Below are 288358 nucleotides of genomic sequence, written 5' to 3'. Positions count from 1 at the left end.
ATAAGGGGGTGAAATTTTTTTTAAAGCGGGTGATATTTTAGAATGAGTATCTTCTTCTCTTTTACCAGTTTTCCCACACCTGTGCGGTCGCGGGTGCGAACTATGTCGCACATGTGGATTTGATGCTGTTTTACGACTGGATGCTCTTCCTGACGCTAACCGTATGTGTAGGGATATAATTACTATTGCGTACTTCTGTTGTGGTTGGTAATGTGGTGTGTTGAGTGAATATGTATTGGGACAAATACAAACAACCTGTCCTTGAGCCAGAAGAATTAATCACACGCGATTAAAATATCCGACCCAGCCCGGAATCGAAACCGGAACTCTGATAACCGAAAGCCTCAACGATGAACTCTCAGCCAAGGTTGGGGCAGTTTTTAAAGTTATTATATCTACAGTGTATCTTATAAACTTAACATGTTACAGGCGTGACAATTGGTATCTGTAATCTCCTTTAGAAATAAAGAAACCCCTTTCTTTGACTGCTTGTCACACGTAGAGTTCCTTGTCGCATGTTCCAGATTTAGCTTGGTCATCTTAGCCCCAAAAGGCAATGCCACAAACGTGGTTTACAAAGAGGTTCTGACGTAAATGAAATGCAATTTTTCGGCGATTTGTTATACTTTAGGGATTTTAAGATAATGTCTTAGTGCAGTACCGAGGAACAATTAATTTTTATCAACTTACGGAGTCCTCGCGAGCGAAGCCGTGGGTAACAGCTAGTCACAGGATAAAATGAGCTTACATGTTTTTTAATTTTTGAAATTCCCCTGTTGTGCAGCTATCCGCGATCATCAGGAAAACTATATTTATATATTTCTTTACATGTACCGAACATATGGTTATTTGCCGTCGACAATGAATTACGTAAAACATCTAAACAAACATATTTTAAAAACGAAACAGGAATACCAAAACGAAGGAAGAGATTTACCGAAAGTTTTGTGATAGGTCCTCGTGTACAGAAGAGCAACACAATCACCTCCCAGCAACTGGCGTGTATGTGATACTTTTCTTCAAAGGTGGTACTTAAAACAGGGTTCGTACTATCTCTTCTTTTCAGAATGAACTTCTTTGGCCTATGAACTGTTAGTCTTAAACCTTATTGTTGGATCGATGTTTCTCTTCCTGACAGTCATGACATGTCTGCACGTTTACTGGATCAATCGCTAGAGATACAGTGCACTTCTTCAAAAACTTTAAATCTGCCAGATTTTGTATTCATTTACGTATATAAATTATTCTTGTGAGTGATAATCGTGAAGACCAGGCATATCGTACACATGAAGCACAACATTCCATTTACAGTACTAGTGTAAGAGGTGCCGGCGGCTAGGTCTGCCAGAGGATCCGCAGCACGAAAATACCGCATGGAATGGGAGTCATGTAACAAAAATGACACAAACCGCGGAGAAGGCGTGTCTTGAATTGTTGAATAGGAGCTCCTTAGAGAAAAGAGGTGTGGTTCATGCGGCCAGGTGACGTGAGGCGTCTGGCGGCTGACGTGGGAGTCAACCAGACTATACGACTACATCTGTAATGAGTCACTTCTCTGATTACGATCACACAAACAACAAGGTCAATAGTCAAGACCAAGTGACAAGTTAGTTCAATTGTATGCAAAAAGCATGTGAGGACACTGCCCAGGAGGTGGGAGGAACACGCGCCAAGCCTGCTCAAGTGCCTCTGGATGTCATCGAGAATACTAAGTAGGGCTGTAGGATAATAATAATAATAATAATAATAATAATAATAATAATAATAATAATAATAATAATAATAATAATATGATTCATTATTAGGTTGAAGACCTTTGAATTGATGCTATTTAGGTGGCCTGTGTAGCATTTCGACGACCTTCCCCAGTTCACGTATCAAGTAATACAAGTGAGGGTCGCACATAGTGAAACAATACTCTAAGTGGTGTCTTACCGGAGACGCATCCTTACTACAACCCTCACAACCGTATGAAGAGATCTATAACCTTTATTTACAACCACCGATTAAATGGCTGCGCGGTTTTGTTCACATAGCTGTCAACTTGCATTCGGGAGGTAGTGGGCTCGAACCCCTCTGAAGATGGTTTTCCGCGGTTTCCCACTTTCACACTAGACAAATACTGGGGCTGTACCTTAACTAAGGCCTCGGTAACTTCCTTCCTACTCCTGACCATTTCCTATTCCATCGTCACCATAAGACTTATCTATGTCGGTGCGACGTAAAGCAAATTGAAAAAAAAAAAAAAAAACTAACATTTGTATGTAAGGGATACATCCAAACGAATAGAAAGTGGCGTGAAATTCGTATGCATAGAAGGTACTTCGGCCGGGAAAATGAGCTGCGATTATGATCAGGGTAACGCACTCCCATACGCTGCCTACGCGGCACTCTCCGCCCTCTTGGCTACGATTTTATGGATCACCTGCCTTATAGTCAAGGTCTGTTCTCTTTCGATCGTTACGTCTTTGATCCGTTGATGAAGGTGCTGAAGAGAAGGCGTTTAACCACCGGTCAAGCGGCTCGTAATGCCATTGAAGATTGTTTTAACCTTTAACCAGCGTCCTCCTTTGTAGAGGATATACTGTAGACGAACTTTTTCCGCGTTGGGAGAGATGCCTGAATCGCGGGGGTGATTATTTGTAGACTTTCTTGAACTCTCATCCGTATACTGTCATTATGGTACAGTTTATGCTGACGAATACATACTGTGTAAATTTCTATTTATTTATTTTTTTAGGATCGTTTCAACCTCCTATGGGTTACGATAACACAATTTCCTTGACTCCTGATGTTTTTTCTTTTTACGCCAATACTCCATTCTCTGGCTCGCTTTCGCTCGTTCTTCATCTGAGAACACCCTTCTTGTTCTCTTGGGTTTCCCCACGAACAGATCCGTCACCTAAGCAATTTTTCCTTCTGAACACTGTTCTGTTTGTAATATCTCCCTCCTCAATGCCACATTTTTAAAGATTCTGATGAACTTCTTTCAGCCATAGTTCGAGTACATGGGTCTTTCTTCTTTTCTGGAAGATGGGGATCTTATTTGCTAGGCGTTCCGGTCCCAATTCTTCTCAGGTGTCCGTAGAAAGTCAGTCGCCTTTTTCTTATCGAGGTTGAAATGTTTTCGTATTTTTCATACAGCTCTTGAATTGATCTCAAACGGAAGATAAACTCATTTCCTGTTGTTTCCTTGGGTTCCAGAATTATTATTTATTTATTTATTTATTTATTTATTTATTTATTTATTTATTTATTTATTTATTTATTTATTTATTTATTTATTTATTTATTTATTTATTTATTGATATCGATACAGTCAACTGTGGACTACGGTTACACAAATACCTGACTCTGTTTCTTAGGCTTACACTTTTTGTTTACATTGTAACCAAAAGTTTTTCAACCTCACGGCTCCTTTTCAGCCGTTCTTCCGCCGAGATGTTCCGCGGTTTAGCAGGTTCTTTCTCTGGATCATCCCTCAACCACAACGTTTTTCCTAAAGATTGTCCTCTCCATTATGTCCTCTGGTCTTACATCATTTACCCGCACGTCTCTGTGCATCTCCTTCAGCCAGCGGGGATGAGATTTCCATTTTTCCTGGGAAGTGAGCAATTTGTGCGCCAATCTCTCCGGGTTCATTCTCTTCAGGTGGTAATCTTTTCGACTCTCGCAAACAATGCTTTATTTGATCTCAAGTGGAAGAAAAAACCCTGCCCCACACTTTTTTAGACCGAAAATCAGGCCGATGACCTAGATATTAGGCCCTTTTAAACAACAAGCATCATGATCATCATTATCATCATCATCATCATCATCATTATCATAACCATCATCATCATCATGACCCAACTTTTACTGAGGAACTTCCTTTCCTTTTCGTCAATAGACATATCATCCATTTTTACTAGTGTATCTGCAACGTAAATGCATGCCTGTCTGATTATTACGCAGTAATGTCTCAGTTTACCTTGGTAGGAAATTGACTTGGATGTCTCAGTATCACGGATAATATTTTAAATGCCAATTCCATCTTCCTTGCTCTCTCTCCCTCAGTGCTTCCTTTTCATTGTTATTCGGGGTAATGATCTCACCAAGGTATTTAAATGACATGGTCCTCCGTACAATCCCATAGGTCGTCTCAGTGCTGTGAGTGGAGTCCGTCTTTTCCGAATCCATATACTCGGTCTTCTCAAAGGAGATCCCTGTTTTAGCAGCAATTTCTTGAAGAATTTACTGCTGTCTGAAGACTGGTAGGAACAGAAAATCATCAGCGAAAGCCAAACAGTCAAAGGTGATGCCTGTGTATTATTATTATTATTATTATTATTATTATTATTATTATTATTATTATTATTATTATTATTATTATTATGATATCCTATCGTTGTAACATCCCCGTGCTATCTCAGAAGTGACCCAGTCACTCTAAGATGAGCAGACAATGCCACATTTATGACCCTATTCTAACTTATTCTATACAGAATGGAGATATATTTTAATCTACACCCAGTGGATATTATAACCCATCAATAATTAATTATAACAGTTCATATTTTAATCCATGCGGTAATTACCAAACAGGAACGAATATTCATTAAAAACGCGTTAATGGTGTAGGCCTACTTTTCATCTTTGTGACACACGTGTATTTGACAGTATTTTAATATATTTTTTAAGCTCAAAGACAAAAATCAAACAAAATAAATGCAATTAATCCCCACACAGAGAGTACGCTTCAGAGGATTTAATAATTTAGAACTTGTGATAAATTCTGATAAGAGACTTTTCAACAGCCCAACAAGCATGAAAATAATTATGATTTCAAACGTAAATACTGGCTGCAGATACCTCTGTCACACGGAGAAATTTCCCATGCCGCTGGCCTGTAACTTGTTTATGCATGGAAATGTATACTGTTTATGTTTACTAGCCCAGAAAACTGAAATGATACGTCATTCCAGTCGGTAAATATAGCTGTATGACGATGAGGGAGCCGAAATTGTCAGTTATGGAGACAGTCGGTGGGTAGTCGTCCTAACTTTAGCACACTTGTCATAAGTGAGATTATAATGCATACAAGTAGCCTACAGTTTGTGAATAATTGACTGTGAACTTAGAAAATTTGAAGCATTGATATTAGTAAGTACCCTACTATCTGAAATTCTGGAGTGGTTGCTGTGACGATAACATTAGCCAGTCCGTTGCATTTATGATGTACCGAACGAGTTGGTCGTGCGGTTAGGGTCACGCAGCTATGAGCTTGCAATCGGGAGATAGTGAGTTCGAACCCCACTGTCGGCATCCCTGAAGGTGGATTTCCGTGCTTTCCCCATTTTCACAACAGGCAAATGCTGGGACTGTACCTTAATTGAGGTCATGGTCACTTCCTTCACACTTCTACTCCATCGTCGCCATAAGATCTATCTGTGTCGGTGCGACGCAAATAAAAAATGTAAATAAAAACAATGACTTACTTTGGTAGTTAATACACAGTAGATAATTGTCACGTCCACCTCTGTGGTGTAGCCTTTAGTGTGATTAGCTGCCACTCCCAAAGGCCCGGGTTCGATTCCCGCCTCAGCCATCTTCGAAGTTGTTTTCCGTGGTCTCCCGTGGTTTTCCCTGGTTGGTAACAAATTTACGGCTACAGTCGCTTCCTTCCCACTTCCTTGTCTATCCCTTCCAATTTTCACATTCCCCACAAGGCCCCTATACCGAGCAGGCGAGGCCACCTGGGCGAGGCACTGATCGTCCTTCCTAGTTGTATCCCCCGACTCAAAGTCTCACAACCCAGGACAGTGTCCTAGAGGCGGTAGAGGTGGGATATCTCGCTGATTCCGAGGGAAAAGACAGCCCTGGAGGGTAAAGGGATTAAGAAAGAAAGAAGTAAATTTAATTTTCACATGCCCATATAAACTGAGTAGAAAAATTTTGAATCTCATTTTTACAACAATAATGATGTTAATAATAATAATAATAATAATAATAATAATAATAATAATAATAATAATAATAACTGATGTTACGTCCCACTAGCTACTTTTACGGTTTCCGTTAACGCCAAGGTGCCGGAAATTTGTCCCGGAGGAGTTCATTAACCTGACGGTAAAGCGACCGACACGAGTTGACCGTAATATACCACCGGACTGAGGAAGGATCGAACCTGCCAAGTTGAGCTCAGGTGGCCAACGCTCTACCGCCCGAACTAATCACTCCGGGTGTGTCATTTTTACATTTTATGCTTTTGCACATCTTTTTGCCTTTGATCTTATTGCAGTGTTTTTGTGTCAAGAAGGTACTTCAATTGGCAGTTATGCCTGTGTAATTTCATATTACGGAGGAAGGCAGGAAAAAGAAAGAAAGAAAGAAAGAAAGAAAGAGAGAAAGAAAGAAAGAAAAAAGACAAAAAGAAAAGCTATTTCTATACGTACCATGAAAGGCCCTTAGAGGAATGGAGGTAAAGGCTTCCACTACCCGCAACCTCATTACTATGAAGGAGAGAGTGATTAGCTATTAGTCCGGCCGACTTAGCCTGTAGGTATTAATCTGGTACTCATACTTTGTGCAGACTGAATAATCCTCAGGGCTATGCACCTCATTAGAAGTCGAAATCTCATTTCTATTTTTGGGGTGACTTCCTGACGAAGAACGGAACCTACGTCCTCCTAGGTGAACCGAGCACATCTTTACCGTAGCGGCTAGAGAAACCATAATAAATAAATAAATAAATAAATAAATAAATAAATAAATAAAATAAATAAATAAATAAATAAATAAATAAATAAATAAATAAATAAATAAATAAATAAATAAATGAATAAATAAATAAATAAATAAATAAATAAATAAATAAATAAATAAATAAATAAATAAATAAATTAGCGTAATTACCTGCTACTCCCGGAGGCCCGGGTTCGATTCCTGGCTCTGCCACGAAATTTGAAAAGTGGTGCGAAGGCTGGAACGGGGCCCACTCGGCCTCGGGAGGTCAACTGAGTAGAGGAGGGTTCGAATCCCACCTCAGCCATCCTCGAAGTGGTTTTCCGTGGTTTCCCAATTCTCCAGGCAAATGCCGGGATGATACCTAACTTAAGGCCACAGCCCCTTCCTTCGCTCTTCCTTGTCTAGCCCTTCCAATCTTCCCATACTCCCACAAGGCCCCTGTTCAGCATAGCAGGTGTGGCAGCCTGGGCAAGGTACTGGTCCTCATCCCCAGTTGTATTCCTCGACCTAAAGTCTCACACTGCAGAACACTGCCCTTAGTGTGGTAGAGGTGGGATCCCTCGCTGAGTCCGAGAGAAAAACCAACCCTGGAGGGTAAACCGATTAAGAAAAAAGGAAAAAAAGAAGAATTTCCTAATTTTTGGGGTCACTTACTGTAGTGTGGATTTGGCGAATTTCACGGCCGGTGGGATTATATGGTGGTTGGGGTGTGGTGTGTTGCATGTAGGTGAAGAAATACTGTATGTATTGAGACAAGCGCAAGCACCCGATCCCCGAATTAGAGGAATCAAACATAAGCACTTAAAATTTCTGACGTGTTCGGAAATAGACCCCGGGGTCCTCTGAACCGAAGACCTCTACACCGACCACTTAGCCAAGAAGTCAGACTATTTTCTTTCTTCTTCTTCTTAATCTGTTTACCCCCCAGGGTCGGTTTTTTCCAAGGACTCAGCGAGGGATCCCACCTCTACCGCCTCAAGGGCAGTGTCCTGGAGCGCCTAACTTTGGGTCGGGGGATACAACTGGCGAGGATGACCAGTACCTCGCCCAGGCGGCCTCATCTGCTACGCTGAACAGGGGCCTTGTGGAGGGATGGGAAATTTGAAAAGGACAGGCAAGGAGGAGGGAAGGAAGCGGCCGTGGCCTTAAGTTAGGTACCATCCCGGCATTTGCCTGGAGGAGAAGAGCGAAACCACGGAAAACCACTTCCAGGATGGCTGAGGTGGGAATCGAACCCTCCTCTACTCAGTTGACCTCCCGAGGCTGAGTGGACTCCGTTCCAGCCCTCGTGCCACTTTTCAAATTTCGTGGCAGAGCCGGGAATCGAACCCTGGCCTCCGGTGGTGGCAGCTAATCACACTAACCACTACACCACAGAGGCGAACGTTAGACTATTTACTTCTTCTTCTTCTTTTCCTACCGCTTTTCCCACACCTGTGGGGTCGCGGGTGCGATCTGTGTCGCACATGTGGATTTGGCCTGTTTTACGGCCGGATACCCTTCCTGACGCCAACCCTATATGGAGGGATGTAATCACTATTGCGTGTTTCTGTGCTGGTTGGTAGTGTAGTGTGTTGTGTGAATATGAAGAGGAGAGTGTTGGGACGGACACAAACACCCAGTCCCCGAGCCAGGAGAATTAATCAGAAGCGATTAAAATCCCCGACCCGGCCGGGAATCGAACCCGGGACCCTCTGAACCGAAGGTCAGTACGCTGACCATTCAGCCAACGAGTCGGACGTTAGACTAATTAATGAGTTTATTTAATTACATAAATCTTCTTCTTCTTAATCTGATTTCCCTCCAGGGTCGGTTTTTCCCTCGGACTCAGCGAGGGCCTCTACCGCCTCAAGGGCAGTGTCCTGGAGCTTCAGACTCTGGGTCAGGGGATACAACTGGGGAGGATGACCAGTACCTCGCCCAGGCGGCCTCACCTGCTATGCTGAACAGGGGCCTTGTGGAGGGATGGGTATATTGGATGGGGCAGGCATGGAAGAGGGAAGGAAGCGGCCGTGGCATTAAGTTAGGTACCATCCCGGCATTTGCCTGGAGGAGAAGTGGGCAACCACGGAAAACCACTTCGAGGATGGCTGAGGTAGGAATCGAACCCACCTGTACTCAGTTGACATCGCGAGGCTGAGTGGACCCCTTTCCAGCCCTCGTACCACTTTTCAAATTTCGTGGCAGAGCCGGGAATCGAACCCGGACCTCCGGGGGTGGCAGCTAATCACACTAACCACTACACCACAGGGGCGAACGTTAGACTAATTAATTAGTTTATTTAATTACATAAATAATAATTGAAAAAAAAAAACCGAATGTCTTATGACTTGCGTGCGTTTGCTGGAGGAATGCAGTATGTACAGTGAACGTCCAGCCCCGCGGTGTAGGGGGCAACGCGTTCGTCTGTCCCCCCGCGGCCCCAGGTTCGATTCCCGGCCGCTCAAGGTATTTTAATTGTGATGATTAATATCCCTGGCCTGGGGACTGGGTGTTTGTGACGTCCTTAATCTTCCTTTCCTCACACAAAGCATTCCACACCACCGCCATTCCAATTACACGCAGGTTCATAAAATATGGTGCCAGTAGGGGCAAAAGATACACATGGGTCGACGCCCCGAGCAAATAGCATTTAAAAAATGTATAGTGCACTACTGGTATGGGCTAGAACAAATTTGTTACTTCCATCAACTTGTCTCAGTCATCCTTGGCTTTGATTTTATGAAAACGTCCGAGGTATGAGCGGTATTACGCAGCCAGACCCTCTTATGAATGGTGTGAATATGTTGCTCGTAGGGTCCGTTGATATGTACATTTCAGTTGTAATAGCAACTTCTAATTCGGTGAGGAAGGCAACGGGAAACCACATCAGTCCTCATTTCCCCTCGGTGATGCCTACACCATTTATGACAGCTGATGACGGAGCTGTTTTGGATCGAACCAGCCTTCGGGCTGACTACTCAACATACAAATGAATTCCAATATTATTCTCTATACTCTCTTCGAGTAAATCCAAGAATGACCTCAATCAGGTGCCACACCTAGAAAGCAGGTCTTGTATGAAAGTGGAAATACTGTGTGTAGCTATTGGTGCTGTCTTGCTGTTAGGATGATGTCTGCTCCACTGTCACCTGCTCCCCGGACTGCCTTGGTCCCTTATCGCTGTACCAGCATTGCATGGCAGACGTAACGCATCTTGCACATATGGGCACCCTGATGCTAGATCCCTGTCGACCTTGCACTAGTACGTGCCCATGCGGGAGGGATAACCTTCAGCTTTCAGGGCCAAGGCTCAAGAAGCAGTGATCTTAAAAATAATACAACTTCCGCGAAATGCAACTGCTGTTATTTCGAGCATACTTATTTTAAATAATAATAATAATAATGCTATTTGCTTCATGTCCCACCAACTACTTTTACGGTTTTAGGAGGCGCCGAGGTGCCAAAATTTAGTCCCGCAGGAGTTCTTTTACGTGCTAGTAAATCTACCGACACGAGGCTGACGTATTTGAGCACCTTCAAATACCACCGGACTGAGCCGGGATCGAAACTGCCAAGTTGGGTCAGAAGGCCAACGCCTCGACCGTCCGAGCCACTCAACCTGGCATAATTATTTTAGGTCCGCCTCTGTGGTGGAGTGGTTAGCGTGATTAGCTGTCACCCCCGGAGACTCGGGTTCGATTCGCGGCTCAGCCATGAAATTTGAAAAATGGTACGATGGTTGGAACGGGGTTAACTCAGCCTTGGAAAATCAACTGAGTAGAGGAGGGTTCGATTCCCACCTCAGCCATCCTCGAAGTGGTTTTCTGTGCTTTTCAACTTCTCCTCCAGTAATAATAATAATAATAATTTTGTGTGGCTATTTCTAGCCGGGTGCAGCCCTTGTAAGGCAGACCCTCCGATGAGGGTGGGCGGCATCTGCCATTTGTAGGTAACTGCGTGTTATTGTGGTGGAGGATAGCGTTATGTGTGGTGTGTGAGTTGCAGGGATGTTGGGGACAGCACAAACACCCAGCCCCCGGGCCACTGGAATTAACCAATGAAGGTTAAAATCCCCGACCCGGCCGGGAATCGAACCCGGAACCCTCTGAACCGAACGCCAGTACGCTGACCATTCAGCCAACGAGTCGGACCTCCTCCAGTCAAATACCGGAATGGCACCTAACTTAAGACCTCGGTTCAGCATAGCAGGTGTGGCAGCCTGGGCAAGGTACTGGTCCTCCTCCCTGTTTGTATTCCCCCGACCCAGAATTACCCTGACCCAAAGTCTCACGTTCCAGGACACTGCCCTTGAGGAGGTAGAGGTTGGTTTCCTCGCTGAGTCCGAGGTAAAAACCAACCCTGGAAGTTAAACAGATTCAGAAAGAAAGAACACTTATTTTAGGGGCTAAAAACAGTGTGGTTATAAGACCTCAGCACTCAACGTGTCAAACTTATCTGTTTGTACGTGTAATTCATTTAGAATTTCGAGAGTAGACCAGGAAATAGAAGAAGGGGCAAATGTCAAAGGGAGAAATAGCTCATAAGACGGCTACAATCGATATTTAAATTTGAACTATGCACCTTCATATGATGAATTCCCCATTCCTAACACATGAATGAAAATATATATATTCTGCGAAGTTACTTGCCACTTGCAAACACACCTGTAAAAATCGAGGACGAAGCATTTCACGATGAATGACGTTTCTAAGGATGGTATTGAAATTACAAACAGTCAAATGCAGAACTACACATCCAGCCGCGCGGTCTAAGGGTAGCATGCCCTGGGTTCGATTCCCGGCTAGGTCAGAGATTTTTACCTGGATCTGGGGACTGGTTCGAGGTTTGCTCAACCTACGTGATTAGAAGTGAGGAGCTATCTTACAGTGAGATGGCCGTCCCGATTTAGAAAACCAATAATAACGGACGGGAGGATTGGTCATGCCGACCACAAGACACCTCTTAATCTGTAGGCCTTCGGGCTGAGCAGCGGTCACTTGGTAGGCCAAGGCCCTTCGGGTCTGTTGTGACAAGGGGTTTGGTTTGGAATTACTATACAGAATTCAGATTAATAAAAATTAAAACTGTTTAATGACTTGCGTTAATGTTCTCTAACAACGTATCTTGGAGTAAATCCAAGAATGACCTCACTTAGGTGTCAGGCTTCCACTATTCGTAACCTCATTACTATTATGGTTAACCGTATGCCCGGCCGCCATTTCCTTTGTATTAGTGTAGATAAAGGATTCCACTAACCTTAACCTTTATAAGATCGTTCGCATAATGAGAGAGGTAAAATATGCAATTGGTAAAAGTTCAGAAATACAAGATTTTCGAGTTCTGATAAAGCCATAGGAATATATTACTTTTCGAACATTGTGAAATTGTTGACAATCAATTTAATTATTTATTTCGGTTCTATCTTCCTTTCAGGTCTCAGTTTTGGGATCTGTGAGTTAAAACACTTGTAATCTCTCTAACAAACCCGTATACAAACAAATCCAAAGTAGTGCAGCTTTATGAACCCTAACATATAAATGCAGTGCCTACATTAAATTTTACCAAAATGTATTAAAATATATTTGCTCATTCTATGCTGTTAATTTTTCTAGCACTCTTATAATAATTTTCCGCTTGTGCTCTATATATCTGATATATTAGAGTGTGCTCAATTGTCGATTGTTGGAAGCGCACGATTATCCGGTATTCAACGTAATTGGATACAAAAAGTTAGTGATCAAATTTTTTAAACAACTCTTGTGTTGTGCAGCATGTTATTACCGATAACAACATGATATTTTAAACTGCTTTGAGATTATGAGTGATTTATATAAACAAACTCATCCCTCTATACGGATTTTAATAGAAGTGTAATCGCTAGTTGCATGCGTGTTTGGCTTAACATATTTTCCAATAAATGTTCAATGTATGTGTCTTTGAATTGTCAAGCAACGAAATATTTTAAATATCTATCTATCTATCTATCTATCTATCTATCTATCTATCTATCTATCTATCTACACTACCGGTCAAAAGTTTTCGATCACCTATCACATCTATGGATTTGTGGTTAAAACAGAGATGTAGTTTGAAATAATCTATCATAGCCCTGTTCTGATAATAAAACAAGCATGAACATGTAAAGACGGAACGACTCTGTTGTGTATTTGACCGATTCTCCGCATGGAGGGTCGCTGATGAGTAACCACAGCAACACTGACGTGTCTTTACCCAAGACGTGTCCACTCGAATAGGCCTCATTCCTTCAGCGGTCTGTGTAGCAAGCAGTTCACATTAGTTTTCAGTACACTGTGTGCAGCTAGCAGTGTTTTTGTGTATCTGATCAGGTGCCTACCATATTATCTCCAAATGGGACGGAAGCAGGAGATTGGAACTGAAAAACGTGCTGTAATTGTAGCTCTGCATCATGAAGGGTATTCTAGTAGGACAATAGCAACAAAAGTTGGCGTAGCCCAATCTACAGTGGTGTATACATTGCAGCGGTTCAAACAAACCGACGCCAATGCAAGTGTTTCGCGATCTGGAAGACCCCGTGTAACATCATACAGGGAAGATCAGTTCATATGTGTACAGGGTAAACGCCAGAGGACTCGTATGGCACCTGAAATTCGCGAGGAAGTCAATAATATGCGAGCTGCTCCAATCTCTGTCTCAACACTGCAACGCCGTCTTCGTGAACGAGGTTTAAAGGTGTGCATAGCGACCAAAAATCCTTTATTACGGACACAAAATAAGGTTAAAAGAATGCAATGGGCACAGCAACCTACAGAAAAAACTGGAGCGTGCAGCAATGGTCCAAGGTGTTATTCACGGACGAATCGAAGTTTGAAGTATTTGGGAGCCATAGTCGAATGTTTGTTCGTCGACTTCGTGGAGAACTTATGAAGAGTCAATGTGTGACACCTACCGTGAAGCATGGTGGAGGGTCGGTTATGGTGTGGGGGTGTTTTGCGGGTGATAAAGTTGGTGATCTAGTGCGAATTAGTGGAACATTAAAGAAGGAAGAATATCACAGGATACTGATCAACAATACAGTTCCATCTGGCAAGAGGCTTATTAGTCGTGGGTTTGTTCTGCAGCAGGACAATGACCCCAAACATTCTTCTAAATTGTGTAGACGGTATGTCAATAGAAAAGAAAAATGTGGGGAACTGAAAAAAAAAAAAAGATTCGGCCAAGTCAGTCACCAGACTTAAATCCCATTGAACTGTTATGGGATGAACTTGACAGGGAGATCCGAAAACTGAGGTCAACTAATGTTGAAAAGCTATGGAATAATTTACAGAGCTATTGGACTGCAATATCTACACAAATACTACAAAATCTTATTGCCAGAATGCCAAGAGTTTGTGCAGCTGTTCGGAGGGCAAAGGGTGGATACTTTGAAGAGGCTAAAATATAAACCATATTGTATTCTACTTAATAATAGAGAGAGAGAAAATATATATTTTTTTAGGTTTATTTAGTTTTTACGATTACACTGAACTAAAGTATCTAGTTTTGTGCATAGGTGATCAAAAACTTTTGAGCGGTAGTGTATCTATAGATATATAGTGTTTTAGTTGTGCCGGAGTTCACCGGCGCTGCTTTCCGGAAATTATTGCTACGCGAAAGTTTTATTTAAAACTATATTTTATAATTTTTTTAAAGGAATTCAACCCAATTCCTTATTAAATTCATGATTGAGGGCAGAAAGGCCAACATCAAATGAGACAGCGTGCCGCAAGCCGGAATCAAGTTAAAGGAACCTGCAGTATCAGCGATATAACAATCAATCAATCAATCAATCAATCAATCAATCAATCAATCAATCAATCAATCAATCAATCAATCAATCCTGATCTGCATTTAGGGCAGTCGCCCAGGTGGCAGATTCCCTATCTGTTGTTTTCCTAGCATTTTCTTAAATGATTGCAAAGAAATTGGAAAGTTATTGAACATCTCCCTTGGTAAGTTATTCCGATCCTTAACTCCCCTTCCTATAAACGAATATTTGCCCCAATTTGTCTTCTTGAATTCCTACTTTATCTTCATATTGTGATCTTTCCTACTTTTAAAGACACCACTCAAACTTATTCAATTTACTGATGTCCTCCCACGCCATCTCTCCACTGACAGCTCGGAACATACCACTTAATCGAGCAGCTCGTCTCCTTTCTCCCGAGTCTTACCAGCCCAAACTTTGCAATATGTTTGTAACGCAACTCTTGAAATGAACGTGAGCTCCCGCAAGTATTTCTTTTAAACTAGAGCATTCTATATATGTATATACATATATAGAGGTTGTACCAACAGTCTCCACGCATGGGGAAAATGTTTTTCTTTTCAATAATCGCGAATATCTCCGTTATTATTTGAAGTCCGTTATCTACCAGGCGAAAGCCAATAATATACGTCACTTGAAAGTTCGCATCATTGAAGCCTGCGCCACGTGACGCCAAACATTTTGCAACATGTTCGGCAAAACTGATGCAAACATGTTTGTCTTTATCTGCAATCTTATGCGCAACATATTGAGAACGTTCTGTACAGATGTATTATATTTTATTACAACTTAATATGAAAAATGAAATATTTTGAAATTGAATAACAGACTCATGTATATATAGCCTACTATCGTAATTACTTAGTTCCCTCTGAGGATCAGTAATAGATGTCGTCCTCTGGATCCGAAGATCTTGGAGGTTCAAACCTGGCAGAGGTATCCGGATTTTTGAAGGGTGGAAAACAATCCATTCGACACTCCATTTCGAATGATGTCTGCATGTAAAAGATGTATGGTAAGATATTTTGTGTTCATCCGATAAAATTCATTGAAAATCAGCCATAGATCTTCTAGCAGAGTCGTGGTCACTCTGCCATCTGGTAAAGTAAAATGAAACTTCAAAACTGGCTCGTGGGCAGCCTAAATGTTGTCAATTAAAATTCCCTGCGCGCGGTAGTTTTGGTTATATTATTATTATTATTGTTATTATTATTATTATTATTATTATTATTATTATTATTATTATTATTATTTGATTCGTTATGCCCAACCAAGGAACGCGTTTGAATTTATTGGCACTTTTTGTTTTTCCTTCTTCTCTTCCCCGTTTCTCTTCTTCCTCTCGCTGCATTCCCTTTTACGTTGTTCAGTTCATCCTGTATTTAGTCGGGTTGACTTTACAGAAAATTTGTGTTTGTGAATTACGGTTATTAATTTTATTCTATTTTTTATGATTTCTTCATTAATGCCAATTTCATTGAGGTCTTCACTGATTTCTTTTATCCAATTACTGTCATTTTTCATTGATAAGGCTGAGTTTAACATTTTCTTTGTCAGTTTGTTATTATCCAGTCTATGCAATTGAACATAAAATTGCAGTCGCTGTGTCCTGATGGTATCTGTGATTTTTTGTGTAACTTGATGGATTTCATGTGATTTCCTTTTCATCCAAATTCCATTTTCGCATTTTGGTCCTAAGATTTTCCCGACAATTTTCTTGTCTTGTTTGTCGATGATCTTTATTCGAGATTTTTCACCAATTATAATAGTTTCAAATGCATAAAGTGCTTCTGTTTTAACTACTGGCTTATAATGTCTTAATTTTTCCTTTTTTGATATAGTTCTTTTATTGTATCTGTTCCAAGTCATTTTGAATTTTCTTTGTAGTTTTGCAGTTCTTTCTTTGTTAGCTTGCTGATTTAACCCTGCTGGTTCAAAACTTTCACCTAGATACGTAAATTTATCTACTTGAACGATATTTCCATATTTGGTGATTAACGGTTGACTGCTGAAATCTGATATAGTCCCTTCCACATACTTTGTCTTTTCATAAGAAATTTGGAGTCGTGTTTTGGCTGCTATTTCATGGAGATTTTCTACAGGCCGGATTGCTTTCTATCTGTTGTTGGATTATTTATTTATTTAGTGTCCATTCATTCCTGATTATCATAAGAATAAATAACAGGCTTCTGAAGGAAAATATACTTTTTAATCAAACTCAGCGTGTCCCCATTGATTTGGTGTGAAATTGTGAGTTTGAAGATCGTCTTCTAAATCAATCAATCAATCAATCAATCAATCAATCAATCAATCAATCAATCAATCAATCAATCAATCAATCAATCAATCAATCAATCAATCAATCAATCAATCAATCAATCAATCAATCAATCAATCAATCAATCAATCAATCAATCAATCAATCAATCAATCAATCAATCAATCAATCAATCAATCAATTAATTAATGAATCAATCAATCAATCACGTTTGGGGCTGTTGCCTAGTAGTGATTGATTCTATCACGAACTGTGGTTTCTGGACACTACTTTCAGGACACATTGTGTAGTCGTTGAGATTTAAAGCTCTCTTAATTCCCTGACAGGTCGCTAAACTGTCCCTTATTAACAACTAACTGTATTTGTAAATTAATTCCCCCATTGAATGTTCACACCGGCTCCTATTAAGTTAGCCGAAGTTATCGTTGTATCTTAACTTACTACATCATTTCCGTTCCACATTACCATAGTACGTGGCAGGTGGGAAGCGCTACCCTGAAATGACTCTGGGGCTTTCCGCTCCTATCGCCGGCCTACTTCCATCACGTGCCACTGCTACAGAACGTCTATTACGAACGTTTGACAAGCAACAGCTGGCCAGTATTCGATCCTAAAACACTTGGCTATGGAGCCGCCCCTATGAAGAAGTAAAGCTGTCTAACTCCATTCAGTGTTGGAGATATCGGATGAACAGACTTTTAATGTGGTGCCCCACACCCTCCATCACTTTTACCGCCCAACCTTTACTTCCTACTTTCTTGTATTATTATTATTATTATTATTATTATTATTATTATTATTATTATTATTATTATTATTATTATTATTATTATTATTATTATTATTATTATTATTATTATTGTTGTTGTTGTTGAAAATTAAAATCCACAGCCTGTTTGCAGTCATTCGACCGGGTCAGGAATGGAATGAATAAAGCCCACACCTAGCGGCGAAGGCAGGAATCATGCCGGCTGCCGAAGCCTGTCGCACTCCTCTGGGGCGATGATTAATGAATGACAGATGAAATTAAGTGATATTGGAGAGTGTTGCTGGGATAAAAGATGACAGGGGAAATCGGAGTACCCGGAGATAAACCTGTCCCGCCTCTGCTTTGTCCAGCATAAATCTCACATGGAGTGACCGGGATTTGAACCACGAAACCCAGCGGTGAGAGTCCGGTGCGCTGCTACCTGAGGCACGGAAGCCCATTATTATTATTATTATTATTATTATTATTATTATTATTATTATTATTATTATTATTATTATTATTATTATTATTATTATTATTATTATTATTAACAAATACATCGCAATTGGGAAAATATCCCGGTAACAATGATTACTTACAGTACAGTAGTGTGATAATAAAGTAAAGTTAAAAGATAATTACCCAACAACAACAACAACAACAACAACAACAACAACGACGACGGCGACTACAACTACACCAGCAAGAATACAACAAGCAATTCCATGGAATACTAGTAGTTTAATTTTCTAAATCTGGCATCATCATATACAAATTCGCACACAACTTAAGTATTTCCAGTGCTTAACACTACGGCTTACAATACTATAGGTTGAGCTTTCTTATAAGCTGGGAGGGAACGCTGGGTGGACTCAGGATATCTTATACATAAGCTGGAAATAATATTGATAAAAGTACGGTTCAAACTTTTTTTTTTAGCCTGTGGCCTCTGAAGAGTGCTGATGCAGGTCTTTCGAGTTGATGCCGTATAGGTGACCTGCGTGTCAGTGAGAATGGAGCCCTGCCTGTGATGAATTCTAATGATGAAGACGGCACACACACACCCCCAGAGGCATCGGAATTAACCATGAAAGTTAAAATCCCCGACCCGGCTGGGAATCGAACTCCGGAACCCCTGGACCAAAGGCCAGCACGCTAACCATATAGCCATGGAGCCGGACGGTACAAACAAGTGAAAACAATGACAGGAGGGTATTCGTAATAAGCAGATGAAGGCTAAGTTAGACATGAACGGGATAAATGAAGCTTTTATCATAAATCGACTTCGGTGGTGAAGCGAATAGAAGGATAGGTAATCTAGGCAAATAATGAACTCGTTCATGGAGGGTGACAGAGACCAAGGTAACTATATTAGGCTCTGTCTCTAGTTAATGAATAAGAAGTGTGGAAATGAACGAGATCACAGAGCTAGTTACAAATAGAGGATTGAGGAGGCACTTAGTTAATTCACAGAGGCTTCCAGACTGAACGCTGCTCTAACAAAAATATATGTACAAATGTCATCCCATAAGACTTTCCGCATGACCTACCTTATCATATTATTTGTTCTCTGCCTTCCCCTTTTGGCCTCCTATGGACCACGTGCCAAATTAAATTCCTCAGCCTTTGATGTTTCTTCTTCATTTCTTTACAATACTCCTTCATCCTTTTTCTGTTTGACTTCTTTCTCTTCCCAGCCACTTTGTACCAGTTTTCGTTTTTGCCTTGAAATGCCTCCCAATTTAACACTTTATTGTATATCTACGCCTTAGTCCCATTTCTCGATACGAGGTCGGGGATGAGATGAGATGCAATTATATGCTATGCTTTTACGGCCTGCTGCCCTTCCTGACGCAGCCGGAGTTGAGGAGCTAATCAAGATGAAATGAATGATGGTTACATAAATTTGGTAAGGAGGTGGAATGAATTGGCTGCGAGCTGTGAATTTATTTATTTATTTATTTATTTATTTATTTATTTATTTATTTATTTATTTATTTATTTATTTATTTATTTATTTATTTATTTATTGGTAAATGTACCCGTGCTTCGCTATGGTATTCTACATTATATACTGATTTCTCCGTAAATTACTGTAAAGGCAGTGAGTAAGATTATATTAAATTGCATGTCTCTTAGCGCTATTCTAGAAACAAAACGGGGAGGACGGAATATGTTGTTTCCGATGTAAAGTAGGCTTTGGGGAAGATTTGATAATAATGGCAGGCCACCTTTCCTACTGCCAATCACAATCGGGTTCGGCAGTTTCTGCTATAGAAACGACAGGCTCACTTGGCAACGGTCTTTCACAACATATATGATTTCTGTTTTGTGATACGACTTACTGTTTAGCTACCAATTATCCCAAAACGAAGGTCTGCAGCGTCATTAAAATTGCATCCATATTTTGATATTTTCCGGGGCCAAAAGTTATACAAGAAAGAGTGCCCAGGTTTCGGGATTAGCTCTCGCATCCGTACGGAGTAATACTGAAGAAAGTAATACAGTTAAGAAAGTTGAAATTAATAGAAAATAGGATTATAACTGAAGACAACCGGATAGGAGAAATATGTCAATCAAATGTCCCTCAATAAATTATGATGGTATGAGTTATGGATATAAGAAAGCGGTAACAGAGGAGAAATATAGACGCAGGGATTCTTAGATAAACAGATAAGAAGATGAATAATGGTGTTATTACTTTAGCTATTCGAGGACGGTTATAACCTCCAACGATATTCCGCCAATATCCCGCAGAATGGCCGATTGACGTCTCTCTTGCTTTCTACCCAAGGAACAACCACGAGTTTACAGGAATGATGACTAAAATGGCAATACGTCGATTCCCTGCTGGCAAGCAGTTCGAGACGTTGGCATGGTAACCTGTGGGTTCATTGCCGGTCTGCCGGTCACTCAATGCAGAGCATGAGACCCGCATAAAATAGTAATTTTCTCCGTCATTTGAAGAGTAAGCTAAATTATGAACATAAAAAAGTTGTTTATAATGAAGAGACGTTTCACATAAAGTTCACAGATTTGACAGAAACAATAATATAAGAGAAAATAGAGGAAAACTGTTCAGGTTTTCCTACAAACTCCCCGTCTGTTCAATGATTTTTAAATCATATGCATATTAAAACCTTTTGCGGGATGAGTATACTCTAAATATGATGTTTGGTCGAAATCTTTCCAGCCGTTTCGCTGTGATGATGGAACAAACAGACAAACAGACACGAAAAATAAAAACCATCGATTCGGTCATGAGTTGACCTAAAACGGATAACAATCTGAAAAATTGGCAAAACAAACGAAATTACAGTCAGCCGTCCCCCTACAACTTTATTTATATTTATTTATTTGTTTAATTATTTATTTTCTCTCTGGTTTACAACAGGGTGAAATCACCCCAATTATAGTAAACCTACACTAATTACTTCTAACAACATATTAATTTAATTATACGCTAACATAAAACTATTTCAAATAGACATATATTGCAAGAGTTCTCATTCCAGTAAAATCTTTACGAATGAAACTAAACTAAGCCCGCCTCTCTGGTGTTGTGATTAGTGTCATTAGCTGCCATCCCCGGAAGTTGGGGTTCGTTTCCCTGCGTAGCCACCAAATTTTGGAAAGTGGTACGAGAGCTGGAACGGGATCAACTCAGCCTTTGGAGGTCAACTGAGTAGAGGGGGTTCGATTCCCTCATCAGTCATCCTAGAAGTGGTTTTCCGTAGTTTCCCACTTCTCCTCTATCCCTTCCAATCTTGACATCCCCAAACAAGGCCCCTGTTCAGCATAGCAGGTAAGGCCGCCAGTTGTATCCTCCGACCCAATGTCTCACGCTCCAGGACATTGACTTTGAGGCAGGAGAGATGGGAGTCCGAGGAAAAAACCAACCCTGGAGGATAAACAGATTAAGAAAGAAAGAAAGAAAGAAAGAAAGAAAGAAAGAAAGAAAGAAAGAAAGAAACTGAACTAAATTAAATTAAATCAGTCATGATGAGTGTCTTCTGTCAGGCATGTCAGTCTTGTGCCAGTGTTGTGAAAATATTTATGAACTGTTTGATAGACAAAGTGAGGTCTAGTGTTTTCTCCTTCAGGACAGGTTTGTTGTAGTTATTACACAATCTGGAAAGTACTGAATTGTTGTGTGATGTAGTGAGTGCTTTCTCATACTTGAATGTAGTATTTAGCCTTGAATTTATACGAGGTACGCGAAAATGTATCCTGGATAAAAAGTCGGGGTTGTCTACGGCACTGTTAAGAATTTTGTGGAGGAATTTAGCATCAATAATTTTCCTACGGTCTTCCAGGTTAATTTCAGCTGATTGTATGACACCATAAAAAGGAATTAGAACTTTCCCGGCATTTGCTTGGAAGTGAAAATGGAAAATCAGAGAACAATTCTCCGGACAGCCGACGGTACGATTCGGACCCACGCGTCTCCCGAATGCAGAGATTAGGTCCACAGCCGTAGCGCATTAGCATGCGCCACCAATCCATTCGGTTTCATATTTAACAATTTATTTCTGAAAGTACCTTGTTCTTTGATTTTTTCTTCTCTTACATTATTTCGTTCCGAAACTTTCTTGACCTCTTGAATCCAGGTGGTGGTTGCTCTTTTCTCCCATATTATTATTATTATTATTATTATTATTATTATTATTAAGAGGATCATATAAAGAAAGAAAGGGGCGTTGAATTCCTGTAATTCCTGTGGGGAAAGTTTTGAAGGAGGTTTGGACAGGAAAGTTGAAAGTAAGCTAGAAAGGTGGTGCACGTAAATGAAAGCAATGCTAGATACTTCTAAGACCTTCATTGTTGCTACTTGTTGCCTACAAAGTATGAGTCCCTGGGGGTATTATTGTACTTCAGTGCTTAAAATGAAAAATACTGTACGAATATTACGCATTCCTTCGGTAAGTTGTAGGAGATTAAGGCAACAGCTTCAGTGAATTTCTGAAGAGTTAAAGAATATGTATTACAATGTGCCTTTCATTGCACCCACGCAGATAGTTATTATGACGACGATGGGATAGGAAATGGCTAGGGGTGGGAAGAAAGCAACCGTGGCCTTGATTAAGGTACAGCCCTAGCATTTGCCTGGTGCGTAAATTGGAAACCACGGAAAACCACTTCAGGGCTGCCGACAGTGGGGTTGGAACCCGCGATCTCTTGAATGCAAGCTGACAGCTACATGACCAAAACCGCGCAGACATTCGCTCGGTAGAAAAGGACTAATCCTTGAGTTTAGGAAGAAGGAGAGTTCACTTTGCTATAGAGATAATTTACCATACTTTTATGAAAGTAGCAATGTTTATGGTCAATCAGGAAATCAACATATTATCTCTGACTTTGTTGACGAAGAGTATTTATTTAACTCATTAACACTCCCCAGCAGGGAGGAGAATCTAAATCCGTCAAAAGTGTGCGTGCGCCTTCTTCTAATTGCTTGTCCTTTCTTGCATTAATTAGCTGTTTTGTTTAATTTAAATTCCGTTTTCAGACAATGGGATATAAACGCCAAGCACCGTCATTTGTATCATCAGAGATACGGTGCGGAAACAATTACCACTTTGCGCTACCTGTTGACACCGTGAGGACAGCTGCTTAGTCGACTCATGCCCTGCTGTGTCACTAGCAGTTCTTTGACCTGCCACACAACCTTACCGTGGGTCAGGAGTTAAACAGGACATGCCAAGTCACGAAAAAGGGATTTATTCACTAATTTACTCATTCGGTTGTTGATATTATACTATTTCAGAAGAAAGTTTGTGTGCGAATTAACACTGTGGTGTAGATTTCAGCTGTTGTCCTCAGTTTCCTTTATGGCTAATCGCTGAGATGCCTAGTACGTGGTCGTGGGAGTTAGGATACCAACTTCTTCTCTTCTTCTTCTTCTTCTTCTTTTTCTACCGCTTTTTCCCACACCTGTGGGGTCGTGGGTGCGAACTGTGTCGCACATGTGGATTTGGCCCTGTTTTATAGCCAGCCCTATATGGAGGGATGTACTAAGTATTGCGTGTTTCTGTGGTGGTTGGTAGTGCAGGATGTTGTCTGAATATGAAGAGGAACGTGTTGGGACAAACACAATCACCCAGTTCACAGGCCAGAAGAATTAATCAGAGGCGATTAAAATCCCCGACCCGGCCGGAAATCGAACCCGAGACCCTCTGAACCGAAGGCCTCAACGCTGACCATTCAGCCAATGAGTCGGACGGGAGTTAGGATACCAGATAATAAGGAAAATAGTAGTAGATATCAGAGACATAATGCATTCTGAGTCGTAGGCATATGGCTAGGGATAGGGTTACTCAGTCCAGTAGTTCTTTTGACATTCGCAGATACTTATTCTTATTTTACTCACTAAAAGAGCAAGTTGCGACCACAATATACGATGCAGCGTTGCAAATTTCCAAAAGCTTCACGTTAGGTAAGCCCTGAATGGTCGACCGTACATGGTAAGCCACATCGTATCCGTAAAATGCTGTGCTAGTCATATCACTGAATGACGCAAATTTCCCTGGACACACACAATTAACATAAAAAATACAGTATAATTAACTCGCACACTCGAAACATAAATATACATAACAGTACCACAGTTAAGCAACATTTGGCATGGTCATCCACTGGATGGGTGACCGGCACTCATACTCTTACAAATCACTAATACTGCACACAAATGACCTATATTGGATAATAAATTAAACGATCAAACACACAATTGACAACCCGCATTACAGACCGACAGAGGAGCTCCGATGGGAGCACCGGTATTGGTACGTCACATACCACATATCTCTATGAGACAGGTGGACCATACAGAACCTAGGGCCGGAGAGGACACTTCTATTTTCTTCTTACAGACCAAGAAAATAGGCTGGCTTTTTGAAGGAAGGACATCGATACAATCTTATGAAAGGAAGAAAGTACAATAGGGATTATACTTCCATTTTCTTTCTATAGACCAAGAAAATAGACTGGGTTTTTGAAGGAACGACATCGATACACTCTAATGAAAAGGAAGAGAGTACAGTGAGAATAGTATTTGAACTAAGAACCATCCGCGTAATGTTTTTCCTATTGGCGAGGGCAACCGTCGTTGTCGTGTGTCGTCAGAGTTCAGTGTGGGCGATTTTTATTTAACGTATGGCTATTAGTGCCCTGAGTATCCGAGAATGTTCGGCTTGCCTGTTCTGCACTGCTTTTCTCGGTGAACCAGTTGAGCTACTTGTAATGCTTTGTGAGGGTGTTATCTGTGGGTGTGGGTGTAATTGTACGGGCTAGGAGTGGGAAGAAAGTTGCTGCGGACTTAATAGAGGTACTATGTCGGCATTTGGCAGGAGTTGAAATAGGAAACCACGGAAAACTATTTCGAGGTTGCCGACACGGGTTTCGAACCCACGTGTCTCCCAAGTACATGGCCATGTCGCAACGCAGTGAGCGGTAGTGTAGGTAATTCAACCATATGATAGTATCATGAACTATTTAAAGAAATTTGCTACTTGCCATTGTAACTAAAGGAGATGCTGAAACTGTCAGCCTTCATTGTACACGTATTATTCGCTCCTCATTAAGAAACTATACGTCACTCACTGTGGTTCACGTTGCGTAATGTGCCAGCTTCCTCGTATATATTTTGTTCAGCAGACATTAGTATTGTTAAACTATTGCGGCCCTAATTAACTATATTTGATCAAGACTTCTGGTGTTTGGAAAATGCTGCAATGTCATCTAATCTCTCTTCGGTGAGAACTCTACACTATTTGGTTTCTTAGACTGAACACTGTCCGCCTCTGTGGTGTAGTGATTAGTGTGATTAGCTGCCGCTCCCTGAGGCCCGGGTTCGATTCCCGGCTCTGCCACGAAATTTGAAAATTGGTACTATTTATTTATTTATCGTGTCAGAATTACAAAGTAAGAGAGACAAAATTGGTACTGTACCGTACCCAGGGGTAGTAACCCACTAGTGCGATGCCTCCATTCCTGTATAAACATCCGAATAACTCAGGGCTGGGCAGAGAAGTGGGTTGGTTGTCGATGGGCCAGGCTAGAAGTCGAAGTTTCTCACTTAATCATAAGTAAATGACAGGAAAATCGAGGTATAACTCGAATAAGAAACAATAATATGGGGGTAGGATGAGTTTATTCACAAAATAACCCCGAATCATACTAACAGAAAACCAAGTAAATCAAATAATAAAGACGATAAGGACATAATCTCAAAAATGGAAGAAAGAACTGGACAATAAAAACGTTAATTAATCAAAGAATTAAATGTGAAATGAAATTTCAAGCACAACATTGAATACTTATGAACTTTTCAAAAATATACTTCATCTGACTGTCCAGTGTTCATTTTATATAACAGTATACGTACGCATATACTAATACGTATTCGATTCGCATGGAGTAACACGACTTAAAGTATCACATTGATACGGGTTTTAATTTTATCGAGTCGTCGCAAGATTAAACATTAAGGGAAAATTAAGATAAAAGAACATTACGATAAAAGGAAAATTACGACGCAATGGAACACGATATGAATTATGAAAAATACTAGTGGCATTTCCCTACGCTATATTTATAATGAACACAAATAAGCAAAGTATCTCACATATCTACATCGGATAAAGAAATGAAAGACTTACATACTACACTGACTCGACGTGAAACGCGGTTCACCAAAAGATCTAGTGAGAACTAGATTGACCATCAATATTACTCAGCACTCGGGCTGCTCCCCATTAAACAACAAGACAACGTATCCAAACAACGTGAAATATCACAAAAACATCCTGTAAGAGAAAACATATTATTATCCTATATTAAACATGTTGAAAGCAATGGGCAACATTGCCTTCTTCTGCTGCATTTGCGCACCCAATAGCGCGTTCATCCGTCACATATTTCCTGCTGTGCTGTGGGCTGAAAGGAAATGTCAAAACTCAATACTGTACTGAGGCTTGGTTTCTGTACGCCAAGATTGTATCACGGAAATACCATCTTTCACGCTGTCTATGTAAACACGGCTAATAAGTAAGCCTGTGAGACGAGATCATCTTTCCTCGACTGCACGGAAACTCACATACAATCGTGCTTCTTCCTAACATGCTTCAATAATTTATTACACACATCAGACTCATTGGTCTGGCATCAATTTCCGTCAATTCTGATAATTAATATTCTCTCAGAAGACAACAGCAGGGACATATTCACTGCACATCATTCACTTCATCTGGCATGCAATCGGCCTGCAAAATCAACTTAAAAAATTATCATGCATTAAAACCTCTTATATTTCTTACAATTCTCATCAGCCTTTTCCATTATGAATCCAGGTTCGATTCCCGTACAAATCATTGTGCTCAACAGTTTCCAACCTACATTGGAAGATCCTATTCATTCCACGTTGCTATACAGCTCCACACGTGTCAGCTTCTGAAATACCATGCGTCATGCAATCTAACTGTTCCTAACTTTCTAAATGACCAAAATTAAATTGAATTTACTCTCAACGTAGCAAGTGTTTGACTCGGAAATTGGACGATCTTGTCAATCTATTCCTTCTATCACTAATATACAAGAAAAAATCGGAATAATACTAAGCTAATTAGCATGCACAATATAACAACAAAATAATCCTAACAACTCCCTCATTATCCCATCTAACTAATCGTAAATAAAAATACAAATATAGAGATCATGCATTCCTCTCTTATCCGTATTTACAACATTACAAATGTGAAATAAACACATGCCGTCAGGCTTAATTTACTTTAAAGAAAAATCTGTACACTAAACTGCACTAGTATTTTATCATAACCCATATAACATACCATAATTAAAAACCTGCGTCTTATCTTGGACGACTCTCCAGAGCTTGAGACGCTAAGGAAACGTGGCTAACGCCGTTGCAGCTATGGGATCCCCGCATGTTTACATAAACCTCCAATCAGCGTGCTTGCCATTCATAATGACTTAATATTAATTATGACATGCAATAAAACCCACTCCAAATAACGTCAAATTTCTTCAGATTATTTCTATAGCGTACTCCTAATTATATTTCACTTGTCGACTTGTGGAAATCCGTCGACTGACAGAACTGATATCAAACAATTGTCCATGTTGGTTAACCTGGGATTATGACTTCGCGCGATCCAGACTCCATACTTGCCACACCCACGCGTTCTCATTGGCTGAATATCTCTCTTGGCCAACATCTTCCACACGTGACGCTAAGCCTTTCTCACGGTCCCGAGTAAGTATCGCGCAATATCCAGCGACTTGATGTCTCCATGGACTTCCGGTCTCAGCTATCCTGCGATTCCCTACTTTTACCATATATGACTGAAATTTATTTCAATAAAATTATATATTATGTCAAATAATAATCTGAGTATCTCTTATGGGCCATCAGGATACGGCTCCGTACAAAGACTGTAACATGTCCATTTAGCCTCGGGAGGTCAACAGAGCAGAGTGGGTTCGAATCCCACCTCAGCAATACTCAAAGGGGTTTTCCGTATTTTCCCACTTCTCCAGGCAAATGCCGGGATGGTACCTACATTCAGGCCACGACGCATATCCCTTCCTATCTTCCCATCCTCCACAAGGCCCCTGTTCAGCATAACAGATGAGGCAGCCCTGGCGAGGTACTGGTCCTCCACCCCATTTTACGCTCCAGGACATTGCCCTTGAGGCGGTAGAGGTGGGATTTCTCGCCGAGTTCGAGGGGAAACCACCCCTTGATGGTAAACTGATTGAATAATTATAATAATAGACTGAACACTTGTAGCCTAAATTCTTTTACAAACAATCAGTTTAGGGGGGGGGGAAGAACATCTGTATCTCCGACAAAATGTCTCACGCTCCAGGACACTGCGGCAAAGGTGGGATCCCTGGCTGAGCCTGAGGGACAAGCCAAGCCTGGAAGTTAAACAGTTGATGAGATAAACCTCCAATCCCGCAAACATGAAATTTTATCCTCACACTAACTTTTGCCTCCTATCGTTCATTTTTTTATGGTTGCAGTCTCCCTTTTTGCATCTCTCTCTTGGAACAGGTTAGGATAAAATGTAGTTTTCTACTGAAAACCCGTCCGGGTTCCTGGCTAATTGGTTAGCGTGCTGGCCTTCGGTTCAATGGGTTACGGGTTGGATTTCTGGCCAGGTCGGTATTTTAACTTTCGTCAGCTAATTCCTCCGGATGGGGTACTGGGTGTTTGTAAGCGGTACTCTTCATTATATTTTCTAAATAGGGCCCCATCCATAGAGAAGCGATTGTTAACTAGAAGGACTTAAACCAAGCCTTTTTTTAGGTCGAGTACCTGAGAGTCCGATGGTTAAAACTGTGCCCCTTTACTCATCTGTTTCCCAGAAATGCCGATCGGTTGGAAAAGCCTCTGGTTCTACACTGGCGGGGGAGAAACGATCTGGCTGAGAAGTGGTATTTACCTCCCGCCAGAGAAGAAACCCCCTCTTCGCTGAAGAATGAATTCTAATTTGGTGTCGCAGAGCTATTTCCAAGGTGGGGGATGAACTTCCCTTCTTAACAAACGGCCCCTTTCAGGAGATTAATTTTGAAGTTATTTATTCATCATTCTGAGTGTCTTATTTTGAAAAACTTGTAATTTGTAAAGCGGAGTTTTAGCAGTATAGTCCCAGGCCTACAGCCATACAGCAGGATTGGCCTGATACATGCCAGGCAAATATTTCTCTTAGTACTAGTAGAGATGTATTTATTTCTCAGATCTTTCATCCGTGCCATGGTACGCTCTAAGGCTTGTCCTATATTGTATCTCAAGGACATACTTCTATCCATTTTGTTTGTGTGGGCCATTTTTTATAGGAAGTTGACCAAACCTAGGCCGACGCTTGGTGAAAATAATTGCTTGAGTTTTGGTGGAATTTATTTTCACCTTGTTTCGGACACGCCACTCCCAGGACAAGATCCATTGCTGCAGTGCGCGGACAGCATATTCATCTCTCCTCATACTAGTGTAAATGGCTATGTCGTCCACCTATTGCTGGACCTCCACTTCCTGACGGGTTGGAAGATCGTTAACATATAGGTCGTATACGGTGGGGGATATCACTCCTTCCTGTGTAACTCCAGCCCTGAGTACCTTTGGGGTGGATTCCCCCCTCCCCTCACAGGAAACATAAAATTTCCTGTTCATCAAATATGACTAAAACTTTGACAAGGTATTTGAAATTTTATTTTTTGGAATTTAAGTCTCCTCCAATGATAGAACAAATGTGCTTTAAAATATATATTTCCGCAATATTTAGCGAGGCCTTGGAGGGATAAATAGGCCACGAAAATTCGATAATGATAATTTCCATGTCTAATCTCGATACCGTGAGACTCAATAACGCCGAGCCGGGCTGAGTGGCTCAGGCGGTTAAGGCGCTGGCCTTCTAACCCCAACTTGGCAGGTTCGATCCTGGCTCAGTCCGGTGGTATTTGAAGGTGCTCAAATACGACAGTGTCGGTGCGACGTAAAGCCCCTAGCAAAAAAAGCAAATACGACAGCCTCGTGTCGATAGATTTACTGGCACGTAAAAGAACTCCTGCGGGACTAAATTCCGGCACCTAGACGTCTCCGAAGACCGTAAAAGTAGTTAGTGGGACGTAAAGCAAATAACATTAATTATTAATAACCCCGAGAGGGAGAGGGTCTATGACATGATGAGTAAGTTTTTACTTAATCAGCACAGCCACTCCCCCGCGATCTCTGTTGGCTCTATCTTTGTGGTAGACCACAAAGTTCTTAATTTCGAAGGACATATGGGGTTTGAGCCACGTTTCTCCTAGCAGGAGGATGTCAATATTATGATCAGAAATAAAGGACTCAAGTTCGTATTTCTGACTATTAACACCCTTACAGTTCCAGGCACAAACCGTAAGATCCATAGTCAGAGAACAACTTCTCTTTATGGTTCTGAGAATTACTGCATCCCAGCACTTATCAGTACTCCAGTTTTATCTATTGCTGTCTAACATGTTCTTAGGTTGGTAGCGGTGTCTTTTAGAATAAGCAGGAGCCTAGAGAAATTAATTTGTCTGACGAGTTACAAAATGTCGCTCATGCCCGACAAATCGGATATGGGCGACGCTTCCTTTGCTGCAGGGTTCGGTGCGGTGTTGGAGGCCTGGGAGCTTCCGACTGCAGCGGCAAAAGAGAAGTTAGGGTCGACTTCTCTTGAGGGAGGGAGAGTCCTAGTTTTCTGACCTTTCAAGTATTCTAGTACCATCTTCTGATCCTTGATGGTGCGGAAGAGGGAGCAGCCACTCCAGGAGGCGGGGTGCTCGCCTAGACAGTTAACACACTTAGCTAGTGCCTTAGCTAGGGCGGGGGGTAGGCAGCAGCTGAGTGGTTTCACCACATTTAACACAGCGTAAGGGCATCTTGCAGTAGTTAGCAGTATGCTCCCATCTCTGACATCTAAAGCATTGAGTAGGACCCTCACGACCCTTAAAAACTTCAATTTCTGCCTCTGACCCGCATGGGTTTTCTACTGAGAAAATAGTCTCAGAGAATTTGTCCTTTGGGAGGGTGATGATCATGATGCTAAGGGGTATCAGCTTTTGGTTGTGACATCTCTTCTAGAGAACTGGTACACATCCTGCGACTGGTACCCAAGTGCCAAGAGTTCCTCTCTAACTCATTCCACGTCGACAGTGGAGATGATAATCAGGAGCCTCTGACTCGCGAGCTGGTGCGTGTAGAAGCCCTCATTGGTGTACTCAAAATACTGTTTAATGAGCTGGTAGTCCTGCTTATTAGCGGCATGAAATGTCAACGCTTCCCTGGTGTTGATAACTCTAATATCGCCAGTGCAGCGTAACTGTAACTGTAGTGGCGCTGATACTCCGACTTGTCAGCAAGCACCATAGGGGGCACAGAGACTTTCCTCCATGGCCTCGCCCTGCTCTCCTGGGGAAGGGGGTTCTGTCCTGTATCCGTTTGAGAGGTTGTCTCAGTACCAGTCAGCCAAGGAGGCTGAGAGGGGCAGAATTCGTGGACGGTTGTGGCTATCTCTTTCCGGGGTTGTTGTGACTGAGGCACAAGTCTTCCTTAGTTAGTAGGCAGGGAAACCAGCACACTATATGTGTTTTTCATAGTGACAGGCTTTACTTGGATTTTCGCATTTTTCCTACCAAGAATATTTTTTCCTACCGCCCTCCGCTTTCCTTTCACCGCAGGATGCCACGGTGGAAAATGAGCAGCGACGCTGGCTGGTATCTTTCCTATCTTAGTATACTCATCAATCATCTCAGATGTGGTTTTTGGCATGATCGTTATGGAAGAGGCCGCTTTGGAAGCCGGTTGCCGAGAGTACGGGGTTCCACTCATTTCTGAGCTACTCGTAGAACCACATGACGAATAATTATCTCCCCCACCTTCCAGCGGGGTGTTGCCTGCCATCTTAAATCTATAATGCACTCAAACAATAGTACACCTATAACAAATAGAAAAACCAACAAAACAATAGCACTCACACTTTTAGACTTAGAAGGCACTTAAAGGATATAGATCTTCTTCAGCACGTCTCAAGAAATAAAACCACAACCACAGACGAGCAGAATCTAACCCAGTCACCAGAGCACAGGAAAATCGCTAGTGTGGGCCAGCACAGGCATCAGTTTAGTGGATGATGGAGGCCACACGCAATCTATGGCTATGGCGGTACGAGAGCAGCTGAGATAAGGATGGTGCTGGCTAATGAGATTCGGAGTAAGATTAGTGCGCCTGGTTATGAAAAGTGTTACTCATAGGGCCTGCCGTGCTGTAATAGTACTTTCGAACACATTGAGGAAATCAATAGCAACAGAGAGGCTAATATGTAATAATCTCCAAGTACAGTCTCCCAGCAAATTGGCTCTGCTGTGCCGAAACCGCGAATATGACAACGCTATTTCTATTCATTATTTCCCTTAGGACCGGCCACGTCTCCCAACCATATATTAATATGCAGCCCATCAGAAAAAAATCATTGAGTTCATTTCCCTTTGCTGATTTGTAAAGGAAAATGAACCTTACTGTAGCGTACAGTAGGAATGTATGTTTGCATGACATATTTACCTACTCCTAGAGTGTTCATTTTCCTTTACACATCAACATAGGAAAATTAACTTAACGAAACTTGTTCTGAAGGAATGCATATCAATATGTGGCTGGGAGACGTCACCAGTCCTAAAGGAAATAATGAATAGGAGGAGCATTGTCACGTTCGCGGTTTTGACACAGCAGAGATGAAATGTCAATGTAGCGACACAGCATCACCTCAGCATGTCCTGTGGTAACAGCTGCTTCTGACCATTTCAAGAGACTATGACTTTTATTTCAACATAAATGAATTAGGTTACAAAGTTTAACTCTCCCTGCCACTAGTTATAATTTTAGGTTTATCGTGTACCTCGCAAAAAAAAATGTATATGCTTGTAAAATTTATCTTTTGTTCCGAAGCATCTAATATTTCATTGTATAAGGTACCCATTGCTGTCCAGCTATTTGACGTTTAGGTAAACTGTTCTGAACTTGGGAAAATCTACATTACAATAAATGAACCTTCGGGTTGTTTGATTTGAGAACGTGACTTTGAGGGATTGGATTCGGTAAAGTATCCATTCCGGAGCAATCTCATTCGGGGTTTCTTATTTGGTTAAGTAGATCCGAAAAAATAATGGGGAAGATTGAAAATACTCTATCCTTATTCGTGCTTACGCACTTAAGATTTTTTCTCCGTATTTCACATATGTTTTGGAAAAGAATAGGATGGAATCGTTCTTCTTTACCTCTGTCTTATACTACCTCGACTCAACAATCTCCACACGAGATGCGTATCGTGTGATATATTATAAACAAACGACGTATTCGATCATTGCTAATGTAATTCTTAGATGATAGCTTCTCTTCTACCACCTGCTCGTTGTCATTTCCTCTGCCTCTCCTTTACGTATCTTGTTCTTATTCTATTGTAGTACGAGAGCCACCTGCTTTAAGTACAGACACATTCAAAGTACAAGCAACTACTTCTAGAGCTATTTCTCATCAGTTGTTTTCGACTTCCAGGTAATCCATCTGTAAAGGGAGCGCGCATGAAGTGCATTTCACTGAAAATAAAAGGCTATACGTTTCTTGAGATGGCAACCTACAAATCGAATTACATTCCTACAGTTTGCAGTTTAACGTGGCAGGTGGTGATACTGGTGATGATTATTGTTTAAGAGAAAGTACAATTGGTCAACCAAATTCTCTTAACACAAATCAGAGGAATTTGGAAGAGAACCGACACTTACTGTAGAAGACTGAGAGTGGTGACAAAAGAAATGAAAGAGTCGCAAAGGGTGTGCAATTTAAAGACTCCCCAAGCATCGCAAACCTATAACATTTTTCTTCATTTTAATTTGCTTTACGTCGGACCGACGGAATAGGATAGGGCTACGTTCGGGAAAGAAGTGACCGTCGCCTTAATTAGGGCACATCTCCAGCATTTGTCTGTTGTGAAAGTGGGGAAACTGCAGAAAACTATCGTCAGGGCTGTCGGAGATGAACAGTTGTGGGATATGAAAAATGGAAGTGAGGAGCTTGAACAATCAAGTCAGACTCAGCTGGGGGATACCTGGTTGCCAACGCACGCTCTAAAATTCTAATCCCCTGGATGTCACCACTTTTATTCGTCCCCTACGATAGACAGAGGATGCCGACAGGGGAAGTTAACGTGGCATAACATTAGCGTAAGAACAGTATGGTTTTCTACAAGTTGTTTTACGTCGCAGCGATGCAGATAGGTCTTACGGTGACGATGGGACAGGAAAGGGCTAGGAGTGTGAAGAAAGTGGCCGTGGCCTTAATTAAGGTACAGCCCCAGCATTTGTCTGGTGTGAAAATGGTAAACCACGGAAAACCACCTGGGGTTCGAACCCACTATCTCCCGAATACTGGATACTGTCCGCACATAAGGGACTGCAGCTATGAACGAAATTATCTCGACGAAGAGAGTAAAGGCATTAATGAGAGAAGTAAGCTACATAGAGGCAATCAAAACTGAAAGCCCTTCAGCTGGTCAACATGTAATAAAATTAAAAATGAATTTATCTGGGTGATTATATAACGCAAGAGAAAAACATTCATTACGTAGAAATATAATAAAAAATAAAAATGTAATGGTTGTGGCAGATATATTGTGTTATTTAATTATTACTGATACGTTTTAGATGTAAATTTTAGCACAAATTACTCCAATTCAGGAAGTCAAGTTTCGACTTTATTCTAAATCATCCTGACGTCTATCCTTTACACTGTAGAAGGATGAGTATAACTCTGAATAAAGTAGAAAATTTTCATAAATCGGAGTACTTTATGGTAAAATAAGATATATACAGCTTATCATAAAAGTAAAGGTAACTTATTCTTCTCTTTATTGTATGGCCCTTGTATGTTTACATAGGTTACAAAATAAATATTTGAAGACACCGCTATTTCAATAAATGTAAACCTTTTTCTATATTTTCTACTGCATATGCCAACTAACTTCCCCTATCTAGAGGCTGCTTATTATTGATATTGTAAGGTAAAAATTTATTTTATAGAATAAAAAGGTCAACTGGTCAGCATATCACTCATAACTGCTATACAGATGACTAATTAGAATAACAATTGAACCTTTCACAAACCCCAACACCACATTCCTAAATTTCTTGCCCAATCTGAGCAGCTTGTAGAAGTGTGTGAATCTGGCTGTGCCTCTAACTCCAAACAGATGTCTCGTTGCTTTTATAGATGTTCACTTGCATTTTCCTTTATACGAGGGCTGCAAATAAAGTTGTACAACGTAGTCCAGACACTCGCAGGAGATTGGGCATGCGCAAATAGGATATGGGAGCAGTCAGGCGGCGCTGTTGTCGACGTGTGGTGTGCATTTGACGGACATCCATTTAGGAGTCTTGTTGTAGTGTGGCGTTGAAGTGAAGAGTAACGATTTCACCGCTCTAAAACAAGTTTTCAAAAGGTGTACAGCTTTCGTGGATTAAAATCGAAATTGCCCATGGCAAAAAATGCGTTAGAACGTTATCGAGGATTACGTGAAGCCTGTGGCGAGAATGTATTACCGTATAAGACGGTTCACGATGGGTCAAGGCTCTTCGTGCGGGTTGGAATGAGGTCTTGGAACTCCTTTGTACTCACCTGACCTGAGACTAGTGTCCGAGGTTGAAGGAACCCGTCCGAGACCACCGATTTTCTGACGTGGCATCTGTACTCCGCGCAGTAGGGCGCTCCGTCGGTGTCATCAACAGAAAACGCCTTGCCAATGGTCTCCAACGCTTTCCCGCATTTGGAAAAAGGAATGTAATGCAATTGTAATTGTTAGTTCATTAAATTACCATTACTTTATATACAGTCGTCTTTGTATAGAATTACGGGCTCCTGTGAGGTCCGGTCCATTTGGAGAGTTTATTGATAGAAATGAGGTAACTCGCTGATACTCCTAGAAATTTAGTGGATATGCTGCTCAACGGTAAATAACTATCACATCAAACACCGTCGTTAGTTGAATGGGTGACAAGACTGAGATTTTAATTATTTCAATATAATAAATAATGAACTAAACGAGGCCAGAGCGCTAATAACAAACAGGAGATTGTAGACCCGTATAGTTAATTCACAGAGGCTTGAAAACAGAACGCTGAAAGTTCGATAATGAAGATATATGAACAGTATGCATGTACAGATTGCGTAAGGTATTTGAGGACATATTTGACGCAGTACGGAAAGCAACCATGTCTCATGAATAATGGAATATATTTATGCGTACATGGTACACAGGTACAATAATTGTTTGAGTACAACTTTATTTAATACTAGCTGTAGTACCCGGCGTTGCCCGGATAGTTTCTGAATATTTACCTTTAAGATTTGCATTACCAGTTAGTTATGTGTGATGTGAATTTTTATAGAATTTCTTTTTGACTTGCAGATTAATATGTTATGATCTATTATGTAGTTTTAAAATTATTTAGATGTGTTTGATTTCAAGTTTTAGATTACTTAATTTTCGAGTAAAACTTCGTCCGTATGGAAGCTCGAATCTACTGGGAAGTATTTGATCCTGTCAAAAATTAATAACTGATAACTATATGTATTTAGCCGTCGCACTATAGATACGATGTACAGGATTTCAACTGTCAATGAGACTGTCCCCCTTCCGCCCTCCACCTCTAAGAGGTATAAAATCTGGATTGTCACCATTCATCTCAGTGACCCAGAAAACTGTAGATTCGACACTGTTTTCGATTATTTTTATGTCTCACTCCCCCTCACCCACACCCCAAAGGGGGCTGAACATGAATTTTAAAAAAATCGGAGTGTCACTAATTATTTCAGCTACCACGAAAACTATGGATTCGATAATATTCTAGATTATTCTTATACCACCCCCTCGCCCCCCGCCCATAAGGGTACTAGGGGTGTCTTACCCTCACGCGGTTTGTCTCCTGATACTAATTGATAAGTGTACCAAGTTTGGTGAAATTGCTCCAGTGGTTTAGGAGAAGATGTGTCATTTACACACCCACACCCACACACCCACGCACACACATACATCAATTTTTATATACAGTAAGAAGAAGAAAATATTTTTATATGTTTTTTTCGATTAATTTTATATCTCACCCCCTCCGCTCCCCACTTGGACTTGCAAAAAATCCGGAGTAATACTATTCATCTCAGAGATCCTGAAATCTATGGATTCGAAACTGTTTTTAATTATTTCTATATCTCACCCCCCCCTTTGCTCCCCACATAAAAGGGGGCTGGACTTTAAAAAATTCTAGAGTATTACTTTTCAACTCAGCGACCCCGAAAACTATGAATTCGACACTATTCTCGATTATTATTGTAACTACCCCCCCCCTTGACCCACTCCCTTAAGGGCCCTAGGGATGGCTTACCCCCCACAGTGATCGTCTCCCGATAGTAAGTAATACGTGTACCAAGTTTGGTTGAAATTGCTCCAGTGGTTTAGGAGGCGATGTGTCATTTACACACACACTTCCATTTCTATATATAGTAAGATTTTTATACTCGTACTTCACCCCCTTTCCATCCCCGCCCAAAGGAGTCCTATGAGTGCCTTACACACCCGTATATTTTTTTCCAGATATTAAGTCTTATTTGTACCAATTTTGGTTGGCAGCTATGCCCAAACGTACATACATAATCTCACTGCTGTAGAATCCTGGAGCTGACGTTGCCATGGTTACGGCAGTTCATTTCTTTATCCGATTCCTAGAGCAGGGGTAGTGTGGTGCCAATATCTCCGTAACGGTTGGTTTTAGGGCCTTAAAAATGGTTTTCGGGCCCGTAGGGCTTACCGAGTTTTGTTCTTTGCGTCAAGGGTATTAAATTGAGCTTTGTCTCGTCCTTATGCGACAAATTCGATATTTTGCCTATAATAGTATAAAACCGTTGTGGTTTTCCTAGAAAACCTCCGTCTTTTCAAAGATTTTAAAATGATATGCTTATCGAAACCTTCCCCGGGGTGAGTATACTCTAAATATGAAGTGTGCCGTACCCCCGGCAGGATGACCCAAAGGAGAGCGGGCCAGGGATCTGGATATAAAAGTAAGGTCCAACCCAGAGGATAATGTCAAGTCCCAATTCAAACAGCTTGACAACAACATTATTCATAGACAATGTAAAACAAACCAATTCGGAAGCGCACGAAAATCAACATAACATAACTAAAGAAGGGTTTTAACCCGTTTCCATTTCTCATCCTTGTAAAATATAAGAGGAAATCCACTCTTCTAATAAAAGGTTTAACATAACGTAAGCTGCGCACCTTGGTACCAAATAAATGTCTTACTAATCACTACAGCGCTACAACGTATATACAGCTCGCCAGTTACAAGGTAAGGAAAACTCTTCTATCAGTGAACTCACAATGACACGCATACTCCCTAAACTACACGTCCAGAACATTCTGGAACCTTTCTTTCATGTTACAAGAAACGTACAACACTTTAAGTTACTTTACGTTACTTTCACAAAATATCTCGGCACCAAGCCGTTCCTTATCAATTACCACCAGATACATGGCGTTACATATCTGTACAAGTTCCTAGTTCCTCCCATCATCCTACCAACACATAGCAAGCCAGTAGATCTTACCTCCCATGCCCCTCTCACGGTCCTCGGTTCGACCCAAGAGTAGTGCTCTCCACCAAGAGCAGCAGGTAAGTGAGACGGACCACCGCCCGGCGAGGCACACTGGCTCGCCGGGAGGGGTAGGTCCCGATACCAACGTCATCACGCCCCTCTCTCGGAGAAGCCGGGAGGGGGTAAGTACACGCGAGGGAGCATGGCAGACGATCGACATACGAAAGAAATGCAAATACGGAGGGACGCCCCAGGACGGAAAGAATTCCTTGTCCATGGAGCCATAAGTGAGGAACAGGGAGAGACACATTTATTACACAATCAATGCCTAGGACATTCAGAAATACGCACAATGATGGTAGTAAATTTTCAATGAGCTCGCTAGGAGCACAGCACAGGAACCAAGTCCTTTAAGGCGGGAGGAGACCAAACACACGGTTCAGACCTCCCCCCCAAAACACCAACCCAGGGTTGACCAAAGTGTTTTCCTTCCATAAAGATCAGCCGCATAAGGTTCATTATCTTGAATACTTGCTGGATATACAATAGTGTTCTTGCTTTACAATAAATAACTATATACAAAAGTAACATCTTGCTGCACATAAAAATGAAGAAACAAGTCTTTGCCCAGATAATATATAAAATTAATACTCTTGCTGTTCACCAAAATGACGTAGTGAGTCCAAGATTATCTCTGAATTTACATTCTTGCTGTACATTAAATGAAATAGCGAGTTCTTGCCAAGATTAGCACTGAAATTACTTTCTTACTATACACCATAATGAAGTAGCGAGTCTTTGCCAAGCCTATCTCTGACTTTACATTCTTGCTGTATTAAAAAATTAGTTTCTTACTGTACACCACAATGAAGTAGCGAGTCTTTGACAAGTATATCCCGGGATATGGCAACATTCAGTTCAATGAAGATGTCCCCAGCAATCGCCAGGGGAAAGGTGGGCCATCAGGGCCGGCAACCATCATAGCTGGGATACAACCCAACCAAACATTGAGCGGCATGCATGCAGGACAACGGCCACAGTAGCGGACCGTCTCGGAGCCTCCTTAGGCAACTCAGACGCTGGAAATCCCAATCCTTCTGAACTCGGTAGCCGTAAGACACGGCGGCTGGAGTCAATGATCGCCAGGAATCGCAGCCACGAGGGGCCCTTCTCATGGAGCAGTGGGCGTAGGTGGATACTCCAGTCCACTGTAAAATAAAGCAGAAGGCCAGCAAAGATGTCGAAAGATATCCATCCACCGGTACAGGGTACAGGGGGCCAATGCAGTGTAGGGGACCGGACCGGGGGCATGGGAGCAGTACGGGTGCGATAGGACTCCGGGAGGACTCACATTAAATCATTCATAATAAATAAATAATACATCCAGATTTGTTTTTCTTAAAAAGGGAAGAACAAACTTAAACTAACTAATGGAAGAGCATATTTCCGACAAGAATGGAAATGAGTCAAAACTCTCCGGATAACCAAGTTAAAGCTTCATACCACATGAAACCAAGGTACCCGTAGCTGAAACGCTAAGCAGGCTTTACTTGCGAAAGATGAACTCGGAAGACTCTCTCCGTCTCCGGATCCTTTACCAACAAGGTGACCGGTGTTAAGAAATCAATAATTTCATACGGTCCTCGGAATCTAGGAGCGAGCTTCCCGGAAGGCACGAAATTCTTAACAAAAACATTATCTCCTACAGCGAGATCGGTCGGTCGGCGCCCCTCATTGTAACGTTCTCTCTTCTTCTCATAGGACACCTTGAGGTTTTCCTTAGCCTTTTTCCAAATTGCCCTGATGTTAAGGGGGTCAATCCTCTCTGGTAACAGTTCATCAATGTTCCAGAGATTACTGAGTGGAGAGTTGGGAACGAAGGAGAACATAAGAGACACAGGAGAAAACTGATGCGCTTCATGTACAGCAGAATTAAATGCGAAAGCCAGCCATGGCAACGAAGTGTCCCATCTCAAAACATCGTCATGATGGAAGGCGATGAGAGCGGCCCGCAAATTGCGGTTGACTCTCTCTGCATAAGAGGGTTGGGGGTGGTACGGGGACGTTGTCACATGCGTAATGGACAGGCTAAAGCAAAACTTTCTGAACAAATTCGACGTGAACGCCCTCGCATTATCGGACACCAAGTACTGGCTCGGACCAAAAGAAGAAAATATGGTTTTTAAACACCTTATGGTGGACTCTGCCGTGGCTAACCTCGTCGGAAAAAACCAAGAAAAACGAGTGAAGCCGTCGACACAAACAAATATAAATCTATTGCCATCCGTCCTTGACTTGGGGAGGGGTCCCACATAATCTATAAATAGACGTTGCATGGGTCGCGTAGCCTGGGTAGAAGACAACAGGCCGACCCGAGTATTAAGGGCAGGCTTGCTCATCCTACAAATCTTACACGCTTTGACCATCTCACGGACTTCAGCATCCAGCCCCTTCCAAATAAAGGTTTCGCGAATTTTCTCCCTGGTCTTAAACACTCCCAGATGACCAGCCAAAGGAGTTTCATGGAAATATTTAAATATCATAGGTACTAATACCGATGGAACAACAACTTTCATCTTGTGATCAGAGCGGGAGGGACAGCAAAGAACACCCTTTCTTAACACATATGGGTTAACAATCTTGCCTTCTTTCAACTGCTGGACAATAGGCCCTAAGATAGGATCTTCCACTTGGAATTTTGCAAGATCATGGTATAACAACGGGGCATCAGTCAAGATCGCTCCAGCCAGGGGTAAAGAAGTTAGGACCTCAGGGTCAGAAGAGTCATCATCCTGAATAGGCTGACCAGTGAACATGCGGCTAAGCGAATCGGCCACAACATTGTCCGAGCCTCGAATGTGCCGTACATCGAACTGAAACGCCGATATTCTTATGGCCCACCGAGCTAGACGGCCCGTTTTCCTAGGTTTACCCAGGACCCAGCTCAACGCTTGGTTATCGGTTTCAAGCTCGAATTTTACATGTTCTAAATACATTCGAAACCTCTCTAGGGCAAACAACACAGCCAAACCCTCTAACTCATAGACTGAATATTTACTTTCAAGAGGAGTCAAGGTCCTGGAAGCGTAAGCAACAGGTCGCCGGCCCAGGTCGGATTCCTGCATTAAGACAGCTGCAACCGCCGAGGCTGAAGCATCGGTCTGAACAATGAAGGTTTTGGAAAAATCGGGCATCGCAAGTATGGGAGCATTAGTTATAGCCAACTTCAGATCCTCGAAGGCTGCTTGTTGTGAAGTACCCCATTCAAACTTCACCCCTTTACGCCGGAGGGCGTTAAGAGGCCCAGCACGCTTAGCAAGGTTAGGGATAAACTTACGGAAGAAGTTTACCATCCCGATGAAGCGGGCGACGCCTTTAACGTCCTGTGGGGGTCTGAACTCATCAATGGCCCGGGTGCGAGACTGGTCGACTGAAACTCCATTAGATGACACTATATGGCCTAAAAAGGACATCTGCGGCTTTGCAAAGGAAACCTTCGACAATTTAACCGTCAGGCCAGCGTTACGCAGTCTAGACAACACTTCGCGCAGGTGGTCAAGGTGCTCCTCAAAGGTTTCCGAATAGATGACGACATCGTCGAGGTAATGATAAAGATAACTGAATTTAATATCCGAAAACAACTGATCTAGAAGCCTACTAAGCACCGCAGCGCCAGTGGAAATGCCAAAGGGCAATCGACAAAATTCGTAGAGGTTCCAGTCGGTTGCGAAGGCTGTCAAATGACGGGACTCCTCTGCCAAAGGGATTTGATAATATGCCTGGTTTAAATCCAGGACGGTAAAATACCTAGCCTTTCTGAACCACGAAAAACAGGAATGCAAGTCTGGGAGCGGAACAGATTGCAATATCACCTTCTTATTCAATGACCTATAATCCAAAACTGGACGGTAACCTCCCTGAGGCTTAGGCACGAGAAATATGGGTGAGGAGTAAGCTGACGTGGAAGGCCGAATTATTCCCTCCTGCAACATGTTATCGATGATCTCCTTCAATGCTCGCATTTTTGGGGGAGAAAGACGATAGGGCGGACTCCTAACAGGAATAGAATCTGAGACCTCTATCTTGTACTCCAACAAGTTAGTCATCCCCAATTTTTCCGTCAGAACCTCGGGAAAGGCATCACACAACTCCCTAATGCTCTTGGCCTGATCCTCGGGCAAATGGCTAAGATCGGAGCCCTTTTGGTCCTCAGAGGGCACCACGGCAAAAGAAGAACTCGAGTTAGACCGCAATACAGGAATCCGAACATCACGACAAAATTTGAACCAGCAGGACCCTTCCTGTATATCCAAAACCAAGCCTGAGTAAGCGAAAAAATCAGATCCAAAGACTACAGGACACGGTAAATCTTTGGCCACATACAACGGAAATTTCCACGAAAAATTAGCAACACGAATCTTACACTTCACAACTCCCAAGACTTCAACTCTAGAAGAATTAGCAGCCACACAGGAAAAGGAAACCGGGTGGACGACGGGAAATTTACACACAGATTTATGCAGACCAAACCACTTCTCGCTTACAAAGGAAACAACACTTCCAGTATCTAAGAGTGCCGTCACTGGCTCATTATTAATCTCGGCCTTGACAAATGGAGCTACCCCCTTATTCTCGGTCGTTATCCGCAAACATTCGGCAGGACAGGATGACAAACGTTCACCTGGAGTCGTACGATGATTTTGACTAGGCGACGGCGAATTAATGAGCCTGTCCCTGGCCTTTTGCCGGTCTAGTCAGATACCTTTCGGCCCTTTCGTGCAATCCCTCGCTACATGACCCGGGGTCCCACAGCGAAAACATACAACCTTCGAAACCCTAGGCGGCCCCTCGGTACTCGAACCACGGCTAGGCCCTTGTGCCTGAAGAGATCGAGAAGGGCACTTATTACGGAGATGATCAGACGCGCCGCAGCCAAAACATATTTTTAACGGGGCGGGTTTACGAGTAACAGCACGCTCAGATACACCCCGGCCAGAAGAAAGACCAGGATCGCGAAGCGAGTCGGCATGTCGAATGCCCTCCGCCGAGACGACCATAGCTTCCAACTCGGCAAAGTTACGAGGCTGAGACACAAAACACAAGCAAGAACGATACGACGGAGTAATTCCTTCCACGATAGTCGAAACCACCTGCTCCTCCGTATAATCAAGTGCGAATACCCTGGCATAAAATTTAATGTCAGAAATAAATTCTGATAAGGTCTCATTTAAACGTTGCACACGAAAGTAGAATTGTTGCACCAAAGAATTAAGAGCCCTAGCGGGGATAAAGTGAGTTAGTATATGGGCACGAAACTGATGCAACGATAATTGTTCCGATATAGCATTAACAATCTTATCAGAAAGAACTCCAACAGTATGCGGATAGATCACCTGTAAAATTTGTGCATGCGTCAACCCAAATACTTGAGCGTGATCCAAGAATTCGACAAGAAAACGAAGAAATGCAACCACATCACTCGCCGAATTCACTGAGTAGCGCGGGCTGTCCTTCAGCATGTTATTCAATGGGTGAGGAATACTCGAAAATGGTGAAACCTGCGGCGACAAAGGTGGCTGTTGCCTCGTAGTCTGTTTTGAAGAACGCTCTAAAGATGAGAAATGCGGCTCGAGGGAAGTTCGCTGCCCGTCAGGCCCAAGGTCAGGAGTGGGTTGGTTTAACTCGCCTACCACCGCCGCAGTGGAAGGTAACACTGGCTTAGTCTTGATGGACGGGTCAGCTAGCCAAGTCTCAACTTTCTCTAAAAGCGTAGAAGATTTGACCTGTAAATCCTGAACCTGATTTAACACCTCCTCCTTTAATTCTAATGACAGCAAATCACCTACACGATGAACATAATGCATCAAACGACCCTGTACTCTCTTAAGTTGATGGGGCGAAGCGACGTCGCTCTCCAGAAAATCCATCACTGAGGCGATATCAGAGAGGTTAGTCTCAATAAGGGATACCGAACTCGTGACCTCGCTTTCGGTATAACAGGGCGCTGAGACATTCCGATGTAAATTGTTCCTCAACAAGAGTTCATCGGCCTTAACTGTCCCTTTCGATTCCAAATTACGTATTGCTAACTCATACAGCAATTCCTCCTTCCGCAAAGCTCCCGGATAAATAATGTCGCGAGCAGACATCGTGTAAATGATACAACACACAAGGCAAAATTACAAGCACCGAGACGAGAGAGCTCTGGGAGCTCAAATTTCGCAAGTAAATAAAAAAAAAGGAAATCCAGATCGAACCACGCTCTGCTACCACCACTGTGCCGTACCCCCGGCAGGATGACCCAAAGGAGAGCGGGCCAGGGATCTGGATATAAAAGTAAGGTCCAACCCAGAGGATAATGTCAAGTCCCAATTCAAACAGCTTGACAACAACATTATTCATAGACAATGTAAAACAAACCAATTCGGAAGCGCACGAAAATCAACATAACATAACTAAAGAAGGGTTTTAACCCGTTTCCATTTCTCATCCTTGTAAAATATAAGAGGAAATCCACTCTTCTAATAAAAGGTTTAACATAACGTAAGCTGCGCACCTTGGTACCAAATAAATGTCTTACTAATCACTACAGCGCTACAACGTATATACAGCTCGCCAGTTACAAGGTAAGGAAAACTCTTCTATCAGTGAACTCACAATGACACGCATACTCCCTAAACTACACGTCCAGAACATTCTGGAACCTTTCTTTCATGTTACAAGAAACGTACAACACTTTAAGTTACTTTACGTTACTTTCACAAAATATCTCGGCACCAAGCCGTTCCTTATCAATTACCACCAGATACATGGCGTTACATATCTGTACAAGTTCCTAGTTCCTCCCATCATCCTACCAACACATAGCAAGCCAGTAGATCTTACCTCCCATGCCCCTCTCACGGTCCTCGGTTCGACCCAAGAGTAGTGCTCTCCACCAAGAGCAGCAGGTAAGTGAGACGGACCACCGCCCGGCGAGGCACACTGGCTCGCCGGGAGGGGTAGGTCCCGATACCAACGTCATCACGCCCCTCTCTCGGAGAAGCCGGGAGGGGGTAAGTACACGCGAGGGAGCATGGCAGACGATCGACATACGAAAGAAATGCAAATACGGAGGGACGCCCCAGGACGGAAAGAATTCCTTGTCCATGGAGCCATAAGTGAGGAACAGGGAGAGACACATTTATTACACAATCAATGCCTAGGACATTCAGAAATACGCACAATGATGGTAGTAAATTTTCAATGAGCTCGCTAGGAGCACAGCACAGGAACCAAGTCCTTTAAGGCGGGAGGAGACCAAACACACGGTTCATGAAGTTTGGTTGAGATCTATCCAGCCGTTTCGACGTGATGGTGGAACAAACAAACAAACAAACAAACAAACAAACAAACAAACAAACAAACAAACAAACAAACAAACAAACAAACAGACAGACAAACAGACACGAACAATTTTATTTATAAGAAGATAAGATAACCACCTTTAGCCACAATGACGTTTTCAAAGTGCGGCTGGAAGCGTTGACATGCACGAATCACATGGTTTTCATTGATGTTGGACACTACTCAGGTAATGGAGTCTTTTAGGGAATTACTCGTATTGTTAGAACGTTGATTAGTCTTGCATTCAACAGTGCTCCGCACGTAACAATTTGGGGGATTTATTAGATCTGGCGAGTTAAGCGTTCAAATGTTCAGTGCAATGTGATCGTTCAGAATGATCACCGACCAGTCGTATGCGGAGGTGTAGAATTCCACTGAAACATACAGTATGTGCCCTTCCATTTCGTAGGTTGTCTCCCTATGGCCTCAAAATGAAAATATATAGATCTCAGAGAAATTCCTACAACATTTGAAGTTAGAGTTTCAAAAGTAAAGATTATAGTATTTAAAGAATAATGATTCAATATTGAACATTTTCAGGAAGTCCAGATATTTGGCTGAATGGTCAGTAACATAGCTTTTGGTTCAGAGGATCTCCAGCATCTCTGCACAGCCAGAAGCAAAAGATCGAAGACTTCGATGAACGCGTACTTCGCTTCTTACTACCTTTAAAACCATCACCAGTGCGGGAAACGTGGCGTGCAGGACACGGGGGCATCAGAAGGATGCGCACGTAGCGACCTGTCGTTTCTGATGCCATCTTTTGATACTGATAACACACAAACTTTTCAAGGAAAGAGGAAGTGTCAACTTGTTCGGTAATTGCTTTGCTTGAAGCAACCACTGTTCTTGTATTTGCCCCAAAATGAACTTCTCTCTTGCCACAAAACTTACATAGAATTTTCTCATGCACGACGGTGTGGATTCTGCCCTCGGATAACTAGAGATCTCCGGCAATGGCACTCGTGAATATGCTGAGTTTCGTATCTCGTGCTTTCACACTAACATATCTCCAAACAGGAATTGTAATTCGGGTGAAATGAGGATGAGATCCATATCCGTATATACTGGGTGCTTCAGATACGTACTTCACAGCACAGTAGAGTGGGTGGTCTGCGTGGTCCACTGTAGGAGCTTTCATTGTAAAGTATGAAGTTGCTGAATGTGCGAGGAGCTGCAGACTAGCTGTGAACTCGATTTACGCTGTTCGTTGCTCAGGGTACAAGGAGTGCACATTGAGAAGATTAGTATTATGTGTATGTGGAACAGGAAGGGGGATATTTTAAATATTTGTTGTGATGAAACTTGCAAAACTCTATTAGCCTAATATTTTGATTTACCGTTCACTTTATTTTGAATACGACTGCTCCTACTGGTGCGGCAACCCAACATACCGCGGAATGTGTACCTGAAGCATGCGGTAGTATGCATCTTGATTATCTTCATGACTGTACTACGGTTCCTCAAATCAGCGGGTCACGTAATGTGTAAGGACAACAAAAGACAGACGAGTGAATAAGCACAAGTATGTACAGCTGTGTACACTGAGTGTATCTCAACTTTACCGACAAAATGTTCATGGATGCTCTACGTGTTATATAAAGAATGATGGTGCAGTCGGATTGGTGAAGAATGTTTTTCGTTTGGAGAAAATAAGGTTATTTCCGAGCGCATGATTCAAATGGACAAACTCGCCATACTTGCGATGCCGGTGTACAAGCCGTTGCCGTGCTCAGCGAAGAGAAGTGGGGTGTATGATGGACGCAGACAGACATAATGCTCAGCGGAAATGCGTAGATTTCCTCGTTTGTCTCGCACATTAAACAGCCGTCATTGCACATACACTACAAGAACACACAATAATTAAGGCTCACTTGTCAGTCAAAGAATGCACCTCATCGTTTATCCTCTCCTCTCGATATCCTTCATCTCGACAATGCTCGAAGGTGCAACGCTGCCGCCACACGATCGTATATTCCTTTGCACAGAAGATTGTAAATGGAATGAAATACTAAACGAAGGAAACAATAGGTGTAATAATTTGATTACGGTAGATGTTCAATATGCCCCCATCCCACTTCGAAGCATAGTTCACAACGGTGGACTCTGTTCATGATGTGTGGTGTGTCACGAGCGATCTGGAAAGCTACCTGCATTGTTGGTACAAGTTCATCTTCTCTTTCTATGGGGTTCGCATACACTAAAGTCTTGTTGTAACCCCACAAGATAAGTCCATGGGTGTTAAATCGCTCGAGCACGAAGGGCATTTAACTGGCCCACGCGGCTTACCCATCTTCCTGGATAATGATCTGACGCTGCGTCACATGATTAGTGAAATGCGGTCGAGCGCCATCATGACATAGCCACATTTTCTGCCGAATACCCAGAGGAACATCTTCCAGTAATCCAGGCAGTGTTTCTACTAAGAAACGGCAGTATTCCTCACCATTCAGGTGAGGGGGAAGGACGTAAGTCCCAAGTAAACAGTCGCCAAGAAGGCTGCCCCAAATATTGACACTAAATCGATGCTGAAATGTGCACAGTACTGTCCATGAGGGATTTTTCCCCACCAAAAATGTCGATTTCTGGAGTTCACCACGACTTCTGCCGTAAATGTAGTTTCATTTGTGTAAAGGAGTGATGACAAGAAGTGTGAAATATTACCATAGCTGGTTAAGACCCACTTTGAGAATGTAGGGCGTTATGGTTAATCCAGCGGTGTTAGTTCTTGCACCGATTGATATTGATACGGGTGCAATTGTTGGTCCTTCCATACCCTCCACACCGTCATACTCGTATGAGAAGCATCAATATTCCTCGCGACAGACTTCGTATTGGTTGACGTATTATCATTTAAATCTTCTAAAACAGCCTCTTCAAACCCCGGGATCCTAACCGACGGCGCTCTGCCAGCATCACGTATTTGAGGCACTCGCCTGTCAATGGACACGATGGTTGATTGATGAGGTTGGCGGTGATTATTGTGCCGGACGCCATAAATCCGTGCGGTTTCTCTCCCGTTTCCATTTGCTGTGCCATAGGCTAGGGACATATCAACCATTTCTTCGTTGGTGTACCGAAACGGAACCATACTCACCAATTTCTGACACAAACTTAGTAGTCAGTTTGTGCAAAACAAATTGTGCACTGGTTACCGGTGCTGGGAGACGACTATGCAAAACGAACGAGCAACTTGTGCATTCACACAGAGCATTATTTGTCTATAATGCATCGCACTTCCCCTTAATTCTTTTCCCTCATTTGACGCACACACACCAACAGGCAGTGGCTGGCTCTCTGGCATAGCAAATACAAACTGATTCAAACTGATTCTCCCGCCCGGAAGTAACGAAGTAATCTCATTTTCTCTAAAATACAAATTTTATTCGCCAATCGGATTGTACCATCGTTCTTTACATAGCAGGAAGATCATATCTGATTTATTTTTCGGTATAATTAAGATACACCCCGTAGAAGGTACTGACAGCTACGTGTCAGGAACGAGAAGAAAAGAGAAACAAGATTTTCACTCTGGAGAGGCAGATGGCCCTGAGGTTCACTCAGCTTGCATCAAAAGTGAGAAGTGAGTACCAGATTAATTCCAGGAGGCAAAGGTAGCCAGGCATGTTCTACTTGTTAGCGCCGACGGCACGTTGGGAGTCCTTACCTTTCATTCCTCCAACATGTTTAATGGTCTGTGGTTTGTACGAACACCGTGAGAGATTTTCTTCCCCGCACTCGGATGAAATTTTGGAATCGTAATTTGCTCAAAGCTCTAGGGTATTTTAATCATCCTGGCACAATAATTTTGACGTAGAGGACTTAGTTGGTCAAAGGCGACTCAGTGAGGGATCCTATCTCTACTGCTCATAAGTGAGGCTGCCCTGGAGCGTGAGACATTGGGTAGGGGGATACAACTGGGGAGGATGATTAGTGCCTCGCCCAGGCGGCCTCACCTGCTATGCTTAACAGGGACCTCGTGTGGGGATGTCAAGTTTGGAAGGGATAGAGGATAAATGGGAAACTACGGAAAACCACTTCGAGGATGGCTGTGGTGGGAATCGAACCCTCTTCTACTCAGTTGACCTCCCGAGGCTGAGTGGACCCCGTTACAACCCTCTTACCACTTTTAAAATTTCATGGCAATACCGGGAATCGAACCCGGGCCTCCGGGGGTGACAGCTAATCACACTTCCACACCACAGAGGCGGACTTGTAAAGATATACCGGAATATTAATTATAGCTTAATAATCACTTGGCAGTTAATCTTGGGATAAGCGAAAGTTCTTCTAAGAGTAATGAGTAGGGCCCGGATTCATATGCACTAAAAACTCCAAAAAATATGCATGCACATATGCACTAAAATGTTGAAAATATGCACGAAAATATGCACTGAAAATAAAACTAAATACACAAACCAAATGTGTTATTTAATTTTAACTCAGTGTTAAATTGGTAAACATGTTTCATTCGTTGCTAAATGATGCATGGATGTAGGTTATCAACAGTTTTTCAATATTTTCAGGAGGCAATGACTTTCTGTTGTCGGACAGAATTAATTTATACGCTGAAAATAATCGTTCTACGTCGACGGACGTAACTGGGCAATACTTGTACACTGGAACTGATTGCTCGGAACATGCTCCTGGCAAAGACTGTCATATTCCACTTATGTCGTTCCTTATGGATTGAATCTTCTTCAGTCCTGGGTTTGAGTCCAACACCGCACTAAGTTTCTTTTTAACTTTTTCTCCAGTTTCACCAAGGACAACCTTTAAAGAACTAATGGTGTTTTGAATTAACTGAAGGGATTCGTGAAGGGATGCACGGCGAGATTCTAGGCCCTTAATCGCCTTCGAAAGTGACGAATGATGCACATGGACGAAACTGGTATCCTTATATATATAGTTTCTGATTCAAATGGGCACTTTGCTTCACGAACACACGTAGTATGACTATCGCAAATACTTTGAACTATATCTTTCACTTGATTAAAGTTCATAGATTTTGCATTTCGTCCAGAAATCTTAGATACTCGATCGCATATAACAGAAAAATATTGTATATGCACTAACGTTCAAAATATGCATTTGCATATGCCCGTATGCATTTTTTAAATCCGGGCCCTAGTAATGAGTAAAGTCAGATAATACTGCAAAATATTATAAATGTAATATTTCATTTGCACATGTGTGTCCTTCCATTGTTATTGAAGAACGTTTTATAACCATGATGTTACTATAATCTATCAGCTTCATTGTCCGTATTGATAATTTAAGCACACAAGTATGAAGGGTCAGTTTTCCACCTAATCAATACTTTAATTTACAAAATTATCAATACGGACAATGAAGCTGATAGATTATAGTAACTCAACCAACCAGGCAAAGAATATTGCTTTCCGATATGATGACCTATTTACAGGTCAAAACCGGTACTGTTTTAATGTAAATAATATTAAACATTTTGTAAATTAAAGTATTGATTAGGCGGAAAACTCACCCTTCATACTTGTGAGCCATGAAGTTTTCATTAAAACTGTTTAAATTCTCTTTCTCAAGATTTTAGTTCATATTTCTAAACTATTTTAGGCCTGTATGATAAATTCACAATTTGAGTATTATAATCTCTGTAAAGCAAGCTCAGACTTGAAATGTTGAAAGTTCTAAAAATCTACATCTTTTTCTTATCTTATTGTATGCTTTCACACTGGCGTATCTCTAACCAGAGGTTGGTGTTTGGGTGTGATGTGTACTATAGATCCCTATCTATATGTACACGGGTGCTTTCAGTGCGATTCTAGATTGTATTCGTTACTGCACCTCAGTTCTTCAAGTCAACGGTCGCGTAATGTGTAAGTAAAACAAAAGACAGGCAAGTGAGTAAGCATGATTATTTAGATCTGTGTATAGAAGGCACTGAAAGCTGCGTGTAATTACATAGATCTGGGGCCCAGATCTCGTTCCTGGTGTCCCGTGGCCCGCTGCGCTCTTGTTCACACCAGAGCCTCTCTATGCCATGTATGCAAAACGTGCTTACGAACCGTGGCCTGTCAGCCGGCCATGCTCCACGGAGCGCTCGACCCGCGGTCATAGTTCACAGGGTTTATGTTCCAACGATCGCAATCGCACTTAAGGTACTTCATGACTACATTTTTCTCTCACTCACTACGCGAGAAGACAATACAAATGAGATGTATATTCATTTCACTATGCTAATGTAAGAAGAGATTTACCGATGGAGCTAACAATTTAAAGGGAATCATACCGGCTATTATACTATGTGTACATAGAAGTCTGAAGTGGCTAATTCTTTCCATCCTGCAGTTAATGACCTTATGTTTCAAACGAGGCTACGGTTGTGATCCTCTAATTCATGAACTCGATGACCCAAGCTTATAAAGAGAAATGTACTGCAGTGTTCATATATGAAATTGAAGAGTTTCAGCGAAACGATGATTAGGAAGTGCAATCGAGATGCATGGGACTGTTTGAGAACCTGTGTAATAATTTATATATTAACATGATATGTTTTTGGGCTAAGGGTCAATCTGGAAATAGTTTAATAAGCAATGTAGCGCGAGCAGTTTTGCGCGGACAAAAACCCGACACTGTTGCAACCAGGCAACAAGTATATGTCATATGGATGGAAGAAGAACGCCATTTTGGTGGACGGAAATACATGTTTTCGGAAGATGTTAATGTTGGACGTATTAGACCTATAAAGAGAGGGTATAAACAATGTCGAATAATTTTAAGGGAGAAACATTATTTTAAATTCTGCGGAAGGAAGAGGAAACTATTTATTGGAAGGGACCTGTATTTTTCGTTTCATTTTTGGTGGAAATCGCGGTTATTTTTTAAGAATTTCGCGTTATTTTTGAATAATATTATTATCATATTTTGGAATTTTAAAGGCATTTTTTCCTGTAAACAAATTATTGAAAAACAATATGTAGTTTTATTTAAATACACACACTCACATTTTTTTCATTCAGTTATCACTGAAGAAGACATAATATAAACGAAAAATATTTTTTTCCTAACCGTCAAAAGAGAACACTGTCACTTTCCTGTTGCAACACAAGTCGCTCAAAACTCCTGAGTAGCAAGAAAAGAAACGTTCACAGTCAACATTAGCACATGGTTACCACACTGATTAGAGAGTTCTGCCACTAAACTCAGGATGACTCTAAAGCAAACTAATCAGAATGTTCACAATATTTCGTCGCTGCCGGGACAAAACCTTCTATGTGAAATATTTTAGTTTAGAACTTTGGCCGGTAAGGTTCTGTCATCTAAGGTGCAATATTGTGTGAATATTGTCAAGGCATTCTCGCTCTTCATAATGTATGTGCTGCGGGTCAGTATATCTCCAAAAATATTATCACTGTTACGGAGTTATCCGTGGTAGTTAGAGGTGAAAGAAGGTGCGGGCGGGAATAGGTCTCAACTACAAAATTAAAGTTAATTTAAAACTTTAACAAAGGTTATATTTTCAAAACTGAACAATGATGACATAGAATTTGTAAACTTAACAAGTCAACAACAAGCCAAAATTAGATACAGAGAAATCACAAGATTTAGGGGGTTATTACAATATCCGGGCTTCGAGCCCCAAAAATAATTTCTGAGCTCTCAGCTCACAATAACAAGATACCAAAGGGCAGAACACCCTTAATTACATGGAGCATTAGCTCCCAATTTTACATCTCAAGCCTCTCTAAGGCACTTTTACCACAACACTATAAAGAGCTGTCCCGCTCTCGATTTTACAAGCCTATCAAAGGCTACAACAAACTTCATTTCTATCTGCCCTTAAGGCACACAAGGAAACAGGGGTAATTAATACCCACCCAACGGGGCCTTCGCATGAAGAAAACAAACAGGTTAAGAAAAATGGCCCAAAATATACAAAATGAATGGAGGCGATAACTTGCACTCCTACACCAGGTTTTTGTCTAAAACCTATGTGGCGCTAGGCCGATGATACAGGGGCTAATCCCAATCTATGGAGGTGACTAGTCGGCAAATAAGTTTAAGACTTTAAGAAGGAAGAGAAAAACGGTTACGAAAACATAGTCACCTCAAATTCAAAATGAAGGGGAGTTCGAGAGGGAGAAGCACTCTCTATCCCCGCTTTACAGATTTGTAATTTGTAGATAGACAGAAAAGAATTTACATTTTAAAAGGGTAGGTTACATATTAAAGGTTTCGAACCCTCCCCGAGAGTTAAACTGCTGAGCTAGCAAGAAATGAAGATGTTAACAGGCCATTACCTTGTAGATGAACTGCTGCTTGGAGAAAGAGGCGCTTCCCGCCCCCTGCTACAAATCCACACACTAAGAAAGTTGTTACAGAAGTGGCGCCGAGACAAGAAAATCAGCAGTTTTTATATCCTCGTGCAGAATTCGAGACCTTTCAAGAATGAGTAGACACCCCCCCTCAATTTTATTGGGTCGCTAAAAGTTACACATCAACATCGAGAAGGAAAGACACTATTGGTCAGAAATTAATTACAAAAATTAGTTATTGGTTAAATTCAAAACAGGTGGAAAGAAGGATAACTGTTGACAACCCCCAAACCACAGAACAAAATTTAGTAAAAACAAAACTTATGAATGCTAAATTTCTTCAAGAAAGTTCATTCCTTTACACCAGAGTGCGTTATCAAAGTTTTGGTAGAGACATCTGTTAGAGATTGTCCAAACTTCTTGATATGGAGCAAACAAACACAAATCAAAATAGACACAGTTCAGAACACTTCAAAATTACCAAATTTACAGTAGTGACATCTTCCGAAAAACCGTTGAGTTAATTCAGTTTGTTAAAGTTCAGGCTTTCTCCTGTAGAGGAGTTTCCACTGGCGCAATATTTGAATTAGCGGCGTGGAGGTGTACCACCCGGTACAATCACATAGGAGGTTTTGTCCCGGCAACGACGATTTATTTTTCCATCTCGCAATTTATTGGTTTGTTCTTGAAGTTCACCGTACCCTTTTGTGATTACTGAATCATTCCCATTTTCAAAAAAAAATGGAATAGACTTCACTTTTTCCACTAGTGCTGAATCGACATTTCTGTTAATGATGAATACAAGACTAAATACTTACGCATATAAAATGTATAAAGTTGACATATTCGCGTCATTGTCTCATTTCGTTTTATTTCGCGAAACAAATGCGTCCAATTTGCGAATTTTTAACAATATGTATAGGTGACTCTTTCCCAAGCATTTCAGGAAATATATTTTAAAAGTCGGTGTTATCGCAAAAGTGAGAAATGCAGGTCCCTATTTGTTGGACATAAAATGATGTGCCCTGGACCAATAGTAATTCCTATTTAATTTCACCGTAATGAATAGGGGGCGGACTTTGGCAGATTTGCATGTTTTATTTGTTTCAAGACATAGTATGCCCATAAGAAATAAAGGCGTGATTGATACTATGTGAAATCGATTGGGTAATTTTTATAGTGTATATATATGCATACATACGAAATACGCACATATTCTTGACATACGTGCACATACATGCATAATAGCATTTCTTATTATGTACCCTGATGAGATAGGCCCTAGTTTCATGATTTGGTTTTTTTGAAGATGAATACAGATATAAAGGAATATTAAATTGAATACAGTGTCAGTTTTGTGTGGACGGTAGGATTTCACATAAGCTAGACATATCGCGACTGTCCGTCGCCACAGTAAGCTTGTCATTAGGGGGAGAATGTTTCTTGGCCAGAAGATAAGAGGATTAAAGCTAGAGCTCACAACAACGAATTAATGACTTCGAGGAAGTGAAAGAGTATATATTTCGGACCAAGGGCGAGCAGATGTATCACCAATACCGGGAATATGACGTACCAGTTTTTCCACACCCGAGGCATTTGGTGTTGTCAACGTTACAAGGAAGAGATTTCAAACTAACCGAAGCGGTGTTGACCAATGAGAAAATTTATCATAGGCCCGCAGATAAACCAACATAAGAAAAACTCAGAGTGAACTCCAGTTAGCTTCTCCGATAACAATAATTAAATTATTCCAACCACATAATTGAATAGAGGGGATTTTTGTGATATCATTCCCATGTTGATTAAATGTAATCGTAATAAATTAAAGTAATGAATTCGTGGAAATGACCCACGCTATCTCGCCATTGGTCGAGATGAGCACGCCATCAGGGACGCCGAGTTAGCGCGCGAAAGGTGGAGGACAGAAATTAAGTGATATTTCCGTGATCACCGAACGATATGAGTTCAGGATACGACACATGAATGTGTATCGCCAGTGTATTAAGTGGGATAAAGCAAGAGATCCAAATCCACCTGCATATGCCGATTTAGGATAACCAACCCCCCTCCCCAGGAGGTGACCGCGGATGACCCCGGCGGGAAACCATATCGTCCATAAAAGTCGAGTAGTGGAACCTCACATCACCCAGTCGTTTGAAGTCACCAGTTGTGACCGGTCGGACCTCACTCACTCAGTTCTTACCAGTCACCAGTCGTTATCGGTCACCAGTTGTGTCAGTCGTATGAAGTAGTTGAGACTCTGACACGTTGACTCTGTAAGTCAGTACCTCGGGACGCATTCGAAGTCAGTTAGAGGAAAGTGCGAGTTATTAGGAGAATGAAGACGAACAGTGAAATTATCCATAGTACCGAGTGTAAATAATCAGTACAACTGTATGTTGAATTTAATAAATGCCATGTGATTGAATAATAAATAATTAACGGAACGCCGATAGTACCTTTGGAAGGCAGTGTGTGGAGCCTGAAGTAAACACCTCAAGATAGACGGTGAATAACTATCCGAGCAGGGAATTATAGGAGCTAGGCGATTATCAAGACGGCTTAGAAATAAACCAGGAAGTGCCGGTTGAAGACGCGATACGCGCCGGTTCATATGAACGACATTTCGTCGTAATGTGTCACGACGTGTGTTTCGGGCGTATATGAAGAGTATATTGTGCGAGTGTCAGGGGTCTAGGAGCACCTATAAGTGTTTTGTTTGTTATTAGTATTCTTGTGTAAAATAGTGTAATAAGGTATTAATCATGGGTAGTCACCCAGAAGTGTTTTATTGTGTTAAATTTGTATTGTGCGACATGATGGACGAGTAGATCACCATGGGGCCGTAAGGCCTATACCTCATCCGCTACGAGACAATGGAATTCTACATAGGAATGAGTACACAATTTTGATATTTGGGGGATGTTATCGCGACTAAACGGGGTTCAGTGTAAATTAATTATGGTTACTTGGTCCGCCTCCCGAGTCCATGATTTTTTTTGTTATACGGACGAACTAATTTATATTAACGTAATAATGGGTTAGATTAATTAATTTGAGTATTTGTTTGTTGTATATAATGTAAATATGGGATATATTTCTTTCAATTAATGCATGCTGTTTGTAATACTTTGACTTAAGTTCATTTCAAGTGTTAAATTTCTTTTTTTGTGCTAACCCATTTATTTGATTTTCATTCACTGCGGTGATCATTTGTATGTTAGTTAGGAATATTTTCTATTAGACAGCCAGATTATGAAAGAGCCAGAGTATGTAAAATTTGTGTTGCGTACGGAAGGTCATTAAAATATTATTAATAATAATAATGTTTGTGAGTTGACAAAGGAAAGTAAATTAATAATAATAATATTTGTGCGTATGCAAGTTAAAGTATAATAATGATGACAGTGCTTCGTAAGTTAGCCAGTGCAAATATAATAATCAATGTGGAGATGACATGTAGCGTTAAAGACTTTCATTCGCGTAATCAGTTTGATTTTACGTAAATTTTTGATTTTACGTTTTTGGACTTTATTTTAACCATTAAAATTTGTTTAAAAGCGATATAGGCACGTGAATTAGAATGGTCACGATATGTTAAAAGCCCAGAATGGTTTGAGCCCATATTTAGAGTTGGAAGTCATGAGGGACGAATATCCGGCGTGAAATAAATTGAGCCGTATTGTTTGTAATGATGAAATAGATGAATCTCAAGGCCTAAGATTATATAAATGCATATGCCGGTGTTATTAGTGGTAGAATCCACGCACCGAGGATTAATTTATGAATTAAATGTTTGAAGAGTTCCGATGAAAGGAAATGGACTTCAAATTGCAAGGAATAGTTTAGCAATCGCCGGCACTGGAGGTATTTGCCCAGCCGCGATGTGCCATAGGTTGTGAGATGTGTCTTGGGAGGACAGGTGTCCCCATATAAAATTAACGGCAGTACGAAATTGAAGGTACGGTCCCGAATACCGTGTTGTCCCGACCAATATAAAGCAGATCTTAGTGGTTCATAACGGGATTTAACATATGTGACTAAATTCTAAAGAGTGGAAATTAAAATATCATCTTTCCATTTTTAATAATAATAATAACAATAATCATACTCCAAGTGAATCTTGTCTTAAATCCAGTGCTTAGTGCCAAGATAAATCGGAATTGTAAAAGGGGTTATGCGTTAAACATATTAAGAGTGGACTACCGTGTAACAGGCGAAATTAATTTTTTTTAATTAATAATAATAATAAATATTTAAAAAAACTACTTTTTTTAGAAGAATTTACTTTTTTATATTTTGGACATTATAATGATGTTGGGAGTAGAAATGAAAGATTTGAGATTTTTAACTAATAATAATAATAATAATAAATAAAATATTTGAAGAAGAAGAAGAATTTATTTTTTTATATTTTGGATATAATAATAATGTTGGGAGTTGAAATGAAAGATTTGAGGTTTTTAACTAATAATAATAAATAAAATATTTGAAGAAGGAGAAGAAGAATAACCAATGAAGCTACTTTTTTGAATTTTATTTTTTTGATGAAAATAATAAGAGCGAGAAGTTGAAGTATTATAGCGAGGATGATTACGGGTTACGATAATCACGATTTCCACTATTAATAATAATGTTAATAATAATAATAATAATAATAATAAAATTTATGAGGAAGCTGATCATTAAATTGTGCGGATAAATTACGAGGAAGAAAGACCCTTCGTTTGAAACGTCGGCAAGGGTTGGCATATAATCATCCCGGATGACAAATGATAATAATCAAATACAGGATTATAATTGAAATTAATGATAATAATAAAATTAATTGATGGTAGTCAAAGAATATGATAATGATCAGATAAAGAATGGTAATGATATTATTCAATAATCATAGGAGGATATGATAGGGACAGTCGTCCTGTGTCGAACTGCTCAGAACCACATGTTGGGTTTTCACGGGGAGATTATTAGCGGTAGATACGTAAATAACCCACGGACGGCACATGTCTTCAGGGTCAGAGCATAGTAATGAACCTTTCCGTACGTCTTGTCGTATTGACAAGTGTAAATATTGAAATAGGCTTTGAGTTAATGAACTCTACCTGGCGTGTTTGTGAATCTGGAAGTAATAGGCTAGAGTTTGTCCGTATTATAAATTCCCGTTTTTTCGAGGCGATAACATTTTCCACGGTGGGTGTCCGGCTCACCAGAATGTACATACCGGAAGTGTCTCATGTCCAAACGGAACGAGGAGACGACAGTAAAAAGTTACTGTCGTGCCCTCGTCTCCGAAAGAAGATCTCCAGCGGTGAAACGTCCAATCATACGGATGTGAATTCGATCCCCAGTAACCATTTGGGGCGAATTCACCAGATGTTTTACACTACCAGAGTAGTGAGGTAAAATCCAAGTATTATGTCATTTATTTTTCAGGATGAAAGTGTCCCAATGTAAAATTGTCATCATGTGTAGTATGCAAAATAAGTGAATAAATTGCTCCTCATTGCAATTTCAATAGGAAACAGTTTCCATATCTTTTCATTGTAGTTAGTCCAGTATGCCCATGGAATTTAAGTTGTCACTTCCCAGTCCTATTGTGGAGTCAAAAATTTGTATCCATGAATGAGTCGTCCCCCGTAACCTTAATTTGCATGCCCCGTTCATCCCTGTGTTCATTTGATGCGCCGATATATATTTTTTGATTTTCTTTATATAATTTTTTTTATCGTTTTCGAACTGATCACCCCTGAGATAAATGCTAGTCTGGGACTCAGGAAGTGAGCGGGTGCAATTAATACTGTATTTTGGAAAGAAACAACGTATAATATGGATATTCAAATCGGTACAACAATGCAAAGACATCATTCCAGGAGATTTTGACTGAGCGTTTTTACGGCCGGCTTGTCAGATAGCCTGTCGCCAGCTACTTCCAGCATATTCCTAGGTGTTCAGGTTTGGAGGCAGGCATGTCCTCCTATCTCAAATCGGTATGATTTTCTCACCGAAGCTCGGGTGGCTGATTGCAATGGTTTCCCACTGGGTGATGTGCTCGCCACATTCCCACGCCCTCGTGTACATAAAAGTCTGAAGTGGCCATTAGGGAGAGATTTGATATTGCACCGATTCAAGAAAAAAATGCGCGAGAGTCGTCTACGATGGTTTGAACATGTACTAAGGACAGCGCCGCCGACACTATCGCGAGGACTGGTTGCATGTTAGAAGTCGCCAGTAGGAGACCAAAGGACGACCAAAACAACGATGGGCCGATTTTCTTCACAAAGACCTGAAGAGCATCAATCTCCACCCTGCCATGGCCCAGGACAGAAGTAAATGAAGACAGCGAATCCACGCAGCGGACCCCGCCAGTAAGAGGGACAAACGCTGAAGAATAAGACAACAATGCAAAGAAATGAATATGTAAAACTTCCGTTTGCCACGGGAAGCCTTTACAATGCATTGTTGTTGACAGTCGACAATATTAGCAAGAGCTTGACAATGTGTATTTTTTTTCCAATGGAGTTTTGGTATTCGGTTCGGATGTTGGAATCATAGAAAAATAATGTTTTACGAGACCTGAAGTAGCACAGAGGAGACATCCCTCCTCGATACTTGGCAGGGACCAACCTACCCGCCCCAGAACGTATTCTTACTTATATAGAAGAATTAAAACAAAACCAGTCTGAAACTAAATAATGACATAATTTTCTTTGTTTCTATGGTTTTGTCATCAGCAGGACGTAATCAGTCCAGACCAATTGTCTTGTCCAGAACAATTTTTTGTAGCTCTAATCTGTCCGTACCGTTCATCTTTCGTGTTATTCAGTATCTGTGGATAATGAGCCGACGTTGGCAAGCCTGTTTAGTGCATTGCGAGCTCGCCAGAGCATCCACTATCTTGGATCTATAATCTACACCTTCATTTTGTATGAAGAACAGTAACCACTATAAATCATGCAAAAGAAACAGCAGCTGAAAAGTATTCTGCTTCAGCAGTTGATATTTGGAGAACGAACCTTACACATAGAGGAAAACAAGTATTTTGCGGAGTATGCAATAGTGCATATATGAGTGCATATATCGCTGTTCTTTAGTGTGTAGATGCATGCATATTTTGCAGTTGTTAATGCATATGAACCTGCCCTCTAGTAATGTCATAGTTATCTTCTTTGCGGCGTTCCTGATTCCGTCCACCAAATTGGCGTCGTTCTATCATCCATTGCTTGTCATTGTTTATAATTACTTTTTGTGGCCTTGTTGGTCACGCCAAGAATTTCGAAGAAGATAATAAAGCGCACTGCTAGAGCTAGGTAATGGTCTCCATGCACTACACTAAATATTTGTCGAAGAACCGCACAAGAATTTAGAAGGAGATATTAAAGCATCGTGCTACAGCTAGTTAAGGGTCTCATACGAAACAATCTTTCATCATCCGTGTAGTCAGTACTCAGTAACATCATCTATATTTTCCTATAACAGAACGCAAACTGTTAGTAACGTGCTGTTTGTCACCTCATACCATACCTTAAAAATGAAACTAATTTTGGAATCTCCATCAATGAGAATCTGACCTGGAATGAACACACAACTAATGTATGTAGAAAGGTTCATGCAGCTTTATATCCCCTGAAACGTCACAAGACCGGGCGAGTTGGTCGTGCGGTTAGAGGCTTGCGGCTGTGAGCTTGCATCCGGGAGATAGTTGGTTCGAATCCCTCTGTCGGCAGCCCTGAAGATGGTTTTCCGTGGTTTTCCATTTTCACACCAGGCAAATGCTGGGGCTGTACCTTAATTAAGGCCACGGCCGCTTCCTTCCACTCCTAGTCCTTTCCTACCCCATCGTCACCATAAGACCATCTGTGTCGGTGCGACGTAAAGCCACTAGCAAAAAAAAAAACCGTCACAAGAATGATTTTCTTTAAAACCTTCAATTAAAATTAATCCAAGCACTACTATTCCCAATTTTAAACTACTGTGATACGGTACTAGTCAATCTAAATGCTGAACAAGCTTTGAGACTTCAACGAGCACAAAACTGGGGCATACGATATGCCTTCCAACTGCGACATGACGTTCATATTACGCCATATTTCAAAACATTGGAATGGCTAGGCAGTGAACGAAGGAATTTCCACCTAATGACACTTCTTTACCAAGTACTCTCGACGAACTCTCCTACTTACCTACCTTCTAATTTTCGTTTCCTTTCCTCATTCCATGAAATTAGTACCCGTTCTGTTTCCCTACTTGGATTTCCACTAAATCGAAAGTATTCGTACAATAATTACTTTCTAGTTTCTGCATCGAGACTCTGGAATACACTCCCAATGGACATTCGACACGTTACTTCCTCTCAAAAATTCAAATCTGCCTGCCGAAAGTTCTTCATGGGAACATATAACTGAGTTGTGTGAGTCATCGTGTGTATGTTGTGTGAATGAGTTTTCTTTTATCTATTACGAACGTTAATCATTCTTCTTCTTCTTTTTATTATTATTATTATAATTATTATTATTAGTATTACTATTATGTTTCCTCTTTATATTTCTATTGTCACACTAATTGCCGTACTGATTTGTAACTTAATCTTAGTTTATCTGTCCGTAGTATTATTTATATGTAGAATTACTGTATCTTACCTTTTTTTTTTTTACATTTGAAAATGTTATTGTTTCAAGTGGTCTAAGAGAGTCTAAGAGAACGCCGTGAGCCCTAACTTCGCAACAAATATAAGTCAGGAATAAATAAATAAATAAATAAATAAATAAATAAATAAATAAATAAATAAATAAATAAATAAATAAATAAATAAATAAATAAATAAATAAATAATATTTCTTTCGATTTATCGGAACTCTTTATCTCTCCTGTGGGTGGAGTGAAAAGATGCATTATCTGTAGCACCTATATGTCGTAAGAGGCTACTAAGAGGGAGACGTATACATACACTTTTGGATGCATGTATGATTTCTTCTTCTTCTTTTACCGATTTCCCCACACCTGTGAGATTGCGGGTGCGAACTCCAAAACATATGTGGATTTGGCCCTTCCTGACGCCAACCTTATATGGAGGGATGTAATCAGTATTGCGAGTTTCTGTGGAGGTTGGTAGTGTGACGTGTTGTCTGAATATGAAAAGGAGAGTGTTGGGAAAAACACAAACACCCAGTCTCCGAACCAGAAGAACTAATCGCACGCGATTAAAATCTCCTACTCGTCCGGGAATAGAGCCCGAGACCTTCAACGCTGACCATTCAGCCAAGGAGTCAGACATTTTTATTTATATTATATTATATTATATTATATTATATTATATTATATTATATTATATTATATTATATTATATTATGTCCGGCTCCATGGCTAAATGCTTAGCGTGCTGGCCTTTGGTCACAGGGGTCCCGGGTTCGATTCCTGGCAGGTGTGGGAATTTTAATCTTAATTGGTTAATTTCGCTGACACGGGGGCTGGGTGTATGTGTCGTCTTCATCATCATTTCATCCTCATCACGACGCGCAGGTCACCTACGGGTGTCAAATCAAAAGACCTGCATCTGGCGAGCCGAACTTGTCCTCGGACACTCCCGGCACTAAAAGCCATACGCCATTTCATTTTTTCATATTATATTATATTATATTATATTATATTATATTATATTATATTATATTATATTATATTATATTATATTATATTATATTATATTATATTATAGGGCTGGCCACAACGAGGCTCGCGAGCAGCATGCGGCTCTTGATTCAGTCTTGTGCGGCTCTTGACACCAACCTTAGAGTAAAATTAAATGATATATAGTAATTAATGGTATCTAACGACATCTCGCGGCTGGCGGCAGTCAGTAGCAGTGATGTGCGGCTTAACGTTATTAGCGCTGTAGGTCAGTGGTAAGACATGGGAGGTGAAGATAGTTCCGGCACCTTCTATTTGATAGTACCTTGATCGGGAGAGTGTATCGTGAGGTGAAGCCAGTCGAGTTCACGTACGGGCAGTAGCGAGTGTCGATACTTTTCTGTGTGCTGTTGTGTGCTGTTTCAGTACAGTATCGACACTCGATACTGCCCATATGTGAACGCGTCTGGCTTCACCTCACGACACTGGCTCACTGACACACACTCTCCCGCTCAAAGCAATATCTTCCTTGTAAAGGTATTTCTGAATTGGCCCAGACTGTATTTAGCTTTCATAGCAAGTTGAAGCTTTTTGGGAAAGACCTTCGGACTAAAACATTTTCTCACTTCAAATGTTTGAAGAAAATTACTGAAAGCCTTCCTGACGTTCAGGTGGAAACTGAAGATTACATGAGTAAAATGTCTGGCCTTGCTGAAGAAATCAATGGCAGATTTAATGATCTGAGATCACTTAAACCTTAATTTTCATTCCTGGAAAATCCTTTTCTGTTGATGTTGTAGGTGATGACAGTCCTGTTTCATCACCAATAACAAAGGATACAGCAGCTGTAGAGTTGGAGCTACAAGAACTGCAAGAGGACGAAATGACTAAAAGGACTCGAACGAACTGGCATTTCTACCATAGAATTTTGGAAGAATATTCCAGAAGAAAAATACACATTAACAAAACAGTGTGCCAAAAGACTAATGCCAATCTTTGGGACTACTTATGTGTGTGAATCACTGTACTCAACGATTAAATTCATTAAATCTACATATCGATCTGAACGAACTGATGAACATTTAAGTGAACATGTGCGAACTTCGCTTACCAATTATCAGCCAGATTTCAAAAAAACTAAGAGAAAAATGAACTCTCAAAATAAAAGCACTTCTCAAAAGTAAAGTGTCATTCCTTGATGTGTACCTGAAAAATAATGTTCTGTGTAGTGTAGAAATTAAATGTTCCTTCATTTGTTATAAAATGAAAAACGTGTCTTCATTTTATATACCATTTTCTAAACATGCTCCCAATTTTTCGTCTCCTAAATTTGCGGCTCCCAGAAGAAAGGTTAGTGGCCACCCCTGTTATATTATATATCGAATATTATATTTTTACGTCATACAAATAACAGTAATGTGGAAAACCGAGCGAGTTGGTTAGGGTCGCTTAGCTGTTAGCTTGCATTCGGGAGATGGTGGGTTGGAATTCCACCGTCGGCAGCCCTCAAAATGGTTTTCTGTGCTTTTCTATTTTCACACCAAGCAAATGCCGGGTCTATTCTTTAACTAAGGCCATGTCTGCTTCCTTCCCAATTTTAGCCCGTTCGTATCCTTGCGTCGCCGAAAACCTCCGATGTGTTAGTGCGACGTTAAACCAGTGGCAGAAATAAGTAATGTGTACAGTAGTACTTCACGCTACAGTAGTTACTTTCCGCACTCAGACTATACCAACATAAAAACATATCATTAGAAACCTTGTTCATTGCATGTTTACTTAGATACTGAGCAGATGGCCACACCGTGTCATGAGGGCGAGTCAATAAATTTATCGACTGATTCTTACCTGGAGAGTGTCGACTGTTAGAATTGTCATTTCTGAACTGAGCATAATGTGTTCATGTTAATATTCCTTAAATGGGAATAAATTCAACGCAGTGTGAAATAAAATTGTGTGTGTGATACGGGCGAAAGTGTTTCACGTATTTGTTCCGGAAATAACTTCTCAACTCATGTGCAAAACCTTTCTTTCGACCCTTGTAACGTAACTATGGTATTTTGATCACTGTATAAATACTGCAGCCACTATAGTTCACAGGAACGAATTCTGTGCGTGTTTACTCCATGAAAATGGGTGATCTGCACTTCTTCTTCTTCTTCTTATCCTTTTTGCCTGGATGAGTAGCTCAGGCGGTAGAAACACTGGATTTCTGAAGGCAACTTGGCAGGTTCAATCCTGGCTCAGTTCGGTGGTATATGAAAGTATTCAAACACGTCAGACTCGTGTCGATAGGTTTACTGCCACGTAATTGAATCCTTGCGGGACAAAATACCACCATCTCGGCGTCTCCTCGATTTCCTACAATATCTCCTCAGTGGCGTCTGTGACTACTGGTGATGGGATATTTTTGAATCGAACTAACTTTCAGGCAGATAACTCAACGTACAAGAGCAACTCAAAGTCAGGTTTACCAATTTTATTACTCAGGTACAATGGAGCGAGCTTGCTGCAATTCATGTATCCATTAGTTTGTACACTGACTGAGCAAATGTCATGGGATAGCAGAGCACTGATGCGCAGGTGTGTTGTCTGCGCACCACACGCCCCCTGTGCCAGCGGCAGTTGTATAGGAGACCTTGTGAGCAGTGGCTGTGCATGTGACAGGTGTAACATGGAACGTCGTCGTGAGGTGACACCGTTCGAACGGGGTATGGTGGTCGGTGCCCGACGGATGGGAAGTGCGATTTCGGAAGTGGTGCGGGAATTCGGCTTCACACGATCAACCGTGTCCAGGGTGTATCGTGAATGGTTGAATGCGGGTGTCACCGTCCACAGCAGACGAACGACCGGCCGTCCAGCCACCCTCGATGACCGTGACCGGCGACAATTGAGACGGATTATCAATGGTGACAGACGGGCAACCGGGCAACAAATCACGGCTCAATACAACACATGCCGTGCTAGACACGTCTCCCAGTAGACAATCCGTAGGAACATGGGTTCTATGGGAGATGGGAGCCGACGCCGCACACGGGTGTCACTGTTAACCCAACGTCATCGGGCGCAATGACGCACATTTGTCGCCAGTCACCAGGGATGGACACTAGAACAATAACGTAACGTGATATGGTCGGACGAATCACGATTTCAACTGCACCATGCCGATGGGAGGCACCGTGTATGGCGCAGACCACATGAAGCGATGGATCCCGCCTGCCTCGAAGGTGTGGTCCAGGACGCTGGTGTCTCTGTTATGGTCTGGGGTGCATTTTCCAGGTATGGAATGGGCCTCCTAGTTGTTCTGGAAGAGACTTTGAATGGTACGCAGTATGTTGAGCTGCTCGGAGACCATCTCCACCCATTTTTGGCCTTCCAGCGCCCAGACGGTTCTGCGGTGTTTCAAGATGATAACGTGCCGCCACATCGCTCCCACGTCATCCGGGAATGGTTCCAGGAACATACAGCGGAGGTCCAACGACTGCCATTGCCACCCAGGAGCCCCGATATGAACCCTATCGAGCATATCTGGGATGTCCTGGAACGCAGGCTCTGTGCCATGGATCCTGCATCCACGAACAGACCAGCATTGGCGGCCGCTCTGCAAAAGATGTGGTGTCAGCTGCGTCCAGAGGTCTACCAGGGACTTGTCGACTCACTTCCACGGCGTCTCGCTGCAGTTCGCAGGGCCAGAGGAGGCCCCACACGCAATTAGGCGACTATCCCATGACATTTGCTAAGTCAGTGTAGTTTCACCGATTGATGACACACAGGTACATACACTGACTGACAGAGCAAATGCAACACCAAGAAGGAGTGGTCAGAACTTTATGCCAATTGCAGGGTAGACTGACGTCACTGAGGTATGCTCATGATGTGAAATGCGCCGCTGTGCTGCGCACGTAGCGAACGATAAATGGGACACGGCGTTGGCGAATGGCCCACTTCGTACCGTGATTTCTCAGCCGACAGTCATTGTAGAACGTGTTGTCGTGTGCCACAGGACACGTGTATAGCTAAGAATGCCAGGCCGCCGTCAACGGAGGCATTTCCAGCAGACAGACGACTTTACGAGGGGTATGGTGATCGGGCTGAGAAGGGCAGGTTGGTCGCTTCGTCAAATCGCAGCCGATACCCATAGGGATGTGTCCACGGTGCAGCGCCTGTGGCGAAGATGGTTGGCGCATTGACATGTGGCACGTGCGAGGGGTCCAGGCGCAGCCCGAGTGACGTCAGCACGCGAGGATCGGCGCATCCGCCGCCAAGCGGTGGCAGCCCCGCACGCCACGTCAACCGCCATTCTTCAGCATGTGCAAGACACCCTGGCTGTTTCAATATCGACCAGAACAATTTCCCGTCGATTGGTTGAAGGAGGCTTGCACTCCCGGCGTCCGCTCAGAAGACTACCATTGACTCCACAGCATAGACGTGCACGCCTGGCATGGTGCCGGGCTAGAGCGACTTGGATGAGGAAATGGCGGAATGTCGTGTTCTCCGATGAGTCACGCTTCTGTTCTGTCAGTGATAGTCACCGCAGACGAGTGTGGCGTCGGCGTGGAGAAAGGTCAAATCCGGCAGTAACTGTGGAGCGCCCTACCGCTAGACAACGCGGCATCATGGTTTGGGGCGCTATTGCGTGTGATTCCACGTCACCTCTAGTGCGTATTCAAGGCACGTTAAATGCCCACCGCTACGTGCAGCATGTGCTGCGGCCGGTGGCACTCCCGTACCTTCAGGGGCTGCCCAATGCTCTGTTTCAGCAGGATAATGCCCGCCCACACACTGCTCGCATCTCCCAACAGGCTCTACGAGGTGTACAGATGCTTCCGTGGCCAGCGTACTCTCCGGATCTCTCACCAATCGAACACGTGTGGGATCTCATTGGACGCCGTTTGCAAACTCTGCCCCAGCCTCGTACGGACGACCAACTGTGGCAAATGGTTGACAGAGAATGGAGAACCATCCCTCAGGACACCATCCGCACTCTTATTGACTCTGTACCTCGACGTGTTTCTGCGTGCATCGCCGCTCGCGGTGGTCCTACATCCTACTGAGTCGATGCCGTGCGCATTGTGTAACCCGCATATCGGTTTGAAATAAACATCAATTATTCTTCCGTGCCGACTCTGTTTTTTCCCCAACTTTCATCCCTTTCGAACCACTCCTCGTTGGTGTTGCATTTGCTCTGTCAGTCAGTGTATGTCAGTGGAAAATAACTTTGGCACAACGACGGATGCGATATGGTGAAGATATTGAACGAATGGTCGCGGGCGGGAGAGCACGTAGAAATATATTTTCTGTGGTCGAAGGGCACAGAACCTGTCAACATTCTCGAGAGGTGAGTGGATTCGGAGAGAAAGGGATGTTTGCTTAACAAGTGAGGAAATGGTTGTTATTATTATTATTATTATTATTATTATTATTATTATTATTATTATTATTGAAGTTATCCGGAAGAGATAAAGAAGAAGATCGTAAGATAGAAGCTAATGAACCCCATGTAGCACCACGGAAATTTTGCAGAATTTATTCCTCGATTGCAGTTTTCCTGGGATTTTCTGAGAGTGTTTCTTAAAGGACAGCGTTCTTTGAAAAGTACTGTAGGAACATACAGCCAACGACAAACTGACTCCATTACTAAGGCCGTCATACACAAGAAGTGGCTTTTGATATATATATCCACTTCAACTCCAAACGAATGTCGAGATAGTACTTAATATATTGTCCATGAATTCTTCTTTGTCAAGTACATACGAAGAAGGTAAGCCAAAACATAATTTCCCAAATGATCTGTAGGTGAACAGGTAAAGACAGGTGGGGACAAAGAACACTATTTTATTTTAGCATAAGTTTGTTTATATTTTGACATAATCACCCAAGTTATTCAAGAATTTGTCAGAGCGTAAATTGAGCTTCTTCCTTCTGTAATGATGGATATTGAGATTCTGCTCGTTGATCCATGTCATCATCCCAGGGAAGTGCTCCACCCCATTAGCGTATACCTCTAATGGTGATGGAGTTACTCCTCTCCTCGTGTTTAAAGGCACTGTGGAGGAGAAAAGAGAGAAAGGAAGCACGATGTGTATCATGCAAAAAAAAAAAAAAAAAAACTATACGAACACTCGAACTTGGAGGGAATTGACTAGGAAAGTTCTGTTACATAAGAAGGGTTGATCACTCGCGCAAAGTCAAAGCAAGACCACAGAAAGCAATCCGTGGTAAATATTCGTTCGTTAGTCGGGAAACTGATAATTGGAATGTATTCTTAGAGCATTTTCCCCAAAACGTTAGATGCCTCAAGGAAAGATTTAAATTTCCCGATAAATTTCTATAAATGTCTATGTGATAATGCTGTCAGTACAATTTTAATAGTACGTTACTATACCAATCAATCTATTGTAAATTGTAATGTTGGATTTGGATATTGGAATTATTCAATTTGAAATTGAACTAATATGCGATTGCGTTTTAATTATTATTCTCCATTATTTGTAATGAAATATTTTAATTATACTCTGTAAATCTTATGTTTATTACTGTATGAGCACATTGCATTTGCCTGGTGTGAAAATGGGAAACCATGGAAAACCATCTTCAGGGCTGCCGACAGTGGGATTCGAACCCACTATCTCCCGGATGCAAGCTCAGAGCCGCGCACCCCTGACCGCACGACCAACTCACCCGATCATTGCAATTGTTATGTAACACTGCTTGTAGAGGGAAATTTTAAGTTCTCGAAACATTTCAGCTCTGCCTTCCACTTTCTGAAGAATTCAAAGATTCTCTTCATTAATCTGTTATTATCCATCCTCAACAAGTGTCCATAGAACTGTAACCTTCCCTTCCTCATCAGTTCAACCACTCCTTCTGTTCTTTGTTATAATTCTTTGTTATATTTGTGTCTCCTCTCCCCATCTTTTACATTTGGGCCCAGGCTACAATCCCGAAGTCACATCTCAGGACAGTTATGATCCTATCAAACAACAACTTCAGTCTGATTCAGGTCTGGGAGCACGTATGGGTCTCCAGCGTACCACCAGAATATCACAGCCTGCCGTGGCTCACGGATAAACCAGAGGGTTTTGATAAATCTCGAAAGACCTAGGCAACCATAAATATGATTCAAACTCGTTATGGCAGATGCATCGACCAGCTGCGTAAATGGGGAAAGCTTTCCCCAGCCGACTGTAGCTGTCGCGCTCCAAGGCACAATGTGGAACAGTGTCTTCCTACAACATATCAGAGAAATCCAAGAGATAATGATGATAAAGTTGTTGATGATTATGAAATGATGATGATGATTATTATTATTGTTGTTGTTTTCAGTGGCTAACATTTAGGTAATCGTCCCAAATCCCAAAAGCTTTTCGGAGCTACCTACTGTATGTCTTTTTATATTGTCCGGCTCCATGGCTAATTGGTTAGCGTGCCAGCCTTTGGTTCAAAGGGCCCCGGGTTCGATTCCCGGCTGGGTCGTGGATTTTAACCTTAATTGGTTATTTCCACTGGCGCGGGGACTGCGTGTTTGTGTCGTCCGTAGAAAATAAAAAGGAAAAACAAGTAAAGAAAATAACAAAACATAAAAAGGGTGGTAAAATTAAAAATATGTAAGAAAAAGACAAAAGTAAAAAATGTAGTCTATAAGTTCAGCTGGAAATGTTACTTTAAAAAATCATGCAAATAGTTCCTCTATGGCACAATTGTGATGTTTTCTATTTCTTTTGCCATGCGCTGGATACACAGATAAATATTCTGAAGTCGGTGGCAGTAACTCCGTATCGGTAACGTCTAGCACGTTAAAGAACTCCTGTGGAACAAAATTCCATCGCCCATCATAGAAGGAAAAACGTAATGAAACAAGTTACTAGTTTTCGGTGAATGTTGATATCGTGTTCATAGGCACAAGATCTATAGTGCAAACCACAGAGACGTGAATTTTCACATTAAAAAAAATCCTTTTTTCCTGGTCGAGATTAAAAAATTATAGCAATTAGAAAGGGCATTAAACAAGTAACATTACATTGTGTTACCTAGGTTTGAATGCTCCCTCGTTTAAGTCTCTCAGACTGGTCTAAATTTTCCGATACCACTTAGAAAAGTATCCACTCTCGAAGATTTATTTATTTATTTATTTTTTATTTTTTTGCCATTTGCTTTACGTCGCACGGATACAGATAGGTCTTATGGCGACGATGGGACAGGAGAGGCCTAGGAATGGGAAGAAGCGGCCGTGGCCTTAATTAAGGTACAGCCCCAGCATTTGCCTGGTGTAAAAATGAGAAACCATGGAAAACCATCTTCAGGGCTGCCGACAGTGGGTTCGAACGCACTATCTCCCGGATGCGATCTCACAGCTGCGCGCTTCTAACCTCACGGCCAACTCGCCCAGTAGTTATTACTCTAACCCCTAAACTAGAACGATGAGCTCTTTGAAGAGAGATGATAGTTGAGTGGCATTGTCACTGGCTTCTCACCAAGCCGACCACGTTTCGAATCCCGACCAATGCATGTGGGATTTTTGAAATGGGAAAAATATATCTCAGTGGTTTCTTTTCCACGTATAGGAGCATGGCCCGTGGCTATGGCCACGATATCAATAGCTACGTAATACTACAAGCTTGCTTTTGGGCTGTCTGAATTGTAAGCGTAATGAAGAAATGTGTATGCATTTTGGATACTACATTTTTGTGTGAGATTCAACTCTTACATCCCCATTGTGACTACCTCCATTATGTACAAGCTAATAGAGTTGTCTAGCGCATATAATAATTTTAGATCTTGCTGAGCTGCAGAAAGTTCGGAGGCACCTGCTGTCTACTAAGGAGAGTTCCGGATGGGCACGGCCACGTCTTTATATCATGACAAACAATGAATACAAATGAATCTGGCGTCATTCTACAACGGCTGGCATATGCTTCCGGCGCCTATCGAAAGACCTTACATACTTCAGTGCCCTCTTGTAGATCTTACATTTACGAACAATTGCATCTATGACCTTGATGATCAAGTGTTTTGTCACACGTGAATAAATAGGTTGACAGTCTATTTTCGCAGTACTCTGTATTACAATTAAGATGCTGAATTTGGTGGTGAGTAATAAATTGCTTAAGAGTGCTTAGGACTTCAGCAAATTTCCTCATGTCTGTTGAAACAGACTGTGCTTGGCTGGTGGCCATTACGAGGCCTTCAATAAGCGGAACTGAATGATACACAAGCTTCGCGAAAATACGCAACACTTAATGTACAAGGTGATACTTAAATTGAATGAAAAATTGCATAACACGTTTCAAAGCAAGGCTATTCCATGTTGATGCTTCCTAATTAGCAGTCGAATGTAAATTCGTGTCCTCACATTCTCCGTGGTGGAGCAGCTTTCTTGAGGCACATCCCCAATGAAGGTGAGCAACACAGGCCTTCCAAACCAGATACCAGTCCTCCAACGTACAACATGTAGCATAGTATGGTACAACGATTTAAAAAATATGAAGTATCCTAGTTGTTCAACTTCACACTAACATACACAGGACCGAGCGAGTTGGCCGTACGGTTAGGGGCGCGCAGCTGTGAACTTGCATTCGGGAGACATTGGGTTCGAACCCCACTGTCGGCAGCCCTGAAGATGATTTTCCATGGTTTACCATTTTCACACCTGGCAAATGCTGGGTCTGTATCTTAATTAAGGCCATGTCCGCTTCCTTCCTACTCATAGCTCTTTCCTATCCCATGGTTGCTGTAAGACCTATTTGTGTCGGTACGACGTAAAGCAACTTGCAATAAAAATAGAAAACATATACAGGTGTTCAGCGACGTTCGGATGGGAAAAGGCCAAGATTGGGAAGGTACTTGCCATATCCTTAATAAGGCTTTAACCGTATGCAATTAATTTCCATGGCTCAAGTAGTGGGTGCTTTTGCTGCCTCTAACATCCACAACACTACCCTTGTGGTATGAAGACTACAGGCATGTGTTGTCTGATCCGAAAACGAAAAGCCATCATCAGGGCTACCGTTGGTGGGGCTCAACTCCCGAATGCAAGCTCACATCTACAGAACCTCTACTGTGTACCAACTCTGGATGTGTAAAGTATCATAGACAAACCGTGCAAAGGATAAACGGAAAATAAGAAATGCTCTACTGAACATTTTGAGTTAGGATCTGAGAAATGGTGGTGGTGGTGATTATTGTTTTAAGGGGAAGTACAACTAGGCAACCATCCTCTATATAACACTAATCAGAGAGGAAGGGATCCGACACTTCGACAAATGAAGGTATCGGCCAAAGGAAGACAAGGGTCACGAAGGGCGTGAAAGTAAAAGACTCCCTAGGCCTCGAGTATTCTAATACCGTCGGGGTCGGAAAAGAACAAGAATTGACCAAGGTAGGTCAGACAGGATAGATGAAAGTGAGGAGCCTGGCACAAGAAAGTGGAAGCAATGGCAGGATTCAGCTCAAGTCCCCGTGATCGCCAACTCACGCTCCCAAGTTAAGAGCCCCTGAGGCCCCTCTTATTCGCCTCTTACGTAAACATGTGAAGAGGATTGAGGAGAAAAGAATACCAAAACACATGATGGAGATAAAGATCGAGGGAAAGAGAGCGAGATCTTTTTCTTTCCTTTTTTGCTATTTGCTTTACGTCGCACCGACACAGATAGGTCTTGTGGCGACGATGGGCCAGGAAAGGCCTAGGAATGGGAAGGATGCAGCCGTGGCCTTAATTAAGGTACAGCCCCAGCACATGCCTGGTGTGAAAATGGGAAACCACGAAAAACCATTTTCAGGGCTGCCAACAGTGGGATTCGAACCCACTATCTCCCGGATGCAAGCTCACAGCCGCGCGCCCCTAACCGCATGGCCAACTCACTCGGTAGAGGGAGATCTAGAACAAGGTGGATCGATTCAATACAGAGGAGCACAAGGAGAAAAAACAACCTGGTATGACGAAAGAACATTGGCGGAAGGAGCGAGGGAGGTGAAGAAGTGCAATAAATGCCCCGAACAGGCAGGGCAAAAAGCGGAGGGTCGGGTTATTCTAGGGATCTTCACCATTTGGTGGAGGAACGGGAGGAAGAATAGCTCACGTCTTAGCCAACCCTGGCGACATACATTTTGTAATGTGTATGCATTGAACTATTTGATATGTACCTCTCCTTGTAGATCCTTGGCTCTCTCTTCACCATTCGGCGGAGAAGGTGCAGGGAGAAATAGCAGTGTCTCTGAGCCAAACTTGGTGCTATTAGCTTAAGGGGATATGGTATTAAACATGTCTATAGCTATTACTGATTTTCGGGTTATTTTCGGAATACACCGGAGATATTTGAAAGTGTGTGAAAGAATGTCATACGTCGATGCCAATGGGTACTTGCTTTGAGGTTGGTGGCCGTCATTTTGAGCAATTGTGTTGAGGTAAACGAATAGTACTCTAACGTGCCAGCCCTGTCGTAGCCCCCTTTGGTGCTTCCTGGAAGGGACGACTAAGCCAGCTTCGAGACCTCCTAGCCGGCCCGAGGCCATGCCGCGGCCTCTCCTATATCTTTCCCGTCGTCTCTATGTCCGCTTACGCCTTTGGAAGGTGAACGAAAATCTTTCGTCTCTAGCCGAGCCCCGAAGTTTCTAGTATACAATAATGAGGATATAAAAAGGAGGCTAGCCGCGAACAGTCAGTCAGTCAGTGTTAGCTAGACTGAGGCTGCAGTGCTGGCTGCTGTCAGTGTCCCTTCGTTGTCATAGTATCGCCATGTTGGAGTACGAAGTACTGCGTGCATACTGGCTTGGAGTACTGTGTGTGTACTGCCTTGGAGTACTGTGTGTGTGTACTACCAAGGACTATAAAATGTCTTGGAGTCAGTGTGCGGAACTGCTGTCATGAGTAACATTCGAGAAGTGGTAACTGTCGTTGCTCTGTGGAGTGTTGTAGTGCTGGTTAGTACCGTTGAGTTGCTGCTGTTATGAGATCGCTGTTTAGTTGTCAATGTTAAGTAATTCCCTATGTGAAGCAATTACGGGAGCTACTGTGTTGACTGTGCGAATTACTGGACTTTCTCTGAAGTCGAGCCAAGGAACAGTCACCGTGTGTTGTGGGTGTCAGCAACCATGTGTTCAAACCTATCCTTCTGCACGCAGCTGCTGTATGGGGTGAATGGACTTGCTGTCAATCAGAATTACTGTCCAATGTGGTACCGGTGAGCAATTAAAGGAGTGTGGTCATTCTTGGTTGTATATAGATGTTTATGTACTTATAGGGTCATCCTAAAATTAAATTAGATTGGCAAAACAGACTGTGTTTTATTCGAAACAGTACCGGTACGTAATATTAAGTTTGTCAATGATATGGTACTGTACAGTAATAATTTTAATTGATGTAAATTCTAAATTAAAATAAATTCACGTCAAGTACTTACAAAATGATAAGTAGAGTATCCCATATTTCCTGTCTGATATTTGCACACTTTTAGTGGAACATCATGTATACTATTATTATTATTATTATTATTATTATTATTATTATTATTATTATTATTATTATTATTATTATTATTATTATTATTATTTGTATCAATTTAGGAAGGCTCGGCTTGTGCCGGTAACATAATGGGCTGACTCGGCCTAAGCAAGGAGTCACCCTCTTGATTATGAAACTACAGGTACATATATGTACAAATATTTACATACATACATACATACATACATACATACATTATCATTATAGACTGTTGTGCCTTTCAGCGTTCAGTCTGTAAGTCTCTGAGAATTTACTAAACGTCGCCACAATCCTCGATTTGCAACTAGTGTTGTGGCCTCATTTAGTACTATACCTCTTATCTTTAAATCGTTAGAAACCGAGTCTAACAATCGTCGTCTTGGTCTCCCTCTACTTCTCTTACCCTCTATAACAGAGTCCATTATTCTCTTAGGTAACCTATCCTACTCCATTCGCCTCACATGACCCCACCACCGAAGTCGGTTTATGCGTACAGCTTCATCCATCGAGTTCATTCCTAAATTAGCCTTTATCTCCTCATTCCGAGTACCCTCCTGCCATTGTTCCCACCTGTTTGTACCAGCAATCATTCTTGCTACTTTCATGTCTGTTACTTCTAACTTATGAATAAGATATCCTGAGTCCACCCAGCTTTCGCTCCCGTAAAGCAAAGTTGGTCTGAAAACAGACCGATGTAAAGATAGTTTCGTCTGGGAACTGACTTCCTTCTTACAGAATACTGCTGATCGCAACTGCGAGCTCACTGCATTAGCTTTACTACACCTTGATTCAATCTCACGTACTATATTACCATCCTGGGAGAACACACAACCTAAATACTTGAAATTATCGACCTGTTCTAGCTTTGGATCACCAATCTGACATTCAATTCTGTTGAATTTCTTACCTACTGACATCAATTTAGTCTTCGAGAGGCTAATTTTCATACCATACTCATTGCACCTATTTTCAAGTTCCAAGATATTAGACTGCAGGCTTTCGGCACAGTCTGCCATTAAGACCAAGTCGTCAGCATAGGCCAAACTGCTTACTACATTTCCACCTAACTGAATCCCTCCCTGCCATTTTATACCTTTCAGCAGATGATCCATGTAAACTATGAGCAGCAAAGGTGAAAGATTACAGCCTTGTCTAACTCCTGTAAGTACCCTGAACGAAGAACTCATTCTACCATCAATTCTCACTGAAGCCCAATTGTCAACATAAATGCCTTTGATTGATTTTAATAATCTACCTTTAATTCCATAGTCCCCCAGTATGGCGAACATCTTTTCCCTCGGTACCCTGTCATATGCTTTCTCTAGATCTATGAAACATAAACACAACTGCCTATTCCTCTCGTAGCATTTTTCAATTACCTGGCGCATACTGAAAATCTGATCCTGGCAGCCTCTCTGTGGTCTGAAACCATACTGGTTTTCATCCAACTTCCTCTCAACGACTGATCGCACCCTCCCTTCCAAGATGCCAGTGAATACTTTGCCTGGTATACTAATCAATAAGATACCTCGATAGTTGTTGCAATTCTTCCTGTTCCCTTGTTTATATATAGGTGCAATTACTGCTTTTGTCCAATCTGAAGGTACCTTACCAACACTCCACGCTAATTTTACTACTCTATGAGGCCATTTCATCCCTGCCTTCCCACTATACTTCACCATTTCAGGTCTAATTTCATCTATTCCTGCTGCCTTATGACAATGGAGTTTATTTACTATCCTTTCCACTTCCTCAAGCATAATTTCACCAACATCATTTTCCTCCTCCTCATGAGCTTGGCTGTTTGCAACACCACAAGGATGACTTCCTTTTACATTGAGAAGATGTTCAAAATATTCCCTCCACCTCTCCAGTGATTCCCTGGGATCTATTATGAGTTCACCTGAATTACTCAAAACACTGTTCATTTCCTTTTTCCCTCCCTTCCTAAGATTCCTTATTACTGCCCAGAAATGTTTCCCTGCTGCTTGACCTAGCCTTTCCAGGTTATTACCAAAATCTTCCCATGACTTCTTTTTGGATTCAACAACTATTTGTTTCGCTCTGTTTCTTTACAAATATTTACAACAGAAATAATTACAACATATACATTTATACAATAAATACAAACAACTTCAGACTTCTTATGTCCCCGTTTTGGGAATCTGTTCTTCAGTATTACTGGAACTGCGGCCTGGAATTTCATGCTGTTTGGCGTGAGTTAGAGGAAAATTCATTCCTAGGAACTTTCTCACAATGTGGCATGTGCTCAGGAGGGTGGCTTTCTGTAGTTGTACGTATGTGATGATGCAGGTTTAATGCGGCCAGAGAGCTGTGCAAGCATTTTGGAATAACACCGGTACATGATATTACTATTATTATCATTATTATTATTATTATTATTATTATTATTATTATTATTATTATTATTATTACGTAAATCTATTTTTGTGGTAGAAGAATAATTTGTTTTGGAAAGTAATGAACTGTTCTTTACTTTTCGACGTAGAACGAGTAATTAGATTCGTAGTTATTTTGAAATTCTAACACTTATGTTAAAAAGAAACGAAAACTGTGAAAAGAAACAAAATCCGTGTCTGATAAGAAATAGAAAGTTAAAAGAAGTTGTGTCAAGATTTGCCATTGTATGTCGAGTGTTTCAGAATGACTGTTAGGGACAATTTTTGCGTGTCCTTGGATCAAGACTGGGTAAAGTCTCATGTTACCGAATGTCATGCGTGCAGAATGATAGATGACGCTCTTGTGGTATCAGGACTGGGCACATGTTGGAACTATGACGCAATGGGAGCTTTTTGTTGGGTGCAACTCCATATTGAAAATAACTTTAACACAGTCCATTATTCAAATGAACGAGAGCACTCTCCGGTCACGACGGGATGAGAGGTCGAGCAAGTAGACTACGGGATCAGTTCCCAACAAGACCGATGGGTTTTATCAAGTAGAAACACATTTTTGATCTTTCAATCCCACAAGCTAGATAAAGTCATATCCATACCGGCCACGAAGGCCGTTAGAGAAGTGGAAGGTAAAGGCTTTTGGCATTTGGCGAGATTGGGTGGTGTGCTCTATGCCTGGCCGCCTTTTCCTTCGGGAATTAATTTGATGCTCATTTCTGACGTAGGCTAAATGAACCTCACGGCCACGAGCATCTCCAGAATTGGAAGTCTAGCAGAGAACAGAAACAATGTCCTTCGAATGGACCGCGCCCACCCCTGCCTCCTTGACAGCCTTATTTTAACCTTGAAACCGGAATTTAAAAGAGAAATTAAACTAATCTCACCGCAGTGTGGTGCTGGAGGTAATATTGTTGTTATCAACCCACTGTTCGGCAGTTCTACGGTAGGATATACTTGAAAACGAAAATCCTCAGCCTGTTTCCATTCATTCGACCGGATCAGGAATGAAATGAATGAAGCTCCCATCTAGCGGTGAGGATAGGAATTGTATCAGCTACCAAAGCCTGTCACACTCCTTGGAGCAATGATTAATGACTGACAGACAAAGTGACATGATATTGGAAAGTGTTGGTGGAATGAAAGATGACAGGGAAATCCGGACGACTCGGAGGAAAACCTGTCCCGACTCCGCTTTGTCCAGCACAAATCTCACATGGAGTGACCGGGTTTTGAATCACAGAACTTAGCGATGAGAGGCCGACGCGCTTCCGCCTGAACCGCGGAGGCTATGGTAGGATATTCTTATTATTATATTGTTGTCGTGTATAGAATTGGAACGTGAATGACAGCCTCGGTCTGCCTTCATAGTTGGCCTCAGGATTTCTACTGTTGGAAAACTGACGGAGTGTTGGCATGCTTTTCTTAACTCCAGTGGTGACGCTATGAAATATGTTCGGTGGGAAATTTATTTCATTTCTACAATGCTATCCTTCTATTCATCTCTTCCTCCCCACGCCCGAGTGAACTCAGAAGTATTATGTCTTCTGCTGTAGGTCCTACCAACTACGAATGAACTCGGATTTCAAATATCGTACTCTCTCCCAGTCCGAAGTTTAGTCCGACACTGCAGTTCTGTTGTTCAATACGAGGCGGTAATATTTGGTAGTGCCCTGTGAAAATGGCAGTCGATTCGATGTATCGCTCTACCGTATATTTACAATAATATTCTGTATGGTTATGTTTTGCTTTGCCAACTGTCCTTCATCACGGATTCGCCCCGGTTTAAACTGAGCATGGCGGAATATGATATTTTAGATCTATCGGGCAATAATAATGAGTCTGACTTTTATGAGGACAGTGAAAATGTGTTTTCAGTGAATCTGTGCAAATTTACGGCGTACTTGTTAAGTTCCGACAAAATATTCACAGCTTCTGCTAATGTTTTATTTCCAAGATCGTTCAGTAACTATTACATATTTATAAAATATGTAAACATTCTGTTGGCTTATTTTAGTCGTTGTAAACGCTACAGGAGCCTGGGTTGGAACACGCATAAAGGTAAAATGAACAAGGGGGTGAAATGGCTAATGTTTTCGCAATTATATTGCTTAAGTTAGGTGTTGTCTGCTTCTGTGGTGTAGTTGTTAGTGTGATTTGCTGCAACACCGAAGGCCCGGGTTCGATTCCCGTCTCTGCCACGAAATTTGAAATGTGGTATGAGGGCTGGAACTGGGTCCATTCAGATTCGGGAGGTCAAATGAGTAGAGGGGTGAGGGGTTCGATTACCACCTCAGCCATCCTCGAAGTGGTTATCCGTGGTTTCCCACTTCTCCTCCACCTCCAGGTAAATGCCGGGGTGGTACCTAATATAAGCCCACGGTCGCTCCCTTCCTTTATATCTATCCCTTCCGATCTTCACATCCCCCGCACAAGGCCTCTATTCAGCTAAGCAGGTGAGGCCACCTGGAAGAGGTACTGAGCCTCCTTCCCAGTTGTATCCCTGACCCAATGTCTCACGCTCCAGGACCCTGTTCTTGAGGCGGTGGAGGTGGGATCCCTCGCTAAGTCCGAGGGTAAAACCAACCCTGGAGGGTAAACGGATTAAGAAAGAAAGAAACTAAGGAAGGAAGGAAGGAAGGAAGGAAGGAAGGAAGTTGGGCGTTTAACATCCCATCGAGTGTGGTACTTAGGGGATTTCGCAGTGTTGAAATTTAGTGATATTTCGCATGTGTACATATGTGCTCCTCACTGACAGTAATAAATGATGGCCACTAGCACCGCCTGCTGTATTTGGTCTTATCTGTTAAGCATGTGCCATAGAGGGAGCTGAAGTCGAGTTATTTTTAACAAACTGCTTCTGGTAGAAGTGGTGGCGGTGGTTGTTTCTGTGTTATTACAATTTGCTTTACACAGATAGGTCTTATGGCGACGATAGGATAGGAAAGGCATAAGAGTGAGAAGGAATCGGCCGGGGCCTTAATTAAGGTACAGCCCCAACATTTGCTTTGTGTGAAAATAGGAAACGACGGAAAGCAGGGCTGATGGCAGTGGGGTTCGAACCCACTGTCTCCAGAACGCAATCTCACAGCTGCACGCCCCTAACCGCACGGCCAACTGGCCAACATCTCTTGAGGGATGTTGTATGCGATAATACAGTATCCTTTTGAGCCCCATGAAACCAGCATTTATTGGAATACTTTCTTTATTTACTAAATATAGTTGCAATAGGTGTATAAAATCGTAATAAGAACAAAGTTTTCTCTTCAGAGCTATAAGGTCCCTGTACTAAGCATGGTTACAATCTGAAACCACTAGGAACATGATGCAGTCAGTGTTACGTCTAGTAATATTCGCCAAAGCAGTTCCTTACTTTATTTACTCATTTGTAATCATCACACATTATAACACATGACCACTTGGTTCGGTGAGGTTCAGATGTTCTGCAATGGGCACAATTGCGTGATTTACCCTTCGTTGGCATGTATTCAGTTTTGTCAAAATGCATTGCCGTTGAGACAGATTTCTTGATCTTTTGTCCAACCTCTTCTGTAAAATATTTATAACTGCTGGCGTAAAATATGGGTTCCAAAATTATGTCTCTAATCCTTTTTGCAAGTGGTGAATCGTCTTCGCTATCTGAAGAATCGGTGTGAGCAGAGCTATTGGTAGGGGTGGTAGTGGAAAATTCCCTGACAATGCCGTAGCTGTAGTAGTGGGGTCTAAAATGTCTTCTTCAACTGATTCACTCTCATCCTCTATTACGACTGAATTATTATCACTTGGACTCTAGAACAATGAGGATATATTCAGTCATTACAAGCATACATGATCTGTAAACAAACAGGAAAGTATTTATAATTTCCCAAAACGTAAAGAAATGTACTTATTCAAATACAATAAAAGTAAGCAAATGTTGAGGTGCAGGTGCAGAAAAAGAAAGGTCTTCCACCTCTTGGATAATAAGACTATCGTATAAGTTAAGAGAAGAGAAGGCTCATGGAACAGGAGAAAATGAAGGCCTCCCCGAGCTTTGGAAACGAAGCATCGTCAGGGTTGGTAGAGAATAGGGGGATGTCTCGGAATAGAGTCTGGTACAAATTGACGGAAGCCATGCTAGACTTAGCTGGGACTTAGTGATGACCACACGAATGTTTCGCAAGTTAAGAGCCCCTGAACGGCTAAGTACTTTCCTATACTTCACTTTAGAATTAAAACTTCGACGGTCTGTTAAACCATCATTACATTTAGACATGATATGGGCTTTCGGACTTATGCCGTGTCAAGAAAACTAGGTGAAACAACGTTACGCAGATAACTTTGCTCGCCTGCTTCCGAATGAAATCTAGACTGTCCACGACTTCTCCAATAATGAAAGTTTGAATTTAGACGTTAGTAATAGAAATGTAAGGGGTACGTTCATTCGTCACCAGATGGTTCACCGTACGCGGTACAGCGCTAGCATTTGAAGCGGAAGCTTGCGACACCATCAGAATCGGTCTGGGAGAGGGGGGGGGGTTAACGTCAGCTTCTACTTCAAATGCTAGCGCTGTACCGCGTACGGTGAGCCATCTGGTGACGAATGAACGTACCACTTACAGTTCCATTATTAACGTCTGAATTCAAACTTTCATTATAGAAGTCTTCTTAGTGAACAGTCGAGATTTTCTTCTGAAGACGCAGAGAAAAGTAAAGAGTTTCACGTTGTTTTCTTGATACGGCATAAGCCCAAAAGCCCATATCATGTCTACAAGTACAAGCAGTGAAAGCATCAATGTAAACATCATTACATTCTTCGCTCAGGTTTAAACGTGTCGTTAACTTATGTATAGGATGGCAAGGTTTGGAATACATTTCAGTATTCTTTATCAAAGTGACTAACGTGCCCCTACTCAATTCAATATAATCAGCCCAGATGTCATCGTAGCTCGCTGAGCCTTGGGGGTGGAGATTATAAGATGAGGCATAGAGAGCAGCTTCGTAGTTGGTTTTAATTGCCTGGGGAAATTGATTACATACCTCGGATCGAGTAGGCCGTAGGGGTCTACAGGTTGTCCTGATAAAGGACACTGAAGTATACTGGAAACGTCGGCAAGCTGTACATCACCGGGCGAGTTGGCCGTGCGCGTAGAGGCGCGCGGCTGTGAGCTTGCATCCGGGAGATAGTAGGTTCGAATCCCACTATCGGCAGCCCTGAAGATGGTTTTCCGTGGTTTCCCATTTTCACACCAGGTAAATGCTGGGGCTGTACCTTAATTAAGGCCACGGCCGCTTCCTTCCAACTCCTAGGCCTTGCCTACTTGCCTATCCCATCGTCGCCATAAGACCTATCTGTGTCGGTGCGACGTAAAGCCCCTAGCAAAAAAAAAAAAACTGTACATCCACAGTATACATATCATAAAATAACATTTTGTCTACTAATCCCAAAAACCACCGAACAGATGCTGATGCGGATGTTACTATTGTTATAGAGTATTTGTAGAGGAAGATTTAACTGTACGAAATCTTATTGTATTACAAAAGAGAGCCGGGAAATGGCGATTTTAAGGACGACAGTGAAAGAAAAGGCCGGTCATTCGAGCGCTTCCTTGCTTTACACTGCCTAACCTGTCCGTGATAGGCCCCAGACATGTGTTTTTATGTTACAGTTTGCAGTAAAAATAATTAGTCCTTAAAATTAGAAACCATTTTTCTGGATTAATCCGTAATCCGTATCAAAATAAATGGTTTATTCACGTCAACGATCTTAATATGATAAAAAATACACTTGATAGTAAGTAATTTTCATGTATGCTGTAGAAGTTATCGTCATTTTGTGCAGGTATGGTTTTAGTGGGTGTGGTCAAATTGGTCCGATGGTTATAGGAATTTGGAGATCAACTAATTAGTGAGGTCGAACTGGTCCGACGTTAAAACAGCTGGTGGGGTCGAACTGGTCCAACGCTAAAATATGAAAACCAAGGATCGAAGAAGCCTTATCGTCCGCTCATATATTATACCAACTGTCCCAATAAAATTACACAGGAAAATATAGTAAATATATGTAGTGTCCTTTCGGTTAGATTAGAATCACCACTTTCGACCGGATTGTGTCTTGTAACTTTTTGAATATTGAAATCCCTCAAAAACGATTAACTTAAATCCCCTCTCACTCAACATGGAAAATATTGTACACTTCTACGAGTACTACATTGCACTGAGGCCGTCGGAGAACTTACAGTGAGTTTAAAGAAATGAGGCAGTCGTTGAAGGAGGCCGGTTAGGTTAGCAGCCTATTCGGAAATTCCTGCTTCTACCTACCAACTACCTGTCGGACCAATTCAACCGCGACATTTCGTTATGGAACAAAAATATCTTTGGAATGTTTTGACCGTCGGACCAGTTCGGCACGACCCGGTTTTAGCAAGCTAACAGGCAGTCGGTGGGAAGGGCCCTGGAAAATCGCTGTACTGAACTACGCGCAGCAACAGAAACGACTATTATATTGCCGAGTAGAAGTAAAATTTACAATTTACTGGGCGAGTTGGCCGTGCGGTTGGGAGCGTGCAGCTGTGAGCTTGCATCCGGGAGCAAGTGGGTTCGAACCACACTGTCGGCAGCCCTGAAGATGGTTTTCCGTGGTTTCCCATTTTCACACAAGGCTGTACCTTAATTAAGGTCACGGCCGCTTCCTTCCCATTCCTAGGCCTTTCCTCTCCCATCGTTGCCATAAGACCTATCTGTCTCGGTGCGACGTAAAGCCACTAGCAAAAAAAAATACAGTGTCTAACACCATAAATTAAAAAAAAAATCCCGTGCGAAGTCAGGATGAGTCGCTAGCAAGATACACAAAACAACGATACAGTCCACCTCGGATGAAGAAGGCCATTTGTATTTTTGTTTGTTATAACTTACCCAAAATTTTCCAGCAAAAATATATATGCAACTCCTTATGAGAGGAATAGAATGTGAGGGTATGAGTTATATCAGGATATTTTACTTTCCCTACACCACGTGAACTTGTAGGATAACACTTGAAACGCAACGGTAGGCAAGTTCCACATGAGCTGTCCCGTCAGCTGGGGACAGGTCAGGGTCGGAGGAAATGGGGGCAAACTGATGTGATCCATTTCCGTCAACCACCCTAAGCCGCCACTGACCCGTGAATAGGGTGTGCCGGATGTGCGTAGCCACACCCTGGTGCACACTACAGGAAACCATCTCCATTAATAGAGCAGGCAGCCTAATCAGTCCGTCAAGTACTGCTTAGTTGAGACAATTCAGAAATTCATTAGAAAACATTTCTAATTATTGAAATTGTAAAAATCTGGAACCAATGAGAATCCGTCCAAAATATATTTCTGCTCTTACTCGTTCATTCGTCGTTTTCCAATAAATGGTGTTGTGATATTGCAAAATGTAGGTTACGTGTTGAATGTAGTTTCATCTTTTGTCACTTGTTAACAAAACATTTCACTGCACATGGTCGTGTAGGCACTCCCGTATATCACCCAGGCTCACAGTGCATTCTCCCCGCTCCTGTATCTGGGCCACTGGGATGTCTTTCTTCCTCAAGGTGGTTTCATCTGTGCGCCACCACAATTGCTCTTCGGCGTCCTCGGCCTCTCCTAGGTTCTGTGATGGCAAGCGCTTCCTGTACAGGATGATCGTCACGTCGTTTGAGGTGCCGTACCAGCGGAGCTTCCCACTAACTGAGGTGCTACCGACAGTCTGGGCCAATGGCTGAATAGTCAGCGTACTGGTCTTCGTTTCAGAAGGCTCCGAGTTCGATTCCCGGCTGGGCCGAGGATTTGAACTGTGTTCGGAGACAACCTCAGCGAACCGAGATAAAAGGACTTATTGTCCATGCTGGATTTCTTGGATGAAAAATATCATGCGTTTCATCACCAAATTTGTGTTTGAAACGTAATTAACATAACTTTGTGGATTAAACTGATAAAATGGATTACTCCTTGATATACATTAGTTTTGTTCAATATCATCTCAGAATGTTGGCAAAACTATTTTGTTCTTCTCCTGCAAAATTCACTTTTTATGACTTACTACCTTTCCCGTGAAAATGCCTCGAACTTACACACTTATTGTCCATATTTCGCGACATTTTGCGAAGAAAGATTTTTTTTCGCACTTCATCGCAACACAATTTTCTCAAATGTTAAGCTTTTGATTTGTTTTAACTTATACTTTTAGAACTCACAGAGACTAGCACGCGACGTGCTGCCACGCTGTAGTCTAAAATGCAAAGTCACCTCCGTACAGGCCATGGAGGCCCTTGGAGGAGTGGGAGGTGAAGGCTTCCACCATTGTTAACCTCGGCACGTGATGGAGTAGAGTGGTTAGCTCTACGCCTGGCCGCATTTGCCCCCAGGAATTAACCTGGTACTCATTTTTGGTGTAGGCTGAGTGAACCTCAGGGCCATATGCACCTCCGGAAGTGGAAATCTCGTTTCTTAAATTTTACGACTTTCTGACGGGGATTCGAACCCACGTCCTTCTGGGCGAACCGAGCACGCCTTTACCGCCTCACGCCGTAGTCTAGAGGTACAATAATTGCTCGCTGCGCGGCACGGTGAATTTGCTACCTTAAGATGGCGGGGCAATTGTAACCCTTGCTGCCGTTATACAGAAGTCATATTCTTTTTGCTAGATATACCGGTATGTTACTCAAGTTCGCAGCCCACACTCCACTGTTACATGGTCACAACAAAGCTTTGTTCGTTCATTCGCTATGGTATTTCACGGACGACTACAGTACATTGATAGGCTCCTAATCCATGGGGAAGCGAGAGCGAACAACTTGCAGACGCAACGTCTGTACTACATTAGAAGAGATTTCCAGGTAGACGAAAGCAGACTGCAAATGTTATTCGGTGTTTTGAAAGGAGTTTGCGTGCAACAGCATCAATGCAGAGGATATCACCTGTTAGAGACTGGTCACTCCAGTATCATACCTGTTTCTTCCAAGTGAGCTACTCTAGCACGCAACTCGCTTGCTGTAGATTACTGTTAATTCCTTACTCTTAGAATGATCGAAAAATATACTTTCTGTTTGAGATGGATTTTCTTCATATTGTACCCTATTGAGTATGCACTTGCGTTTTCTGTTATCGAATAATAGGTGAGTGACTACTGGAGTGCAGGGTTGTAGTCGAGGGTACAGGCACAGGTCACATGACGTGCAGCCCCGCAAGTGAGCACTTCGGAGAGAGCTAACCCCGACGGCCGGAAGTGGAAATTCAGACTGCCAGCTCACCGACCCTCGAGAAGTTAGCACCGCCGCTGGCACCCGCTATCCCCGACCAGCCAAGAAGCCTGCGGCCAGTCAAGAAGTTTACAGCAGCTACCAACTACCCCGGTGGCCCCAGAGCAATTGTCAGGTCAGCTTGGTGTCCTGAGTTCGTGCCTTGCCCGTGGCGTAATCCACGCATAAAACTAGCCTGACACGACTACGGCAGCAAGTTGAAAAGTTATAGCCCGGTCCGCAAGTGCGTTTGACCTTCCAGTATTTCATTCGCACCTCTCCGAACCTGTACCTAACCAACCCGCCGCCAACAAAAATCCCACAATGCCCCAAAAGTCAAGATCTCGGAACAAGCCCGGTGGGTCGAGTAGCCGGGCCCCTGTTCAACACCCACCCAAAAATTACCAAACCAGAAGCCACACAGTCCTCAAAAAGACTCCAAGAAAGCAATCCAGATATCCCCTCCCATAAACCCTTCCTCCCAAAAACCCCAGCCGATCCCCATCGCCAGATTTCTCTCAAAAATCCGACACCACAACCAGCCACAACTCCAATATAGAGGGCCACAATTTCGAGTACCCATTCATATATAAAAGAAACAACTCAATGTTCCCAATATCACCAAATAGCACCGTAATTACCATTCGTCATGGCCCAGTAGGACCTGTGCCCCTGAATCGGTGCGCAATACTCGGCGTCATCAAGGACCTTATCCACACCCACGTAGCGTTAATAGAAGAAACGCACAATAATATTTTACTGATTACTCCTCTCCAAGACAATCATGCCTACGAACTCAATCAATCATTCACTACTGATCTGCATTTAGGGCAATCGCCCAGGTGGCAGATTCCCTATCTGTTGTATTCCTGGCCTTTTCTTAAATGATCGCAAAGAAATTGGAAAATTAATGAAATTTCCCTCGGTAATTTATTCCAATACCTAACTCCCCTTCCTACAAACGAATATTTACTCCAATTTGTCCTCTTGAATTCCAACTTTATCTTCATATTGTGATCTTTCCTACTTTTAAGAGACACCACTCAAACTTATTCGCCTACTGATGTACTCCCACGCCATCTCTACACTGATAGCTCGGAACATACCACTTAATCGAGCAGCTCGTCTCCTTTCTCCCAAGTCTTCCCAGCCCAAACTTTGCAACATTTTTGTAACGCTACTCTTTTGTCGGAAATCACCCAGACCAAATCGAGCTGCTTTTCTTTGGATTTTTCCAGTTCTTGAATTAAGTAATCTTGGTGAGGGTCCCATACACTGGAACCATACTCTAGTTGGGGTCTTACCAGAGACTTATATGCCCTCTCCTTTACATTCTTACTACAACCCCTAAATACCCTCATAACCATGTGCAGAGATCTGTACCCTTTATTAACAATCACATTTATGTGATTACCCAATGGAGTTTTCTTATATTAACACCTAGGTACAATGATCCCCAAAAGGAACTTTCACCCCATCACGAATCGAAACACTTAAGGATGTTCCAAGAGCCCTGTACTTCCGCCCCCCTACCTTGATATCCTAAAGCAGAATAAGAAGAACCTGAAGTAGAAGAGGAAAAAGAAGACCTGGAAGCTACAGAAGAAGAAGAAGAAGAAACAACGGATGATGGTCCTTCACCTTGTGTATGCGGCTCTCAAACCACCTCACTACCGTCCCTAACGGACACCAGTACCCAAACCACAGCCCTAACTATAGAAAAGGAAATCCAAACAGATCCAACATTCACACAACCTGCAGCCACAGAACCCACTCAAATTGAATCCTCACAGCTAAATAATTCTCAAACCTCTCAACAATCCCTACCCACGTCACAACCACAAACACCCCCTTCATCAGCCAGCCAAACTGCAACCGCCCAGAATCAAACCCATACTAACCGAAACAAACCTCGCCTACAAACATCCCTCATATTCATGTGCTATAACTGCCTTCAGTTAAATCATTCAACAGGCAAACTGTCCCAACCAAACCCACTGCAACAGATGCGGTGATCACCACCATCACACCGTCTGCCCAGTCTCCTGAGATCAGGCCAAATGCGCGAACTGCCAAGGCCAACATGCCGCATCATATCCAGGTTTGCCCATTCATCAAAAAGGCCATAAAAGCCCACTACATACCAAGCAAGCACCTCCGCCACCCACAACAGCCTTACCAACAAATTCCATCTCTACTAAACCTCAACCCCCCGCCCCCCACGCATGACTTAAACCGCACATCACAAACCTTCCCTCCCATAGAACTTCTTAAAAATTCCTCTCTCTACTAACCAGCACCACATAACCCAAGTATCCCAACCCGACCTTCCCACCCAGAAACACTGTATGCCCCAACAACCAGTAACGCACCCATTAAATAAGTCCCCTCGACATCTCTCAACGAGCACAACAGATAGCTAGCACTTTCCCAAGCACATTACGTCTCTTATTCCAAGTCGAAACCATCGGCAGATGTTGTCACCACCACATTTCAATCACTCCATGTTCGCCACTCTTCTTCCTTTCCTGAAATACTGGAGACTAAATACCAAAACCAAACCACAAGTCTGCGCTTTAAGGGCCATACGTCAAGTTGAGATTAAGGACCCAATGAGGTCGGGAAGCTCAATAAAATCCACAGCAGCAGTCGCTCTGTGAGTCTCAGGCTCAGTCGAGGATACACGCGGGTATACGCCGTATGCCTTCTGATTTCTTGATATACCTTCTGTTTTGGTTTCTTTTTAATTTCATCATTCTGTAAGTGAGTTTTAACTCTACAGCTAAGCTCGTAATCGTGAACATCGAAGGTTCAGCTTGATGAACATCATTACCTGCCATTACTTAATTAATGTCACCACAGTTCGTTGCTTACGTCTACATTCAAATGCCTCACCAGCTGACTGATTAAAGCCTGAGAAATATATGAAGACGTTGCTGCAAACCACCTTACTGCAACATACACCAATTCAAGAGTTTGTTCCGGTAAAAAGTGTGATCGCAAACCAAAAGATGCACCGTGGATTGTTTCTTACTAAATACCTGGAAGTAGGTCCAGTAGAAAACTACTATGTAAGCAAATTACGATTTTTAAGCTGGTGCATTCAAATACGGATTTCTTCGTTATCATCATAAAATGTCTTCTATGTCTGATTTATGCCAAACTGAGGGAAGTTTGTTGTAAAAAGCTGTAACCCACTAATTTTAAACGACAGGATGATCTGGCTTACGGGATTTGTCATGTCTTGTCTTACAGTATAACCTGTTGGGACTACAGCGCTGCTGGAGTGGATACACAAAGCCTTTTGCAAGTACGTAGTACAGTCATTAAGTTCTGAGACTGACCGCATGATGGCGCTGTGGTGCACTATAGCGCATAGATGGTGCCGTGGTATGGTACCATGTCAGTTAGTCCCTCGTCCCTGCAAGGGACAGTTGAGTGTATGCACTGGAAGCAGACGTACGGTCGTTGTTGTGGCGGTGTTTTGAATGCACCCGTCGGACCTTGACATGTCACAGTTTGAGCAACGGACAAACATCAAGTTCTTACAGAAATTAAAAAAAAACCGCTGCCGAAACGTTTGAAATGATGCAGCAGGTTTACGGCGAGGACGCATTGAGTCGCAGTGTTGTGTTTAGGTGGCACCGGCATTTTGTGCAAGTACGGGACAGTTTGGAAGATGATATGCGTATTGGTCGGCCACAAACAGTTCGAATGGAACGCAAGAACCAAGAAGTTGCAACGGTGGTGTGTGCTAACCGCTCCCTCGGTAGACGATCTCGCAGCAGCAATAGGGGTCAGCCACGGTAATTGCCACAACATTCTGACGGGTGACCTCAACGTGTCTCATATTACCCAGCACAGTGTGCCACGAATCCTGTCGCAAGACCAACGTGATGGTAGCATGACGATATGCGGTGACCTCATCAGTAGTGCTGACGATGATCTGACGTTTCTCAACTGGATAATGACTGGAGACGAGACATAGTGCTTCCTTTCAGCGGTGCCTCCAGCAGCTATACCAACGTTGGCAAACATGCATAACGGCCAATGACGACTATTTCGAGGGTGGATGTGGTTCTGTTTAAGTGGTTAACGTCCAGCGGCGACTACTTTGAGGGTGGATGTGGTTTTGTGTAGATGTACGCCGTGTAATGTGTCATCGTGTCCAACATACAGAGTCGTGTGGATGCCTATCCTCCAGGCGTCAAGACTCAGAACTGACTATATTACGTATTTCTCGGAGTAGTCTGTAAGTAGCGGGAGGCGTGTAACTACGTTATAAGGGGTAGTTGGTTTACCTATTATAGCCTATTATATAATTACATGTCCTCTCTACAGTACGTTCAAAGCAGAACAGTCGCCGCTCAATTCTCAGTTCTACGATAATTCAGCTGTTACTGTTTCGCAGTATTGACCATTATCTCCACTCTTTTCATTATTCGCTCTGTATTCTGACTGCAAAAGTCCCGTTCTCTGTGTCACGTCCGTAATGTGTTCCACTGTAAATCAATCCTTTTAATGAACAAACAGTTTTTTTTCCTGTTGTTCGTATTTATTTATAGGGGGGCGTAAACACTGCCTGTAATTATGTGAACAATTTGCACTGCGCAGTCATGCTAAATATATAAACAATTAATTCCAAGATTTACCAACAAACTGTTTATATAGTCCCTCATTGTCTGTCCGCTCTCCGCTATTAATGGACTGGTGTTCAACAGCCCAACAACGTATCACAAAGGGGAAAGGGTGGCTGCATACTACGGGCAGTGACGTGAAGCTGTGATTGGACAGGGGTTGAAACTGTAAGGGGGCGAAGGATGGAAGTAATTTTTGAGCCGGCCCCACTGGTTCAGGGGTAACTTGCCTGCCTCTTACCCGCAGCCCCAGATTTGATTCCCAGCCAGGTCGGGGAATTTTACCTCAATCTGAGGGCTGGTTCGAGGTCTACTCAGCCTACGTGATTAAAATTAAGGAGCTATTGATGGTGAGATAGCGGACCCGGTCTAGAAAGCCAACAATAACGGTCGAGAGGATTCGTTGTGTCGACCAAACGACACCTCGTAATCTGCAGGCCTTCGAGTTAAGCAACGGTCGCTTGGTAGGCCAATGTCCTTCGGAGCTGTTGTGCTATTGTGGGGAGTTTGAATAGCTGAGATGAGTGGCTCACCGACCTTTCGATCATTGGATGTGGGTTCGATCCCAGCTCGGTCCGAGAGTGTTCTTGAAGATGTACACATTTGCCACTCGGATGTTGCTACATTTACCGCAACATAAAATAACTTCTGAAGGGAAAAAACGCAGCTCCTTGGTGTCTCTGGGAGCCGTAAAAGTAGATAGTGGGAGGTACAACTATTATTATTATTAGTAGTAGTAATAATAATGTTACTTGTTTCACGTCTCACTAACTACTCTTTTACGGTTTTCGGAGACGCCGAGGTGCCGGAATTAAGTCCCACGGGAGTTCTTTTACGTGCCAGTAAATCTACTGACACGAGGCTGACGTATTTGAGCACTTCAAATATCACCGGACAGAGCCAGGATTGAACCTGCCAAGTTGGGGTCAGAAGGCCAGCGTCTCAACCGTCTGAGCCACTCAGCCCGACAGTAGTAGTAGCAACTTTCTTCGCATTTTGCCACCTACTTTTGAGGTCGCTGGAGGCACCCACGCTCATTTCGGTTTTGGCCTGGGGTTTAATTTGTTTGGTTTTCTTACTATTGGCTTTGCGTCGCACGGACAGATAGGTCCTATGGCAACCATGGAACAGGAAAGAGCTAGGAGTGGGAAGGAAGCGGCCGTGGCCGTAATTAAGGTACATTCCGCAGCATTTGCCGGGTGTGAAAATGTAGAAACCACGGAAAATCATTTTCAGGGCTGCCGACTGTGGGGTTCGAACCCACTATCTCCCGAATGCAAGCTCTCACCTGCGCGCCCATGACCTCAGGGCCAACTTGCGCGGTAGGGGTTTAAATGCAGCACTACCCTATAAGAGGTCTGATCCCAGTGGGAAAGATATTTACTTACTCGACATGTTTTCATTCCCCACTCTGACGTGGTGGAGCGAACTATTTGAAGGGGAATACCCTCTTTCATGTGGTATGGGTGATAGTATCTACAGCCTTTTCATTTTGAGTCTCTTAGCCCTTTCACTTAGTTTCCATTATAATATATGTATATCCTTTTTTTATACTTCATCAACATTTACAACTTTCAAAATTGTATGGACGCGTTCAGGAACATCTCTCTTTATGCTTACTGAAAAGAGAAAAAGAATAAAAAAACAGGAGTCCGAAAATGTGGCTGAATAGACATCAGTTAACACTATCCCTAGTTTTTATGTTTGAATAAAAAGAAAAGCAAATCATCTCCGTTCGGGCCATGTAGAGCCTTGGAGGGATGGAAGGCAATCCGTAACTTCGGCTCTTCATGCGGTAGAGAGGTTAGTTCCACGCCCGGCCGCCTTTGTCCCAGGAATTTACCTGGTACTTATTTTTAGTGCAGAGTGAGTGAACCTCAGGAACATATGCACGTCTGAAAGTGGAAATCTCGTTTCTTAAGTTTGCGGACTTTCTGACGGGGAATCGAACCCACGTTCTTCCTGGTCAACAGAGCATGCCTTTAGCCCCACGGCCACTTTTTATGAGTGAATACCTTTTATTAATTCCTACAGAAATATTTGCTGTCGTGATTGTTATATACCTTGTATGCAACATTCTGATCTCATTGTATTAAGGTCGCACTAGTACAGAGGTTTTCGGCGACGGTGCTGAGAGAAGATAGATGAGATTAGAACAAACCACTCTTTCTTACTTGCAAGGTACACCATTGGCCCCAAATGCTTTGAACAGTACGAAAAATATTATAGAATATAGCTAGTTCATCACAATAACAGTGCTTTGATACGTTCCCACGCAAAACGGTGCATTCCATCACAAGGTAAGTCTGAATAATCATCTATTCAATTCCTAAGAGAAGAACTTGAGTAACGCAAGGGGAAATAATATCAACAAAACATGAGGTGAAGCATAATTGAATGTCGTGAGTATATTGTTACATTTACCATCAACAGTGTCACAAACATGAAACACATTTGTTCTGCTGACCTGATAGTGCTTCTATTTGTCTTCAAAGTGCATATCTGGGATTTCAATAAAGCGGTTAAAGCAAAGTAGAAGAGAACAATATGTACATATCACCAAAGCCACATTTTACATTCAACATCACTTTCGCATTCAAGCAGTCCAGTGCCAAAAGCCATACTAATTTCATTTTCAAACCATGATATGGGTACCCAGTAAGTCATTATCATAACCTGCCTTTGCTAAGCATGTTGTAACATAGCTTGCAATTTAGTGAAGCAAGTTGATCGTTTATCACTGAGTATAATGATGGAATTCCCGTTATATAACGTTACTTGTCGTTTTCTACATTGCAATTGTGCAAAATCACACAAGAAACTTACATTGCAGAAAAATAAGTACGCATCAAAATTTTGGCAGTATTCTGTTATTTTAGGTTGTAAAATCTGAAGCATAACATTTGTTTGTTCAGAAACCTTGGATTTAAAAGGGTACGAATTATACGACCTGACTAGAAAATACCCAGCAATAGGTTCTTTTCATTTACATGTTCACCACGGACTGAAGTTGGAAAACATTGCATATGCTATTTTGTCATTTTTCCACTTTTGTTTGTCTCTACATGAATAGTTTCGTGGACATGTTGCATCAATTTATTTGAAATATTTATACCGAAAGCGCCTTGTGACTCTAGAAAACATATATACAGCCTGTTAGATAATATGCCACTAATTATTAAAGCCACATCTATTGTATAGGTGTGTACATGGCTATCTGTACACTGGAACACACGAGCTGTAATTTTCTATCCTCTATTCTCTCTGCTGTTAGTCTTCAAAGTGCAAATGTAGGATCAGTGAAGTGTTTAAATCGAAGTGCAAGATACCGTAACATTTAATAATGGAATTGTCTTTGTTCAATGTTCCAAACACGTCCTATGTCCACCGTCCCGTCTCTTTATAAATCTGTCCACATGCTCCACAAATTCTTTTGCCTTCTTCTATGTCCTTAAATGTGACGAATGTAGTAATATTCAGTCTTAAGATTGTCGATAAAAGTAACTGAACCTTTGAAATTGCCCAGGCCAACCATTTTAGTCACTTCTAGTGCCCACATTTGCAGATGCCAATAACAAACTATTGATCCATTCAACCTTGATCTATCAAATTGCTACATACATGTTCCTTTAATGTTAGTAATTGTGACAGTCCGTTTACTTTGAAGTGAGCTCCTTCTCGTCGTTTGCTAGTCACATGATTTAAAATTAACTTGCAATTTGATTTACTTTTAATGAACTTATAGTGCCTCATTAATTTGATACATAACGGGGGAGTTAGCCGTGCGGTTAGGGGTGCGTAGCTGTGAGCTTGATCCGGGATACAGTGGGTTCGAGCTCCACTGTCGGCAGCCCTGAAGATGGTTTTCCGTGGTTTCCCCTTTTCACTCCAGGCAAATGCTGGGGCTGTACCTTACTTAAGGCCACGGCCGCTTCCTTCCCATTCCTAGGCCTTACCTATCCCGCCGTCACCACAAGACCTATCTGCGTCGGTGCGACGTAAAACAAATAATAAAAGAAAAAATGCTATAGGAGTTGAAGTCACGATTTTAACAGTCTTCAAAAATATTTGTGAAGTGTCCTGTCATAAATATCTTCTGATGCGTTTGGCCTCGAAGTTTTGGATGGAGAGAGTTCGTACTCACTTCGACTTGACGGTTCCTTTTGCTCTGGAGATGAAATTATTGCATTGCTTGTATAACCATCTTCATGTGCAGGCTCTTTCTTTCTTCAAATTCAGTACATCTATCCTTCATGTATTGCTGTGTCTTCCCCATTATATTTCTGCATTATTATGCTATGTAACTTATTCGTGAATTTCACATCCTCGACTCCTATTGCGTTCCATATTCAACACGTTGCAATTTTGTCCCTAATAGTCTGACAACATTCACGTTAATAATTCTCCTCATGATGTGAATGTACACAGTTTACGCTGTAACACCCAATAGAACATTCCAGGAGACACACATATACCCCGGCTGTAGTTGCCAGTGCAGATACAATATACTGTACTGCCTTATGGCACTTAGAGGCAACAGCTGAGTTTTGTACGGAAATGTCCCAGTTCACTGATAGTTGCCAGTGCAGATACAATATATTACAGCCTTATGGCACTTAGAGGCAACAGCTGCGTTTTGTACGGAAATGTCCCAGTTCACTGATAGTTGCCAGTGCAGATACAATATATTACAGCCTTATAGCACTTAGAGGCAACAGATGAATTTTGTAAGGAAATGTCCCTGTTCACTGTTTTTGTTATGAACAATCTGTGTTCTAAGAATGTTTTCGTGCAGTTTAGAGAGTTCGAGGTCATGGTTCCCTCGTTATATCCGAGATTATGAATGATGCAAGCCTTTATCTTCCTATTCCTTCAAGGACTTTCGTGGCTTGCACGGTAATACATTGACTTTGCTTTGCTGGAAAGTGTACGCTTAGGACATAGAAAAATGAAGCCATTGCCTTACTTAATACACAACCCCGTCATTTGTTCGGTATGAAAATGAGAATCCAAGGACAACCATCTTCAGGGTTGCCGACAGTGGGGTTCGAACACTTCGTCTCGGGAAAGCAGTCATGGAGCTGCACGACCTGTTACTCTTAGTAGCCAGCTAACTTCGTCTTCTGAATAGCAGTCACAGTTAGATTAAACATCATCTGCCATTAAGTGCAGGGCAAGAAGATTCTGGCGGAAGCCAGCAGACGTTTTCTGTGAAATCAAATTCAACAAACTAGGAGGGATTTGGATAAGTACAATACAATTACACCCAGTCTTTTCATGGAGATTAGCATTAACTTGCATACCGAACATTGGGCCTTGATAGACAGGATAACATATTAGCAGGCCGAATGTGTAAAATAGTAAAGTGGAGCAAATCAAGAAAAAACATTTCAGAAAATGGTCCAACCAAAACCACTGGAATTAGATTATAACAAGGTCATAGTAAATATATATGATAAAGTACTAAACCAGAACTTAATATCAGTGCTAAAGAAAGGTTTTAACTTCGCTGTGGCGCCGAGATGAATCCCAGTAGAGAAGATTGTCCGTGGGGTAGAGTGTGCCATCAGAGATTTACCGGTAAACACGTCAAAACCTGACCAAAGTGAACTTAAAGAAGCTAATGTGTTTCGCAAAGACGATAGTATAATTGTAATTCCGGCTGACAATGGTAGACTAATGTTTCAGTCATCATGAATACAACTGATTATGAAACAAAAATAGACAACTTGGTAGAAGAAGAAACGTATAAGAAAGTAAGGAATCCCACTAAGAAAATCAATACACAAGTCACTCGACTAATGAAGAACTCAACACTACCAGAACACTTGCAGAAGACCTTACTAAATTCATATCCGGTACCTCCAGTCATTTATGGCCTCCCTGACCTGGCCGGGAATCGAACCAGGGGCCTCCGGGTAAGAGGCAGGCACGCTACCCCTACACCACGGGGCTGGCATAGCAGTTGGTTTGGCAAATGGATTATGATCGATTCATACGCAGTAGATTGCCTTAAATGCGAGAGATCTATGTTAGAAAGTATGCTGGCAACTCATGTTTTGGCGCTCCGTTCTGTTTTAACGCGTTGATTGTCGTGGCTATCAATTTGATACATGTCTAGTTTGTAATGTGAAATAAGTGTATGGTTTTCATTTACGTGCACTAATGTAAATCAAAAGATAATAAAGTACAATCAAAGTCATCTCAGTCCAGGTCATAAAGGCCCATGGAGGAGTGAAAGGTAAAGGCTTCCACCATCCGTAGCCTCGGCACTTGATGTGGTAGAGTAGTTACCTTTACGCTCGGCCGCCTTTGCCCCCAGGAATTAATCTAGTACTCATTTCGGTGTAGACTGAGTGAACCACAGGCCCATGTGTACCTCACGAAGTGGAAATACAGTTTCTTAAATTTTTCCGCTTTCTGATGGGGAATCTAACCAGCGTCATTCGGGCTGAATCGAGCCAACACCTTTTAACAGTAGTATTAGAAGGTGTTGGCCGAGCACGCTTTTACCACGTCAGCGATGCAGCCCCTAAATCAAAAGGTTATAGCAAACGCATATATTACATAGGCTTACACATGGCCTCTGGTATAAAGTTATATGAGGAATCACATTAATAGCCCATGTGTATCAATGTTAAACCCTCCATTTGGGTTGCCATCGGATAAAAATCTAACCATGGTAAAATCTCCATAAAAAATCAAAAGAGGTAAGGAGCAAGTGGCCCTGGGTGTGTGGTTTGTCATATTAGGCCTGACAGTCGATATGTTAAGACCGATAGTGATCGAAGAGAAGTTAAAATTGCTGCTCTTTTTTTTTACATGCATGGTTCACCGTATCTCATTTCAACAGCTCTAGAGTTGTATTTTCAAGGCTGAGTGAATTATGTTTCAACGCTCAGAACGAGATTTAAAATCTTAAATGAGCCTGGAATTTAATCAGGTATACAATGCCCTTTCACTAAAGGTCAGTCAAATGCTGTATATTGAGCATACTCGCACTGTAGCACGTTTAACATAATTATCAACGTCTTTTGGATACGATGATGAAGATGTTCGAAGTGTACGGGAAAAGGACAAAAGAACAAGAGAGGGGTTGGTATGGATGGGACAATGCAATGTTTTGTTTTGTTATGCGAATGCTCTGTTCCACGTATGAATGTGAAAGATTCATTTCAATAATGAAAATTAACAAATCACTGGAGAAAATAACTGATGTATAACTGCGCTCATTGAGAGACCCGATTCTTTACGCTTGACCTAAATAACATTTTTAATTTGGTAAAGGAAGTTGCAAAACCTTCTTGTATATTTGACTTAGACACTTTTAGTTTGTCTACTTTTTCTTTATCAAATTTACATACTGTTCTACATAGTTAAATAAAAGTCTTTCATTAATTCTTCTTTTTCTTCTTTATCTGTTTATCCTCCAGGGTCGGTTTTTCCCTCGGACTCAGCGAGGGATCCCACCTCAACCGCCTCAAGGGCGGTGTCCTGGGGCATCAGACTCTGGGTCGGGGATACAACTGGGAAGGATGACCAGTACCTCGCCCAGGCGGCCTCACCTGCTATGCTGAACAGGGGCCTTGCGGGGGAATGGGAAGATTGGAAGGGATAGACAAGGAAGAGGTAAGGAAGCGGCCGTGACCTTAAGTTAGGTACCATCCCGGCATTTGCCTGGAGGAGAAGTGGGATACCACGGAAAACCACTTCCAGGATGGCTGACCCATCTCCACTCAGCTGACCTCCCGAGGCTGAGTGATCCCCGTTCCAGTCCTCGTACCACTTTTCAAGTTTCGTGGCAGAGCCGGAAATCGAACCCGGGCCTCTGGGGGTGGCTGCTAATCACACTAAACACTACACCACAGAGGTGGACCTTTCATTAATTCAGTGCTTAGGAAGTTACGAGCTTTGTTGAACCAAGCGCCAGCTTTGGATCCTGTTTACTCCAGATGAAACAAATGTTGATTTTTCTGCGATTATTCTTCATGTTGAGCAAAATACGTCCAATCATTTATTCTAAATGAATAACAGCACTGAGCTTTCCTGAAGTTACATCATACAAAACCAAATGGTTTTACTTCTACCGAGTGAGTTGACTAATCGGTTCGGATCGAGTAACTGTGAGCTTGTATTCTGAAGAAAGTGGGTTCCAACCCCACTGTCGGCAGCCCTGAAGGTAGCTTTCCATTACCCCTCTTTTTAAAGCTATTTGTTTTTCGTCTCACCCACACAGATAGGTCTTATGGCGACGATGGGATAGGTCTTAATTAAAGTACAGCCCCAAAATTTTCCTGGTGTAAAAATGTGAAACCGCGAAAAACCATCTTCAGTGTTACCGATGAACCCAATATCTGCCGAGGGCAAGCTGATAGCTACGTGACCTAAGCTCACACTGCCATTGAGAGAAGTTAGGCGAGTATGGTGAAGGCCGTATAAGAGTTCGTTACGGATGACTGCACATTGTGCAGGATTCTCGGACGTTTCTGCCGGTTCTAGCACAGTTTTGGACTTCTGGTGTGCATAACTCTAGCATGTGCACAATACTTTATCCAAGCTATTTTGGAACTATGGGCAATTTGATTTCTATTCAACATCATCTTCTTCTTCTTTCCTGGCCTTATATGCACCCATAAAAGGGGTATTCCCGAGCTCACTGACTCAGAGAGAGAGAGTATGTCCGACGTTCTTGTGCCAGATCTAATGGCACTTCACTTTTCCTTAAAGCAGCCTCAGCAGTTTGTTTTCATGTTGCCTTTGAACGCTATTTTCCTCTCTTCAGCTCTTGGATGGCAAGAGTTTTCTGTACTAAATGGTGCTCATTTCTTCTTCTGACGTGACCATACCAGCGAGACTGCTTTTCCTCCATCTTGTCGCTGATGGGCACAACTTTAAAAGATCCTCGCACAGCGCACTTTGCCACCCAGAGTGACTCCCGGCAACCATCGCAACATCCGCATCTCTGTGACATGCTTTTTCTGCCTTGCCCAGCATTCAGAGCCGTACATGAGGGCAGGCAATATCATCTTCTGATCTTATTAAATGTAATCATATTATAGCAATCGGTTTAATACAGAATTTTGGTTTGTTTTCGAATGCTTTTTCCTTTCCTTTATCGAAATCAAAGTACAAAATATGATTTAACTCCGAAAAGAGGAAAAAAAAAATTACGATCACCTCTCTGAATTCGACGTGACAAGTAAACTATTCCAAAATATCACATAACGGAACTAACGGAGATGTCCAGATTCCACCCTGATCTTCGCCTCTAAAGCAATTCCATTTATGTTTATTTTTGGAGTTTAATTCACATAAACAATTAACCGTCTACCCTAACAGTCAACTCAATAACCACTGTTTTAAATATATAAATATATAGTAATTGTATCGATATATAGATGAACGAGCTGAATATCTTTGCCAAATTTCGTCAAATCGTTCTCTCGCCGAAGTGGTTCAAAATGTCATCATTATTCTGATCTGCCCGTCTCAATTTCAGCAGCACAATTCAAGGTCTACACTCATCAAAACAATTTATCATCCATTTCTCCCTTTCATATAATTCCATGTTTCACACAATCATCTCACGAAATTTCTAATAAATCTAGTTTCACGATGAACAAATTTCTCTTCATCACGAAATCTTTCTTTGTTTCGGCTTGTCTCGACATTAGGTCGTTCCTGCTTCTCCTACCATTGGTTAGTTTTCTATCTAAGTAGTAAAACATATCTTCTTCACGAGAGGTATTTATTTACTAGCAAGTGCAGCCAGTATCCAGTATTCGGGAGATAGTGGGTTCGAACTGCACTGTCGGCAGCCCTGAAGATGGTTTTCCATGGTTTCCCATCTTCACACCAGACAAATGCTGGGGATGTACCTTAATTAAGGCCACGGCCGCTTCCTTCCCACTTCTAGCCCTTTCCTATCACATCGTCGACATATGACCTATCTGTGGCGGTGTGACGTAAAGCAACTTGTAAAATAAAATTATTTACTAGCCTGGTATTTCCACCATTACTACTTCCGTCATCATATACTGCTGTATTTATTCTCAAGATTGTGTACAAATCATTCAGGAAACTATACAAGATTTTCTTCTTCTTCTTCTTCTTCTTCTTCTTCTTCTTCTTCTTCTTCTTCTTCTTCTTCTTCTTCCGAATTTGGCCAACTGTGGAGCGCATAGAACTTAAGGCTTGTTGGCCTTTCTTCTCTTCTCTTCCCAGAACCTTTTCATTCTCTCGCTTCGTATTTTTCTCTCCTCCTCAGAGATTATCCGGTTGGGCTTCTTCTTAGGTGGTTTGTCCTCAAAAAATTTGATTTTGTTGATTATGTTTCTAAACTCTTTCCTTTTATTGATCACCTCTAGTGTAATTCCTACTTCTTCTGCATCTCTTTTGACCTCTTCTACCCACTTAGTGGTGGCTTTCAATTCTACAATGTACTTAAAGATCTTTATGGTCAGTCTGCTTTCATCCATTCTTACTAGATGTCCGTAGAAGTTCAACCTTCGCTTCCTCATTGTGTCTGAGATCTTTTCCGTATGTTTATAAAGATCCTTGTTTTTCCTTTTTTTCCATGTTCCATCAGTAGTTTTCTGGGGTCCCAGAACATTCCTTAGGATCTTCCTTTCTTTCTTTTCCAGTTCTTGTAGCTCCCCTTTTTTATTCAAAATAAGACACTCTGAGGCATACAATCCTTCTGGTTTGATTACTGAATGATAGTGTCGGATTTTGGCCATGTAGGATATTGCCCGTTTGTTGTACATACTCTGGGTTAGTTTGTAGGCCAATTCTAATTTTCTGATTCTTCCTTTGATAGCCTCTTTGTCTAGCCCATTGGGTTGGATCAATTCTCCCAGGTATCTGAACTTCTCTGCCCTTTTAATCTTCCCATATTTTATCTCCATGTACTTCTCATTTCGGTGCCTATACTCCATATACTCCGTCTTTCCGTAAGAAACTTTAAGACCTGTTTTTCCGGCGATTTCGTGCAGTTTCTCTATCATCTTTATAGCGTCTTCTCGATTTTTAGCTAAGACGGCGAGGTCATCGGCAAAAGCTAGACAATTAATTTCCAAGTTCTGGCCTTCTCTTTCAAGGTGTATTCCTCTTATCCCTTCCGATTTCAGAGCTTCTTCCCAAGTTTTCATTATTTTCTCCAAAACTAGGTTGAAGAGGATCGGGGACAGTCCATCTCCTTGTCTGACCCCTGTCTTGATTTCGAACGGGTCAGATATATCTCCTAGGAACTTGACTTTCGAGATGGTATCCGTCAGGGTTTGTTTAATGAGTTCTCTAGTTTTCTTGTCAATCCCAAACTCCTCTAGGACTTTAAATAAGATTTGTCTGTCTATTGAGTTATATGCTTTTGTGAAATCGATAAAGATGACTACGGTGTTCTCACTCCTTATTGCTCTTGTTCGCAGTATACTTTTGAGGTTGAAAATTTGTTCTGCGCACGACCTTCCTTTTCGGAAACCAGCTTGGTATTCTCCAATGAGGTGGTCAGTCTGTTCCTGAACTCTGTTTAGTAGAACTTTAGAGAATATCTTATAAGCGATTGACAGTAAAGAGATCCCTCTGTAGTTGTTCGGGTCTGTTCGGTTACCTTTCTTGTGAAGCGGATGTATAAGTGCACATTTCCAGTCTGCAGGGATCTTCCCAGTTTTCCATATATCTTCTATACAGCGATGAATTTCTTCCGCTGTGATTTCTCCTCCAATCTTCCACATTTTTGCCACTACGCCATCTTCACCTGGCGCTTTGTTATCCTTAAGCTCTTTGATTACCTGTTTGATTTCGTCTAGATTTGGAGGTTTAGAATCTGGGTTCTCATGGATTGGTTGCTGGGTCTCTAGTCTGTCCAGAGGTTCTTCACAGTTTAGCAGCTCTTTGAAATAGTCTGCTAGGAGTTGGCCGTTTTCTTTGTTATTGGTAGCAATGCTGCCGTCTGTTCGCTGGAAGCAGAGACTTGGTGGTTGACAACCTTGTAGTTCCTCTTTGAATATTCTGTAAAAATTTCTGATGTTGTTCTTTCTAAATTCTTCTTCTGCCTTTTCCAACCTATCTCTGTCATATTTTCTCTTTTCACCTCGTATGATTTTGGCTGATTCCTTCCTTTGATTCCTGAACTCTTCCCACTTTTCCTCTGTCTTGTTAGAATTCCACCTCTTCCAGGATTTTAATCTTTTTTCAAGTGCTTCATCACATTTTTCAGTCCACCACTTGTGCTTACGTTTTCGTGGAGGGTTCTCCAAACCTTCAGATGCTTTGATCAAGGATACTTTCATTTCTTCCCAGTTATTCATGTCCAGGTTTGACAGATTCTTGATGTACTTTTCTTTGTTCTGCTTTAGTATTTCTGTATTGATTCTGGGTTTCTTGTTAGCTTTTGGCTTGATTCTGTTCGGTAGGAATCTTGTTTTGATTTCCGAGAGGTAATGGTCTGAATCAATGTTGGCACTTTTTCTTACTTTTACATTAAGAATTTCTTTTCGATTTCTGGCTGTTATTGCCACATGGTCTATCCGAAATTCCCCCAGCATTGCAGTGGGGGAAACCCATGTTTTCTTCTTCTTTGGGAGTGCTTTTTAGTATGTAGACATTAATTTGAGGCTGAATTGTCTACAGAAGGCAATGAGTCTTTCACCATTCCTATTTGTTCGTTTATGTGCCGGGTAGTCTCCTACAATTTTTCTGTACTTTTTTTCCCTGCCCACCTGAGCATTGAAGTCACCAAGCAAGATCTTGGTGTGATGTGGAGGGATTTTTGAAGTTGCATCTTCGAGCATTTCCGAGAAATCTTCCACCTTTTCTGGGTTTTTCTTATTATCTTCATTTATTGGTGCGTGCGCATTGATAATCGTATACACCTTATTTCCCGACTTGAAAGAGAGGAGCGAGATCCTCTCTGATAGTGAAGCGAAATCAATTACGGATTCAATTATGTTCTTTTTGACTACAAAGGCTGTTCCAAGAATCGTTACGTTGGAGTTGTTCTTTATAGCAGGTTTTCCTTTGTAGATTCTGTAACTTTTTGAATCCATTGGGTTTTCATCAAGGTATCTGGTTTCTTGTAATGCCATTATGCAAATGTTCCGTTCTTCCATAACTTTGATTAGCTGCTTCAGTTTTACCATTTTTAGGAGGGTATTGATATTCAACGTTTCAAGCAGGTGTTTTTGCTTGGGTCGTACCTTCTGTGATAAGGTTCTGGGAAGCTCCGACTCTTCCCCACATGATGTTTCAGGCTCTCCAGAATCCAACGGCCTGATTGCATCGCTCATGGCGATGGGGGATTTCCGTTTCCGGCTGCCCCCTGGAGTAATCTTTACCGAAAGTGTTTCCATCATGCCTTAAGTTGAAAATAATTGAGAGGATGGGTACAGCCCATACCTCAGTGTTAAAATTGAAGTTGTAAGCCCCAGAGTTTATTTTAGGCCACCCCTAACCTGGAGAACAGACGCCTTTTGCAGCCGCCCCTAACCTGGAGAACATACGCTGCGTGTGTTTCAAAGATAGTTCTTCCACCTTCTTCGCCGTTGGGAATTATATTCCTCATCTGCCGTTGAAGCTGTTGGCCTTCTTCTGGATTTATATTGTACTCGTTTTAATCCCCTGAGTACAGGGTTGCCCCTTCTGCCCTCTCCGCCATACCGAAGTCCACCTTCTCTGCCGCAGACTCCATTGAGGTCTTCACCCATAACCCTGGGTTGGGCCCTCCATATTTATGACCCCTGGAGAGAGGGTATCCCAGTATTATCAACCCCCAGGAATTGGGCTGCCTGTTGGTCCGCGGGTTCCTTTCCATGGTATTTGAACCAGCCCACATTTCTGTGAGCCCCCTATCCGCCACCTGGGGACGCGCCCTCTAGGGGTTTCTTTAGACTTAGGTAAAATAAAATTATAATTGGCTTTAATTTCCTCTCCGTAAATAGTGATTGCTTTTCTCAATTTCTGTTCAATTACTTTTACAGCATGTTCTGTATCCTGTTCTATATCCACGTGAAAAAGGACGAGATACAACTTGCATGGCCATTTCGATTACTTTTGAAAGATTCTACTCTTCATATTCCTCGATCCTCGATCCATACAATTGTTTTAATTCTTTTGAGAGCACTGTGTAATTCTCCTTTCGCTGTACTTGATTACAGCTACCTTCAGAAAATATGAAAGTGTTGGATCCAGTCAACGTTAACAAAAATAATGTATTTCTTGCTATGCCGAATTTTCTATATTTGCGTTCTTCAACATAATTGAACTGGTGATGATGATTGTTGTTTAAAGGGGCCCAACATTTAGGTCATCGGCCCTTGGAAAGTTGAACTTCACGATACTGGAGATACATACCACACTCAACTTCAATAAACATAAATCATACCAATCAGATATCGTTTTCTATGGGTATACGACAGATGCTGAAAAGTTCCACATGGCTACACTGCGCCATATGGGCCACCCAATACATCGATTGACTTATTCTTGAACAATACCGATTCGTTCATGGATGCTGTCGACTGTTTGAATGCTGGAGTCCGAACTGAGGACAGTGTGTTTATCTTAACGTTATTTAAATAAAAATACATTCAACATTCAGTACCACATATCCTGGTTTAGTGCTCGTTTTAGTTTGCTCTGTGTTTGGACGTACATTATGCATTACGAAATACAAAGAAAACAAATATGCAGTTAACTATGTGAAAGCAACAGAAACGCACCAATTTGGAATTGTGGGATTTTGTGCCAGATCGATACCTCTCGCCGTGAAGCATGCGTGGCACGACGAGGCATGCTCAGCGCCATAGAAAATACAACTTGTTTTGGCGCAGATTATCCCACTCTTGGATATCAGTTTCAGCCAGTTACTAAATGGTGTCAGGAGGATTAGGATGGTGGGCAATTGTCCTCTTCAGTTCACACCATGAATGTTCAACACAGTTCATGTACGCAGAGTATCGTAACCACACTATTAGCTGTATGCCATGCGTCTCATAGAACTGATTGACCACTCTGGCTCGATGAGCACCAGAATTATCATCTACTAGTGTAAAGCCCTTGGCTACAGTGGCAGCAAATCCTGTTAACTATAGGCTGGATGATGTCTCTGTATATCACACCAGTCATATTTTATGTTCCTGTGGATAGAAATTGGGGGCATACGTCGATCAAACTTAATCACACCCCAAAACATGACTGAACCGGAGACCCCTTGTTGCTGATGACGCTCCAGAATGAAGGGCTCGTTCCATCTCTCACCGGATCATCTCCAGACTCTAATGCTCATGTTGTATGGAAGCAAGCTTATGGTGACTTCTACTGCTCCTGATGCTGTGAGCTATGACTTGTTGCCCATCTCACACGAGCTACCTTATTTTGTGGTTTAAGACGAGCTTTCGACACAGGCATCCCTGATATCACTCCAACATCATGCAGTCAATTTCGCACTGTCTCATTTGACAAATTTACTCCGGTGGCGCTCCGACGATCCAGGCAGAATGAGATGGTAGTAGGAATTGGTCTACGGCGTGCTGAGAGCAACAAATATCGATCCTCGCTGCGAGTTGTATTGTGTGGCAATAGTCCGTTGTCGATCGTCAATCGTTTGTGTCACCATGAACTTTCACCAAACTCAGGAGACATCACCCTAGCTCATTCCAACGCGAGTGGTGATATCCACTTTTCACCACTCTTCTTGCAGCAATGTCACAATTTGAATGCGGTTATTAGCAGTGCTATATTTACCTCACTCCTTCACCTGCTGTCTATACTCCACTGACCTTACAACTATTGTTGTTGTTGTTGTTATAGTTGTTGTTGTTGTTGTTATCTGACGGACACTACAATGCCCCCCTATCGGACAAGTATCGAGCCTCATCTGGGTTTAACGTCACTATGTATGATGGACATTGGCTTACTGTGCAATGCATACTGTAAACATTTTTGAGATAACGTGAGAAATGGTAATGGGCCGATGACCTGGATGTGAGGCCCCTTTAAACAACAAGCATCAATAACAAGTAGCAAAAATCGTAATGGGCAGAATTTCTTCTGTGCACTGTAGCATGAAAAAATCTGCATATTACACAGGTGGAAGTGTTTCAAGCATTCGCTTCGAAATTACTTTGAAGGTATACTTTAATCACTAGTTTCTGGTTGACTGAGCTTCGCTCGGAATGGTCGCGAACTTTTATGAACAGAAAAGAGAGATCATGAAAATAAAATAGATTAATTCACATACATAACTTTCTATCTGTTTACATTAAAATAATCACAATTTGTTACAATGAAACGCTACTGTCTAGCTTTGACTTCCTAATAATACTGTACATTCGAAAACTGTTATCTTTTGTCCGGTACTTCTTGAAATCATCGACGTCGTTACAACCATTTTGAAGGATGCTATCACATAAATACAAGAATTGCTCGTTTAATAGCATACGGTATCGCTATCTGTTACTTGGTAGTTGAACTTCTTGAAACGCTCCTGTCTAGCTGACTGTAATAAAAGGATAGATGACGTTGTCACGCTCTGAAAAGAAATGTATGTAAAAGTCGGTAAAGGAATTTTCCCCAAAGTGAGACCCTGTCAGATCGGTTTACAGACCCAAAAAACCGCTACTCTGTGATTTTCATCGAAATTGTTACAGCTGTTTTCGGGAAACCTACTACATAGTAGCCCACGGGATTTCTGAACTACATTATCAGATACGTGGACATTCTTTTATTAAATCTTCTACTGTATGTTTAGGCATTGACTCATTCTTGATTAATGTGTTATACACGTTCTCATATCTACACATGTGTGATGAGCAGTGGCGTATGCTGGGATCAAGACGTGTGGGCTACCACTAGACTTAGATTACCCCTCATACTGTTAATTCCCCCGGCTTGGGGATTGGGTGTTTATGATGTCTTAGCCATTCATATTAACCTCATTAGGTCATCACCAAGCCAATACAGATACAATGCACTATTATTATTATTATTATTATTATTATTATTATTATTATTATTATTATTATTATTATTATTATTATTATTTTAAAAAATGTTGAATTTTACAGCGGTCGTACCCATCGTTCACTGGTTGATTAGCTTCCTCGGGAGATCAGTGGTGGTGTCGGACTCATGATCACGGGTTCGATTCCAACCAACCAACCAACCAACCAACCAACCAACCAACCAACCAACCAACCAACCAACCAACCAACCAACCAACCAACCAACCAACCAACCAACCAACCAACCAACCAACCAACCAACCAACCAACCAACCAACCAACCAACCAACCAACCAACCAACCAACCAACCAACCAACCAACCAACCAACCAACCAACCAACCAACCAGCCAACCAACCAACCAACCAACCAACCAACCAACCAACCAACCAACCAACCAACCAACCAACCAACCAACCAACCAACCAACCAACCAACCAACCAACCAACCAACCAACCAACCAACCAACCAACCAACCAACCAACCAACCAACCAACCAACCAACCAACCAACCAACCAACCAACCAACCAACCAACCAACCAACCAACCAACCAACCAACCAACCAACCAACCAACCAACCAACCAACCAACCAACCAACCAACCAACCAACCAACCAACCAACCAACCAACCAACCAACCAACCAACCAACCAACCAACCAACCAACCAACCAACCAACCAACCAACCAACCAACCAACCAACCAACCAACCAACCAACCAACCAACCAACCAACCAACCAACCAACCAACCAACCAACCAACCAACCAACCAACCAACCAACCAACCAACCAACCAACCAACCAACCAACCAACCAACCAACCAACCAACCAACCAACCAACCAACCAACCAACCAACCAACCAACCAACCAACCAACCAACCAACCAACCAACCAACCAACCAACCAACCAACCAACCAACCAACCAACCAACCAACCAACCAACCAACCAACCAACCAACCAACCAACCAACCAACCAACCAACCAACCAACCAACCAACCAACCAACCAACCAACCAACCAACCAACCAACCAACCAACCAACCAACCAACCAACCAACCAACCAACCAACCAACCAACCAACCAACCAACCAACCAACCAACCAACCAACCAACCAACCAACCAACCAACCAACCAACCAACCAACCAACCAACCAACCAACCAACCAACCAACCAACCAACCAACCAACCAACCAACCAACCAACCAACCAACCAACCAACCAACCAACCAACCAACCAACCAACCAACCAACCAACCAACCAACCAACCAACCAACCAACCAACCAACCAACCAACCAACCAACCAACCAACCAACCAACCAAAAGAGAACACTAAACCTGAAAGACTCTATTTCATTTTGCAGATCTGCCTATAAGAATAAAACTACATAATAATCCTATAGCAGCCCTGCAGCTTCTTCCTACAAGGATGTAGAAGTAAACGGGAATGAAAAAGCAGAGCTTTGTTATCTATATAAAGTCAGAAATCTAAGGTGAGGAAGTATACATGAAGAGCAACGCATGGTTGATAGCAGTGGCGATCTGACAGACCGAAGCCTAGCACACGTATCCCCCCGGTCCCCGTTCCTAACCGATATACTGTAAAACAGCAAGCCGCATGAGGTGAGTGGAGGGGAGAGGGACGAGAGTCTGGGCTGCAGTATCAGTCTCCGATGCCTTGCTCTCAGAAATATGTGCGACGGTTTTTTTCACTGCTTGCAAGTGATGTAAATGGATCAATGAGTCAGATGCTTACACTGTATGTATTTTGGGTACTCAGCCCGAAGGCTGGTTTGCTCCTCCACAGCTCCGCCGACAGCTGTCATAGAGAGCCTAGGCATCACTGAAGAGGCGTACTAGGGAAATGAGGAGTGAGGTAGTTCCCCGTTGCTTTCCTCAGCGGGCCAGGAGCTGCTATTACATAACAGTCCACCAAGCCCACTGAAATGCATGCACCAATCGACCCTATGAGTTATATTTTCACACCATTCATAACAGCGACTGGCTGCATAACGAATGATATTACTAGCATCGCTCGTACCTCAATCAATTTCTTATTGTCAAAGCAAAGGATGAGAGTTTGACAGTTCAATGAAAGTAACAAATTTATTCTAGCCCGTACCAGAGGACATAGTGCACTGTAAACACTACATCTCGCCAGCAAAGGCATATGATTACATTATAATGTGTTTTAGACTTCCATCATTCTCAACTGAGGTTTGGGCTTCTCTGATAGTCTAGGTAGCCCTCAGTATTCGCCACTGGTGATGAGTGATGACCAGATAGAATATATCCAGGGAGTTTGAAAGTTTGAGAGCATCAAAGTGAATCAACGACTCTGTACTATCCAGCCCGGTTGAAGAAATGACTTCAGGCGTTAACAGACGAGCAGTCTCTTAATATAAGGACAGGAATAGTCAGCATTCCTTCTCTTTCAGCCCGGAAAGATAGTCACGCTAAAGGTCACAAACGGCCATTGTCTGAACGGAAGCCTTTGCAGTTTTTTGACACTTTATTCGCATGTTCAGTAATTTGGTTGTTGTGCATTAATTCATGATTTTGTTCTTATTTACTAATTGTAGAAGCAGTAAAATTTCCCGATAAGAATAATGTACTCGAAGGTTTCTATTCAATGCAAATGTAGACGACGAAATTAAAGCAAGGAAGTCTGAGCACGAAACGCTCGTGTTGGACAGACCAAAGATGGGCAGTGGGTCATAAAAATGAACAACTCTCAAATAATTAAAAAAAACCTCATAAATATTATTTTCAAGCAGAAGTAATTACATGTGGCTGTCCTCAGGCCATTCAATTGCGGTTTTCGTGGTAGATATGAGAGAGTGATATTTAAATAATCGCGTGTGGCTCTCGACATCCTGGATGTTCTAAAATGACAGTGCGGCATTTTACATACTTAAACACGTTGAATTATAAAAGTTAGAATTTCATATAATTTGATACTGAAAGTTGCTATCATTAGGTCAACAGCCTGTAATAATCTTTCTGAAGCAGAACAGCCACTTGAAGTAATTTATGTTGAACATTTCACTTTTTGATCTACGTAGTGGTTTAAAGTATTAATAACAGTTTCTCTTCAGATTCAGGAAACGATTACCTCTATCAAATGCCTATTGGCAAGTGATTAAAAATTGGTTTTGTATGTATGTATGTATGTATGTATGTATGTATGTATGTATGTATGTATGTATGTATGTATGTATGTAAGTATGTATGTATGTATGTATGTATGTATGTATGTATGTATGTATGTATGTATGTATGTGGAATACGTATTCATGTGTGTACATAAGCAATGCATGGCGGTGTGAATAAAATTCAAGGTTTGTTGATGATTTTAGGCGTTTCAGATTATTCGATAATGAATGAATTCTCTATCCTTTTCTCCAAGAAATGAACGAAAATATTTGATATAATAATGGGTGGATTCTGAAGAAAACCCCATTGTACAGCTATTCCATTAAGGGCTTTGGTCTGCCGAGACACCTGCTGCCCGACCAGATGACCTGGAGATATTCGACCACCCCATGGTCATTGTGTAGATTTCCTCAGCCGTGTAACTTGGCTTTCATCACCTTGTCCGCTTCCCATGATATCAAGCATATCGTCAATATTGATCTCACGAGACCGAGTAAACCTCGCTCCAGTCATCAGTTCAGAACTGGTCGGGAATAGAACACGGGGCCTCATGGTAAGAGACAGGCATGCAACCCCAACACCATGGGGCTCACTAGATTCTGAAGAAACTGGAAAAATTACTTACATATGTGTCCAAAACTACTGTACATACCCCACTCAGTCATCATGTTTTAGAGAGATAATAATAATAATAATAATAATAATAATAATAATAATAATAATAATAATAATAATAATAATAATAATAATAACACATTTAGACACCAGAAGTGAATACCGGACGAACGGATCGTGTCAGACCCCCCACGCACGCAAGCGTAATTAATTGTCTGCTTCCTTAGAGCGTAATTACTACACATCCTGTTGCGTTCTGCTCCGTGCCATGAACGCATCTTATTTGCTCATTATCCAGTGGCACTTCCGAACTGATTGACTTTACGTCGCATACATCGCTGATAAAATTTGATATGGTGTGAAACTGGAGTGGGTTGGGACCTGTTGTAGTCGCTTGAATTAAGTTCTGTACCCATTTCAATGATGCATAACTGGTAAGAAGAGTAATATCACTGTATTATTACTATTATTATTATTATTATTATTATTATTATTATTATTATTATTATTATTATTATTATAAGCCCACGTGATGGCCATGATCGTTAAGCATCAAGTAGATACGGTCTGACACTGTGGTAAGCCGGTTCGAGCCCGGTTGGTGGAAAAAAGTATCATCATCAGAATGTTGGCCCGCGGGGTAAGAGAAATGGTGATATACTGCTTATAATCACTAGATTGCGTGCCAGAAACCTGGATTCAATTCCAGACATCTCCGCAGTCTTCGCATGGAGTGAAGGCATATGATGCTGATGATGGCGATTCTTCCGTCGGAAGGCGGCGTTAAGCCTTGAGCAGATCTCTTAGAGATATTCGACAGAAGTAGGGTATAAGCCGACACTGGGTTTTACCCTCGCCCTACCTCATTATCCTAATTAATGAGGTGGAGGATAGTGTTGTGTGTGATGTGAGATTACGGGATGTTGAAAACAGCACAAACAGTCCGTCCCCGAACCAACGAAATTAACCATTTCTAGTGGGGTCCTTAACCGCATCTATTTGATGGTTACGTTGAATACTGTGGACCGGGCGATTTGGCCGTTCCGTTAGGGACGTACAGCTGTGAGCTTGCACCCGGGAGATAGTGGGTTCGAACCCTACTATCGGCAGCCCTAAAGATGATTTTCCGTGGTTTCCCGTTTTCATACCAGGCAAATTCTTGGGCTCTACCTTAATTAAGGCCACAGCCTCTTCCATCCCACTCCTGGGCCTTTCCTAACCCGTCGTCGCCAAAAGACCTACCTGTGTCGGTGGGACGTAAAACAAATTGTAAAAAAAAAAGTGAACTTTGAAGGTTGAAGGTTTTAGATCAGCCCGCGGTGGTGCTCTTAGTTTTCCAACTGTTTCTTTTAAATCCTTGAGGTACTCCTCGAAAGTGCTTCCCTGAACGATGACGTAATCCAAAGAGATCAAACTCGTCTTCCAGTACAGTCCTTCTTCTTTACCAGCACTATCTGAAAGCTACTAGGGCTATCCAGGTGTTATATTTCTCGCTACACCTTCATTTCTACGAGCATCTGTTCCACTTTGTGTTGCTTGATGAATGGAACTCTTCAGAATGGAGCCTCACCCGGTGTGCTGTTATCCACACCAATGAGATGTTGTACGAGTTTCGGCCTGTCGAAGTCGTTGCTGTCCAGGTAAAAGACGTCCTGATACTCGAGTAATAGGTCTTCTCGCTTCTCCCGTTGCCAGCGTTCTAGGCTGTCGCTAGACCCTCACACACCTCCCACAGGGTCTCTGGCAAGTTCCGACCTGTAATTAAGCAGGCTGGAGGCTATCCTCTTCGACGTTCCGTCTTATGTGGCCCCAGTTACCACAATTCGATCAGACGGAAGATCCTCAGGGCATCCGCTTGCTCAGGCGTCGTTCCGTTGCCTCGTTCGCTGGACTCCCCTTGGCTTCGTAGAATCTTCCTAAGGATGCAAGGAAATCGGTCAATGGCTTATCTTCTTGTAGCCGCGGAGTTTCGTTCACTTCCAGGTGACACAGCCAAGTCTGTCCACCCGATGCCAGCTTCATGGGCACGAACACCAATGAGTGGCCGAGAGCGTCTCCGAGTGTCATGTGGTGACCAAGGCGAGGGTCTGTTGTGTCCCTGGGTCGCGTTAGCATGGTGTAGTTGCTCTGAGCACCTTCTGGTATCTCCTGTAGAAGATGAAGTGCGTTGCCTCTCAGAGCCACGACGAGGGCTGTAGCTTTGTTCCTGTCGCTTCAACGGTTAGCAGTTCAGGCTCTTCAAACATTCAACTACCTCTGCCTGGTTTAAACCCGTGGAATATGGAGCCGATACTCTACCACTGTTCCACAGAGGGAGAAAATGGAAATCATGAAAGCCCTCAAGTGCTTCGTTTCGCTTGATTTCTCCCTCTCTCTGTTTTTCCTTCTTACCCTTGATAGGGTGTGGTGACATGTCGAACGGTTGCCATGCTGATCGATCTTAGCTCGAAGCCTCGAATAAGGATTTTCTAGCAAGTGTCCTTGCAAGTGTCCTTATTCAGTCAATTCATCTCGTAAGTGCTCGCCATTGTCTCTCTCCTAGTAACATCCCTTCAACGTTCAACTTCTCTATGGCTTCTTTCCTTCCCTCTGTCTTGAAATATGGCCAAAATAGGCCTATATTACGCATTTTCGGTTGATATTATCCACGAGCCTGTCTTTGACTCTAATCACTTCAAGAACCGATGTGTTAGTCTGGTGTTCTATCCGATATACGTGTATGATTCGACAGTAGACCCACTTTTCAGCGTTTCTGTCTTATTCTTGTCGGGTGTTCTAACGGCCCAACGATCGGAAATATCAAAAAGTTTACCGGCATAATTTTTGGTGATGGTGCTTTCCTTCCATACCTAGCCGAGTTTGGCAGTCACCGCGCAGGTCAGAGCAAGGTACCTCCTTATCGCATCCGAATAGCCTCCGCTGTCAGAGATTAAAGTTCCCAGGTAATGCATCTTCCCACTATCTGAAACCCAGGTACTCTGCTCATTTATATGGCAGTTTGTTGTTCGGTCTATCTTGCTGTTCGCTCGTACAAGAAGTCTTGCGGGAGAAAATTTAGGCATCTCGGCGTCTCTGGAAACCATAACGGTAGTTGGTGGGACGCAATGTAAAGAATCGTTGAGAGATATTGGAAACTACGTTAAGTAATACAGTTTTGGATTTTCAAATTAATTCCTTTTGTAGTCCGGAATCGCTGCATGCTTTTTTCCGGCAGTCTGTCATCTTTATTGAACTTTAGATGTGAACCATATCGTTCATGATGAAAGAATATAATATCTAACGCATCAGGAACGCTGTGCCATGGAGTCGAAATTGGAATGGCGCGAAGAGTAGCTTGGAGCGCGAGGGGAGCAGAGCAAGCCAGCACGGGCGTGGCAAGATGTGTGAGAGAGCAAGAAAACCTAGAGTAAAGGATGGAGCGACTCGAATGTTGTTACGGGATTCACATGTGCCACCCTGATAAGAAGAAACGCGGCAGAAAGCAGGACTGGAAAGTTATGAAAGTAGGATGATGACTACTCCTATGAACGAAATTCGACGAGACCAAAATGATAGAAAATTTCATCATAATTTACTGAGTGCTCTGGACTGATCTCATGTGTTAATATTCACCGCCTTTCTTTATATGACTTGATCGGAAGGAGCGTGGGAACGAAGCTCTCGTCTGCACAAAGGAATAGCGTGTGTATCTCAGGGGTTACTCTTGTGAGGCGTCTCTGTCTGAAATGATATAAAGGGGAGCGCTAAGTGGAAAGGGGCTCTTTTATTCTTTCTTGCGGTAGAAGATGGACGTGAAGGAGGCTGCGTCGTGAACTCGCATAAAGCATACAAATAATCTGTTTCAGGATATATAGTATCGAACAATATTAATAATTGTAGCCTAGAGAAATAGCCAGTACCCGAAATAGGAAGTGTGTAATTAATAAGCTTCAATATAGAGTTCATGTGCGGTAGCGCGCTGTAAACTTGGTCAAGTAACTTTCTACCTGTTGGGCATTTTTTCATCCCTAACTCGTATCATGCAGAAATAGGAATGATCGGAGTGCGCAAACAGGCATCTTAACTGTGTGTATAAAATTGCAGTTATCGCGGCACGGGAATCTACGACAAGAGCTGTTATAGCACGAGACCTTCCAACACTCAGCACTCAAGCAGACGGCATCGCGATGGACCAACACCATGAACTGAGACGAGGACCAGCTACCCAGGACGACGATAGCAAGATGTTGGGCTAAACCCAATATACCAGGTTCCGGCGTGGAGGAGCCGCGAGGTCACCATGTTACAGATAAGTCTGAACAGATTTTTAAAGCATGAGATAGGGACAGTTGGCTTTGTAAATAATCATTCACTAAGCCCATATGGCAATCATATAATTATGCTCAGGACATATGCATGTGTAGTAAGTGTTTTAGATTTGTATCACCTGTTTATGGTAATGAGGGAGTTAGGTTTGTACTAGGTTGATTTATTGTCATGCAAAGTATTGCTATTCCTTTTGGGAATCGTTGTATAGTAGTTTTGTAGAGCTAGGGTCGTTAAAATCTAAAGGACTTAGATACCTTGTAAACATCGTGTGGGAGACCCTTACTGGAAGTGCCAGGCAACCTAAGAATATGGACTGCATGCTATATAAATGTGCATGAGTTTCACAGGCATGCAGAAGAAGTTGAATGCCATGTATTCTCAACGTTTTATTAGAGAGGGTTATCAAAATTATACCGGCGAGTTTTCACATGGCTTTGCACGTGGTATGAACTGGGATCCGATACACGAAGAAATTAAGTTTATGAACGGTATTCCGGATGATTTGAATGCCCGGAAGCAAGACCCGGTGTATAGGCATAATTGTGAGTCTGAGGAAAGTGGCTCCCGTTTAAGAGCAATGTTTTGTTATGTTATTGAGAGGCCGAAAGCGCCCGCAGTTTGCCCGGAATAGAAGGGATGAAGTCCGCTCAGCTGAGAGTCGTATTGGAATGCTAGTTAGAAGGGACCCGGTTTGCCACGTGACGAAACCCAGATGTGAGGGAGGCTCGGCCGTGTAGCTGTGTGTTTGCTGACGTAATGTTTTGTTTATATCAACGAGGGAGAGACGACCTTGCCAACCCCTTTTAACAAGGAAGGTCAGTGCCATCGCCCAGTAAAACGACTCGAGAGAGTAGCGACTACTTCACCCAGCCCGCAAGACCAGTGCATTTCCTTGCATGTGTTTATTTCAGATCAGGTGGTATTTCGTGATTTGCTCAGTGGTATTTATTGTATTTTTGTTGTTGTTATTGTTGTTTGTCATTTGATTGTACATTGTTAGAGGGGCTGCACGTATGCATTATACGGGTTGCGAATTGTACTCTCGTCCTTGACTATGAGCATGGTCTCATATTAAATTCAGTGCCTTTTGGGGGTATCAGAAAGTCCTATATAAGCATTTGTGTGATGTTGCATCCCAGGTTATGGGAATTATATAAATTTTAGTTTCTTTATGAGCGAAGTGTTCTGTTCCTTATCTCGTGAATCAGGACGTTTAAATACGACGATTATAGTGTAATCTGCTCGAAGTTATCAACATGTACAACGCAGTGTTTATGTAACGTCTCCACGGTCTCCGAAGCAATTAGTTTGTTTTGCTACCACTTCATGGACACTGATGATATACTTGTAATATATTTGTACCGAGTTATAGGATTATTAATTCTTATTCATCCCATGTTTTGTTTTGATCATTAAAGTTTGTGGTTTTATGTAAATTTGTATCCTCATTCGCTCACACAAACGCAACTCCTGTCCTAGTTACATCTTTAAGATTTTATTTAGTGTATTTTGAGATCGAGTCTACGATCGTTCTGCGGTATTTGTCGCTGGACTAGCCAGGTCAAAAGAGGACAGAAAATTTTAGTCATTTGTGCCTTCTCATTTATTGGCTCACCTTTTGTATTATTAATTTATTTTTTACCGACCCAGTAAGGTACATAATTTGTCGCCCTTACGTGGGACCATTTTGTTGTTCTGTGCGGAATTTTCGATATCATTTTCGTCATTTGCGGCATTTTCGTGGAGCATTTGCTTGAGGTCCCTTGGCACTACAATAATATGGTACAGATGACAGAACATTACCGGCCAAATTTCTAAGTTAAAATATTTCACATAGTAGTTTCTGGAGGCGCAACGACGTTATATTGTCCAGCACCGTCTTTGAAACCATTATCTTGCAAAAGATCTTTCTCTCAAATTATTATTATTTATATTATTATTATTATTATTATTATTATTATTATTATTATTATTATTACGCATATGGAATCAATATAATCGTATGTTTTCAACTTAATTTTGAGAGTCCTACTTTTTTCTTTATGTTGACTTGTCACCCTGAACATGTTACGATGATGAAGTTTCTCTGATCCATTGATCCTACAGCAGAAGGAAGGAGTGAGGCGATTTCTTTTTACTCCTTCAAGTAATAACAATTAATAACCCCTTCCTTGTACGAGATAGCAACTTCCCTCTGTCATCATCCACATTACTCAGCATATTTTAGAGTCTGGGCTCCAGGGAATACAGTGGGGAGTTGTTTAAAATTAGAAAAGTTACTCAATCTATTTGCAGTGGCGAAGGGGGAGCTTGGTAAGTGCAGAGTTTGGAAGGTGTAAGATAAATGGTTTTAAATTAGGAGCGATACGAGTGGTCGGAAAAACAAACACCAGGGGATCAGAGGTCGCGGCTTTGAATTCAGACTAGTCCAAAGCACAGCGTTGCCAAACCGTTCGAGCAAAAAATTGATGGATATCGATGAAGCCAACATATCGCAAGGAACATACGAGTAAAACATAGAGTAACGCAGGAAACGTCATTATTAACCGTAACAGAACAGAACAGAATAGAATCGCTGATTGAAGAAACAACACTAGTCCATTTTTTGGCCATATTGTGTTAAGAGCTGAATTTCAAACTTTTATGATTCTGGTATCGAATGAATGCAGAAATAACACCTGTCCTGTACTCTTAATAGAAGAAATAAGATGCCGAAGTTATGAGTGGGAGGAGAAACAACACCTGTCCTCGATTAGTGCTATTTCTGAATCAACGTTGGCAAGACTGTTCTCTGACATTATTTCAGTATTCCCGTGAATTCTTATTAATTTGTGTCCCTTTTCGAAGACCGTCATTGATCCTGTGGATGTCGATAGTGAGAGTTTAAAGAGAAAGGAAAAGCTGTAACGGATGTAGAGTATAAGTGTGGAATCATAAAGAGATCGCAAATGAAATGTTTAGAGTTCAAAAATTACAGCGGTAAGACAGTTTCAGAAAAAGAAACATGATTGAAAAGGAAAATTTAAGTAATGCTCTGATAATGAAGGTTATGCACTGTTAAAATTAGTAAAATAGTATTCTATGATGTAACTGAAATATCTACGGTGTAGATATCGTAAGAAATTCTTGAGAAGAATGGTTCAAGAGGAAAGAAATGAAATATAGTCCCGTTTCTAGTACATGACATCAAAAGATACACATAATTTTTATCTTCGAGGATTGATTTCTGTAGCTAGTATTACCAGAAGGCGAGAAAGAGTCCCAGAAGGAGGTAATTGAAAACCAAGATGCAAAAACTTTCATTATTTAGTTAATTCCAAGGTATGTATCCACGGCTTTACTTGCTTGAGGAAATATCTCTACTAAGCAAAGAGGTAAAAGTAAATCAGGAAACTGAATTAGTGGTGCAGAATTAAGCATGATTACTAATCACATAAATTCTTATCCCCCCTCCCAATCCAAAAAGAAAGTATTCGCTATGGCACAAGACAACATCATTATTTAAATGAGCAACTAAATGTCAAAACCATGCATGAGTAATTCAAAATAGGTACCACCTAACAAATATGAAGTATGAGGGTTATCCGGAAATATACAAGGAACGGTTTCAAAGAACGGTCCGCAAGTTGATACTTGTGGACCTTGCGAAGAGATTTTTAAAAAAATTAAAAAAAGACGCTAAATGAAAATTCCATGCTTGAATCCGCTGTCGAATTGATAGTTCATAAATGCCGGGCTTCAAAACGTTCGGGTCTTATTTATGAAATAAAAGAAAGATGTCTAAAATAGGAGAATGTTGCTGGTATTTTCAAACATTTTATGCAGAAAAACCCTTCTCTCCTTACCAGTTCTGGAAATGTTTTGCTTTCGGCAAATTATTGTTAGTGTATTCAACATCCATTACCTGAGGACAGGAGATTCAACATTTTATATTTATCACGGACGTATCTCAGAAAAGATCCCCGATGAAACCTGTAGTTTCCTGCTGGATTAGATAAGAAATGATATGCCACCAACATAAAACACTCGCATATTTTCAGACGATGCCCAGGCCAAAACAAGAATAATATTGTAGTATGGTTCCTCATGGCGGTCACAGCATCTGAGCATTTTGTCACAATTACGTATTTCCCTGTACGTAGCCACTCCCTCCTACCCTGGGACCTTGCGGTGGTTAAGAAGGAAATTAGAGGTGTTGGTAGAATGTATAGCATCATGGAGTTTGTAGAACTTATTGTAGCGTCAAATGCCCAATAGAAATGTCAAGTTAAAGTTGTTTCAACAGACCATCATCGCCTTCTAAGAATGGTGATCAAAATATTACAAACTCAGTGTCTTCTGTTTGGAACACCAAACGGCAAAGTGTCCACAAGTAATAAGAAACAGTCTTTCACCGTGTCAGAATTCATGGAATTTAAATATAGAACTGAGTTTAGCGGAAATGTGACAACTAAACGGTGGATTGGGAGATTAATGAAGCACAGCTTTCATTTACTTATTTAAACACGCCAGTAACTCTACCAAATGCTGCCGCATACCAAAAGCTGTGTTCCATTAATTGACAATGTACGACTCGTTGGCTGAATGGTCATCATACTGGCCTTCGGTTCAGAGGGTCCCGGATTCCATTCCAGGCCGGGTCGGGGATTTTAACCTTTATTGGTTAATTCCAATGGTTGGGGGGGCTGGGTATTTGTGCTGTCCCCAACATCCCTGCAACTCACACACCACACATAACATTATCCTCCACCACAAAAATACGCAGTTACCTACAAATCGCAGATGCCGCCCACCCTCATCGGAGGGTCTGCCTTACAAGCGCTACACCCGGCTAGAAATAGCCACAAGAAATTATTATTATTATAAAGTGACAATAAAATAAACGACCTCAAGAAATGGGAGTCCTATATCGCTGAAGGCAGATAGCCTTCTGCAGAGCATTTTACAACTGGCCTTCAGTGGACAATAAAGATCCTGACAGTAAATAAGAAATATGGTCATAAACATTAATTCACCAACCTTGCTTGTCAATTGACTGTCTCGATATTAGTACAAGCTAGTGTTGCGAAACTTCATACGAAACCTTAAAAGAACAGATTTGTGTTAGATATAGGGAGAAAAACTGATAACATAATTATTTTTATGAAGATTTTTATTGCAGAAACAACACATGTCCAATAATTATAAGTACTCAAATCATGATGTAACTAAACATAACAGCATTGAAAACTGCGTTGCACATGTGTATTGGCCCAGTTTTACGGCCGGATGCTCTTGCTAACGCCAACCCCATGTGGAGGGATGTGTTTACTATTGCGTGTTTCTGCGGTGATTCGTAGTGCAATGCGCCGAAAAAAGGAGCAATGGTACGAAAATGTTGCAAAATTTGGGCTGGGAAGACCTGGAAGTGAGGAAACGAGCTGTTCGGAGAAGCGGTATGTTCCGAGCTGTTAGTGAAAAGATGGCGTGGAATGACGTTTTTAAATTTGTTAAATACAAGCTGCTTTACGTCGCACCGACACACATAGGTCTCACGGCGGCGATGGGATAGGAAAGGGCTAGGAGTGGGTAGGGTGTGGCCGTGGCCTTAATTAAGGAGCATCCCCAGCTTTGTATGGTGTGAAAATGGACCACCACGGAAAACCATCTTCAGAGCTGCCGAAAGTTGGGTTCGAACCCACTATCTCCCGAATGCAGACTGATAGATACGTAATCCAAACTGCGCAGACACTTGCTCGGTAGAATGACATTAGTGGACGAATAAGTTGGAATGGAGTTTTAAAAAGTAGGAAACATCATAATATGAAGATGAAGTTGGAGTTCAAGAGGAAAAATATGGACAAATATTATTTTATAGGGAGAAGAATTAGGGGTAAAAATAATTCACCGTGGGGAATGTTCAATAAACGTCCAGTATTTTTGAAGTCATTTAAGAAAAGACTAGATTGGCTAAACATCTGATAGGGAATCTGCCATCTGCATGGTAGACCTAACTGCAGATCAGTTGTGATTGATTAATTGATTGCTTGATTGTGTTAAGCGGTAACACTCTCCGCTCATGTACGCCACTGCTATCCAGGAGGTCAAAAAACAGGTGTCAAATTTTCCTGTGGAAAAATCAAATTATCATAAATATGTCTTAAATGTTTCTCTGTCAGGGGCCGGTGATCTAGCTGTTAGGTCCCTTTAAACAACAAACATCATCATCATCATTATCTCTCTGTCATGGCCATCCAACAACGGTTGCTAATCCCAGAGGACCGTCAGCCATAAGATGTAGCCTACATGGTTGCTAGGTAGCATTGACTGCCCACGCATCCATACATCACAGCCTGCACGGTTGCTAGGTAGCATTGACTGCCCACGCATCCATACATCACAGCCTGCACGGTTGCTAGGTAGCATTGACTGGCCACGCATCCATACATCACAGCCTGCACGGTTGCTAGGTAGCATTGACTGGCCACGCATCCATACATCACAGCCTGCACGGTTGCTAGGTAACATTGACTGGCAACGCATCCATACATCACAGCCTGCACGGTTGCTAGGTAACATTGACTGGCCACGCATCCATACATCACAGCCTACACGGTTGGTAGGTAACATTGACTGGCCACGCATCCATACACATCACAGCCTGCACGGTTGCTAGGTAACATTGACTGGCCACGCATCCATACATCACAGCCTGCACGGTTGCTAGGTAGCATTGACTGGCCACGCATCCATACATCACAGCCTGCACGGTTGCTAGGTAACATTGACTGGCCACGCATCCATACATCACAGCCTACACGGTTGGTAGGTAACATTGACTGGCCACGCATCCATACACATCACAGCCCGCATGGTTGCTAGGTAACATTGACTGGCCACGCATTCATACATCACAGCCTGCACGGTTGCTAGGTTACACTTCCGTTACACATTTTGTTACATGACACTATTTCGTTATACAAATTCTCGGATGACCCTCAGCTCTAAGACATATTTACAGTATGTCAAATTCCGTACGATAAGCCCTGGTGGAACAGGACTACTCAACACAGAGGCATCCATTCAGCCAGCTATCCCACACAAACCATGATATCAAGACGTCAGATGGGCCAGCGGCCACGTACCCACCACCATCCAGATGAGATTCAACCATGCTTAATTCCCCGCTCAACTCAACAGAACTGGAGTCCTTCAATAAGCACAATGTTCGTGTAGTGCAAAAAACACAGGAGATGTGAACCACTTTATTTTGTAGCGCAGTAGAACTATATCCTATCGCACAGAATTGTTCGATACCCTTGAGCATCTTCGGGTATCCTTTCCAGCACATATCCAGCTGTTACTGGCAAACGTGTATACAGTACAACTGATAAATACTTCACGAAAATTGGTGTGAATATCTAAAGTGGGTGCTTTTTTAATGCTAAAAACATTTCTTACCAGACAACGTAGGGTCTTCATATAACGTAAAACATTAAGCAATTTCCTCAGTTGTACCGAAAGTTGAAAGGCTAAAGGACCCGGAAAGGTTTCAAATTGTGAGTCTTGAATAGCTCTACCAAAATAAAAAAACACATTTCGAAAACTCACTTCCGACCTAAATGTAGTTCCGGAAAAACAGCATAAAATCGCTTGTTTTTTAACTCTTTCTTTTTTTATTCAAATCCAAGTCAAATTAACTTATACACATAATTCTTTCTGTAATGTGTTCTTTGGTTCTATACCCTCAAGCGTTTTTGATTTTTTTAAATATCCACACCGAGCTTAAGTGAAACTCTGCATTGACTCACATTAGCGCTCGTAGTGGTAGAAAAAGGATAATCGACCGGTTGACGATCATTAAGAAAAGGATTGTAAATCTATATATATAAAATAAGAGTTTTGTCTGTACATTGCTCAGAATTTGAAAATAATGGTATTTCTGTATCGGTCATATCCTTAGTAACAAGAAAATGCACTTTTTACTTTTCCGTAATGTCTGTCTGTCTGTCTGTCTGTCTGTCTGTCTGTCTGTCTGTCTGTCTGTCTGTCTGTCTGTCTGTCTGTCTGTCTGTCTGTCTGTATGTATGTACACGCATCACGAGAAAACGGTTGAAGAGAATTTAATGAAAATCGGTATGTGAAGTCAGGGGATGAGCCTCTACAATCTAGGCTATAAATCATTTTACTCGCGCTGAGTGAAATGGTAGTTTAGGGGAAGTCCTAAAATTGAATTCTCAACTATTTATGTTATTAGTGATCTAATGAAAATCGGTATATGAAGTCGAGGGATGAGCCTCTACAATCTAGGCTATAAATCATTTTACTCACGCTGAGTGAAATGGTAGTTTACGGGAAGGCCTAAAATTGAATTCTCAACTATTTATGTTATTAGTGGTCGTATTTTAAAGAAAATGGGTATACAAAGTTGGGGAATAAGTTGCTACAATCTAGGCTGTCAATAACTGTATTCACGCTGAGAAAAATGGTAGTTTAGGGGAAGGCCTAAAATATAATTCTCAAATATTGTTGTTATTAGTAGTCCTATCTTGATGAAAATCAGTATGCAAAGTCAGGAAATAAGTCGCTATAGTCTAGGCTGTAAATTATTTTATTCACGCTGAGTGAAATGGTAGTTTAGGGGAAGGCCTAAAATGTAATTCTCAAATATTTCTTATTAGAGGTGTAATCGATGAATGCTACATAACTAGGGTTATATAGTATTAAATTTCCTATTATTCATGTCTTATACATTGTTACCGTACTGGCTATGATCACAAAGATATTAATGATTTTGGATTTTTGTTACTAAGTCCATATCAGCGCCGAGTAACCAGAAATGGGTAAACAGTATTTAATGAAAATCGGTATGTAAAGTCGGAGAATAAGAAACTACAGTTTATGGTATAAAATATTTTACAAATCAAGAGTCGAAAGAAAACTAAATGTGAAGGCCTACAATACAGAAAGCTCATAACATTGATCAACAATAACATTACATTGACCATTGTTTGTCGTGATGTGCTTTGTGTCATGTGTTGCCCTTCATCTCCGGTAGATAGGATTACTGCTGCGTGCAGAGTATTTTTTATTTGATTTACGTCGCACCGACATAGATAGGTTTTATGGCGACGATGGGATAGGAAAGGGCTAGGAGTGACTTAGGCCTTAATTAAGGTACAGGCCCAGCATTTGACTGGTGTGAAAGTGGGAAACCACGGAATACCATCATCAGCGCTGCCGACAATGGGGTTCGAATCCACTATCTCTCGGATGCAAGCTCACAGCTGCGCACCGCTAACCACACGGTCAACTCGCCCAGTCGTACAGAGTGTAACAGCCTGTCTGAATATTGATGGGAAGTAGCTGGGGAGTTAGATAACTTTCTTCTTTAGCATGACATTCCCCTGGTTTATAAATTTTCTGATACTACTGGTACGTAACACACTGGATCATCATAGCATTCGGGCTATTCAATCCCTACTCTGAGGCAATGATTGGAATGAACAGTGTGCATATTTAGCGGAATAATGGCAGATGAGTGTTCATGGCAATCTGCGGCCTGGTCATCCCAGCTCTGGAACTTTGGACTATTAGATTGGCACCGCAATCTAACCGCAGCACTGTTCGTTAAATGTGATAAAACGTGCGGCTTTCCATTTGATCGAGTATTTTATATGACAGCATTGCTTTTAATCGCTACATTCATACTTACGTTTTTGTAATTACCTATGTTGATTTCAGGTTAAGAAAACCACAAAGTCAGTCTTTCTGAGAATCCCGTAGCGAAGCACGGGTACATCAGCAGGTTTAAGAATAAATAAAGAATTTTTTCTCATACTTGATTATATTTTATTGTCCGGCTCCGAGGCTAAATGGTTAGCGTGTTGGCCTTTGGTCAAGTTGGTCCTCGGTTCGATTCCCGGCCGGGTCGGGGATTTTAATCTTAGTTGGTTAATTCCAATGGCTTGGGGGCTGGGTGTGTGTGGCGTATTCAGCGTTAGAAATCATCCTAGGTAGAGCAGGTCACCTAATAGGCCGTCCACGAGAAAAAGACCCGCACCAGGCCTCTCCGGAAGACATACGCCATTATTATTATCAATTTTGCTCTGTTGTTTTTCTCTTTCCTGTAACATTTTAATCATTGTACATTGTTGATGACCAAATGTCCTAAGGACGAAGGCCATAATTTAAAAAAAAGCACTCCTGACGATAGAAGGGATCTTTTTCTCCTCCTTCTTTCCCTTTTCTCTTTATGCCCTCGCAGGCGTCGCGTCCTTCAGCTACTTCCCATATGAAGTCCGGTCCAGTGTCAATCTTCTCAATTCTACTGGAGTCTTTCCCCTCTTTCGTGCCAGGTCAAAGACGTAAGTGTCCCACTCCAAGCTCGGTCGTCCCCTCCCTCTTTTTCCCTCTGGTCTTGCCTGGAATATTTTTTAGGCTTCCTTTTCTCTTCCATCCTCAGCAGGTGCCCCAACCATTCAAGTTCCTTCTTTTCAATTAAACTAAGCAGTTGTTCTTCGTTAAGACACTCTTCCCTTATCCTAGTAATTCTAACCACATCCCTCCTTAACCTTCCAATTCTATTGTTTTACGCAAATACTTCATTTCTGTGGCAGTGAGTCTGCTGTCTAAATTACTCTGCAGTGTCCAGCTTTCACATCCGTACGTCAGAACTGGAAGATATACTGATTTGTATATTCTCATTTTTGTTTTCCTGGTAACTTCTCTCTTTCCTATGATGGTATTATTAATATTATGGTATGGATTGTTAGCTTTTTAGATTCTGTGATTTATTTCAGAATCCATTTTCCCATCTGTTGTTATGATGCTGCCTAAATATTCAAACTGCTGAACCTGTTCTAAAATCTAATTTTGCCACTCGATGTTAAGATCTTTTTGTTCTTTCCAAGTACTTTTACTAACATTAACTTCCATCCCCCTGTCTTGGAGTGCGCACCCCCATTCCATCACCGCCCTCTGTAATTTATCTCTATCTGTTGCCAAAAGTGCGATATCATCGGCGTATACTAGTGCCTGTATCCACACTGGTCTCATCTTGAAATTTCCGACTTTGCATTTACTTGTTCGCCTCTTACATTGTTTAATAACTTGATCCATGAATATTACAAAGAGTAGAAGATTAAGCCCGTCACATTGTTTGACACCTCTTTCCATTGTAAATTCCTTTGAAGTTTAACCATTTATCCTCACTATACCTATAACCCTCCTGTATACACTTTTAATCACCCTAGTCAGTTTGGGGGTAATATGTGCCTTCTGTAAAGCCAACCATTGCTCTTCTCTCGGTGAAATGCCGACTTCAAGTCGATAAATGCTGCAAATAGTTCTCCTTCCCAATTTAAGATCTTTTCTGCTGCATTTCTCAAACAGAAGTTCCAATCTTGTATTTGCCGATGGGGTCTAAATCCAGCCTGTTCTTCTTCCAGTTCTTCCTCCACTTGCTCTCTAAGTCTCTTCTCTATTATAGTTGAATATAACTTCTGGAGAACTGACGCTAAGCATATGCTCTGTAGTTATGACAGTCGGTTGAGCTTCCCTTCTTGTTAATGGGAACTGTGATGGTATTTTCTCAGAGTCCCAAACTAACTTGAAGAGATCCCAGATCCATTTCTCTAGTTCTGTTCCTCCGAATTTTACAAACTTCGGGTGAGTATTATCCCAGCCTGCTGCTTTACCAGTCTTGATTTCCTTAATTGCCTCATGTACTTCCTTCACTCTAATACCTTTTTTATTTTCCCTCTCTCCACTGTTATCCTCTTCCATTGGTGCCATGCCCACCATTATATTGCTTTCCTTGAAGGTTTCCGAGTAATATTCGCTCCACACATCCAGGATGTCCTTTAAGTTGGTGTTCAGCCTGTTATTTTTATCCTTAATGTTTCTGATTTTCTTTCCCCTTTTTCCCTTCAAGATTTTCACCACATGCCAGAACTTTCTTTGGTTTTCCTTATAACTTTCTTCTATTTCCCTTCCTAACTGCTCACAGGATTCCTTTTTAGCTTCCTTGACCATATCCCAGTTGCATTTCTTAGTTGTATATATGTTCCTTTGTCTTCCTCACTTTTGGATTTCATATATCTTTTCCATACTTTCTTCTCGGCTGCAATCGCTTCCTTTGTTGTTTCGCTCCAACGTCTTGTCTGTCTTCTATTTCCTTTGACTCTGCTGATCCCGCACACCTCTATAGCTACCTGGTTAATCGTCTCTTTCATCACCTTCCATTTGTCTTCCACGTTCCATATACCTCTGTGATTTTGCTCCTCCTGTACGAACTTTTCGCTCAACTTATTCACATCTTCCTGTCGCTTAGAGATATTCTCTAAGGCAGACACTTTGACATAATTCATTTCTGTTGATTCTGGTATGTATATCTGAACCGGGGTTCCATTACCAATAAACGATGTTCAGTGATAAGTTCCGCACTGCGGAATACCCTCTCATCCATTACATCATAGTGGGTATTCTTTCTGTACACATAATACATTTATGCTTATTGCCTCGAAGGTAATTTGGTGGATATGTTTTCGAGGGAAGAAATAATTCCTTCCCTATTCGTATTCCATTATCTATGCAGAACTCAAGCATTCTCTTCCCTTTGCTGTTCAGACTTCTCTCCGCCCCATACCTACCTAAGCTTCCATGGCCAGAACTCATCCTTTTCCCAACTCTAGCATTCCAGTCCCCCGTTATTATCACTGATTCTATGCTATCTCTAGCTTTGTCCAATGTTCTCTGGAGGATAGAGTAAAATATCTCCTTTTCCATATCATCACTATCTTCAGTAGGAGCATATATTTGTATGAGAGCAACTTTTCGGTTATTTTCCAGATCCAGATCAAATCTCATTATCCTTGGGCTTACTGCCTTCCAATCCACCATTTTATTACATTGTTCACTTGTGATAATTCCGACTCCTTCTTTAGCTCTACTTCTCTTATCTACTCCTAAATATCTCAGAACATATCCCTTGTCCAGTTCCATCTCCCCTGTTCCCTTTTTCTTCACTTAACTGATCCCGCGAATTTCGAGTTTGTACTACACCCTTCCGGGCTTCGAATGGATGACCCACGCATAAGAATGCCTCCACGTAACGGGGTAAACACCCACGGATGAGATTGGATTGAAGAGCGGGTCGAATTGCCTAACGAGCTTCGAACCGCTCCCCTTCCTACGTTCTGTGCCGGCCCGGCAGCATGAGCACTTGGGGGAGTGGTACGTTCGAAAGAAAGAAAGAAAACAAATACTTAAGATGGAGCCTTACGTCTATGATATGAAAGTAGGATCTCTGGGTTCAAATGCCTATTGGATACTGCTTAGCACTGCTACAAATGACAAGAATCATAAAATAGGGTTTACGAATACGAATTTATTCAAATATGACAATTTTAAGAAGTTGACACAGCTCTATACAATGACTCTCCACATATGGGAGGAAAAGAAAATAATAATCACTTTAAAATACGAATCGCCCATGGGCGTCGTCTGCATAACGGTATGATTGAGGTTTTGCGACTTGCTATCGTTCATTTCTCCTCATTAGTTCAGACCGTTCATGAAAATTTTATATTATTCTGTCGATCACACCGTGAGATGACCTGATGTCCCTATTCACATATTACTTGTTGTTCTTAGCACGAACATAACCGGGGCCTACGCTACATACTTTATCATATTAAAGGAAACATTTACATGATACAGAAACAAACACACATACCATTTAGCTAAACCCCGGACTCCTCATCTATCACCAAGACCACACAACGTGCATATAGGTTCTGTTTGAACTCAAAAATATATGCACATAATTACGAAACATACACTGATATATGGATATATACACTGTCCCCATATAGCCACCAAAATCTGGTGATGCCCCAACTAGCCAGCCACTCAGGCGTGTCCGGTCCTAACCCTCTATGAAAAATTCGAACTTCCTTCTTAAGTTGATTAAGTAACGTCTGCGTGACTATGCTCACTGACGCGCCTGTGTCAATCAGGCTCGGGACGACTGTCTGGTTAATTGTAACCGAGATGACGGGTAATGTGCGGCTGATGACTGGTCTTCCATTCACGTTTTCCTCTATTAAATCTTCTGGAGAAACCACCCATGAGTCAATTTGTGCGATGACCCAGCTGTCATCCCTTGGGTTCATAGGGTGTTCCCAGACTATCTCCTCATCTAAGCTGAGTATTTTTTTTTTTTAGACGGCAGACCGTCGTAGCTGGTAGCGAGGGGATTTAGATTACTTGACCTGGCTCGCTGTCTTTCCCGCTGACGTTCTAAGCTGGCGGCCCCTTCTTCCTGATCGCCATTTCGAGGTTCCAGTATTGCCTCTTTCCATTTATCGCTTTCCCTTTTAGCTTTCTCTAGCTCGTTCAAGTAGCGCTCTGATTCGCGGTGTCGCTCCTCTAGGTTACTTCTGAAGTCCTGTGGTTCGTGTCTCTCCCGCCTTCTATAGTTTGGTCGCTGGTTCTGGTAATACCTTCGTGACTGGTACGGGTATCCCTGAGCTCCTTGCCCCTTTCCTGGCCTCCATCTCTCTCTATCGTTTCCTCGTCTCGGGTTTTGGTCATTCCAGCGTCCATTCTCTGGTTCCCACGGGCTTCGTTCGTAATATCTGTTCCTGGCTCTTGGTCGCCACGTATTTTCTTCCCTCTCTCGAGTGTCAGTACCTTGATCTCTGGCTCCTGGGCGACTATCATTTCCCACAGCCTCAATTGTACTGACGAGGTGTTCAGGTTGCTTATTGCCTCGATGTGGAACGTGGTTTGTCGTTTGGTCGAGATGCCTTAGTGTGGCTTCGGCTTCGACTAGGGTTTTCACGTTCGCCGCGACCATAATTCGTTGCACCTCCACCGGTAATTGTTTTTCAATTGCGCTGATAAGCTCCTGCTCGGAAGGGGCATTGTCTAGTTCCCTTAGACGTTGAAGCTGAACCGTAAAGTAATCTTCATAACGTGTAGGCGAATTGGTAGAATATTTACGTGAGTAAAGCTCCAATCGTAATAGTTGCTGTGCCTCCACGTTCCAGTACTTGTTTAGGAACGCTGATTTAAACTCCTCATAGCTTCCGAATGAATATGAGAATGCTCTAAACCAATTTAAGGCCATTCCGTCCAGCGATTTCTCGACCGCTTTTAATTGTCTCTCCGGTGGGATTCGGTTCTCGCTTATGTAGTCTTGAAGTTCCCTAAGAAAAGCCTTTGGCGTGTAATTTGATTGACCCGTAAATTTCCTAGGCCTGTCATCACTGGTTCTAATAATGTTAATTATCGGAGTGGAGACTTGGGCATTTCGAGGCTGGTTTATACCCTCTCCATTACTGTGGATGCTACTTTGGTCTGGGATGGTTTCATCTGCCATGAGTCCTGTCTTTGTTGTGTCATTTCTCGGGTCCGGCGCTAAGAAATACGCGTGTTGACTCGCGTTCTTCTGGTATAGTAACGACCGATCCTCTCCTACTCTTAACTGCGACAGTTCTCTCTGCAGATTCAAGATCATTCCCGCGTGAGTTCCAAAGTCCCTTTTCATTTCCTGAACCTGATTATTAGTGGCTTCTACTCTCGTCTCCATCTTCTTATGGCGCTCTCCCCAATTTACCACTTCTTCCGCTAATTCAATTCCATTTTTGTGAATGACTTCCTGTCCAGACTCAATCTTTTCTATGATACTCTTTTGTATCGATTCTAGCTCACTCTGGATTTCTGCCTTTCCTATCTTCACTTCTTCCTCTATTTTCCGATGAATTTCATCACGTTCATTCTTTCTTTCTTCATCTCGTATCTGGAATTCTTCCCTCGTCTTTTTAGTGCTTTCGTCATTCATAATTTTTACCGCTTCGATCTCCTCCGATAATTCAGCCTTAAATGTACCGAAGCGTTCTCCGACATCTTCTGACATTTTTACGAGTGACTCCTGCACTTCTCTCCGAAGGTTATCTACCTCGTTTCGAGTTGAATTCATCTCTTCCCGTATCGTACTTAATTCCCTGCTTATTCGCTTTACCTCGGTCCGCGTCTCATTTCCTTCGCTTTTCATTTCGTTGCGCACTTGGTCTACCTGCTCTTTGACTTGCGCGATGTGTGTGCTAACAATCTGAGTTATTTGCTCGCTCGTGTCGTGACTATTTTTCGCGATTTGTTCACTCGTGACTTTACTGTTCTGCGCGATCTGTTCGCTCACGTCCTTACTGTGCTGCGCGATCTGTTCGCTCGTGATTTTACTGTTCTGCGCGATCTGTTCGCTCACGTCCTTCCTACTCTCACTACATTCTAACGTCACCTTCTCTAATTGAAGACGCATCTCTTCTCGAAACTGTCCCATCAGCTCGCGTATCTCCTCCACTGTTGCCATGTTCAACCAAATCTAATAATATTGGGATATGTCCGACCCTCAGCTCGGCGTAACCATTTATATTCGAGCGATAAAATACAAGACTTCCTTCCTTCCTTTAATTTGTTCTCCGATGTCCAGCTTATTTAAATTTGAGAATTCGTGTGATCGCAACTCACAGCATTTACTTTCGATAAAACCTCTACAAACAGGTTATGCACAAGCCGGCATTTTCAATTTAACACTTAACCAAACCTCCTGTTGCCCTTACTATAAATAGTAATAATAATAATAATAATCCTACTCCTTAGGTCTGTCTGTTATTTTGGGCGCCGAACCAACTGTTCGTCGTGCCCCAATAGCTAAACCCTAAAATGCCGCTATCGGAATGGACGTCACCTGTCCTTACCTACTAAGGCACTTTCCGATTTCTGACATCCCGATTAGGTGTAATAAGTATAAACATGACATTCGGTCATCCTAACTTTCCCTGAATATCCACGACCGTTAACTCTTTCATCTGGCCTAACTGACAACTGAATGTTCAATTACCCTTCGGTTCACTTCACGTGTATCTCCGACGGGTTACGGGACTCTACCCTTTCTATCACACACAATTAATTACTCCTAGCCTCTACAACATGGGTAGGTCATCTCTTTCGCATGGCGTGGATAATTTCCTATAATTTAAGATGCCACGACGATTGTTCCAAATTCTCTAATGATTAATCTCCGCGCGTGTACTACTTTTTAGCTCGTTGTGGCTCTGTACCTTTATAAATAGACGCCAAACAGTGAACACAATCTCATCTTATGGTCACAGTGCGCCTTACATTCTCCTAGCTTATCTCATATTGCGGCGATAACTACTAATGACGTGGCTCACTAACACTGCCGAAATGTAGCCTATTATACGATCAAACAAGGCGGCAATCCGTCAAATAAAGCCCCACAAGTTGGGATAAGCCAATTATATGTCCCCATATAGCCACCAAAATCTGGTGATGCCCCAACTAGCCAGCCACTCAGGCGTGTCCGGTCCTAACCCTCTATGAAAAATTCGAACTTACACCGCTATTTCAGATTTTGGGAACATATACTTCGATAAACAGACACTGTATACTGGGTGAAGCTATCTACTGAATAATGGGCAACAGTTGATTTAAAACAGATCCTAATTTATTCAAAATAAACACATAAATAGCAAGGCAAATTAAACAAAACAAATTAAACATCCCTGGATTCAATAACTGTAAAATTCATTGCGTATATGAACGTCCAAAGTCCTATATCTAATGAACACGAATATACCACCTTACACTCGTGGATTTAATTCTTTAATGTTGACGCAAAACGGAAACTGTGCTTGTATTTTATTTCTCGCTGAATGGCGTGAGTAGCTAAATTTCATGCCCACAAACATTGTGGTGAAATCCTATCCGACCTCTACGTAAATATTTAAGGGATGACTAACACTAACTCTAAAACTTGGTAAAATGAATCGCAAGAATCAATTACTTATGCACAAACAGTATTATCAAATCACTTATATCATCCCTCACGTGGATTTCAATTTACCACGGACACGCATTATTCACAACATAAATTAAACACATGACGCACTCACAACACCTGTAAACATAATGTCAGTCTCACATACAAACCAAAATACATAATATTAACATTCAGCCATGAACACTGTTCGCCTGTCATTCATACGAACGCTGACTATCTCTGACATGAACCTAGCATATGCCCTTCCCAGGTCACTTACCGAAAGCACTGTCTAACTCATTAAATAAAACTGTGGGTGATGAATGCGCATGGGCCTTCGTTTATGACAATCCCTGGGGTATTAACTATTCGCTTCGCCCGACCACACTAGCCCTGGCGGAATTTACACACTGGGAGATCACACACGCTCCCTAATCTCTATAACTTGAGGAATTACACATCTCAATCTCACTATCTCTATAGCTTGAGGAATTACAAATCTCAATCTCACTATTACCTTCCCAGGGCCTGTCTGTACACTATAATCAGATTCACATGACTATCGTGTCATTACGATGAAGACTCTATCCACGTTTAGTTAGACCATTCTATAATACGAATACCTGTAAATATGGACTCTTCCTACGACAACAGGAATTATTCCCTGAATTTACATCTTACTAGCTGGTTCATTCCTAGATGCTGGATTTTAACACACCTCAACACACATTTGACGGCCGAACATTTCACTAATTTAATTTAACACTTTGAATTCTCTCGACGATTCTCCTCTCAATTAGGATCGAAGAATTGACAACATGCACGTAACGATCACATTCATTCTCTAGCATACGTAGAAAATCACACATATCCACGCATGTCCTCGTTCGTTTCAAAGCATGCATACTACTAGATTACACTAGACCTGACATTATATTTGAGGCTTGTCCGCGCGTTTATTAAGAAAGGAAAACTATCACTTAATGAAATGTAATTATCCACATTAATTTGACCCTTATTTACATTTTATTTCCAAATGACATGCATCCTTACGTTAAACTCCCACACTAAACAAGATGAAATGAGATGAAATGGGTCGATTCATTTACCAATTCTAGCTTTTACTCTTACGTTACTGGCGATTGCCTCTTTGAAAATACAAAATTTTACAAATTAAAACTACTATTTACATATCCCTCTAAATATCTACGTAAAGTGCTACATGATTAAAATGGTATGTTTGCTACTCAGCCTTCAGGTCACTCCTTGCTTCGGATCGGATGGCCCCATCCTGTTTAAGCCATCATTGTAGTGGGCGTAGGATGTCCAGATCTCAGTTCCGTCTCCCCTGTGGTCCAGCTGTGGTTCTTCATTGTCGCGCCCTCGTCCTGGATAGGTCGCTTCTGAGGCTGCGTCTCCGGAATATCTCGTGCACTGCTGTCTTGTCGGTAGCCTAGTGACACTATAAAATTACGGTCACCTTATGAGCTATGTGTAACTGAGCTCCTGAGTTTGTGTGGCTACTATAGCATCCTAGAATTTGTAATGTTATTAAATTTAGGTGCTAACATTGTCTGTCTCTCCCTCTGCTCACAGTTCTTGGGTTTACCCGTTCATCCGCGGCGCGGTCGCCCGACAGAACATTTCCCGCACTGCCAATTAACACTGTTCTGTATTTCCGGGACACGATTTGGACTTTGACGTCGGTCAAGCCCCGTTAGTCACTTTATGCGGTGAACAGTAGCCTTCCACCGTCGCGCATGTTCCAATGGACTCGATTGTAAAATGATAACTCTGATTAAAATAACTGTTTCTCTGGTTATTATTTTCTTATAAGTTCAGATAACTGCGTTCCCTAACTTTGATTCAGAGTACCTAGACAACTCTCTGACACGAGGTAAAGTGATATCTAAATATTACTACGACATGACAGTGTCTCAATGCATCTGTCTGTAAATACGAACGTCACCAGTCAATATGTAGAGTGTACCAGTGAGACGTTCAAAGTAACACGAACTCGCGTGCCGATTCACAAGTACAAGAGTCTGACAATCTATGAACGAGAAATAAACTGTTCGACGAATGATGCTAAGACCGATGTTACTAAGAATTCTGATGTCGATAAGACTACAACTGCGATTACGATACCACTAAGGATTAAAGAGTGCCTTTCCAGGTTCTGCCCGGCTAAATTTATCAACTCGGTTTTCTCCCTCCAGTGTATTCATCATTTTGGTTTCTCTTGCCTTTAACCAATCCTACAGGGATAATTTACATGACGCTTTTCCTCATTGGCTGGTTCGTTGTGATTCCTTGCACTGAATTCAATTCTTCCCCTGTTTGTGCTGGCTTGGGTTAAACTTTCTACTATTGTACGAGCTTGGTCATATTTTCTAGGCCTCCACTTTGTATTTTTGACGTTAGTTCAGATCTGTTGTGAATGTATCACTTGGTTCAATTGCGTTCCTTTTCAATTGTTTTTATGACACTTCCGTCACACTACTTTTTAACCGTGAAGCTGGATATCGAGTGTATTGTTTCCTCCTGGTCAATTGTCTTTCCTCGCTCCCAACCCCCTGTTGTTCTTTCCGGTCAGTCCTCGTGAGAATTTATGGCAGGGTTGGCATTTTAACCTCTTGTCGAAAACACTTGCACGTCAACCCAGGGTTCTTTTCTCTGTTTGCTGTATAAGATTTATTTCCTTGTCCATTCTTTAGAGAATAAATATACTTGATGCCAGGATACGCTTTCAATGAGCTCGTATTGAAAACGGGCGCAACACTTCATACACAAAGGAGAGCCATTTCTAGAAAGAACAGCATGGTTATCAATGTCTCCGGCCCAAGGCGCAAGCCTGGAGCAGCTCGCTCAAGGGCGCCATCATAATCCGAAGTCGAACTGGCAGACTCCCGACCGAGAGGTACCGTGGGTTTCTGTAGATCCCTAGAATCGCTATAGTCTCATATCACCGGATATCTGGTGGAGATCCCTACTCATTTATTAAATACCTTTAAAAAAATCACCGTGATATTATCATTATACAAGTATTCTTAGCTAGGCCATTTAAACCAAACAGAGGGGCGCGTGGAGAGCCAGGGCTCCCAGGTCTTAATACAATGGTGCATACGGGATCCTTCTGTCACGAGGGCGAGAGCCAGACATTCACAAAAAAAAAAAAAAAAAAAAAAAAACAAGGAAGGGAGGGCGGTCATTCACTTCGCACGGCCATTTCTCATTCATTGGCCACGCCAGATTCTTCTCTCCCTCAAACGCTCACCCTCTCGTCTCGGGGACACATATCCATGGCCCATTTCATTTGCTTATTCATATTATCGTGGAATTCCCATAAAATACTCTTTTATTCTCTCTCATTATTATCGCTGAGCGCCGTCTGTGGGCACAATCACTTCTAACCCATTTCATCGTAAAATTACTCGGGCATTCGGCCCTCTCACTACGTCTCATATCGCGTATCTTCTTCCCTTGGGCATATGGCTCTCATGACCCCTCGTTCCTGCCACAGGAACTATACTTATATTTAAATCTTCTGACCAAAGATTAGAGACTCCTGCCTCTGGGCCTCACCCCGGCTATAGATTAAAAAAAACACTCCAAACCATTCTGGCCAATTAATCCAAAAATCACGGGAGACTTGCACATGGTTCCACACACCTACCTAAATAACACACATATACCTCTCTCGGTCGGGATTTCTTCTTTCTTGCTGTACATGCGCTGATTAGATGTGTAAGCTAGGCATGCATTGTCTGACTGACCCATGAGTTTCCCCGGCATCTACGACAGCTACGTGGGACAGTAACTACCAACATTTTGACATGGTTTTCCCTGCTCGCCAGCACTATTGTTCCAACCACCCCTATGGGAAACTCAAATATTCTCCTAACCTTGTTCCCATATTTGCTAGGACATTCTACAGATTACTAGAAATATAACCCTCACGATAAGCTAATCATTAAGGGAAAAAAATGAGTCGTCCGGGAATTTAGCTCCCCTGAATTTACTTCAGCTATCTAAAGATCAATAAAATTTCCATATAGGACATGCATTATCTTACAACATTTTGATATTTACAAAAGAAAGCTAATCCTATCCCCCGGTTATATCATGTTTAGAAATTAAATTTGGACATCACTCATCTGTTTGGTGGCCGTTGTTTCTCCTTCCACGGGAGACCCATGGTGAAGTTCTTAGTACTCCATGACCACTCGGTAGGTGGCGGGCGTGCAGTCCTTCATCCCTGGTCCATACAAGTCCGACATCCTGGGGAACTCGTTCACAGCTGAAATCTTACAGTAATCCAAGATGGGTACACTTTACACTCGTCACACGGCCTCTATTTCAGAGTTTACACCCACGAATAAGACGGTCTTTCAAACCACGGCGGGCGCGTTCACAGTAAGAATCGGGTGGCTCACGAGACTCGAGCCCCTGATTCAAAGTAACACTTTGGGTGATACCAAATTATGAATTTCACTGACTCATTAAACCGGCACTGTCTCAGCCGTATTCTGCTATTTGTTTGTAAATTATGCTCGCGGAGTTACTAGTTTGACACGCAGCACAGAAACAATTCACCTAGGCTCGTTTGGCCTCCCGTTCACTTCACAAAGGCGTGCTGGACACAATAGCACTTTCAGTAAGCGGTCAGGGTTTCTGACTGTAAACTGGAGCACCGCGGGACACAGTGTCCGTCTCAACGATCCGCCAAGAACAACTGTCTCTGCAATGGCCTGCCCGGCCTATATTATCTTGCCCGCCGGAAGCTTGGGGGCGTCAACGTTCACGGTTCATTAAGAACAAGAGCTCCTTTCATACCAAGAATTGAAGATATTTAAATAGTGCATCTTGTAGCCTTCTGTCTCCTCTTTCATTTGAGCAAGGCGTGCTGGACCTACGATCGGCAGTTTTTATGTAATTTGCTTCCCGCCTTTGATTAATTCATTAGCGTCCTCTGGGGGTGGAGTCATCTTTTAAGCGCGACTCTTAGCTTGGGTGACCCCGTTGTTTTCACATGTGTTAGCGATATGTTACATCTTGACAGCTGGTGACCTCATTTCTTCCCCTGAATAAATTATTACATATTTTTAGTCTGGGAACCGCAGAAAATTCCGCTCTATTCAATGGTGCGTCTCACATAATTTTCCTATGTCTGGATCAAAAATATCATCCCATTTTTACGCGCCAAAATCCGACGTTGGCACCCGTGACACGTGCATAAAAAACCGGAAGTTCCTTCTGTTGGTTTGGAACTCTGGGAAGCTAAGCCACACCTCGGGGCGTATCTGACTACTCCAGCATCGCGTCCCCTTCTATCTCTCTCTGCAAGTTGAGAGGGTATTTCCGCGGGGGCTTGGCTACTGCTCTGTCTTACCTTTGTTTGCAGGCGCCCTTTCGCGGGTTCCATTGTGGCCGGACGCCGCTCGATCCCCATCGCCCATACTGCTACCAATGACGCGACCTTTAGGAGTAATTTTAATGGAGTAGAAAGGCCCATATCACTCCCATGAGCTGTACAGGACACTGTACGGTTTCAGTACTTCTTTATCTCCTCCATCACTTCCACTCCCTTGCCTGTCAGAGAGGTAATATTCCAGGTTCCGATTCCCATATTCCGTTTCATTCCAATTCGTCGTCTTGTAATCCGTCCGGCTTGGAAATGATATTTCTCTGAATTGTTTTGAAATCCACTCCATACGGGTAATTAACATAGTTATGGAGCTAGAACAGTGAGAGGGTTGCTCCCTTAAAGCCTCCGTCCTCGCTTCATTTTCTTTCTGGGTTTACTCCCATAGCCTTTGGGTCAAAACCCTATCCATAAGGTAGTGGATTGCCTCAGTTGATCCGCGGGTGCTTATTTGGTATAATCTTATTTGCACCTGCCCTGTATATCTACAGGAACTTCCCCTAACAGTCATTGCGACGCGACGTGTTGGGGTGAGGCCCCCCGTCCCAGTCTGTTCCCTGAAGAGTACTGACTGGCTCCTACTCAATTCAGAACCAGTCCCCAACCGGGACTAGACCAGGCACGGTAGAAGGGATCAAGACGTGAAAAATGAGGACAGGGACCAACTCTCTAACTCGCTATTTTCATTCAGAGTCAGCTGGGATATGTAACGTACTGTAAATATACCCAAGGCGGACACATACACGTAATGTGGGATAACTTCGTTGATATTATTAATAGGGATATTGAGCAATTTGTGCCCCTTAAATTACTAAAACGGAACCAAGATCCCGAATACTACAAAAGTAAAATTAGGAGCCTTAAAATGAAAGTAAGGAAAGCGTACAACAAAGGGCAATTTAGTTCGGAGCATATGAATAGGTTTCACAAGCTGTCCAAAGAACTCGCTTCTGAAAAGAAAGCTGCTCATGAGAAATACATGAATGGTGTACAGTATGAACTTCCAGGGAAAATGGACGGAAAAATCTATTTAAATATGTCAGGAAAAGGAAAGGAACCAGGCAGAAGGTGAGGTAATTATTGACGATCTACCAAGAGCTAAAGAATTACATCATTGGTATGGGAACGTATTTAATAAGCAGAATCGCCTGGTGATAGACATCATCGATAACACTGATTGTTCTCTCTTTCAAATTAGCCGTAGAAAAATTCGAGAAAGAATTAAGAACTTAAAATAAAAGTCGACAGGGCCTGATTATATTGCTGGGAAAGTTCTGAAACTGGGAGGTAGAGCCATTCTACGCTATTTGGAAATACTATTTACTGCGTCTCTCAACAATACGCAAATTCTAGATGACTGGAAGAAAGCAACTGTAGTCCCGATTTTTAAAGGGGGAAACAGGCTGCTAATGGACAACCATAGACCCATTAACCTTACGTCCATGTTATCCAAACAAATGGAACACCTCATTTCAGAATATCTAAGAGAACAACGGGAGAAAAGTTCTTGGATTAATGGCTGTCAACAAGATTTTAGAAAAGGTTTCTCTTGCGAGAGCCAGACGTTGTCACTCTCTCAAGATATCAGCGAGTTATTAGATGAAGGTGTGCAACTTTATGTTATTGTAATTGATTTTGCTAAAACATTTGTTGTAGTGCCACATGACATTCTGATCCGAAAATTGGTGGAAACAAACATTGATAAAAGTGGTGGTTCTGTGGATCCGGGGATTTTTGATAGACCGCACGCAGAGGGTAAAGGTGGGAAGTAAATACCCCGACGAAGTTTCTATAACGTCGGGAGTAGTACAAGGTAGTGTTCTAGGGCCACTCCTATTTACGGCATTTATCAACGATCTGCCGAGCGAAATTCGAAGTGAATGCAGATTGTTTGCGGGCGACTGCGTAACATACAGAATGTTAGCGATAATAGGTTACTAGAAGCCAATATAAATATACTCCATAAGTGGGCATTCGATAACAAAATGAAAATGAATTCTCGAAAATGCAGTCTCGTAAGAATGGGAAAGAAACATAGAAAAGGGGACTTTAAGTATTGTCTTGGATCGGACGCTCTGGTTGAGAGTGACTCATGCAAGTACCTAGGAATCCACGTAAAGAGAGATCTAAAATCGGACACGCACGTAGGAAGTGTAATTAGCAAAGCGTTCAAGCCCTTACACTTCGTGATGAGGATGGTAAAGGGCAGCAGTTCCCAGGCGAAGGCGCAGGGGTATATATCACTCATTATGCTCATATGGAGCAGTCGTATAGGATCCATACCAAACAGGACTCCTTAATGAATGTGAGATGATACAGCGAAAGCCTGCAAGATTCGTGCTTAACGATATCAATCCTACAAGTAGTGTCAAGTACAATAGAAAAACTTGGTTGGGAGACACTGAGGACTAGGAGGAAACAAACACGGTTATGTGTAATGGTTACACGAATAAGCTAGCTTGGGGAGAGTTGAACAGTCGACTAGAAAAGCCCTATTACATAAGTAGGACAGATCGTCCACATAAAGTAAAAGGTAAATCACAGAAAACTAACTATGGTAAATATTCGTTCGTAAATCGGGGAATTGATGACTGGAATGCGTTACCTGCAGCTGTTTTAGAGCCTTTTCCCAAAAAAAGTAAGATGCTTTAAGAATAGACTCCAGCATTCTGTAAATTGTGTGTAAATTTGTATGTGATGGTGTCACATTTTAATGCACTGTAAATTGTAGTATGAAGACATCTGAATTATTTAAGGTATGTGTGAATTTGTATACGAACGTGCTGTATTTACAATGCTAAAATAATAGTAATTGGACCACTCACTCTACTGTAAGGCATAGTGTAGAATTTTGAAATACTTAAGATACGTGTGAATTTGTATACGACGGTGTTGTAATGTTAAGCTAGTACTAAGCTCAACCTATAGCATTGTAAGCCGTAGTGTTAAGCGCTGGAAGTAAGTTGTGTGTGGATTTGTATATGATGATGCTGGATTTACAATGTTAAACTAGTACTATTTCTTTTTCTAGTATTATTAATTATATACAGTCGTATCAGCACACACTTTATTAAAACATAACCGGTTTTCGGACACTAAGGTCCATCATCAGTGTTAAAATTTAAATTTAATTCCACATGAGTGTGTCGTCAAAATTGGTACTCGAGAAAAAGCCAGCCCTTCCTATGTTGATGTCAACAGGGCTACATTTTAAACTCATTTTAACCAATTTTGACGACACACTCATGTGGAATTAAATTTAAATTTTAACACTGATGATGGACCTTAGTGTCCGAAAACCGGTTATGTTTTAATTAATGGTCTGGTGATACGACTGTATATAGTTAATAATAATAATAATATAACTACATCAGCACTGTTGATAAGAAATGGCTTTGATATTTTATAATGATTATAAGTAGTATTTCTCGTAATATTTTCTTTCCATGGAATTGATTGTTGTCCTCTTGTTGTAGTTGTTGTTTCGTTGTTATTATTGTTGTTTTTGTGGTTGTTGTTGGGTAAATATGTTTTAACTTTATTTTGTTATCACACGACTGTAACCGGGGTATTTCTCAATTGCGATGTATTTGTTAATAATTAATACTCGTTGGTATGTTTCAGACGTAGTAATAGTTTGTTTTATTTTGCTTGTGGCTTTACGTCGCACCAACGCAGGTCTTATGGTGACGATGGAGTAGGAAAGGGTTAGGAATGGGAAAGAAGCGCCCGTGGCCTTAATTAAGGTACAGCCCCAGCATATGCCCACTATCTCCCGGATGCAAGGTCACAGCTGCGCGCTCCTAACAGCATGGCCAACTCGTTCTGAAGTAGTAATAGTAGTAGTAGTAGGGAACATACTTAAAATAGCGGAAATTGTACTTGAATACTTGTCTTAAAAATAATGAACCACAACCCCCTTGATGAAATTCTGTGCACGCCAGGCACTGTTGTGTAAGCTCGAAGAGTGTCAGACTGATGAGTGGCCCTGGTCCAGCGCGTTGCTCTGGACACTCGTCCTTCGCAACATGGGCCGGGCACGTGGTCGCTGTTATAGGGCGACAGCTGGCCTTCGCTCCAGCAGGTGCTCTGTGCGATGTCGGTATGTGGGCTCCCGTCCTGCAATGGCCAAACACTCCTCATTGAACTACGAGCAGGTTTCCTTTCCGGTCCATTAACTATTCACCTGCCTAACTCAACTGCCATGTTCTTTCGGAGAGAGATCAGTAATGCTTTCCTGGAGGCTACGTGCGCCAACTGCACGAATGGAACATCTGTTGAAGGAAAGAAGATCAGGGCGCACAGCAGGACTATATCGACTCAGATGTTACTAACACTAAATATTGCAACATTCAGGAGACATAAGAACTCATTAATGGTGTTGGGTTGCCAAGACGACTGCTACTCAAGGAGATAGCCAGCAGAAATGGGAATCACCGTGGCCACTCCGAAGGTTGTGGTTGGTGGTATTTATTATTTTAAGACGAAGGACAACTGGTCAACCCATCTCTTGTTTTTAAGTCCCACCAACTACTTTTGTGGTTTCCGGAGACGCCGAGGTGTAGTAAGTATGTCTCGTATGAGCTCTTTTACGCGCCAGTAAATCTACCGACAAGAGGCTGGCGTATTTGAGCACCTCCAAATACCACTGGATTGAGCCAGTGTCGAACCTGCCAACTTAAAACCGTGTCTCAGCTACTCAGCCACTAATTAGAAGGAAAAATAGAACAGATCAGACCTTTCGAAGATGGAAGATATCGGAAAAAGAAATGGAAAGGCCTCGCAAAGCTAATGACATTCGAGGTCGAAAGAAAACAAGAGTCGACCAAAAAATGCGAGATAGAAAAGTTGAAGAGCCCGCCATAAGTAAGTGATGTCAGACTCAGCTAAGGGACTTATGATTGCAAACCCACATTCCAAAGATCTGAGGCCCCTGAGTCACCCTTTACGACAGGTTGGGTATACCGTGAATATATTCTACTGGCCCTACCTACAAAGGAGTGGTCATTGCTAAGACATCTTCAGTCGTATTGCTTGATTTTAGTGACCGGCTCGCTGATTCTCATATCTTTTTTTTTTTTTTTTGCTAGGGGCTTTACGTCGCACCGACACAGATAGGTCTTATGGCGACGATGGGATAGGAAAGGCTTAGGAGTTGGAAGGAAGCGGCCGTGGCCTTAATTAAGGTACAGCCCCAGCATTTGCCTGGTGTGAAAATGGGAAACCACGGAAAACCATTTTCAGGGCTGCCGATAGTGGGATTCGAAACTACTATCTCGCGGATGCAACCTCACAGCCGCGCGCCTCTACGCGCACGGCCAACTCGCCCGGTGCTTCTCATATCAAATAGCTCCTCAGTTGGTCTCGCGAGACTGAGTGAACCCCACTACAGCTCTCAGTCCATAATTAGAATCAGTGGAAAAGCTGGGAATGGAACCTGGGACTTCCGGGTAAGAAACGGGCATATTATTCCTACACTATCAGCAGTACAGTAATAGTATCGGTAATTGTTGTTCTGCCTTAAATTTCATAATTTAAAACAATCACTCCCTTTCATTCCCTCCACTTTTCTTCTCTGTCAACATAATTTTTCCCTAGCAAAATAATTTAATGCGTAGCCAGTGTTCCACGAATCTGGACACTTCGATGACCAATGTAACGCATTTGGTTTCTCTATAGGTCTGAGCATTAAAGTCCCTTATTAGTGTTATATTTTACTCCACTTTACTCGATTATTTCCTAAAATAATAATAATAATAATAATAATAATAATAATAATAATAATAATAATAATAATAATAATAATAATAATAATAATAATAATAATAATAATAATAATAATAATGAAAATCCGCAGCCCGTTTCCAGTCATTTGACCGGGTCAGGAATGGAATGAATGAAGCCCCATCTAGCGGTGGGGATAGGAATTGTGCCGGCTGCCGAAGGCTATCGCACTCCTCTGGGGCAGTAACTAATAATAATAATAATAATAATAATAATAATAATAATAATAATGGGAAAACCGAGCGAGTTGGCCCTGCCGTTAGGGCCGCGCAGCTGCGAGCTTCAATTCGGGAGATAGTGGTTCGAATCCCACTGTCGGTAGCCCTAATATAGTATTCCGTGGTTTCCCATTTTCACACCAGCAAATGCTGGGTTGTACCTTAATTAAGGCCACGGCCGCTTCCTTCCCATTCCTAGCACTTTCTTCTCCCACCGTCGCCTTGGGACCTATCTGTGCCGGTGCGACGTAAAGCAAATTTTAAACCAAACCAAACAAACAAACAAACAAACAAACAAACAAACAAACAAACAAACAAACAAACAAACAAACAAACAAACAAATAAACAAACAATAACAGGAAAGTGTATTTCGTAAAGATTAATTGAAAATTTGAGTTAATATTTAACAACCAAGTACAAGTTCTATACAATTTAATAATTTAATAATCAAACCCATGGTCAGTGGCTGATTTAACACTTCTTCGTCAGTAGGCATAAATATCGCATGCGCCCACTAAAAATGAACAATAGTCAAGTACTTGAAATAACTACAAAGTATGGTACACATTATACACATTACAAGTAGAATTTAAAATTACACAAAACCGGAGTATTCAGAACATAATAACTTACAAGATGAAAATAAACTTACAATAATTGAAGTTTTCGTCTGAATTTGACGGTGGAGAACTCGTCGATAAACGTCTGTCAGTCAGTCATTTAGGAGAATAGGCAACACGTTCATCTCGCTCTTCTGCCATTGTTGATCTATGGTAAGATTTCAGCTGAAAATGAGATTCTGCTGAAAAGTTTTAAATTCAGATTATGGTTAACAAGGAAGGGGACACCAACACAGCGTTAGCCAGTAGGGCGACATCTTTCGAAACAGAACTGTCATATTGAAGGGAGTCGAGAATGACAAAATTAAAACCGAGCTCGTAGTTTGCGTGATTTGTGTCACGTTGGTGTCAGCTTGCATTCTCAGTAGTACTGCCTGGTTTTCCCGACCGGGTCCTCTTTATTTCCTCTCAAACAGCTTCTCGTATGATATCACAAGGTTGAGCGACCATCGTAGCAGCGCTCTCCTCAGGACTGAAAGCTGCGGATGAGGTGGGAATCGATTCCGGCCCCTCCAGGTAAGATACAGGTAAACCATCCTTATAAAAATAATTTAACAGATGTATAAATTTGTATAAAGTCTGGTTCCTAGGTTGAATGGTCAGCATCGCTGCGTTCGGTTCATAGAGGTCCCTGGTTCGCTTCTCGGCTAGGTCGGGGATTTTAGCCGCGTTTGGTTAATTCCATCAGCTCGATAACTGGGGTTTTTTCTCAATACACACTTCTTCGTCTATACACAACACACCATATCACACTACTAAGCACTCCAGAAACACGCAATAGAAAATACATCCTTCACCAATGGTTGACGTCAGGATGGGCATCCAATCGTCAACAGGACCATGCCCTCATGTGTGACACAATTTGCAACAAAAGGTGAGTTTCAAACTATAAATATTTTGAGCGTTATTTATATTTCATCTCTGGGGCCTAAGGAAATTATCATTGAATTCATAAACCTGAGAATCAGGCTTCATGAATTCACTGGAAAACGAGGATCTACAGCAGTGGGGCACATGCGAGTTGGTCTGAGCATTTAAACGTTTGTAAGATAGCGCTCACATTCATGTACACTGAACCGTGCAAAGAATGGCCATCGCAGAAGATTACTTTCTTTCAAAATCCTCTTGTTTGAAATAAAATGGAATATTGTACAGGTAGTAGGACTCCACGTATCATCTCTTCGTCCACCCTCTATTAAATATTTATATGCCGGTCAATATTTGTGCGGTTCAGTATAGGCTACTTACACGGCCTTCTTAATTACGTAGGCCCTACTGTACCGCCACAGTAGATCGTGATTCATGCATACAGTACATGTCCAGAGCTCCCTAGTGTGTAGTTAACCAGTCACCTAGTTGCTTGTCTCTAGTATGTAGTTAGATGTGAGCTTTGGGACACGGCATTATATGGATATTTAACATTTAAATGTGAATTCATTAGGTTCTAGTGGCATATTTTCAGATATTATTGTAGCTTATTACGTTACTTACAAAATTAGCAATTTAGCAATATTGTTAATTGAGGTTGCCTGGCCGAGGCGGTAAAGGCGAGCTTGGTTCACTGGGAAGGACGTGGGCTCGATTACCCGTCAGGAAGTCGAAATATTTAAGAAACGAGATCTCCACTTCCGGAGGTGCGCATGGCCTTGAGGTTCGCTCAGCCTACACCAAACATGAGTATTAGGTTAATTCGTGGGCGCAAAGACGGCTGGGCGTAGAGCTTACCACCATCCACCCTTCCCATGGCCTCCATGGCCTGCATGGAGATCACTTTGCTTTGCTTTTTAATTGAGGTAGGCCCATATAATTAATAATAGAGATTTATATTTGTTATAAAACCTAACGTAAATAGTTACGGATCCCTAGAATCCAGTTTACTCAGGTTTAACTCAAATGACGAAATACTGCCGTTAATATTTTAGAATAATTTTCATATTACAGTGTGTAACGGGACTAATCTCCTGATTATATATTGAATAAATTAGAGCCTTATGTTTTTAAAACTTTTCGAAGATAAAACCATTCCGATCCTCTGTTACGGTATAGAAATCATTTGGCAAAGTATCAGTGTAAAGGACCTCAAGAATCTGCAGAAAACAAAGGCTCGTTTCTTAAAGTTGACTGTCTAACAAATACACCCCACCACGATTAGTATACGAACTCGCGAAAGAAACTTTCTTGATGGAGGACCTACGAATAAGATTCTCGCTCCCTTTTACGATTAAGTGGGAAAAAGTTGTACAATCAAGACAAGAGAAGAAGAAAACAAATTGGTCGGAGTTGTACACCACAAATGCAATGCTAGATCGGTTATGGACAGGACCCAAACAAGACCTTCGTCATTTGACAACGGGATTAAACGGTGCATGGTTACCACCACAAAATATGTAAAAAGAAAACATTCCATGAACCTCAATGTATCTGCGTTTGTGATCTCTGCAACCTGCCCTGTGACAGATTCCATATTATCAACTGTAAAAAGAAAAACAGTCCGCCTCTGTGGTGTAGTGGTTAGTGTGATTAGCTGCCATCCCCAGAGGCCCAGGTTCGATTCCCGGCTCCGCCATGAAATTTGAAAAGTGGTACGAGGGCTGGAACGGGGTCCACTCAGCTTCGGGAGGTCAACTGAGTAGAGGTGAGTTCGATTCCCACCTCAGCCATCCTGGAAGTGGTTTTCCGTGGTTTCCCACTTCTCCACCAGGCAAATGCCGGGATGGTACCTAACTTAAGGCCACAACCGCTTCCTTCCCTATTCCTTGTCTATCCCTTCCAATCTTCCCATCCCCCACCAAGGCCCCTGTTCAGTATAGCAGGTGAGGCCGCCTGAGTGAGGTACTGATCATTCTTCCCAGTTGTATCCCCCGATCCGATGTCTGAAGCTCCAGGACACTGCCCTTGAGGCGGTAGAGGTGGGATCCCTCGCTAAGTCCGAGGGAAAAGCCAACCCTGGACAATAAACAGATTAAGAAAGAAAGAAAATAGAAAAACAAATTTAATTAGCTCCTATTATATGACGTAATATCCTTTCTTTGTGCACACTTGTGCGCAATTCTTAAATCATTTTCTTTCATTTTACCAGCTGAAGTACAGAAAGCACTGTTTCACTGTTGCACGTTGTCGGAAATGGAAGTATAGCCTATATTAAATAAATCGACTTCACGAAATTTCGTTTGCACAGTAATCTAGAAATGTGCAAATTAATAATAATAATAATAATAATAATAATAATAATAATAATAATAATAATAATCGTAATAATCGTAATAATAATAAATAAATAACATAATGACACATTTATGGAAGGACAGATTGAAATTTACAATTTTAGAAGTAATCCCACTCCCAAACGTTACCAGATCCTATCCATGTTTTGATTCTACGAAAGAATACACTACCAGCAACGAAAAGACCCAAGTTCCCCGTGATGAAACTCTTAGTATAGCAGGTTGCATTCGAGTAAACTAGCTGATATCCTGTCTTGAACATTGAAAACAGTGTCTTGCTTCCCATAGTAAAAATAAATTATTGGAGTTATTAAAGACACTAATAAGATGAACTGCTTGAGCAAGTCACTGGAAATCACAAAGTTGAATCTTGTTAACTTTTTCTCTATGTAGAAGAAACATATTACCGACACTGAGTACTGGTAGTGGATGTTATCTTGCATTCGGGAGGTGGTGGATTTGAATTCCACGTCAGTAGCTCTGAATATGTAATTTTTCGTTTCATGTTTTCATATCAGGCAAATGCTGGGACTAGACCTCAGTTAAGGTCACATTCCCAGTCTTAGTTCATTCCTCTCCACCTATGTTAGTGTGCCGTTAAATAGATAGGAAAAAGCAACAACACCGAATTCTTCACTGAGCTCAAGCGCATTATTTCTTGAATTACTAACGAATGTCAGTATAGAAAATTATTAATGCTTCTCGCCACTAATCTCAAACCTTTAGTTGAAAACATAAGGAAAAATGAGGTAGTAAATTATTCACTGCCTGTAGCACAATATGCGTTTGATTTCTGGGAACTAAATATCTTTATACATATTTTGTATAGTTTATATGAGATAGCCCGCCTCTGTGCTGTAGTGGTTAGTGTGATTAGCTGCCACTCCCGGAGGCCCGGGTTCAATTCCCGGCTCTGCCACGAAATTTGAAAAGTGGTACAAGGGCTGGAACGGGGTCCACTCAGCCTCGGGAGGCCAACTGAGTAGAGGTGGGTTCGATTCCCACCTCAGCCGTCCTCGAAGTGGTTTTCCGTGGTTTCCCACTTCTCCTCCAGACAAATGCCGGGATGGTACATAACTTAAGGCCACGGCCGCTTCCTTCCCTCTTCCTTGTCTACCCTTTCCAATCTTCCCATCCCCACGCAAGGCCCCTGTTCAGCATAGCAGGTGAGGCCGCCTGGGCGAGGAACTGGTTATCCTCCCCAGTTGTATCCCCGACCGAGAGTCTGAAGCTCCAGGACACTGCCCTTGAGGCGGTAGAGGTGGGATCCCTCGCTGAGTCCGAGGGAAAAACTGACCCTGGAGGATAAACAGATTAAGTAGTTATATGAGATATCATAATACTGTGTTCTGTTTGAATCTGTCGATAAGTCTTGAAAGGTCCTGTTGAATCATTTAAGTCAATTCCATAACACACAAAATAAGCCCATTTCAAAATTATTGTAAGATTCTGCAATGTTATTTGGATAGATGTACTAGAAGGTCACGGATCAAACTGTAATATAGTCAAATATTTCAATAAAAATTATCGCAAAAGAGTATGATGGGAGAATTATGCATACAAGTCTCCAAAGACAAGATAAAGTGAAAGACTGAAATTTGAGAAGCTAACATTCCGATGAGCAGGGTATGACTCTGAAAAATAAGTATTTCATAAAATAGGGACAAGCGTTAATGAATGCATACCATAGAGCAGGGCCTCTCAGGGTGCATGCGCTTGGTGCATGCACTGTGCACGGTGTAAAAGACGACTTCGCTTGGTTGACCAGAGTGCAGATCCCCCACTTCTCGATTTGGAGCAATAGCACTGTCTCTCTCTTTCCTCACGCCTGTCTCGCTCGCTCCCTCTGTCTCCCTCTTCCCCACTTGCTCCGTAGCGCTCCAAATCCGAGCCGAGTTGAGCCGAGAAGAGCCGAGCTTAGCCGAGCTTAGCCGAGTAGCCCAGACATGAAGCGTTGGTCCGAGCCGAGACGAGCGGGACCCATGCACAGTGCACGGAGCTCTTGCGCCTCGATTTGCACGCGTGAGATTTTGGGCGTTTGAGAGGCCCTGCCATAGAGGATCAGAAATGACAGGGATGACGTTGGAAGGAGGTCAGAAAGACGAGAACAAGAGACAGAAAGAGACCGATTGGCGACTTTGCAACCGTCCTATATTCTAGTGGGAATTTGAGTCGAATATAGACGTGGACTCTTCGATCGACTTCATGGCAAAGAAGAAAATAATTTGCACAATTTACGTATTATTTAAACCAAAGAAATTAAGTTTTTATGTTTAAATTTACGTTTCGAAAGACCTGAATTTGATAGGATAATAGGGAACATGCTTGATCCGGGGTTTTAATTAAAAATATGCTAATCTGATTCAAAATTTCATGCAGAATTCAAAAATGTGATCAGAATGTACAAATAATAACTCCAAACATGATAAAAATCTACGAAAATGTCACGTCACGCAAGTACGCGATCTCATTGGTCTGACGTCATCGTACAGGTTGACTGAATTAGCAGACGAAATAATACATAGTGTGCTGTGAGAAGCAGGATACACTTCGCGTATTTCTACTTTACGTTAGTGTCTAGTATGGTTAAATTCGAGGTCTATACATTGGATAATAATCTGAGTGGTATATTTTAGACTTAAAATGAATCCTGCACAGACAGTGAGGCAGAAAACTTGTAAATGGTGTAGAGTTCCGATGTGCAATAGCACATCGCATACCATACCAAACAAATTGTTTATACATGTTCCAAAGACGCTAAAACTAGGGAGAAATGGATTTTGGTGAGCCGGAGAAATGCTGGTGATATATCGGAAAAGTCTACAGTTTATTTTTTTGAAGATTTTAACGTAAGATGAATTTGTTTGAATTTTCAAATGACTGTTCTAGTGGTAAAACTTTAAATTTTAATGTATGATGCTTTATTTAAATGCTTCAATTACATCTTGGAATATGAAAGTAATAAACAGTGCATTAAATAATGCTGATTATTAAAGTATTCTCCAAACCTAACCTATGTTTTGGGTGATCCATGTCAAGATAATAAATCAAAGGGGTTATGAACCATTTTGACAGCTCTAATTCTACCAATATATCTTGGCATGGGACAGTTATGTATGTCTTTATTGAAGAGCTTAATTGGTAAAGAAATTTAGGCTATATCTAAATACTCTATAATGTAACAAAGAATAGGCGTGTACATCATGAAAGGAAACAACGTGAATTTAACAAATGTATAACTCTACACAAAACCAATGCTTGTCTGTTGGGGTCTTATAAGTTAACAATGCTCAATTATAATAATTATCATAATATTAATGAAATAAATAACATAATTGCACACAGGCGAAAATAGTGATGTAGGTGTTTAAAATATTATCCAACTTAGCCTAAGTTTTAGGTTATACAAGCCAAGTCAATAAACCGAAGGGTAAAAATACCGTGCGAGTTGGCCGTGCGGTTAGGAGCGCGCAGCTGTGAGCTCGCATCCGGGAGATAGAAGGTTTTGAACCCCACTGCCGGCAGCCCTGAAGATGGTTTTCCGTGGTTTCCCATTTTCACACCAGGCAAATGCTGAGGCTGTACCTAAGGCCACGGCCGCTTTGTTCCCATTCCTAGGCCTTTCCTGTCCCATCGTCGCCATAAGACCTATATGTGACGGTGTGACGTAAAGCAAAAAAAAAAAAAAAAGTAAAAGTCACAGCACCCAAAGACATTCCTGTATTGAGCGACTAAAATGTCACCAGGACACTTTTCTTACCTGATATGCTCAGCTTGTTAAAAGCCAAATGTAATTAATGTTATTGGCTTCACGCCCCGCTAACTCCTTCTACGATTTTCGGAGACGCCGATGTGGAGGAATTTTGTCCTGCAGGAGTTCTTTTACGTGCCAGTAAATCTACCGACACGAGGCTGACGTATTTGAGCACCTTCAACTACCACCGGACTGAACCAGGATCGAACCTGCCAAGTTGGGGTCAGAAGGCCAGCACCTCAACCGTCTGAACCACTTAGCCCAACTTGTGAAAACTAGATGAAGTCATATTTATCTTTATCATGTTTAACTTTTTCCCTCCACAAAGATATTTAATTCTCTTTCATGGGCCCCGGAAGTGGGTAGGCCAGTTGCTCCAACCATAAATATATATTTTTTTCAGAAATGATAGGTTATATACCTACAGTACTATGATCTTTCTTTCTTTCTTTCTTTCTTTCTTTCTTAATCAGTTTATCTTTCAGGGTTGGTTTTCTCTCGGACTCAGCGAGGGATTTCACCTCTACCACTTCAAGGGCAGTGTCCTGGAACGTGAGACTTTGAGTATGGTGATGAAACTGGTGAGGAGGGCCATTACCTCGCCCAGGTGGCCTCACCTGTTATGCTCAACAGGGGCCTTGTTGGAGGATGGGAGGATCGGAAGGGATAGACAAGGAAGAGGGAAGGAAACGGCCGTGGCCTTAGGTGCCTGGAGGAGAAGTAGGGAAATACGAAAAACCACTTCGAGGATGGCTGAGGTGGGATTCGAAACCCTTCTACTCAGTTGACCTCCCGAGGCTGAGTAGACCCCGTTCCAGCCCTCGTACTATTTGTTTACAACTTTCATGGCAGAGCCGGGAATCGAAACCGGGCCTCGGGGAGTGGCACACATTAACCACTACACCACAGAAGCGGACTAGTACTATAATGTTACCTATATGTTTATGTTAGTGCTGAAATCCGATTTCTTACTTTACAAATGCTGAAAGTCCGAAAATGTAATGTTATTCTTTAATATGGGAATCAGTCTAGAAGGAAATGTTGAAAGTGATGTGATTTCTATCCAAGTTCGTTGTTATCCTAATACTATAAGTTACAGTACATTGCTCGTATATAAAAGACGCGACTTACAAACTTGCTTGTTATCCGCGAATTTCTGCGGCCACAAAAGTCACTATTTTTCAAGAATGCTGACATCTACACATGGTAGATAGTCTGACTGTGCTGTTTTGAACCTTTCTTCTGTCATTTCGTAGTTATTCGCGATCATGAATAATAAACAATCGGCTTTTAGCAACGGCTGATGCACAGTGGCTGGTAGAGCTGCATGTGGTACTGGATCGTGACGTCGCAGCGCGCCGCTTACGTCAGAGGCCGTTTCACTCGCCTTGCGGAAAGGCACCCATTAAATATTTTTTTAATGGTAGAAAACAAGGCAGCTTACCACAATGTAATACGTTTACGTACTAATTCATTGGTGTACTTTTCAACAAAAAAAATTTGAAAATGATGCATGTTCCCAATTGATAAACCCACCGAAAGCAAAAAATATTCCATACTGCTTTGTACATAGAAGGTAGGAGAACATATTAACATTCAGGCAGAAACTTCTGTGTACTAGACATCGAATAATAGTCCGACTCGTTGGCTGAATGGTCAGCGTACTGGCCTTTGGTTCAGAGTGTCCCGTGTTCCATTCCCGCCCGGGTCGGGAATTTTAACCTTAATTGGTTAAGTCCAATGGCTCGAGGGCTGGGTGTGTGTGGCGTACTCAACATTAGAAATCATCCTACGTAGGGCGTCATCTTCAAAGACATGCAGGTCGCCTAATAGGCCGTCTACTAAAGACCTGCAAAGAACTAATATTTTTAAAATGTTATCGTACATTTCAAACGCTGAAAAATTTAGAAAGTAAATAAGAGGGGTTTTGGAAGTTTCACCATCAGTGTCTAGACGCTATACGCAGTCAGTTAGATCTTAAACTTCCATAATTACCACGACAAATGATGTCATTTACACAGCTATATATATTATATTGTCTGTTTGTATTTCCGGACAATTTATAGCATAGTGAACCTAACGAGTTGTACAGCTGTGCACAGAATTTGAAAGAATCAAATTTCTACAATGCAAAACCCAATATTACGAAGCTAGTTGTTATTGGTTACAAAGGAACTTCAGAGAAAATGTGCAGTGCACCCTCAGCACGTCTGCCACATTCATGCTGTGTGACAGCCATTAAAAATGTGCGATAAGAATCTGTCAGCAATATTCATTGACATGACGTAAGCGGGGGTTGGCATGCTGTGGGGGTTAACTGGATAAGGAGCAGGATAAGTGGAGATAGGATCACAGCGGGGCAGTGAAGAGGGAAAGAGGAGGTTGCATTTTTCAGCTTGAGTTGATGATAATGGAAAGAGAGCGACAGTGATATCAAATGGCGTGTTTGTACCGCCAACTAAAGCCTAAATCCCTCTCTGTTGATTCTTTACACGCTTCATGCCCCGGGCTAGTACAAGTTGTTGACTTGTGTTAGTCTCAATTTTGGTTTTGGGAATGTAAAATTAATAAACGTATAAGCAATGAGTTACTGCCTCACCTCACATTCCCCCAATAATAATAATAATAATAATAATAATAATAATAATAATAATAATAATAATAATAATAATAATTGTACTGGGGGTATACCTTCTCCGTCCCGTTACGAAGACCATCTGTGTGGTGAATCCGGAACTAACGTAAATCAAGATACTTGGACCTTTAACCATTAGATGTCTCTACTATCGGCCCATGGGCCCCCTCTGGTGTGATTACGGACAACTAGTGTTTAAGGGAAATTTCAATTTTCAATGTTTGTAAACCTTAAGTTTTTGAAGATTGGTTTTTTTTCTTCATATGATAACGTTGTCAACATTCCTACGGCTTCTTCTTTAGTTAACAACCAATCAGGATTTTTGTGTGTATTTCTCTAGCCAATTTAAATTGGGGGTGTGTACAGGCATTCTGCCGATCTCAAAAGAGTTCTGGAACTTTCCCCTCTGAGATGCTATAAAAGCTGGGTGTTTTATGTCCGTATTGTCATCTTCATCCATCCGGTCTAGTGTGTGTACGGCGTGGTAAGGAGGCAGGGCCTGTAGGCTCACACTCGGAACTAAGGTAATGGCAGACATCTCTTAACATGTGATAGCTCCAGGCAGATAACTTGAGGGGAAGGTTTCAAACTTCTTTTCTTAATGTAAATACATTATTTAAATGTAAATTTTCGGCAAGTCTGAGGACACTGTTCTAATCTCTGCTGAGAAATATGTAAATTAAGGGAATAAAGAGTGTTCACCCTCTGTTAATTCCCATTCAACTTGTTACGGGGTGACTAAGATTTTCTAATCCTCTAAATTCTTCACACTGCTTTGGGACTTAGTATTTCGCATTTAGTCACCCCTCTGTAGTACAGATTTAGCTTCTGCAACTTCGGGCCATAAGCCAATTTAGGAGTCTAAGTGTTTTTCTAAAAGGAGTGCAAGTATTTCGCCTCCTAGCCTTTTGTTCATTTTTTTTTTGCTACTTGCTTTACGTCGCACCGACGCAGATAGGTCTTGTGGCGACGATGGGACAGGGAAGGGCTAGGAGTGGGAAGGAAGCGGCCGTGGCCTTAATTAAGGTACAGCCCCAGCATTTGCCTGGTGTGAAAATGGGAAACCACGGAAAACCATTTTCAGGGCTGCCGACAGTGGGGTTCGAACCTACTATCTCCCGAATACTGGATACTGGCCGCACTTAAGCGACTGCAGCTATCGAGCTCGGTCCTTTTGTTCATGGCCCATTGTGTTAAACCTTTTACTTTTATATTAAGGCCATCTAGTATAGGCGCTCATTGCCCCCGTTTAAAGTGTAATAATTGATAAACGAGTGTGTAACAGTCTTTCGGAGCTCAGTCTCCTAGAATGTGAGTGAGTGGAGCAAATATGCTCTTGTAAAATAGTGTATCTTCGGAGGTACAATGCTCATCCCTGATCTGACCTTGCTGATAATTCTATCCATTTCTTTTACCTGATTTTGGAATTTAAGTCATTATTGTTACGGGAACTGACGAGCTTATTGTTAACTGCTATTTGTTGTCGTTGGTTCAGATTTTCTACCCACCAAATTTTAGAAAAAGAAAGAAATAAAAAAATTCAAAATTTAATGCTTTAATTTATGCTCTGGTCATTTTCCTATGTACTCATCCCCCCGGCACCACTGTGAACCACGGAAATTCCATAATAATAATAATAATAATAATAATAATAATAATAATAATAATAATAATAATAATAATCTACATCATCTACATCAAATCTACGTCAACAGAGCAAAAAACTCTGCTAGAGATGGAAAATGGCACAATTTCGTAGGTGTCCTCCTTCAGATACTTTGGAGAAATCATACTACCATCGGGACTAGACAGTCGGGCCAACATAGAATGAACCACTAAACTCCATAAGGCGTACAGACTAACGTGGAATTACACGAGAAAAAATTACAAAATTTACTTTGTTTAATTTACGTAGAAAACATACTCTGAAATCACAAGTGATAATAGAAAGGACTTAAGGATTTCGTTGAAGTGGAACATTAACTTACTTCCAACATGCTTTATTATTTTATATCTAGAAAATCATGTTTGATATAACATTTCGGTCGAAGTTCATGCTGCTTTTACAGAACAGTTCATTCAGTAGGGCCTTAACGTCAGACATGCAACTAAAATAATGAACATTATTGCGAAGGGACGCAATAGAGTGCAAATAGACATTTCTTCCGTGATCTGTATGAACAAGATTGCTCAGTTACACCAAACCCGCTTGCTCGTAGTTTACATTCTAAGACATTTTAACGGTGAAGACAGTTCTTATTCGTGCGGTAGATACGACGTTCTCGGAGGAAGACTTAATTTTAGAAATACAGTCAGATAAGAAAATACAGTATTAGAAGTACATCACTTCCAGAGTGAAATTGTGCAGACTGTACCAGTGTCCCGACAGCGGTTACATGTTATACTTGAAGGACATACGTCAACATCTTATGTGTATATTTTAAACTCTCGATGTGGTGTAGAACCGTATGTCCATACTGTTATTCATTGTTACTAACGTCTAAAATACGGACACGTAAACATACAGTGTCGTAGCAAATCACGCTGTGCACCCGGTGTTGACAGTTACTTAACCGAAGACCGCCTTACTCCACAACCACCTAGATGTATTTATTGCTTTGATCCTCATCGTACAGACTACCAATATTGTCCAGAACGGATTAAATATGGCACACGTTTACCTCACTGCTGAGCAAACTCTAGAAACGGAATCCACATGTACATATGCTAATTATGTAAAGCAGAATAACACTCTGCCACCAAGTACATCGTGGAATTTCCATTCAATCTTCCCCTGCAATTGATCTGATTCCCACTAATAACCTATCAAACTTTATCCTCATTAGTAATCAATCAATCAATCAATCAATCAATCAATCAATCAATCAATCAATCAATCAATCAATCAATCAATCAATCAATCAATCAATCAATACCGATCTGCATTTAGGGCAGTCGCCCAGGTGGCAGATTTCCTATCTGTTGTTTTCCTAGCCTTTTCTTAAATGATTTCAAAGAAATTGGAAATTTATTGAACATCTCCCTTGGTAAGTTATTCCAATCCCTAACTCCTCTTCTTATAAATGAATATTTTCCCCAATTTGTCCTCTTGAATTCCAACTTTATCTTCATAATGTAATATTTCCTCACTCAAACTTATTCGTCTACTAATGTCATTCCACGCCATCTCACCACTGACAGCTCGGAAAATACCACTTGGTCGAGCAGCACGTCTTCTTTCTCACAATTCTTCCCAGCCCAAACTTTGCAACATTTTTGTAACGCTACTCTTTTGTTGGAAATCACCCAGAACAAATCGAGCTGCTTTTCTTTGGATTTTTTCCAGTTTTTGAATCAGGTATCCTCTCGTTTTACACCTTGTCGTCCTCCCACCGCGAAGTGTAGAGTTCCAGTTCACAATCAGTTGATAACATACTACACTGGAAGATAAAAAAGTATCCAAGTACCAAGAAGGGGTTTCGCTAGATTAACGAACGTTGATAGGCGTGTTTATACATCTGAAAGATGAAGATTCAAACTTCCCGGAAATCGCATTAGCGTGGCGCTAGTAGCGGCCCCATGACGTTGCACATCAGGTTTGATTTAAATACCGGCTGTACTGTGCGAGAGCGTTAGTCACCTGTGAGATTGAACGGAGTGACTGTGAGTGGGTCAAGAATGCCTTTACGATGACGAAGAGGCCAGTATCAACAGCTCATTGCGGTTGAACGAGGCCGTATAATAGGGCTAGGTGAAGGTGGCTTTTCCTTCTGTGCTATTGCAGAACGACTTGGCAGGAATGTCTCCACTGTGCATGCGTGCTGGAAGCAGTGGTCACGAGAAGGTACGCTCGCAAGAAGACCGGGTTTTGGACGTCCCCGTAGCTCCACCGAGAGAGAGGACCGCCGTATTCGGTGTATGGCTGTGGCGAAGCGGACTGCGTCTGCAGCAACAATCCGAGTAGCTGTTGACACCACAGTGACACAACGAACTGTTCGAAATCTGTCACTTCCACCGCAGTCTGCGACTTCAGTGGTGTCAAGCGAGAGCTTATTGGAGGATGGAGTGGAGGTGCGTTGTGTTTTCTGATGAAAGCCGTTTCTGCCTTGGTGCCAGTGGTGGCCGTGTGTTGGTTAGAAGAAGGACAGGTGAGCACCTGCATTCCACCTGTCTGCGGCGTTGACACACTGGACCTACACCGGAAGTTCTGGTCTGGGGAGCAATTTCCTATGACAGCAGGAGCACTCTCGTGATTATCCCACGAATCTTGACTGCAGATGTGTACGTCCGTCTGGTGATTCGACCTGTTGTGCTGCCATTCATGAACAGCATTCCCGGGAGTTTTCCAACAGGATAATGCACGCCCCCATGCCGTTGTTGTAACCCAACGTGCTCTACAGATTGCCGTCATGTTGCCTTGGCCTGCTCGATCCACCGACGTGTCCCCAATCGAGCATGTATGGGACATCATAGGACAACTTCAGTGTCATCCGCAATCGACAATAACCGTCTCTGTATTGACCATTCAAGTGCAATAGGCATGGAACTCAATGCCACAATCTGACATCCGGCACCTGTACGACACAAAGTATGCACATTTGCATGCCTGCATTCAACAATCAGGCGATTACACCGATTATTAACGGATCAGCATGACACATTTTAAATGGCCTTTCTCGAGCGGATATTAACCTCTAGTCTTGTACCTTTAAACAATTCAATATGTTACCTCGACAAATATATTGCCAAACTTTACGTATTCCACATTCCTTATTTCATGGTGTGTAAATATTTTCTTCCACCAGTATATAACTGTGAGCGTTCTCTTGCAACTCCTACCTATTCTCTACAACAAATTCAACCAAAACAACAGCCCCAAACAAAACCGCTGGCTGAAACTACTAATCCGTTGCTAGAAAACATTTTTATTTTCACGCTTTCTCGGAAATCGATCCCTCGAATTAACATAATGTGATCTCACTACTTCTGAATTAGAATAACGACGGATGCCGCACTACATCTGAATAGAATAACTCAATAGAACTGTCACTCAATCCGATCTCAACACAATTCGTTGTGTGTGGTCAGCGAGAACTGGCTGAAGGATACTATCCCCTTTCAGCTACCAGCCTACAATTTTATAAGTAGGATCATGATGATGGATATGGAGGGGTCGGAATTCTCCTCAAGAGGAATGCCATATACGATCAAGCAACTCTTAAAATCAGACGTTCTAGATTGGAAACATTGAAAACATATGCCATAAAGGGTAATTACCAAACGGTAACTGAATAAGAACTGCCGACTTCTTTCGCGACTTTGACAGCCTGTTCTGATCCTTGGAAAATTCAACGCACACCATTTAAATTGGGGAAGTCATTCTACAGATTCACGTGGAATACATTTAATGGAAGTAGCTGAAGAAGAAATAATTCAGTGCTAATGAACGATTGGTCTCCTACCCACTTTTCCCTACTTAATAAAACACCCTACAGCAACAAGCGTTTCTTTCGCACACTCTTCAATAGCACTCGACTTCTGCAGGCAGGTTCTACAGACACTCTAGGTTCTGACCACTTTCCAGTACTGTTAACCTCGAACAATCCATCAATCACTCCTCACAACAACTACCCAACATATCGTTAGGAAACTGTAAGTGATTACTGGACGAGTTACAAGGAAACAACAGATATCATCCTGGAGGAATGCCACGGAACATATGGCTTTGTTAGGTATTACGAAACGTTTTATGACTCTACCGTGCCTTACGATTCCACAGAACAGACCATACACCTACAGCAAACAATTACCAACTCCCTTGGGTGGGGTTGGGGGGATAAGGAATGTGAAGTTGGGTTGCGTGACAGTTTTGAAGCTCTTCATCAGTATAAACGTGACGGTTCTGAGATATAAACATCCTCATCCTAAAGCAAATTAAAGAGAAACCTAAACGCTTATTCATACTTAAAAGGCGTCAGCGTTGGCGTCGGTATTATAACTCAGTCAACTCCTTCATTTCTCCGGTAACGTTGTGATGGAATATTCGTCGTTTTCGAAACTCACAGAATTGCTCGTAATTTACTTCTTCATGTACGATGTCAATAAAAGAGAACATACTGTGACAAATGGCACCTGCTTCAGCTCATATAGGCTATACACTGCGCAATAACCAACAAGAGAGCTTTCATCCATTTGAACTTCAAGAAATGATCAAAGACTTAAAGACATGCAATAATACAGTCCCAGACTAGGATAACTTTCACTGTCTAATGTTACCGAACATGCCCAGTGCTGGACATAAGGAACTACTCAAGCTGATGTACAGGATGTGGTTCCAGACAGTGCATTTGAACTTATTCCTCTGTTAGCATTATTGAAGAATGGGAAGAATTGACGACTATCTTCATCATATCGCTCATGGTCCTTGATATGCTGCTTGTAAAACACTATGGAAATGGATGTTAAACACCGATCAGAATGGTGAGTAGAACACCACAAGCTGCTATCAACTGAGCAAATGAGTTTCCATCGTGGTAAAGGTACAATAGACACACTTGTAGATATGATTACAGGCATCCAACTTGGTCCGAGTAACAACAATTACATTGTACACTGTTCTCTATTCTGTGCATGACAGCGTACTCATGCCGGTCGCAGAACACAAATGACGAATCCTGCACCTTCCAGAAGTATTTATTGTGATCCTCAATGATCTACTGTAAGGTAGACATCTCATAATGGTTCGCCAAGGTATGACCATTCGACCTCGAATGACATCACAAGGCTTTATCTTGGCAACGTTACCATTTAACACGTACACAGCAGATCTCACATCTAAATTTTCTCCCGAGATACAAGTTATACAGTTTGCATATGATATTTGAATGTATATAGAAGCTAAATCCTTGGACAATTGTGTGGAACAGATGACCGTTGCCACGCAGACATTCACTCCTTGGGTTAATAACTATGGTCTAATGCTGGAAAATCAGCAGTTTCCATCTACACTAGCCATTCGTGACCCCTACCGGACACGCTTCATTTAGGTACCTACATCTCTCCCCACGAAGTGGTGGTGTTGGTGCTATATTTAGGACTCCTCAACGACAACAAACTGACACGGCCTTCTCACATTCATTACATTATCTGTAAATGCGACATTGCAGTCAATATCCTCTCCAACTACGAAGGCAGCATCTAGCGGGTAAATACATTCTCAAGGAAAGTCTTCAATACTCAACAAAATAGCCAAACTGACTATCCTCAATACTACAGGCAAAAGAAACGTCTACCAGTGGTAATGGATGAATTTACCAATCTCAGTGTTTGCAGACGCATTATTATCACTACAGATACCCATCCCAGTTTGACCAGTTCTTGTAAAATCAAGATTAAAAACCTGGCTGAAAGACTAGAAATATTGCTTGACCACGAACCTGCTACGCAGGCGTAGCAGGGGGAGAGGTGATACTCCCACGTGGCGCGTCCCAGGTGGCGGATAGGGGGGTCCTAACCGGCTTGCCGGCGGACTTGAGGGAAATAAAATACCTCTCGCGGACCAAACACACACCCCCTGTGGGTGGGGGAGGCTGACGAATAATACACCCACGGTATCCCCTGCCTGTCGTGCGAGGCGACTAAAAGGGGCGACCAAGGGATGAATGAATTAGAACCATGAACCTACTCTTGATTCGTACCATCATGCGGGGAACACCATGGGTTGCATGTACTTGCGAGTAGTATCACTAACATGGTACGAAATATGTTTGTGATTCGTTGCAGTAAAAAGCCTGGCCTGGTGGATTCCAGTACCCGTGCGTTGTACCCATGTGAGCAACACCGCGGTTCTGGGCGTAGCCTGTGAGTTGTGCCACTATATGAGCGACACCGTGGGCCTGCGTTGCCTGTGATTAGTACTCACTATGTGCGGAACACCACGGGGCCCTTGGGACCGGCACCCGTGACTAGTACCCTAGGTGAGGAAACTCATCGGTTTGCGTTGGCTGTAAGTGGCGCCATTGTGTGCGAAACACCATAGGTCTGCGTTACCTGTACGAAGTACAGTACTTGTGAGTAGTACCATCTTTTGTGGAACACCGTGAGTCTTCGCTACTTCTGATTAATACCCCAACGTGACACATACCATGGTTCTATATTACTCGCGACATGTACCATTCTGTGGGGCCTTAGACGTGGATTTTGCACCCCCTTTAGACACCAAGCATCATTGTGCTTTTTAAGTGGTTCCTTGGTCGGTAATAATGTTATTTTCGTTCTCTATTGAATCCGATCCACTGGTTTTTTGTTTTTGTTTGTTTGTTTTGTGTTTTGTTGGGTTCCTGTCCATCCATTCATTCTTCATGACATTTTTTATTTTTATTTTGGTCAGTGGATGCCTTTGTAATTTTTGTTCTTTCATTTCGTACCATTAGAGGCCGATGACCTTCGATGTTAGGCCCCTTAAAACAACAAGCATCATCATCATCAATATTGCTTGAGGTCACTGCATCGATGTCAGCTTGAAAAGTCACCTCGCAGAATGTCTTCACGCACCACATATCTACACAGACTGATCGAAGGACTGTAATACGGTGTGTAATGCTTATATCGATGTAAATTCAGGGAGCTGTATTAAATTTGGGTTACCTACGACAGCATCACAGCCATCCTGGGAGCCCTACACTATGCTACAACTCTGTATGGGTGGGTTTTTGTCGCATTGTCCGATTCCAAATCAGGGTTTCAGAAAAAATGAAATGGCGTATGGCTTTTAGTGCCGGGAGTGTCCGAGGACATGTTCGGCTCGCTAGGTCTTTCGATTTGACACCCGTAAGTGACCTGCGCGTCGTGATGAGGATGAAATGATGATGAAGGCAACACATACACCCAGCCCCCATGCCAGCGAAATTAGCCAATGATGGTTAAAATTCCCGACCCTGCCGGGAATCGAACTCGGGACCCCTGTGACCAAAGGCCAGAACGCTAACAATTTAGCCATAGATCCGCACAGGGTTTCAGAGCCACAAAACTACTAACACATGAAAATCATCCTTGAGCTTCGTGCACAAGTATTGAAATGGTACAACGAATTGGGATATAGGGGAATAAAGTTTAATTTGGTGTAGGTAAAGCCCATACTGGAATTCCAGGCAATGAAATAGCTGACAAACCTGCACGATCAGCTTCTACTGAAGGTCGACAGACTTACAGTACAGTCACAGCATCGGAATTACATCTCCTTGCTTCGACGGCAATTGACTGCGTGGAACTAGTGGCATACTATCTCCCAAAAACGTGGAAAAACACTACTCCACTATCCATCCAGATATTCCCAACATACTTAAGCACCTTAAGTGTTCCTGCTCACTCCAACTTAACAGAGCAATCGCAACAATGAAGTTTCATCGCGGCTGATTTCCTCAGCACCTCCACAAAATCCAATTACTACAGTACTACGATCTCCGTTGTGTTCATGTTCTGCTGATGCAGTTGCTGATCTCATTCACGTATTCTTTGCATGTTCACACCACTTTGCTCGCACTACTTATCTACTAAAAGAAATATTGTCATGGTATACCACTTACCACCTGTTCTGACGTCAGAAAAGTAACCAGTCTGCCTACCTTGAATTATATGCATTTGTCTCTGACAATCAATTGCGGATTTAAAACCTTCAACTGGCATTGATCTTACCCTAACACAACTATTCCACTCTCACCTCCTTTTGTTCCATGGCCTGCTCATATTTTACCGATGTCCGACTCGTTGGCTGAATGGTCAGCGTACTGGCCTTCGGTTCAGAGGGTCCCGGGTTCGATTCCCGGCCGGGTCGGGGATTTTAACCTTAATTGGTTAACTCCAATGGCACGGGGGCTGGGTGTATGTGCTGTCTTCATCATCATTTCATCCTCATCACGACGCGCAGGTCACCTACGGGTGTCGAATAGAAAGACCAGCACCTGGCGAGCCGAACTTGTCTTCGGACACTCCCGGCACTAAAAGCCATACGCCATTTCATTTCATTTACCGATGAAAGTCATGATGCATTCTGAAAATTCAAACTCCATGGCGCAATAGCTCCGAAAAGCCTTGGCCTACGAAGCGACCGCTGCTCAGCCCGAAGGTCTGCAGATTACGAGGTGTCGTGTGGTCAGCACGACGAATAATCCCGGCCGTTATTCTTGTCTCTCTAGACCGGGGTTGCTATCTCAGCATCAGATATCTCTCACGTAATCTGAGTGGACCTCGAACCAACCCTCAGAACCAGGCCTGGAATCGAACCCGGGGCGTCCGAGTAAGAGACAGGCACGCTTCACCTACACCGAGGGGCCGCCGTGACGCATTCCAACAACATATAAAATAAATAACTTACATAATTCATTGGCTGAATAAACTTTGTCCTGGATGCCTACAAATGTATATTTTTTGTATTGCAAAAGTATTGGGCCATTTCTACCAAAATTACTTTTTAAATATTCTGAACTACAACACTGTTCCTCTTGTTTGATCCCATTCATCACAGTAGATGTGTCTGATTCCATGATTGAGTGGTTGGTTGGATGGAGGGAATTTCAAAAGATTAATTCCTTGGCTCGGGGACTGGATGTTGTGCTGTTCCGAATATTCCTGAAATGCATACATCACAGGCAATACTATCCTCCACCACACAAACACGCAGTTTCCTATACAGAGTGGCTGCGTCGTACCGTCTGCCTTACAATGACTGCACCAGGCTAGCAACCACATGAAATATTAAAAAAAAATACAGTAGAATTATAGGGTATAGTAAGTCGGTTATGTCTTTTACCATACGCTATGAAATTTCAGACATAAACAATCCGAGAAAAAGAAAGTGTCAAAACCACAGAAAGTAGGTTTCACAATGACATACAGGGTGACCAAAACAACGTAAACAGGGTATATGAACGATATAGAGTTGGTCATGCTGATAAATAATTAGAAAAAATATAGTTAGATATCTTGCGCCGCTGGCATTTTATCAGCTGCTGAAGTTAGCCAATCAGATCGCTTCGCGGGTGACATCAGGTGGGCTATGCGAGGCGGTGTTGCTAAACCTGCACGTGGCTTATGGTCGGCTTGAGAGCGCCAATAGGAAAAATAAACTTCTCCAGGGGAGGGACTTGAACAAGTACGTCCGGCCCATAGCAAGCACGCTACGGTCGCATTGGCTGAAACGCACGGTACGTTAGTGTTTGATGCTCATTTCTCGGTCTGGCTCTCAAGCCCGACGAAGCCACGGGCAGATTTAGCAACACTGCCTCGTATATCCCATTTGAATTCGCCCGCGAAGCGATCTGATTGACTAACTTCAGCAGCTGATAAAATTACAACGGCGCGAGATATCGACGTATTTTTTCTTTAAATTACTCATCAGTATGACCAACGCTGCAACGTTCACGTTGTTTCGGACTACCCTGAACAGTAGATCATAATTCTGAAACTAAAGGTTCTTTCCAACACGCAGTTTGCTGTCAGTACATGGACGCATCCATACATCGCTCTATACGCATGCGCTGACTTCTTATTGGTTCTGGGATTGATACACGATTGAGTTGTGTTGGAATGGATTCTCGTTCCTGAACTCCAAGGAATAGGAGTAACGCAGTCCAATGAATGCTGAAATATGAAAGACAGAGTACGTCACATTTAAGTGGAATGCCGAAATTTTCCCATACTGCCCATAATGTCTTTAATGATGCTCACTTCTTTCATATCATCATCATCATCATCTGTTTACCCTCTAGGTTCGGCTTTTCCCTCGGACTCAGCGAGGGATCCAACCTCTACCGCCTCAAGGGCAGTGTCCTGGAGCTTCAGACTCTTGGTCGGGGGATACAACTGGGGAGTATGACCAGTACCTCGCCCAGGCGGCCTCACCTGCTATGCTGAACAGGGGCCTTGTAGGGAGATGAGAAGATTGGAAGGGATAGGCAAGGAATAGGGAAGGAAGCGGCCGTGGCCTTAAGTTAGGTACCATCCCGGCATTTGCCTGGAGGAGAAGTGGGAAACCACGGAAAACCACTTCCAGGATGGCTGAGGTGGGAATCGAACCCACCTCTACTCAGTTGACCACCCGAGGCTGAGTGGACCCCGTTCCAGCCCTCGTACCACTTTTCAAATTTTCGTTGTAGAGCCGGGAATCGAACCCGGACCTCCGGGGGTGGCAGCTAATCACGCTAACCACTACACCACAGAGGCGGACTTCTTTCATATCATCATCATAATCATCATCATCTGTTTACCCTCCAGGTGCGGTTTTTCCCTCGGACTTAGCGAGGGATCCCACCTCTACCGCCACAAGGGCAGTGTCCTGGAGCTTCAGACTCTTGGTCGGGGGATACAACTGGGGAGTATGACCAGTACCTCGCCCAGGCGGCCTCACCTGCTATGCTGAACAGGGGCCTTGTGGAGGGATGGGAAGATTGGAAGGGATAGGCAAGGAATAGGGAAGGAAGCGGCCGTGGCCTTAAGTTAGGTACCATCCCGGCATTCGCCTGGAGGAGAAGTGGGAAACCACGGAAAACCACTTCGAGGATGGCTGAGGTGGGAATCGAACCCACCTCTACTCAGTTGACCTCCCGAGGCTGAGTGGACCCCGTTCCAGCCCTCGTACCACTTTTCAAATTTCGTGGCAGAGCCGGGAATCGAACCCGGGCCTCCGGGGGTGGCAGCTAATCACGCTAACCACTACACCACAGAGGCGGACTTCTTTCATATCGATTTGTAATATTTTGAGCCGGCTAATGCGGAAATGCTCAAAAATTCATTTTCGTTATACTGAGGAACGGTTTCTTCTGAAGAATTCATCGTATTTAAATTATATTTTGTTTCACCTGCCAACGGCCGTAGCCGTGTTGAAACACTGGATCCCGTGAGATCTCCGAAGTTAAGCAACATTGGGCGTGGTCAGGAGTTGGATGGGTTGCCACGTGCTGATGGTGGGGGTAAGGGAATGGAGGAGTGGAAAGGAACTGGCCACCCTACCGCACGTAAACTCCGGCTCAGGAACACCTCTGCGGAGGTTCGGACCTGCCTTCGGGCAGAACAACCCTTACCTACCTTGTTTCACCTGGTAGCTTTTGTGCCGTTATAAACTATAGGTCTAATGTAACACAATGCATAAATAAATAAATATTTAATTACCGTTACCTAAATAATTTTCATTTCTTTCTTTTTACGAAAAATAGTACCTCCTCTTCTTCACTGGATGAAGATTGTAAAAAATCGTCGTCACTATCCATCCTAACCTCAGTAACCACACAGCTGATTAATTTATTAATGGGAGAAGAGCGTGCAATGTGCATAAAAAACAGCTGATTAAAGGAACTCCAAAGAAATCAGCGTACAGCAGGAGGCAACGATACAGTGTTTCTGCGCATGTCACAGAAATGTACGGCTCAGTACATGCTTTAGACTGCGGACTAGTTCCGACCGCCATGGATCGATGCGAAGAGTTAGTTGGAACGCCTGACTGTAGTACACGGACGAATACATGAACGCGATTTTGACTGTGTTGGAAAGGATTTTTTGTATTGCGCATGCGCAAGGAGACCATATACTGGTACAGGGACTGTGTTGGAAAGAAGCTTAAGTCATCTAAATCATCAATAAGAAACTAAACTGTAGAGATTTAGTAAATTTAGTAGCATAAATATGTTGCACATAAGCCGAAGCCCTACTATGTTAGAAACGATGAATAATAATACACAACTTTTGTACTGAACAGAAGAGGGGATGGTTTCAGGTGTAGTAGCTCTAGGTTATTTGCATCGAAATACCACATTGCATGCTGGGGAGCGGGGGAGAGGCCACCCCTGTTCGAATTCCCCAATTCATGTCTACCCTTAACGGTTATAATTTCAGTAATTAACTGAGGTACTAGTCTAGACTGCGACGATGTTTCAGTCTTTGTTGATCCTGTTAGAACATTTCTTGGTCTGACTTACGTCAACAGTTATAGTGTAACACTATTGTACGAGAGAATCCCTCACATGACCCGGCAGACGAGAGAAGCTTTGCCGTGACTGCTGATCATCTTTGTCCTATTGTTCTCCTTTAAAAGGTCTTACTGTGCGCCTATGCAGCGCCGTACGTGAGGCAAATCCTTCAACATATTAATAGAATACAGCTTCAAGAATGGAATACCAACGACAAAGCCTTTACGTAACTATTAATATGCCATAAACCATCTGATCGTTTATCGTTTCTCGCACTCAAAATATTCTTAAAGGCCTTTGAGATTTACCGATTCAGAATATAACAAACTTAATATTGAATGTTCAAACAGTTTCCCTAATACCTTCTGGGTAAATGTGGGAAATTACTCTGAGAGACAGCTTTACTCGGTTAATATGCAGTCCGTCCAAACTTCTTTGGATAAAGTAATACGAGTACTTTATTCAAATACTTTATAAATTTTAAACATAAAACTGTCCGCCTCTGTGGTGTAGTGGTTAGCGTGATTAGCTGCCACCCCCGGAGGTCCGGGTTCGATTCCCGGCTCTGCCACGAAAATTTGAAAAGTGGTACGAGGGCTGGAGCGGGGTCCACTCAGCCTCGGGAGGTCAACTGAGTAGAGGTGGGTTCGATTCCCACCTCAGCCATCCTCGAAGTGGTTTTCCGTGGTTTCCCACTTCTCCTCCAGGCGAATGCCGGGATGGTACCTAACTTAAGGCCACGGCCGCTTCCTTCCCTCTTCCTTGTCTATCCCTTCCAATCTTCCCATCCCTCCACAAGGCCCCTGTTCAGCATAGCAGGTGAGGCCGCCTGGGCGAGGTACTGGTCATTCTCCCCAGTAGTATCCCCGGCCAAGAGTCTGAAGCTCCAGGACACTGCCCTTGAGGCGGTAGAGGTGGGATCCCTCGCTGCGTCCTAGGGAAAAAGCCGAACCTGGAGGGTAAACAGATGATGATGATGATGAAACATAAAACTTCTGATGTAGGTTAAGGTTAAAAAATAATGAAAATAAAATATGAAACAATAATGTGGGATGCTAAGGCAAATAAAATATACTGACATATTGCACGAAAAAAGGGAAATTACCATTGATAGGTTAATGCGAAATTTTAGGAATAACCATAGCCATTTAAAACCTGGGATGGCCGTGCGGTTAGGAGCGCGTGGCTGTGAGCTTTCATCCGGGAGACAGTGGGTTCGAATCCCCTGAAGATGGTTTTCCGTGGTTTCCCATTTTCACACCAGGCAAATGCTGGGGCAGTACCTTATTAAGGCCACGGCTGTTTTCTTCTAAGTCTTTCCTATCGCATCGTCGCCATAAGACCTATCTGTGTCGGTGCGACGTAAAGCCACTAGCAAAAAAGAATAATAATAAAACCTGGGAGTTCTTCTAGCCTCACCCATAAGCGCTTGCCAACTTGTTCTATCCCAACATCTGTTTCAAATTTCCATTGACATCATGATGAACCCGACTTACTTGATCAATCCACCGATGTCATGGTCTTCCTAGAGGCCTTTTTCCAACTGGCTGACCAATTAGAGCTTCGAGTAGGTCATCATTAAGTAAGATATACCCAAGCCGTCTCAAATCTATTTTTCGTATTTTGTAGGCATTCGTAAGAAATTTTTAAATTAACTTGGAATGAACTCAATGCATGACAGTCAGGCCTTTAACATTTTTTGTTCTAAATCACTTAAATCAATTACCATTTTGCTTTCAATACAAATCTCGACCAACATCAGGAATTCTAAATCCGATTGTTGCGTGGAATGACGTAAGTAGACGAATAAGTTTGAGTAGAGCTTTTAAAAGTAGGAAAGAACATAATATGAATATAAAGCTGGAATGCAAGAGGACAAATTGGGGCAAATATTCATTTATAGGAAGAGGAGTAAGGGGATGGAATAAATTATCAAAGGGAATGTTCGATAAATTTCCACCTTCTTTGAAAATGTTAAAGAAAAAGCTAGGTAAACAATTGATATGGAATATGCCACCTGGGTGACAGCCCTAAATGCAGATCATTGATTGATTGCTTGATTCATTCATTCATTCATTCATTGATTAATCGGCTTTACCCAAGCACACATGGGTAGTTCCCTCTTTACTCGAATACAGCCCAAAAATAAATTTAAATAAAATAATTCCGCGCTTGATACAAAGTTGCTGGATAATTTCACTTTACCGGAGTAAAACGCGAATTATCCAGATTCCTTCCTTGCTTTACCCGTAACATACACTATTCATTTACAACAATACGTCAGGAAGCACAGTACCGATCATATTGAAATTTAGTGTAGAGGTTCCCCTTAGGTCATGAGTATCAAGAAAGAAATGTCTTTAATCCAGTCCCTATGAGGTTAATAATAATAATAATAATAATAATAATAATAATAATAATAATAATAATAATAATAATTATAATAATAATAATATAGGAAGCTACATGTTGTGGTGGAGGATAGTGTTGTGCGAGTTGCTGGAATGTTACCATTTTATGAACCGTTCTATGATTAAAATCTTACGACCTGGCTGGAAATGGAAATTCAGTCATTCCCTTTAGGAAACCTCAACTTATTTAAACCAATTGAGGATATTAAATACAAACTCAGGTTACTCTTCTTCTTCTTCTTCTTCTTCTTCATCTGTATCTCTTTACCCTCCAGGGTCGGTTTTTCCCTCGGACTCAGCGAGGGATCCCACCTCTACCGCCTCAAGGGCAGTGTCGTGGACGGCCTCACCTGCTATGCTGAACAGTGGCCTTGCGGGGGGATGGGAGGATTGGAAGGGATAGACAAGGAAGAGGGAAGGAAGTGGCCGTGGTCTTAAGTTAGATACCATCCCGGCATTTGCCTGGAGGAGAAATGGGAAGCCACGGGAAACCACTTCCAGGATGGCTGAGGTGGGAATCGAACCCACCTCTACTCAGTTGACCTCCCGAGGCTGAGTGGACCCCGTTCCAGCCCTCGTACCACTTTTCAAATTTCGTGGCAGAGCCGGGAATCGAACCCGGGCCTCCAGGGAAGGCAGCTAATCACACTAACCACTACACCACAGAGGCGGACTCACGTTTCTCAATCGTAAAAATAACCCGTGTTTCGCCCCAGTGTAGCATATGGCTCATCAGGCTGGCTAGTACATCGTTGCGTTACCACACCAAGCCACCTTGTGATCAGCCCAATGCATTGACGATGCACTAGGCGAGATAATGTCTCTCCACTTGCTATATATGTCTTCCTTGGCTTCTATATTCATATTTCTCCAAACAACTCTTAAGCGGCTACTCAGAGTATTATGGCGTTTCAATGTAGAATGCGTCGGCTTTTATCTCCAATGGATGACGCCGTAGTCCGTCTGATCCACTAGCATTGAGGGAAGAGATGAACTCGGCACCTTCGAAAATGATCCCTTATCTACCGAACGATCCGGTAAAAAGAGCAGACCTTTCGAAACATAGACGAGATAATATTCATAAGCGACCATTAGTTCATAACCAAGACCTGACCTCCACAAATCTTACTGACACACAAAAGAAATCACGGAGCTCTTTATTTATGAGAGATCTCGACTCGTGATTCGTTCCGAATAATTCTTAGTTGTAAGCTAATCGCTCGATAATGCAAGGTGAGAGGCCAAACTGCGTGCGACCTGTGCTGTGGTCCACAGTCTGACCTTGGCCAATAAACGTGTCTAATAAAAGGAGCATAAATAGCGACCTTGGCGGGCGGGCCGCAGAGGATGAGGGCGCAGATGTCTGCGACGCCAAAAGAAAACTACGACCGTGGAGAACCATAGAAATAATAATTAAAAAAAGAAACTTGACCATTAAAATTAATGTTGTGTCTCCTAGCCTGTAGGTCCCACGGTCCGTATAACGTGTGTGTGTGTGCTTCGACACAGTCTGTTCTCTAGTGACAGAGCCCCATGTACGAAAGTGCACTGACCAGCCTACTTGTTGGCTCCGACATTTGAGACGGCGAGAACTTAGGATGTTGGGTTAGTTTGGAAATGTTTGAAGTTGTACCTCTTTTCACTTTCCTTGTAGACCGTTAAGCCTCTCTATGACCAGTCGTCAAGCTTCTGCAAATCAAACTCTTTTTTCTTCTCCATTTCCCTCCATGGCCGTGGTATAGTAACTACCTTGTCACTTTTCATTTATCTGAAGATTTCGCGTAATTATTGATATACCTTTTTCAGTTTATAGCCAAATTACCATCTCACCACATTTAACACTTTGCTCTGCCATATCATAAACATACCTAACTTGAATGTTTTAATACTGCACGTACCGGGCGAGTTGGCCGTGCTGTTAGCGGCGCGCAGTTGCGAGCTTGTATCCGGGAAATAATGGGTTCGAGCCCCAATGTCGGCAGCCCTGAAGATGGGTGGTTTCCCATTTTAACAGTAGGCAAATGATGGGGCTGTACCTTAATTAAGAGCACGGCTGCTTCCTTCCTACTCCTAAGCTTTCCCTATCACACGTCGCCATAAGACCATCTGTGTCAGTGCGACGTAAAGCACCTTGTAAAAAAATAACTGCACGTTCATTTCAGCAACCTTGGTATGGGAAAGAAGCTTCCCCACCAAGGTGAGGAAATTAGAAGTCACGTAAAAAGATCTTTAGGACTGCCGATGGCGGGATTCGATCCCACCAGCTCGTAAACACAAGCCAACAGCATACAATTCCTACCGCGCAACCAACTCATTCGAAAAATGAACTTATGCTTGCGAGTATAAGAAGGGAATAATGTAACTGTAAATAGGAAGGACAGTAGTGTGTCTCCCTCTTACGCAGAATCCCTCGGGTTCGATTCCCTGCTCATTCAGTTGTATCCTCCCGATCCAAAGCATAACGTTCCAGGACAGTGCCCTTGCAGCGGTAGAGGTGGGATACCTTGCTGAGTCCGAGAGAGAAACCAACCCTAGAGGGTAAGCGGATTAAGAAGGAAAGAGAGGAAGAAAGAAAGAAAGAAAGAAAGAAAGAAAGAAAGAAAGAAAAATGCTCATATTAAACTTCTCTACATTTAAAAGGATTTTAAGAACATTTCGCTTTTTCCTGTTGCTGCAATTTTACAGTCATTTTCCTGTACACCGAGGGAATTTTCTCTTCTCATATATGACAATTCTGGCCGAGATCCAATCATACTGTATACTAGTTCTATCTCGGCAACCTCCATTGGACAAGTAGGGGTCGGCTGCAAAAAACAAAAAAACAAACAAACAAAAAAAAAAATAAGAGATTAAAGTACCGTAGTAGTGAAAAATGAAATGGCGTATGGCTTTTAGTGCCGGGGGAGTGTCCGAGGACATGTTCGGCTCTCCAGGTGCAGGTCTTTTGATTTGACTCCCGTAGGTGACCTGCGCGTCATGATGAGGATGAAATGATGATGAAGACGACCGTAGTAGTGTAAATGTGCCAAGCCGCGTTGAGTAGCTCAGACGGAAGAGCGCTGAGCTTTTGAGCTCAAGGTGGTGAGTTCGATCTTGGCTCAGTCTGGTGATATTTGAACGTGCTCAAATAAGTCAGCCTCGTGTCGGTAGATATATTCGCATGTAAGAGAATACATTTCCACTTTCACTCTCACCTTACAGTCTTCTTGTGCCATGGAGCAAGCCACTGATTGTGTGGTCTAAGTGGAAGTAGCGTTGCCTGCTGACATGGCGGCGTTTGTATTGTCGATCTAATAACACCAAGTAACGTTGAAGGTAACTCAATGACTATTTCCTTAGTATCTAAATAATCTCCTGATTTACTTTTAAACACGTTTTGTGTAGGTTATTTTGAGTTTAAATTTACGAGAACTTTTCTTAATTATGAAATATTTTACAAAATGTTACCTCAAAACAGAAAATGTGCATATTTAGAAAGATTCCTCTCCCCCACCCAAGGTAGAACTGCCCAATTTTTAACAATACGAAAATAGAACTTGAAAAGAAAACATGCAGTAAAGGCAAGAACTGAGTTAAGAGTTTGAATTTAGCATGAAGTGAACAATCTCAGTACGTCTTGAATAAGATGAATATATCCCCTTTATTGGAGAACAAATGTATGAGTGGGTGTCAATAACCTAAGAATCTAACCAGTTCTCAAGTTTATTATGTCGGATATCATGGTACCAGTTAACTGCTACAGCCGTAAACATAATATACGGCTATACTTCTGTTCGGACATTTAGTGTAGTGCATTATGCTGGCTTGCACCCGACGAGTTTAGTACCTACTGTCTGGTGCTGCCACCTGGGCTTTCATCTGCAACATTTCCGAGACAACCTTCAACCTCACCATACAAGGTGCCCAGTTTCTTCCGCAAGAAAAATTCTTTGTATGAGAGACAATTGACCTTCCTGTGCAGAATTCCATATAAATTATTCTTCAATTTAATGAAAACGATTACATAAATCGTACAGGATAGTAATAATCTTACCGGGCAAGTTGGCCGTGCGGTTAGGAGCGCGCAGCTGTGAGCTCGCATCCGGGAGATAGTGGGTTCGATCCCCACTGTCGGCAGCCCTGAAGATGGTTTTCGGTGGTTTCCCGTTTTCACACCAGACAAATGCTGGGGCTGTACCTTAATTAAGGGCACGACAGCTTCCTTCCCACACTTAGGCCTTTCCTATCCCATCGTCGCCATAAGACCTATCTGTGTCGGTGCGACGTAAAGCAACTACAAAAATAGAAATAGTCTTTTACGTTAAAAGAGCCGAAAGTGAGGTTCTATGTAAAGTTGAGATGTTGAGATTTATTTAACTATGAAGAACTAAGTTTTATTCAAATAATTTTGAGATGAATGATTTATGCTAAGTTCAGGGTCCACTTTTAAACATTCAACGCCTTCCATGAAGGAATCGATGTCATTCGAGAGTCAATCGGTAGACGTGCTGACTACCCCCACATGACGCAGTGTAGCCAACTGGTACCTAAGTAACTGTTTTACATGCCTGAAAACGGTTTCTGATGGTATATTTTTATGTTAATAGAAGATAAGTGCGGCGAGTAACTACAGTGTCGTTAAGTCCTGTTTAGCACGCTATTTTGCTAGTTGCTTTACGTCGCACCGACACAGATAGGTCTTATGGCGACGATGGGACAGGGAAGGGCTAGGAGTGGGAAGGAAGCGGCCGTGGCCTTAATTAAGGTACAGCCCCAGCATTTGCCTGGTGTGAAAATGGGAAACCACGGAAAACCATTTTCAGGGCTGCCGACAGTGGGGTTCGAACGCTATTTTGAAGAACGCGTCACAATAATAATAATAATAATAATAATAATAATAATAATAATAATGAAAAAGCATTTTTCTTCCTGGATTTATTCCAAGTTTGTTGGGGTCGTCACTAGATACAGATTTGGCCCATTTTACGGCCGGATGCTTTTCCTGACCTCAACCCTACCTGAGGGATATATCCGCCATTATGAATTTAAGTGGTGGTTAGTACTTTAGTGTGATGTATATATATGAAGAGAATTGCACTGAGACGAAGAAAAACACCAAGTCCCCCAACTAGGGGAATAAAACATACGCAGTTAAAAACCTCGTCCCGGTCGGGAGTCAAACCCAGGGTCCCTGGAACCGAAGACCAGTACAATAATAATAATATTGCAATTGGTTTTAAGCCCTACTAACTACTTTTACGACCGGGCGAGTTAGCCGTGCGGTTAGTGGCGCGCAGCTGTGAGCTCACATCCGGGAGACAGTGGGTTCGAATCCCACTGTCGGCAGCCCTGAAGATGGTTTTCCGTGGTTTCCCATTTTCACACCAAACAAATGCTGGGGCTGTACCTTAATTAAGGGCACGACAGCTTCCTTCCCACACTTAGGCCTTTCCTATCCCATCGTCGCCATAAGACCTATCTGTGTCGGTGCGACGTAAAGCAAATTTAAAAAAAATAAACAAAATGACATAAAATCTAGCAAGCATAGCCTTTGGTTGGATTCACGCTCAATTTATGGCCCCCTGTTCTTTCTTTTCAACAGAGGGTTATCACATTCCTTCTTCGTCTTAATCGTTGTGCTTCTTAGCTGAGGTGTCGTGGCTAGCACTATGCAGCATGTTGATGGACTATTCTCCGTCATGCATCTTCAACACGGTCCCCAGTAGGAGGTAACTTACCATACCAATCCAAGGCGTGAGTGAACTTCGCTTGAAACTTGAACTCTATATTAACCAGACTTTGTAGGCTCACATGAGGTGTCTAAATTAGCGCAGGATGTGATTATTGGCATTGCTAATTAGGTCAGTTTTTATCTGAAGTTAAATACCCTCCAATGCCAACGACTTCATCCGGAATCGAGCCCACTATCTCTCGAACAGAAGGCCAACTACAAACTGACTGCGACAGAAGTCGCCAGGCTATTTTTTTCAAAGGATATCCTGTATGACTCTGGTCTGTCGAGCGCTGGAACGGACGATATCACGCTCATATCCTGTACGGAAGGTCAAGGAAGTGAAGAGCCTCATAACTCCCATTGTTCGCTAGATTATTTGAACATACTGAGGGCGAATCTACCCTGCCATTAAGCGTAGTGAGTCCTAGACCAACATGATATATAGATACCATCTACACACATTCAGCTTGTAGTTTTACGTGACTGTTGATTTCATGATCATAGCCACGGGATCTTCAGTTTTGCGAACTACAGGAAGGTGACTTTACATGTAAAGCATCCCACATGTATTGGTCAGAATTCTAGCTTTGACCACCTTGGTAGAAGACAGTGTTCATGTCACTGAGCTATGAAGACCCGGGTTCAGATAGTCATTGGTGATGGTGAATATTATTTTTCATCATTTTTTATTATTAATCAAAGCATACGCATCCTTGGCTGACTGGTGAGCAGTTTAGCGTTCGGGCCTCGTAATCGTGGGATCGATTCCATGCCGGATTATGGGATTCTAATCTGAACTATTAATTTCTTGACGCGGGGACTGGGTGTCTGTGTTGTCTCCATCTTATCTACGGTTTAATTGAGGTAAGACTGCCTAAGAGTGAAAAAAATGAAATGGCGTATGGCTTTTAGTGCCGGGAGTGTCCGAGGACAAGTTCAGCTCGCCAGATACAGGTCTTTTGATTTGACTCCCGTAGGCGACCTGCGCGTCATGATGAGGATGAAATGATGATGAAGACGACACATACACCCAGCCCCCGTGCCGGCGAAATTAACTAATTAAGGTTAAAATTCTCGACCCTGCCGGGAATCGAACCCGGGACCCCTGTGCCCAAAGGCCAGCACGCTAACCATTTAGCCATGGAGCCGGACTGCCTAAGAGTAAGTTAGGTATTTGTTGTTTGTTATTAGACATTGTGAATCCAAATCCAAATTTTAGGTCTGAAAACTGCTTCTTCATTTAGGTGAAGAAAAATTTAGTAATTATTCAAACGAAACATTTGGAACTTATTTTTTGTAGCATGGTAATATTAAATAGTCGAAAATGCTTACGGATATCCTGAGAGTAAGCGCTTACTTTACACAAGGGTACACACTTGAAAGAAAAGGGAAAGTAAATTAATAATTCAAAAGAGGAGGTGTCTGGGGCAAGTTTTGAAGTAGAATACTTACTGTGTGATAGGAATTGATTAAATAAAGTATCTAGACGATGTGGGTTTTAAATGTCTTTGTTGACGTTCTATATCTTAATTCTGAACAATTTTACACATCATCAAGACAAAGTCGATCGGATCAGGGTGACCAGTATCCATACCCGTGAGTTCTAAATCATTTTTCCACCACTGGGGCAGTAGATGTGATCGGCTGGACTCCAGTAGCAAGAAATTCCCTTCATGGCTCTCGGCCAAATCTCGAAGTTAACTTCGATACGCTTCCGATGAACCCTCCAAAGGTGATTTTGGACATTTTGGAATTCTGACAATCCCCTCCACCCTCTCAAATGTGATGTCGATCATTCTGAAGCCATTTATTGTCCATTTCACAACATTTTCCGAAAGAGAGATATTTTTCGCAATTCTTCCCATCACAATTTTCTGAGATTATCTCTTATTTGATATTTTCCACCGCATAAATCCAGAACTCACCGAGACGAGTACAAATAAATTATTTTGATTTTTAAACATTCATGTTTTTGTAACACTCGCCCATCCAAGTAGAGTTCCAAAACTATATTTCTCTTCGACGGCCGATCCGGGTACATTCGACATGAGTCCATAGTGGCCGCATCTTTGGCACTTAATTCCATGTTCGCGAGATTTTGAAAAAATACGAACTATTACAATAAATAAAGTTGGGTGATAATAATAATAATAATAATAATAATAATAATAATAATAATAATAATAATAATAATAAAAACGTTCTTTTTCTTCAGCGTTTGTCCCTCCTGGTGGCGGGGTCCGCTACAACAATGATACTGATAATAATAATAATGAAAATCCACAGCATGTTTCCAGTCATTCGACAGGGTCAGGAATGGAATGAATGAAGCTCCCATCTAGCGGCGAGGATAGGAAATGTGCCGGCTGCCGAAGCCTGTCGCACTCCTCTGGGGCAATGATTAATTAATGACTAATGAAATGAAATGATATTGGAGAGTGTTGCTGGAATGAAAGATGACAGGGAAAACCGGAGTACCCGGGGAAAAACCTGCCCCGCCTCCGCTTTGTCCAGCACAAATCCCACATGGAGTGACCGATGTGGGTATCCAGCGGTGAGAGGCCGGCGCGCTGCCGCCTGAGCCACGGAGGCTCTAGATGATAATAATAATAATAATAATAATAATAATAATAATAATAATAATAATAATAATAATAATAATAATAATAATAATAATAATAACCAGATGTCTTAGATAGACGCATCTTCAAACAAAAATTCCAGGATTGGAGGTTACCTGAAGATGAGGTCAAACCAGCGAAACAACTTCCCTTGTCAGAGGACAGAAGAAACGCTCGCGTTAAGAGAATGAAGGACATGGGGGCAAAGATGCGTAAACATGGTTGGAAACCTAAATAAACGTGGTTCAATCAGGCCGTAACGTTGTTAATAATAATTGCACCACGGGCACACCTTCCCCGCCTACTTAAACTGCGCGCCTTCTCTACGACCGTCTATGACAGCGGACATGAACTTCAAAAACATTCAAAACTTTCTTCTTCGACGGTTAGATGGCTCTACCATCAATTTGTTAGTGACTTCTTACGGCTAGACACAAACTAATAGCTTAGACTATTTTGTTTTTGTTATTGGTAAACTTTTTTCTGAGGATGTTTTTTTTTAATGTACCGAAGTTGTCAACGCTTCAGCTGTTTCTCCTCTATTGTAATCTACCTACCACAGGCTTGCAACTATGCTTTCCAGCCAATGAAAACCAGGGGTGTGTATGGAAATTAATCCTATCAACATGTTGTATTTTAATTTAGTCTGGAACTTTCCCTCACGGAACTATATAAGGAGGGCACTTTAGGACCGTCTTGTCTGACTTGCCACATTCTTGAGAGTGCGACTTGATGGAGGCCAGAGAGTGCTAGTGAGGCAGGGGCGCGGCGTGCATGAAGAAGATCCAGCTATACAAGGTAATGACCGAATTTACCTAAACATGTGATCGTGTTTGCGGGTAATTCGAGGAGAAGGTTTCGGTCGTTTTTTAAATGTAATTTTGTCGTTTGGTGGTTAAAACGTAGGACCTTCTGCGCAGTCTTCGGACTCTATTTCTACTATCTACTAGGAAATATTCAATGTAAGCGAGCACGAGTGGTGACCCTCAGCTCTCTCCCCTTCAACTTTCGAGTTGGGTGACTAAGGTTTTCAACGTATAAATTTTGAAAATATTGTTTCACCTTTTAAATTTTCCATCTTTAGATACCCATTTGGGATTAACCTCTGTGTCATTAGACCTTAAGCCCACTTAGGTTCTCGTCTTTCCAGAAATTTATATAAGGAGTGCTGGTGTTTTGCCTCCTAGCCTTTTGTTAATGACCTGTTATGTGTAACCTTTCCTGTTTTACTCTTAAGGCCTAGTAGTATGGGTATTATGCCCCTGTGCATTCTCAATAATTCTTAGGGTGACTGTGTTTTCCTTTCGGTTCTCTTCGCGAACAGTAACTAAAACTTACTGTGGAGTCTTACAATTGATAAGCCCAATATGGGGCAATTGCGTGTGAACAATTTGAAGTGGAGTCACCCTATGAGTTGCCTAGTGTAATTAAGAATGCCAAAAGCAATTGATTGCCTGTTCCAGGCTAGACTCTGGTATGTTGGGGCTGAGACTCATATAAAGCAACTATGCTATTTCTCAATAGTGTGCCTGTCAGGAGCAATAATGCTCTTTCGAATGTAATTTAACGACCGGGAGTTTTCTTTCAAGTTATTTTGTACCCTATTTAGGACTTCTAAATCCAAGGCATTGTTAGAGCTGACGAGCTCGTTGGTAACATTTTCAACTGTTCTTTGTTATTCTATTAATTTTTTATCTCTCAATTTTAAGAAAGGAAATAAATAAAATTTCCAAATTTTGTTATACTAAAAGTTGGTCTAAGTAATCCCCTGCTTAGCCATTCAACCCACATCACCTTCTACATCAGCTTCTTCGAACATGGTGTAACGTTTCATATCGAACATTACATGATTACAACTTTCGTAGTAAATAAACGAAATAATCACTAAATTCAAAGCAGGTAGGGTATACGAAAGTAAAGAATCGATGCAATATCAAGAATTACGTGTATGTATGTTGGGTATTCAGCCCAAAGGCTGGTTTGATCCTCCACAGTTCCACTGAAAGCTATCAACAGATAGCCTAGGCGTCACTGAAGAGGCGTACTAGGAAAATGGGGAGTGAAGTAGTTTCCCGTTGCTTTCCTCAATTACGTGTAAAACGAAGTATGTGCTGTCACGAAAAATAAAAGAATGAAAAGAGACCAACCATCCCAATGAGCAAATTTTTCACACCTTTCATAACGGGGACTGGCTGCACAAGGAATGATGTTACTAGCATCCCGCATAACTCAGTCACTTTCATAATTGGCAATCCCAAAGTTGAGACTGAGATACTTGAGTGAAAGTAACAAATTTGATTTAATCCACAGTTTATTATACACACCGCATCTCAACAGAGTTGTATCAGGGCTAAGGGTGTTAACAGCCACGCGACCGTATTATTATTATTATTATTATTATTATTATTATTATTATTATTATTATTATTATTATTATTATTTAGCAAATGAAAGGGAAGGGCGACAAAAGACATGACTAATACCGTCTGGGTCAGAAGGGAATATGCGTTGACGACAGGAGGTCGGGTAGTAAAGGTGAAAGTGAGAATATAGACGCGAGGAAGTGCCAGCATTGCTAGTTAGGGCCACAGTGTATACTAAATCACGCACCCTAAACAAGAAACCCACAGTGTAAAGGGAAGTCTCCTTTGAATGACCTCGGACGACAAGCAGGGTGGTACCGTGATTGTTTGTATCCAAGGAGCGAGTTGGGACGGCTGCATACGGATTTGGCCTTGGAGGGAAAGGTCAAAGTCTGAAGTTATCCTAATTCTACCCCTATTCCTTTACTAACTCTGAAATAATGTTTGGGATTTTGCTATGCATACACAAACACCTAACTTGAAAGAATTGTGTAGTAGTTTTTACAACGTAAAACGACATCATGGTTAAAACTATCGGCGGACTTTTTAGCGGAAACCTCCAGCCATATGGACAGATTTCACTGCAAGCACAATACGCACCACGAACTACTGCGAATCCTTCCATACCAAACTCAACAGGGTGTTCAACGTTCCTCATCCCCCACATATGTAAGGTAATTGAAATTTTGAAAAGTGTTCAGTGAGAAATACAAAAATAATCAACATGAAAACTGAAGAAAAGGAAGCATATTTATGCAAGAAAATGCTGGAAATGCAAATGGCTCCATCAGTCCGTATGTCTGCTTTCGAAGAGCGTTGTCGAAATGTATTCCCATCACTTAACAATATTGATTCATCAGATTTTCAACCCACATTTTAAACATATTTTAACAACAATTTCAATTTTAATTAGTCTTTAATAAAAATAAAAAGTAAAACAACATCATCTCCGTACAGGCCATGAAGGCCCTGGGAGGGAGAGAAGGTAGAGGCTTCTACAACCCGTAACCTCGGCACTTAATGGGGTAGTGTTTAGCTCTACTTCCGGCCGCTTTTGCCCCCATGAATTAACCTGGCACTCATTTCTGGTACCGTGGTTGTTTGTATTCTGTCGCTCCTATCCACAGAGCGAGTTGCGACGGCTGCATACGGATTTGGCCTTGGAGGGAAAGGTCAAAGTTTACGTACCACGAACGACTTTGCGGCTTTCGAAGGCGCCAAGGTGCTGGATTATTGTCATGCAGGAGTTCTTTTACGTACCAGTAAGTCTACCAACACAAGGCTGACGTATTTGAGAACTTTCAAATACCACCGGACTGAGCCAGGATCGAACCTGCCAAGTTAGGGTCAAAAGGTCAGCGCCTCATTCGTCTGAGCCACTGCATATGCACCTCCAAAAATGGAAATCCTCGCTTTTTAAAATTGTTTGTTTTCCTGACGGGGAATATAACCCACGTCCTTGCGGGTGAACCGAGCACACTTTTAACGCCTCGGCCAGGGAACCCATTTTAATAAAAGTACCTAACTTAACTGATATTTTAAACATTGAGAAAATTTACCGACATTCTTAACTAGACCAGCATTGCTTTACGAATCAGGACGAAGGCGGAAGAAAAGGAATGTTGACAGTCTGTGTAAAATGAATTAGAAAATATTATTGGTTAATGGGACCGATTTAGTAATCTCTATGGCCTGAATTAGTTAATATCTTGGGGCCAAATTAGGAGTAATTAGCAAGTGTTGGAGGCCGATTAATGAACTCCGTGCGAGGCAGTCAGCCCACGTCAGCTTTTACTTATTTTACTTTACAGAAGATTGCTGTAGCTAGTCTTAACAGGAGGCAGAATTTGGCGCAGTCTGTGGTGCTCCTGTGGCTGGAATGCGTAGGCAGGTCAGTACGTAAGCAAGCACCTGCTCCAGGTGGCAATCTGCGGGTCGCAGATCACCTGCTGGCCGGAGGCACGTGCGAGTTGGGTCATCGTCTTCATAGACATTCAGACTTCGCGTGCCGGGGACACTCGCTAATTATCACACGGCGAGTACTAATCTCCCCTGCTATTTGAGCGTAGCGTGCCATGATATATAGCCTAGATATCCAGTCCAAATTACAACTTTATAGCCAAAGAACATCCTCAGGCGCCATCTGATTCTTTATCTTCCATCTCCATCATAATAACTATTATTATTATTATTATTATTATTATTATTATTATTATTATTATTATTATCTTGTATTTCCGTGGTCCACAGAGGGAGAGAAGCGTGAGGGTAAATAGCTGGACAAGGCTTGAACCAAAATGACATTTTGACAAGTTTATTTAGCAATTATTGTTTTATTTTATTGGAAAATTAGGAACCAACAACAACAACAACAAAGATATATGTTTTTTGTTACAAGTTTTTCATCGCACCGACACAGATAGGTGTTATGGCGACGATGGAATAGGAAAGGGCTAGGGATGGGAAGGAAGCGGCCGTGGCCTTAATCAAGGCCTGGAGTGAAAATGGGAAACCGCTGAAAACATCTTCAGGGCTGCCGAAAATCGGTTCGAACCCACTATCTCCCGAACACTGGATACTAGCCGCAATTAAGCGACTGCAGCTACCGAGCTCGGTAGAAAGGTATTCAAACAGCAGGAAAGCTTAGAAGCTTAATTAATTCACAACCAGAGGAGAAAGGACTTCCAGTTTCGCACAAGATTTGGAGTCAAAACTAGACCAATAGGTCTTATAAATTTACAAATCTTTGTCTAATTGGTGAGGCACTAGCCTTTACACAAGAAATTCGTCAGTAGAAGGAATACAGAATAATACTAACATTGATGCTTGTACGGCCCGTACTTGTAGGCATGATATGGACTTTTGGGCATATGTCGTGTCAAGAATCTAGGCGAAACTCTTTACATTTCGCAGAAAACTATGCTCCACGTCTTCAGAAGAAAATCTCGACTGTTCACGAGGAAGACTTCTACAGTAGCCCAAAGGCCCATATCATGTCTACAGAATAATACTTCTTCATAACAGAAAGAAGTGGAAGCTTCCAGAACTAATTACCACGTAGGGAATCGAACCCTCAACTTCAGAGTTACATTTAGAAGCGTTTCGAAACCTAAACAACAGTTTATATTTTATACTTTACAATGCCCTCATGGGCCTCGAACTCACATTAGCTTAATGAATTTACATCATTGACTTCACGTTAAAATACCTCTAGCCGAATTCCATTTTCTGCTCTAAAAAGCTTAAGCAGTTTTACACTCGCTACCCTTATTTCATAGTAAAGCTATACCCGAAAAGCTGATGGAAAGACCCAGTAAATACAAGAGCCGAAGCTACATGGCCAAGGAAAGGAAAAGAAAGGTTAATGGAAAGGCCGAGAACAAAAATGAAACGGAGGCTGAACCCACCCAAACATTCCGAGTACAACACTAATGATAACATCTAATATGGCTTATGGCCCAACGATACAGAGGATAAGCCATGCTACTTTGTGACTAAGAAATGAAAAATTTAAATCCGAAAACAGGAAAGAAAATATTATAAAATTTTAATCACCAGAAAACAAAGTGAATAAAGGAAACGAGGGTACACACTCGTCCGTCCTTATATTTTAGATAGTCCCCTTTTGGTTTATTGCATTAAGTCCGCAGATTGCCTATAAAACCTACATTTTAAGTCCTAAAGAGAAAGCCTACATTAAGATAGAGTAAACGCAGATCGACCTGGGGGGGAGGGGGAGGGGGCGCTGGAATTTTCCCTTTGTCACACGAAGACAAAGTTCACATAATAAAATGATAGTTTTGCTTTACCTTATGCCGTCATCTTTACGCCAGCCTCAGCCTCTGCAACCGGCTCCCGAAGGAGACCTCCTCAATTAACGTAGCACTCTCCAAGTCCGGAAGATAATTGTTACTTTAAGGTTCAAACTTACAGCTATATGTAGGGAGATGGATGACTGTTCTAGAACATTGACGTAATTACACTGTCTGTTTGGTGGAACATTAGGCATAAAATTCAACGCCAGGAAATACTCAAAACGGGTTCATTATATTGTATATTAATCAGTCATACAACCCATATATTTGCCCATATAGTTCCTCAGGGAACCCCTCCGGTTCTTATACTCATTGGTTGATCAACGTTTTGGATAGTAGTGACAACTCAAAAATAAATCGCATACAACTGAACGAGATCAAGTAATCAAACCCTAAAACATGAACGTTCGTGATCAAGTTAAGTTCCATACACTAGATGGCACTTAGAATCAACAGTGGAGACATCTTGGGAAGTTACATTAAATTTTGTTGACATTGTAAAGTTCAGGCAGTTTCTGTTAGATTTCGGTGCTGTCACTTGGTATAGCGGGAGCTCAAACTCGGGGAGAGGTATTACTACTGTCACAATTATTGCAACGTTGTATTAACAAATACATTGCAATTGGGAGACCCCCGTGCTTACAGTGACCTATATCTGTACAGCAGAGGGAGACCAAGTCAACGATGGTTAAACACGGTTTTGAAGATAAGTTGTGTAGAATTAAACGAAGCCACAGGGTTAGTTGCAAACAGAAGATTGTAGAGGCATTAGGTTAATGCAGGCTGGACGTTGAAAAACGTAAGAGTCTTCAGTGAAGATGTATGTATGTTAAAGAATCTGTTTAGTAACCTGATTAATGCGTTGCTTAATCCTTTGCTGGGCTCCTTTCTTATGTGCTTGTTCGTAGTCTAGTGTCCTGGTTATTACGCAGGTTAAATATTTACCAGGGAGTGGCAGCTCCTGTAGCCAATTTGGCGACTAGTTAGATGGTAATCGAAGTATATACTATTATTTCAAGGTTATCCTGTTGGACTACCAGACGTTTGGTGGGACAGTTGGTCGCTTGCTTCACATGTCAACACTGCGATCCTCCCTGTAGGTGGAAATATTTATTTCGCACACAGAACATGCCTACAAATCATTATTCCCCCTTAGAAAAATGATGACGAGCTGTTATATTAACTTGATGGCTATGTTTACATATATCTTCATTATAGTCTGTTATGCCTTTCAGCGTTCAGTCTGCGAGCCTCTACGAATTAACTGAACACTTCCACAATTGTCTGTAACTAGCTCTGAGGCCAAGTTTCGTTCCATGCCACTTATCTTTAGATCATTAGGAACTGCTGTTTGATATGGGAGATCATCGAATGGCTCAGACGGTAGAACCGCTAGTCTCCTGATCCCAGGTCGGCAGGTTCGATCCCAGCTCAGGCGGTGATATGTGAATGTGCTCAAATATGCCAGCCTCGTGAAGATAGATTTACCATTGTCACATTGTCACGTAACACTACGCTGGATAATAGTGATCTTGGTAGAACCAAAGATATTTGATTTATTAAGTGCATGGCTTTTAATGCCGGGAGTTTCGGTGTTCGAATGTCCAACTCGTCGGCTGAATGGTCAGCGTACTGGCCTTCGGTTCAGACGGTCCCGAGTTCGATTCCCGGGGATTTTAATCGCTTCCGATTCTTCTTCTGACTCGGGGACTGGGTGTTTGTGTCCGTCTCAACACTCTCCTCTTCATATTCAGACAACATACCACACTACCAACCACCACAGAATCACGCAATAGTGATTATATCCCTCCATATAGATTTGGCGCCAGGAAAGACATCCGGCCGTAAAACAGGGCCAAATCCACATGTGCGACGCAGTTCGCACCCGCGACTCCACAGGTGTGGGAAAAAGTGGTAGGAAAAGAAGAAGTGTCCGTGTTCGAGTCGTCTGGTGCAGTTGTTTCTATTTGACGCCCATGGGTGACGTGCTCGTTTGTGTATGAGTGATGATGATGACGATGACGACGACGACGACGATGATGATGCTGAAGCTGCTGCTGCTGCTGCTGATGATGATGATGATGAGGTAGGGGAGGGTGAAACCTGGTATCAGCACATAGCCTGCTCCTTTCCAATAGCACCAATTGATCTGCTCAAGCCTTAACGTACGGATCTCCGCAGATTTATTTCGTTTATTCGTTACAATGTTTGCATAGGTTACAGAAGTAAGTACCTAATGTTCAACTGTGTTGCTTGATATGCATGTTCAGTCCTCAGCCCTAAGGCTGGTTGGATCCTGAAGAGGCGAACTAGGGAAATCAGGAGTGAGGTAATTTTCCGTTGCTTTCCTCGCCGAGCCAGAAGTTGCTATTACATATCAGTCTGCCAAGCCCACTGAATTGCATGCATCATCTGACCCTATGAGCAACATTTTCGCACCATTTATAGCAGGGACTGGCCGCATAAGGAATGGCATTACTAGCATCGCTCATACCTCAGTCATGTTCATATTGTCAAAGCCAATGTTGAGACAGAGACAGATCAATGAAAGTAACAAAATTGCTCTAGCCTATACCAGAAGACACAGTCCACTGTAAACACTAGGTGCCGCCAGCAAAGGCATGTTGTTTGATAATTGAACTGAAATTTCTTATGACGTTTCGATTACACTTCGCATTTAATATTTTATTATTTCATTTCTTGTATTATTTATTTTCACTGGTTTCATTTCATTCCTATCACGTTATTTAATTTAATTTTAACTCTTTTTAGGATGGCAAATCCATATTCGTACAGATCATGAACCTCCTTAGAGGCGTAGGAGGTAAGGGGTTCCACTATTCGTAACCTGATTAGCTCTATGTCCGACCATCTATGCCGAAGGAATTAACGTGAAGAAGGCTGAGTGAACTTTGGGCCGTAAGATTCATCAGAAGTGCAAAGATTGTTTCTACATTTTTCGACTTCCTGACGGCGAATTGAGCCCACGTATTCCGGGTGAACCGCCTTGGCTAGGCAGCTCCGCTGTTTAGGATACATGTGTTAAAATATAAGTAACATTGGTTATAGACGCATAAATAAATAAATAAATAAATAAATAAATAAATAAATAAATAAATAAATAAATAAATAAATAAATAAATAAATAAATAAATAAATAAATATTAATACAATTACTTAAATAAACATAAATATACTTTGCTTGTTTGTTATCTCAACATTGGACAATGATTAATCAGATTTACATAAAATTTCATATATATTACTGCGGTTAGTCCATATTACAAAATAGACTCCGTTATGTTTATTTGGCGGAGATAGAAAGGGAGTTAAGAGAGGAAGGTCCAGTATCAAAGTTGATCAAATACAACTCATTTAATGGTTTCGACGTGAGGAACAAAACGCTGATATCCGCAAGAGCCAGAAAAACATGATTTAAGGCGCTAGGATGAACTTTTTACGAGATGCGGAGCCCACCGTATATTAGCAGAGCGCTACGCGGTAGTTACTTGTGTCATTCCCCGTCGTTCTTGCCTGCGCAGTAGGCGAGCTCGATTGCTCACTGGTCGTCTTCTGTTTGCAGCACACGTTGACTATGTTTTTCTATGTTATATCAAATTGGTCTTCGACTGTATTTCGACTCGCACATGCACACATCGGTGCTGGACTCCGAGTTTATTTCTCCCGCGTTGTGTGAACCGAATTTCCTTCAGAACCTTACATTTTTCCTGCCATTTTCATTTCCTTGTCATCACCCAACAGGTGCAAGATGGTCGTTGCCAGGTAGTACGTTTTACCACCTTAGTAAAGTCCTTCAACAATACTGTTGAATAGTAATTTATTGCAGCCAATGGCCATACACACAATAATTCACAATGATTGGAATTTAATTACCTATGTAATCTATAGAGTAAAAGGTACAATGTCAGGTCTTTACGAGTAGTCATAGTGGGGATCGACTTCCGTTCTGCTTGTAAGCAGGTCCGTACAGTGGTGTTCGTGTGAGAGGACATTTAGAGCTGAACTGCCTCACACATATTATAGCGCACAGTGATGAGACGCCGTTTGCTTGTCTAATTTGCGACACTGAATTGAGATTGCATTTTGCAGGGCACAGTGATGAAAAGTCTTCTGTTTGTCTAATTTGCAACACTCTGTTGAACATGCCTCGTCCGCTTGTAGGTGCACGCGGTTCCTCTTTACTGTTTACTGTTGAATAGTGATAACTTACCCCGGAAATCACTAACACCTTTTCTTGTAAATAAATAAATAAATAGATAAAGAAAGAAAGAGCGAAAGAAAGAAAATAATAAATTAAGTCGCATCTTGCGGGGAAAGACATGTCATTGTTTACGGTTTATACCACAAGGGGAAATCGAGAATCGGAGTTGGACGACAAAGGATGTCGCAGCTAAATGTCATCGAGGAATGGACAGATATGCTCAGTGCCCATTTTCACCTAGCACAATATAGAAAAGCGGGGACCATAGGGACCACCAACTTCTGGGGGAAGACACAGTGCATGAAGAATGAATGAGTGAATGAATGGCTCCCCATTAGTCCCGTTGCCTGATGTGGTGTCGGAGACGAGGTAATGTGAAATGCCCCTGCTGACGCCAACCTCGGTTGAGGAGCTAATGAAAGTGAAATGAATGATAGTGGATGAAAATGGGTGTGTGTGTGGAAGAAATCGGCTTTGGCCTATGAACAGAAACTGTCCCGTCATTTGACTGGAATTGAAAATGGGAAACCATGGAAAGCCATTCTCCAAACAAGCGACTGTAAGGCTCGAACCCACTCATCTTCTTGTCTCCATAGGCGCAGTGGGTTAAAGTGAGTGGCCACTCCAATCGGTGAACGAACGAACGAACGAATAAATAAATAAATAAATAAATAAATAAATAAATAAATAAATAAATAAATAAATAAATAAGATACATGAATGAATGAATGAATGAATGAATGAATGACTTATACATGCATATACACATGCATAGCTGAAACATACAAAGCAAGGTTCAATAGGTTCAGACAGAAAATTTCATCGAATGTATTGGTATATGAAAGCGTGTCCATAAAGCTGGGTGCATTTCCTGGCTGGACAGCAATTCCTATATGCTGCCTCAGAAATCGTGTTTAATGACGGTCTCCAGTAAGTCCAAATAATTGTTTGCTAGTATCTGAAAAGAGATTTTGGCTTCATGACACCACGCTCTAATCGAATTCCACGAAGGCGTAGTTGTCAATCATTGGCCCTACAAATTGATAATTTTATTGCGCATAGTGAATTCCGCTGCAGAGCCAGCAGGCTGGCAGGTGTGATGCAGATGAGATGGTGCTAAAATATCTACACATATGGCATCCCACAGGAGGGATTTACCCTAGTCCCACACGACTTAAGTCAGATCATCATGACGTTTTTCATCTGTACCGCTAATGCCACTCGGTTCCAGGATAGAAGAGACATCGATGAATGTGATGTCATTAATTGAAAAGTGTCTTGAAAATCACCCAGTACTCTTTGGGCAGCTTAAAACATGACAGCCGCAAACGTCGACATCTGCTCCACATATGCGCTTACATGATCGGCATCTCTTGCAACGAAGACATAAGAAGACTGTGATTTTTGTATTAGCTATGTGCCTACATTACCCAATGGAAAAACTTTAAGCCAAGAGCCTGAGAGCAAGATGTCGTGTTGGATCAATGTCTAATGGACATGACAGAATCAATAGTCCAAAATTCAACGGGTATTTATCATATTTCAACTTCTCTGTTAATCCAGAGATGCTGGAGGATTCAAATTATTGGTCATGGCATTCTAATGGTACCTTGAATAAAACAAATGAATACCTTTACATTATTACAGTAATCAGGGAAAATATTTCTTTCTCCCAGGTTATTTTGAGAAAGTTGTTTTCCTTTCGCTTAGATGGAAGGGTGGAGAGAAGTACGCAACTTTCGGCAGCGGACGTCTTAAGAGCAGTCATATCGCTCTGCCACTCACACATCCCTCTCAGGAACTATTCTGCCATTGTAGGCCTAATAAAAGACGGGATTGAACCCGCTCGGCTAAGTGGAGGCAAGAAGGGTGTGAACCGCCCTCACCATTAGTGCATCGTCTTGTAGCACCGGCTTCAATCTAAATGGAAACTGTAGCCCACAATTTAGCTCTTCGAGGGCGGCGCTTGCCACTGAGTGCAGAGTAGTAATGTAGATCATCGATGGAGACTGGGGAACAAAGAACGAGTCATTGGTGCTGAACACCACATTCCACTTGTGACGTGACTGCTACAGCAGCTAACACTGACCGTACAATTTTGAAATCGATTCCAGGCTTCGGGCTTCAGGTTGGGAACGTGGTTTATTGGTCTCGTGAGAATTAAAGGGCAACTATTAGATTCTAGCAGTATAGTTAGTCACAGAAACTGGTAAAAATGGGAGACAGACGTCAGAACACAATAATTGAAATCTTACAACATAATATATTAGTGCTTGAAAAGAATTTCAGTGAATATGATATTAGAAATTATTTCCGAAACGTACGTCATGTCATTTAGGGAGGCGTGATAACCGAGGGTTTTCTTTTTTTTTTTGCTAGGGGCTTTACGTCTTACGTCGCACCGACACAGATAGGTCTTATGGCGACGATGGGATAGGAAGGGCCTAGGAGTTGGAAGGAAGCGGCCGTGGCCTTAATTAAGGTACAGCCCCAGCATTTGCCTGGTGTGAAAATGGGAAACCACGGAAAACCATTTTCAGGGCTGCCGATAGTGGGGTTCGAACCTACAATCTCCCGGATGAAAGCTCACAGCCGCGCGCCTCTACACGCACGGCCAACTCGCCCGGTGATAACCGAGTGACTTCGCAGCTGTCTTCTCACAAAGTCAAGCGAGGTTCTTTTTTTTTTTTTTTGCTAGTGGGTTTACGTCGCACCGACACAGATAGGTCTTATGGTGACGATGGGATAGGAAGGGCCTAGGATTGGAAGGAAGCGGCCGTGGCCTTAATTAAGGTACAGCCGCAGCATTTGCCTGGTGTGAAAATGGGAAATTACGGAAAACCATCTTCAGGGCTGCCGACAGTGGGATTCGAACCCACTATCTCACGGATGCAAGCTCACAGCTGCGTTCCCCTAACCGCACGGCCAACAAACGAGGTTCTAATCCCAGCCAAAGCATGTGAGATTTTCAAAATGAAAATTCACTTCCCAGTGGTTCAGATTTCACGTAAAACTGTAGATCCTGTGGCTATAATCATGAAATAAACAGTCAAGTTATACTACAAGATCACTTTTTTTAATTTCATTCAGAAAGGAACCTAAGAGATTTGCATGAAAGGTAGAGAATAATAATCCAGTAGAACCCCGCTTAACCGAAACCCGGCTTAACCGAAATGCTCTTGCAAAATTTTATTTTAATATTTTATTTTTACCTTCTCGTTCTTAGCCGTCTATATTAGAAATTCTCTTGCTATATGTGCTGAGAACTACTAGGCAAACCCTATTTTCATATTATGACGCCAAAATGCACGTGTAGCATAAAACAAAACAGTTACTTACCCTCTAGTTCGTTCCATGATACACTTTTCTTGAACAAGCAGGAATTATTATTACTGTATTATTATTATTATTATTATTGCTGTATTATTCGTCAGGAAGGTTATGCAGGCAACTCCGACCTTGATACTAGCAGGTCTGAGAATTGAGGTACAGCAGATGATGGTTTTAAGGCATAGGAGGTAAGAAAGATTTCGAATTTTTATTAAAATACAGTACCACACGATTTTATTACAGTACTGTAATAAAATTACTGTATACAGTATTCAGTTCAGTAGTAATAAAAAATTGTTTCATTATTTCAGATTGCTTTGCGCTTTGTTGAACAAAGCAATGAATCTACATCAGCTGATGTATGGTTGATTAAACGGTGGTGTGACATAGCTGCACGACAGCGCTGCACCTATAATATTAAGAAGAAAATCACTGATTTTATACAATAAGTGACATTATGTAAGCAGTTTTATGTTAATATACGGTATGCACATTTGCTTAACAAAGCTTACACAGTTTTTCGACATTTAACTTCCGAAAATATTTACCGTGTCATCCGTTAACCGAAGTGGCTCCCCACCTCCCCTCCCCCCATTTATTTCGGATAAACGGGGTTCTACTGTAATAGTAATAATAATGTTATTGTTTCTACGTCTCACTAACTACTTTATTGACGGTTTTCGGAAACGCCGAGGTACCGGAATTTTGTCCCATGGGAATCCTTTTACGTGCCAGTAAAGCTACCGACTGGAGCTGACGTATTTGAGCACCTTCAAATACCCTACCGCACTGAGCCACGATCGAACCTGCCAAGTTGGGTAGAGAATACAAAATTTGAACTGGGCATTTTTGCTCCATATTTAACTTTATTTTAGTGGTGGGAGATCAACTTTTCATTCGGTACCTGGATAGGTTCAGGCGGATGTCTTTGATGGTAACACCATCTCTCAAGCCAAGAAGACTTATCGTTTTCGTGATTTGTGAAGGTAAGGTGGCTGCGGCCGTGGCCTAAAATTGGCACTGTCCATGCGTTCGCCTTAGTGCAGCAGAACGAAAAACATGGAAAACCATTCTCAGGACAGCCGGCGGTGGGGACCAGCCCTTCCATCTCCCGAATGTAGAGCCAAAATTAGCCGGTGTTAAGCCGAAGCTTAGAGAGAGAAGAAATATTACACAGAAATTTCAATTTTTCTGCACCTGACAGAGAAAAAAGTACTTTTCTCTTGTCACTACCGCGCAAGTTACGCAAACCATATTTAGAATTTAAAAAGTCCAAAGGGAAGTAGAGAATTCAGAGAATAATTGACATAATTTTACCTGATATAACTAACATATTTAATCATTCACTGATGACTGGCACGTTTCTCTCTTTATGGAAAGCTAGCGTTGTCGTCCCGCTGCCTGAAAGATCACCGCCGGGCTGAGCAGCTCAGACTGTTGAGGCGCTGGCCTTCTGACCCCAATTTGGTAGGTTCGATCCTGGCTCAGTCCGGTGGTATTTCAAGGTAGCTCAAATACGTCAGCCTCGTGTTGGTAGATTTACTGACACGTAAAAGAACTCCTGAGGAACTAAATTTTGGCACCTCGGTGTCTCTGAAAACCGGAAAAAGTAGTTAGTGGGACGTAAAGCAAATAACAGTATTAAAAGATCGCCACCTAAAGACGTTACTGACCATCGACCAATAAATATCCTATAAGTATATTGTACACCAACAACAGTCTGACCACGTGGTGTAGGGGGCTACGCGTCCGACTGTCACCCGGCGGCCCCGGGTTCGATTCGGCTGTGTCAGAGTTTTTTAATGGTAAATGTTTTATATCCCTGGCCTGGGGACTGGGTGTTTGTGTCGTCCTTCACGTTCCTTGCCTCACATTCTACACTTTACACTTCCACCATTTAGAAAATACATGTAGGTTCCTCACGTATGGTGCAAGTAGGGGCAAAAGTTCTTTCTAGGTCGACGCCCCGAACAAATAGCTTTTTTTGTATTAAAAAAACAAAAACAAAAAACACCAACTCTCCAACTACTTGCAAACTCAAACTCGCTCGTTCTTCTCATTAAACTTTCGATTAGATTTAAAAGGGTTTCATTTTGTATTTCACCCCTTGAAATTATAATTGAGACCACAAATCGCCATTATTAGACACAAGTACGCAGATTACGTTATTGTATGTGTTGTGTTCTTGTTTTACTGAGTTCAGCTGTGCAGACTTCACATGATTAAATTTTCTTCCCGATATAGAGGACGAAAGAAAATAAGTCGTAAATCCATGTACGTCATGAAGTTCCCTGGAGAAGTGGAACGTGAAAGCTTCAACTGGACACAAAGTGGCCAAGTAAAAAAAAAAAAAAAAAAAAAAAGATGTAGTTCTACGTGACTGTTGATATTGTGATCATAGCCATAGTAGCACGTATACTTTAGGGATGTGACTATTCGTTTCAGATCTCCCTCATGTATTCGAAGAGCAGCTGCCTTGGTTATTGTAATTATCTGGGGTCGGCACTAATGTGAATGCATCCCAGTTTTACGACCAGAATTTGTCAGTGTGATGTATTGTATGTGTATTTAGATGATCTCAAACATCCATCCTCGGCGCTAGGGGAATTAACCAAACGCAGCTAAAGTCGCCAACCCGACTGCGAATCGAAGTCGGAGCCCTGTGAAACGAACGCCATTACTCTGACCATTCAGCCAGGTCATGATATCCTGCTACTGCAGAGAAAAATTGACAACAGTATAAATTTAATTCAATGCTTGGCTGACTTCAACCGTAAGACTCGACGCAGATCCGATCTCTTATAAATAGTACTTCGTTACTTCACCTGTGAGAACATTTCTTTAAAAAGATTGAGAAAGACTTGTCTAACGAATCACTTCAGTTACTTTTCCTTCCTCTTGTTCAATAGATCTTGTCTTTAACCCAATTTCTCTTCGGAAATGGGATGCAGATTCACATTAAAACCTGCTTTACGTTCGTAAGACAGAACTTGCAAATACATTCACCTTTCATTCCTTAGTTAAGACTGTTACTACAGCTAAAGAACAACCTATGATTCATCAGAACATGTGATATGGAGTTACAGTAATTATAAGTTTATGATGATAACAATAAAAGTTACTCACTACTCATGTGAACAAGTTAGGTAATTGCTTGTGTCTATTATTTCGCGTGCAAAGTGAAGAATTATTAGCTTCATGTAACATAGATCACACTGGCAGCGCATTTGTAACCTGAACTCTGAACGCATTCACAGAACCTACTGTATGTTGTGTAATCACGCTAAATCTAATTTTACGATCGAGCGCACTAGTTTTAATGGCTGTTCCTCATTCCGTGCTAACTGGCCGTTTCAATACGACTATATTCAGCTACCGCGTCGTTTAGTGTTTGCGGAGCGTGATTGATTTATTTGGCTGCCAATCAAAGCTATTGATTTCCTATTTCTACCTTTTTATTTGAGACACTTCAACGGTAATATTTGCTCCCCACATAAGATTTGATCTAATTCAGTGTTATTGGCTTTACGTCCCACTAACTACTTTTTCGGTTTTTCGGAGACACCGAGGTCTTGTCACAAAGTAAGCCGACGTTCGAATCCCAGCCAAGGCACGTGAGATGTTTGAAATGAAAATTCGCTTCCTAGTGGTTCGGATTTCACGTAAAACTATAGATCCTGTGGCTATGATAATGAAATAAACAAGCACGTAAAAATACAAGCTTGCTATTTTTCTTTAATTTCATTCAGAGAGAAACCTAAGAGAATTGCATGCAAGGTAGAGAATAATAACGCTATTTTTTATGTCCCACTAACTACTTTATTGACTGTTTTTAGGGAGGCTATGGTGCCGGAATTTAGTCCAACAGGAGTTCTTAAACGTGCCAGTAAATCTACCGACACGAGGCTGACATATCTGAGAACCTTCAAATACCACCCGACTGAGCCAGGTTCGAACCTGCCAAGGTGAGGCCAGAAGGCCAGCGCCTCAACCGTCTGAGCCACTCAGCCCGGCTTAAGCTAATTACTTAAGTTTCAATCAATTCCCCATTTACGCAACTTTGACTTTAAAATGTTCATGAGAACTTCTGCTCTAATTGGGAGAAGATGCTGATGAAGGACAACAACACGTTTCCCAAGATACCAATATGTACTTTTACTCAGGCGGCAGTGTGCCAGCCTCTCACCGCTAGGTTCCGTGGTTCAAATCCCGATTGTGTTGGAAAAAGCGGAGGCGGGACAGGTTTTTCTCCGGGTACTCCGATTTTCCCTGTCATATTCCATTCCAGAAACACTCTCCAATATCATTTCATTTCATCTGTCATTCACTAATCATTGCCCCAGAGGAGTGCGACAGGCTTCGGCAGCCGGCACAATTCCTATCCTCCATTCCTGACCCGGTCAAATGACTGGAAACGGGCTGTGGATTTTCATTTTCATACTTGAATTTCGTAATAGTAATGTTAATGTACCACTAATTACTCTAACGGTTTCCGGAGACGCTGAGGTACCTGCATTTTGTTCCACAGGAGTTCTCTGACTTGCCAGTAAATCTACCGACACGAGGTTGGGGTATTTGAGTATCTTCAAAGATCACCGGAATGAGCCGGAGTAGAACCAGCCAATTTGGGATCAGAAAGCCAGCACTCTATCATCTGAGTTATTTTCATATACTCTCCACTAAGTCAGACTGTATCAAACTTCAATTTCATACGGGTAGCGTGTAGGTAAAACCAGACATGTCCGTCCGATCCAGACTTTCGGGACCTTGGAGAGCAGCTTTTGAATCTGTAACTTCTGAAACTTTTTTATAAACACAGGAGAGCACAGATTAAATATCACTAACAATGAAATAATTCCATGTGAAATAATGGACATGTTTGGGTCGTGTTGTTTTTTGTTCAGTCGCTAGCAGGACTTTTTCTCTCTTCTCAGACCGTTTAACGAAAGAAAAACTGGAAGAAAGAAGTTACGTGACAAATATTCAGCCTGTTGGTGGTTCGGACACATTCTCATTTTTTCATGACCACTTTTTGGACATGTCTAATTTAGCACAGACCTAGATTTTGGTACCTTCAATATAGGGAAGTTTCTTCGGTTGTCCAATGCTATTACTTTTGGGGCATATTCGGTTTTACCAACACACTTCTCAAATTGTGGGATGACGGTACCTAATATCCGTGATTAAACAAAGCAAGGCCACTTCCGTTAAAAGCACGTAGGCTCCTGGTGGAGTCGAACTTTCGTAACCTAGGACTAAGTGTCTTTGATTACCCGAAATGGTAGTCATCTCTGGTGTAGGCTGAATGAGACCCGAAGTCATATCCGAGTCCAGTCACTCTGATGAACTACTTCTGCTTCCATCGACCCGATAATCTCTGTAACAGAAAGTCATAGTAGTAAAAAATGAAATGGCGTATGTCTTTTAGTGCCGGGAGTGTCCGAGAACATGTTCGGCTCGCCAGATGCAGGTCTTTTGATTTGACTCCCGTAGGCGACCTGCGCGTCGTGGTGAAGATGAAATGATGATGAAGACAACACATACACCCAGCCCCCGTGCCAGCGAAATTAACCAATGATGGTTAAAATTCCCGACCTTGCTTGGAATCGAACCCGAGACCCCTTTGACCAAAGGCCAGCACGCTAACCATTTAGCCGTGGAGCCGGACAGTAATGGTAGTAATTTTATCTATCAGATAAGGATTTGAGATAATCGATATTCTAGTAAAACATAATCATATTCTCCAGTGAGTGTTAGTCAAAAATATTCATAAAATTCAATGTGGTAGGTACTGTGTGTTGCTCTCATGAATGATATCATTAACAAAGGAGGCACAGTGGGGATGACGTGATAAATGACAACGACGGTGATGATGGTGAAAGAGAGGGGAGTGAAACCTTAGTATCTCCGTGAAGGCCCCAGAGCCAGCTGTTCTCGACGTGACATCAGCTGTTTTCAAAGAGTCACACTGCAGCAGAGCAGACTAGACAGCCATACAAAAAGCGGGGCCCATCCCAACAACAACCGGACATACATCTAGCGCCACAGCTGTCACTAGTCCTGCAGGAGTAGCCTGCATTCCAGACCCCACAACCGCACCGCGCTACATGAGACATTCATCCACTGACCGTGAAGTACTGGAAGTTTGACAAGTAAAGTAGAGGCCACTAATAATTACTCGTAACATTTCATCTTCATTCTGAAAAAGACTTGACTCCGCCATTAATGTTTACTAAACACGATACTTGAGATTAGTCACAGCCATAGCCTTAGAGAGACAAAAATACTGCTCAGTCTATATCGAACTAGGGGCATTATTCAAAAGTAGAAAGACAGATCGCACCCCGAATTTTAAAGTGTCGTAATTCCAAATGGTTATTTTTCAGGAAGGAAGTTTTTGATGTTTCTTTGTCTGTATACAATTTTTTTTTTTAAACTAGGGACTTGATAATTTTTTAAATGAATGTATTTTGGCCTTTTTTCGACGGGTCAAATTTATTATTTAATAAGTTTTCTGAAAGCATTAAAATAATTTTTTATGACTTACAACAATTTACAACGTATGCATTCCTCACAGCCATAATACTTACGACATAATTACTAACTACACCATTGTTAACTTACAGGCTATAACATAGGCGTTTATAATATTATTTACTAGTAATTACATTATTGGGTTACACTTTTACTATACAGTTTTATTCTGAATCATAGGTTTGCTCGTCATTATTGCTAGCAGCAGAAAGTGACTGGAAATATTCATCATGCAGTTGCGGAATTAGCTTTTGTTTGCAAAAGGTCATCAGGTCCTGCTTCTTAGCTTCACAAATATTCGGCTTTTCGTTGTAAGCTTGAGTTAGAGCAATGTTATTACTTGGTCGAACTCTTTGCCCCTTTGTAATACTGATTATCTTATATTCTTTCTGTCTGTGATCTGTTTTATAAAGTTTAGTGTACTCTATGTTCTTTTCTACCCTCAGTACTCTCATGTCGCCCCATTTTATTTTCTCCCCCTCTTCATTGAATGAAAAATTTCGACCCATTTCTTCTGATAGTTTCCTGAAATCCATAAAGTCAGATGTTGCCATCTGTTTCATTCTGTAAGGATTATCTTTCTCTTTACTCATTTGTGGGATAGGAATCCACTGGCTAGGAAGGATGTCACCAGATGTCGTATTGTAGAGCGGAACGTACAGACATTAGGCCATATGACATACGGGGTGGTGAACGAACTAGTATTTGTGTTGTAATTAATAGATTAAATATTACACGAACCTAACCCCAAATACACACACGTATATACTCGTATATTGGGACACAAGAATATCAGCCAGAAGTAGCCGAGCCTAACTTTACGTGCCAAATTCCTCATCTTCAGGGCGATCTCTCTTAATTATTTTCTTCCCTTACGATTCTGAAGGAATACAGTTTATTGGACTATATAATCTTATATATCATTGCCTATCATGGCATTTACCTTTCGTTGACTAATATGTTACTATCTTTCTTCGAAGTCTCGAATATTTTCCTTTCCTCTATTGCTAGTGTTAGGAGAAGTCATAATTGCATTGTTTTGTCCCTTAATTATCACATACATATACACCGAATGAACAAGTTGCTCGCCAAATTTCGTTGTCATTTTATACCTTCTTAACGAATGATTCTTGACGAATGATTTTTAACCTCAGGCTCTCTTCAGATGTTCTTCCTTTGAGATGTTTGTTGAAGCACGCTGTTTTTCATTATTAAAATACAAGTCCACAACTTCCTTTCTAAATATCGTTCTGTCTCGAGTTTCTGTCGGTTTATACTTTCAATCAACCGGCAGGTATGAACTGTCCATTTCTCCAGGAGATTGAGTATATGAACAGATCTCTCCGAGTTTATTCTCTTGAACTGTCTTTAGAACGCAGCTTCTTCCTTCCATATTATTATTATTATTATTATTATTATTATTATTATTATTATTATTATTATTATTATTATTATTATTATTATCATCATCGACGGTTCATGTTTGTGGGTTACTGTAGTCACGTCCTAGTTCGTGATCCATGGGCAACGGCTGAGTGGCCTAGTAAGTGGTCCTGAGAGTCGGGATACTAGTTGCTATGGAATGGGAGTGGGCATCTCTATCGAGCATATCTGGGATATTCTATGGGTATGGGAGCCGGCGCAGCACACGGATGACACTGTTAACCCAACGTCATCGGGCACAACGACGCCCATTTGTCGCCGGTCACCAGGGATGAACATTGGAACAATGGCGTAACGTGATATGGTCGGACGAATCACGATTTCAACTGCACCATACCGATGGGAGGCGCCGTGTATGGCGCAGACCACATGAAGCGGTGGATCCCGTCTGCCTCGAAGGTGTGTTCAGGGCGCTGGTTTCTCTGTTATGGTTTGGGGTGCATTTTCCTGGCATGAAATGGGCCCCCTAGTTATTCTGGAAGAGACTTTGAATGGTACGCGGTATGTTGAGCTGCTCGGAGACCATCTCCACCCATATTTTGCCTTACAGCGCCCAGACGATTCTGGGGTGTTTCAAGATGATAACGCGCCCCCACATCGCTCCCACGTCATCCGGGAATGGTTCCAGGAACATACAGCGGAGGTTCAACGACTGCCGTGGTCACCCAGGAGTCCCGATATGAACCCTATCGAGCATATCTGGGATGTCCTGGAATGCAGGCTGCATGCCATGGATCCTGCACTCTCGAACAGACCAGCATTGGCGGCCGCTCTGCAAACGATTTGGTGTCAGGTGCTTCCAGAAGACTACCAGAAACTTGTCGACTCACTTTCACGGCGTCTCACTGCAGTTCGCAGGGCCAGAGGAGGCCCCACACGCTATTAGGTAACTATCCCATTACATTTGCTAAGTCAGTCTATTAAAGATAATCAATCTAAGAAAAATGTTACAAAATGATTCTAGCATACTTATTAATATACAGCATTTCTCATAAATAATACTTGGACGTACCCTTAATTAATGATTATATATAGACATTGCCGGGCTGAGACGCTGAGGTCCTGGCCTTCTGACACCAACTTGGCACGTTCGATTCTGGCTCAGTCCGGTGGTGTTTGGAGGTGCTCTAAACACGTCAGCCTCGTGTCGGTTGATTTACTAGCACGTAAAAGAACTCCTGCGAGACTAAATTCCGGCATCTCGGCGTCACCGAAAACCTTAAAAGTAGTTAGTGGGACGTCAAGCCAATAACATTATTATTATTATTATTATTATTATTATTATTATTATTATTATTATTATTATTATTATTATTATTATTATTATTATTATTTCCGAGTGGTATCCCATTCCTATGTCTGAACTGAAATTTCCTCTTCTAAAGTAGGTAGGATGCATTCCAACCCCCTCGAAATCCCATTTAACAGTCGTCTGAAATGTTCGATCAATTCACCATTATGACTTATATTCACCTGCGTTGAACCTTTTCTTCTCTACAGTTTTAGTTTATTCTATTGCGCACTTGCCGTACGCTCACACTTCTCACGTCCGCGCCATCGACCATGGTTGCCCGATATTTTCTGAACAGCAAACCCCATATTCCTCCCTCAGCACTCACACTCAACAATATCTCTCGCTTCGCTAGCTCGATTACAACTCAAAAGCGGGATGTAGAGACTTGTTTCTCTCACGATGCTTCTCAATTAAAAGCCGTGCGACGTTGATTGCGTTGATTGTTCCACAATTTTTCATCAATCCAGCTTGGGTTTCGGTCAGCTGGGTGATCTCATGGATCCGCTTGTCGAGAGTGCGCCCTAACACTTTCTTATGATGATGATGATGACGATCATGATTATTATTATTATTATTATTATTATTATTATTATTATTATTATTATTATTATTATTATTATTATTATTATTACTATTATTACTATTATGTTAGTGTTACGTCTTTGCTGTCAAGACCTAGTCTTCACAGTGCACTATGTCTTCTGGTGTGGGCTAGAACAAATTAGTTATTTTCAATGACCTGTCTCAGTCTCGTCTTCGGCTTTGACGACATTAAAGTGACCGAGGTATGAGTGACGCTAGTAATGCCATTCCTTATGCAGCCAGTTATAAATAGTGTGAGAAAGTTGCTCATAGGAACGGTTGGTGCGAGCATTTCAGTGGACTTCGCAGACTGAGATTTAAAAGCAACTTCTGAATCAGTGAGGAAAACAACGGGAAACTACCTCATTCCTCATTTCCGCACTACGCCTCCTGGGCCATCTATGACGGCTGATGGCTGCCACCTGGGCGACTGCCCTAAATGCAGATCAGCATTGATTGATTTGATTGATGGCGGAGTTGTTGAGGTCCAAACCAGCCTCTGGACTGAGCACTCAACATACATTATTATTATTATTATTATTATTATTATCATCATCATCATCATCTGTTTACCCTCCAGGTTCGGCTTTTCCCTCGGACTCAGCGAGGGATCCCACCTCTATCGCATCGAGAGCAGTGTCCTGGAGCTTCAGACTCTTGGTCGGGGGATACAACTGAGGAGAATGACCAGTACCTCGCCCAGGCGGCCTCACCTGCTATACTGAACAGGGGCCTTGTGGAGGGATGGGAAGATTGGAAGGGATAGGCAAGGAAGAGGGAAGGAAGCGGCCGTGGCCTTAAGTTAGGTACCATCCCGGCTTTCGCCTGGAGGAGAAGTGGGGAACCACGGAAAACAACTTCCAGGATGGCTGAGGTGGGAATCGAACCCACCTCTACTCAGTTGACCTCCCGAGGCTGAGTGGACCCCGTTCCAGCCCTCGTACCACTTTTCAAATTTTGTGGCAGAGCCAGGAATCGAACCCGGACCTCCGGGGGTGGCAGCTAATCACGCTAACCACTACACCACAGAGGCGGACATTATTATTATTATTATTATTATTATTATTATTATTATTATTATTATTATTATTATTATTATTATTATTATTATTACTGTAATGTATAAAACAGCTTGATAGCGCTTCCATCTTTCTTTCTTTCTTTCTGTCTTTCCTTCCTTCCTTCTTTATTTTATTTCTTTCCAAGCTGTTCTTTATGACTGAATAGGTCAGAGATCGCTTTATAACGGCATATCACGTCTTTATACTCCGGAAGTATGATCGATTTTTCTGACCGTTGTGAGAGATTAATGTTATCATTCACATAGCTTTTGCGGTCTCCAGAGTATTCATATAGCCTGGTAAATTAATAATTATAAAACATTACGACAGGAAAAGTGTAATTTATTGTGTTTAAAAATTATTACAGGACGGAATAACACTAAATATAAGTAATGATGCTTCGATTATAACACGTGATGAGGTACCGTCGATGTACAGCAAATCGGTCACATTCGAGCATGGCTAAATTTAACAAAATCTAAGCACACACTCATCCATCTCTGGAGAGATACAGTGTTTACACTGATCTTGTGGTGCGGGCTGGAGCAGGTTTGTTACTATCGTTGATCATTGATCTTTCCCTGTGAATTAGTTCACATTGCTGAATGCTAATTTCTGAAGAAGGTAACATTCACATGGACCAAGTTAAGTTTTTCTGTGAAGCAATAATAATCAATAATAAGTCAATAATTAAAGATAATGTACGACACGTTGGCTGAATGGTCAGCGTACTGGCCTTCGGTTCAGAGGTTCCCGGGTTCGATTCCCGGCCGGGTCGGGGATTTTAACCTTCATGGGCTAATTCCAGTGGCTCGAGGGCTGGGTGGCTGTGCTGTCCCCAGCATCCCTGATACTCACACACCACACATAACACTATACTCCACCACAATAACACGCAGTTACCTATACATGGCAGATGCCACCCACACTCATCGGAAGGTCTGCCTTACAACGGCTGAACCCGGCTGGACATACCCACACGAAATTAAATTTAAAAAAATAAAAATACAGTAATAGATGTATTTGTGCATTGCTAATGTGCTGCATCATGTTTTAGAAAATGTACCCTTATCAATCTTATTTTTCCGAAATACGAACGCATGTTTTTGACAAGTTAGCTTTCAACCATGCAAACTAATTTCATTCAATGTTTGCTCCCAGATATCAAGGATGGTAGAAAACCACTCCTTCGACACTGCACGTTTTGTGATGCTCAAATGTAAAAATCTCTTGTTACACATTTGATATCTACCGTACAAAATTAAATTTGAGCAATGAGTCGTACAATAGAACTCCAGTTTGTCAGATAGCTAGTAGAGTAAGCCGGAACATGGAAATTGAATCTCCGATAGGTTTATAGGAGGATGTAAAGGAGAGGGCATATAAGTCTCTGGTAAGGCCCCAACTAGAGTATGGCTCCAGTGTATGGGACCCTTACCAAAATCACTTGATTCAAGAACTGGAAAAATCCTAAGAAAAGCAGCTCGATTTGTTCTGGGTGATTTCCGACAAAAGAGTAGCGTTTTCTTTTTTTTTGCAAAGTTTGGGCTGGGAAGACCTGGGAGAAAGGAGACGAACTGCTCGACTAAGTGATATGTTCCGAGTTGTCAGTGGAGAGATGGCGCGGAATGACGTTAGCAGGCGAATACGTTTGAGTGGTGTTTTTAAAAGTAGGAAAGATCACAATATGAAGATAAAGATGGAATTCAAGAAGATAAATTGGGGCAAATATTCGTTTATAGGAAGGGGAGTTAGGGATTGGAATAATTTACCAATGGAGATGTTCAATAAATTTCCAATATCTTGGAAATCATTTAAGAAGAGGCTAGGAAAACAACAGATAGGGAATCTGCCACCTGAGTGACTGCCCTAAATGCAGATCAGTAGTGATTGATTGGCGGAAAAAGCAAGAGACCTCTTGTCTCTTGGCACAGCTCAGAGCAAAATATAACTTGCTCCTACTGAATTCTCAGTCTCATTTATGGATGTAACTGGAACCGTTACTTTAATGAATGTGGGTAATGTACATAATCACCGGGTATTATACTGTGCATAACGAGCTGAACTACCCGTTCTTCGTACGAATTTATGAGCAAGAATTAAATTGGTGAAATTACGGTGGTCCACAAGTGTGTGTATGTCTTAAACACGCTCTTGCAGACAATTTTTACGACCTACTGATGATGCTTGTTCTTTAAAGAGGCCTAACATCTAGGTCATCGGCCCGTACGACCTACTCATCGGGTACATAAATATATAGATTATGGACCCTCGATGCTCGAGAGCACACCACACCAGCCTGGCCGTAACTGAGACTGCCGTTACGGAACATCTCTCTTCTACCAGCGCTTTCACATGCTGGTAGCTAGTAGACACTTTCGCGCTTCTTCTCGATAGTTCACTGGATACCAGTCTGAGCGAGTTGTTAACGAGTGACAAAGTTCTCTGAAGGTGAAGCGTTACCTATATATTAAAACAATTTAAAAAACAGCTTTGGGAAATCCGTCCATCCGTTCTGTTGGAGCAATTTGCTTCATTTTTGGTTTATTCCTTCCCGAATTACCTGCCTGTGAATCACGAGACATTGATAGGTCTCTAAGTTAAGCCTACTTTGAGTAATCATAAAATAAAATCATTAAATGATCACTCCAATGATTGCAGGCGAAGGCTTACCCAAACCCGCAATACACTCTGCGTTTAGCAGGTTGCTAAGCGACAAACACTTTCATTAATATTTTGATATACTGTATGTGATTTTCATCCTTAGTAATGCCATTGCATGCAGCCATGTTTTACGAGGGTTGGAACTTAAATAGTGGCAACAATGCTGTGGAGACGCTATGCAACGGAATCTAATATTGTCGCTGATAGCTAGGGCTCGGATTCATATGCACTAAAAATGTTGAAAATATGCACGAAAATATGCACTAAATATAAAACATATTGCAACTACCAAACAAATCGTTTAATTTTAACTCAGTGTTAAATTGATAAACGAGTTTCACTCCTTATAAAATGATACATGGCAGTAGGCTTCAACAGTTTTTCAATGTTTTCAGGAGTCGATGACATTCTGTTGTCGGACATAAGTAATTTATACGCTGAAAATTATCGTTGTACGTCGACGGACGTAACTGGGTAATACTTGTACACCGGCTCTGACTGCTCGGAACATCCTTCTGGCAAAGACTTCAGGCATTTTTGCAGTTTAATCTGGTAAAACATTGCAATGGACGAAGAGAAAGTTAACAGAAGAACGCACTTGTTTAAGCAAACTTTGGCAGGCAACTGTAAGGAGAAGGAGGAAGGAATGTCAGAAAGAAGGAAGCTGCAGTTGTGGAAAACGTCATTTTCCATCTACCTACTTGTACTGCGACACTGAAAGCACTTTCCTTGATCAGGGAACGTTTCTCATGTTACCAAGTGATGTGCAACATACAGATTTCATTAAATTTTTCATTTCGTTCAGAAATCTTAGATAATCCATCACACATAAGAGAAAAATATGTCTGTATATGCACTAATGTTCAAAATATGCACTAACGTTCAAAATATGCATTTGCATATGCGCATATGCATTTTTAAAAAGTCCGGGCCCTACTGATAGCACACGTTGGTTACATACCTACCTCACCTCAGAGCAAATGGACTCGCCCTTCCCACATCACCTGCGTGCGCACAAGCTAGAGAAACATAGTCACGTGTGAGCTAGCGGTCTAACGTACCGTTGTCACTATGTTTTTCAAACAGGAACAACGGAGATGGATCAAGATTGAATGTGCCAGAGGTCGTACAGCACGACAGTGTCATCAAGGTCTTCAAGAGGCTTGCGGGGAATCTGCATTGCCTTACAGAACTGTGGCACGTTGGGTAAAAGTCTCAACGACGGTCGGCAAACTGTGGCGGACATTCATCGGGCAGATCGTCCTACGAGTGAAGAAGAAGTACATGCTCTTGCCGCGTTACTGGACAGTGATCGAAACTAGACGATTTCTGAGCATTCGCTTAAGAACTGTTGCAGAGATTCGACAGGCAGTAGACCGCTCCATTCGTACCATCAACAGAACAGGCTCTGCTAAAGGTATACTACGACTTCCACATCGCTGGCAACGGATTATACACAACCCTGGTGACTACATTGAAGGACAGTAAAGGTTGCTAACATGTAACTCTTTTGTATCTGTTGTAAATAAATAGTTGCCACTATTTAAGTTCCAACCTCCGTATGACTAACTGTCAAGCCAGAGAGTATACACTTCCTCTGATAATGGAAGAATCTTATTCTGTGCTATATACACTTTGATTCTCTGACCTTTCCCGGATTCTAAATATACTGGTCAGTTGACACAACGTCTCTAATAACTTACATACTGCTAAGAGAAAAGAGTTTACGTACGTACAGACGGGAAGGTATCAAGTCGACTAGTCTTCTGTATGACCATTAATAATGCGAAGGGACAACCTCTTGAAAAAGTGGGTGTCTGTTTATCCGAACCATGATTCAGTCACGGCCAATTGTTTGTTCTACTATCTTGGGCAACATCGTTTCAAAATGTTAAGATCCAGATACAACCAAATGGTCGAAGCACAGTGAATATTGTATGGAAATAAGTGTTACTAGCAAATGTATCCGTGCTTCGCTACGGTATTCTACATTGTATACGGATATCGAAGTAAATTACTGTACACGAAGAGAATAAGAATTTTTAAATTGCATGTCCCTTGGCGTTAATCCGAAAAAAAAGCATAGGGAGGTCTGCAGACGTTGTTTCCTATGTAAAGTGCGAATTGCGGAGTAGTGATGATAAGGACAGGTACACTTGTCTACCGTAATTCACTATGCGTAACGTCAGTCACATTTTGATGGGTAAATTTGTTTATAATCGGGGGCACCCTTGCAAGGGGGCACCAATACCTAATGATAAAGATAATCAGGTAAAAGAGTTTTGAAAGAAATGCACGGTCCCTTGCCTTCCGCTAGTTTAATCGAGAAAGGAATTATTCATTACAACGGTACACAGGCGTTGGAGGAGGACCCCATTCCTACTGCCAGTTAAAGTCGGTGTGGGGAGTACTGATTACAACAGCAGACGCCCTCCTTCTGACAGTCACTATTGATTTGTAAAGTATTAATTACAATGTGAGATACACCCCATCTAGATCGCCACAAATCGACTTAAATGAATAAATGTAGATGGACATACGCAAGTATATGCACGTTCACCTTCATTTATAGAATAACTGCTGCTAAACGGTGAATCATATCGAAAAACGGATAGTACGAAAGGAAGCCTCTGGCCTCATTTAGCAGTCTAAATGGCAGGCCCTATGATATTTCCTCGTACCTCATCTATTTAAAGGTAAAATGGTTTTAGAAACGTTGAAAAGGGTGTAATTTGCATAAGGTTTTCACAATATAAATTACTTTTCAGATAGATATGCGACAGCTTCAAACACAGCATTTGGCTCACATGTGGCTACAAGGTGGGCCAATATTCGTGTAGAATTTGATGATCCCATCTTTCCTATAAGTGAATCAAACCATCAATTATACGTGTTAAAGTGCAAAATTTACTTCAATCCAGAAATAAAGCCAAATTTAACGTATAAGGGATAGAGATACGACAAAAAGTCATAGGACCAAAGTTGTAGATCACTCCAAACTGAACGGAGATTGTGCCATCCGTTTTGTTATACATATTACCGTTTAGCCAACAAATACCTCAAAAGGAATGTCTGCACTGTCATTAAAATTGCCTCCATATTTGGATATCTTTGGGGGTAAACAGTGAAAAATTTGAACATCTTGGAATTTTTCCGTCGGTTAGGGATTAAAAGCTATAATTTCACCAAATTTCAATTTTCTATCTCGTCTGGCAGGATGTGCCGCCATCTTGATTTGGGGGGACGGGGGATAAAAATTAGGAAATGCCTGAAAATGTTTAAGCCCAAGAACCCTATAGGTTGTCGCTTTGGGTAAATTATCCGACTGCGTTCTTAAGCTGAGCCAAAACGTTGAGGCCCCCAGCGTTCTCCCTTGAGGGAATTTTGAGAAATTTCGATTTTTCTAGGGATCCTGAGATTTGTGGAAGTGCCTCATTAATTCAGGTCTTTTTTCAGTTTTAAATATTTATATATACATCGCTCCAGACCGACTTGCTTTTATATATTGCACCCGTCCACCTCCCGAGTCCCAGACTAGCATTAATCTCAGGGGTGTCGGTTCATTGTTTAAGTCCACAAATATATAACTAGAGGCATCAGCGAACACGGGAATGAACGGAGCAATTAAAATTAAAGTGGGGAAAGCTCGATTGTAAACACGAATTTAAGGACTCCATGGTAGGACTAGGAAGTGAAATTTAAATTGAAAAAGGGCATAACATCAAACTACAATAAAAAGATTATGAGAATGGTTTCCTTTGAAATAATTGACAAAAGGAGCAGTTTATTGCGCCACCCGGCGCTATTAACTTTGATACAGTTGAATAGAACAAAAAAAGAAAACATTTGGATTTACAACACCTGATATAAACAGGTCACTTGCTTCACCGCAAGTGGTGATAATATGCTGGTAGGTTTATCCTGAAAGAAAATTATAATTTGGGGTATAATTTACGGATCGATCACGTTTGAATCGAACCGTTGTCCAAGGAAAAGCCATCCTTCTATCGGGAGCCCGAGCATAAACCACGCTTATGGTCGGCTTCTCGATTCAACTTAGATGCAGTACCCCGACTATCTACATTTCTCCAAGGTCGGTACTCGGACTGGGTAATGTCAGAATGAATTTTTAGGAAACTTTATTGCACTGACAGGTCCTGTCTTAAATATCCAGCTGATGCCATACCGCTGAATTAACATTTATATTTTCTTTACGCATGATCTAAATTATTCTCAAGCGGTCTCAGAAGGTTACTGTCACAAATGAGATAACGAGGTACGGGGGAAATACCGGCCGTTGACCTCTCCTCGCCCCGCAAGAAAAATAAACAAACAAGGTATTACGGTAACTTGCCTCGGACAGAGCCCCACGGTAACGAGATAACAACTGACTATTATATTATTAAAAAACTCGAGCAGAGATATGTTGTCGGCAATGATTTAATTCACTATTATTAGAATATTCCTGCCTCCACGAAATTAGCGTTATTGAAAATATTATTATTATTATTATTATTATTATTATTATTATTATTATTATTATTATTATTATGCTCGACGATTCCTGGCACAGGTACGTTTGATTATGATCGTCACTATTACGGGACGCAAAACAGAAGTGTTATTACCGGTATTATTATTATCATCTCCCTCTTGTGATTATTATTATGACGTCACTCAAGATTATTATTATTAATGAATGGGTCGCTTAAGATTTTATTATTATTATGACGTCACTCAAGATTTTATTATTATTAATAAAGCGGTCACTTCCGCCAAACATGCATTAAGATATCGGTCGCGATTACAATTATTCAATGATCAACCAAAAGACGTCATTACTATTATTATTATGACAATTATTATTAATCTGACCGCGATGATTTATCATTGTCCTAACGTTGTTATTATTATTATCGGTTGCATATTACATTTAGATTCCTTTTTAACATCTTTATCATCGCCCATTTAATTAACACGGTCCAACCTTTTATCTGCAATATTTATTATTATCATCACGGCATCATGATTGTCATCATCCGTCATTACAATGATTACAACATACGATCATTTATGTGGAATCTGAATCTCTCATTATTCTTAAATCCGTTGTATCTCAACGAATAGCTACGCAGTCTATTTATTTCGTACATGCTGTCACGGGTTCGAATTCTACCCGCTACGTAATTCAGTATTTCTCTGTGACATTGCCCGTATATTTTACACTCATTTCAATATGCTAAGTGTTTCTCATACGGAATTTATATCCCTTTCTATCTCAATATTCCTTTATTCATTTATTTCTCACAGAATTATCAACTGACTTATATATTCCACTTCTGACATCGTACGACATTTTATTATTTGACTGCAGGTTCTTTATCACCTTTCTATTCACATTCGATTTAAGTCTTAGTTCATTCTCCACAAATAATCGTAACAGTCTGAAATTATATTTACCAAAATTTGACAATCATGGTTTAGTAATATTAGTCCTACGTGTTCCGGCTAATGAATTGCAAATTTAAGACACGGCATTTATTCGTAAAATTATTGGACCGTAATTTAAACAACACGTTCATTAACATGTACGGATATTAGCACCGATATTATTATTCAATATTATTAATTGATCAAATTAAATCATCACACACTTTAATTCCGAAAAAAAACGACATCCCGTCATTAAATGATTTCCAATGATCTCAACATTATCGCACAAAATTTACTATTAATCAATGTTCACGTAACTACGGTATCTCATGAATTATTACTGTTCTGTGGTATTTCCCACAACTTTGACAACTTCAAATTTAGAATATTAACACTGAGAAAACCACAGCTGGCATGACAAGGCTGGATTTTCCTTCAACACTATTATATAACTGGTCGTTAAATGACTAAGAGAAAAGCACACTCCGGGTCTATTTGAATATTACATCAAATCAAATGTCGAAAAATTTCGACTATAAAAACATAAATGCATGCATGACTTAATTCACTACCCTATGTCTACAAAATTGATATGTACAACAAAATCACTACATAATTTAGACCCGACATTTAATTTATTATCCCTTAGTCCCGTCAGTGCTTCAAATTTTGAATGGCATCGTGAGGCGACCCATTTTGTTACGTATGGTAATCAAGTCAAAATCAAACTATTCCCATTTTCCTAATCACGGTGACATTTCCCAAATATTATTTACATTGTGGTACTCATCTGACTTCTGTTATCCATTGCGGTTTAGCAGATGAGAGGCTCCTTTCGACCCCTATCTGCCGTACTACTCGCCCATAATTTTTGGCCTTACTTCACAGAAGATTTCCTGGCACCTCGCCATTTTCACTCCACTGTATTAAATATCACACTAATTCACCACTGAAATTGTTAACACTGAAAAGTTGATCTCTACTTGAATACTACAACACAAATTAAACCCTAGACCCAAATTATTATTATTTTACACTGTTTGAACTTCGTCCTTTTCACCGCACAAAAGGACTTGGACACATCCGACGGGGTGTCAAATTATACGCCCGGCGTAATTTACGTTGTCCGACGCGGCACGCCCAATTCATGTTGCACTCTTGAAGTGTTCATGATATTGGTTCGATCTCCTAAAGTACAGGCTATTATTCCCTCAAGGTACTGTTCGTCACACAGTCTTCTAATTATGCACCTACTGCTGTGTACTTGAAACTTATTTTCTCACTCCTACTATTTAGTTATTTGACTTCACTACAATATTTTATAACTGGCACACACTGTCCTAAGTTAAAATAATTCAAGTTCATGGCGCTCGAGCGCGATCACTTTCCGTAAGTGCCGGCGGTTGCTCGCACAAATAAAGGTTGAGTTAGCGGTATACGACGGATTCAGCTACGGACGATAGTTCAGCTCCAAAGTTTAATTTCAAGACTGCCGTGAGTGTTTTTTTTATCGGGGGGGGGGGGGAAGCCCGCTCCCCCCCGCGTGACCATCGACTCAATCTACATGGCCTCCGACATGCTATTATTTCTAAGAAGAAGAAAGAGATAGCAGGGAGAAGTGGGAAGTGATACAAGGAGTATCTGCCTGTTTCCATGCCAGACACGCTACCAGGCGAGATTATGTTAGGTATGTGGTGTTGAAGTATGGTATTAAAGGGTCAGGGAAAAACCACATAGGCAGAAAGAAGAAAGAGCCTACATGTAAAACCTGACATCTTTTGATAGCACATGCAAGGATGTGGGCTGGAAAAAGACCAGAGGTTGTGTTAGTAAGGAACAGGTAACATGCACAAAACATAAACCAATTCCTTTCCATTCCATCGTCTGGGGATCAGTCCGTCTGGGCACTGCTGTGACTAGCACGGTCCTTGCCGGCTGCGGAGCCATGCGTCGAGTACCACTAGGGCCTGTCGCACGGCTCCACCTCCTTGGGGTACCTCGTACCCAGTCTCCGATCCCGGAGATTGAGGCCAAGCCCGCCGAGGCGGGGGCCTCCTGGAAGGGGGTGGGTCATGGCGCCGGGTCATGGCGCACACCGGCGCGTCTCTAAGTGCTGCGCAGGCCGTGTGGTGGTGATCACCACCAAAGCGGTTGCACCTCACCTCAAGCCCACAGCTAACCTGACGGTGGCCCCACCTCAGACAGCGGAAACACTGCAAGAGCTGCTGATGGGGACGTTTTACTCTCACCTGATTGCGGCTGCCTGCTGAGGTCCTCTCCTGATTGGCTCCTCGGTTGACTGCGGTCCTGGGAGCAGTCCTGGGTTGCGGCTTGGCGGTCCTCTCCTGGTGAGCCAGCGACGCCTTCTGCTTCCTGGTGCGGCGTCTTCTTCTTCTTCCCGGGAGTTGCTTCTCGGCGGGGGAAGAGGCCTCGTCCTGGTGGCCCTCCTCCCGGCCTGGTGACCCCGGGGTAGCTGGTGGCTCCGCTGCGTCGCCATCTTCTTCTTTCTCCTGGTTGGCGGCGGCGGCGGTCGTTCCCGGGGATTGCTTCTCGGCGGAGGAAGAGGCCTCGTCCTGGTGGCCCTCCTCCCGGCCTTGTGACCCCGGGGTAGCTGGTGGCTCCGCTGCGTCGCCATCTTCATCTTTCTCCTGGCTGGTGGCGGCGGCGGCGTCGGTCGGTGCTAACACTCGACTGCATTCCCTGTCCTGGGGGGCGCACATCGAGGTCTGCAACTCGACAGACGTGCAGGCAGGCTGGACCTGAGCAGCAGACTCGGTACGAGGCGTCCTTCTCCACCGCTGTGCTGTTCTCCACCATCACGGGCGCGTTCCTGGTTTGCGCCCGGGTAACAGGCCCTTCCTGGTAGGCCTGCGTCTGCGACCACTTCGCCCTGGTTGGCGCCTTGTTGGTCTGCGTGTACTTCGTAAGGTACAGCTTTCCAAGTGGGGTCGCGCCGTCGCGGGGCTCGGGAGCGCCGTCGTCGTCCTCGGTCGTTGGCTCCGTCTGTGAGGCTGCCTCCTGGTAGCCCGAGACGTCCAGGTGCTCCCTGAGTCCTGGTAGCCGGGCGACCTGGAACTGCTGGGACGCGCGCTCCTCGTAGATCCTGAAGCTGGCTGCGTCGTTAGGGCGAATAATGATCGCCCAGGTAGGAACCATAATGCCGATGATCGGCAGGAGTGGCTCTCCTATGTACTCCGCAGTCGCGTTCAGGTTGTCGAATACTTGGAGCGCCCCCTTGTGGTCGTCTTCCCCCGGCCGGTTGAACACCACCAGTCCAGGGCGTTCGTAGATGGGGGTATCCGTCGTGTCGAGCGCGTCTAGTATCCTCTCGACGGCTGCCTCGTAGTCGTAGTCGACCAGTCTCACTGGTAGGGTCGGCTTCTCCATCCTGGTCCTCCTGTAAGAGATCCTGAAACAGAAGAAAGAGCGAGCACTGAAAAGTGCTACAGCCCAGACAATGCTCCTTCGAAGATGTACTAATAAGTACAAGTGCCTGGCTGATACTTGAGAAGTACAGAGCGCCTGGCAAGGAGAGAGAGAGCGCAGCGAGAGGCACGTACGTCCTTTCACTTCGGCAGTCACCTTGTCTGCCGTGAGTGTCCCTTGCGCTAGTATATATGGATGAAGCCTCCCCTAACGGGTTAAATGACGCATGTCCATGAGGGAGGGGGTGGATTTTTAATATCGGCACTTGCATTCCGAATTGGACGTTATAATTTATATCAAATTAATCCACTCCTCTGGCATATTCGCTGGATTAAATATGAACTCCCGACGTTCATAGATTTCGGAGATACGGGTGGATTTAGCTCCTCACATTTCGCGCCCTTGGAAGCGTCCATTACAACGTGGTTTTCGTCCAGCCAATGACATTCAAACTGTCTGGTTTCCACGAAATCCAGCCTTCAATTTATTTAATTTGCCAGTAATTATCGATTATTTTTCCATGCGTGACATCTAATAATTTCATTACATTGATCCGTGTACTCACAATAATTTATTACTGATTACTTTCGAAGTTACATTAGTGTCTCATCCACCATCTCTCAAGGTGGTATCCCTAAGTCTCCCAACAACTTTTTGTGACTGGCCTACAAGTGGTCACGTGATTTAAGTTTCCACCTGCACGAACCTAGGCTAGCGAATGTCGTCGAAACCACTGTACTTTTCCATTCAACCTTTCCTGGAACTTGTGACGTCACGGAAGTTTCCGTCCTCCCAAAATATCCCAGCGCACTGCTCGTGTTGCAAGCTTCCATTGTGTCAAACTACCCCCTTCTTTTTCCGACCAAGACTTATTTGTGAACTTGTATTTTCCTGGTCGCCAAACTAATGGGCTCCCCTGCTGTGAAGCAGCTAAATTCTGTTGTGACAGACTAAGCTCCACGGCTCCAGTCTGTCGTCTGACCAACTTGTATTATTTCAACATTACTCGTATGGAATAAAATTTTCTGTACTTCAATAAATGTTCCATATATTATTTCATAAATCAAATCATGACTGACTATGGACCTAAGTCACTCGGGTTCAATATATAGATGAGGGATAAGCATGAGCACGTTGAGAAGTGCAGACATCCACTTCGAGATTCATAACTCCTAAACGGTGTATGATATTAACAAACGGTTTGCGGCATCAGGCGCCTTATTTATTGCTCTACACGTTTGTTTCGAAAGCATTTCCTCTTATCTCCCATATTTAGTGGGTAAGTTGAGTTCAAAAATGTAATAGGGTGAAATTTGGGTGCATTTTTAAAGTTTTACATTACTTTTTGCATACTTATGTATAAGCTATAATCATGAAATTTGGTCCACATATGGCCTCTGATTGTGCCAATGTGTGCAAACAAACTTAATGATCCTATCATTCACATAAGTGTGTCAAACAATGAAAAATACTTGTAAAATTCACCAAATTTAGGAACAATCCAGAAATACGGCCAATCTAAAGTATAAGGTAGAGAGATACGACAAAACGTCATAGAAGCAAAGTTGTAGATTACCCCGAATTGAAAAAAGATTGTGCCATCCGTTTTGTGATACGACTTACCGTTTAGCCAACAAATACCTCAAAAGGAATGTCTGCACAGTCATTAAAATTGCCTCCATATTTCGATATCTTTGGGGGTAAAAAGTGAAAAATTTGAACATCTTGGAATTTTTCCGTCGGTTAGGGACTAAAAGCTCTGATTTCACCAAATTTCAATTTTCTATCTCGTCTGGCAGGATGTGCCGGGGGACGGGGGATAAAAATTAGGAAAATCCTGAAAATTTTTTAAGCCTAAGAACCCTATAGGTTGTCGCTTTGGATACATTACACGACTGCGTTCTTAAGGTGAGACAAAAATTTGAGGCCCCCAGCGTGCCCCCCTTGAGGGAATTTTGAGAATTTTCGATTTTTCTAGGGATCCTGGGGTCGTCAGCTTCTCCCGCACCAAGTTTCAAATTTCTGAGATTTGTGGAAGTGCCTCATTAATTCAGGTCTTTTTTCATTTTTAAATATTTATATATACATCGCTCCAGACCGACTTGCTTTTATATATATAGATATACTATATTTCGAATGAATCAGTTATTATGTACCAGTATTAAATGCTCATAAAACCATACAAAGGGGCATATCAAGACGAGTTATCTGACCTATTTATAACGAATGCTGCTTAGCAACACGGGTCCACTAGTTTTTATATAAAATTGTTTTCTGAAATCTAGATATTTATATAGATGAAAGTATTCATTGCATCCATTTTATGAAAATCGATGTGAACGCGGTGAATTCTATCATTTGCATAGATGCTTAAAGATGACGAACAAAAAATTTTCGAATAATATCGAACGAGACCAGTTACGTTTAACTATATATTACATAAAAAGGACTTACTATACGGCACAGAAAAACATTCAATTTCAGCAGAAAAGAAACTTACAGTAACGCTGAGGTAAAGGAACAGATGAAATTACAATATTTTGGAAATATCATACAATAATGTTTTAATTTCTATATTTTCTTAAATATTATATATAATTCCTTTAAAATGTAAAGTTCTTACTGGAATGGAATGAAATATAATTGTCTTCGTGTATTAATTTTTCGCAAACCATAATTACCATTTGCTGACAGGCTTCAACTGGTGCGAGGAAACAGACAGCGCACCGTTTCACTCGCTTTACACGCGCTAGTTAGCGCCAGCTCGCGTGTGATAAAAATGTAGTTTCAAACACTTCAGCACTAAGCTATGTTCATAAAATGTAGCACTAGCTGGTGCTAGCTCGCGCGGGTAGCCGCAAGTTGTTCCGTAACCGCAGCCTGAAGCACTGGTACTCCAGATAATGACGCAAAATGAAATGCGAATTATAAGTCCACTAAATATGAATCCTAAACCTGTACAATATTAAAAAGATAGAAATACGCAGTATACGTATAATACGATGGTGATGATGATAATGAAAATGGCCGAAAAATAAATTACAGCCAATGGCGGTTCTCAAATATCGATAAGCAAGCTTAGCACTCTCAAGAATACAACTCCAAACGCTTTCCGTAAATGACGCTCTCATTGTCGTTCTGCCTGTAAACAAACGAACAACGAATTACGCGTGAAGTGGGTAGCCTATTCACTAGTGAAGGTGACCACAGCAAAACAGTTGACCAAACTGAATTTTCTCGAACGTTAGAGTTCCGGAGAAAATGTATAGGACGTTACTTGTAGAAAATTTAATTTCAAAGCCACGCTGTGCACTTCATTTTTCTATAAGGTCAACCGTGTACCCGTTATTTTAGTTATTTCGCCGTGGGCATGGTGATAAACGGGGTTAAAAGTCAGGCTGTGAGTTTCAAAAATAGGTTAAAGTCCTCTCAGTTTCAATTACTGCATTGATGGGGTGAAAGTTCCCTTTGGGGATCATTGTAAATATCTTGGTATTAATATAAGGAAAGATCTTCATTGGGGTAACCACATAAATATGATTGTAAATAAAGGGTACAGAGTATATGGTTATGAGGGTATTTAGGGGTTGTAGAAAGGATGTAAATGAGAGGACATATTAGTCTCTGGTAAGACCCCAACTAGAGTATGGTTACAGTGTAAGGGACCTTCACCAGGATTACTTGATTCAAGAACTGGAAGAAATCCAAAGAAAAGCAGCTCGATTTGTTCTGGGCGATTTCTGACGAAAGAGTAGCGTTACAAAAATGTTGCAAAGTTTGGGCTAGGAAGACTTGGGAGAAAGGAGACGAGCTGCTCGACTAAGAGGTATGTTCCGAGTTGTCAGTGGAGAGATGGCGTGGGAGGTCATCAGTAGACGAATAAATTTGAGTGGTGTCTTTAAAAGTAGGAAAGATCACAATATGAAGATAAAGTTGGAATTCAAGAGGAAAATTGGGGCAAATATTTGTTTATAGGAAGGGGAGTTAAGGATCGGAATAACTTACCAAGGGAGATGTTCAATACATTTCCAATTTCTTTGCAATCATTTAAGAAAAGTTTAGGAAACAACAGATAGGGAATCTGCCACCTGGCCGACTGCCCTAAATGCAGGTCAGTATTGATTGATTGATTGATTGAGGAGGCCAGGAAGAATTTACACCCCTAGAACTCCCTCCAAATAACGTTCTCACCCTCGCCCTGATCTGTACCTTTCCTTCAGTCTAAGGCCAATTCACAGCCCGAATGAAATGCTTAGTAGCCAATAGTTATCTCGGTGACTCTTTTTAATATTGCATGGTGCCGTTTAAGACCCCACAACACAATTTATGTTACAAAGTTGGTTTTGACAAAAAACGTTTTGATAAGTGTTATCATTTAAGAAGCGTCTGTTTGGTACTTTATTGTTCATGTGAGGCATTACTATGGCTTCTGCATCTCGGACCGTATGCCAATGTCTCATCCTAGGATCATAGACTTCATTAACAATGCTTTAGAGGAAGACGACGAAGGAAGTGGCGCCAAATATCTCGCGGATGAAAATGATCCGGATTATTATTCTGAGCATGATACCAATTCGGATGACGCCGAGAACAAAGAAGAAGAAGAAAAGAAGAAGAAGAAAGTTCAACGGACAATCTACATGGCCATAATACCAATGGGGGAATGGAGATCCTTGATCAGAAGTGTGTTACCCATAACACAAGCAGAAGGAAATGACATGCAGATGGCTTCTCACTGTTTTCTTTACCATCCCGAATATTGTGCGGGTGAACTCTTTCATTGTCACCCAGTAACTATAGGTCTTAGTCCCGCTTTAAATTTCTGAAAACATTGGCCAGGCAACTAACTGAACCCTACCTCAATCAAAGACTTCGTCAGTGGTCGACTTCCGAATGAACTACGAATGCTAACCTCAAAAATTTTGAAAAAGACTATTTTAAAGGAACTAGTAAACAAAAACACTTCGAAAAGGAAGCGATGTGCACTGCGTCCCTGTGATGCTAAAAAAAAAAATACAAATAAGTCTTGTGTGAAATGTGGACTCCCAACCGCCGTTCCGTGGTGTGTAAAGAGTGTGGAGAATATGACAGATAGTGTCTCTGAAAATGACGTACGTCTCAATGAAGTTTGATACTCCCGATTTTTTAATAGGCTATGGTATTTTACCATACCTTGCAATATGTTTCACAGAAATTAAAGGCTTAAATTTGGTTTCATTTAAGTTTAGTTCTTTGAAGTGTGATTTTCTTCAAAATTTGAGCAACATAAAGTAAGTAGTGTGTAATCCAATTTTGCAAACGTTAAAAATATTTTATTATCGGTACTTACGCTCTGAAAAGTTCAAAATAATATGTGTTTAATTTCTCTAAAAAGGTGAAATAATAGGTAAAGAAGCAAAGTCATCTCCGTACAGGCCATAAAGGCCCTTGGACAGGTAGAAGGTAAAGGCTTCCACTATCCGTAACCTCGGCATATGTGGGGTAGAGTGGTTAGCTCTACGCTCGGCCGCCTTTGCCCCCAAGAATTAACCTGCTACTCATTTTTTGTGTAGGCTGAGTGAACCTCAGGGCCATCTGCACCTCCGGAAGTGGAAATCTCGTTTCTTAAATTTTACGTATTCGAACCCACGTCCTTCCGGGTGAACCGTGCACGCCTTTACCGCCTCGGCCAGGCAGACCCTGAAACCATAGGTATTTGTGTTTATTTTTATGTGGTATCTTTTTGACCCCACAACACCGTTTATGACCCCAAATCCCCACAACACCCGTTGAGGGTTAACTTTAACATAATTTTAACATAATACGTAGGGGCTTGAATTCTCGTGTGTTTATTTTTATGTGATATCTTTTCTGACCCCACAACACCGTTTATGACCCAAAATCCCCACAACACCCGTTGGAGGTTAACGTTAACATAATTTTAACACAATATGTAGGGGCTAGAATTCTCGCCTACTACTGTATGTTTAATTTGAATAATCATTCAGTAGCCGTAATTTAATCCATTCCTTTCGACAAGAACCTGAGAATCTTATTCTTATACAAGAACCTGAAAGTCCCAGGGGCTCTTAACTTGGGAGCGTGGGTTGGCGACCACCCGGGCCCTTTTGTGTACTGGCATTGTTTCCACTTACTTGTGCCAGGCTCCACACTTTCATATATCCTATCCGATCTCCTTGGTGAACTGTTGTTCTTTCCAGTCCCCGAAGAATTAGGTTCCCAAGACCACCCTTCGTGACCCTTGTCTTTCTCTGGCCGATACCTTCAATTTTCGACGTGTCGGATCCCTTCAATTTTTTCTCTCTGATTAATGTTATATAGAGGACTAGCAAATGTACTCGTGCTTCGCTGCGGTATTCTGCATTGTATACGAATTTCTATGTAAAATACTGTACACGCGGTAAGATTTCATTAAATTGCATGCTTTTTAAACTTATCCGAGAAACACCATGGGAGGTCCCCATAAGTTCTTTCACATGTATGGTGCGAGTTGTCGAGTTGTGACGATAATGGCAGATCCCCTTTTCCACTGCCATTCACAATCGAGTTGGGGAGTTTACATTATAATAGAAGGCCCCCTTGCCCACTGCAAGTCACAATCGATTTAGGGAGTTTTCATAACAATGGCAGGCCCCCTTTCCTACTGCCAGTCAAAATTGAGTTGTGATGTTATCATTACAACGACAGGATCCTTTTGCTAATGCCAGTCACAATCGTGTTGGAGAGTAGTCGCTATAACTGCAGGCCATCTTTCCCACTGACAGTCACAGTCGAGTTGGGGAGTTTCGATTATAATAGCAGGCCACTTTGACTACTGCTGGTCACAATCTAGGTGGGAAAGTTTCCTTATAATGGAGGGCACTCTTGTCTACTCCCAGACACAATCGAGTGGGGGAGTTTTGACTTAAATTGCACGCTCCCTTGCCTTCTGCCAGACATACGAATGTATATACACATTTGTAATTGCAGACCTTCATTCTGAGATTAACTGCTCCTAAACGGTACCTCATATCGACAACCGGATTGCATCAACAGAGGCTAATTTTAATGGTCTATATGGCTGGTCCTGCGGCATTTTCTTCTCTCTCCTCTATTTATGCGATAGAACGAGTTAGGAAATTTGAATAGGGTGAAATTTGGTTACAGGTTTTACTTTCATTTTCGCATACTTATGTGGTAGCTAGAGCCATAAACTTAAGCTTGCATACGGCCACTATCTGTGCCAATGTGCAAAACGAAAGAATGTTAGAACGTAACAAACACTCATGGCATTTCGAATAACAGCCTCTTGCAGCCACATTGCATCGAAAGGAATTTTCTCTTGCAGTTACATGTCTTGAAACCTTGACCACTTGTGACTGAAGATTTCCTGGCACGCTCGCGAAGAGATACGTCGCTCAGACTGAGAATAACAATCCCGTCTTTACATGACTAAGGAAATTTACATAATTCGGAGGGTATCACAAAAATACGTCGCAAAATGTTTCTAAATAATTTTATGTAGTCGAGCACAGTATTTCAGTATATTGTTTCCATTTATCACTGCACAAAGGAAATAAATTTCACAAGGCGTTTGTCCTTGAGATGTCAGGGATCCAGAACTGAGTTGCCGTTTTCTAGTCCATAGTTCGCGCCTGGTTCTCCACTGATGACAGCTGTTGCATTAACAACGGAAGCGTCCTCTCGCACACGAATAGTTGACACATTTGAAAAGCAACTATAAAATGCAACTTATGTACTATGTTGTTAAAATTTCGCGTACACCTTGCCTGTTTCATGGAAATATCTCTACAGGTGACACTGCTGCTTTGTCTCCAGATGCCTGCATTCCAGTGTGCTTTCTGCCATGGACGACCACGACCGACTCTCCGTTCAGCAGCGTACCAAAACAGTTATCTTTTCTTGCGAATCACAAAATGTTACGGCGACACAGGGGAAATTTCGAGCTGTATTTCAGATTAGGTGGGCACCAGTAAGGAGCACCATCCTTCGTTTATACAGAAACTTTGAAGAACAAGGCAGTGTGTGCACCAGCAGTTCGGTCTCCTGTGGGTCGCCATGCAACGCAGCCCACACAAGTCAACAGGGGGAGCTTCAAGAGGAAGTGGAATATCACGCCACTCAGTTCAAAAACTGTTACTCGGTGACTTTCAGTTGCACCCATACAAAATGACTGTACTACACAAACTCACAGATCTTCACAGGGAGAAGAGATTGCAGTGCGCCTTATGGACTCAAGATAAAGATGACGTACTGTTTAACACTTGGTTCTCTGATGTAGCCTATTTTCATCTCAACGGGGCAGTTAATAAACAAAATGTGCGGTTTTGGGCTGCAGAAAAACCACACATTATTCACGGAAAATACACGTATGGATAAAAAGTGAGTCTGTGGGTAGCTCTGTCAAGTCATGGATTAATTGGACCATTTTTCTTCAGTCACACAGTTAATGCACAGCGATACAAGGACATGCTGGGGAATGAATTCATGCCTCAAATTCTCACTATCCCTATTCACCATACGCAGTGGTTTATGCAAGATGTTGCAACACCTCACACAACTAACGATGTTCTTGAGTTTTTGAGGGGAGTATTTGGTCTATTCGTTACCCAGAGTACAACAATAATGGCGGATTCTCATGGCCTCCTTAAAGCCCTCATTTCAATCCATGCGATTTATTTTTATGAGTCTATTTGAAAGAAAATCTCTTCGCTTCAAGACCTCAAAGCCGCATGGTAATGCGTGCTCGGATTGTGCAGCTCTGTAGTGAAATTCATGAAGATCTGTGCTGCAAAGTCGTCAGAAACATGCGTACTCATCTCGAAGAGGTTATCCGCCGCAGTGGAGGCTACGTTGAACCTGTGATATAGTGAAATGTATTTCCAGGGTCCAAGCTACCTGTGTCTAAAATTTCATTAGTGTTCTGTGAAAAATAAGGTTGTTATTATAAAACTAAATGTGTCAACTATTCGTGCGACACTCTGTATCACACGGAAAGTTAGCCACACGTTGAAGTAACTTCACACCGCCACCACACAGTTATATTAAGACTCTAGTCCCGCACTGAATTTATCCGGTTTTATCTGTGCTTCGGCGCGGTTTTACTGTCATGAAACTATTTTCTTACCTTTCAATAATGAGCTCGCTTACACTACACGCCTTTGTTTCCACCACCCGCTGAGAAGATTTAACACTTCATTCCAATGGAGCAAGGGCCTTCCCGGAGCTCGAACGGAAAGCACTAACCGGTAACCAGATGAGTACATGATCCCATTTTAAGTAGTTATGAATGCGTGGCTTGTAAATATTTTAGATTATTATTATTATTATTATTATTATTATTATTATTATTATTATTATTATTATTATTATTATTATTATTATTATTATTATTATTAGATTAGGATGTCTATTTACCCTATTAAGGGAATTTTGCATAGGAAGCTTTTGAGTGAGTTAATTTAGTTAAACTTAGTAGAAATCACGAGGGGATCACCGGTTGACGTGAAGATAGCAACGTGTCACCTTTAAGACTGAACAGGGGTGCGGGTTTGTCTCTCATATTTGTTAAGTCTGACACAAGATGGTTGACCCTAAAAACCTCCAAGAGAGGACATCAATCTATTCGATTGGTATCACGAATATCAGAGAGGCAGTACATGTCAGCGGTGGCTAAGTTAATCTTATGAGTCTTGATTGTATGCGGAAATGAATCCGATCATGAATTTCGCTGCAAGCGCCCATTTCCCTGCATTTCAAGCAATCGGGAGAATTTCCGTAGCAGAACATCTGGTGATAGTATCACAAATGATTAATTTACATTAATCGTGAATATGTAACGCATCTCTTCCGGTCATTTTTCTTTTAAATTGTGAAGATGTATATAGTGGCATTTGTTATCCTAATTACAGTGTATATCGAGGTGAAAATTTAATTTAACTTTTTCGTTACTAGCCTTAGTAAATTGTGTAATATTTTGGTCCCGAAAAATATCGAAATCAGGGTACAATTTTAATGACGATGCTGACCTTCGTTTAGAGGTATTTGGTGGATAAACGGTAAGTCGTATCACAAAACAGATAGTAGAGTCTAACTCAGCATTAAGAGATCTATAGTAAATGTCTTGTGACATTTTGTCGTATCTTGATCTCGTATACGTTGGATAGAGCTGCATACAATTGAACAGCTTGTAATATCTCCTCAAAGGAATGTGTGTCCAGGTTGCGGGATTAGCACTCTCATATATACGGAGAAATTAAGGAATAAAATCGTACAGTTAAGAAAGTCGACATTAATTGAAAATAGGATAATAACTGAGGACAGCCGGATAGGGCAAATAAATATCAAGTGGATGTATTGGAAAATGAAATGTCCCTCAATAAATTGTCATTATACGAGTTACGGATTTAAGAAAGAGGTAACAGAGGAGAAATTTAGGTGCAGGGATTCTTAGGTAAACAGACCAGAAGATGAATTTTGGTTTACTACTTAAGCCTAAGAAGGCAAGACACAGGCAAGAAATTAAAACGGAAAACAGAAGTAGAAGAGAAATACAGTAAAAACTATAGCAAATGCCAGAAAACACCTTACGGTGTGAAATAATGAGCTGCACTCCGCGGTACTGATCAAATATTAACAGCCCCCATTAGTGCGATTGGAGGACGACTGTAACCTCCAACGGCATTCTGCAAATATCCTGTAGAATAGCAGCTTGGCGTCTCTCTCACCTTCTGCCTAGGGAACAATCACGAGTGTATAGGAATGATGACGAAAATGGCATTAAGATACTTCCTTGCTGGCAAGCAGCCAGAGATTTTGCCTTGGTAACCAGTAGGTTCGTTGTTTGGTCTGTTGGTCACTCAATGCAGAGCACGAAATCCGCAAAAAGTAGAAAATAGTAATTTTCTCCGACATTTGAAGAGTACTGGTAAGCGAAATTATGTACATAACAAACGTTGTTTAAAATGAAGAAACGTTTCACATATAGTCCACGGATTTTAGAGGAAATCAGTAAAGAAAGTACTATAAGAGAATAGGGAAGAGAACTCTCCTGATTTTCCTATACAACCCCAGTATATTAAAGGATTTTAAGTCATATCCATATCTAAACCTTCCCCTGGATGTGTATACTATAAATATGAAGTTTGGTTGAGATATATCCAGCCGTTTCGCCGTGATGGTGGAACAAAAGGACAAACAAACACGAAAGCTAAAAACCACTGATATGGTCTTGAGTTGACCTAAAACGGATAAATATCTGAAAAATTGGCAAAATAAACGGAATTACAAACAGTGCAACTTTATTTATATAGATAACATCCAGCACCCTCTGGTTAATGTGATAAATCTGAAGGTTATACGTTTGAACTTGTCTCAGTAGTACATTGTGAACATTGAAAACATGCAGACGACTTACAAAGAAACAAGCCAAACTCTACTCTTGTTCAATTCATGAAGAAGACCTTTCCATGAAGGAATATATTGCAGCACATATGAGAACACTTTCGGGATTCCAGCGAAAGTTGGCCTTGCAGCACCATCAGTCTGAAGAATGTGAATATGAAGAATGTCTGGAGGTCTTAATCGACTCCTCAGCAGGTGCTTTGATAGGAGATAAAGATGGACAAATAGAACGGCTAGGAGTAAAATGGAGCAGCAGGGATGGAAACGGCGCTTTAGAGGACATTTTCTGGGAGAATACTAGTTCTTATAAAATCCATAATATTAAGAAGAGAGAAAATCTGGAATTACATTACAACATCAGGCAAAGAATCAAAGTTCCCAAGGGGCAAAATCGGAGATACCGTAAAAGTGCTTGTTCCTGTTGTCGACAAGGGTATAGGTGACTTCAAGAACACGCTTAGGGTCATTCCGCAGATGGATGCTGCTAGCGAGATGTCTGAGATTGGCACTAAGAGGGGATGGAAGGACGATTGGCTCAAAAGGATTCGAGCATTCAGTTTGTAATTTGTGAAGAGACTTTCATTTCGGAAGAGGAAGTTGCAGATATTACTGTATCTCTTCGTGAGTGTGCCAGGAAATCTTCAGTCACAGGTGGTCAAGGTTTCAGGAGATGTAATTGCTAGAGAAAATTCCTTTGGATGCAATGTGGCTGCAAGAGGATGTTATATGAAATGCCATGACTGTTTGTTACGTCCTAATATTCTTTCGGAAAAGAACAAGATTTGACAAAGGGAAGTCGGATAGGATAAATGAAATTGAGGAGCCTGGCACAAGTAAGTAGAAGCAATGCCATAATTCTGCTAAGAGCCTCGTGGTCGCCAACCTATGCTCCCAGGTTAAGAGCTCCTGAGGCCCCTTTTAGTCGCCTCTTACGACAATTAGGGCACACCGAGGGTGTTATTCTGCCTCCCCTCCGCTCAGGGGGATGTATGAGAATAAAGCTGCTGTGTGAGATGCTACACCGGAATTTTGTATCGCGTATGAATAGATCTGAACGAAGTATGAGAAGGTAATTTTTTTGCTAGTGTTTTAACGTCGCGTTTACTCAGACAGATATTCCGTGACTATAGGATAGGAAAGGGCTAGGACTGGAATGAAAGTGACGGTGCTGGGCAGAGTAGCTCTCTTTCTGGGTCGAACTTGGCTGGTTCAATCCTGGTTCAGTCCGGTGGTATTTGAAGGTGCTCGAATACGTCAGACTCGTGTCGGAAGATTTACTGGCACGTAAAAGAACTCCTGCGGGGCAAAATTCTGGCACCTCGATCTCTCCGAAAACCGTAAAAGAATTATTAAAGTGACGGTGTCCTTAATTAAAGTACAACCCCACTATTTGCTTGGTGTGAAAACAGGAAACCACTGAAAACCACTTTCAGGGCTGCTTATGGTGGGTTTCGAACGCACCGTCTCCTGAATGCAAGCTAAGAGCTTTGCAGCATGTACTGAGCAGCCAGGCACCTCAATAATAATTCATGAAATGTAAAGAAGGTACAGTGTGACATAAGACCTCTTGAAATATGCAAAATCGGACAAACACATTCTGCAATGATAATGCCGAAATTATTAGGGTCCGACTCGTTGACTGAATGGTCAGCGTACTGGCCTTCGGTTCAGAGGGTTCCGGGTTCGATTCCCGGTCGGGTCGGGGATTTTAGTCGCTTCTGATTAATTCTTCTGGCTCGGGGACTGGGTGTTTATGTCTGTCCCCACACTCTCCTCTTCATATTAATACAACGTACTCACTACAAACCACAGGAACACGCAGTAATGATTACATCCCTCCATATAGGGTTGGCGCCAGAAAGGAAATCCGGCCGTAAAATAGGGCCAAATCCACATGTGCGATGCAGTTCGCACCCGTGACACCAAAGATGTGGGAAAAGCGGTAGGAAAAGAAGAAGAAGAATAGGAAGAAAGTCGAAATTATTAGGACAGAATTGTATCGAAGCACGATATGGACTGTTGATTCAAATACACGTGAAATAAAAATGCTAAGTCTATAAGAGTTATTTGGGAAGTAAATGAAATACTTGAAGGGTTGAAGCATGACAAATGGAGTAGCGGCTCTTATTTCTAGAGAGAATGTATCAAATCTACAGAATTTCTGGAATTTCTTCATTGGGACTATTCAAGCTTTCTGACTTTCCATTTTCTCATTCTTCAAGCCTTTTGCCTACACATGACTCTTTTAACCTACATATCTGACAAAATGAAAACATTTCTACTTTGGTTTGTTCAGAATTGTATTACCATTTCAGTGTTTCCCTCCTCTGTAATCTCTTTACATTTTAAAGGGGAGTATTATTAAAAACAATACAGACGATCGTCGACCATGTTGGAATTTGTTTGTCAAATATGTGCATAGGAAGCATCTCATTCTGTATTCTGTTCATCTTCTTTCTCATTCCCATTTTTCACGGTCATCATTATCGTCATCATCGTCATCATCTTAATCATCATATTGTTACTATACTTTTTATATTTACGTCCAGGGTCTTTTAACTCGAGGGTGAGGTTGGCAACACGGGCCTTCTAGTGGAATCTGGTATTCCTTCGATTTGTGCCAGCGTTCCTGCTTTCATATTTCATGTGCGACCTCCCTTGATCAGCTCTTGAACTCTTTTGTACTCTTCTGTCCCCGGGAGTATTATATTTGCGAGACCTACTATGTCTTTCGCCAGTGAAGCTCCGGATTTGACTCTTGGTCAGGTCAGCGATTTTTACCTGGACCAGAGGGCTGGTTCGATGTCAACAAAGTCTACATGATAACAACTGAGTAGCTATCTGACTGTGAAATAGCGGTCCCGGTCTAGAAAGCCAAGAATAATGGTCGAGAGGATTCGTCACACTGACCACGCGTCACCTCATGATCTACAGGCCGTCGGGCTAAGCAATGGTCGCTTGGGGGTGCTAGGTCCGTCAGGGCTGTAGCGCCAAGACCATTTTGAGTACGCCTTTCATTTTCGCTTCGCGGCCCATCTTTTTCCTTGTCGACAACCTCATTTTTCGAAGGGTGGGAACTGATCTATATATTAAATGGGTTTACTAAAAATAGCTTTGGTAAATCCGTCCGTCCGTTCTAATGGACCGATTTCCTTCGTTTCTGTGTTATTCTTTCCGGAATAACCTGCCGGTGAATCACAAGGCATTGATAGGTCTCTGAGTTCAGCCAACTTTGAGTAATCATAAAATTAAATCATTATGACCAGTCCAATAATTGCAGGTGAAGGTTTAGCCTACCCGCATTGCACTTTGTACTTAGCAGGTTGCTAAGCGACTAAAGGCCCGCTCCCGCTTAGTGGAATGGAATGGAATCGAACCGAAAAGAATTTGTTTTTAAGATGTGTTCAAATGGGATATAGAGATGGCGATCGCCACGAGTCGAATCGAATCGAACCGAACGGAACAGGATTCTATGCCAAGAATATTTTTCGACTAGCCGAGCGGAATCAAACAGAATTATCAAGATTCTTGCAACTTCGTAGGCGGTCGAGTCGAGATCTTTCGGACAACCATTTGGCTGCAAATGTGTATCAGCTTCAGCTGGAGAGTCAGCTGTTTCTTGGATACGGTCGGGAATGTTCTGTTTTGTGATAGTTTATTAAACTTATTAATACTAGACACGGAACAACTTATCAGTTTAGTTCAAAAGTATAATTTCCTCTACTACAAACCCCACGAGCATTACTGCAACAACGTAAAAAAAATAATGCCTGGGAGGAAATATGCAAGGCTATGAAAAACCAAACTTTTTAGAATATTCAGTTTTGTGGTAGGTTACTGTAGTCTATATAAAATTTATTTAAAATTTTTTGTTGACTTCATCACAAAATCATATTATGTTGGAGTCTACATACAGTATATCAGTACGATATTAGTACATTATCAGGTTTCACCGAGCTCGATAGCTGCAGTCGCTTAAGTGCGGCCAGTATCCAGTAATCGGGAGATCGTGGGTTCGAGCCCCACTGTCGGCAGCCCTGAAGATGATTTTCCGTAGTTTCCCATTTTCACACGAGGCAAATGCCGGGGCTGTACCTTAATTCAGGCCACGGACGCTTCCTTCCACTTCCTAGGCCTTTCCCATCCCATCGTCGTCATAAGACATATCTGTGTCGGTGCGACGTAAAGCAAATAGCATTATCAGGTTTCAAACTGTCGTATATGTGTTCCTAACAAATAGTAGGCTACTGTATACGAAATTGCTCTGCTGTGGACAATGAATACATTCCGCTGTCTTTAATTAATGTTACAGAGAGTTGGCCGTGCGGTTAGGGTGTGAGTTTTCATTCGGGAGATAGTGAGTTCGCAATCCACTGTTGGCAGCCCTGAAGATTGTTTTCCGTGGTTTCTCTATTTTCACACCAGGCAAATGCTGGGCCTGTACCTTAATGAAGGCTACGGTCCTAGCCCTTTCCTATCCCATCGTCACCATAAGACCTATCTGTGTCAGTGCGACGTAAAAGCAAATTGTAATTAAAAAAATAAAAAAGAATGTTGAGGCTACCTCGATTAATTATTTCCTCCTCCCGCGGGACGCAATCTACTGCATTGAAGTAGTTTTAAAAATGATCACAGGCTCCCATTACATCTGAGGTAGCATTTTCTCCTGTAAAACTGAACTTTTCTGATAAATTCTGCTATCTGAAATAGTTGTTGAAATTGCAATACAGTAACACTGAAGTAGGCCTACCTTCGAGACTTAGCTTCATCGCGCATTAAACATTCAAATAATTTTGAATACTATCCTTTTGGCTCTCTTGTTAATTTCATGCGTCCAGAAACTTCTCCGATCTCTCGTAATTTTCTACCTCCTCACACCTTTCTATCAGACCGTCCATTGCAAGCCTGTGAAGTTTCCCGTAGAATCCCGTTCTGTTCCGCTAGATGTGAGCGGTCGAGTGGAAATTTCGGCTGTTCGGTTCAATTTGATTCCACTAGGTGGGAGCGAACTTTAACACTTCCATTACTATACGTGTGATTTCCATCCTTAAAGTAATGTCATTGCATGCAGCCACGTTTGGTTACTACCTGTAAAGCCAGAGAGTATACACTTTCCCTGCTAGATACTCTTTGATCTTCTAACGTTCCCAGCTTCCAAATATATTCAACAGATGGCAGAGCGTTCCTAATAACTTACATGCTGTTAAGAGAGAAAGTCTAGGGCCCGGTTTCATCAACACATGTTAAATATATACTAACAAGTAGTTAGTTAATACGGAGTTAGAAATTTAACATGTTGTTAGGTTTCTTGCGTTTCATCGAACTTTTCTTGTGAAATGCTAACTAATCGACTGTTAACTCTCCCAATATTGCGAACTGGTGCGAATCAAGGAGGCAGTGGTACGAACATGCTGTTTTACAGCGCGCTCCGATGCGCTTTTGTTTGTTCACAGCTGTAAAATATGGCGCGTGAAGTGAAACGGAATCGTAGTTCGAAAAAGAGTTGTTAATTGAATTAGTTAGTAAATATATATAAGTTATTGAGTGCAAGACTGCAAGCGCACAGATGGCTTGACGATAAAGGAAAAGGACGAGGCGCGGGAAAAGTCCGCGAGGGTTTCAATGGGGTAAACGGATACTTTTTTTTTAGCGGGTATCCACTGTCACCTAACAAAATCACTTCGTTAATTGTCCCACTTCAAACTGTGCTCCGATATGGGAGTTATTAAATATTGTATTGTCGTGTGCAGAACCAGACCACCTAGCAAGTATATCCCTGATTTGGAGGTTAGGCTCACTAATCACCTGAACATTAACATTAACAGAGAAATATCCCTTTCGATTACGATATATTTCGGCCCAATTACCTTCAGGTGATTGGATTCTTACATGTGTGCAATCTATTGCACGTAGAACAAACACCAGGAAAACGGCTTATTTCATAGAAGTCGCGGATAATTTGCTGACGCTCTTCTACTGAAGGGAATGTTATATACCTCCTTCTCATGGATGCTATTGCTGCAGACACTCGACAAACAACTCTATTAACAGTGGCTTTAGAAATTCCAGCATTGTCTCCGGCCATTATGTGAAAATAACCAGTAGCAAAAACTCGTAATATTATCAGTACCTGCAGCATTGGAGAAAGAGGTTTCTCTTCGTAGGATATTCTAACCTCACTTGAATTTCGTCAACAACCTTAGCAACGACTGTTTTCGATAACCTGTATCTATGAAGAAATTTCGGATCCGTCAAATTTTCAAAGTCATTACGTTGCTGAACTCTTCTTCGATCAGGATTGTTTTGTAAAAGATCTAAATAGAGCAATTCCGCCTCGAAAGCGAGATTCACAGCAGCCATTTTGGAACAGGTTGCTAAATGCTAATGTTAGCCATTTAACATTGGAAATGGCTGATGTTAACTTTAATACGCAGTTCAACATTTGTTAATGTTAACATTTGTTGATGAAACGCAAATTTTCTTAAATCGTATGTTAAAATGATTTAACACCTTGTTAAGTACTAACGTGTGTTGATGAAACCGGGTCTAGGTAGGCCTGCAAACAGACCTCATCATGACATAACGCCATACACATTATCTGGGAACACTTATCGAACAATAACCTAGCTACACTAGAAAGAGTGAAGGCCATACATCTTCAAAAATGTCTCTGCCTGGCAAAAAACGCTCATTCGAGACTAATCTAGGATCTCATATGACAACCATTCTATATAAAAAGAACTGCGATTATAAATACCATTACCTTCTACGACACAATACCAAGCTTTCCTTCAAGAACTGAGGATAAAAAAGCGAATATATGGATAGATTTTAACCAAACAGATGGCACGACGGTGTCAAAATGGATGAATTCGGATTACGAATTACGATTACCATAACACGCTTCTTATTTAATGTTCATAAAACCATTGAAAAAGGGCAGGCAAAACAATATGACTAGAGGCATATCAAGTGCAGATATCTGATCTATTTATAACTCTAGTTAGAGTTAAAAAAGGATGGTTGCCTAGTTTTACTTCTCCTTTCAACAATAATCATCACGGGGCGAGTTGGCCGTGTGGTTAGGAGCGCTCAGCTGTGAGCTCGCATCCGGGAGATAGTGGGTTCGAATCCAACTGTCGGCAGCCCTGAAAATGGTTTTCCGTGGTTTCCCATTTTCACACCAGGAAATGCTGGGGCTGTACCTTAATTAAGGCCACGGCCGCTTCCTTCCCATTCCTAGGCCTTTACTGCCCCATCGTCGCCATAAGACCTATCTGTGTCGGTGCGATGTAAAGCAACTAGCAAAAAGAAAAAAGAAACAATAATCATCACCGACACCTTTATCAGTCACCACTGATGTGCATGTAGGGCAGTCGCCCAGGTGGCGGATTCCCTACCTGTTGTTTTCCTAGTCTTTCCTTAAATAATTACAAAGAATTTGGAAATTTATTGAACATCCCTCTTGGTAAATTATTCTAATCCCGAAGTCAACTTCCTATAAACGAATATTTGCCGTAATTTGCCCTCTTGAATACCAAATGTATTATCATATTGTGATCTTTCCTACTTTAAAAAAAACCAAGGATAATAAAGGATAATTTATTATGAAGTTCTTGAAAAGTAGGTGAAGCACTGTCTGATCCAGTAATGATGAAGAGCAGGGTCCCGCAAGGCACCTCTGCGTTTTCTTATATACCGGGTGTCTCGCCTAAGAGTCGTCAGGGGTCTTTTCTCTGGTGTTTCGAAATATATTTTCAAATTCCTTTTTTGTAATGTGCAGGTAGAGTCTACCCAAACAATGGATACTCGTCAAGTACGTCATGCGACGTCCAGTGTCAACGGAAAACGTCGAATTTGGTTCTCACGGAAAATGAAATGTTTAAGGTGCAATTTTATGTGCCCAGCTTGAAATTTTCGTTACCAGACGCAAACTAAAAATAATACATACAGTGGAGAGTTAATGTACGCTACTGGCGAAAACAGAAATTTGCTCTCGAAAACACCAACAAATAGAGAAACAGAGTTTAGACACCCGAAGAGTAGGAAGTGGGAGGTTGGAAATGAACTGCTTCAGTACGTGAAATGTTAACTTGTGTTTTACAGAAAGTGGGCTACTACAATTTAAAGCACGTGAAATAGCGACGAAGTAGGGAATTGAAAGTGAGACGTGGCTGGACGGACCGATTCATGAAGAGGAAGCAGTTACGGCAGGGGAGCGTATTCCGAAGAAACGAGCTTCTACTGTATTAGCCTCACACCTCGTTTTTAAGCTCGAATATTCTGGGGATAAATAGCAAGATATGAGCCAATAAATAATAATAATAATAATAATAATAATAATAATAATAATAATAATAATAATAATAATAATACCGAGCTCGATAGCTGCAGTCGCTTAAGTGCGGCCAGTATCCAGTATTCGGGAGGTAGTAGGTTCGAACCCCACTGTCGGCAGCCCTGAAAATGGTTTTCCGTGGTTTCCCATTTTCACACCAGGCAAATGCTGGGGCTGTACCTTAATTAAGGCCACGGCCGCTTCCTTCCCACTCCTAGCCCTTTCCTGTCCCATCGTCGTCATAAGACCTATCTGTGTCGGTGCGACGTAAAGAAACCAGCAATAATAATAATAATAATAATAATAATAATAATAATAATAATAATAATAATAATAATAATAATAATAATAATATTTTGTTTGTCGAACCCTTGTGCCGTTTCTGTACGGGGTGTGGTATGAGGTGAGATAGATCTGTCGTGAGGGGTTTTTATGACCGCATGCCCTTCCTGACGTCAACCTCATTAGAGGAGTTAATTGGATGAAATAAATGACGTGATATATGATAGGAGAATGGGAGAGGGTGAAGCTCGGTGCCGGCACATAGCCTACTCCTGCCGAATAGCACCAAGAGGTCGGCTTAACGTCTCCATCCGACGAACAAATCACCATCAACAGTGTCATATGCCCTCACATCATATGAGCACTGCGGAAAGGTTTGGAATTGAATCCAGGCTTTTGGCACGCAATCTAGTGATTATAAATTGTATACCACCACCTCCCCTACCCTGCCGACGGACATTCTGATGGAGAAATTTTTTCGACCAACGGGACTCGAACCGGCTAACCACAGTGTCAGACCGTTTAGACTTCAACGCCTTAACGATAATGGCCGTCAGGTGGGATAATAATAATAATAATAATAATAATAATAATAATAATAATAATAATAATAATAATAATAATAATAATAATAATAATTTACTGTAGAAATACTAGATAGCATCGTAAACTGAATCTCTCTTGAGCGTCTATGACTGAGTTTTAATGAATTTTGTCGGGTGAACACCAAGTATTTCACCAGAGATATTTTACATGCCGACATCGTACGACATGGAGTAACGAAATTACTATTTTCCGCCCTTCATAAATCCGACTACCTCTGACGGATTTGAACCCGTCCTTTTGGTTTCCGAAGGCTGACACTCTACCATTGATCTACAGAGGCAGCACGTGAATACATGCTTTATTATTATTATTATTATTATTATTATTATTATTATTATTATTATTATTATTATTATTATTTTATTTTATTTTATTTTGATTCAGCACCTTCATTTAAAGCACAGAATATGTGTTTGAAGTTCAAACGAGCTGTTTGTTCATAACATTAGGTACGGTAATTTTTTAAGCGCTGACACTATAACTCCCGGTCTTTTGTTACAGATGAAAGAAATGCCAGGACTTGTTACGCCTTCAGCGTTGGACTCGGTCTCTGACAATGAAGCCTGTGATGCGAGTGCTTTTCCTTTCGTCTCCAATCCGTGTGCACTCGACTGTAGAAACAAGTCCTTTTCGCTCCCTCTGACTATTGGAGCCGGTCCTAAACCTGACTGCCACTCCTCAGCTTCCCTCTTCTCGTTTTTCTGTTTCCTTTTCCATTTGTTCAACGTCCTCTATCAAAGCAGCGATGCTTATCTCTCGGAGGGATAATGGAAGGTAAGGTGGAGAACGGTGGTGCTATTTGCCGACAACTGGAAAGCGGTTAGACCACCTTTCTCGAGTAAATAGTGACCGTGGTTCAAATCCAGCTATTGACAGAAAAATAAAATAAAAGGACTTCAAAAATGTTCTCCTGTATAAGACCGACAGAGAAAACTCATTCCTGTTTACAAACGACCGCTATTCGAGATGCTGTCCTCTACAGAGCAATTTCCTAACATTCCTATTGACAAAATACATTCAGCATCTTTTGTGAATATTGCGAGCTGTGATAACTGCGTCCGTAGCTCTTGGCTTGCATTCAGAAGATAGCTGGTTCCATTTCCACCATCTGCAGCCCTGAAGATTGTTTCCGTGGTCTTCCATTATCACACTAGCCAAATGCCGGGGCTGTATCTTAAAGTGGCACATACATCTTCCATCATTCAACTTCAGTCTATCACAATGAAATGCAGTATGCCTTAATTCAAACTTGGTATTCAGTCTACAGAAAAATATATTCTTATTTTTAAAAGCCTTTGATTGCTACATTTTCAAAATTAACTTTGTAAAATTTGCACTAATCCATTTTTCAAAATTACCTCAAATATTTTCCACATTTTACGTGATTTAGGCCCTATGTTTTTCTAACGTCAATACTCAGGTTAGTAATCACGCTGGTTAAGACAGTTACAGTGTAGAAGAAAGAAGATAAACTCTTTAGAAGCTCAACATTTTGTCACATTTCTTACCAGAAAATATTTTATAACAAACTGTCTCTTAGATAATAGCTTAAGGTTGAGTTTCAGATAATACCGTATACGTCAATGGAGTGGTGCAGCTCTGTTCAGGCAAACCCCCAATGAGGTGAGCTGTCTGTACCACTTTAAGCCAAATACTAGCTATCCTGCCAGTTTTTAAATCTCTGAGAGTATCGGGAATCGAACTTGGGCTCCCGAGGACGGAAGTACATAGTACAAACCGTTACGCTACGGAGGCACGCAGGAATGGCAGTGATATGATAACGAATTTAAAAAATATGCCTTTAAAATGAGTGTCCCTCATTAATTTATACGACGGCCGCTTTCTTCCGAGTCCTGGCCACTCTCCTAACCCATCGTTGCTGAAATGTATCCGAGTTAGTGGGATTTTAAAGTTCAAACAAACAAACAAACAAACAAACAAACAAACAAACAAACAAACAAACAAACAAACAAACAAACAAACAACATGTTTTACTTAAGATCGTTCCCAGGAGTACATCATCATCATCATCTGTTTACCCTCCAGGGTCGGTTTTTCCCTCGGGCACAGCGAGGGATCCAACCTCTACCGCCTCAAGGGCAGTGTCCTGGAGCTTCAGACTCTTGGTCGGGGATACAACTGGGGAGAATGACCAGTACCTCGCCCAGGCGGCCTCACCTGCTATGCTGAACAGGGGCCTTGTGGAGGGATGGGAAGATTGGAAGGGATAGGCAAGGAAGAGGGAAGGAAACGGCCGTGGCCTTATGTTAGGTACCATCCCGGCATTCGCCTGGAGGAGAAGTGGGAAACCACGGAAAACCACTTCCAGGATGGCTGAGGTGGGAATCGAACCCACGTCTACTCAGTTGACCTTCCGAGGCTGAGTGGACCCCGTTCCAGCCCTCATACCACTTTTCAAATTTCGTGGCAGAGCCAGGAATCGAACCCGGGCCTCCGGGGGTGGCAGCTAATCACGCTAACCACTACACCACACAGGCGGACCCCAGGAGTACATAACTTTCAAATTCCGAACTTCTCTGCCTCGACTGTAGAGCGATTGTTCAGCTGCATAGGGCGGATATTCGTGGTTTGCGTAGAATGAATGGACTTCTCTTATTTGCCGCATCCAACACATCGACTAAGGCTTCTTCCACAAATATGAAGGTGATGTTCATTTCAGTTTAATTTGAGAAAGAGACAGGCTATGTGCGTCGTCAGCTAATGGTGGTGATCGCTATTTTAAAAAGGATATAAAAAGGATTATTTTTGTAAAATTTGCACCAATCCATCATTTTCAAAATTACCTCAAAGTTTGTCCACATGTTACGTGATTTATGTTAAAGATCCTCTATTAACACTAATCAGAAGGAAAACGGAAGAGGTAACACATTCCGCAAGTTGAAGGTATCGGCGAAAGAAAGGGAAGGGCCGGAAAGGCGTGAAATAAAAGACTCCTTAGGCCTCGATATGTAATACAGTCGGGGTCGGAAAAGAACAAGAGTTGACCAAGCGAGGTCACTTAGGGTAGATGAAAGTGAGGAGCCTGACGCAATTAAGTGAAAGCAATGGCAGAATCAGGTAGCGGAACCGTGGTCGCCAAACCACGCTCCGAAGTAGCCGTGGTTCCCCTTTTAGTTGCAGCTAATGACATGCAAGGGATACCATGGATGTTATTCTGCCGTCCACATTCACAGTAGGATATGCGTCCTCAGTGCTGTAAAATGATACGGTGGGTTGCCCCAGTTAATATAGGATGTGACCTTGAGGGCATGTGCCGTTCCTGGAAACAGCTGTCTGGTCAGTGTGATTTAGAGGAGTGCCGTGTAAAGTCATATCATATCATTGTTGCCTCATAGTCTGCCGAATTGCAGATATATGGCAAGACTACATTGTTGGCCTTTCCGATGCTAATTTTTCACTATCAAGGATTGTACAACAGTGTAAAATGAAAGGTCTCAAACACTAGTAAGTCCTCTGTAGGTAATGTGATAAAATGACAGAATGGTTTCCCGCCAGAAATAACAACTTCCAAAAAACTGCCGCGGAAGACAGTTCGACCCTCCAGGATTCCGGGCATCATTAACAAGGTAAAGGCTGCTGTCCTGAAGGAAAATCCACCAACTCCTTGCCAGCTACACAAGCATATCTAAAGGTACAGTCTATCGTATAAAAAAAGATCTGAACCCGGTAAAGGGACATAAGGCTCGTGGACGTGCTTTGAAAGCAAGGCAAGTTAACGAACGGTTGACTAATGCCAGAAAATTATACAAAAACTACCTAGAAGGAGATAAATGGCAGTCAGTTTTTACCCTGGATCAAGCTTTGGTTTATAGGGTTGACACCAACAAGCCGCGGGAAATTTACTATCACCCAAAAGGCTAAAAGGGGCACTCAAACTTCGTGGAGGGAAACAAAGAAAAGTTTGCTAAGGGGTACATACTAGTGACCGTATATTGTGCCCGGAGTAAACTCAGAATCCACAGAGTGCCGAAAAATGTGAAAATCAATGCTACCGACTTCCACAAGAATGTCATGTACCCCTACTTCAAGGAAGCTATCCCTAGGCCGTAGGGTGAGGATGCTTCAGATGTCTGGATCCACATGGATAAAGCATCCAGTCACACTGCCAGATCATCAGTCACCTACTACAAGAGAAAAGAAGCGGAGACGGATGTCCGTATCATACCATTTAGTGACATTCCTGTCAAATCCTCGGATGCCTTGCTGATGGTTTTCTGTGTCTTTGGTCTCCTGAAAAGAGGGCTTTCTTCTAGCCATCCCGCCACTCTTGCGGGTCTGGAAAGTGTTCAAGGAGGTATGGGACAATATTCCTCTTCCTGTACTCCGTCGAAGTCTTCCACAGTGGAAATTGAGATGTAGAGCAATAGTCCGTGCCCGTGGCTATCACATCGAGTACAACCGGGTCTGGAAAAAAAGGAATCGCCTAGTGAAAAGGGTACGTCAAAATCGTCCAATCTTAACTGGGGCAACCCTCCGTAAACACTGCTATGCAACCTTTTCTGCGCGATTTAAACCGGCCGCTGCTGAGTTCGAATCAGTCGATTTCCGATTGCAAGAATACAGCTGCACTTCCCAATCCGCGAACCAACTCACTCTAAAGGTTCTAAATTGTGTTAACTGTCTGCCATTAATTTAAAAAATAAACTTGCGGCATATTTGTCACTGAACGTCAAATTTGGGAAGAGCCTGCAACATTGTATAGACATTAACGGGGCAGGAGCTGCGCTATGCAGAACACACAACAAAATTGTCGTTTGTCTCTCGATGAAGCCCTCACCAACTTAACTGCAGCCAGCGTTACAGTTTCTCTGCACAGTATGGGAAACAGCACGACTGCTTCCATTATACACTGAAATGAAATGAAACGGTGTATGGATTTGAGTGCCTGGAATGTCCGAGGAAAAGTTCGGCTCGACAGATACAGGTCTTTTTATCTGACGTTCTGACGTCGTGATGAGGATGAAATGATGATGAAGACGACACGTACACCCAGCCCCCGGGCCAGCGGAGTTAACCAATGATAGTTCCGTGGTGTAGGGGTAGCGTGCCTGCCTCTCGCCCGGACGCCCCGGGTTCGATTCCCGGCCAGGTCAGGGATTTTTCTCTCGACTTGAGGGCTGGTTCGAGGTCGACTCAGCCGACGGGATTAGAATGGAGGAGCTATCTGACGGTGAGATGGCGGCCCCGGTCTCGAAAGCACTGAATAACGCCCGAGAAGATGCGTCGTGTTGACCACACGGCACCTCGTAATCTGCAGGCCTTCGGGCTGAGCAGCGGTCGCTGGTGAGAGCTTCATCGAAAGACAAACGGCAATTTTTTTGTGTGTTCTGCATAGCGCAGCTCCTGTCCCGTTAATGTCTATACAATGTTGCAGGCTCTTCCCAAGGGCGTTAAGTGCCGTGGGGTTTTGTTTTGGGTTTTAGTTAAAATTTCCGGCCCTGCCGAGAATCGAACCCGGGACCCCTGTGACCAAAGGGCAGCACGCTAACCATTTAGCCATGGAGCTGGCGTTGTACACCAACGGGAGAACAGAAATCGTTTAGCCTTTCTTGTTACGTGTACAATTATTTAAAGCGCTCATGAAAAAGAAATGTAAATTACCCTTAATGAATAACTTACAGGGAAAATAATAACGGTGAAATTAAAAACCGGAATGAACATTAATGAAAAGAATTTCATAGTCAATACAAGTCCATAGTTTATTACATGTGCAAACTTCGATTTCTTGAAACTGTCCAGTACTGGCCAGAGGCTTGCGTTATTGAATCATAACACACTCTGTTAGTGAAGGTGAAGGTGATGATGGTAATAACCGTTATAAAAGTTATACATGTTATATTAAAATGCAAAGGAGTCATATTTTCAACCACAGTTAAACTGCTGGAGAAGGCGTTTGGGATCTGCTAAGTTGTTATTTTTTATACCACACTCGTATGTCTCATCTATCCTATTCCACTCCACAAGTATGATAGAACTAACCAATCTCATGGCACTACAGCCCTGAAAGGCCTTGGCCTACCAAGCGACCGTTGCTCAGCCCGAAGGCCTGCAGATTACGAGGTGCCATGTGGTTAGCACGACGAATCCTCTCGGCCGTTATTTATGGATTTCTAGACAGGGGATGCTTCTCACCGTCAGATAGCCCCTCAATTCTAATCACGTAGGCTTAGTAGACCTCAAACCAGCCCTCATATCCGGGGAAAACTCCTTCACCTCTCCGAGAATGGAGCCCGGAGCCTACTGGTAAGAGGTAGGCGGGCTACCCCTACACCACGCGGCCGGCACAAGTATGATAGCCTGAGGGGTAAATGCCAGCGGTCCCTTTGACTACAGTCACGGCTTGCGGAGACGTCTAGGTGCCATATAATTGCCCCGCAGGTGTTAGTTTACGTGCCATTAAATCCACCAAACATGAATGGCGTATATAAGCACCATCAAATACCACCGGTCTGAGCCAGGTTCGAACCTGCCAACTTGGGCTCAGAAACCTAGCGCCTTAAACGTCTCAGTTACTCAGCCCGGCAGAACAACGAAAAAAGAATAAATAGAGTGTTTTGTGCATTGATGGGATTGGTGTATGCTATGAAGATTTTCTAACTAATTTTGTTTCTTTGTACCTCGCCTATAACAGTGTATTCTTGTGAAATTATTTTTGTAAATATCTGCATTAGTTTCGATGTTATGAATTAAGCAGTGAGATGCTGCGTTTTAAGAGTCGGTGAAAGGTTAGTGTTTTACTGGGTGTCTTAGTAAACTTTACCGAGCGAGTTGGCCATGCGGTTGGGGTAGCGTAACCGTGGGCTTGCACTCTGCAGATAGTGGATTCGAATTCTACCGTCAGCATCCCTGAAGATGCTTTTCCGTGGTTTCCCATTTACACACCAGGTGAATGCTGGATCACGGCCGCTTCCTTCCCAATCCTAGCCTTTTCCCATCCTTGCATCACCGCAAACCTTCAGTGTGTTATTGCGACGTTAAAAACCGGCAATAATAATAATAATAATAATAATAATAATAATAATAATAATAATAATAATAATAATAATAATATTATTATTATTATTATTATGAAATGAAATGAAATGTCGTATGGCTTTTAGTGCCGGGATATCCCAGGAAGGGTTCGGCTCGCCAGGTGCAAGTCTTTCTATTTGACACCCGTAGGTGACCTGCGCGTCGTGATGAGGATGAAATGATAATGAAGACAACACATACACCCAGCCCCCGTGCCATTGGAATTAACCAATTAAGGTTAAAATCCCCGACCCGGCCGGGAATCGAACCCGGGACCCTCTGAACCGAAGGCAAGTACGCTGACCGTTCAGCCAACGAGTCGCACATAATAATAATAATAATAATTTTGGGAGTGGCGACCCCATCGTACTAACAGCCTATATATGCTTCATTCATTACATCCCTGACCTGGTCAATGACTGGAAAACAGGTTGTAGGTTTGCATTTTTTAAAATAATAATAATAATAATAATAATAATAATGAGAAAACTTTATAGCACACTTCCCGTAAACTACAGTTTTCAAATCCCTTGTTCTCATAACTTCTACGATGTGTGATATAATATTTTCGCTCGTATTTCCAAAGGTCTACAAAGTTGATCAATTTCATGTGCTTAGTGTTGATGGAAGTTAGGACAAAAACATCTGCTTGCAAACCATTTATCAAAATATGTTATTTATACAGGGTAGTCGGAATTTATCGAACGAACTCGCTAAGATGTGAAAGTTGCATCGAAACAAGTATAATATTAAGGTAGGAATCAATGCTATATCGCATAACTTTCCACCTATTTTACAATGGACTCGTGAACGTTCTAGTGGCAAATTCATAAGAAACATTAAGTATTTACATGTAATTACGCCTACACAGCATCACATCTCATGGCCTCTGCATAGCCGATTTTTTTCTAGGTAATCATATTTACCCCATTGTACAACTGACTTTTCTCAGTAACTGAGTATGTTTTGGCCACACCTATCTGGTCCATGTACCCAATCTACTTCATACGACATTCCATTTAATTCACATCGTGCCATTTTTCTTTTGTTCATTCAGACGATCCTGTATATTAATATAACACAAACTGAAATTTACTCATTTGAATTGTGGAAATGATCAATTTTGCAGCTGTGACTATAAATAGCACGAGTAATAAAGCAGACAGTAAATATATTAATAAATCGCCCAGCTATGTAAGAAACGGTGAATATCAACACGTAAACAGTCACAATTTTCCATAATTAATTAATACATTTAATAATGTAAATGACAGTTCTGAAATTCGTGTTTCTATTGTAAGAGACAATTGGATTGGACATATCTTGAGGCATGAAAGTCTTCTCTACACAATATTGGAGGGCAGTGTAGATAAACACCGGAACATTATCTAGGTAAGAAATCTCACCGAAAAATACGCTACTTCTCTTCGGTCATACGCGCACTTTCAGCAGATCGCTTTTTATTTCAGGAAGTGTGTGACAAGATTGGTGGGTTTCATTTTCAAGGATTTCTTCTTCATCTTGAAAGGAAACTGTTAGGTCTTTTAAGTGAGAAAGGTTAATTACCGAAGCCTGTGTAACGAGGTGTACGGTCTGGTGGAGTGGCCCAGTTTCAACTACTTTGTGTGGGCGTCAGACGTGAGACAAGGTAGGGAGATAACACGCGTAAGAGCAGTCAGCAAATTCGTCGTGGAGCGTGCTGTTTGCATGACGTACACTTATGGGACGACTCAGGTTTCATTATGACAGCTGGATCTTCGATTTAGCAAGCATTACAAAGGTCTTAATCGAAGAGCGGATTACTTATGAGATCAGTATTGTATATCACTTCCACCTGCACTCGAAATAGGTAGGTGGCTGATTGTGTTACCAAGAAAGTGTATCGTAAGGATGATAACTCACGTGAGAGTTCAGTGGCCAGTTGCCACCTGATGTGCAATGGCTCAGTGTCCAACTACCGTTTACTCTGCCAGTCCACAGAGTAACTGCTAACTAGGGCCAAAATATTCATACAGTAATAGGGTGGGCAGCAAACGTGTTCGCATAGCCACCGCAAAATTTTTTCATGTTTTTGTAACACTCTTCGGCCCAAATACGGCTCCGACGTGTTATACGTTAATAAACTATGGACTCTCCAAAATGTCAAACTTTCAAAGATAATTTTCATTTAAAAACCGTAGCAAAGCACGGGTATAATGCTAGTATATAAAGGATGAACGGTAACTAGTGCACCAAATCAGCACAAGTAGTACATCTCGGGGAGAGGATCATAATGTCGCAAGTTCCATGTCTGTAACTTGCACCGTTATTCTGTAGTTCAACAATGAAATCATTGATGTAAAGGGTTAATGGCTCGAAGCGTAAGACGTTGGAGTATACAGACACCTAGGAATAAGTGTCACAACAAATGCTTATCGGTTATTTCTCCTTTACCACTGGTATAAAATGATTTGGAATTCATGAATGTGGATGCTGATTACCTGTTGATGATGGAGGGGCGCCAACGAAGCCCCCACGAATCCGAGTGGTACAAATATAGATTTATTTTTCACTCGAACTATTAATATTGAAGTCGTTTTCTTATCATATATAGGTTATTTCTCATTGGTTATTTATTTATTTATTTATTTATTTATTTATTTATTTATTTATTTATTTATTTATTTATTTATTTATTTATTTATTTATTTATTTATTTATTTATTTGTATCTCGGTCCATCAAGTCCAAACATGACTTCAAGGTAGATTCCCGGATGTAAAATTTCCAGATCGTTCAACAATCCATACTCTTTATAATAAATTTCAGGCTAAAAGAATTGTGCAGCCTTAGAAACCAAGCAGGCAGCATCGATTTATCAATAAAGAAAAATTAGATGACATTGATCATCGTTTAGAAAACTGACCAATAAGAGGTCCTGGAGGCACCTTCCACAGCACTTAAGGTCTGTTATGCCTTTAGCGGTAAAAGACTAAAAGGTTATGACTTGAATAGTGGCAAAGAACATGTGTCAACGCAGCTACGATGAACCGAACGTTGCACAAGGTCGGCAGCCCCATTGGGAGGGTAGAAGCGATCTATGACTTAATATTTACAACTCAGACATGACTACGTATAGTGTGCAGCTGGTGAACACATACCTCTTAGCCATGACACAGTTCTTATCGAGGACTATTTGGACATGATTTTAATTTACGGCGAAGTAGGACGGAATGCTCGTGTAGCTATGGAGATGTACGCTGAACGATTTCCACAAAGAAGTGCTCCATATCGGCGTGTGCACTTAGGTCTGACACCCAGGTGACAGATTCCCTATCATTTGTTTACCTAGTCTTTTCCTAAACAATTTCAATGAAATTGGAAATGTATCGAACTTCTCCCTCGATAAAATATTCAAGTCCCTAATTTATATTCCTATAAACGAGTATTTTCTCCATCTTGAATTCCAACTTTATCTTCATTTTATCATATTTCCTACATTAATATCAATCATTCAATGTTTCCACAGACGTGCTTTTAGGGTTGTCACCCAGGTGGCAGATTGCCTATCAGTTGAAAACCTTCTCTTTTCATAAGTGGTTTCAAACAAGTTGGAAATTCGTCTAATATCTCCCTTGGTAAATTATTCCAGTCCCTAATTCCTCTTCCTAAAACATATTTGCCCCAATGCGTCCTCTTAAATTACAATTTTATCTTTATATTATGCATATTCTTACTTCAAAAAACTCCATTCAAGCATATTCCACACCATCTATCAACTGAAAGCTCGGAACATACTGCTTAATCGAATAGCTCATCTCCTCACTCAAAGTCTACAACATCTCCGTAAAAGTAAATTCGTACCCTCGTCCCGAGGTGGCGCAGCCCTTACCAGGCACTCCCGCACTGGAGGCCAGCTACATGTACATACTAGTCCTCTTGCCAATCTTAAAATCTTTCCAGAAGGGTATCGAAAGTGTACGTAGGCTACATAGGACGCACGACTGCCCATGAATGACTTTCACATTACCCGACGATCGCTTAGACTGAACGATCTCACTTCTCACATCTAGTTTAGTTCTAAGAAATACACAAAGAGGAAATATTTTTTTGCTAGGGGCTTTACGTCGCACCGACACAGATAGGTCTTATGGCGACGATGGGATAGGAAAGGCCTAGGAGTTGGAAGGAAGCGGCCGTGGCCTTAATTAAGGTACAGCCCCAGCATTTGCCTGGTGTGAAAATGGGGAAACCACGGAAAACCATTTTCAGTGCTGCCGATAGTGGGATTCGAACCTACTATCTCCCGGATGCAAGCTCACAGCCGCACGCCTCTACGCGCACGGCCAACTCGCCCGGTAAAGAGGAAATAAACCGGTGTTGTGGAGAACCGCGCTTGCCCCGTTTTATCAGGAATTTATTTCGTCCCTTCCTGTGAGAGGATGTCTATTCCAGTCCATCGTCTGACCTCTCTAGGTCAATACCTCCATTTCATTCTCGTCTCTTCCTATGAGAGGTGGTCTGTCGTAGTACACAGCCTGACCTCTCGAGGCCAATACCTTCACTTTATTCTTGTTTCTTGCAGTGAGGTTTTCTATTTTTTTTTTTTTTACAATCTGCTTTACTGCTTTACGACACACCAACACATACATGTCTTATCGTGACGATGAGATAGGAAAGAGCTAGGAGTGGGAAGGAAGCGACCTTGGCCTTAATTAACGTACAGACCAGGCATTTGCCTGATGTGAAAATGCGAAACCACAGAAAAACCGTCATGGCTGCTGGCAGTGAGGTTTGAACCCACTATCTCCCGAATGCAAACTCTTAGCTACGTGGCCCAAACCGCACAGCCACTTGTTCGGTGTGTTTTCTATCCTGGTACAAAGTCTGACCTCTCTAGGTCAATAGTTTCACTTCACTGTCCTATTCTCTGAGAGGTTGTCTAAGTCCATAGCCGGAACTCTCTCGGTCAACAGCTTCACCTTATTTTCATCTCGTCTAGTGAGGTTGTTTGTAGCTACTATTCAGAGAATAGGTGACACTGGAAGTACCATGCCCAGGCGTGAAGCTGGTGGGCCTAGACGTGATCTTCGTGCAGAGGACCACGTATTAGAACTTATTACAGAATCGCAGCAGGAGTACCGAGGCAGTAGTAGGAGTGTCCGGTCGACTGTCTTACGAACATTACTGGGAGATCGGCAACATCCGTACCATCTACAACGTGTTCAATGTGCTGGACATGACCTTCGTCAATCCGAAGGCATCGTGAATCACATTTTGTTCACAGACGAGGCCTCGTTTACGAGTAGTGCCATCTTCAATTTTCACAACACCCATGTATATTCAGATGGCAATCCCCATGCTATGAGACGTTCCCACCATCAGGTTCGTTTTTCTATTACTGTTTGGACAGGGATGTTAGGAGGCGATATCATAGGACCTCATAGACTGACTGGTGTATCTTATCTACAATTTCTGGAAGGCACTCTAACACTAGTATTAGAGGATGTTCCACTCCATACCCGACGGAATATAGGCCTATAGTTCCAACATGATGGCGCATTCCCGCTTATTACCAATGCAGTGCGCCACCACATGGACGCTAATCACCACCACCACCAACCATCCGCGACGATGGACTAAGCGTTTGGGCCCTATCCGTGGGCAATAAGCCCTAATCTAAACCCCTTACATTACTTGCGAAGATTGCGATGTACAGACATCTGAATATCGTTCACATTACAATTGTTACCCTTCAAGTGTCCGGCTTCATGGCTAAATGGTTAGCGTAATGGTCTTTGGTCAGAGGGTCACGGGTTCGATTCCAGGCAGGGTCGGGAATTTTAACCATCATTGGTTAATTCCGCTGGCGCGGAGGCTGGGTGTGTGTGCCGTCTTCATCATCATTTCGTCCTCATCACGACGAGCAGGTCGCCTACAGGAGTCAAATCCAAAGACTTGTATCTGGCGACTCGAACTTGTCCTCGGACACTCCCGGCACTAAAAGCCATACGCCATTTCATTTTACTCTTCAAGTAAAGATAAATGATGGAAATTGATGTATTGAATACAAGTTAATTCCTAACAGTCCTGAGTTAGCGACCGCCACTGATTGTAAGTACTTATATAAACATGCAATGAGAACTATCAGGCCAAAATAAGAGCTGTACTATTCATAAAACAGTTGTAAAGTCCTTTTCCCAATGTCGCCTTACTGTGCTGAAAGAAATGGATATTATGAGTTTCATACGGTATAATGTACCGGTTACGACCTGTACATAAGTATTTTTTGAGCATAAGTTACGTTTATTTACCACGCGTAATGTTCCGAGAGCGCCTGGTTTGTTTACCAGCAGCGAGGACCAGCTAGCGAGTGTATGACGACTGTGAGCTGTGACGTAGCCACAGGGGCTAGCTAGACCGCCCGCTCGTCTCAACACGTGTTACCAGCCTTGACTGGTATTTTTTGGATTCCACGTCACTTGTTCTAGAGAGTTCAGTGGAGAAAATTTTGAAATTTCTATAATAATGATGCTCGCGAGTCGAGCGATATGTCATCTTGTTTGGGATCACCTAAACGTCCCAATGCTCGAGTTTCAAGCAAATCCATCGAGGGATTCGGGAGATATTCAATCAAACCGTATTATGACGTAGACGTCCCGAATCGAATAAAAGGAGGACCTACTGTAGCCTATTCACACAGTCTCAGCTGAGTAGTCAGTGGGGACACTCTTGCTGCTACTATCATCGTGGAACTCTGTCATTCTACAAGTGTGGGAAGACGATTCTTCCAAGTACTATAAAGTGGACTCATAAGACTACGAGTGTTGTAGAAAATTTTCTAAGTCTTCGTAATTGAACTTAGAATATGTACAAGTGTTAATTGAATGGACTTGTATTATTTACGTGCCTTTGAGACCCGAATTTTTCTAAGTGTTCGTGAAATGGACTTGTATTATTTACATGGGTTCGAGACCCGAACTTTTCTACGTGATCATTGAATGGACTTGTATTGTTTACGAGTATTCGAGATTGGAATTTTTCTAAGTGTTCGTGAAATGGACTTGTATTATTTACGACTGTTGAGGAACTCATCCTTCTAATAGACAGTGATTGATTAACATTGCTAGTGATGAACTTTAACTTTCCAACGGCTTTAAACGAAGTTAGGATTTCACTTACATTTACTCAAAGACTTGTACATTTGCCAGTGTTGGTTTAATAGACTTATAAATTTCGTCAGTGAATTTACTTATGTGGAAGGACTTGTGTTTCCGTCAGTGGTCACTCAAAGACTTTATGAATTTCACCAGTGATTAACTTTAAATATATTCAAACTTCCAAGTGAATGGACTTGTGTTTTTCATTCGAGTTTAGGCAAAGACTTGCACCTTCGCCAGTAATGAACTTTGAGTTTAACTATAATTTCACAAGAAGGGACTTGTATTTTTCGTTGCCAAAAGTTATTCAGGGACGAGGATTTTCCTAGTGATGAACTCTAAAATTATTAATACCACTCATATCGTTTTAGGAGTGTTGGAAGTCTTGATGTACAATTATCAAGAACTCTTCTTATAAGTTGATCATACAAGGTTTTCATGGACTCAGTGCTACTAGTGACCTTGGGAACATCAATCCTCTCAGTCTCATTGGGCTGAGGTTGTACATGCCTATCTACAACATCGCCTGGATCACCGGGGTTCAACCCGGGCCTCAGAGTTCGAGACATCTCTACTTGCCGTCAATCCAGACAGTCCAGCTGCCTCTGTCTGGAGTATCTGGAGTCCCTGGAATCACTGGAGTCTTCTGGAACGTGCTTCAACCAGCTTGGTTTGGTGAGCTGGAGAACCCGAGCCATACTATTGGAATACGAGGAAGACAATCCATTTCTACTTAGAGGTGATGTGCAAATTCATGACTTATTTGAATAAACTCTTGTGCAATCAGAGTCAAAGTTTTTCTGTAGATAGGACCCTCCCTCCTGTACCGAGCCCTAGGTACAATTAATCCAGTTTTTCGCCTGAGAACTATATTCATGCTACTTTAAAATTTAATCTGAGAGTCGGGCTCTTTTACTGGTACAATATGTACCTCAAACTATTTACATTATGCAGTGTAGACCAAAGTCTGAGACACGTAGTGACGGCAAATTTAGATCAAGGTCGATTTTTGTCCGATAGGAGGCATTTGTCACGACAATCATTTTAACATCGCTTGTGAGGTCAGTAGTGTATGGACAGCATGAGCATGGTAAACATGGCACTGCTACTGACCGCATCTAAATGGTGTCATTGCTGCAAGAAGGCTGATGACAAGAGGATATCGTCGCTCGTGTTGAAGTGAGTCAGAGTGATACCTCCATAGTTTGAAAAAAGTTCAGGGATACGCAAACAGTTGCTCATCGAAAACGGACGGGTCGCCCATACAATACAGCTCGCAGGGAGGGTCAGTATGTGTGGATCTCAGCACGTCGTAGGCGCACTGTTACGATTACTGCTACTTGGTTCTGCCAGGATCTTTGAAGGTCCACCAGAGTGAGTGTGTCCGGCAGTGCGAAATTGACTGCAGGACGGAGGAGTGATATCAAGGATGTCTGTGTCGAGGTGGGCAATAACTCATAGCACACAGCATCAGAAGCAGTAGAAGCGTACTCTTTCTTTCTGGCGAAATCACCATAAGCTCGCTTCCATACACGCGGAGCATTAGAGACTGGAGATGATCCGGTGAGAGATGGAACAAGCCCTGAAACGCCATAAGCAGCAAGGGGGCTCCGGTTCAGTTATGTTTTGGCGTGTGATCATGTTTGGTAGGCGTGCGCCTCTAATTTCAATCCAAGGTAGTAAGGCTGGTCTGGTATACAGAGACAACATCCTTCAATCCGTAATTACTGGATTGGCTGCCACTGTGGCCGAGAGCTTTACGCTAGGGAATTAGAATACTCTTACCCATTGAGCCAGAGTGGTTAATCAGTTCCTTGAGGCAAATGGCATACAATGAATTACTGTGTGGCTGACATGTTTGTGCAGCGATGAGTATTTCCTTATCAGCTCGGCGAGCAGTAATCGGGGCATGGGCAAGCAGGCAGAGGGCTGCGAAGTACGTGCTGCAATGCGGACCTGCAGCAGGCAGTTACCCGGGAAGTCTTATATCGTTGGCACTCATTACCAAATTACTTGTTATAGGAGGCTTGGAGTTAAACCCGGGGCCTTTTCAAGCAGCTTCAGAAGAGGTGGTGAATGTGAACATGAAGTGTATGGGATGTAAGAGGAACTTAAGATCTGGTGCCAAGTGTGATAGGTGTGGAATGAGGTTTCATTTCAAGTATGGTATGCTACAGGCCCTGGACAGTGATAAAGAAAGGATGGAATGTAGCAAGTGTTCAACGAATGGGAATGTAACTAGCGACAAAGCGAAAATGTAAACCTACCGTCAGTAAACTGGGCTGGGTCACCTACGGGGGCCTATCGCAGGAAGCAGTTATTAGTGTGAAACAATGGCTTTTCCCAAGACGTTACAGAGAACACACGTAAACGAGTACTTTTAGATGTTTTTCTAATCACGCCGGATGACATATCTTGTGACGTAATTCAGGGGATTAGTGACCACACTGCAGTGCTACCGGTACTCGATCTCTCTTAGAAAACTTTAATACGAAGCATGTGGGAATTTCTCAGAATACTTGGTGCTATGCGAAGGGAGACTCCGTAGGTTTTCCAAACTATACGAGTTTGTGCAATACTGATTGGTTAAAGGAGGGCAAGTGGATGGACGACGTTTGGGAAAAATTCAAAACCATTTTAAATACTGGACTGAATAAATTCGTTCCCAAAAATACAATTAGGGAAAGTTCAGATCCGCCGTACTACACCGCGACTTTTAGGAAGCTTAAACGTAAGACTAGGAGAGCGTTCACCAGAAGAAATAATAATGATGCGTGCAAAGTGGAGTGTAGAAGTTTGGTACAGCTTTTGCTAGCAGAAAATAAAGTGGTTGAAGAGAAATATCTTGACAATATCCTAAATGAAAATCGAAATTCCTGGAACCCTTTTTTTAAATATACACGAAGACTGAAGGGAGAGATGAAGTCAATTCCTTCTCTTCGTATAGAAGGGGATTTATGGCGACAACAGATATAGATAAAGCGGAAGCATTAAATAAGCACTTACGGAAATGCTTTTAATCCGGCGGCGAAGTAATTCAGGGACAATTTTCCGAAAACTAATAGTGATTTCGAAATTATTGCGTAAAGGTATTTCTAAACTCAGAAAAAATAAATCTTGTGGGCCAGATTATATTTCCGGAGAGGCACTTGAACTCGGGGGTGAAGCGATCCTATCATAATTAATAAGAATAATATATCAATGAATAATACGAATGTTCCAGAAGATTAGAAATCGGCCATTGCAGTTCCTATTCACAAAGGGGGTGACAAAAGCGACTTGGATAACCACAGACAGGTAAGTTTAACGTCAATCGTATGCAAAAAAAAAAAAAAAAAATCGAGCAATTAATAGTAGATTATTTGAGGTTAAAATGGTATTCTTGTACTTTTGCTGTTGTAATTTTGTTATTGTTGGGTTCTAATGTTTAAACTTTACATTATTATTACACTACTGTGAGTGACCATTGCCACAGGGATATTTCCTAATTGCTATGCACTTCCTAAGGAGATACACAATGTGTATTTTGACGAAAATTGGTCATTTTATTTTATTCTTGATATTTGAAATGTTCCCTTTAAAATGGCGTTTGAATCATTATGATATGAAAACTCTAAGTATTTTAATTTATTTTTTATATAAAATACAGAGTCTGGATTTCTCTCGTCAGCTGTGATGGCTGCCAAGTCCAAATGTCAAAATGTTGTTTTCATTCCTCTTCAAACATAGTGCCTTTCCGCGTGTTGTTGGCCAACCTGTATTTGTCCTTGAATAAGCTTGGCATTGCTTTCTTCATTTGTTTCCTTATTTTTTATTGTTTCACTGAGTGAAAGCATATGTTTTACTGCATGAGTTTTTCTGTATTTGTATCACCTGTGTCGTAAAAATGCCTGAGAAAAGTAAACGAGTTTTTAAGAAACGTGTGCCATGGAAGAAGAGAGTTAAATTAATTGAAACATTAATATAAAGCAGTTCTTCATCAATGTCAACATGTGAGGATCCCCATAACCCCCAAATTCAGGAAAATAGTGTTAGTGATCCTAGGCCTAAAATTCAGAGCGCCTCTCATAAAGTACTAAGTGATATTCAGTCAAAATATTGTGATTTAGAGAAGGGGAATGAACAGTTTGAAATCAAAGATGTTAGTATACTGTCAGAGCTGCGAGGGAAACATGTGTGTTGTAAACATTCCTTGAAGGAAGGCATCGCATTAAAGTTGATAAAAATTTTGGCCTAGCAAGTGAATTTAATTTAGTATGTAACAATTGTAAATACAGTTCTAAGTTTTCAGTTCATCTAGTGTAAGTGTGAATATTGGAGATAAAATCAAAGATATGTTAAGTGTAAATATTGGTTTAGTCTATGGTTTGCGTGCCATTGGAAAATGCAAAGCAGCAAGAGATACGCTGTGTGGTGTTATGAATTTGCAACCACCACCATTTGATGAATATACACTGACTGACAGAGCAAATGCAACACCAAGAAGGAGTGGTCAGAACTTTATGCCAATTGCAGGGTAGACTGACGTCACTGAGGTATGCTCATGATGTGAAATGCGCCGCTGTGCTGCGCACGTAGCGAACGATAAATGGGACACGGCGTTGGCGAATGGCCCACTTCGTACCGTGATTTCTCAGCCGACAGTCATTGTAGAACGTGTTGTCGTGTGCCACAGGACACGTGTATAGCTAAGAATGCCAGGCCGCCGTCAACGGAGGCATTTCCAGCAGACAGACGACTTTACGAGGGGTATGGTGATCGGGCTGAGAAGGGCAGGTTGGTCGCTTCGTCAAATCGCAGCCGATACCCATAGGGATGTGTCCACGGTGCAGCGCCTGTGGCGAAGATGGTTGGCGCAGGGACATGTGGCACGTGCGAGGGGTCCAGGCGCAGCCCGAGTGACGTCAGCAAGCGAGGATCGGCGCATCCGCAGCCAAGCGGTGGCAGCTCCGCACGCCACGTCAACCGCCATTCTTCAGCATGTGCAAGACACCCTGGCTGTTCCATTATCGACTAGAACAATTTCCCGTCGATTGTTTGAAGGAGGCCTGCACTCCCGGCGTCCGCTCAGAAGACTACCATTGACTCCACAGCATAGACGTGCACGCCTGGCATGGTGCCGGGCTAGAGCGACTTGGATGAGGGAATGGCGGAACGTCGTGTTCTCCGATGTGTCACGCTTCTGTTCTGTCAGTGATAGTCACCGCAGACGAGTGTGGCGTCGGCGTGGAGAAAGGTCAAATCCGGCAGTAACTGTGGAGCGCCCTACCGCTAGACAACGTGGCATCATGGTTTGGGGCGCTATTGCGTATGATTCCACGTCACCTCTAGTGCGTATTCAAGGCACGTTAAATGCCCACCGCTACGTGCAGCATGTGCTGCGGCCGGTGGCACTCCCGTACCTTCAGGGGCTGCCCAATGCTCTGTTTCAGCAGGATAATGCCCGCCCACACACTGCTCGCATCTCCCAACAGGCTCTACGAGGTGTACAGATGCTTCCGTGGCCAGCGTACTCTCCGGATCTCTCACCAATCGAACACGTGTGGGATCTCATTGGACGCCGTTTGCAAACTCTGCCCCAGCCTCGTACGGACGACCAACTGTGGCAAATGGTTCACAGAGAATGGAGAACCATCCCTCAGGACACCATCCGCACTCTTATTGACTCTGTACCTCGACGTGTTTCTGCGTGCATCGCCGCTCGCGGTGGTCCTACATCCTACTGAGTCGATGCCGTGCGCATTGTGTAACCTGCATATCGGTTTGAAATAAACATCAATTATTCGTCCGTGCCGTCTCTGTTTTTTCCCCAACTTTCATCCCTTTCGAACCACTCCTTCTTGGTGTTGCATTTGCTCTGTCAGTCAGTGTAACTATGTGTTAGGCTCTGCTGGAGAAGATGTGACACTAACGTCCATGCAAATAGCAGTAGAAGAAGCAGTAGAGGAAAATGAAATTGATGAAAGAACAACATTTTCGCTTAATATGATCTGCCGGTTACCATCGATGGCACATTGCAAAAAACGGAGGTCTTACTTCGTATAATAGTGTTGTGACAGCAACAAGTGCTGACACTGGCAAAGTTATTGACTTGGAAATTATGTCTAGGTGTAAAGACAAACTAAAAAAAACATGCACAATGATGGGCGCATTGCAAATTACTGTGGGTCAAGCGGGGGGATGGACATTGCAGGTGTGCAGAAAATATTTCAACACTCTCTCGTCTGGTACAAATGTAGATATCTAAATTATTTAGGGGATAGGGATTCAATAGGGTTCAAGGAAATTGAAGCAAGTAAACCATATGGTGCCAATGCAAATATTAAGAAATTGTGCAGAAGCGAATGGGCACTAGACTGAAACGTTAAAACCGAAACATGAAAAAATAAGCAACTCATTGAAAGGCAATACATTATTTGATAGAGGAAGATTGACAGATTCAATAATAGACTATATGCGAGGTTGTTATGGGCTTGCTAACTTATCAAGCAAAATACCCGGAATTTGGAAGTCATGAAAAGTAGTGTGTGGGTATTGTATTTCCATGTCCAGTCGAGTGAAGAAAGTTCGAATTATGTATTATGTCCTAAGAGTGGTGACAGCTGGTGCAACTTCAATGAATCAAAGGTGACTGGAGAGAAGTATAAGGACCAGCATATAGTATCAGAAGCCATAATGACAGAAATTAAGCCAATTTTTAGGGACCTGGCAGATCCCATTCTACTCCGAAATGTCTTCAAAGTCGCACTCAAAATTCCAACGAGTCAGTGAACAACATTGTCTGGACAAGACTGCCAAAAACTGTATTTGTTGGGATGAATACATTGCATTTTGGTGTATTGGATGCAGTGGCTCCATTTAATGATGGAGAAATTTCAAAGTGCAAGACAATACAGGAACTGGCACTAAGCGTTTGACAACGGACTGCGACAGCCATGCTGAAGAAAGACACGGAACGCCTTAGATGTGCAGAAAAGAAGGTGAATATATGTACATAAAGGGCCAGGAATTCATTAAGAGCTGCCAAAGTAAGACTGGGAGAACAATTTGAAGACAACCCAGATGATCAAGTTATGGAGCTGGGATGCACTGAAATTTCAACTTTGGAGCTTTTCTGTAAGTTTATTTTTGTCATATTCAAGGAGTATTTTCTCAGCTACTAATTGACACAGACAGACTCTTAAAATTTTCCGGACATGTGTATATGACAGTTCCACACATGCTGATGCTAGTAATTCATAGATTAGATAATATTAAAAATGGTAAAAAAAAGTTGAAATTTAAGAAAAATTATACTTATTTAAGAAATCATAACGTATGAAATTAAACAAATTTTGCAATAGTAATAGCATCAGTACATAAACAATATACCTAAGAATAACCTCTAAAACATTCAGCTTTATAGGACAAAAGGTCTCTGAGAAAATATTCCTAATATTAAGCATAATTTAACATTAAAAGCATAGGCCATTCCCTATCCCCTAATAATAATAAAAAAATCCTAACATTTAGCAGCTGAATTAAGCCGCTCCAAGACAATTTAGATTCATTTGTCCTAATTATGCCTCGTAGTGTTCAAACATGCCGGAGGTGGCTATAGAAGGTATTTTTCAGCTATACAATGACAATAATATTGTGTGCTGAAAAACCCATATTATCAGCTTTGTGCTTTTGTTGCGCTTCTGTTGCTTTTGCATAGCTAACTGCATATTGTTTGACTTTATTACCCTCGTAATGTACCATAATACACGTGCAAGCACATAACAAAATAAAAAGTGCACTATACCAGAATATGCAAAACATTTTTGAGCACTGTGATATGGAAAGATTTTTTTAAAAAAAGCACTCTGTGTTCATCCATTTACTCCCATCATCACCTCTCCCTCTTCCCTTGGATATGAAATTATTTAAATCCTGGCAAGGGCTACTGCACAGTAATTCGATTTATTTACGTCAGCGCGGTCTAATACCCCAAATGATAAACATAACTTGTCATAACATTGATACCTGCGAAGTAGACCAGAATGCATTCTTCATCTTTCAACCCTGTCCACCCCCCCAGTCTTTGTAGAAGCCAAAAATTCGAGGGATATACACCTGTGGAGCGTTTCGTTTTAGGAAGAACCACATTTCTGTCACACACCGACGCTGTAATGATACTAAGTAAGTATACTGTCTGCCTATGCTTATCTCGCGGAATGTGTATGCTATGTACATACGGAATGTAATTATCTTCATTGTAGTAGATACACACGCTGCGCAACATGGAGGAATGCGAATCATCATAATTACTCTGAGGTTAAGAATCAACTTCTACTTCATAATGAAGTTAGCATTAGACTTCGGATGCTCATGTATTGAACAGATGATGAATAATCAATCACATATTGTAATGAGTACATGTATTGCCCTTCTCTTGATTATCCATTTCAGATAATTTCCGCCATCAATAGAGCATTGACTTTTGACTAAAGGATTTAGATAGGTAATTCTTTTTTTTCTTATTACTCTTATTCCACATTTCTCACACCCTAGTGGGCTTGCGAGTGTGAATTGAACTGTGCCTTGTTTTACTGGTACCGGGCGAGTTGGCCATGTGGTTAGGGGCGCGCGGCTGTGAGCTTGCATCCGGGAGATAGTGGGTTCGAATTCCACTGTCGGCAGCCCTGAAGATGGTTTTGCGTGGTTTCCCATTTTAACACCAGGCAAATGCTGGGACTATACCTTAATTAAGGCCACGGCCGCTTCCTTCAATCTCCTAGGCCTTTCCTATCCCATCGTCGCCATAATACCTATCTGCGCTGGTGCGACGTAAAGCCACTAGCAAGTATTTTACTGGCGGATGCCCTTCCTTACGATAAACCTATGTAAAGGGATGTATTCACTACTGCGTGTTTCTGTGGAGGTTGATAGTGTGGTGTGTGTTCGAACAAACACAAACACCTAGTTCTAAAGTCAGAGGAATTAACTGGACATGATGAATATCCTCAACCCTGATGGAAATCGAACCCGGGTCCTATGAACAGAAGGCCTCAACGCTAATCATTCATCCAAGAAGCCTGTCAGAAAGATAATATTTAACAATAATTACATATATATTTATTACACATTAAAGTACAAGATGTCTGACTGTTAAGATATTTTCCCTAACAAGGGATTCATTATCATACCAGTATGTCTACTGATATGGGTTCCTCACATTTAAGTACTCGTGTATATCAATCAACTTGTCAGCTGTTGATCCCAAGATCTTGAGCGTAAGAGGTGGTGCTTAACCAGCTGCATAAAGCATCTGTACCCAATGAGGTACATACATAAATGTACAAATTGGTACAGACAGATAGGCAGGGCGTCCTTGGAATAGCGCTTCGACATAACCCCGTCCGCAGTCGAAACGAGGAATGGGAGAAAAGACCTTTCTCCTCGATGAAGCTCATACTACACTATTCCTTCCCGGTATGCTTTAGACGGTGAAGTGTTGATGAAGTTTGTTGTTTTTCTACTCTTCTACAGTGACACTTATTAGAAACAAATGACCAAGTCTTACAGAGTATTATGTCGTAGTAAATATCCTCCTGTTACTACTGTATATCTGGCTTGTTAACACATTTAATATTAGTTTTAAAAATATGAAGAAATACGTTTCTTGGACACAAGATGTTACATGGTGATAGATCTGTGGTTATCGATGAAAAATGACGGTATAGCGGTTTTTTTTCGAGAAGTCTCCTCATAAATAGCTTAAAGGACTGTCTTAAGATGTCCAAATTCCTAAAGCAATCACGTAGAAAAAGTGTACTTTAAGGACTGAGTTAAGAAATTTAAATATTTTTACCGTTACTTATAAATTAATTGTGTTACTCGAGTGATAAATAATTTAAGAACAGTTCAGCTGTCAGTCTTGACGAGACTTCTTCTAAGCCCATGTGCTCCTGACCTTGCGCTTCATAATCTGTATCTTCTTCTATAATGATTAATGAAACAGTCACGTTAATTCACTTGGAGAGTCCCTCACGCTAAAACCTGGGAGTGCCCTTACTGGTCAGTGACTTCTCTTCTACGTTTTTCCTTTGTATTTCTTTGAAGTGATCACGAAGTTTTGCAGAGAAATGCACGATCTCTTTATTTATATGACCTCGTGGTCGAAGCCGTGAAATTATAGTAATTAACACAGACATAACTTAATTAAGCATTCGCATGTAGCCTATACTGAATCGAGAGCTAGTTCACACGGCGTGGAGGAGTCGTGTATCATCTTCAAGGCCGGACACTCCTCTGAAGCTGTAATAAGACTGAGACACCAGTGATGCGTAGCAAATAAGTACACTCTCATATCTTGTTAGCATATCATTTTAATTTTAGTATTCTCAGACTAAAAGATGATAAATCTGTTGGGTGCGCGTCTGTAAATCAGATGTTTCGTGCTCATGATTGCCATCATCAGGATATAATGTTGCTCGATATAGAGATTCAGTACTAATGTACATGCAATTGCAGGTGCAGACTGGCACAGCACCAAACTCCGAGAACGCAGCTCCCTCCATCACGGTCAATATCGAGACCCTGTAGAATATTGAACTCTTTCCTTGCCTTGGCAACTACCTCTTGAAGTGGTGGTGGTGGTGGTGGTGGTGGTGGTGGTAATGATTACTGTTTTGGAAGGAATAAAAGAAATGGGCAACCTCGCTCTGTTAACATTAATCAGAGGAAATAATGGAAGAAGAATGAAGGTGGCGACAAAAGAAATGGAAGTACGATGAAAGGCATGAAAATCAAAGATACCTACACCCTAGGCCTCACAAACCTAATGCCACTGGAGTCGCACGAGAACTAGAGTTGATCAAGCGAGGTCGGATAGGAAAGTTGAAAGCGACGAGCGTGGCACAAGTACGAGGGCAAGTCAATAAGTATTTGCAATCAATTTTTGTAGTTTAATACAAGAAAAGTACATGCTTTTATTGATATTATTTTTAAACGTAGTCACCCTAATTTTCAATCCACATGGTCCACTGTTTCACAGCTTTCTGGTACCCTCTGCAAACAAAGTTGTTGGTTTCTCAGCAAGCTACGTTCGCACCGCTTCCTTCACCTGTTGATCGGAGCAGAACCATGACTAATGTTCATATGGTTTGCTACGTCATCGACAATCACTCGTCTGTTATTCATGATCATATCACGCACTTGTTCAGTATTGGCATCATTTACAGTTGTAGATGGACGCCCGGACCTTCCCTCTTCCAATGCCTTTCGAACTGTTCAGTCCGCTGGTAAACACTTTGGTGTGGAAAAACATTGTCCCCGTATTGTGCTGAAAGTCTTCTTTGAATTTCCGCTCCTCGTACACTCTCAGACCACATAAAAGCGGATTACGAATCGCTGTTCTTCCTTGGTGCAAACAGAGAGTGGCGCGTCTACGTCGCAACAGCACAAGATGTTCTGATCTGATAACGCTGAAACCTACCGCAGACATAGATGACGGTGCCATCTAGCGGCTGGTGAGAAAACAACGTCACAGAGCCAACCTAAAGACAATTAGAGCAAAATTGCAGGTACTTATTAACTTGCCTCCGTAGATGATGGCAATATCCAACTCAGTTAGAAACCCGTGAATGCCGATGCTTCCAGTTGAGAGCCGACGGGATTACATTCTTACGAAAGGCAAGTGATACAGTGGATGTATATACTGTAACTTCTCCCGTTCACAGCGGGCACTTCTAGAATATTACACTATACACGCTGAAATACAGAATCCCTTCAGATGAGCTAGTGAAGCGTTTTGGTTATAGCTTTAAAAGGGTGATGATCATGATCCCAGTACCAGGCAAAGATATGTATCTGTATGAACTTATTTATGGATACGACAGAAGACACGTGCTGTTTCTGGTAAAGTACCTCGAGCGTTGCCTTAGAAGAAAGAGTGAAATGGCAGAACCTTCGAACTGCTCAACACCATTAGCTCTGATACTATGATTAACTTCAATGGGTAGGGCTACGTTACTTGAATGCCTAACACACGCCTTCTAAAGCAAGTGATGTATTATCAACTGAAATTTGGACAATACAATCAGCATAAAAACACAAGGACGTTCTAAATTCTGGTATGAAAAATTACCAAACTGACTTCAGCAGGAGGGAGGATGCAGCGTTTGAACGGGTGTCGTAGCGACGTAATGTCCAGTGGAAGCCCACAATATCTTGAGGAACAGTGACGAAGTCAAAGAGTCCGATATAAATATATCGTAAAAGAGAGCTTTAAAATCAAAGAGAGGAATTGGTCCCACGATCTATAAAAACACGAACTTTGGTAGATGTGGTGTGCCAGCATTGTGACAGAGCTTACGGAACTAGAATAGCTCTCTTTATCCATCTAAGAACTTATAATGCACTTTATATTCGCTAGTGAGTGAATGCCTATAATGATGACATCCAGTTACCTCACAGGAGTGGCTGAGATGGGAGAATTTAGACTTGGTCAGTTTCATATCCAACGTCCGAGATTTGAACTCTAGCACTGCAGTTTCCTGTCCCCGCTGTGGTTGATTACATCAAGCACCTTCAGGTAAGTTTTGGTGTGGTGCTTCACATGGTGCATCACCCTCAATTATATCATTACAGAATAGTTTCTGATACCAGTACGAACACGGCGTATACCGAGAAGAGGCAAAGAATGAAATAAAAATAAAATATTCTTGAATTTCTCGTGGCTTGAGGATGATCCGCTATGGTTCGTATTCTGCTCTATGCATGCAGAAGATTTGAAATCAACCTCTTGAGTTTCGGATTCCACTTAAAACTCTAGGTTCAGTAACTTATTGTATGAATGTGTATGTTGAATCCTCTGGTCCCAAACAGATGCCCGAACGAAAATGCATGGTTTGAGTTATACTGAATATCAAAGTGTGACATTTCGGATGTGTTGGTGGGCATGCGTTCCATATTTTGTGAAGAAATCTCCACCAACCCAATAAGAACATCACATTGTGCATTAAATTACAAAAGGGGTTCAAATTGTCGACCTCCAAATTGGTACTCATGAACAGAGACGTTCTTATTGGGGGTGCTATCAAGGGTATGGTGGATCACTGATATTGGCACTCATGGACAAATACATTCTTGATGGAGGTGCCATCTAGGGTATTGTGTACGAGAATTTTGTTCATTGAAGGAGGACCTTATCTCACGAATCCACACAGTGACTGAAATAATGAACACACAACCACACTGCCCAGAATACCAATCTTGGTCAAAATCGTTTCAATGTCTGAGAAGCACACCACCTCAGCCAGCTATCCGTGCAGCCCGAACGAAATCCCAGTTTCTAACGAGTTGAGTGTTCCTTGTTAGTGGCAAGGCTACGGATATGTGAAGCCTTTACCATTTACTCGCGACCTGTATGGACATTGCTTTTGCTATTTATAACTTGATCAACTTCTAAGTCAACTGTAAATCAATATTAAAAATGTCTTATAGGTTCAATAGTTTATCATCGATAATAATCGTATAACGGCCAGGAAATATTTCCCCAGTCCTAGCACTCATTAACGTCATAAGACCTCTCGGAGTCGATGCGAAGTAAAACCGATAGAAAAAAGTGTTGGCCTCTTGAGAGTGAATTCACTATCTATTTACGCAAAGCAAGTGCACGGGGGTGATGGTTGTGTTTCCTTAGAACCCTGTGGTTAACAACGGTGGCGAGAACAAAAACACGATTCAGTATAAACCTACTAACTTGGAATAGAAATATTTAAAAGCGTGGATTTAGGTTCAAACTCAAGGCGTTAATTTATCTTCACAAACAAAAGCATTCCTTGAGTTAGAGAGGCTTCATTGAAATGGAAATAATTCAAATGTTAACATATTCGTCGTATTTTGAAGGAAACGGTATCAGTACTCGGACAAGTGAATTAATTCCAACATAAAGTAGGTGTTCTCCTTACCGCAGTCGTGTTTTACTGTTTTTTGAACGTGACTCTTATGATTCTTTATTTGGGTAGTTCCTGACACAGTATTTGGTAATGAGTTTAATGACAGGACTCTAGGAGTTATCCTTGGAAAGAATCGCGTGCATTAGTCTCAAGGCACCGGGCTTAGTTCGGCTACAACAATTTTTCCTCGTAGAGGAGCCATTAATTGGATATTGCCAGAAAAACCCGTGAACCGTTCCTCGTTAGTCCAGTACAGTCATCTTCTGAGAAAGTTTCTCCTACTCTGTTGTTTACACTACGGGTCGATAAGTGTGTGCACCAGACTTCCAAGACGGTGCGAACTCTGGAACAATGGGGATTTTTGCAGTCATAACGAGGCTTAAGAGGCTGCATGGATTTGTAATTGAAGAGCATCCGACACGAAATCGGAAGGTGGTGGGTTCGATTCCTTCTGACATCCGCACACAACATCTCATCGATATGCATGTACTACATGTACTCAGCACGACCCAGTAAGGTGAAAATTTATTTGAAGACGAATGCTATCGTGAAATCTAAATATTCACTTGAATTGACTCACAGTGGCGATAAGAGCGCACTCTACAGTTGTACTGGCAGTAGTGCAACAGCTGTATCTCAGATCCTTTCGAACAGAACACTGATATGACATGGGCCATCATAGCTTAATTCATAGAGCATCCGTCGGGAAATCGGAAGGTTGTGGTTTCGGCTCCTAACCACTGTATGGTTGGTCATTTATGTTCCGTACGTAACATCTCTACGACATTTACTAATTGTACGCTCTAATAAACCAAGGTTTATTTCAAGTACAAGGTGTACAGAAACTAACATTGCAGTAAAATTTCTTCCTTTCTTAATCCGTTTTCGTTCCAAAGTTGGTTTTTCCCTCGGATTCAGCTAGAGATCCCACCTCTGCCGCCTCAAGGGCAGTGTCCTGGAGCGTGAGAGGTTGGGTGGGGATACAACTGGGAAGGAGGACCAGTACCTCGTCCAGGCGGCTTCACCTGCTATACTGAACAGGGGCCTTGTGAGGGATGGAAAGATCGGAGGCGACAGGCAAGGAAGAGGGAAGTAAGCGGCCGTGGTCTTAAGTACCACCATCCCGGCATTTGCCTGGAGGAGAAGTGATAAACCACGGAAAACCACTTTGAGGATGGTTGAGGTGGGAATCGAGCCTCCTCCACTCAGTTGACCTGGCGAGGCTGAGTGGGCCCCGTTCCAGACCTCATACCACTTTTCAAAATTCGTGACAGAGTCGGAAATCGAACCCGGGCCTCCGAGGGTAGCAGCTAATCACAGTAACCAATACACCACATATGCGGACGCAGTAGAAATTTGACATTCGAAATTTGAAGTCATACTTACGGCAGAATAGTTTTCTCTACACCAGACGTAGGAAATCTCCTACGGCCAGCAAACATGTCTGCACACGACGCTGCATATTGCTGAACACTTTCTGGAGGGTCTCGGGAATCTCACGCCCATTGAGTTGGGCCATGAATGGTTCAAAATTTTAGCTCAGTAACGATCTATGTTGATGGTGCCCTGGAAGGAAATTGTCCCAGTAACACGCTGCCAACTTAAGGCACACCACATTCCGATATTTTGATCGTGTAGAGGCATTTCCATCCACTCATGAGGATTGTCAGTGTTCCAGGCACGAGTGTTCCGACTGTTAACGTATCCTGACAGATGAAACCATCGTGACATTCCTAAATTTTCTCTACACTGCACTATGTAGTTACTTATTGGACACTCTGTATAGTGCGGTCGTGGAAACTAAACATTCGCTTGATCTGTAATTGAATTTTCAGAACTCGTCGTACAAAACTACGGAGAGTTCGCCAAAAGTTCCTTTCCATCAAGTTTATGGAAAGACGAATTAAATTTTTTTTTTAAAGCCTAAACAACGTGACCGTCCTCAGTTGTCTAACGAAGCTGGGTGAACTACGTTGCAACCTTCAGTCCACCGCGTGATGGATATTAACGAAATAAAGTATCTAGTCAGCACGTGATTGACATTTTTTTTTTACATATTAGTTCTTAATTTTAAAAGTCCGACTCCTTGTCTGAATGGTCAACGTTGTGGTCTTCGGATCAGAAGGTCCCGGGTTCGATTTCTGACCGAGTCGGGGATTTTAATCGCTTCTGATTAATTCTCCTGTCTTGGCGACTGGGTGTTTGTCAAGGTACGTAGAATACAAGGTAGGGATCACGAGAGAGGTGCGCAGTGGCAAAGCAGAGCTGTGACGTCACGCAGGACCCTCGCGTTGAATCTGCTCTGAATGAGATAGAGGTAGTTCGAATAAGAATCGCTGTACACGCAGAAGCTAGGTGCTAATAATACACGATAGTAACATATCTGTGGTGTATAAGAAACCGTGTGTATTTATTTTATGAGATAAAACGTAAAAAGCAGTAACAGTGTACACTTTTCAGTATGCTTTGTCATGCCATTGCAGGTTGCACAAATCATAGCAGGCACGCGAAGGAACGAAACATACACTTTCATGTATTCCCTAAAACCACTGACGTAAATAAATGGTGACAGAAGTAATCAAGACATTATCGAAAGCTATCTTTCTCAGCTTCGTGGGTTCGGAAGGCTTTATGACGATCCGCTTCCGACAGCTGTGACGCGAAAGGTGAAATCATTGCTTCTAGCCTCAATGCTGCCGAGGCGATAAGAATTTCCAACTGTTCTCTGAAAGATTATGAAATATTACGCCCAAATATGTACTGATGAACTCGATCAAAACTCGGATATCGTGTGCCAGTCTGAAGGCCAGCGTTGGGCCCACAACATCCTATTTTTTATCGGAGGATGAGCAAGAGTTCGTTAAAGCCCTTGAAGATCTAGTAAAACAGCTCGAGGACAGTCGTGAAACCAAGGAGCTGCTTGAAGACTTCACTGGCTATATAGCTTTTAGGATAAAGAAGAAGAACCTCGATATAGAAAGTAATTACGGAGAAAAGACAGGTCAAACTACAAGGGGTAGAAATTAAATTTCAAAAAGAGTCCCAAATTTTTTTTTTTTTTGCAAGTTGCTTTACGTCGCACCGACACAGATAGGTCTTACGGCGACGATGGAACAGGAAAGGGCTAGGAGTGGGAAGGAAGCGTCCGTGGCCTTAATTAAGGTACAACCCCAGCATTTGCTTGGTGTGAAAATGGGAAACCACGGAAAACCATCTTCAGGGCTGCCGACAGTGGGTTTCGAACCCAATCTCCCGAATACTGGATACTGGCCGCACTTAAGCGACTACAGCTATCGAGCTCGGTAGTTTCAATTTTACCACGGGAAAGAACTGAAAGACGGTTCTAACATCATCACAAACCTTGCGGATATCCTGAAAAAGAAATTCCCCGAAATTTATGAGCTTGCAAGTTGCTTCGTGAGAAGCCGTTCTTTCATTCGAATGGACGCTTTAAACAAAAGTAAGACAATGAAGAGACCGGGTTTCAGTTAATACAACACCGATAAAGAAAGAAGAAAAGCAAAGAAATTCCACTGATGCTATGGATAAGTGTCTTTGATATTCTTTTTGTTTTAATATCAGCATTATTCTTTGTGTATAACATACCTGTTTTTTATGAAAGGCAGTTTATTATGTTGTATATGAAACCAGTGCTAAGAATGTTAACATACAGGCTCATTAATATGGCCTATCTAATGTTAACGTGGAATTTGTCAGTTTCTGGCACTCGGAGGAGAACATTTACTGTACTGTTTGTATTGCGGACAGTTTCCTAACATTTGCTGTTTGTGTTGTTGACAGTGTATATAGTTTCCCAATACTGCTTGTAACAACGGACATATTTCTTGCAGTCATCAAGCTTTAATGTTCGAGTCTGTAACAATTAGAATCCTTTGTTATTGTTATCATAGGTGTTGAGAACATAAACATATGGAATGGCCATTCCACTGCGATCACAGCCTTAGCATTGTTACAACCTTTTATACAGATCGAAATACTTCAGAAACGCTGCTGGATTCACACTGTATTTGATCTCCTATTAGTACTCTACTGTAATAGTGGAGTGGAATGCATTTTCTTAGGTGATGTTAAGATATCAATGAAGTTCTCTTGTGGCTAAAACAGAATAGCTTACAGTAGTGTATTAGCCTACATCATGCAGAAGACAAGGCGCTGAGGGTTCATGTTGACGTCATCGACGGCCAAGCGTGGTGGGGAGACCTGCGCGTGATCCCTACCTCTTACTCTAACTACCTTGGGTGTTTGTGCTTGTCCCAGCACTTTCCTCTTCGTTTTCACACAACACATTACACTACCAACCATCACAAAAAGGACACGCAATAGTGATTACATCCCACATACAGGATTGGTGTCAGGAAGGGTGTCGGGTAGTAAAACAGGGACAAACTTACATGTGCAACACAGTTCGAAACCCACGACCCCATAAGCATTGACAAAGTGGTAGAAGGAGAAGAAGAAGTTCGTAATACTAAAACCAAGTCGAGTGGCCGCGCGTGTTAAACGTCCTACGGCGATGAAGTCAAACTCTGCATTGGAGAAACGAGTGGTTTCGAAACACACCATCGGCTGCCTCCTGAGAATGGTTTTTCTGTGATTTCCCATTGTCAATTCCAGGCACATGTCACAGCCGATTTCTTCCCCCTCTTTACCCAATTTCACTCACCATAATTCAGATTAACTTCATTACCTCCCAGAGTTAACCACAGGGATTTACATTATTATTATTATTGTTATTATTATTATTATTATTATTATTATTATTATTATTATTATTATTATTATTATCTGCAATTTGCTTAACGTCGCTCCGACAGAGATAGGTCTTATTGGCGACGATGGGATAGGAAAGGGCTATGAGTGTGAAGGAAGTGGCCGTGCCCTTAATTCAGGTACAGCCCGAGCAATTTGCCTGGTGTGAAAATGACAAATCACAGAAAACAATCTTCAGGACTGCCGACAGTGGGGTTCTAACCCACTATCTCACGGCTGCAAGCTCACAGCTGCGCGCTCATAACCCGCCCGGTTATTATTATTATTATTATTATTATTATCATTTTTATTATTATTGGTTTGATGGCATAAAACTAGTGATTAACTTTCTTGATCTTTCAAACTGTTTTCCAAAATACACGCATCGCCTATATGAAACAACTCACAGTTAAGAAATAATATTATTGGTTTTACGTCCCACTAACCAATATGTTTGTTTTCAGAGACGCCGAGGTGCCGGGAACTTTGACGTGGAGATATTCTTTTACGTGCCAGTTAATCTACGGACATGAGGATGGTGTATTTGAACAGTTTCAAATATCACCGGACTGAGTCGGGAACGAACTCACAAAATAGGGCTCAGAGAGCCAGAGCTCCCCTGACTTGAGATCTATTTACGTACTATAGTGGTAGAGTATCAGCCACTGGATCTCGAGATCACAGGTTCAAAACCCAATTGTAGTAGGATTTTTGAAGGGCGGGAAAGGAAGTCCATTTGGCACTGCATGCTCTACGATGTGATCATGTAAAAGAACTCCGGTGAAACATTTTTGTTTACCGATGACAGGTTTTTCTCCGGGTACTGCGGTTTTCCCTGTCATCTTTCATTCCAGCAACCCTCTCCTATATCATTTCACTAGCATGTGCCCGCGACTTTGCCCGCGTTTATTAATTCAACCGTTAGATATTTCTAAACTATTTATTCAAAAGCAAATTAAAGCATTATGTTTATTAACTAACATCGTTTAGACGTAAATTGCATGAAATACATTATTTTATTTTTATTATATTGTTACTTCAATGCTTAAGATATCGGGTTGATGGATGGTACAAATAATATTAAAACAATGTAAAAGACCATATTATATAATGCAGAATATATTGTTTCCTTATAGAGCTTTGCGATATACTATATTAATGCCCTTCCATTTGGAGGTAAGATGTATACTGTACTGTGTTTGCCTTTCGAGCTCTTCAACAATCCACGTACAGTTGACAATGGCAAAAACACCGTTTTCGAAGATGGAGTCCTACAACTTTAAGCGATTTTCCTATGTCAAAATTTGAGATCTCTGTGTGTCGTGCATTTGACTGGGCTTCGCACACATACACACAAACACTTCCGAATATTACGGGATGATGGCTTCTCGTGTCGCGGGCCGAAAATGGCTTCCTACTCAATGGACTTACTTCGCCCATAGCATGCTCAGTCATGATGGTGGCTTCAATAATATTCGTCATCAGTTTCAGAGCCGTGTTCATTGCAGAGGGATGGATTCATATTCCTGAGAAGGATAATCGGTGCCACAATAATCCAGCCCAAGATGTTCGAGGGTACTCCATGTGACTCCAAATTGTTCAAAAACTCTGTCGTGTAGTTGACAGCCTCATCTGTATGACATGTCGTGTCGATAGACTTTTCAATTTATAGAAAACCGGATAATTTTTGTGAGAGTTGCTTGTTGATGACGTTGACAGCTTCATGTCTTGGTGCAAGAATTTATCTTAGATACAGCCATGCGTCTTAGGCGAAAACCTGTGCCCAGCTATGACAAACCAGACATCATGGATTGAAGGAAAATGACTTCCTATTCTACGGACTAAAATGGCATCTTGACTGATATATGTATTATTCCTTGTTTATTATTATCGCGTATCTTGTGTCATATATGTTTCCTCTAAATGTATACGTATCCAACACTTGTCCCCTTTCTCTACGGGGTTTGGATACGAAGTGAGATGAATCTTCGTAGCGAGTTTTTACGACCGGATGACTTTCATGACGTCAACCTAATCAGATGACTTAATGAGATAAAATGAATGACATGATATATGATAGTAAGAATGAAGAGAATGAACCCCGGCGCCGGCACATAGCTCACTCCTCACGAATAGCGCAAGAATTTACGTCCCGATCCGACGGACGAATCTCCATCAACAGCGTCATACGCCCTCACACCATATACACTGACTGACAGAACAAATGCCACACCAAGAAGGAGTGGTCAGGACTTTATGTCAATTGCAGGGTAGACTGACGTCACTGAGGTATGCTCATGATGTGAAATGCGCCGCTGTGCTGCGCACGTAGCGAACGATAAATAAGACACGGCGTTGGCGAATGGCCCACTTCGTACCGTGATTTCTCAGCCAACAGTCATTGTAGAACGTGTTGTCGTGTGCCACAGGACACGTGTATAGCTAAGAATGCCAGGCCGCCGTCAATGGAGGCATTTCCAGCAGACAGACGACTTTACGAGGGGTATGGTGATCGGGCTGAGAAGGGCAGGTTGGTCGCTTCGTCAAATCGCAGCCGATACCCATAGGGATGTGTCCACGGTGCAGCGCCTGTGGCGAAGATGGTTGGCGCAGGGACATGTGGCACGTGCGAGGGGTCCAGGCGCAGCCCGAGTGACGTCAGCACGCGAGGATCGGCGCATCCGCCGCCAAGCGGTGGCAGCCCCGCACGCCACGTCAACCGCCATTCTTCAGCATGTGCAAGACACCCTGGCTGTTCCAATATCGACCAGAACAATTTCCCGTCGATTGCTTGAAGGAGGCCTGCACTCCCGGCGTCCGCTCAGAAGACTACCATTGACTCCACAGCATAGACGTGCACGCCTGGCATGGTGCCGGGCTAGAGCGACTTGGATGAGGGAATGGCTGAACGTCGTGTTCTCCGATGAGTCACGCTTCTGTTCTGTCAGTGATAGTCACTGCAGATGAGTGTGGCGTCGGCGTGGAGAAAGGTCAAATCCGGCAGTAACTGTGGAGCGCCCTACCGCTAGACAACGCGGCATCATGGTTGGGGGCGCTATTGCGTATGATTCCAAGTCACCTCTAGTGCGTATTCAAGGCACGTTAAATGCCCACCGCCACGTGCAGCATGTGCTGCGGCCGGTGGCACTCCCGTACCTTCAGGGGCTGCCCAATGCTCTGTTTCAGCAGGATAATGCCCGCCCACACACTGCTCGCATCTCCCAACAGGCTCTACGAGGTGTACAGATGCTTCCGTGGCCAGCGTACTCTCCGGATCTCTCACCAATCGAACACGTGTGGGATCTCATTGGACGCCGTTTGCAAACTCTGCCCCAGCCTCGTACGGACGACCAACTGTGGCAAATGGTTGACAGAGAATGGAGAACCATCCCTCAGGACACCATCCGCACTCTTATTGACTCTGTACCTCGACGTGTTTCTGCGTGCATCGCCGCTCGCGGTGGTCCTACATCCTACTGAGTCGATGCCGTGCGCATTGTGTAACCTGCATATCGGTTTGAAATAAACATCAATTATTCGTCCGTGCCGTCTCTGTTTTTTCCCCAACTTTCATCCCTTTCGAACCACTCCTTCTTGGTGTTGCATTTGCTCTGTCAGTCAGTGTAAGACCAAAAACAGCTTCCTACGCCATGGACGTAAAATGGCTCCTTGAACATTGTGTTCTCTACCTATCTCATGTACGTTGCCTAGCGACAGTGACTCTATGCATTTAATCTTGGTGACAGCACGCTGGATTGTCATATCCCAATACACGTTTTCCGACGGTTTTTCATTCATAACTCACCAACGAAAGCGAAAATGAAAATTCCGGCTTCGAGGTGCATTCGGACCCCCTTCCATCTACATATGTTCAAAATTTCAGATCTCTGCGTGCTGTGGATTTTGCTGGGCATCGCGCAAAGACAGACAGAAAAAAATAAAATTAAAACTCAGCAATGGATCGTCTAATAGAGATTCGTTTTTCTACCATCTTTTGGAATGAAACGGAACGTCGAAATGAATACGCAGCAAGCCTAAATGGCTTCAAATCAAGATACCTGCACACAGTAGCTGAATCCGTACAGTTATGATTATTATTATTATTATTATTATTATTATTATTATTATTATTATTATTATTATTATTATTACTATTATTATTATTATTATACCGGCTGGTACACCTCCGCACATTTGAATTTTCCGCCTTAAAGTACATCTCTACCGGAGAAACTCTGAAATTTAACAACTGAATTAATTCAACAGTTATTCAGAAGATGCCACTATGTGTATTTCGATTTGTTTTTTTTTTTTTTGGTTGACCAAGAAGTGTGGACCTTCTCTGACAGATGTCTCTACTAAAAAGCTATGCTCATGCACCCTGGTGCGAAGGGAAGGAACTTTTGAAGAAATTTTGTATTCGAAAGTTTGTCTTTACTAAATTTTGTTCTTTCATTTTTTGGGTTGGCAATATTAATCTTTCTTTCCACCAGTTTTGAACTCAGCCAATCCCGAATTTCTTTAACTAATTTTTGACCAATAGTGTCTTTCTTCTTCGATTTTGATGTATAACTTTTAGCTACCCAATAAAGTTGAGTGGGGGTGTCTTAATTATTCATGAAAGGTCTCGAAGCTTCCACGAGGGTTTAAACACTGCTGATTTTCACGGCTTTTGGCCACTCGAACAACATCTAGCTCAGTGTGTGGATATGTAGCAGGGGGCGGGAAGCGCCTCTTTCTTCAGGCAGCTGTTCTTCAACAAGGTAATGGCCGTTTAACATCTTTATTTCTTGCTAGCTCAGCAGTTTAACCCTCGGGGCAGGTCCGAAACCTTTAATATGTAAACAATCCATTGAAACATGTAAAATCTTTCCGGTCTTTGTAAAATTTTCATATAACTTTAACTGTAAATCGGGGATAGAGAGTGCCTTACCCTCTCGAGCTCCCCTTCATCTTGAATTTGAGGTGACTACGTTTTTGTAACCGTTCTTCTATTCCTTCTTAATGTGTTAAATTTATTCTGTATACGTGTCACCTCCATAGTATGGGAATAGCCCCTGCTTATCGGCCTAGCGCCCCTTAGGTTTTAACAAGCTTCATGTAGGAGTGCAAGTTTACGCCTCCATTCATCTTGGTATTTTGGGGCCATTTAATTAATTTGTTCTTTTTCCACGAAGGCCCATTAGATTGGGTACGAGATACCCCTGTTTATATTTATAAGTTGCGCCTTGACGGCAGTGGATTCTGAAGTCTAGGTAAAGCCTTTAATAGGCTTGGAAAATTGAGAGCGGCTCAGCTCTTTCTTGGGTTTGAAAAGTGCCTCCGGGAGGCTTGAGGTTGAAAGTGGGGAGCAAGTGCTCCAGGTAATGAGGGGTTTTCTGCCCTTTGGTAATTTGTGGTTGTGAGCTGAGGGCTCAGGAATTGTAACTTGGGGCACGAAGCCCAGAATTCGGAAATACCTCTTAACTTGTGCTTTATTTGTAAAACTACTATCGTACCTGAATTTTCATTGTTATTTCACCTAGTGAAAAGTTGCTAAATTTTGTTGTCTGTTGAAAATATAACCTTTATTTAAATTTTTAAATTCATCTTTCGGACTTGTAGTTAGACCCATTCCAGCCCGCACCTTCTTTCACCTCTGCTGATCCACCAAAACACGGTAACAATTATTATTATTATTATTATTATTATTATTATTATTATTATTATTATTATTATTATTATTATTATTGTAATTGTTGTTGTTGTTGTTGTTGTTGTTACGGATATATGGTGGTGGACAGAGGTGACAGAAGGTGCGAGCATGAATGAATGGATGTACTATAGTCGAAGGTTTAATTTAAAATTGGCAGTTTTATTTCCTTTCTTACATTTTTTCTTTTTCTCTCTTTTTTTACAGATGTTAAATTTTAACAAAACAATTCGCTAGGCGAATAACAAAATTTCAGGTTCAGCAATGAGCTCTAGAAGTATTATTATGAATTCCTAGAACAATTCAACAACATTAATTAACAATACGAGCTAGAAGTTCCTGCTTTGCCAATGTGACAAGAGCTACCTACCACTGCTCCATTCAACAATATCTTTAGGAGACAGAGTATCGAAGATATGCTATCTTAATTGCACCTTTGCTCCACAAAGTTATCTACGAGACTGCTCTCCAACACTATACCATTCCAGCCTTCCAAAGGCACCTTTCAACCTTTACATTAATAGGTAGAGCTTCTTTGCTCTATAACTTTACACTTTCCAGGTCTATCCAGGCACAACCTACATTTAACAAAATTAAACAGTCTTCACTGTCTTATACGCTTAACAGTCTGGCATCTTTAACATGAAAATAATCAGAGTTTAACAGGGGTAACAAGTACCCATTCAACAAAGCCTTTGGTAAAAACAAACGGCTAAATTTACTGGCCCAAAAACGAAAATGGTAAGAGGCGAACACTTTCCCTCCTTAAAATTTACATTAAATGCATAAAACCCTATTTGGGTTTATGGCCCGACGTTACAGAGGCTGAGTCTATACTACGGAGGTGACTAGATTGAGAAAAATATTTAAGTGACAGAAATTACAAGATAGAAAAGGTTAAGAAATCATAGTCACTCCAAAATCAAGTTTAGAGGGAACACGAAAGGGTACCTCTCTACTCTTTGATTTCTCGGTTAAGTTCTTTCGGCTTGATTGAAATTTACATTAAAGTTTGAAATTTACATTTTAGAAAATAAAGTTACATTACTAAAGAATTGAAACATTCCGCTCGAACTAGCTTTGAAAGACTATCACAGATCCGCCATTACCTTGAGCTGGTGGACCTCCTGAAAATGGATGAGGCGGCCCGCGCCTCCGTTACGAACACACTCTGGACTGGAGCGATATCACTAAGACAACATGGCTCACCAGCCCTCAGCTTTTATAGCTGAGAGGAAAGTTACAGAAAACTCTGGGTCAAGGCCCTGACACACCCTCGATTCCCATTGGATAATCCAATAAATATCAAAATTTTATAATTGGTGAATACATAAATGTACAAAATTTCTGATTGGCCAGCGCCTTACTTTGGCAGGAAGGGATAGAAGATAACATTTGAACATAAAAAATAAACACTAAACATTCCAGTTTAGGAAACCTTAACACACAAAATTACTCTTGAATGTTAATAGTTCATCTTCACCCCAGAGGGCTCAACCTAAGTTGATAATAGAGACATCTGTCGAAAAATGTTCAACCTTCTTGTACTAGAGGTTTCAAAGGTCATGCTGCAGATGGCATTATGCAAGGCGCTAGTTTTAAACGTACCGAGCGGGTGTTCCTCCGGTACAATTATTATTATTATTATTATTATTATTATTATTATTATTATTATTATTATTATTATTATTATTATTACTTCCTTCCTTCTTTCTTTCTTTCTTTCTTTCTTTCTTTCTTTCTTTCTTTCTTTCCTTCTTTCTTTCTTAATCCGTTTACACTCCAGGGTTGGTTTTCCCCTCGGACTCAGCGAGGGATTCCACCTTTACCGCCTCATGGGCGGAGTCGTGGAGCGTGAGACTTTGTGCCAGGGTATACAATCGGGAAGAAGGACCAGTACCTCGCCCAGGCGGTCTCACCTGCTATGCTGAACAGGGGCCTTGTGGAGGGAATAGGAAAATCGGAATGGACATCTGTCGAAAAATGTCTCAAGTTAGGTGCAATCCCGGCCTTTGCCTGGACAGGAGAAGTGGGAAATCACGGAAAACTACTTCGAGCATGGCTGGGGTGGGAATCGATACTCCCCTTTCTACTCAGTTGATCTCCCTTGGCTGACTGAACCCCGTTCCAGCATTGTACCACGGGCCTCCGGGGGTGGTAGCTAATCACACTGACTACCACATCACAGTGGCGGACATTATTATTATTATTATTATTATTATTATTATTATTATTATTATTATTATTATTATTATTATTATTATTCATCGACGAGCTATGAGATTCCCACCGTATGGAGTTTCTTGTTATATTAATAGACAGTATTGAAAAATAAACATTTAATAATTGCCTGTTTACAAACTAAACTGGTAAGTGACGGACAAGAGAGGACACTTCGACGGACTGAGTCCCATCTGCTCCTTGTAAGAGTCCTTCGGGCAGGGAAAGCCATGACGGAACTCTTATCGTGAGGTCCACCTGAAGTGCGTGCCAGGGCAGATGGAATTAACTGGATATTAGGTTCGAGAACGCTGATATCTCCTGCATATCAAGTGTAGTCCTCCACAATGGTCATGAAGCAGCTGCTTACCCTGTCAGAGGGAAAGGGAGCACACAGGCACTTGTCAAGATATCTCTATCAGCGAGCAGTCTACGGAGTACAAGGTGGAAAGGACAAGTCTAGATATCTTAAGAAACAAATTCAAGGGAAAGAGAACAGTATGTTCAGGTGGTTCGGCCTACACCAGCGCACTTCACTAATAAATGTGAGCACAGGAAAAGTATGATGGATTTAATCATTGTAGGAAAGAAACATGTACAGTATGTATATGTTCAGTACTCAGCCCTAAGGCTGGTTGGATCCTCAACAGCTCCACCATCAGCTGTCATAGATGGCCTAGGCATCTCTGAAGAGGCGTACTAGGGAAATGAGGAGTGAGGTAGCTTTCCGTTGCTTTCCTCAGAGAGCCAGTAGTTGCGATTACATATCAGTCTGCCAAGCTCACTGACCATATGAGCAACATTTTCACACCATTCATAGCAGGGACTGGCTGCGTAAGGAATGATATTACTAGCATCGCCCATACCTGATTCATATTGTCAAAGCCAAGAATAAGACAGAGACAGATCAATGAAAGCAACAAAATTGCTCTAGTCCATACCAGAAGACATAGGTCACTGTAAACACTAGGTCCTGCCAGCAAAGCATAAATGATACTCTATACCTTATGGCAGTATATCGCCCATTCTTCCCCTGTCTGTTTTTGGAGGATGAATTAGTCCTTCCTTCTTGTTTTTTTCTTTTATTGGCATCTTCCGATCTCAGCAATCATTCACTTCCATACCTCTTATCCTTGAGCCTTGGATTTATTTATTTATTTATTTATTTATTTATTTATTTATTTATTTATTTATTACAGGTTGCTTTACATCCCACCGACACAGATAGGTCTCATGGCGTCGATGGGGAAGGAAAGGGCTTGGAGTGAGAAGGAAGCAGCTGTGGCCTTAATTAAAGTACAGCCCCACCATTTTCCTGGTGCGAAAATAGGAAGCCAAGGACACCCACGGATAGTGGGGTTCGAACCCACAATCTCCCTCATACTCGATACTGGTCCAGTTAAGTGACTGCAGCTATCAAGCTCGATACGAAGTATTTCAACCTCATCAGCGTATTTTAACGGTTAAGCGAATTACCTCAGTGTAGCGCTGTTAACCGTTTTTCAATGGCCATTCTCAGCAGACTATTGGGCAGCTACAGTATTGGCATTATAATCGCCGCGATATGATGAACGTCAGCAATGAATTATATTTATTATTATTTCTTATACATAGGTCTTTCTTATTCTTCCTAGTATTTTCCCAGTTACTTGGGGTTGGTACTTTGTATGAATTTACTCCAATTTTATGGCCGGATGCCTTTCCTGACGACCGTGATCATTTTGTGAAATGTAGCTCCTATCTCCTTTACCCAACGGTAAACCTTCCATCATTCTTCCGTTGACAAGTTTTCCATTACAAACCAAACCCCATGGCACTACAGCACTTGAAGGGCCTTGGCCTACCAAGCGACCGCTGCTCAGCCCAAAGGCCTGCAAACTACGAGGTGTCGTGTGGTCAGCACGACGAATCCTCTCGGACGTTATTCTTGGCTTTCTAGACCGGGCCGCTATCTCACCGTCAGATAGCTCCTCAATTCTAATCATGTAGGCTGAGTGGACCTCGAACCAGCCCTCAGGTCTACGTAAAAATCCCTGACCTGGCCGGGAATCGAACCCGGGACCTCCGGGCAGGCACGCTACCCCTACACCACGGGGCCGGCTAAGTTTTCCATTAGCAGTTAATATTTCTCATATTAACTATATGTTTTGTAGTACCTTCAGCGATATCAACAACATTACACAGAGTTCTGTACGAAATGTTTTTCCATTTGTTTTATGAATTGGGTATTTGTTATAGACACGGTTGAAATGGAACTGATGAAAAAGTAATCATAACAGCGTGGAAAAACCTCCTTTACTGATACTGCCGTTTTCTCTCACTGTTTCTTGAAAACTCACTCATACATTGGCGATGGCTCTCCAAAATAGATTTTCAAATTCATGTCATAATTCACGTTGATTGCCGTGAACTGTATCGAATTTTCATGTTTCCTGTGGTACAGTACACCTTTTTTCTTTTTTTTAAGACATCCCAAAGAAGATGTCCGTGATGCAGGGTGCCCAGGTTCGGCCACTTTCGTGACATTCAGGAAATCTGTTCGCCTTGACATCATGCACCAGTGTCATCTTGTACGGGAACAAGTCAAGTTAGGACTGAATTCGCTGCGGAGATCGGTGTGAAATTTCCAACTCAGCACTGGTTCTTCTTGCTAACTTCGGACGTCGAGTCAAAGCCACTCACGCGGCTTAATCGTTTGCTAGAGTACGAACAGAAAACATAATATGGTGACTCTTGGTCGGCGGATACAGAGTGGGCTTCAGACTACAGGCTGCCGTGGGTCTGGTTCGGGAGACAAAGTAAGTACCTAGGTGTTAATATAAGGAATGATCTTCATTGGGGTAATCATATTAAACGAGGTTGTTAAGAAAGATTACAGATCTCCGCACATGGTTACGAGGGTATTTAGGTGTTGTAGATAGGATGTAAAGGGGAGGGCATATAAGTCTCTAGTAAGACCCCAACTAGAGTATGGTTCCAGTGTATGGGACCATCAGCAGGGTTACTTGATTCAAGAACTGGGAAAAAGTCCAAAGAAAAGCAGCTCGATTTGTCCTGGGCGATTTCCGACAAAAGAGTAGCGTTACAGAAATGCTGCAAAGTTTGGGTTGGGAAGACTTGGGAGAAAGGAGACGAGCTGCTCGACTAAGTCATATGTTCCGAGCTGTCAGTGGAGAGATGGCGTGTAATGACATCAGTAGACGAATAAGTTTGAGTGGTGTCTTTAAAAGTAGGAAAGAAGGTAAAGTTGGAATTCAAGAGGACAAATTGGGGCAAATTTTCGTTTATAGGAAGGGGAGTTAGGGATTGGAATAACTTACCAAGGGAGATGTTCGATAAATTACCAATTCGTTGAAAATATTTAATAGAAAGCTAGATAAACAATTAATAGGGACTCTGCTGGCCGGTTAAGAAGCAAACTATTTATGACAAATAACAACACAACCCAAATCTTGTAAAAAGTGCCTTCAGCGCCTCGCATCCGTCACACGCCATAACAATATTTCTAAATGCACGGTTTCCTTATTTTTACTGAATGTGGCAGATCTGTGGCTATACACTATGCGAGCTCTGTGGGAGACAATAGGAAACTTGATCAGCCAATTGCAACACATAAAATCATCGCATTTTGCTGATTTACAGTCTTCATTCTGCTATATTAATAAGAATAAATCTTGTGGCGGGATGGTAGGTCCTATGATAGAGGAAGTGTTTCGCATTTCGGCAACTTTTGGTATCGCAACACATAATTTCTCTATCTATTACCTCTTTTCTAAATATGCACACCGCGTACGGATGTGCTATCGCAAGGCGATAACACAAGAAGGGGAAAAAGAAAATGGAGCAATCTCTGGGTCACCAAAACATTTTTTGTTTCTGTGAATAGCAGCACAACCTTCGCCTTTTTACAACGTTTGAGTTCCAATTGTCCGTGTGTGACACACAACGCTACCTTGAGTAATTTCTATGAAATAAAGAATTTGCGCAGCCAATTTGAAGTGTACCTTTAGAACAAACTGAAATGGGTTATATTTCGTGTACCACACTGTAACTTCGAGATCTCGAAGTGAGATGGGTTTCTCGTCAAGAAAACGTTACGGTATCGTATCACTCACCATTGTCATGAACAATGGTCGATTTTTTTCTCTGCGACGCACATTTTACGCCGTAGCACGTGTACTTACTTGACAGGAATGATTTTATTAATTGAAACATGACTGTTATGTCACAGTTGTGGATTATCCTGGGTAACCTATTCAATCCTGATGTATTTGGTCTTTATATTATTTCCTGAACGTGAAATAGCAAGATGATGTTATGTGCTAAACGTCCTTTGAATTAATATTGAAATAGGAGACGCTGAGTGCCGGAATTTTGCACTTAAAGAGGTCTGCAATTGAGGAAGAACTTGGTGTATCCACCTATTCAGTACTATATAATTCAATCTATGAGACTGATACAAGTGGCATCAACATTGTAGACATGTTTCAACCATTTTGGGTCATCATCAGCATATTACAATAAGACAAAAAGTTATAAACAACTTGATTAAGATAACAAATCTCCTTTCGACAATTATAGTGTTCAGTGTCTATACTTGAGATATTAAGATATTAGATGAATTATTAATATGATGAATTGATAACATTCTTCCTTATAAGAGTTCTTTACAGTTCTGTTGCTAAAATACATGATTTGTTAAAATCAGTCATTGACTTTTGTAGGAAAGATCACAATATGAAGATAAAGTCGGAATTCAAGAGGACAAATTGGGGCAAATATTCGTTTATAGGAAGGGGCGTTAGGGATTGGAATAACTTACCGAGCGGGTGTTCAATAAATTTCCAATTTCTTTGAAATCATTTAAGAAAAGGCTAGGAAATCAACAGATAGGGAATCTGCCACCTGGACGACTGCCCTAAATGCAGATCAGTATTGATTGATTGATTGATTGATTGATTGATTGATTGATTGATTGATTGATTGATTGATTGATTGATTGATTGATTGTCGTTAAAACTGTAAACGGAAAAGCGCAGTATCGCTTAAAAGTCTTTGGATGTACTGTATATTCTCGATTTCTAATAATAAGAATTAATGTTCCTTGTTTTGATGTTGGCCCTAATACTACTGTCAAATCCGGACCGTAAAAAAGTATGTAAAGAGGTTGTTTACCGTACTAGTGTCCGGCTCAATGGCTAAATGGTTAGCGTGCTGGCCTTTGGTCACAGGGGTCCCGGGTTGGTTAATTTCGCTGGCACGGGGGCTGGGTGTATGTGTTGTCTTCTTCATCATCATCATCATTGCACCTGGCGAGCCGAACATGTCCTCGGACACTCCCGGCTCTAAAAGCCATACGCTATTTCATTTCACCGTACTAGTAGTTGACTGGCATCGGTCTCTAGAATATAACCATTTCTTAAGAGCCAGTTCTTATAGACAGTGGCTTATCTGCCGGTTTTCCACCGTGACAACAGACATTCGAATCTCAATGGTTGCACGGGGAAATTTTCATCTTAAAGAAGCGCAGATAATAAGGGCTTTAAAATCCCGTCCAGAGCCAAATCTCGGGCGAGATGGCATTAGAGACCCTAGATATAAGGAAAACAAATATCTAGGTGGTCTCCTTTCTTCACCTACACTGAACCGTCACTCGAATAAACGACCACTTTCTATCTCCCATTTTAGACTTCTTTTACCTCTTTTTCCACAGTTGTGGGTCGCGTGTGAGGACTGCATAGCACATGTAATTTAGCGCTGTTTCACGGCTGGATGCCCTTTCTGACGCCAACCCGACATGAAGGGATGTAATCACTATTACGCGTTTCTGTGATAGTCGGTAGTGTGCTGTCATGTCTGAATATGAAGAGGAGAGTGTTGTGACGGACACAAACGCCCAGTTCCCGAGCCAGAAGAATTAATCAGAAACGATTAAAATCCATGACCCGGCCAGGAATCGAACGCAGGATTCTCTGAGCCAAAGGCCTCAACGCTGACCATTCAGCCAACAAGTCGGACCATCTCCTATTTTAGCCTAAGGACGTTAATGAGTGGATTCATAAATGATTGTATAGCGTGCACAAAATGTATTTCAAGTTGGCACTCTGCTGATGAGTGCCAACACACACACACACACACACACATGCAGCTCGGAGTAAGAGGGTTGTGGATGTGAAATACGACTACACAGCGCTGGAACACCATACACTTTATTAAATTCGGAATGTACGACATTTCCCCTTTTTCTCGTTTTGACGTTGCTCGGCAGGCAGAACGGCTTGAACGTGCGGCTCCTTTAAAACTAGCGAGAGAAGAAAGGCTCACATACAAATGTGGATAAATAGCAAGTATTGTGTCTGATCTATGATATCGTATATTTTATAGAAAGTGGAATGATTTGGCCGTGAGGTTCTCATATTGCGGTCACGAACGATTTCTTTAGTACTTTTATCCGGTAAAGTAGGATATCGTATTATATGGGATAATAAAGAACAATCTGATTTTTGTAGTTAATGGTAGGAATACTTAACATTTTGGAGAATCAAAGTAGAGATGTTATCTCTTTTCACATATCATTCGTAGATATTCACATGAAGGAAGGAAGAAAGAAAGTAAGTAAGGAACGAAGGAAGGAAAGAAGGAAGAGGGTAAGCTTAAAAGTATGATATTCAAACAACTGATAGATATGGAATACATTTTATTTATTTATTTAATCTATTTATTTAATCTATTTATTTATTTATTTATTTATTTATTTATTTATTTATTTATTTATTTATTTATTTATGGTTCATGTTTGTGGGTTACTGTAGTCACGTCCTAGTTCGTGAACCATGGGCAACGGCTGAGTGGCCTAGTATGTGGTTCTGAGAGTCGGGATACCAGTTGCTATGGAATGGGAGTGGGCATCTCGGACATATTCTGAGTCGTGGCCCTCCTTGTGCTCAGGCGGCTAGGACTATAAAATTCACCGGTGGTCCATAACCCGTTAGAGGAGAGATCCTCACTTGGACTATGTGCAAGTAGGGCAGCATCCTGCTTCATGAATTTACCGAGCTCAGAACACTTTAAGCAAGCCTCGGACCTATGGGAGTAATGGAGTCCCACTCCCATTTGACAGGCGAGGGACTCCTTGGAAACAACTTGGCGAACGAAATGGAATTCGATGGGGAGCTATCAATATTAATGGGGCTTATGGAAGAAAGAAGGTAGAACTGGCTGAGTCAGCAAAGAGGATGCATCTGGATGTGCTAGGTGTAAGTGATATTCGGGTAAGGGGAGATCATGAGGAAGAGGTGGGAGATTATAAAGTGTACTTGACGGGTGTTAGAAAGGGAAGGGCAGAGTCTGGGGTAGGGCTCTTTATCAGGAATACCATTGCACGCAACATAGTTTCTGTTAGGCACGTAAATGAGCGAATGATGTGGGTAGATTTGTCAGTGGCAGGAATTAGGACTAGAATTGTGTCCGTGTATTCACCATGTGAGGGTGCAGATGAGGATGAAGTTGACAAGTTTTATGAAGCATTGAGTGACATCGAGGTCAGGGTCAACAGCAAGGATAGAATAGTGCTAATGGACGATTTCAATGCGAGAGTTGGGAATATAACTGAAGGATACGAAAGGGTGATTGGTAAATGTGGGGAAGAAGGTTTTGCAAGCTAATGGGAATGGGAAGTGTTTGCTGGACTTCTGTGCTAGTATGGGTTTAGCTGTTACGAATACATTCTTCAAGCATAAGGCTATTCACCGCTACACATGGGAGGCTAGGGGTACCAGATCCATAATAGACTATATCTTAACAGACTTTGAATTCAGGAAATCTGTTAGGAATGTACGAATTTTTCGCGGATTTTTCGATGATACAGACCACAATCTGATCTGTAGTGAACTAAGTATCTCTAGGCCTAGGGTAGAGAAAGTGAAATCTGTCTGTAAACGAATAAGGGTAGAAAATCTCCAGGACGAGGAAATTAGACAGAAGTACATGGATATGATTAGTGAGAAGTTTCGAACAGTAGACAGTAAGCAGGTTCAGGATATAGAAAGTGAATGGGTGGCATACAGGGATGCTGTAGTAGAAACAGCAAGGGAATGCCTAGGAACAACTGTGTGTAAAGATGGGAAAAGGCGAACATCTTGGTGGAATGATGAAGTGAGAGCAGCTTGTAAACGTAAAAAGAAGGCTTATCAGAAATGGCTCCAAACAAGGGCCGAGGCAGACAGGGATTGGTACGTAGATGAAAGAAACAGAGCGAAACAAATAGTTGTTGAATCCAAAAAGAAGTCATGGGAAGATTTTGGTAATAAGCTGGAAAGGCTAGGTCAAGCAGCAGGGAAACCTTTCTGGACAGTAATAAAGAATCTTAGGAAGGGAGGGAAAAAGGAAATGAACAGTGTTTTGAGTAATTCAGGTGAACTTATAATAGATCCCAGGGAATCACTGGAGAGGTGGAGGGAATATTTTGAACATCTTCTCAATGTAAAAGGAAATCATCCTGGTGGTGTTGCAAACAGCCAAGCTCATGGGGAGGAGGAAAGTGATGTTGGTGAAATTATGCTTGAGGAAGTGGAAAGAATAGTAAATAAACTCCATTGTCATAAGGCAGCAGGAATAGATGAAATTAGACCTGAAATGGTGAAGTATAGTGGGAAGGCAGGGATGAAATGGCTTCATAGAGTAGTAAAATTAGCGTGGAGTGCTGGTAAGGTACCTTCAGATTGG

Source organism: Anabrus simplex, chromosome 4, assembly GCF_040414725.1.
Source record: "Anabrus simplex isolate iqAnaSimp1 chromosome 4, ASM4041472v1, whole genome shotgun sequence".
Taxonomy (NCBI): Eukaryota; Metazoa; Arthropoda; class Insecta; order Orthoptera; family Tettigoniidae; genus Anabrus; species Anabrus simplex.
The sequence above is the reverse complement of the archived record's forward strand: the minus strand, read 5'-3'. Positions refer to the sequence as shown.